The 284675-nt window shown below is 46.4% G+C and overlaps 8 protein-coding genes across 21 annotated transcripts; 4 read left to right on the top strand and 4 right to left on the bottom strand.

The window, feature by feature from the left end:
• Window positions 1-538: 538 nt before the first annotated feature.
• Window positions 539-7639, bottom strand: DRG2 (developmentally regulated GTP binding protein 2). Of its 2 annotated transcripts, none has more exons than XM_089540416.1 (13): window positions 7532-7639; window positions 6655-6815; window positions 5712-5801; window positions 5125-5185; window positions 4392-4482; window positions 3870-3942; window positions 3125-3215; window positions 2682-2779; window positions 2337-2413; window positions 2130-2218; window positions 1897-1955; window positions 1272-1325; window positions 539-1114 (listed from the first exon to the last, which is right to left on the bottom strand). In XM_089540416.1, exons 1-13 carry the CDS (start codon window positions 7593-7595, stop codon window positions 1028-1030), a joined length of 1095 nt encoding a protein of 364 aa, XP_089396542.1. In that variant the 5' UTR covers window positions 7596-7639; the 3' UTR covers window positions 539-1027. The 2 variants fall into 2 exon arrangements, with proteins under 2 accessions (XP_089396542.1, XP_089396543.1); XM_089540417.1 differs by lacking the exon at window positions 7532-7639 and adding an exon at window positions 7428-7496.
• Window positions 7640-9316: 1677 nt separating this feature from the next.
• Window positions 9317-17512, bottom strand: LOC149306513 (glucose-induced degradation protein 4 homolog). The gene is made up of 6 exons (XM_089540394.1): window positions 17180-17512; window positions 14185-14244; window positions 13946-14053; window positions 13242-13343; window positions 12928-13058; window positions 9317-12715 (listed from the first exon to the last, which is right to left on the bottom strand). Exons 1-6 carry the CDS (start codon window positions 17399-17401, stop codon window positions 12652-12654), a joined length of 687 nt encoding a protein of 228 aa, XP_089396520.1. The 5' UTR covers window positions 17402-17512; the 3' UTR covers window positions 9317-12651.
• A 439-nt stretch (window positions 17513-17951) lies between these two features.
• LOC149306512 (ATP synthase mitochondrial F1 complex assembly factor 2-like) lies at window positions 17952-22042 on the top strand. Its single transcript, XM_089540145.1, has 8 exons — window positions 17952-18596; window positions 19550-19594; window positions 19755-19900; window positions 20238-20335; window positions 20931-21011; window positions 21220-21332; window positions 21646-21761; window positions 21905-22042. The coding sequence occupies exons 1-8, from the start codon at window positions 18464-18466 to the stop codon at window positions 22040-22042; spliced, it is 870 nt and encodes a 289-aa protein (XP_089396271.1). The 5' UTR covers window positions 17952-18463.
• A 1057-nt stretch (window positions 22043-23099) lies between these two features.
• DRC3 (dynein regulatory complex subunit 3) lies at window positions 23100-29111 on the bottom strand. 4 transcript variants are annotated; one of them, XM_089540142.1, is made up of 13 exons: window positions 29027-29111; window positions 27768-27966; window positions 27124-27240; window positions 26854-27020; window positions 26618-26764; window positions 26160-26279; window positions 25717-25829; window positions 25221-25395; window positions 24394-24525; window positions 24193-24263; window positions 23562-23685; window positions 23354-23485; window positions 23100-23226 (listed from the first exon to the last, which is right to left on the bottom strand). In XM_089540142.1, the coding sequence occupies exons 2-13, from the start codon at window positions 27928-27930 to the stop codon at window positions 23119-23121; spliced, it is 1569 nt and encodes a 522-aa protein (XP_089396268.1). In that variant the 5' UTR covers window positions 27931-27966; window positions 29027-29111; the 3' UTR covers window positions 23100-23118. The 4 variants fall into 4 exon arrangements, with proteins under 4 accessions (XP_089396268.1, XP_089396267.1, XP_089396269.1 ...); XM_089540141.1 differs by having other exon boundaries at window positions 28955-29101; XM_089540143.1 differs by lacking the exon at window positions 29027-29111 and adding an exon at window positions 28391-28935.
• A 387-nt stretch (window positions 29112-29498) lies between these two features.
• Window positions 29499-55796, top strand: TOM1L2 (target of myb1 like 2 membrane trafficking protein). Of its 5 annotated transcripts, none has more exons than XM_089477124.1 (16): window positions 29499-29595; window positions 34716-34800; window positions 35670-35748; window positions 36090-36239; window positions 37095-37229; window positions 37447-37605; window positions 37745-37861; window positions 38613-38746; window positions 39465-39513; window positions 40620-40743; window positions 40987-41104; window positions 42775-42850; window positions 46016-46081; window positions 49788-49847; window positions 50775-50811; window positions 51435-55796. In XM_089477124.1, exons 1-16 carry the CDS (start codon window positions 29544-29546, stop codon window positions 51584-51586), a joined length of 1593 nt encoding a protein of 530 aa, XP_089333250.1. In that variant the 5' UTR covers window positions 29499-29543; the 3' UTR covers window positions 51587-55796. The 5 variants fall into 5 exon arrangements, with proteins under 5 accessions (XP_089333250.1, XP_089333253.1, XP_089333251.1 ...); XM_089477127.1 differs by having other exon boundaries at window positions 50775-50883; window positions 51435-51523; XM_089477125.1 differs by lacking the exon at window positions 46016-46081.
• A 3777-nt stretch (window positions 55797-59573) lies between these two features.
• Window positions 59574-79802, top strand: LOC149306509 (sterol regulatory element-binding protein 1-like). The gene is made up of 19 exons (XM_089477144.1): window positions 59574-60012; window positions 65716-66102; window positions 66426-66592; window positions 66697-66828; window positions 66990-67205; window positions 67705-67819; window positions 68058-68242; window positions 68956-69160; window positions 69969-70153; window positions 70716-70977; window positions 71283-71449; window positions 71825-71993; window positions 72615-72723; window positions 73613-73716; window positions 74712-74844; window positions 75292-75442; window positions 76210-76395; window positions 76974-77088; window positions 77200-79802. Exons 1-19 carry the CDS (start codon window positions 59904-59906, stop codon window positions 77421-77423), a joined length of 3321 nt encoding a protein of 1106 aa, XP_089333270.1. The 5' UTR covers window positions 59574-59903; the 3' UTR covers window positions 77424-79802.
• A 1844-nt stretch (window positions 79803-81646) lies between these two features.
• RAI1 (retinoic acid induced 1) lies at window positions 81647-202151 on the bottom strand. Of its 4 annotated transcripts, XR_016282448.1 has the most exons (7): window positions 201793-202151; window positions 163728-163870; window positions 97224-103056; window positions 91219-91312; window positions 90191-90240; window positions 86961-87447; window positions 81647-86786 (listed from the first exon to the last, which is right to left on the bottom strand). XR_016282448.1 is itself a non-coding variant. In XM_089539633.1 (6 exons), exons 3-6 carry the CDS (start codon window positions 103038-103040, stop codon window positions 87433-87435), a joined length of 5976 nt encoding a protein of 1991 aa, XP_089395759.1. In that variant the 5' UTR covers window positions 103041-103056; window positions 163728-163870; window positions 201793-202151; the 3' UTR covers window positions 81647-87432. The 4 variants fall into 4 exon arrangements, 3 of the variants coding, with proteins under 3 accessions (XP_089395759.1, XP_089395760.1, XP_089395761.1); XM_089539633.1 differs by having other exon boundaries at window positions 81647-87447; XM_089539634.1 differs by lacking the exon at window positions 163728-163870 and having other exon boundaries at window positions 81647-87447.
• Window positions 202152-223109: 20958 nt separating this feature from the next.
• Window positions 223110-271545, top strand: PEMT (phosphatidylethanolamine N-methyltransferase). 3 transcript variants are annotated; one of them, XM_089540281.1, is made up of 7 exons: window positions 223110-223265; window positions 227432-227539; window positions 245254-245369; window positions 251943-252088; window positions 258192-258303; window positions 269423-269497; window positions 271289-271545. In XM_089540281.1, exons 1-7 carry the CDS (start codon window positions 223203-223205, stop codon window positions 271335-271337), a joined length of 669 nt encoding a protein of 222 aa, XP_089396407.1. In that variant the 5' UTR covers window positions 223110-223202; the 3' UTR covers window positions 271338-271545. The 3 variants fall into 3 exon arrangements, with proteins under 3 accessions (XP_089396407.1, XP_089396408.1, XP_089396409.1); XM_089540282.1 differs by lacking the exon at window positions 223110-223265 and adding an exon at window positions 224362-224458; XM_089540283.1 differs by lacking the exon at window positions 223110-223265 and adding an exon at window positions 224523-224597.
• Window positions 271546-284675: the final 13130 nt, after the last annotated feature.

The raw sequence follows: 284675 nt of genomic DNA, 5'->3' as shown, positions 1-284675 counted from the left end.
GTCCGAACCTGTCCTGAGAGCCATCTTGGGTCCCAGGCTGTGAAAAAAGCAGCATAAACTGAATGATAATAAACTAGAATGCATCGTTTTGAAGACACTGGAAACACATTGCAATAAGGCCTGCAACCTTCCTTATCCAACCTCCCCCATCTGAATATTCATTTTATCCGCTCCTGTTTTGCCAAGAAGATGTATAGAACCTATTCTATTATATGCTCCAAGTTTTCAACCAGCCATGAGAACTGAGAGATATAGTCTGGGAACATTTTGGATCACAGCAATCGTCCTTCGAAATCATCCTTTATTTGGGTTCAAGAAGATGGGCGTTTTTTGACAGGTCTGGAAAGAGTGAAACTTTCAGAGACAGCACTATGAAGATTTATTCAAAGACAGCGCTATGAGGATTTATGCCTTGCAAAATGGGAAACGTGGGAGAAGGAGAAACTGCCTGGCTTCCCAAAATGGATGACTCCCTCCATCCCCCCAACAAAAGGCCTAAGCAGAAAGCAAATGGAAGCAGACATGGCACAGACAAACCTTGCTTTCCAAAGGATCACTTTTAATGGCATCCTGTCCAGCACGCATGTGCTGATTTTGCAAAACGCTTTGGGAAGGGAGGATCGTAACCCAAGATATGTTTTCAGCCACAGACTGACACTCATATGGACGAAAAGAACCATTCTGTGTTCATTGGCTCAGGAATCCAAAACAATTTTTTAAGGAGGGGGGGAGTTAAGACCTGGTTGCCAAGAAGCGCCGGTGGGTTCCCCCCAACCGCAGCCAAAAATCCTAAAAGGCAGAAATGGTGCATGCTCTAGAAACCAGTCTCCTTTCCTTCATCCGTTGAGTGCATCCGCCACATTTCCTCGTACTCTTCTACGCCGGTTTTGTGGAAACTTAGGAAGGAGGGAGAGGGGTAAGACAGACCCTCCTCATTTTGTTTTTTCATGTTTTGCTTTTCCGCAGTGTCCTGTTAAAGTCACGCTAAGGGCCTGGCCACCAGTCACTGTTCGGAAGCATGATGGAGTTACTTCTTGACCACTTGGATGACGTCTTCGTGTTCCATCATGTGGTTGAGTCCCACTCGCTGGGGGCTGTATTTGGTGCTTGTGCCCTTGAAAGACCAAGAGACAAGTTTTAAAAGGGTTTAGAAGCTCCATCCAGGACTCTCAAACCTTCCTCCAAAGTCAGGAAAGTTTCAGAGTTCTGACCGGTGAAAAACATAACAGTTGGTAACCTTCACCACCTGAGTTTTGCCAAGGCATACTCACCCATACTAGAGCATACTTGAACTGGCTGGCGAGGGTCCGATGAATGCGATGGCACTGGAAAACAAAACAGAGGTTCAAAGGTAAGTAGGGGTCTTCATATCTTTCTGTTCCAAGTTTGTTTACTGTATTCACTGCTGGGAAGAACGTCTCCGAATGTTGACAGGGAGGGCTGTGATGTTGGGGCTTTGGAGTTGTTGCATTTCATAGATAAGTTAAGATAAGGATGGTGATGGATGTTATGTATAGTACATGGATTGTTATTTGATGTTTATTTTAATCTGTTGTTTGTATATTTTTGATTAATATTGCGTATTAATTTTGTATTATATTCCATTTTCTAGAATGTACGCCACTGGAAGGTTATTTCTCCAGTGCAGATACAGCCTTAGCCAGAAAAGAAGAGATAGGAGTCTGTCATTCCTATCATTGCTAACAATGACATTTCTTAAGTGCTTCCCTATATCAAGCCATATCTAGCTCAGAACCAGTTCCTTTGATTTGATTTCTTTTTAAAGGAGAAACTTTTCTGCTATCAATCCTTCAGGTAAGGGAAGAACTGACAGAGCCGAGTCTGGATGAGATGACCTTTGGCATGGCCTCTGTGGCCCCAGAGTCCGACACTCACCACATGTTCCACAGAGGCCCCTTTTCGTAGGATGATGGCATCTGAGAAATCTGGTCTCTCTGTAAGAATTGAGGAGAGGGAAAGAAGAAAGAATAATAGAATCATAGAATTCAGCCTTATTACCAGGACACTAGAAATTTCAGGGGCGCAGGCATTCCCACTACACCTTTATCCCTACAAATATTTGCACATCTTGGTTTCATCAGATGCTATGCACCCAGTGTGCTACTTACGTCCCCTTTTCTTTGTGTAGATACAGGTAAGGGCCAGGTACTCCCACAGTGTCTCCAGCAGGTAATCCAAGTTCAATTTCATACCGCAGCTAAAGAGACAAGAGACAAAAGGCATCCGACTGACTCACATCATACATATCACATGCTATAAAGGATAGCCCAACCCCACAAAAACAACAAGATGCAAGGTTTGGGGGTTCTCCTTACCTGATAACAACACTGTGGGGTTTCCGAGCGAGGCGGTCAACCTCCTCCATGGAGATCTGATCTATTTTGTTGTAAACCTAAAGCAGGAGGAACAAAAAGGGAATATCATCACAGTAAAAAAGGAGTTCATTCTTATCTTTCTCCTTCCACAAAATGATAAACAGAGGTTGCGAATGCCTTGGGGCAGGGCTCTCTCTGATCAGATCCTGCTACTTTTTAAAACCCTGTACACTCTGATGCAAAAACTAACACCGCAGGGCAAAGGATCACTGTTTCTGGTGTTCAGAACGGAAAAGGTCACACTTGAAAAGTTGCATACAATAGCGCTGCTCATAAAGTACTTACATAAAGGCAAGGCATGTAGACGCGGTTGCCTACGATCACATCTATAAACTCATCAGGTGTGCAGTCCTCTCGGAAGAGCACCTCCGCATTGAAGATTTCTCAGGTGAACAGAGTTAAGTATTGCTTTGAACTGAACTGAATCTTGACTTGGGGGAGAAAGTAGGTTATAAATGACATTTGATGATGATAATTTGATATTCATGTTGATCTTCTGTATGTTTCAACTGTATTGTATTTCAATTTGTAAGCTGTTAGGAGTCCTGGTTTTGCAGAAAAGGTGAGGCATAAATAAATATATGAGGAATTAACTGTTTGGAGGAATGAACTGTCCCTGCTTACTCAGGTCAGTACCAACAACTCCGCACAGAGCCGATGCCAATTTCTGCCCCAGACAGCAACCCCCAAATTGCTGTCCTAAGAAGGTAGTGTTATGAAAAGGATACTGTATTCATGAAGGATGAGCTGCACCAATTTCTCTGAACACTGGGTCAGTGTCACTGTGGAATTGAAGGAGATGCCCCCTCCCTTCTTTGGCTGGAAGGAGGGAAAGAGAAAAAGAGAGAGACAGAGAGACTTGGTTAAGACAATTGTTCTGCATCCCCACAAAGTGCTCAGAAACTACAAAGATCTTAGAAGTATTGCTTTGGACTACATTTCCCAGAATCCCCCAGCAAGCATGGCCAGCCTAGGAGAGGATACAGCAGTTTGCTTTTGCCTGAACCTCCTGGGAAGGGCAATACTCTGCACCCACTTCTGTTTTACCTGCTGACTTCATGAACTGCAAAGTACTTTTGCATTTTGAACTCAGCAGCAATAGAAGTAAGCTAAAGAGGAAAAGGGGGAAAGTGCACGGAGGAGAGCAAAACTGGGACATTTTAAGCACAACTGAAAAAGTGGATTAATTGGGATGGTCCGTGCCAATTCAGGTCAACTGGAGCATATGGGATTGTAGTTCAGAAAGGAACCTTTCCAGTCCTGTCCCTTGGGATCCTTTTAGAACATGGAGTATGTAAACTGTGGCTATCCAAATCATATTGGACATCAACTTGCATCAATTGACCACCACTTGATGGGAATCAAGAGTCTATCGACATCCAAAGGCCCCAAGTTTCCCATCACTGTTTTAACAGACAAGGTCAGGACTTGAATTTAGCATTTTCTGCCTGCAAAGGAATTCCCAGAACTCACCTTGAAATAGATGTTGGGTTTGTATTTGTTTAGCCGGATGCCGACCGATTCCAGTTCCTTTTCCAAGAGAGCTCTGCAAGACGCAAGAGGGATGGAGGGTATAAAACAAAGAACCAAGGGAACTTAAACCCATGCATCCAAACTGCAGGAAAGAAAAGTCTAACTGAAGCTTAGAAAGAATTCCTGATGGTAAGAGCAGTTTGACAGTGGAATAAACTTCTGTAGAGAGTGGAGGACTTTCCTTAAAAAGAGTTTGGATGTTCATCTCTCACAACGGTTTTAGCAATGGATTCCAACACTGGCAGGGAACTGGGCTACAAAGCCCTTAAGAGTCCCACCAAATGCTATGAGTCTATGAATAACGCCCCACCTGTGTTGCTCAACACCCTAAAATGGCCTTCCCAAACCCATCACCCTCCATGCCCAACATCCCCAAGCCCAAGCAAAGCCCCAAATTCTCAGGTAAACCACTCTGTTACTCAGCCCACATGGTCAGCCTCCTCTCCCCAACGCAACACTGACCTCTGCACTTCTCCCTTGGTGGCATCCAGCATCATGATGACAACGTCCGACGTCCGGGCCACAGCGATCACCTGGCGACCTCGGCCTTTTCCTGAGGAACAAAGGAGAACGTCTTGCTGGATACACCTACAAAGAACCCCTTGGACACACACAGCGCATGTCTGCACATGGGCCTTCAAGTTGCCTGTGGAGTTACGGAGACCCCATGAATTTCACAGGGTTCTCTTAGGCAAAGAACCCTCAAAGGTGGCTTCGCCAGTTCCTTGCTCTGAAATGTAGCCTACAGAACCTGGTATCCCTTGGCAGTCTCCTGTGTAAGTACTAACCAGTGTTGACCCTGCTTAGCTTCCAAGATCAGATGGGATCTGCCGCCTTTACAGTTTTTACGTCGCTTACATTCACATACACCCAAAATACAGAAAGATAATTCTATATAGAAGTCCCATTCCATGGTGTAACTGCAGCCAAGCTGACTTGCAATGATGCACATATATACACATCTTTCTGGAGGACAAGTCATCTAGATATGGGAAGTGTGCAAAATACAAGAGGATGATTTTAACAACCAAAGGGTTGAACACATCTGTAGAAGCAAAAGAAGATCTAGGCTAGCCAGGTCTACCCCAAGGACACATCTACTGAACTTGGAATCTCACCAGGGATTTTTTGGTTAAGGAATATCAAAAGAACACTAGGAATTCAAAGCCTGGAGAGAGAGAAAAAGGACCCCAACCTTGAGCTGCTCCTTCAATGATCCCAGGAAGATCTAGAAGCTGGATGTTGGCTCCTTTGTACTGTAAAAGCAAACAGAGAAGCAAAGCAAATGGAGGAGGCAAGCTTGTCGTTATTATTTAGGCTTCTAAGATGGTTCTTAAAAGTATTCTGGACATGTTTCAAATAAAGGTGAGAACACATAAAGGGGGGCCCTTCCTGGTGGCTGCTTCCAGGCTTTGGAACTCATTTCCAGCTGAAGGCTAGTCTGTTTGCATTGTACTTTTATCATCACTGCTGTGGTTTTAAATGCTTTTACAGTGCTGGAAATTAACAGGTTTAGTAACAGGATAGGTGATGTTAGTATTTTAACCTGAAAAACAAAAAGGCAACCTTACAGGCATTCCAGCTGCTGCCACACTGCAGAATTAATATGGCTTGACACTGCTTTAACTGCCACTGGCTCCATACCATGGAATCCTGGGAATGTCTAGCCTTCCCTTTCAGTGAGCTGTTATGCCTCACAAAACTACAAACCCCAGGAGTCCATAGCATGGAGCCATGTCCCTGCTCCATAAACAAAGGACAACCCAAAGAAGCTGTACTTACCTCTATGACTCCAGGAATACATGTCAATGTGGTGAATTCATAAGAAGCCGCCTCACTGGCAGTGGAAGTCATGAGACTCAAAAAGGTGGACTGAAAGGAGGCAAAACACGCAAGTATGTTAACAGCAGCAGGTTCCAAAGGAGAAAAACAGCAAATGCCTCTAGCTAGTGATCAAATTACATGATATGAACTTCATTCACCCTAGAAAGCAATTGTTCTAGGCTGCATTGCCAAATGCCACTATATTCTTGGGCCACTGAAAAAAGGATTGTGAGAAAATGTCTGCAAGGCTATAAGCATCAGCTTCCTCTTTAGACCCAAAAAGAGAGGCTGAGGTCCAAAGCACATTGCGGAAATAATCCAGTTTGAGACCCCTTTAACTGCCCTGACTCAATGGTAGGGAGTTATGGGAAGTGTAGTTTTGTGTGACATTTAACCGCCTTTGGCAGAGAACTCTGGTGCCACCATAAACTACAACTCCCTGGATATAACATAACATTTGTTAATTAAGGAGGGAATTATCTTAAGTAAGGATTAGCATTCTCTTCCCGCTCAGAAATACATCTTTCTAGACCAGTGTTCCCAAAACTTTGGACATCAACTCCCAGAATTCCTGACTGCTGGCCAAGCTGGCTAAGGCTTCTGGGATTTGAAGTCCAAAAAACCTGGAGAACCAAAGTTGGGGAATTGTGGTTCTAGACCCTGATAGGGCTCCAGAGCTGTTCCCTAACCTTAAAATGCCACACCTCCTGGTCTTCGAAGGGATCTTCCTGCTGTGTTTTAAATGCCACTTCAAATCCCATTTCTTCTCCTTGATGCTCCCATTGATCTTACCTGTCTACCATTGTCTTCCACTGTGTCTATAATCTGATTTATTTGAAAGGTAGGGGTGCGAAAGAGCGACGGACGTTGCAGGAGCAACGCTTCCCCAGTAGTCACTGACCTTACCCACAGAAGGGAACCCAATAAGCGCCACCCGGGCGTCTCCCGATTTCATCACATCGAAGCCTTCGCCTTTGGCCGCCGCCGATTTGGAAGGTTCCAGAAGCTGGGCTCGGTACTTGGCAAGCTTTGCCTTCAGCAAGCCAAGGTGGTACTCGGTAGCTAGAAAGGAAACATAATACAACCAAAGATAGACCAATGAGATAAGTCCAAAACGTACTGCAGAAATGATCCAGTTTAAGAGCGCTTCAACTGCCCTGGTTCAGTGCTAGGGAATCCTGGGAATTGTAGTTTTGTGAGAAGACATTTAGCCTTCTCTGCCAGAGGGCTCTGCTGCCACACCGAACTACAATGATATTCATGGTATTCTCTTGGGATACTTCTGTTGAAATCCGCATTGAGGGAAAAGGCGGAATATAAATACATTATATTATTATTCTTATAGGGATCATGTTTGCAGATGCTATGCAGATTTACATGTTTTATTATGTAATTTTACTATGTGTGTTATTGGATTAATTATGTTTTGTAAATATTTATAATTTAATTTATTAATTTATAACAAATAAATAATATTAATAATACTTTAATAATTATTAATAATATTTAATTTATTTAATGAACTATTATTAATATTAATTTTTAATTATAAATTAATAAATTAAATTATAAATATTTACAAAACATATAATAATAATAATAATCAATCCTCTTCCATGGCTCCATCCCACGGAATCATGGGATTTGTAGTTTTGGTGAGAAAAGGCTAAAGACCTTGGGAAACTTATGGAAGAGCCTTGCCAGCTGGACTTCAGCCTGGAAGCCGGAAGTGGCCCCAGGCTCCACTTCCGGTCCCTCTCCTTTGGGGCCCCACCAACCTTTGTTCTTCTGGGTCCTGGCGATCTCCTTCTCGATCTCCGCGATCTTCTCCAAGATCCCCATCGTGGCCTTCCAGGCAGCTGGACCAAGATAGAACGACCCGGAAGTAATAGGAGACGGACCGGAAGTGGTTCTTCCCATAGGTACTTCGCCTTAATATGTCCCCTCGGAAACCAGAGTCGGTGATTTTGGTTCCGCTTACATTTTTATGGGCGGGGATTTCACAAGCCCCGCCCTGTACTTCCTCTTCCGGTGCGGCTTCCTAGTATTTGTTTCTCAGTGATCCCCAAACTTTGGTCCTCCAGGTGTTTTTTTTTTTACTCCAACTCCCAGAAGCCTCAGCCAGCTTGGCCAACAGTCAGGAATTCTGGGAAATGGAGTCTAAAAAATCTAGAGCAGTGGTTCTCAAACTTTGGTCCTCCAGATGTTTTGTACTTCATCTCCCAGAATTCCTGATTGTTAACTGGGGCTTCTGGAAGTTGGAGTCCAAAAAACATTTGTAAGACCAAAGTTTGGGAACCACTGCTTTTTAGATGGAAGGAGGAACCATTTTGAGATGTTGGGAAGCTTTGGAAGAGGGACTGACATACACTGGAGGGTTGTTGTAAATATCCTCAAGGTGCCGAAACACACTGCAGAAATAATCCACTTTGAGACTGCTTTAACTGCCCTGGCTCAATGCTAGGGGATCCTGGGAACTGTACTGTTGTGAGAAGACATTTAGCCTGAGCTCTAGGGCCAAAATAAACTACAGTTCCCAGGATCCCCTAGCACTGAGCCAGGGCAGTTAAAGTGTTCTCAAACTGGGTTATTTCTGCAGTGTGTTTTAGACCCTTCTCCCCAGTTGTAAGGCAAAAGCAAACAGGGTTTGGGAGGAGAAGGCAAAAGGTTGCCTAAGGCTTTCATGGCCGGCAGCCATCATTTTGATGGGTTTTTTGGGCTCTGTGTCCATGTTCTAGAAGAGTTTATTCCTGACGTTTCGCCAGCTTCTGTGGCTGGGAGGATGCTGGCATAGAAGAGAGCCGGGTCTATATACTGTTGGTTGAGAGGAGTGATTTGCATGTCAATCTGTGTGTTGTTCTGTTGTTGGATGGCAAAGCCTCAGGGTGTCTATTCTCTGAAGATGCCAGCGAAATGTCAGGCAAAACCTCTTCTGGAACGCAGTCTCATAGCCTGAAAAACCCACAAAATACTATGGATGCTGGCCGTCTTATAATTAAAATTCAGCTAGTAATTGTTGCTTTGAAACACATACTAGCCAGATAATCCTTTGAGAGGTAAAGAGAGGGATGGGGATAAACATGGGCAACAATCCTAGGTAACGTTGATGGGAAAGAATTGGTGATGAGAAATTAGGGGCATCGCATTGAGTCGGGCTTCAGAGTCGCACATACTCTGTTACACACGTTGACTAACAGAAGCAGAATTACAAGATACAAGCCCAAATCCAATAATGTAGCTTGGTAGCCAAACTTAGTGGAAATTTGGACTTTCTTCCTCTCTCTCTATCACAGTCCTCTGTGATGCCATAAAACCTGCTCCGGAGCATTTCCTAGACCTCCAAAGGAGGACTGTGCAGGAAAAGGGAACATCTGATTCTAGAGAAAGCAATAGGATCCAGAAGAAGTATACAATCTGGATCCTTGCCATAACTCCTAGACTTACTTGTAAGATTTGCCTCCCACCCCTAAGAAAAACCTTCCCAAGTTGTATAGCAAAATCCATTCCGATGACTCACTGCAAAAAGAAAGAAAACCAGTAAAAAGAGAACACACGCAGCCTCATTAAATACATGTTCTTTTAATCTGGACACTGATAACTCTGGAAAACCCACAGCCCCCTTTTTCTGCAATTCATCTATAAATACTCTTTTATATTCTGATTTACAAGTTAGCTTTATAAAACCTTTTAAATAGGATTCGGAAGATCCCACCGCAGAAGCCGCTCCGCCTGTGACAAGCCCCACCTTGTGAAGCCCAGTGTAGCCGGGTCCCTTTGAGCTTTATTTGCAATGTCTGATCATTTATTGAAGCGTGGAGAAGACTGGAGTTCAAGACTTGAAGGTAAAAGAGATCTGACTTAAAAAGTAATGTTTAAAAAAACCTCACAAAACCAACACCCCCTCTTTGCTCCTCTTTGTCTTTTATGCACAAGCCCCAAAGGAGGTCTAGTACAAAACCATTTCTCAGTTGAGAATAAGCACCACTCTCCAAAGATCGTATCTTTGGTGCCACCTCCTGGATTACTGGTTTTGCAATCTCCTCTCCTCTACACAGCAATGCCAAACTCCCTTTGGGCTTCCCTTCAGCCTTAAGCATCCTTTGACCTGCATCACAAGAAAAGACCAAGCCTGAAGACCACCTGAAAAATGGAAATCTCACTGGTTGAATCCAAGCCTGTCCTGGCGGATGTGTCACCACAGTGACTGCGGCTGGCCTTGTATATTCCAGTAACGTTGGCAGAACTTACCACTGAACTTTAAGCAAAAAGTATTTAGAGAGGGGTTCAAACCACTAAGGTGCTTGGCTCCCTACTCCACAGTTCCTTGAATTTGCTATATGAGAAAACTCAACTTATGTTGGCTTTCTCTGCTCTTACTGCTTAAGAAGCAGGGCTAGTTTAGATGGACCTGCTTCCTCCTGGGATGAGCAGCCTTTTTAAACTCAGGCTGAGAAAAGGGCCGCTTTTGCTAACAAGTCATGTCCCTTTAAGCTAAAGCAAGTAAAGGCACAGTTTGTTCTGTCTCTCAGCATAGGGCCTACCTGCTCACAAGTAGCATGAGAGAGCCATCAGCAGCAAGAAAGGTTCAGTGTGGGGAAATAATAAGGGATGAGAACCCCCAGTATTGTGCGTGAGCAGTCATTTTAGGGATCAACACCTAAAAGCAGCAAAAAGGAACACAAATCCAGCCATACAGTCCTCATTTCCATGCCTGAACTGAAGCATCAACTCCTCTTCCACGCCATGCTACTGAACCCATCTGAACAGGAGGAGGACCAAGCCAGTCTGCCACAGCGTTTGTATCAAAAAAGCAAACCTAAGGCCATTTTGTCAATTGGTCTCTGGATTTTTCTAAGGGGAAAACCACCCACTCGTTTAACCTCAATGTAACAACCAGGACTGAGCAAAATGTTGCAGGTCCTGTCTCTTTTGCACCTTGGAATGCTTCCTTCTGGAATTCGTTTCCAAACCTCTGTTCACACAGCCACCTCTCCCTCCAGCTCTTTGCCTCCTGCCAAGCCCCTGCACCGGCAGCCCACATTTTGCAGCAACAAGGATGACAGAATTCGGCTGTCTCAACAAGGAATGCCAGCTGAGCCATTGGGGGACCCAGCTTATCTTGTTTTGCAAAATGTATCCCAGCTTTACTGGCCAAAGGGAAGAGCAAGGAGGTAAGTGGGGGGTGATGGAGTCCTATCCCCCTCCCTCCTCCAGAACCACTGAAGCCCTATTCAGCCACCTCTCTATGTGCATACTTTCAAGCTTATCTTGAGGACTAGAAACACATACTCCAACCAGCAGGAGCTGAATTCCACACCGAACACCGCAGTCTGAACATAACTTCTGTGTTCCCATAATACCACAGCGCACATATGGCCCTAGGATGTAGAGTGGCAAGAAACTTTTTGGCAGTCCAGTTTACTGCACCACAAGGCCACTGTGAAGGCGGGTACAATGCCAATAGGGTAGCTGTAATACAACCTCACCTTTGGCCACTCACCTGGAAGAATACCAGTCCCAATCTAGCCAACAGCCCTTGCCATAGCTGTTTTAAGCTACCCTATACATCCCAAGTACTTCCAGGGCTAAAGAGCAAAATTTGCAAAGGGCCAGTCATGTTTCTGCAGGGACATCTCATTCTCATCATGCAAAATCTAACAGCAGGACAGTTACTGCCATCCCTTGCACTTAGCAAAGATACACCTCATCATGTTCCTAAAAAACAGCCCATCCCTCTGTGGATAGTGGCATCTAGGAAGAAAACAGCAACGTTTAGACTGTCATGCATACACACGCACTACACAAAATTTGGCACACTAGCCTTATGTTATTGAACATTTGAAAGTCCTAAGAAAGCAGTTTTATTATTATTTAACGGAAAGTATATTTCTCCGATAAAATAATAGCGAACGCCAAATGTTTTCCACAGCATGAGTTGGTATGTGTTGTGTCAGCTCAGTTCTCACACCACCAGTAAGCGCTTAGGTCTGGGATGAGCGGGTGACAACACTGCTAGACTGTTACACAGGGAGATCACCACCATCAACCAACACTGACTTTCATGGTAAAACGTAATGAAAAATAATTTGTGCATATGCCATGTAGTCTTTAGGGTACTGACAGGAAAATGCAGGCTATAAAATAGCTTGCATTCTTTTCAAATGCAGTCCCGAATAGGTTTTCTTTCTTCCTTCAAGATCAAACTCTGCCACTACAGACTGTCCTATGTGAGTTCCCCTTCGGTGCAATCAAAATGAGGGCTCACACTTCTGGGATTGGCTAACATTCCTGAGAGATGCAGCCTCGCTAGCCAACAGAAACAGGCGGGTTGGAAGGCCCTCCCCCTCCTTGGGCCCAATGCTTCCTTAAGAGGATGCCACAGATGTGCACAGGGCACCCAAAAGCCTCAAGAGAGGAAAGACACCCCTGGATGGCCGTTAAACACAAACCCATAGCTAGAGCAAAGCTTGAATGGACATAAGCAGGCGACAACTTTTGCTTCCTTCTACTCAAAGGAAATCCAGCTGGGCACAGCCATTTCCTCCCCCAAAGGGAACAGGAGGAGAGGACTGTAGGTGAAGGGGGAAAAGAGATTAGCTGTGCAATACCAAGAAAAGAAAAGTGCATCAACATGGTAGCTTTAAAACCAGATCAGAGTATCCAATTTGCCACACAGCTGGAGGGAGGGTCAGGCTGCGGCAGCTCCACAAGTTCACATTCATGGCTCTGACGCCAGTCCAGTTGCCTGGCAGTAGGAGAGCCTGGAGTCTCCTGTCCTGACAGGGACATCACAGTTGTCTTATCAGAGCATGCTCTCTTTCTCTCTCTCTCGCTCTCTCTCTCTCGCTCTCTCCCTGGCCTCATGGGCCATCTCCTGGTGCCACTCTTGGTACTGCTGTCACCGGAATTCGTAAATGGGAGCACTGTACTCTGGGACGTGAGTCAAATTCAGGGACTGATACCTGAGGGAAGGAAAGGGAAAAAGAGTTTCAATGGAACAAGCTGGGCTACTTCTTTTCCCTGTTCATTAGAACCTATTTTATTGCTCATGCCAAAGTGAGAGGAGCAAATCTTATTAAATCCACCATCAGACAAAGGTGGACAGAGTGTATCCTAACAGCCCCGGTCAGGTGCCCAAGCAACAAAGCTCTTCTGAATGGAGATGACCTCTTACCATTCTGAACTCCTGTGATAGTAATAGCCCTCTATAGATGCTGCAGATTTCTGGAAGCATATGTAATAAAACCCGGCAAAGGAAGCACCGCTGATGTCTTTGATGGTGTGGTCAGGGACCAGAAACTGTTCCTGCAAAGAGTTAAGAAGAAAATGGGAAGCTAGCAGGGATGTTGGAGTGGATAGTCTTCTTTCATACCTCATTGAAGGGACTGTCAGGAAAGTTTTCTGTATTTACACTTCTTAGTTCTAAAAAATGGCTCACAGGTAAGATCTGAATCCAAAACATCTGCCCCACAAACACAAAGAACCCACCTTCCACCTCATGAAGACGAAGTCATCGTTCTTCAGATCCTCATAATCAAAGTCATCAGAGTTAAATATTTTTGCGTATTGGTAAAAGGCTGGGAATTTCCCCTGTAAATAAAAGGCACACAGCATTTGCTTTCCAGAAAACTTAATTGTAAACCTGCTTCTCTTTTTATCACAAGGGTTGCTTCCTTATATGTTTCACACTATGATTTAACGACAGCACACAGTTATTCAGTCTGAGACTTTCAATTCCCCCCAGTCAAGAAGTCAAGAAATGGAGTCAGCTAGCCTGTCCCAAGCCCCCAAAATGTTGGCTTTTCATTGAGCCCCGAAGGGTAATTCTGTCCAGGATGGCTGCAGTTCTCTGTGGACTAATAAAACTATGCCTAAAAACTATACAACTTCAGTCTGCTATAGAACATTACACTACGCTGCATGGGATCTTTCAAGAAGGCAGCTGTGGGAGTTTGTGACAACTCAACAACCAAGAGTCATGTGGCACCTTTAAAAGCAATAACAGGTCTGTTTGTCTTAAAATTGCTACCTGGCTCCTTACTTTTGACACAATACTAGTAAATTGGGGAAAGACTGTAGAAAAGAGGCGATTCTCCTACATCAAGGAGCATTCATTCCATCATGAGAATTAACAGCTATACTCAGCAGGGCTGCAGCCCCAAGGTTGGCGAAAGCTTGGCCAAGGTACTCACCCAATGCTTACGATCTACATCTTCATCCGCATCCCACTTCCGTGTTAAAAATGGGTGCTTTTTACTGATTATTTCCCCTTCAAAGAAAGTTGTAAGGGTTGGATATTCCTGCAAAAGAGTAAAGCAGGAACACAGTGACCACAATGAGCTTCCTTCGCAAAACCCTTACAAGTGATTCTTTAAAAAAGAAGAACAGAGTTAACGGACTGGGACTAATCATCTTTGCATCAGGTACGTACCTCCGTAAGGCCTTTAATCTTCAAGTATCCGCAGAGATAGGAGTTCTCCATGTCCACATGCTGAAAGATACAACAAAAAAAGCCTTCAGTGACTGTATCTAATGCAAGAACCCCACCAGACACAGGAAACTACAGTCTCGCTGGGATATTTAGAAAGAGGAAGCAGTTTAATGGAAGCAGTGACTGGAAATGAGAGATGATAAGAGTCTGGCAGGAAAAAAGCAGAGATCCTGAGAGTCCCATATTGGGATCCCCAGTGCCTTGCCAGATGTCTCTAAAAAGCCTTGGGCAGGATGTAAAGGGAGCAGCCTGGCTGCACTGATGTCCCTGAGGTCACTATATCCAAAATACATCAAGATCCCATTCAGCTCCCATGGCTAACTTTGTTCGCTGCATTTACTGCTAGCTGTTCATCCAGAGTCACAGAGTGCTGTGACTTAATTACAGACTGCTGTTGCGACTTCATACATCAAGAAAACCAAAGCAGAACACACACACACACACACACACATATATAAAATGAAGCCAGGCATGCCAGGCACCAGCAGCATCACCTTTCTAGGCACCCAGGCATTCTGGAAGGTCCCAGCCCTGTTCCCAAATGCCCCGGCACTGTCATCCTTTCTTTCCTTAAAGAAATTCTATTTGCTATCACCTTGCAAGGGAATTCATCCCTTTCTTTCTCCTGAGAGTGGGACGCTGTATATACTCAAGTCTAGAAATCTTGGTCAAGAAATTGACCCCAAAAATGTGGGTCGACTTACCCATGGGTCAATGTAAGTCCTGTACTTTAACTCAGAGTCACCTCCTTTTTGTAAGTTCTTTGGCCTGATTTTCCTTTGCTTCATCCTTTACATCCTTTGTTACATGTTCCTAAGTTTTACCCTCGACTTATCCAAGGTTCATATCACAATCCATAACTCTGGCCCCAAAACCTGCCCTTGACTTATACATGAGGTTGACTTGCAGACCACAAACCTAACCACACAACCCTAGTCATCAAAATGGCCCAAGAAGAAGGGGGAAAGAAGTGTGGCAACCCTCTGCCACACATTGTACCTACATCACCCAGAGATCTCCTTGCTCCTCTCAAGAGCCAATTCCTTTGTCTCCTCTTTCCACTCAGTTTCCTGGTCCTTGCATTCAAGGCTGTCTGCCTCTTAACTGCATCCTCTTACATTTCCCTTTATGACTCTCCCAATTCCCTATAAAGCATAGCTGCTTCCTGAGTTGCTATGCTGCCCTACCAGGAATAGCTTCTCCATGCCCTGCCTGGCACCGTCCTCTTGCAAATAAGTCCACAAGGCTTCCTAGCGCATAAAAAACCATTAGTAGCTCATTCCACCAAGCATGTGATTTATGACACACACAGGCAGGCCTCAGTTAACAACACATCTGACAAAGACATTTCTTTTTATCAAGTCTCGTTCTGCCCTCATTCCCCCCTTTTCCTTCTCATCCGCTGTCTAGCTGGAAGTTTCCTTAGCGACATTGGCATGGAGAGGGTGGCGAAGGAGAGCTGGAGAAACACAGTTTATCACTATGGGCTTGCAGCAGTATGTCTGCAGTATACTCTGATTCCTCTTCAGATCGTATACATCTTTCGCAGTGAACAAACAGCACTTTATGCCCATTTTATACCCCTGAGTTCTTCCAAGGAGCAGTGAGACTGGACCGTGCCAACAACTATCGGTTCAGAATACACAGGGAAGCCATTGAAAGGCATGGACAATTTCAAGGAAAGAAACCCCAAAAGTCAACAGAGTTTGGCTCCCAGTCCCGAAACACACCAAAAGCAAGACCCAGCAAATGCAAAGGAGAGCCAGCCAGGGTCAAGGGGAGGGGGGCTTCCCAGCAGACGGAGGAGGCCTTGCCATTCGACAACACAACAATACACAGATCAACATGGAAATCGCTTCCTCTCAACCAACAGTATGTGTATATATATATATATACCCCACTCTCTTCCATGCCAGCATCCTCTGAAGATGCCAATGAAACGTCAGGAATAAGCTCTTCTAGATCAGGGCCCCGCAGCCCAAAAAGCCCACACACAAACCTATGGAGGCCAGCCATGAAAGCCTCCGACTTCCCCTTGTAAAGGAGTTATCCAAGGTTCTGGATCTATTGGGAGGAGAGGGTTCAGAGCCATGGAGCGATCCTTTGCTGTCTCACTGCCCCACTGACATGAACACCAAGAGAGGTTAGTCTTGAGAGGGCTCTTGTAGCCCCTTTGAGACTCAATGGAAGAGGAGCTTCCCTAGACTTCAGTCTAAAGCACCTGAGGAAGGAGACTGAAGTCGAGGGAAGCCCCTGCTGCCAAGGTCTTCCTTTCCGTTCGCCTCAGAGGTGCCTATTTTGCCGCTTTGATTAGTATTCATGGATTTCATTAATATGTTCTCTCTAGGGATATCTAGGGCCCTCCAGAGCAACTCTATGGTCAACTTGAACCAAAAGGTGCCCTGGAGGACCATGGGATTCCTAGAGATGACCCTCTGCTAGGGACTTATAGCTCCTCCAGCTCAATGTCTGGCAGATGTTGGCCACAGAACTGCCCTGGAGGACCTAGGGATTCTTAGAGGACACTGCTCTAGGCCTTTGTAGCTCCTCCAGTGCAACTCTATGGTCAATGTCTGTCGGACGTTGGCCACAGAGCTGCCCTGGAGGACCTAGGGATTCCTAGAGCACTCAGCATCTGTTGTTCCTCCAGCGCAACTCTATGGCCTCTTTTAAGCGAAGGACCTAGAGATTCCAAGAGAGGACACTCTAGGAGCTCGTAGCTCCTCCAGTGGAACTCTATGGTCGATGTTTCGCAGATGTTGGCCACAGAGTAGCCCTGGAGGACCCTGAGATTCCTAGGGCGGCCTCCTCTCAGGCAGAGCCACGGTGCTCTTGTCCTTTGCGGTTCCTTCCTCATTCCCGGGGGCCTTGTGCCCCGAACCCCAGCGACTGCGGAGGGCCTCCCTGGAGCCCAGCGGCCGGAGGGCCCTCTGACCTGGACGACGACCTCCACCTCGTAGGCGTTGCCCTTGGAGCGCTGCTGCCCTCGGAACTTGGCTCCGCTGTAGAGGCGGCTGGTGCTGACGCCGGGCTGCGCCGTGTTGATGGGCGGAGGGGGCTCCAGGCGCGACCAGGAGCCGGAGCCGGAGCTGGAAGAGGAAGACGAGGCGCCCGGCGCCGCCGGCGGGGGGCAGCGGCAGGCGCTCCGCACCGGCATCTCCGCGGGGTCCCCCGGCGCCAGCGCGCCCCGGAGGCGATGGAAGCGGCCTCTGCCTGGCTCCCTCAGCGGCAGCGGCCTCGCCAACCTCTCGCGCAACGCGATTGGCCCGCCGCCGAGGGGCGCGCGCGCTCTTATTGGACGGCGCCGGCGTCACGTGACGGGACACTGACTGTTTCCCTTTTGACGCTCCTCAGCGCGGCTCGCGATTGGTTCGCAGCGAAGAGGTGCGCGCCTTCCTATTGGCTGGCGTCAGGGTGACGTGCCCTGCCTCTTCTTGCTCCCCTCAAGAGCCCCTTTGGCATCGCCGCCTCTCACTGGCTAGCGATTGGTCCGGCGCGAAGGGAGGCGCGCCTTCTTATTGGCTGGCTTTACGGTCACGTGCCCCGCCTCTTTCTGTTTCCCACCCTCAGCCGGGGCTCCGCCTCCCGCGGCTCGCGATTGGTCCGCCGCGAAGGGAGTGCGCGCCTTCCTATTGGCTGGCTTTGATATCACATGAAATAAGGGGCGGGGATGCCAACGTCACTCCTCCCTATCTTGAAAAGGTTCACTGCTGGGCCGCGTCAAGAGGGTACGGAGCGCCGGAAGGGCCAAAACGCGTTTGTGGCGCTGATTGGCTGGAGGTGCCTTAAACAAGATGGCGGCGCCCATGAAAATGGGTTAATAGTGAGAGGAAGAGGGAAACTAGAAAGAAGAGTGTGTGTGTATGTATGTATATATATGTATATGTATATGTATATGTATATGGAGAGAGAGAGAGAGAGAGAGAGTTTAACATCCCTTGGATGGAGCTGAAGGCAGAGACAGGACTTGACTGCTGTTTTGTATGCATTCCTTCCACAAGGTTCCTCTAATTAAAGTGCCATAGCATTTCCCTCACTGGTTTAAAGCCATTGCTGCAGTTTGTCTCTGCTTTCATTAACCAAAAGTACAGGCTGCTCTTCAGTTGATGCCATAGAAGCCTGTTGAGAAGTCAAATACAGCTGCCATTCTGAAGAGAGGAGAGGTTTCTAGTGGCCTTTTCCTTCCTTCTGTTGTGCTGCCCTTGCCTTCGGCCCCAAAATGTGGGGCGGACGACTGTGGTGCCGTTTGGCCCAGCAGCCCTCTGTCGTTGGGTGGCTTTGCGTGCCCTTCTTCGCTCGCTTTCCTGTGTTCTCCTCAGCGGCTTCCAAGCGGTGCTACACGCCTCAACCAGGTAAGAAAGAGGCTTCCAAGTAGAAACTAGCTTTACTCTTTTCAGTTGATGAAGTCTGGAATTTGAGGGACTGACGCAACTCACACCTCCCACAGAAATCCTTCTCTTCCACACTTGGAACACATTTAACTCACATCTCTGGTAGAAATCCTTCTCCTCCAGACGTAGAAATATTGGGGGATGAAACCCAAACTGTCTGTGTGCAAAACATGTTCATCCGTCCCTCCTCCACATTTGCGCCTTTGACTTTTGCAGAGTTGATTATTCACCGATGTTATTAGTAATGTTCTCTCCAGGAATATCTGGTCCTCCAGAGCAACTCTATGGTCAGCTTTTAACCAAAAGTTATGCTGAAGGACCTAGGGATTCCTAGAGAGAACATTGCACTAGGCCTTTGTAGCTCCTCAGTGCAATTCAATGGTCAGTGCCTAGCAGATGTTGACCACAGAGTTGCACTGGAGGACCTAGGCATTCCTAGAGAGGACACTCCACTCGACCTTTGTAGCTCCTCCAGCGCTACTGTATGGCAGATGTTGACCATAGAGTTGCACTGGAGAACCTAGGGATTCCTAGAGAGAGCATCCCACTAGGCATTTGTAGCTCCTCCAGCGCAACTCTATGAACAATGTCTGGCAGATACTGACCATAGAGTTGCACTGGAGGACCTAGGGATTCCTAGAGAGAAGACTCCACTAGGCCTTTGTAGCTCCTCCGGCACAATTCTGTGGTCAATGTCTGGCAGATGTTGACCACAGAGTTGCCACAGGCTTTTCTTATTCAGCATAACCATTGTTCAGCCTTTTCTTTTTAACTCTGAATTTTTATTTAGCCATTATAAACAAGGATAGGCCTGTTCTCCATAAATCTAATCTAAATATGGCTTGGGCTGGTTTGTATTTGATACCTGTCTATTTCATTTGTTCTTTGAGTTGATACACATTTCTGTGTTGCAGAAAGGAAGCGGTTTTACCAGAATGTTACCATCAGCCAAGGTGAAGGTCAGTGAGTATTTGTGGGCTGCATTTCATATCTGACATTAAAATGCCTGGAAGTGGTTTACCTGGACCCTTCTTTCATCCTGGTGAAAAACAGGGTGAACGGTGATGAGTTCTCCAACATGAACTTTGTGGCAGAGCAGCTTTTTAACCTTTTCTCCAGGTGGCTTTGAAATCAGTTTGGATCACCGGAAGCTGAAAACCCCTCAGGCCAAGGTCTTCACGGTGCCCAGCGAGACCCTGGCTCTGGCAGTGGCAAATGAATGGGATGCTCAGCAGGAAACCATCAAGCCCTACACCATGCACCTGGTAAGCAGCAGCCCCCTTGAAGAAGAGAAGGATGGCAGTTGTGGCCAATACAGGCTCCTTGCATTAGGCAGAGCAGGACATGCTAGTAGGTTAATGTTCGCTGGATTGTTGCAGGCTGTAGAAGGAGGTGATAAAGTTCTCAGCTGATAACTTGGACTGATCTGCTGAAGGTTGCAGATGGGAAATGCTAGTCTTAGGTGGTTGTACCTTTTCTGCCACCAAGACCATCTTGCAGAAGGGGAGGTTTGAATTTGGTATTTGCTGGTTTGCATCTTTGTTACATGGTCACTCTGCTAGACTCTTTGCGAATTGCTCTGACTGCTTCCCTGTCTTTCAGACCACCTTGTGCAACACGGCTTTGGACAACCCATCACAGCGAACCAAAGATCAAATTATCCGGGCGGCTGTGAAGTTCTTGGAGACAGATACTATCTGGTAGGACTATATTTTGGGTTCTGGAGTTTATTGGCAAGTGACCATTGTGGCTGGAAAATTCTGGGAGCTTTGGTGTACTAAAAGCAATGTTTTGTATCTCTGGTTTATTCTGGTTAACGGTAGTGAGCCAGCATGGTATGGTGGTTTGAGTGTTGGACTAATAGACTGTGAGACCAGGATTCAATTTCCCACTCAGCCGTGAAAACTTTGGTGACTTTGGGCAAGTCCCACTTAGTCCTCAGAGGAACGCAAAGACAAACTCCCTCTAAACAAATCTTGCCAAGAAAACCTCATGATAGATTTGCCTTAGGGTGGCCGTAAGTCAGAAACAGAGGTATACAGCAACAAGAGAATCTACAGGCCTGATCCTAAACTTTCTTGGATGAGAAGATGAGCAAACCAGTGTTTCCACTGTTGACAGCACATAAATTAGACCAACATTAGTTTTTTTTGTCCAAAATTAGATTTACTGGGGATTGTGAAAAGGAGGTGTGAAGGACTTGTAGAAGTTTCAGTTGTGCAGATGAGAATTTAACTCTTGACTAATGACAGTTGCTCTTTTGTTTTGCTCTGCTCTGGTCATGGGGAATCCTAGCTACCGAGTGGAAGAGCCCCCTGCCTTGGTGGAACTGCAGAAGAATGAGTGGGACCCTGTAATCGAGTGGGCTGAGAAGAGGTAAGCGCAAAGAATGAGTTACTTCCAGGGAGGTTCTGCTGATGAAATGGGCACAAAGTGAGTTGTAGTCCAAGAAGTTGCCAAGCTATCAGGGGGCAGTTGGGAAGATATAGTCTAAAAATACTTCCAGGTTCTTCAGTATATGAGAAGTCAAGGTCCTCTGTCTTTGTTCAGACTGTGCCATAGCTAAGCTCTGTTTTGCATTCAGGTACAATGTTGTGATTGGCTCATCGACCAGCATTATGGGTCCCAGCATCCCACAGAGCACGAGGGATGTCTTTGTTAGCCACTTGGCATCATATAACTTCTGGGCTCTTCAAGGTAAAAAGAAGACTCTTCTGATATTGAAAGTTTTTCATATTCTATCCCTGTGTATTAAGGGCAGGCATGTGCAGAGCATCGAGGCCAGTTTCTGGTCTTGCGCAGCCCCATGCAAGGCACAAGCCACCATTTTCCTGGACCTGAAGTGACCTTCCAGTTACTAACATGCCTCACTGTCACTATTTTGGAGTGAGTCTGAAACAGAAGAGCACATCTCAGAAAGCCTAATTGTAGGAGTGAATGGCCTTGCATTTGTAGTTTTCTTCTTTTCCTTCTTTCTGTCTTGGTTGAAATGTTTCCCTCTTTCTGCCAGGCATAGAGTACATGATAACTCAACTGAAGTCTCTGATTCTCTCGATGGGTCTACTGGACAAACACTTAATGGTGGAGCAAGCAGTCCTGCTGTCTCGCCTGGAAGAAGAATACCAGGTAAGCCTCACATGCAGCAGAGAGCTAAGCCTTTAGACCAGGTGACTATAGGAACCTCCCTGCTAGTTAAGATTATTTTTCAGAGGCTCCACTTGAGCCTGATTGGTTCGCAGTCTGGATTGATCCTCACTCTGTTTTTCTAGATCCAGCGCTGGGGGAATGTGGAATGGGCCCATGACTATGACCTGTATGAGATGCGTGCTCGCACTGCCGCCGCCACCCTCTTTGTTCATCTTTGCACAGAGAGTGCCACCATCAAGCACAAGCTGCTCCAGGACTAAGGTTCTTGGGGTTGGGACAGGTGCAGGAGGTGACTGGACTGAAGAAGATCCAGAGCCAAATGGCTGTTGGTGAGGGAGACCTCTAATGCGGAAGGACAGTTCTGTACTCTGCTGAGAAGAAATTAAGAATGGGTAGGGGTTGAGAGGAACCTCTTCCTGTACACCTCTTCCAGTTGGTTTTGGTTTCATGCCCTGGATGACTACATTTCAGGCCGCAAAAGTCATGTTTCCAAGCTCACGTCAGTCCCTAGCAACTGAAATAATCTTTGCTAATAGATGAGGGACAGATCTCTGCCTGGAGCCTTCACACCTCACTGCCAGCCAGAGAACAGTAGGTGATACCAGGCTAGATGGGCCAATGTGTGACAAGACCATCAGAACTGTATTCGCACCTCAAAGTCAGTTGGTCATGTCATAGGATTTTTCATATTAATTTCCCCATCTTCCCCTGTAATGGTGGAGGGCTGTGTTGATCAGACTACAGCGGGTGAGTGCAAAGGGATGCTTTGGCTTGAGAGTCCTGACCCATGAGACCCCAGGAACCCTTGGAGAAGAAGAGGCAAAAGTTTCAAGATTTAGAACATGGATTTTATTTGCAGAGAATGACTAATAGGACATCTGCGAATGTAAGTGTCCCTTCAGAAAGGAGTATTCAAATGCTAGAGAACCTGTCTCTCCCAGCCCGAGTTTAGTTTCTCTTGAGACTCAGCCTGAACAAACAGCTTTCTTTCTTCAAAAATGCTTATTGGTGTTGTCACTGTACAGGATAAAACTTGGAGCAAGAGAGGACCAGAATCCTGAAAGTCCACTGGTTAATAACCACACAGCATTCATTTAAACTTAGATAAATCTCCTTTTTACAAAAAGTGTCTGTACTGCCAATTTGTTCTACTCATCTGGAACACTGACATTTTCAGGGCTGGAGGATCCTTGCCAGGTAGGGAATATTCTCCTTCTAGGAGTTATTTACAAGGGTGGGTTTCCATGGGAAGGAGACATCCAAGCAGATTCACTTTCCAGGTAGTGAGGTCAGGATCTGGATGTTGAGATGTTGTGGTTCTGTATTGAAAAGCCAACTACTGTTCCATTATGTCCCAGCTTTCCAGCTCGCTACGAAGATGGTCGACGTATTGGTTGATTTCCAGCACACGGCTTCGGTTCCTGTTGAGTTCATCATTATGAACCTGCAGGGATTGAAACTGAGTGTGGAGGGCCCCATGGCTGGCCATCTTGAAGACTGTTGTGCAGGATAATGGTGAGAAGACCTCTGGTGAGGTTCCTCTGCCATCGGCCAAAGGGTTCTCCACTTACCTTTTCGATTATCACAGATGCCCAGCCGTTGGCTTTGGTGATGATATCGTCTTCCCGGTTGTCAATCTTAAGGAGGTGGATGTCGTGGGAGGCGTTGACAGCGTTAACAATGGTGTCTTTGTCCACAAACAGCTAAGGGAAAGAAAAGAGACCGATTTCAAGTTGAGGCCAAAAACAAAGTTTTGAGATGCCACAGGCAAGACCTTACCATCCGAACATCATCAGGCAACTCCTCATCGAACTCGCTCTTCACTACTTTCTCCAGCGTGTTGATGGCTATTTCCAGAAGCTTCTCGTGGTGGTGATTCTCCAGATCTCGGCACTGAGCCATCGTAGAGGAGAGGGTTAAGAAACAAAGAACAGCCTGCCCCAGTCAAGGGACCTATCCTTGAACGCCTCCTCGGCACCCTTAATTTTAAGGTGAGGCTTAGATTTGAGGAATCCAGCCAATGGCAGCAGAATTAAAAAGTTTTTCTGTCCGCTGACTTGCCTTAGCACCAACCAAGACTCAAGCAAAAGGCTCCTCCCCATGACCAGCCCTTGCTTCTCAAACTGGGGCTTCAGGAAAATGTAATGGCTGCTCCCAGGTTATACACAGAAACATAATCCTTTTATTTTGTCTTGTACTCTTTGAGCAAAGGTTCGCAGAAAGACAAGAGGGGAAAATCTATATTTTATGGACCCTGGAAATGCTTCCCAAAATGAAATCGATCCAGGCTAACCTCATATTATCAAGAAGCAATGCCCTGCAGCATGTGTGAACCAACCACAGTGACCCAAAGCGCAGCACCCACCAGAGTTTACAGCCCCATGCCTGAAGCAGCCAATCAAAAGGATATAGCCCTTGTTCGTTTTCGATAAAGATTGCCACCAGGTCCAAGATGCTTCTTTCAAAATCTTTTATGACTTCCTGAGGGAGAAAGGGAAGGACGTTGGGGTGTGGGAGCAAACTGGCTTTGACTGAAAACAACTGCAAAATTTGTACAAATCTGGCTTAAAAACATGCAGGAGGTTCTAGTCTCTAAGGGGCCACCCCTTACCTCTAACTGGTCAACCAGCTGCATCTCCAGGTTCATCAATGTCTCTGAGAGCTTGGAAAGGTCATCACGGTACTCTGCGAGTTTAGACTCTGTAATCTGGGAGTCGCTGAGGTTTTGAATTACATCTAGTGCCTGGATCCACAGTGCGAGAGAGAAAGTTAATGGCTGATGCCCCACACAAGGCATTTCTTCCATTTGTTACAGAAAACAAAACACTGGGCTCTAACTGCCCCTTGCATAGATACTGTGCTCCACAGCTGACAGGCAACACACTTGACTGCAAGTCTGAGAATCTCCTGGTCAGCATGGCTACTGGCTGGAAGATTTTTGGGAACTAGGTCCTCAAAAGTAACGTTCCCAAATTCGACTCTGGTCTTATCCAGTGGACAGAAGAGGAAGGACTGCTAGGCTGTGTCCAGTGTTTCTGTTTGCTTGTTTCACTTCACAGAGATGTATAGGGCTTTATAGATCATAATGCTTCTACATAATGCTTGGGAACCTATCTTCCACTGGCCCCGAGTTCCCCATATGTTCAACAACAAAGAGATGAATTGGATCACCGGTCTGGAATAGTTAATTTGGGGGCCCAGTTTTACCACTGGATGTGAGAGGATGCTGGACTCCATAAGTGACAGGGCTCAGATGCATCTTTGTTCCATCATCTGCATCATCTTTTTGTTATAGTAGTAACCAGTGTCAGGGTTTGGAACCAAAAGAACCCTTGGAGAAGCCTGGAACTATACATAGCTCTGGAAGGAGACACCTTGGGCCCCATACCAGGAGAAAGGCAGGACATAAATAAAATGAATAATTGGATCTCCACGTACCCGATGATTCCTCGTTTCAAAGTCCTGAATGATTTTGGTTCCCTGCGCCTCATTGTCTGCCAGGGCTTCGTTGAGGCACTCATAGAAGAGAGTGACTTCGGCCTCTCGCCTCTCATGCTCCCTCAGACCGTACTCAAAGAGAGCCTCGCAGATGGCCACAAACTTAGTCTTGTAGGTGAAGCTGGGGTCAAGGAGATAACTCAGCATGGTTTGGCAAGAAAAAGAGCAAGAGAGAGATCGTGCACAACAGCTGCTGATTCAGCAATTTTAATTTTGCTAGTTGCTTTATGTCACAACTATTACCATTACATTCGGTGATATATGGGAATTATGATTTATGAGTAACGTTAGTACAAAAAGCATGACCAAGGATTTTGTATGGTGTGGTATGAGAGGAGGAGATCTATGAGAAGGCGGCATATCATGAGCTACCGCTATGGGTGACGCCAACCCTGCCCTCCTTCTTACTAGTTCTGTCCCAAACTGGGAAGGATATATCTCCAAGAGGTCTGCCACTCCAGGGAGGTATATCAACTTGTCTGCTTCAGGATCGTCCGCATACATGCTGTCAAACAGGAAAGGTCCGTTCAGATACTCCACGTAAGCCGACTTGGGAGAGAAGCCAGGCGGGAGAAAAAGAGCAGGAGGACAAAGCTATTAAAAGAGGTGCTGAGGAATGTTATGCTTCGTTGTGGTTGGCATCTTCAGAGAAATGCTTGCCTGCTGTTTGCAAAACACTAAGAATCCAAAGATATCCAGAACCAAGAGGTCTCCTTCAACAATCTGGTAAGCCTCAAATTCTTCACCCCAAGGGACCATATGGAAGGTGCACAAGCCCATGGCTGTCTGGTTGGGGGATTCTGGGAGTTCTAGTCCAAAAAGGTAACTTTTTCCACACTTCACATCGCTATAACAGAGAGCAATCCCAAGAAGACCTACCTTGTGGTACGCCACCTCTTTCTCGGCAGCCTCTTGTACCTGCTGCTTGGCAAAGGCCACATACTCCCCCGCCTTCATCTCCTCAATGGCATACTGGTATTTAATCAGGGCCATCTCACGCTGGAGAAAGGCAACACACAAAACACCATTTAGAGGCAGGAGATTGGGACTTTAAAATATGGGGCTTAATCTGGGCTCCTCACAGTTCTGTTCAAATGTTCTGAGGTTCTCCAAATGGCCATACTGTTATTTTAACCACAGTACCTCCACTGCATTCAAGGTCTACAGGACTATCCAAACCTAGCCCCAAAATAGTATTGGGGCCATGGACTTAAAATTCAAGCAAAAATAAACCGAAGACAAGACGTTTTATCATCCGTGCAAAAGGTTTGTAGCCCTCATGGATACCGAGGGAAGTTAAATAATAGTAGTCAGGGTCGCATCCTGAATGACCTTACCATGTTGTCATCCACCAGCCTAAAATCCAGGTAGACAAGATCTGGGAGGTATGCAGCGATAAACGTGGCATACAGTTCATTGTCACATACTGGATTCCCAGAGAGGTTCAGTGTGCGCAGGTTTTTGAACTTGCGGAGATAAATCATCTGCAGCAGTGGGACAGAGAGACCCAGATCACTATTGCGACCGACGGCCGTCACAGACTCTTAGCATTCTTTATCAATCAAATCCTTACATTTTCCAACGTGTTTATATTATTGTTTCCTATGGAGAAGACCTGAAGTTCTTGGAGCGTGTCCAGGTTCTCGATCTTAGAAATCCTGTTGTTGTACAAACTAAGGTCCTGCAGTTTAACCAGAGCGTTTAAGCCTTCGATGACTTCAATGTTGTTAAAGGACAGATCTGTGGGGACAGACGAGGAATGAAAAAGGTCTCAGGATGGCCAGAAGCATTCCCAGAGCAGCTTATAAATCAACCAAACCAAGAATTAAAAAGAACAGCTTACCTAGCCAGACCAGATGAACCAGGCTATCCAATGCCTCTATCTTCTCAATGATATTGTTGTCCAGCTGCAGTTTTGTCAGGTTTGCGAACTGAGAGAGGTTGTCGATTTTCAAGATATCTGAAACCACAGGAGAAACCTGAGTGGAACTATCCACAGGTCAATATAAGTACCGTATCTTAACTCTTATTTAAAAGAAGCAACCATCTCCTGATGAAAAGCAGGAGTATAATATGTGAAGCACCGACCCCCTCTTCTCTCTCATCCCTCCAGACTTAAGAGTAAGCGCAAAGAGTTATGTCTGCTGGAATTGTGTAAGTTCTTTGACACTGCATTGCTTCTCTTCATCTCAGTGCTTCTCAGCCTCTGGTCCTCCAGATGTTTTGGACTTCATCTCCCAGATTCCCTCATCATTGGCCAAGCTGGCAAAGGCTTCTGGGTGCTGGAGTCCAAAACAGCTGGAGGATCAAAGGTTGAGATCCTCTGCGAGATCCTTTGCTATACGCCCCTAAATTTTACCCTAGACTTATCCACGGGTCAGATGAAAATCCATAGTTTTGTCCCCAAAACGTGCCCTCGATTTAGACATGACCTTATAGTCAAGTATGTATGGTATGTATAGGGTTATTTCCGACTTTGACCCTTACTTCTAAAATCAAGCTGCAGCTCTTTGACCTCTTTGAAATTGATCCCTTCCCTTTTGGCCAGCTGACCAGCTTCCTCCTGAGGCCCTTGCTCCTCCACCGCTTTCTGCAGCATCTCTTCGTCGATGACATTGGGTTCGATGCTGTCGTACAACCGACTCGTCATCTTGAAAAGGAAATGTGTTCCCCAAAGTCCCTTGGCCTGCGGGGCGAAACATTGAAATGTTAGCGACATGCAAGCGTTAATGGTGTTTGTTCATTCATACGCAGAAAGAGTCTAGGTCAGTGGTTCCCAACCTGTGGGTCGGGACCCCTTTGGGGGTCAAATGACCCTTTCATGGGGGTCACCTAAGATGATTGGAAAACACCTATTTAATTACAGTTATGAAGTAGTAATGAAAATAATTTCATGGGTTTGGGTCTCCACAACATGAGGAACTGTATTAAAGGGTCACGGCATTAGGAAGGCTGGGAACCACTGGTCTAGGTCCTGCCTGCAAAGCCAGTCTGGGACACAGGACTAGTTACCTACCAACCTTTCTAGGTATGTCTGCACTGTTTGGTTATACACCTTTAATACTATAACAACTGCCACGATCCCACTCTTATGGCCTATCATAGCTTACCTTATGGACAGTCCTGGCTGCTGAACACACTGCAGAAATAATCCCGTTTCAAACCACTTTAACTGGCCCTGGCTCAGTGCTAGGGAATCCTGGGAACTGTAGTTTATGGTGCCCCTCCCAAGAGCTCTCTGAATGTCTCCCAGAACTACAATTCCCAGGATTCCCTAGCTTTGAGTGAAGGCAATTAAAGCAGCTTCTAACTGGATTCAAACTACATTCAGGCAGTACAGTTAATGCTACTGGTAAGAGAAGTGGGATGAAGGTTTCAAACTGGATTCTTTTTCCTGCAGGGCGTTTTGGACCCATGTCTCCCATGCTAGGGAATTCTGGGATTTGTAGTTCGGGGAGACATGGGTCTAAAACACACTGCAGGAATAATCCCAGTTTGAGACCACTTTAACTGCCCCAAGAATCCTGGGGATTGTAGTTGATTGTGGCACCAGAGCTCTCTCTGACACAGAGGAGGCTAAATGTCTCTGAAAACTACAGTTCCCAGGATTCCCTAGCATTGAGCCAGGGCAGTTAAAGCAGCCTCAGAGTGGATTATTTCTGCAGTGATAATACCTGTCCCACTTCCTTCGCTGCTGCTTTTATGCTGTTCCTAAGCAGCCAAAGGGCTTCCCAGCCTTTCCTCACCGCCTCTCGGGCTTTAAAAACCTCGACTAGGCCCCGTTGCTAGACAAACCAAGGCCGTTGCTAAGGGCGGTGCAGCATTTCCCATACGCCCTCGCGCTCCCCATGTCACGTGACCCGGGGGCGGCCTTGGCGAGCGCTCCCGTTTTTTTGCGAAGAGGCGGCGTCGAGACCAATGAGAAGCCGCATAAACAATCAGCCCCGGTTCTGATTGGCTGGTCCGAACGTGAGCCACCCAATAGGCGGCGGAGCTTTGAGCCCGCCTTGCCCAATCGGGATAAGCCTTTGGGCCAAAAGACCCGCCTTCCTTCCTCCTCCGTCAACTTTCAGCTCAAGGCAGTGCTGGCCTGACAGTGATTGGCGTCGGCAGCGACCAATCGAACGTGCCGTCTTGCCTCGGAGGCGGGCTTACGTGTCAAAGCGGCGCCTCCGATTGGCTAACGTTGCTGCCAGTTAGGAAATAGAGGCGGGGTGAGGGAGGTGGAGGAGAAGGGCCGGTGGGGTTTGTTGTCATCCCAAGATGGAGTTTCTGCTGGGGAACCCGTTCAGCACCCCGGTCGGGCAGAGCCTCGGTAAGCGGGGAAGGGGAGGCCTCCAGCCGCGTCCGCAATGCAGAAATAACCGGCTTTGGCACTGCTTTAGCTGCCCTGGCTCCTTGCTATGGAATCATGGGACTTGTAGTCTTTGGTGGCCCCAGGGCTCTATGACAGGGGAGGTCTAAATGCCTCTCAAGGCTACACTTTGCCCAGAATGCCAGTTAAAGCGGTATGAAACTGGATTAATTCTGCAATGAGGATGGATGCCGTGACAGGGGAGGAAAAGCGTGTCTTGGGAGGGATTTAAACTGGTTCAGCTTTTCCCCAAAGAGCCCTGTTCAAAGCCATGGAAAACCATTCGGGTCCAAGGCGCACTGGGGAAATAATCCGGTTTCATACTGCTTTAACTGCCCTGGGAATCCTGGGAATGGTAGTTTATGGTGGCCTCAGAGCTCTCTCTGGCGGAGAACTACATTTCCCAGAGTTCCCTAGCATTGAGCCAAAGCAGTTACAGAGGTCTCAGACTGGGATGATTTCTGCAGCTGCGTTTGGGACCTCAATCTACTTCCTCAGATGCATTGACTACAAAGGAATAGGGAAAGAAGTCTTTTCTCTAGGGACTCTGAGGCCCTCCAGAGCAACTCTATGGCCAGCATCTGCCAGAATTGACCATAGACTCATGCTGGGAGACCTACAAAGGCCTAGAGAGCGTCTAGGTTCTCCAGCACAGCTCTGTAGTCTATAGAGTCTGAATGGAGGACCTACAGATTCCTAAGGAGAACGTATTAACCAAACCGCAAAAGCCAATGCCGCAAACGTGGAAACCCAACTTGGACAGCAGTGAGTAGGAAGCCTTTGGAAGGCGACCTTTGCTGTAAGAAAGCCACCAGCCTTGGAGGGGAGATCTATGGAAGGATATGCCAAAGACTGGGGAAGCGGAGAGAGAGGCCCTTCTTACTTCCAGGGAGACGCAGGATGTCGGGTTTTGTGGGTCTTTAGGGCGAAGTGGCCCTGTTCTAGAAGAGTTCATTCCTGACATTTCGCCAGCATCTGTGGCAGTGGCATCTTCAGACAATGATGGCATGGAAGAGAGTGGGGTGTGTGTATGTATGTATGTATGTATGTATGTATGTGTAATGCACTATGTGACCCTGGGTCAGGAGGAGGGATTTCCATGTTAATCTGCGTATTGTTCTGTCCATGGAAATACACAAAACACAACAGAACAACATGCAGATTAACATTTAAATCACTACTCCCATCCTAGAGTCACAGTGTGTGTGTGTGTGTGTATACTGTACATATACATGCGCACACGCGCACACACACATATATATATATATACACACCCAACTCCTTTCTAGGCAAGCATGCTCTGAAGATGCCACTGCCACAGATGCTGGCGAAATGTCAGGAATAAGCTCTTCTAGAACATGGCCACAGAGCCCGAAAAACCCACAAAAAACCATGGATGCCACCCATGAAAACCTTTGACTTCAGATGTCAGGAAACTCTGGATGACAAGAAGTGCCAGGTATGTCAGCATGGAATAAAAGCGTTGGGTGAGGAGGTGGGAAAGAGATGATGGTCCCTGATTCGACGCAACTCTTGTCGTCCTACAATAAAAGGTATCTAAAAGAATCTGGAAGGTTTGGGGCGACTTCAAAGGGTCCAGAGGCTGTGGCTTTCCTTGGTTTTGAAAGACAATGACTAAGGAGGAATGTAAAGCCCTCGGCGCTCTCCGAAGACGTGTGTCAAAATGCAAGGGCTGGGTGGCATTTATTTTTACGATCCAGAGGGGTGCGTTGCATAATTTAGGCTATGAAACCCGTAGCGCTGGGGACGGGCGCATGGTGAAGGCCACTAAAATGACTTGAAAGAGACAATTTGGTACATTGGTGGCAGTGGCTCATATTGCTTGCCGTTGGTCCTCAGTGATAGTGGCACCCTCGTCTTTCAGAGGCAGCACTAACCAGATTTTCAGGACAAACAAGGTCAGGGAAAAGGGAAGGGAGGTCCATCCTGCTTGCAAATTTCCTGGAAGAATCCATTTGGATGGCTTTGCAAATTCAATGCTAGGCCAGAACCTTTGCCATCTGGACTCCACTTCTCAAAAACCCCAGAACCACACCAGAAGGTATAGTCTAAAAAGAAGCCCCCCCCCCCTAATCTGAAATACACCAAAATCCAGAATTGTTCCCATAGATGGCTGAAATAGTGACCCTTTTGCTTTCTGATGGCTTGTATAGACAAGCTTTCTTTCATGTCCCAAATTATTAAGCATGTTATGTATAAAATTATCTTTGGGCTATGTGTAAAAGGTGTATACACAACACAAATGCTTTTTTGTTTAGACTTGGGGCCCGTGTCTAAGATAATCCCATTATGTTATATGCAAACGTTCCAAACTCCAAAACGCTTCTGGTTCCAGGCATGTCAGAGAAGGGAGACGCAACCTATAATCATCATTTTCACTGTTTAAATGGATGCTTTGAATGTAGTAGTTTGTGTAACTGCTTTTTAACTTCTGTGTGATTTATGGTCATAAGGCTGTAGTTGGTCTTATTGAGAGCCACCTAGGATTCCATCCTGGGAGGAAGTTTGGGTATATGAAACAAACCAAGAAACATCTGGAAGGCCACACATTTCCCACTCAGATACAGATGTTTAGAGGAGGGAGACTCAGCCCAGGACTAGCAGGAGCATTTGGAGAAGGAGAAGTGAAAGGTATGAGGTCTTTGCATCCTCTCTGACCCACCTGGAAAAGACTTTTCCTCTAGTTTAGAAAGAGGACAAAATGGCTGTAAGTTCCTCTTCCTTGGAGATTTTTTGCTAGCATCTGCGTCTCCTTTTTTTGGCTTCAGCTTTCTTGCACCTGCTCCCCTCAGCACCCTGAGAACCTGTGATGTTTGTGGGTCTTTCCACAGGTTGTGATGCTGACAACATGCTTTGCAAACGGAGGCAAGGTCTGACTATTGGCGCTCTCCGTTTCTAAGCGGTCCCCTTCCCTGTGCTTGCAGGGTGCGAACAAAGATTGCCATTCAGGCATTGCACCCCCTCTCCTCTTTGGGAAACAAAGAAGAGACCAAAGAAGAGACCTAATAAAGGGTCTGCCACTTTTCCCTCAGGGTCACCATAGGCTTTGGCCTGTTTTGAATAAAGCAGGATGCTGACTCCGGACTCAGAGGGGAATGGATGTCCCCCGGAGGCATTGCACAGCAGGCAGGGCAGTGGGGTTTACATCTGGGTTTGACTGCTGACCTTCCCCGCAACCTTGAACAAGGGACCTTGAGCATCTCTCTGCTCCAGCGCAGACGTTTCCTACGGGTTGGAGGGTTTTCCTCAACAGCGTGAGCACTGTTGCAAGTTGTAGGGTGCCTCAGTCTGTGCTCAAAGCGAACATCCCAAGGCCTTTTGAGTCATAAGCAGGAAAAGTGGGGGTGGCAAAGGGAGAAGAGAGTGCCAGGTTTAGATAAAAGGAGAGCATCAGCTATTTCTGTTCTGAATCCACCTTCGGAAAACCCTTTCCGCGTGGGCCTGTCTTCTGAGGAAGCCCCACATCTTTCCTAAGTGAGCTCCATACGTTTGCTGGTCAAGCTCAATGGTCCCCGATATAAATCTGTGTGAAGCAAACTGCATGTCTTAACATGTCCCCTTTGCAGATGCATGTTACGCTTGATATCATTCAGTAACAGTTTCACAATATACACTTGTCAGAGCCTGGAAAAATGTATTTGCTTTGGACTACGGTTTCCAGAATATCAAAATTTCAATCCAAGAGGGACATGCTCTAGGACGAGGTGGATTACTTTAAGTGGATATGTCCAAAAGTTAATATGAGATGACAGGTATGCCCAGTGGTGTGTAAGAAGATCTGGAAAGCCAAGCCCTCCCTCTTGGACTGAAATTTACATCCTTTCCATTGAGATTCTAGGCAATCATGAGCGCACTCCAGTCTCCTGAAGAGTGCATTTATAGTTTGAAAATACTTGCAAGTTAAAAGTATGGGAATTCCTTGAATGACATAAAACAATTCTAGGTGTAACTTAGTAATATGCTAGCTGGGGGATTCTGGGAGTTGTAATCCAAGTAGTGATCCCCCAAGCTCTGGAAGAATGGAGCTGTGGAAACAGCTTGAGAAAGATAGTCCTTCCACAGCTTGGCGGCTGTACCTGAAGCTGCAAACATCTCTGGACAAGGGCAGCTGAAAGGAAAGCTGCCCTAAAAATGTTATTGCATGTTTACTGGGATCCACCCATATTTGTCACAGTCATTATATTTTTGTCAAACGCCATAGCTAAACCCATTGGCATTTGACACATTTTCCTCACTTGGATGTGGCTGACTCATTGTTGTCAAGCTCTCCTCTTTACGACCGGTGCTTCCAGTTCATTTAATACTGGTAAATGTGAAGACAAGCTAACACAGGAGTGGATTAGGGAGAAAAGGATGCGGTTGGGTTTTTGGAGGGTTTACCTACCCTAGATGTCGCTTGAGAGCCAGTGTGTCGTAGTCCAGTTGTTTTGGACTACAGCTCCCATGATCCTGGAAACCAGGGTTCAATTCTGTGCTCAGCTATGAAACCCACAGAGTAACCTTGAGCAAGTCACTTGCTCTCAGCCTCAGGGGAAGGCAATGGCAAACCCCTCTCTGAACAAGAAAGCCCTATGATAGGGTTGCCTTAGGGTTGCCGTAAGTCGGAAATGACTTGCAGGTACACAGCAACAACAATTGTGCACCTTCAGTTTGAATTTGACTTACGGAAGCCGTAATACAAACCCAAGATAAGGTTTTCTTGGCAAGATTTGTTCAGAGGAAGTTTGCCATGGCCTTCCTCTGAGGCTGAGAGTGGGGCTTTCCCAAGGTGCCCCAGTGGGTTTCCATGATGGCTCTGTGGGGATTCAAGCCCTGTTCTCCCAGAGTCCTAGTCCAGCACACTACACTATTGTTTAAATATGAATAAGAAACCTTTGTGGCGCATGTGGAGTGTCATTTCCAGTTCATACCCTTTCCCTTCCTAGCTTGCTTGGGAGGCAGCTCCCATCCTCTTTGGACGACTGACCTTTTTCCCAGTCTGGGTTACGCCTTTGTCTCTGAATTGGCCTTTGAATGAAGTGTCTTAGTTGCTTTTCCTTTTTCTTTCTCTGCTCTATTAGAAAAAGCCACAGATGGCTCCCTGCAGAGTGAAGACTGGACGCTTAACATGGAAATATGTGACATCATCAATGAGACAGAAGAAGGGTAAGTGTCTGTCTGCATGGTTGCGCATAGGCAATGCTGGCAACAAACAGAATGGCTTGATGTGGCCTCCTGAGGGCATTTTGTCACCTGGGCATTGCTGTTTGTCAGGGGATGATAGCAAAAAGGGTTGTGGCTATGCAGCTAGTCAGCTTCCTGAAGGTGGCCACAGCCTAGGAGCCACCTTTGCAGAGCTGGCACATTTAAAGGCAATTGCAAACTGTCATCAATGAAGCGCTCCTCCACTGATGTTACACATCCCAGAGGGTTCTGCGCCTCCCTTTTTTGTGCCTGCTTGATAGTGCCAAGGCTAGAAGAACAATCCCTTTCTTCTTGCGGCATGGCTGGCTACTTTTCAATGCTAGCACGGCTGCATCCACTTGGCCCATGGTCCAGCATGAACTGGCACTTTCTTCCTTGTTTCTGTCATTTTGGGTGAAGCTCAAGATACTTGTGCCTGAACACAAAGGAATGCACTGTCCCTGTTCTTCGAAACCCTGGGCTATCAGTGAGCAATGTCTCTGGACACCAAGGCTTAAAAGAGTTGCGCTTCAAGAGGTCTCAAGTAATATTCCCTATACAGGGATACCTCAGCCAATGCAACTGATGTGTTCCTAGGCCTTTCTTTAAACAAAAATGTGGTACAGAGGCAGAGATAGCAAGGAAAGAGGCAAGAGAGGTTCCTATACCACACACAAACAAGAAGAGGAATCCATTGTTTTAGCAAACTGTTAATCCAAAACTAAAATATACATATGTGAAATGAAGCAACCAGGTCAAGTAAGCCTTGAAGAAATAAATGGCAGAACTGTGAGAAATGCTTCTACTTTCTCTCTTAACCTTGATTCTCTGTTCCTACCACTTTCTATCAGCCCAAAGGATGCCATCCGAGCGCTTAAGAAGAGGTTGAATGGAAACAAAAACTACAGAGAAGTGATGCTGGCTTTAACGGTAAGAAGAGTGGAAAAAAGGAGTGCAATTCAGGGGTCACTGGTTGGAAACTCCTGGTCTTTTTCTCAGGGACTTGGTATTTGTTGATTTCATCCAATTCTGCATGAGTCTGACAGTTAAAAAAAGGCATGAAAATGTGTGTATATTTTTGTATGCTACTATCACTACAAAAATGTTTCTTTTTCTATGCAGCAGTTCCTAGCGCAAACACTTTGGTGTGCCAAAATGGACCTCCTTTACTACGTAGCTAATACAGAATACTGCCCAACAAGCTTTGCGTTTGCGTGGGTGCTTGCCATCTTTGCCTGCCCCAGCTGTAATGTGGCTCTTTCCGTGCCTAGGTACTAGAAACCTGTGTGAAGAACTGCGGCCATCGCTTCCACGTCCTTGTTGCCAGCCGGGACTTTATTGACGGCGTCCTTGTGAAAATCATCTCTCCCAAGAACAACCCTCCTACCATTGTCCAGGACAAAGTACTTGCACTCATTCAGGTCTGTGGAAAGGTTTTTGTAAGCGATTCCTTTCTAAAAGAATGATGTTTGTGGGGTTTCTTACACACACACACACACACACACACTGAGCATCCACTATAATTAATACATTATAGTTTGTTGTTGCCACGGCTCCATGCTATGGAATTCTGGGAATTGTAGTTTTGGGAGACATTTAGCCGTCCTTGTCAGAGAACTCTGGTGCCACAACAAACTACAAATGCCAGAATTCCATAGCACTGAGCCATTGCAGTTAGAATGGTGTCAACCTGGATTATTTCTGCAGTGTGGATGCAGCATAGGACTCCGGGAGATTAAGGTTCAAATTCTCACTCAGCCCTGGAAACCCAGTGGGTTGGTCTTGAGCAAGTGGCACTCTCTCGGCCTCAGAGGAAGGCCATGGCAAACCTTCTCTGAATAACTCTTGCCAAAAAAACCCTAGGATAGGGTCACCATCAGTCAGATTCCCCTTGGAGGCACAGAGCAACAGTGAAAAACACTTGCTGATGACCTAGATTCTGTAATTCAATATTTGCAGGTGTTTTTTTTAATGAAATTTGCACCAGTAGCTGAATTCTTTCAAAGCATGCCTTGGAATGAGGAAAGCTCTGCTCAGGGACTCATTAGGAGATACCTACTTCAAGACTAGTGCCTCCCAGTTCAGATGCTCTCTGCTTTCCCCGCTCAGTCTGGTTCTCAGTGTGTGGCTGTACCTAAACCTCAGTTCTGCCGTTTTGATCAAGATGTGCCAAACAGAACCTCTTGGGGATTACCGTTATGCACAATTCCCATAATGTGGGAGGTAAACTTAGTTGATTGTGACAATCATGTGACAGTGCTGTTTGTTTGTTGCAGGCTTGGGCCGATGCTTTCAGAAGCAGCCCGGACTTGACTGGGGTGGTGCACATCTATGAAGAGCTCAAAAGGAAAGGAGTGGAGTTCCCCATGGCGGATCTTGACGCTTTGTCTCCAATCCACACACCACAGAGAGTAAGCGATCCAGGTGGTCTTGTTACAGGAGGCACAGAAATAATAGCTGATGCTAAGAGGGAGCACAAGTTGGGAACATTAGGGGGTGCTTTTGCCCTACAGCTCACACCAGGTAGCGAACAGAAGTGACTTTGTCTAGAAGCCATGGGGTTCATAAGAGTTTGACTTCCAAAGTGTCTCAAAATGTTGATTGTTCTGGGATTGTATTCTCTTTTAGAGCGTCCCTGAGGTCGACCCAGCTGCCAACATGAACAGGTCCCAATCCCATCAGAGGATGAGCTCTGGTTCCTACTCGTCTCCCTCTCCGACCGCTTACTCAGCTCCTCAGGCACCGGCTTTGAACGTGACTGGCCCCATCACCGCAAACACAGAGCAGGTATTTTGCAAGTGGGGTGGGACCAGGCTCTTGCACCTGTAAAGGGGGGGGGCACATATTTTAAACTGGAGTGTATGCTAAATTTCAAAATGAACATGAAACTTTTCTCTCCTTCCCTTTCTCCCCTTTCCCCCTGGAGATTGCACGGCTGCGCAGTGAACTAGATGTGGTTCGTGGAAACACCAAAGTGATGTCAGAGATGCTGACAGAAATGGTCCCGGGGCAGGAGGATTCATCAGACCTTGAACTTCTGCAGGTAAGTCTGTCAGAAATGAATTGGATCTTGACTCAAGGCCCTTCTCTTCTTCCCTTCTTTCCTTACGGCCTTGAAAACTCTTAGTTCATTTGCATCTTTGTCATTTCACAACCAGAGGTCTTTTTGCTGCAGCTGACAGACCAGGGATGGGCAAAGTGTGGCTCATGGGCTGCATGGATTACTCAGACTCCGTTAGTTAGGATTAGGAGAGTTGGGGAGTTAGGAAAATGAGTGAAAGATGGGTGTTACAGTTAATGTTAGTCAGGTTTTAGATGTGTTAACTGTGTGGTGAACTTCTATGAAGTACATTATTTTTATATTATGGACTTGTACCCTGGGCAACACTACATAAGGGCCACCAGGTTGCTTGAATTAAACATAGGGCATCTGTGATGGCAGCTGTTATCCAAGGGTGGTGGTGTTCAGTGGTAGGATCAGGTGGATAAAATCTCACACAGGACCATGAATGCATCTAGGAGGTCCCCACATTTAATGTCTTAGCAGTGGCACAGGAGAAGGTCCCCCTTATTGGGTGCCAGCAGTGGCATAAGTAGAAGCCCTCACAGGCATCACCACTCAGCCTTGGCCAAGAAAACCGCCTCCATTTCCTGCAACAGGGGAGAACATTTTTTCCAGTGGCGGGATGATGCAAGTTTCAGTGTGGCGACATCTTGAGCACCCACATCTTGTCCACCTTTTGGGGACTTGCTTTGCACTGACAGAGTGTTGTTGTTGTTTCTCTTCTCCCCAGGAGCTGAACCGCACTTGCCGAGCCATGCAGCAAAGGATTGTGGAACTCATCTCCCGGGTGTCCAATGAGGAAGTAACAGAAGAGCTGCTCCATGTGAACGATGACTTGAATAACGTCTTCCTCAGATACGAGAGGTGCACCACTCTTCACTACGAGCGCTTGTCTCCTGGGCCTCAGATAATTTCTGCCTGACATGTTTGTACAGTGTAGTGCTGCCTTTAGTTCCCTACCAAATCTAGCCATTTAGACACCAATATATTCTCCAAAACTGAACAGGAAGAATTCTAAGAGACCAGGCTTCGAATCCATGACTCAGTCATGGAAACCCACTGGGTGACCGTGGGCAACTCACAGTCTCTCAGCCTCAAGAGGAAGGCCATGTGGTCAACTCAGCTGGAAGAAGAAAGAATTCTCTCTGTTATCTCTAATTACTTATCAGCAGAGCAGAGACCTGTCTTTGTACACTCAGCCAGTCCCTCTTTCACACAGCCCCGTTACAGAGCTATGATTCCACTTTAGCTGCCATGCTTCTACTCTGTTGAATCCTGGCCATTATAAAAGTGCCAATATTCTAGAGTTGTGCATTGTGGCAGGGGTGCTAGTGAGTGAGCTTCTTTCTTCTTCTGCACATATGCATGACGAGAACTTGGAGGTTTTGGGATAGGATAGGGAACAATGCTTCCAGCTATGCCAAAAGGCATGTCTTCTTTGTGCTTTAGAATCACCTTCTTTCCTTCACCCTCCATCCCCACCTGGAAAAGGCAAATTACTCTTCCTCCTCTGTTTGTGAGAAACCATAGTCCTTTATAGAATTGCACCATCTCATCTGTTGTGTTCCTTGTTTCCTTGTAGGTTTGAACGCTATAGGTTGGGACGGTCCGCGCAAAACGCAAGCAATGGGGTAAGTACTTAACCAGTGCATAGTAAAACTGTGGAACTCACTGCCACAGGATACAGTGGTACCCACCTCATATCTGATCTCATCTCATTTTGGGTGCTGTGCAGGGTCAGGCTTAGTTAGTACTTGGATGGGGACCACTAGAATGAAATAGGAGGGATCTCCAAGTAGATAGAGGAAAGAATGGCACATGAAACTCTGGAAAGTTGTGGCTGCCAGTCAGAGTTGACAGTGCTAGGCCAGTTGAGCCAAAGAGCTGATTCAGTGTAATGTAATTCCCTATACACAGAGTGCAGCTTTCCCCTACTTCTTGTGCCTTAGTTGCTTTTCAGAGGTCTGGAAACCAAACCTTATGAGGAATTACTTGGGGAGTTGGGTGTATTTAGCTTGGAGAAGAGAAGACTGGGAGGTGATATGACACAGGCATACACTGGTGCCTCGGGTTACGAAATTAATTCGTTCCGCCATTCCTTTCGTAACCCGAAAAATTCGTAACCCGAAAAATAATCCGTTAGCACTGGAAAGCCTATAGCTGCACTTTGCAGCATTTGAATTTCGCGCCGAAATGAATTTCGTAACCCGAAAAATATTTCGTAACCCGAAACAGTTTTTGCCAATCCAACTTTTTCGTATCCCGGAAATTTCGTAACCCGATCATTTCGTATCCCGAGGCACCAGTGTATTGAAATGCATCAAGGGATGTCATGCAGAAGTGGGAGCCAGCTTGTTTTCTGCTGCTACAGAAGCTAGAACACAAACCAGTGGGCTCAAACTACAAGAAAAGTGATTCCACCTCAACATTAGGAAGAATTTCTTTTTTCTTATTTATTTATTTACTGCAAAAACTGTCCCAGAGTAAAACAGACTGCCTCAGAGGTTGATGGATCTTTGGAGACCTTTAAACAGAGGTTAGATGGACATCTTTCAGGAGCACTGCAATTGCATATTCCTACATAACAGAAGGTTGGATAAGATAGTCACCTTTCTAAGCAGTTGCTCATGGAAGGACAACAAGAAAAGAACCTGTCTAGCTCCCTTTGAAAGAGAGTTTTACAGTACTTGTGACTGCTTGCGTGTGACCATTTCTGTTGTCATGAATGGCCCAACAGGTTCTCAGTGAGGTGACTGAAGACAACTTAATAGATCTGGGGCCCGGCTCTCCGGCGGTGGTCAGCCCCATGGTTGGAAACACGGCTCCAGCAGCAACGCTTTCTTCCCAGCTTGCTGGACTTGGTGAGTGCTGCTTTGTCTTCCATTTTGTTTGGAGAGGTAAGCGTTTTGTGAACAGGAATGGCATGAGGCTTGTCCACAGTCTGGTTTGTTGGAGCTTATTTTTAAAAATCCATCAAAAAAGTAACAAAGGCAAAACAAGGAAAGTCAACTTAAAATTCAGAGGTCAACATGGGAGAGGACCCCAAAAGGGTTAAGAACCATTGCCCTTTAACACTTTTATTACCTCTTACCATATCTTTGTAGATCTCGGCACCAACAGCGTAAGCGGGACGCTCAGTTCCCTCCAGCAGCCCAATCCTCGTGACGACTTCGACATGTTTGCGCAAACGAGAGGCGGTTCGGTGGCCGATCAGCGTAAGACGTACGTCTTGATGGGGGGGGCAGGTGTCTTGGCTTATGCTCTGAACTTCAGGGGAACCGTCACAGAAAAGCCCAATGTTTCCTAGAAACCCTGGACTGACCTCAGGTTCTTTTGGTATGTGGACAACTGTATCATGTCCAAATTGGACTGATTGGTTGTCCACATGTCAAGGGTCACTCCCTAAGTTTTGTGCACAGTGACTGGCAGTATAGTTGCTGTCCAGGGTCTCAGGCAGGATTCTACCTAGAGATGAGCCTAGGACTTTCTGCCTACAAAGCATGGGGTCTATCATGCTCTTATCCCCCAGGCACTCTCATACTACCCATGTCTTTCAGTCTTAACCCAGTCTGGTGAACATTGGCCATAACTCTCCTTGGTTTGGCATTGGCCTTTTCCCCAAGGGTTCCCTGGGTGCATTGGCTGAAAGATTCTGGGAGCTGTATTCCCTCAAATCATCATTTCAAAGCTGTGAATTTATTCATTGCTAAGGCAGGGGAAACACAAATTTTATGGCAGAACAGCCACCTTCCAATCCAGCATTCAATCTCTTAGTCACAATGCTGTAACATATGCATTCATGAGGTTCTGTTGTTGTTTTTAAACACACACACACACACACACCATTTAGAGCCCTCCTCCTCCTGCTCCTTGTCTCAGAGAGAGCAAGAGAACATTAATGGCCACATTCTGCATTATATTGATTTGGTGGACTCTTGTCTTTGACATCTTGGGCAGGCTGCCTGAAGCCCATTTGAAGAAGAGGTCTGTGCCCTTTTATCCTACTGTAATCTCAGCTTACCAGCGACTCGGCTTGAAAACAGGCTGCTTCCTATTTTGCAAGCTTCAGCTTTTCTACCCTGAAAGCCTAATGGAGCGTCTCGCCTTCGCCAATCCATTATTCTGGGAAGTGCAGTTATTGCGCTGTCACCACCTCTTAAGCTGCTTGAAGGAGAGTAATGCAGGCTCCCTGGAGACCCGCATTGCTGGAGATCATGAATTATGGCCCCAAAGGTCTCCCAGAGGCTCCCTGACATTCGTGGCATTAACACAGAGCGGCACACACAGAGGCTGTGGTTTTCAAAGAAGTAGCTATGTTAATCTCTTGCTACATAAAAAGGAGGAGAGGGGAAAAGGGAGAATGTGGCAGCCTCTTTAAGACTAACTGGTTTTTAGCTTCGCATGAGCTTTCAGCGATATAAATGCACTTTGAATGCAGTACGGAGTGATATTAAAGCCTCAAATATGAAGCATATTTATACGTTTGTAAGACTGGGGCAGAATGTAATAGGATCCAGAAAGATGTATAGATCATGTCCTTTGCCCTAAATTTTCAGAGGAAGTGGGTTCTCGTCTTCTTCCATTTTGTAGCTCCGCCAAGTGGCTGATTTATGGGTCGATCTTCATACAGTGACCTCCCTCCATCTTCATTGTTTTGGGATTCCAGGCTCTTGCATCTTTGTATTTAGCTGTTCCATGATGGTATATGGCAAGCTCTTGGCAGTTTCAGCACTTTTGATATATAACCACCTCAGGGCCCTCATGGCTTCAAAGGTAATAGACAAATAAATAGAAATGCACAACACTGAAGGACTCCATGCTTCTCCCAGTGCGTTTGCTCTTGCATTTGTGACTCCCTGAATCTTTACCATATTCTTCTTCCCTTTTTTCAGGGTGACCCATGAAGACCCCAAGGCTGTTAGAGGACTGGCATCTGCCCTGGATGTTCGGAAACAGAATACAGGAGGGGTAGGTCATTTCTCCGCTCTCTTGCATTATGATGATCCAGTCTTGGCCTTTGCTGGTGGTACTGGACCCAAGCGCATATGCCCTTTTCCATGGAGTTTTGTGACTTCAGGTAGCCAGCTTTACATTCTAGGAAATGGCCTTGCCTTGCAAATGGTGGCATTGAATAATGTTTTTGCAGATGCTGATTTTGGGGTTCAGTCCTTTATGTTGATTTCTGGAAGGAGCTGAAAGACATTTAATGTGTAGTTTCTGTAAAGTTCTCACAAATGCCTGGATTTCTTCAAATTAGTCTTAGCAGCGCAGTAGCTGGCTTTTGCTGAAGAGCAAATATGTTTCCTAGCATCTATTTTAACAAGCAGATAAATTACAACCCACTTATTTCCAGAGGTCTGGGCTGGATTTGGGGCCCAGAAATCTCTCTTAGCTGTCTTCCTTGAATGCATATATAGAGGGGTCTTCCTTTCCCTTTTCAGATAAAAAATATGTTCCTCTTTTGGAATTCTAGCTCTGTTTGCTTCCATATATATGTATATATATTTAATGACAGCGGTAGCTTGCATTTATGGATTCCTTCCTTCAGCTTTGCATTGCATCCTCTTGAGGGAGCAAGAGAGCCATCTCTACCCCACTTTCTGCAGAATGGGATAATCTTTATGGACTTTCTAGGCAAGTCATTAATGTGAAAGTGTGTGGCAAGCGAGAGAAGAGACGGTGGGAGTGGGGTTGTGATAAAAGAGAACGGAGAAGAAGGCTAGAGTTTCAAAAATGTCCTTTTTTGGTACTACACTTCCCAGAATCCCCCAGACTAGCATGGCTACCATTGGGCTGGCAGGACTGCTGTCCCTTGGGGGCCTCTTGCTGCCACTTTCCCAGTCCCCTGGGAGACAAAATGGTGGCAGTGACACTTTGGTGGCCCAGTTCTTGCCTCTTAAGCCTGCTGGGGATAAGCTGTGTCCTTATAGGAAGTAATGGGTCTTGGCCATGGGGGCTGGCAGGTGTGAGCAGACCCTGGTGTAGCCTCCTAATATGGCAAGTACTGTATATACTTGACTGTAAGTCGACCTCATGTATAAGTCGGAGATGGTTCCTTCTTTTAAATCAGAGTTAAGATACAGTACTTACATTGACCCATGGATAAGTTGACTCAGGTCTTTTTAGTCAATTCTTTGACCTAAATTTCTAGGCTTATACATGAGTATATACAGTAGGTTGTTTTTTCTGTATTACTGGAAGAGGTTAAAAGGAGAGGAGCTGGAGGCTCTCCTTTGTTCCGGATTGCTTCGAAGCCCTTGGTCCAGATTCTCCCTCACGGTGGTGGAAGGCAGCAAGAAATAGACCATGTGAGTGTCAAGCTAGTTAACAGTGAGGAAACCTTCTTGGTGTGGAGGCGGACGCCAACCTCCTGTTTGCACGACTTAGCAATTTACCCTCTCCTTTCTTGGCCAGTGAGTCCATGGAGGGCTCAAGGGCCGCAAGCGAGCCTTTGAAGGGCCACGCACAGCCTGAGGGCACTCTTTGCCCGCTCCTGATCTAAGCCTTGCTTCAGGTCTCAGAACTGCTCTCCCGCTTCTTTGTCAGCAAAGTTCTTATCAGCTGAAAGTGTTGTCAGTTCAAAGGGCCCCCATCTGAGTCAACGCAACTGGGTCAAAGTGTTTGAAGGCCTCCTCCTTCCTTCTCAGGCTTTGCCTGCCTGCTGAGATGCCCCTGGGAATGTTTTGCTGCTCAGCAGAATGCAAAGGTGTTACTGCGATCCGTGACACACTGGTGGAGTACTCCATTTCCCCCCTAACCGTCTGTGGCTGTAGCGCAGTTAATGGTATACATTCAGGGTTTATAGGCAGAAAAAGGAAATGCGTTTCCCAAGAAGAGTAGATGCCGGTGGCTTTTGTTGGAATGGCAAGTGGAAAGGCACAGCAAGCTTCCCTTGCAACTGGGTTTGGGTGACAGGGATGTAAGGTGAAGCTGTTTCTTGGCTTTGCCAGAAATTGGCACACAGAGGAAATTTAAACCAGACTTGGGAATGCTTTTAAATGCAGATTAGTCCCAGATGGAGCAGGGAACACTGAAGGAACCTAAAACAACTTTCTTCTCTTGCATTTCATAGTATGCTATGTTTTAAAACAGGAAAGTAAAACCTGGGGCCCTCCAGATGTTGTTAGACTGCAGCTCCTATCAACCCCAGCCAACAAAGCCTTTGCGAAGGATGATGAGACTTGTAGTCCAACAGCCTTTGATGGACCACATGTTTAATCAACCAAAGAGGAGATGGGGCTACTTTGAGACCATTAAATCCAGAGTCTTAAATTGAGGCTGCACTTTTCCATGTACTTTCCTGGGAGTGAGCCTCATTGAACTCAGTAGATTTTCTTCTGAACAGTTCACTTCAAAAGTCCCTAAAGTGCCTTGAATCAGAATAATTTAGGATATACCCACACTGCAGAATTAAAACAGTTTGAGACCACTTTAACTGCTATGTTTCTATCCTACAGAGTCCTGGGATTTGTTGTTTGGTGAGATACTAGAGCTCTCTGACAAACCAGACTGCATGCCTCGCCAAACTACAAATCCCAGGATTCTGTAGGATAGAATCATGATAGTTAAAATGGTCTCCGACTCCTTTTATTTGCAGTGTGGATACATCCTTAAAGCAGGAATAGGAGAGATGATGTCTTGCATATATTTTTATCTCATACCTCCCATCTTAGGTCTACTCTGACAGGCCTTTTTCTCAGGGAGATAATCCCAAGTAGACTTTCAAAATCTAAAACTAAATGAAAAAGGTGGGTTTGGGGAATAACCCGCTCCTTTGTGGCTTCTGTGACTCTCACATGTAAGCGCCAATCCCATTCCTTTGTGTGAGTTCACACAGGGCCACTCAAAGAACCACAGTCCCAGGTAAGCAACCAGTTCTTTCTCTACTGATTTACAAGACGATCTTTGCATGGTCACCTGCAGGCAGTTCTTAACTCTCCATAGGCAAAGGCTAGTTGCAAGCAAAAAACAGAACAGAAGACACTTTTGCAGGATGTGTACAGCCTGAGCACATGCGTGTGCACCCTCCATCAAATGTGGTATTGTCTCCATCTCATTGTTGGCGGTTGCCGCTTGCTTTGCGTTTGTTCCTTGTGATCTTTTTTAATGGGACTTTCTGTTCTCAACACACAGAGGAGAGGTAAAGGTGGGAGCTCAGACATGGAGCCTATAGACAAGTGGCTAATGACCCAAGGAATGGTGAGGAGGATACCACCAACGGAGTGACCCCCCTGATCCCCTGTCGTCCTCACCTTCCGTCTCCTTTAAATAGCATAACCGCCCTCTGTCCACCCGTCACTCAACCAGTCAAGCAACCACGCAATGAACAGTACGAGGAGATGGATCCCCATCTGGGAAGGCAGAGTAAGGAGGGCTGGTTAAAGCTGGAAGAGCTGGAAAAACATTTCCCCCAATAGGGCTGGACCTGGGGAAAGAGGTGCACCAGAAGCTTACCTTGTTTGTTTTCAAAACCAAGATGGATCTCCCCAGCTCCTTTTACTGTCTCATTGTCTTTAATATGTGCAGTATCTACTCTTTTTCCCCTTCAGGGTAAACACAAGTTCTGCTGGTTTAATAAAAACGGATCAGAAAGTTGGGTCCCCTGTTAGTGCAACACCGAGCTGATCCAGACTCGGGTACCAAAAGCTTGGATGGTCAGGAGTTTGCAGGAGGGAATGGCAATCCTTTTTTGGACTACAGCTTCCAGAATGCACTGGAGATGCTGGCTTTGGGGATTCAGGGGAGTTGCAGTCCAAAAAGGGGGGAAATTTCCCAACTCTAATGCTTCCCTGAATGTTACTTGCAAGTGCTGGTGGGGGATGTAGAACCATTGAAGTAGGACCTCAGGGCAGCCAATGAGGGCCCCACTACAGGGGAATGAGGAGGGCCCCCAAATGTGGCAAGACTGGCTTGCCACCTTTTGAAGCAATTGGGGTGAGGAAATGGGCTTCATTGCAAAACCATCAAGTCCAGAGTCTAAAATTACCCTTCTCTTGCCTCTAAAGTGGAGTAGATCTTACAAAATGGGGGAAAGAATTCAGCACTAACTATGGCTGACCATAAAGGCCTGCAGCGCTATCTCTGCTATGCCATGGATGTCAACGGGTTGAACAATCCTTGCATCTTCCCAAGGAATCTTAGGAGCTGTAGTTCTCTGAGGGGGGCTAAGATCATTAAACCATTGCACCCTAACCCATACCACAGTTCTTAAGATTCTTGCACGACCTTTAAGCTGTCATAAAAGAAATCTAGGGCTCTACATTTCTACAGATCCCAAACTCTCTCCCGTTGCCCTGGCCATCTTCATTGCTCTTGGCTTGTGTTTGTTCAGCTTGGAAAAAGGATACTGCCGCTGCCTTCGTGGGGGCTGTAACAACGTCCGTAGGAGACTGGCGAGGTCAACGTCATACCCCCCCCCCCATGCCAGTTTCTTCCCCCCATTGTAGGTCACTCACTCTTGTTTGTTGCATTAATACAGACATATTTGACAACCCCCCCAAAACCCGACTAATCCTTAACCCGATTTCTGTCTGAACTAGCGGTAGTTCTTAACCATGTCCATTAATAGAAGTGATGCACCAAAGGTGTCGCACCCTACCTTTGGCCCTAGAAATTTCACCGCAGCATGTATATAAAATTAATGGTATTGTCATAAGTCAATAGGTGACTTGGAAGGCACACATACATGTTTACTGCAGGCCTAAATATCCTGAAGGCGCCAGATCCCGTCCGATCTCGGAAGCCAACTAGGATTAGGACTGGTTAATACTTGGACACAGGAGGCTGCCAAAGAATACCAGGTGTTATTGGCTAAATTTCAGAGTAAGGAACTGGAAAAACCACCTCTGAGTATGTCTTGCCTAAGAAAACCCTCTAAAATTCATTGGGTCATCATAAGTCAACAGGTGGCTTGAAGGTGTGGACATACAACCTGCTATGTCTTCTTCTCAACCTGAAAGGCCAAAACATTTTATGCTTTGCTTTTAAATGAAAGCCAAGTGTAGTTTTGGAATACTGTTCGAACGGTTCTTTAAAAAGAAGCAACAATAGTTTAAACTGTAAAAGAGGAAGATGAGAGTATTGTAAAACAGGAAGGTGGAAGGAAGTACAACCAGGGATAAAAATCAAGTAGAGAATAACTTCTCAAAGGTCCTAATTTTGTACTATCTAATCCCTCAGATAATTTCTTCTCTCTAGATTTTGGGAAAGGTTGTAAAGCATCACTTGCGAGCTCTTTTGGAGGAGGTTTATTTATCTCAACTTGAGGCATTTTTTTAAAAGCAAATGAGGAACTTCAAATCCTGCGGAGAAAGGATTTGCAGCAGAAATGCAGTAGAAATGCAGAAATCCCCCTCCTCTTCTTGCTTTTTTCTTCAATAGCAAAGTGGCCCTTAGGTGTTGGAGGTTAGGTGTAGGATATGCTAGGCTTAAGTCTCCCAGATGTTTGAACCTTGCTTCCCAGCATCCTTGACCATTGGTTAAGTTGATGGAGACTTCTGAGAGCTGAAATGCAAAGCATCTGGATGACCCAAGGTGGTGGGCCACTGTGGTAGATTTGCACCATCAGCCAACCCAGTTCTTTGGGAGGCACTAGGTGGCAGGAGCTTGGTTTAGAAACTTCCAGCGTTGCTTCCATGGCTAGGAAAAGGGGCTGCCATGAGCCGACATGCTCCTGCTCAGATGTGCATCCATTATGTGCAGTGTTGTTTACTCTCAGGTAAGTGGGTATAGGATTGCAGGCTTTGACATTTGCCTTCCTGTGTGAAATTTGCCAACACAGTAGTAGTGGGCACCCTTGTGTCTGCGGTGGTGTTGCAAGCAGCTTTTCCCTTCTCCTTCTGCCTGCCTTTTTATTTTTAGAAGGGAAGGGAAATGACAACATCGTCTATTTGAATGCACAGAAACCACTTTGAACTGTGATGGAGGTCAGTAGCATTCGAAAACAACAACTGCAAACGAATGGCCAGCGTTTAGTAAAGCCAGGGACCTGTTGACTCCACTAAAGACACCTTGGTGGACCTCACCCATCCATTCATTTTTAATTTGTCATTTCAAACTTCTGCTCCTTTCCCCCCCACTGGGATTGTGACCCTAAAACTCCTAGATTCTTTTAGCCTTAATTATTGGATTTAGGACTTAAAAGAGAAGAGGGGACATCCTTTGCAGTACTCATTCCTCCTCTGCCCCCATATCCTTTCTTGTTGATGATCCATTTTGCTCCCAAAGCTGTAGGCATCAGCTTCTAAAAAGATTTAGCCAAGAGGAGCCCTCCCAAAATGTAAAATTCCCAACGGCTAGTAAAGAGGTATTTCCATAATGTCAAACCGTGGGTAGTGCTGTATTCAGGCCAGACCCAAGACTTGAAACGTCTTTTAAAAAACCGGTACAGTTATAAAGCCTGGACCGTAGTTCTGGCAACGATTGTTCAAACATTTGCTCTCTTATACTATGCGCTCTTAAAAGGGCATAGAGTAAGTTGTTTGCAGCAAACTATCTCCTATATACCCAATATTCCTGCCTAAAGAGAACAGGGGTCCTTCACACATACTTTCCCCCTGCCTTTTGGGGTCCTTGCCCTCCGGGGCACAGTCAGACACCTTTTGGCATGTGCATCCAGCCATTTTGCTCGCAACACCTTTCTGTTTTCTTCAGCCATGTTGGGTTCCCCACCTTGCTTTGCGTCGCTTTACTTGTGTGCTGTTTGTGTTTTTGTATTTTTGTTGCAGTTTTTTTTCCTATGATGAAAACAACGCATCTTACACAGCATATATGTTCTCCCCCCTCTTCTCTCTCTCCCTTCCTCCTTTTATTTTTCTTCACTTTCCCCTCTCATTTCTGTGGCCATGGTTGTGGATGTGTGTTGGTTTTTTGCCTGCCTTGCTGTATCTCTTGCTGCGCTTCCTAGATTCCAGTCACGCAGTCCTCTGTCATGGATGACATTGAGGAATGGCTCAGTACTGATGTGGTAAGACTCTCTCGGTTTGTTTCTTTTCTGTATGTATATATAGTTTACATTTCAGCGTTGAAAGGGGGAAACCAAGTGGAAATCTGCAAGCTTCCATGTATACACAGAACTCTTCAGGCAGAATGGAAAAACTAGGGTTTCCATTATGGATTTCAGTTTGAACAGGTGGTTAAGGTGGCATTGTGGGGACTGCTATATCAGGTTACGGGAAAGGGATTCCACTTTTGAATGCTCCTGTTGAATTATACGGACGGACACACACACACACACACAAAAGAGGAAATATCGAAAAGAATTATTTCTTTCCTAAAGAAAGGAAGAGATTTCCTGCAGTCACTCCACCGAAAGATATGAATGTGTTTTGCCGCTATGGAATGGCAAGTTCAGGGTGGAAACCTAGTGAGGAACGGAGCATGCTTGAAAATGGCATGGAAGTCCGGCTTGAATCCTGAATATGGTGACTCCTCATTCTGCTGCTCCACAGTGTGTGTAAAATGAATTTGTTGCCCAAATAAGAATTCTATCTCCCAGCGAAATACTCCTTCCGTCCCCAAATTTCTAGCATTGCTGTAACACGGAAATATGTTGTACACTGTTGGGTGATCGTACCACCTTACAGCTGTCTTTCTTGAACCGTACAGAGCCTTCCCCAAAACCTGCTGCCCTCTGGTTGTGTTGGATTTGTGTCCTTCCCACAACCATCCCCAGTGAGCATGACCATGCAAGCCATGCTAGAGATGGTATGAGCTGAAGTCCAAGATATCCAGAGGACACCAGATTGGGAAGGAGCGGGCTTCAAAAGTGCACCATGCTGTTGTGATTCGGTTGTTGGGTGCAGCCCTGTGCTGTGATCTACATGGAGGCCCTCTGACCATGGTCTGATATTTTCTCCTTTTTTTCCTCCCCGACCCTCTCACCCAATTGCAGAAAGGAGATGAACTGGAAGAAGGAGTGACCAGCGAAGGTAATCAAGCAGACGCTGGGACAGACGCACCAGCTAATGGTCTGGCCAGGGACAAAGCACCAGCAGGGCTCTGTGTGTATGAGTTCATTCTTCAAGAGCATGTTGGGGGGAGCAGTAGGTCTCTCTTTGGGTAGGGAACGCCGTTCCTCAAGAAGATCAGCTGTCCTATTAAAAAGAAATGCAACGTCTTAGTCTTGCTGGCAGCAAAGGGGGCTCCATACCTTCTATGACAGATGTGGAGCCGAAGGACCACAGGCCCAATGGAGGTCACAAGCTGGCTCTCTGGAGTTCCTCAGACAGTCATGCCCATTTGACACCCTTGTTTTGGTGGCTTGGTAAGAGTAGTCACTTTCCCCAAGCTCTGCTAGACACAGTAAGAGAAGACTCTTGTCTTCATTGTTTGAGCGCTTTCTGCGGGCGTCTCATTTGGCCACAGTGGAGGAACTGGAAGCTGTGCAACAGGAGTGTAGGTGCCATCCCAGACATCTGGATGGCACAGAGTTGGAGGATGACGCAGTAAGGTATCTGCTTTAGGAGGCAGGCAGGGTGGCATCTAATGACAGGTCACACATTGAATCACCACACTAACCTTTTCTTTCATGTCTCACATTAAAACCTTGCAGAGTTTGACAAATTTTTAGAAGAGCGCGCCAAGGCTGCCGAAAGGATCCCCAACCTGCCCTCGCCTCCCCGGGAGGAGCCCGCGCCCCCCGCGACGAACTCCGCCAGCAAAAAGAAGCCAGAGCGCTCAGAAGATGCCCTCTTTGCCCTGTGAGGATCCTCCCTGCGTGCGTGGAAGGACCCAGCCCTGCGGTCAAGCTGCCCTCGTCCTGCCCGGCTTCACAGCGAGCTCCCTGGCCCTTCCTGGGTGTCCTAGACGGCCTCTTTTCTCTCTTGGATCCAGCCCAAATAAGCTAACTTTTTAAGAAACATATTTACGTCCGGCCTTGTCACTCCCGTGGCTGTTTCCTCCCCACTCGCTTAACTCTCCCTTCCTCCCCTCCAGGTCAAGAAATGTGTGGGTTTTCCTTCTCTTTTCTCTCTTTCTTTTTAAAAATGCATGAGTGCAATCTCTCTCACGCACACCTCTGATTCAGAGTGGAGCTGTGTGGCAATTGGCCCCAGCTTTGGTTTAGCTTTTGGCAACGTTTCTTGGGAGCCAATCCAAAGCACACCGTTTGTGGTGCCTCCGACAGTTGTGTAGCGGGTCCCCCCCGAAGTCCTATGAAGAAAAAGTCCCTCACTGTACTGTCTCCCCCAAACTGCATGGTGCATTTCTTCTGCGTCCCTCATATCCCATTTGGTGTTCTCTCTAGTTGGTCCCAGCTTAAGGTGACCTGTTGTCGCGAGCATCCTGGGCCACCTTTTGCCTCCCTCTCCCCCCACTAAAAGGTTTTGCTTGGACATGTCTGCTTGGAGGGCAGCCAGCCTTCTAATATTAGGACCTACGTCTGTTAGGTTGGCCAACTGGCATCTCAGAGTGATGCACACATGGTCATCCCTGTGGCACACAGTAGCAAAAGCCTGACCCCAGACTCTCAAAACTAGACAGATTGTCAACACAGATTGTGTGGAGACCTCTTCCAGCAGTGAGTGTGGCTGGGACCATGCCTGTATGGCAGCTTTGGTAAAGCTTTTATTTCGTTTCCGGGAAGTCTGCATGAAGCTTGGTTTTCTTTGGAAGTGACGGTGGTGGGAACGCTTGCTTTGAAATGTCAGAATGCCTGTTGGTTGCTGTCTTCGCAGCTGTGTGAAGTTCTGGACAGGGTTGGAGTGCTGTTTCTGTTCTGGTTGCACGCAGCCATTTTGCCCTTTCCTACAATACCTTACAAGACGCTCAGTCAGAAAAGGAGGGCATTGGACCCATGGAAGTTGGAATGATCTATCTGGCGGGTGAGTAAGGGCTGTAGATGAGGATCTGTCTATATCCGGATACAGATGTGGTTTGGACCCCATTTGTTGCTTCCAGTGCCATGTGCCTGTTGCATCTTTGTGCTGGATGAATGGTGCTTGTCATTTGGGGGTGATGAAATGGCATAGGTGCTTTGCATGGCTGAGAGAGAGGTGTTTTGAGCTAGGAGCATCCCTGCTGATCTGCCCATCTTGCAGCTTGGGCTCCCTTTGTCCAGCGTGGGATCTGCCATTCCAGAAGAAGTTGCCATGTTTCCCTTGTCGGGGTGGCACCTTTGTTTGGAAAACCCAGTAGGACCTTGGAGGCCACGTCCTGTTTTGTGACGAAATGGACCGGTTTTGCAGGTAGCTTGAGGTACTTTTCATTCCTCAGAGGCATTTCACACACAACACAGTTGTAGCACTGCAATAACACTTTCTCAGGCATGGGCTGCATCCTGTTAAACCTTGTGGTTTGTGGGAACACTAGCGCTCTCTGGCAGAGAAAGCCCAATGCTGCTCCTTAAACTGCAAATCCCAGGTTTCCATGGGATGCAGCCATGGCAGTTAAAGTGGAACCATAGTGCAATAATTGTGTGGTGTGAATGAGGCCCTGATGAGGAGTGTGCCAGTTGGATCCATGTGGTCTCACCATGATGGACAAGTAGTGCAATGAAGGCAAGAGAGTCCTATGCGCAGGTTTGGGAAGAATATCCAAACAGATCAGAAGCTAAAATAGTGGAGGTGGCTCTTTCTGCCTTTTGGTTATTCCAAACTGTCTCTATGTTGTTTATACAAATGTGGCGCAGAGATCACACTATGAGATTACGTGGGTGAAGACGTTGTGCGTTGTGTCGGAAACACTTGCGTTAAAAAAAGGAATCTCCTCAAAGCTTTGGGTTTTATTCCTGGTAATACAATTCTGGAGAGCATGGTGATCTTTGTAAAAAAAACATATATGTAGGGTTTTGTGTGTGTGTGATAATGACACTAAATTGTTAATTTTAACAACACTAAATGGCCGGGACCTTTACTTAAAACACTAACAAGACCTTGGTTTATGATGTTTGCTTGTGTCCTGATCCAGTGGAAATGTTTTCCTTGCAGGAGCGCAATTGAGACAAACGCAGGCTGCCATTTTTTCGTGAAATACCAGAGAAATTTCCTGATGGATCAGGCCCTTTACCTCCATGTCCCATGTTCCTTTTTTCTTTCCCCAACTTTTGCTAATGCCTCCATATACCGAACGGTCAAAATGGGACGAGGGGGGAATTGAATTGTTTCTGTTCTTAAATGTATTCCGCGTGGGGTGTGCAACATTTCCATCGCCCTTCCTTTTTCTTACCTTTAAGCTGTTACATGTAGAAGATTTATCTAGGACAGGTGCAATAGCAAACTCTGTTACGAATCGTGACCACGTGCAAAACGTAAATAGTCCGAGCGGGAGGAGGAAAAAGAGCTTGTTAAATTCGCCCAACGTAATGAACCCCAAAGCAAAGAAAGCCTGGTGCGCCCTCCCCTTCGACGCGCTGGACTACAACTCCCATCATGTGCTTTTAGTCCAACATGATATTAAAAAGAGGGTGCCTTTGTCCTTGGGTTGACTCTTCTAGTTTTTGTGCATTGGGGAGACTCCTTCTGGGAGCTGGAGTACCCAAAAGGGATTATTTTCTTCTCCTCCAAGCTCTTGCTGTCTCTCAATTTCTCCATCCAGGACAAGAAACCAAACTCCAGAGGAGTTAAAAGGAACACAACTGGCCTCTTTAAATGGCTCTTTCTCTGATGCAGCGATTTCCCAAACTTTGGTCCGCCAGATGTTTTGGACATCAGCTCCCAGAATTCCTGACAGTCAGATAAGTTGGCTGGGGCTTCTGGGAGTTGATGTCCAAAACATCTGGAGAACTGTGTGTTCCTCCAAATGTCGAACCTCACCTTCCAGTGCTGGGAGTTGCAGTCCAACCACATCCAAAGGAAAATCCACCTTCACCCGAACAAACCAGCGCACAACAGTGGCTTTAAAGTAGGTTGAGACAGGCAGGTTTTGGGCAGCATTTGCAAAACAGCAGTCAAGACTTCTCTGTCTACCTCTTTGGTGTCGAGTACGAATTCTTTGCCTCTTGAACTAAAAACCACCCGCCTCCCAAATGGGTCGCTGGTTTGGTACTTCCAAACGTATGGAGCAGCATCCTTTTGCAGTTGCAGGGCCTTTCATTGGCTTCTCCAGATGTTGATGCCAATGCATCTCCAGATGCTCCAAAATGGCTGCCTTGGCGAGGGCTTGTGGGACTTAGAGTCCGAAAAGGGCTGTGCAGTTCCCATTCCATATTCTCCTGGGAAGCAGCTTGCTTAGATATCCCCGCGTCTTCTTTACGGTACTTAAAACCTCTGGCAGCGGTCGAACTGGTATCCGTCCGGATTTCTAACTGGGAAAAAGAAAGCCACTTGTGGCCCGGATGCCACCTATAACCATGCCTTGCATTTGTCCCTCCGTTGAGAGCAAACGCTTCCGTAGGCTATCCTATTCAATTCACTTTCAATGAGAATAGCGTACGCTCTTTTTTCGCCCTCCGCGTCCTCCGTTATGCCCCTTAACCTTCCCTCCGTAACCTGCGTCATAAATAATCCATCCGTGTATTTAAAAGGATAAAAAGCCTAGCTGTGTCCAGATGAGAAGTGGATAATACTGTATTTATTTACTGAAAACATGCAGGTTTTGCGTCTTTGTGTTTTTATTCCTGTTTTTGGCAGTGAGAAGTTTTGGGCCGGGAAAGGGAAGTAACTTTTGTGTTTCGTTTTTAAAGATAAAATATGTAAAGACAGCTCTGTATAAATAATAATAATAACAATAACGATAATAATAATAACTGTTCAATGCCTTGGTTCTCTTTCCTTTTAGCAGCGATGTCTCCATGTCTGGGAGTGCTGTCGCTTAACTCTCCTTCCTTCCGGAAGTCGCCTGTGTGTCATGTCTGCGTGCGTCTTTCTCTCCTATCTCTCTCTGTACGTTTTCGGTTCTTGCATGTGGAAAGTATTCCAATAAAATGACCATTAGCGCAAACTGGACATCGGCTGAAACAACGTCTCTTGATTTTCGGAACGGTTTGGCAAGGCTTCTTAGGATCTCTTGCGGACTTTTGCGAAACCCGGAGCCGCAAAGTCCCTCGCTCCAACCTGCTTTGGATGGAAACCTGGAAGAAAAGGTAGAGGGGAGTGAATGTGGCAGTCTTTTCAAGTTCGTGTTTTCCTTCCTTGGAGACCTTTTTTTTTTAAATGGGGGGATCACGGTTCCCAGAATCCCCTCAACATTTCATCTTTCCCAGAATCCCCCCAACTCCTACTCTACAATTAATAATAATAATAATAATAATAATAATAATCTGTTTATTTATAGCCCGCTTTTCCTTGGCAGATCAAAGCGGGTTACACAGAAGTATTGACTTCTCCCAGAATCCCCATATTTTGCTTTGCAATTGACCTCTCCCAGAATCCCCCACAACCCTTCGCCCTGCAATGGGCCTCTCCCAGAGGAATGCTTGCACTAAATGGCTTTTTCATTGTGGGTCCCTTTGGCCGATCTGGCCTGGGCCTTCTCTACTGCCATCCCTTCCAGCACATCATGCGCAGCATCATGCGCCTTTTGTCTGCCACACTATTCTAGTAAAAGACAGTGCCAGCTTCTGTTTTGGGGCAGAATGAAAGCTTGGCTGCGGCGCAGAGGGAGCGAAACGCAACAGAAAGCCTTTGGAAAAGGACAGTTTCTGAATGCACTGCTGCCATTGTGCGCCAGAGTCAGAGAGAAAGGCCTGGAGTGGTTTAAATCTCTATTCATTTCATTAACAAGAAGGAAAGGTTGCGTCTGCTTTTCCCCCTTGATGCAAACAAGTCCTTGGTCTCCAAAACGCACCGCAGAAATAATCCGGTTTGAGACCACTTTAGCTGCCCTGGCTCGGTGCTAGGGAATCCTGGGAATTGTAGTCTATTGTGGCACTAGGCAGAGAAGGCTAAATGTCTCACGAAACTACAGTTCCCAGGATTCCATAGCATTGATCTAGGGAAGATAAAGTGGTCTCAAACTGGATTATTTCTACAGTGTGTCTTGGACCGAAACCACTCAAAAGACCCATCCTTCCTTCTGCTCTAGAGGGCAATCAAAAGCCCTCTGCACAGGCTCAGGGGCATTATTATTATTATTATTATTATTGCACTTAAAATAAGAGCAAACACTTTTTAAAAGTTACTTTTTGGGACTATAACTTCCAGGAATTACTTTTCAGGACTAGGAATCCCAGAATCCCCCCAACAAGGAGAGGAGGGTTCTGGAACTTGCATTCCCCCCCCCAAAAAAAAATAAGTCACTTTAAGGGTAGGAAGGAAGAGGAAAGTTCCCAAAGTTATTAATTATTAAATTTATTATTATTATTATATTAAATTTTATTATTAAATTATTATATCATTATATCATTATTAAATTATATTATTATTAAATTATTATAATATTATTAAATTAAATTATTTTATTATATTATTTTATTATTGTTATAATATTATATAATAATAATAATAATAATAATAATATCATTATTAAATTATTGCTGTTGAAACACCAAGGCTGCATCTGCACTGCAGAATTAATGCTTTAACTGCCATGTTTAAATGCCATGGAATGATGGGATTTGTAGTCTATTATTATTATTATAGCTGTTCAGTGCCAGATTAACTCAAAAAGGCTTGTTTTGCAAGCAGCCTACATTTATTCCTGCGCGGCCCCTTTAAACCTTAGCCCCACCCCCAAAGAAGGCGTGTCTCTTTGGCAAGCCCTGCCTCTCACCTTCCTCTCCACGTGGAGGCGGGAGATCCCCGCCCTCTATGACGTAATCCCAGGCCTGGGGGCCGGTGACGCAAAATCACTCCACTGCGGAGCCGCGCTCTCATTGGCTGCGTCGGCTGGTACTACAGGCGGTGTTTCCCCGCTGCTCCCCGCGGGGGCTTCCCTCCTTGCGCCGCCGCTGATTGGCTGGCGGGCTTCGAGGCCACGCCCACCCAGGGCTGGGCAGAGATTAACCCTTTCCTCTCCTCTTCCTATTAGGCTGGATGCATTTGCAGTGACTATTTGCACAAAACAACCCTGCAAGGTAGTGCACTTAGTCCAGAGGTTAATTAATTTAATTAATTTTTTAAAATCCAAAAATTAATTTATACAGGAGAATAGACTGGGCTCCTCAGAACTATTGCTACTGATAGTGAAACACCAAGGCTGCATCTGCACTGAAGGATTAATGCTTTCGCTGCCATGGTTAAAGTCCTATTTCATTATTTATTATTTATATAATGATAATAATATATTATTGTTTAGTTATTATCTATTACATAATATTTATTATTATTTATTATATCATAATATATTATTATCATCATTATTTTAGTTATTATTTATTATATAATATTTGCATTAAAAATAATTTATTAATGACTTTTGGATCTGGTTTTCTTCCTCCAGATTTAATTAGGAATAAAAGAAGCAATTCAAAAGATCCTATATTTTCCCCTTTTTCTTTTTCCCTCTTTTTAATTGCAATCCCATAGATTTCCATGTTTCATTAAGGACTGCGCAAAATGACAATAATCCAGATTATTAAACATTAAATATAACCTGCAATAATTTATATATTTTTACTTTTCTGGGTTTCTTTTTGAAAGGAAGGCCTTTGTTGTACAAGTGCAATTTTTGTGGTTGTTGTTGCTACAAAACCTTCTTGGGTTTGTTCTCATTGTGACTCTTGTTTCTAAAAGTCACAGGAGCAAGATTTTCCTTTTATGACAATGCATTTGACTATATACAAAGTATATACTTCCATTGCAAAAGAAACTATATATATATATATATATATATATATATATATGTGGTCCTAAAAAGAGGAAAAGCTTTTGAGCTGCTGCCCTTTCCACCTTTTTGTAGCAGGAAAACCTTTCTGCCTTAAACAAAATCTCAGTTATGCTGCAAGTAATCCATTAAGGCTAATAGCCTTTGCAAAAGGAAAAGGGATTAAACAGCAAAATGCCAATCCTCAAGTTTTTTCCTGTGGATTATTATATTTCCACTTTATTCCTTTCCCAGTTGCATGAGAGACAGAAATCCAACTTTGTTCCCTAAATACTTTAAAGGAACCAGATCATGTTTGATCTTGGAAGCTAAGCAGGGCCAGTCCTGGTCAGTCCTTGGATGGGAGACCACCAACACAGGCCACTTGCTGCAGAGTATATTTCTGAGGAAGGCACCATTAAAGTCATCTCTGAGGGATTCCTGGCCTAAGAAAACCCTATGAAATTGATGGGGTCACCACAAGACACACACCACTTTCCCATCTTATACTGTATTGGAAGCTAAGGAGGGTCATCCCTGGTTATTCCTTGGATGGGAGACCACCAACACAAACCACTTGCTGCAGAGTATATTCCAGGGGAAGAAACCCTCAAAGCCACCTCTGAGGGATTCCTGGCCTAAGAAGACCCTCGAAGAAACTTCAAACAGGAGAGCTGGCTTTTGCAAAAGGTGCAAATGCCAAAAACTGGGGAAGCCTTTTCCAGGTGGCACCAGTCTTGGCAGATTTTTCCTAGAAGCGGGCAGTTGTTGCCCTGGGCACCACTCCTAACCATTGCAAAGGGGCAGCTGTCCCAGGGACTCCCAGGGCCTTCCTTGAACCCTCCTCCTTTCCCTCCCAAATAATATCTGCAGGCAACACAGAAACCCAGCAGCACTGAATCCAATGAGAAAGCTGCTTCCTTTTGGAGAGGTGGGGGGGACCCAATTGCAGGAGCTGGGGGCGGGCCTTGAGGGTTGTGGCTCCGCCCCCAGCCTGCCCAGTAGCAGCTTTGGACTGGGGCTCCAGTCTAGAACTGGGCAAGGCTTCCTCCTTGCCATCAGCACCACTTTGGAGGGCTCCAAACCATGGATGATGCCAAGCTTGGTGCGCCATGACGCACAGCTAGGAACCCAGCTGCTTTGGGCATTTTGGGGGCTGGATTGGTTTCCTTGGGACTTTTGTTGTGTCTCAGCTGCATCCACCAACAAGAGCCTCCTTCTCTTCTGGCTTCGGTTGCCAAGGAGGTGAAAGCATCAGCTTTCCATATCTATATCTACATATATAGATATATTGCAGCCTGGGTAAGGGTTTTTCCTCCTGGATGCAAGATTTGCCACCATCATGATGAACAACCTTCCTTTCGAGGAGGCTCCCTTGGAGGGCCTGGATCCTTCCCTGACTCTCCACGAATCCAATGAAATTGACACTGCGCTTCTGAGTGACATCGATGGTGAGTTTGGGGTGGGTTTGGTGTTTTATGTATATATGTATAGATAGGAGAGAGGCAAATGGAGAGCATTGCAGCCCCAAAGAACTCTGCCTTTCCATAATGATTCTTCTCCCTCCCTTCTGTCTCCAAATTCCTGGCAGGGCAGGGACTTAAAACGACAGCTGAGCATAATAATAATAACAATATCATCATCATCCAAGGCACCCAAATGGCTTCATTTTGAGGCACCCCTGGGAGAAGGGGAGATGTGGGTATAGAGGAAAAGGGGACACCCCCCTTTCCCTTTAGGACTTGCACTTGGAAAGAAAACCTTTTGCATTGTGATGGTGGTTATGGAGGGGATCTTTAGTCCTCCTCCTTCCCTGCTTTGTTTTGGGGTTCAGGGCCTGGGGTGGGTTGAGTGAAGCCCCCCAAATCTCTGTGGAAAGCAGATGTGTGGCCATATGTCTTTCCCTTTCCCTTTTAGTCTTCCTCTTTCTTTCTCAGGGGTGCCTTATTTATTCCCTCCCTGACCTATCAAGATCTTCAGGGATGTGGGGGGCAGAACCCATCACCTCCCTTGGCAAATGTATAGTTTGTGTGTTTGTGTGACTTTCCAGATGAAATTGTACATGAGAGGATTGTATAGCCTTCGTAAGAGAGAAGGAGGCAATGTGTGGGAAGGGAACCAAAGGGCTGGATACCCAATTTGGGAGCAAAAGTGGGATATGATTCAAGTCAGTGTGTGCCAGAAAAACATATGCATGTATGTAATGAAATGCATGCAAGTAATGAAATGCATGCATGGATGAATGTAATTAAATGTTCAGTACAATTATGATTTCAGAAAAGTTGTGGATGAGAGGGCAATAAAAAAGATGTTGGAAACAACAACAACAACAACAACTAATAAGGGTGCATATGTGTGGTTTTGGAAAGCACCAACAATTTCAAAAGTAAAGGCTTGGGAGAGAAAGAGCTGAGTTGGGGCAATCTTTGTGTCTCTCTCTTTGTGTGTTTGTGTGTTTTGCTCTTGCTAAAGAACCTGTTTTCTTCTTGCATGGGAATCTGGTTCCCATTCCTGGAACAGGAATCCTCCTCCCCATTCCATGCTTTCCTTTGTTGTTGTAGTGCGTCTTCATGTTGTTTTTGACTTATGCTATCCTAAGGTGCATTTATCACGGGGCTTTCTTGGCACGTTTCTTCAGACTGGGGGTCTGCCGTTGCCATCCTCTTACGCCAAGAGAGCTTGACTTGCCCAAGGCCTTTCCATCCTTACCCATGTGCTTTTTCTTTTCTTCTACACAACACCCTCACATGAGAAATATAACCGAGCAGCAGCATTGGGAGCATTGCAACATCTCTCTGCCTGGAAGAAGGCTGTTGTGGGCAGCAGGTTTTTCTGGAGAGATGGCTTCCAACCTGGAAGAGAAGAGTGTGAGATCCACTGCCACCATCAGCACCAGCGCCAGCTCTCTGTGTTTGCCACCCTCTTATTGCCGCCATCGTCCCTGGATGGCTGCCAGCTGCTTGGCTTCTCAACACTTCGCATGTGTGTGTTGGTGTGTGGAGGGACTGACGTCACAGGCTGGGTTACTGTCGGTCATATTCTCTGGCGGAAGAGAGTTCGGTCTCTTGTGCAAAGACTGAAGGCGGCCTGCTGCAGGGCACTGCTCCTGCCCTCTGTTCCCAAACCCAGATTTGTCAGCATGAGAGTCATCAAATGCTCTGGAATGGGACTCTTGGCAAAATGTACCTTGTCAAGTCAAAGGTTTTCACGGCCAGCATCCGTAGTTTATTTGTGGGTTTTTGGGGCGATGTGGCCATGTTCTAGAAGAGTTTATTCCTGACATATTCATTCTCTGAAGATGCCAGCCACAATGTCAGGAATAAACTCTTCTAGAACGTGGCCACATCGCCCGAAAAACCCACACAAAACGATAAAAGCATACCTTCTCTGGGATGGTGATGGTGGTGGTCCTCATGAGAAGAAACAAGAGTGCCCTATCAGGAGTGACTTAGGGAGCTGGGTCTGTTTAGCCTGGAGAAGAGAAGGTTAAGGGGTAATATGATAGACCCTTGTTTAAATATTTGAAGGGGTGCCATATTGAGGAGGGAGCAAGCTTGTTTTCTGCTGCTCCAGAGAACAGGACCCAAGGGAGCAATGGATGCAAACTACAGGAAAAGAGATTCCACCCCAACATTAGGATCTCATAAAGAGATGAACATTATTTAAGATAACATATGATATAGTTGACGATGAGGGATGCTGGGTGTTGTAGTCCAATAATATCTGGAGGATGGCACGGTTTCCTTCCATGGTTTTGGAAAAAAGAAGGAGCAAAAGGCTATAGAGCAGGCTGTGGTTGAACTATAAACCACATTATCCACAACCAGCCTTGTCCCAGTGGCTGATGGGGGTTGTAGTCTAACACATCTTGAGGGTGTTAGGACTGGGGATAGGCAGCTCAAAGAAGCAGCTGAACCTTAAACCCCTTTATGATGACTCTGAACCAGTGCAGAATTGACTGCCGTTATGTAAGGCGTCTCTTATATAAATCCTGCTGGTTTATTTGTGGTTTGTAAATGAGGGGGAATTCGTGGGATCTTCTTCTGGAGGTTGTAAGGCTGCAACTAGGAGTGGTAGCTATGCAAAAATATGGCATTGTCTCCCTCCCCAAATAAAAATACCCCTTCCCACCATTAATTTTTAATTCAGTCCTCAAATTTCTAACATGGCAGAGAGTGATAAACTGTTCCTGTCGGAGGATGTATGTGTGTGAAAGGCAGTGTGACATGGTGTTCCCGAGTGCCAACTTGAGGTGCTTGAGGACCTTGGGCATGATGCCCACTTTGGGCCACCTCCAGCTCTTGCCACCATTGGCGTCATTAGGTGAGTGTGGATTGCACCCGGTGACACCTCGAAAGAGAGGGGAACACCCAATGGGGTGGTCACTCTTGTCCATCCCAAGAACCCCTTAGTGGACTGCACCAGGTGACACCTTAGAGAGGGGAAACACCCTGCGGAGTGGTCACTGCCATCTGCCCCAAGGCCTTCCTGGTAGACCACACCAGATGACACCTCAGAGAGGGATGAACATCTAGAGGGGTGGTCACTCCCATCTATCCCAGGACCCTCCTGGTAGACTGCACCAGGAGACACATTGGAGAGGGATGGACACCTAGAGGGGTGGTCACTTCTGTCCATCCGAAGATGGACCACAGCAGGTGACACCTTAGTGAGGGATGAACATCCTTCGGGGTGGTCACTGCCATCTCTCCCAAGACCCTCCTGGTAGACCACCTTAGAGAGGAGTGAACACTTAGAGGGGTGGTCCATCCAAAGACTGACCACACCAGGTGACACATCAGAGAGGGATGGACACCTAGAGGGGTGGTCACTCTTGTCCATCCCAAGAACCCCCTGGCTGGGGGAATTCTGGGAGTTGGAGTCTAAAGGTGTCACTCCCCCTATGTTTAGTCCTGCAGTCTGAAGAGGCCCATTCCATCCTACTAAAGCCAGGACTCTAGCATCTTCTTCTGCTGCATGTGTAGTTTGGATCCTTTGGCGGTTCGCATGGCTCCATGTTTGTCAAGAGAATGCTGTCAAAAGCTTTTGTGTGCAAGACAAACACAACTTTGGAGATATTTTTTCTCCCGCAGCAGGGGTAACTCGGAGTCAGCATCAGGAGGAGACTTTGACACGGGGCAAAGGGCACATCCCGATTGGGAAAACAGGGCAGAGGAGACCCGGGCATCGCTTGCGTGGCTGTGTTTGGGTGCCTTTGCTTGTCTCTGTGTCTGAGTTTGTCTGGGTTTGCAATTTCCCTTCCTCTTTGGTTTGGCTGGCTTCTTTGGGTCATTCCTTTCATGCCTTTCCAAACAGCCCATTTCTTTATGCATCTGCACTGCAGAGTTAATGCAGTTTGACACTGCTTTATCTGCCATGGCTCAGTGCTATGGAATCCTGGGATTTGTAGGAATAAAACCAAGTGTGAACCAGTGGGTTTGGGTTTCTTAGTCATGCGCAGAATGGAGGACATTTTGCAATTCCTCCTGGAACCCAAACCCACAGTTCACACTGTATTAAAAGCCTGCTTGCAAAGAAAGTAAAGCAATGGCCACAACAGTCACAAGGATGCATGCTGTACATTGCCAAGGAATAAAACCAAGTGTGAACCCGTGGGTTTGGGTGTGCAGTGTGCATGCTTGCTTCCTAAAGCTCTCCGGCCCTGAAAAAGTGAACTGGGACAGCTGACCTAGAGTAACCCTTGCTGCCCCCAAAGGTGGGGAAGGGGTTAACCCGGCATGCCCGGCAGTAACCCTGGCGCCATTCACCTTGGAGGCTGCGGCGGCGGCTTTGGGGGCCAGCCCTGATTGGCCAAAGCGGATCACCTCATGCTAAATCCGTGATTCACAATTCCACCCTCATTCCAGCAAAGCGGGAGGCGGAGGCAAGGAAGGAGGAGGAGGAGGCTGTCTGCTGGAGGAGGGCCTTTAACGTATATAAAATAAATGAGCATGCATGCCTGTTGCACAGTCCATCCCAACTTGCTCTTGTCCCAAAAGCTCGACTCAAGTTTGCACGCTCTTGGACCTTTCCAGAGTTTGTCTAGTCTGAGTTTGTCCACTCCTGGACAGGTCCAGAGTTTGTCCGATCTGTGTTTGTACACTGCTGGACAGGTACAGAGTTTGATCTGAGTTTGCAAGTGCTTGGATCGGTCCAGAGTTTGTCCAGTCTGAGTCTGCAAGCTCTTGGACCAGTCCACAGTTTGTCCAGTCTGACTTTATCCACTCCTGGACAGTCCAAAGTTTGTCAAGTCTGAGTGTGCACGCTCCTGGACAGGTTCAGAGGACACTGGCATCTTCTACCCAATTGTGCATGCCACTTTGGACCTCCTGGGATGGATTGCACTTTTGAAGGTGCTGTTCCCATCTGATATGGGGTCTTACCCCTTTGCTTTGCAGAGAAGCAACTTCCAGGTGTTTGTCTTCCCCACCTTAAATGTGGGTCTTGGTCCCTAGCGAGTGGAGAGGGCACGGTGGGAAGGTGAAATGATTGTGGTTTTGGGAAAGCTGGGTGGCAGAGAAGGGGAGGTTTCAAGCTGTAAAAGTGGCATTTGGAGCTGTGGGAGGATGGAGACTTGGAGGCAAGGAGAGGGGCAGAACCAAAGCATTGCTTCCATTAATATGAATTCTGCACTCCCTCTTGTTTTCTAAATATTTGGGGACTGATTAAAAAATGTCATGCAGAATGCTTTCTTGGGGAGCGACACTCTCGTTTGGTCCTCCTCCCCACAGTTGTAGTCCCAGGGAAAATGTTGTTTTCGGTGCAAACGAATTTTCAGTTTCCATCTGCATTTGAAACTGCAATTGTTGAAATTTGAAGGCAACGTTTTTCTTCTTCATTTTCTGTGGAAGAAAAGCAAACAACATTTACATTTCCTTTTCTTTTCTGTGCCTTTATTGCTGTTGTTGTTGTGCTCCTCCAAGTTGTTTCTGACTTACAGCAATCCTAAAATGAACCAATCATGGGGTTTTCTTGGCAAGATTTGCTCAGAGGGAGCTTGCCTTTGCCTTCCTCTGTGGCTGAGAGAGTATAACCTGCCCAAGGTAACCTAGTAGGTTTCCGCGGTCGAGCGGAGATTTGAACTGTGGTCTCCAAACCACTACTTTAAGCAATCTATTTTAAGCAACAACCACCACCTTTTTGCCTTTTTCCAGACATGCTGCAACTGATCACGACAGACGACGGTGATTTCCCCGGTCTCTTCGATGGTCCGTTTGGCACAAATGCCCCACCAGAACCCAACCCACATGGGCCCAGCTTGTTCAGCAGCTACTTGGGGATGGGCAACCCACCTTCCTCCAGTTTGTTTCAGCTTCCATCACCGACCCAAACAAGCTTCCCGTCCCCACCAACGGTTGGGCTGAACCCAAACCCAAACCCAACTCTGATGGATGTCAAGGAGGAAGAACCGGTCACTGTGACAGCCAGCTCTCCACCACAAGCCCAGCTCTCCTCACCCAGAAGGACACCTCCAGGTTTTGCTCCGGTCACCCAGGCCCAATTCTCAGGGCAACCTTTGGCGGGCTTCCCAAATCAGAAAGGTATTTCTGAGTTTTATCAAAGTAGTGTGAGCTAGTGGGGAAAACCAAATCTAAAGCAAACAAACCCAAGAGGGGAAAATCTGGCCTAAATGAAACCATTACTCCCAATTAGAGGAGACCTCTGGAGTCCATTGAGTTTACACATGTGTTGACATGACCGAATCCCATTGATTTACTCTGCTTGGGATTAGCTGAGAATCCCAAGTCTTTCCTCAGGATTCTTCTATGATGGAACAACGACAGTTAACGTGGCACCAGACTGGTTTAACTCTGTGGTGTAGATACACCATAGGATTCATCTTATGCTCCTCTCTCTTTCTCAGCTCCCCAGCCAGGAGGACATCCTCAGCCTCCTCCAACCACTGTCCCAGTGACGTCCCAGCAGCCCCACTCTGTGGCTGTGCAAACCCCACTCCAAAACATTGCCCCACAGCAGATCCTGGCCCCCAACGGATCCCAGGTCATCCAGCCTCAGATCCAGCAAGTCCCGGTGAGTGACAGTGGTGTGGACCAAAGGCAACCTGGTTTGCTAGTCCACATGGCTGGAAGGTTGGTGAGGCCTTCTTTGTGTTGACCTCCCTGCTCTTCTCGCAGGTCTTTCTGCAGCCCCATTTCATCAAGGCTGACTCTCTGCTCCTGACCACCGTCTCTGGGGCCAAGGCCACCACCGGGATCACCTCCCTGGCTACTACCACCTCCGTCCAGTCAGCACCTCTGCAGATGTCAGTAAGTGCCCACATCTTGCCATCGTGTCTTCTATACCCTTCATGCAATGATGGGTGGAACCGAACCCCCGCTCATGGGAAGGATCCGCTTTGCAAAACTGGATGCTGTCCAGAAGGAGGAAGGAGGGAAACCAACTCTTCTTCTTTGCTCTTCTCTTTCAGACCCTGATGAGTGGAGGTACCATTTTGGCCACTGTGCCACTGGTAGTGGATACGGACAAACTGCCCATCAACCGCCTGACCACTGGTAAGCCACTGGCGAGCCAGAACAAAGGCGAGAAGCGCACTGCGCACAACGCCATAGAGAAGAGGTACCGCTGCTCCATTAATGACAGGATTGCTGAGCTCAAGGACTTGGTGGTGGGAACAGATGCCAAGGTATGTATTCCTGCGTTTCTCTCTGGGGCAGTGGGGCAGCGTCTGGCTTATACCATATATATAACTATGTACAAGTCAAGGGCCAAATTTATGGATTTCAATATAACCTGTGAATAAGTCAAGGGTCAAACTTAGGGACATGTAACAAAGGATCTAAAGCATGAAGCAAAGGAAAACAATGCCAAAGAACATATGAAATTCCAGCAAGCATAACTAGTTTTGCTCATCCTAAAGGATGGATGAACGAATAGAGAAGGGTCAGTGCTTCCAGGACAGATGACACATTTGCCCTTCGCCAGGAGATGGTTCCTTTTTTAAATTAAGAGTGAAGTTAAAATAAGTTAAGTTAAAATAAGTTAAATAAGAGTTAAGTTAAAATAAGAGTATTTGAGCATATACAGTATTTGTGACCTCTCTGCTACCCCAATGGTCCTATTTCTGGAGTCTGTCCCTCTTATTAATTGATCTCCCTGTTTGTTTGTTTTTGTCCATTGGTCAGCTGAACAAATCGGCCATTTTGCGGAAGGCGATAGACCACATCCGGTTCCTGAAGCAGGCGAACCAGAAGTTGAAGGCTGAGAACGTGGCCCTCAAAATGGCTTCCCAGAAGAACAGTAAGCTTCCCAACCCCTTGGCACCTTCCAAACACACCCGGCCTGATTCAGATTCAAAAGTAGTTTTCTGATTCAAAAGTAGATTTAAAATTTAAAAGTTAATAATGGTTGCGCCTTGTTGCAAACCAATTGCAAAAGTGTTGCAGGATGAATGTCCCACGGCTGGAGAATAGATTGATTTTGAGTGCAAGTTGCTAGGAATTCATGCTTTTTGGCCCCATCTCTCCTGCCTCTGCAGAATCCCTGAAAGACCTGGTGGCCACAGGGAAGATGGAGGACTCGGCGGAAGGGATTAAGCTGATGGACGCCCTGACGCCACCTCCGTCCGATGTGGGATCTCCCTTGCAAAGCAGCCCGCTCTCACTCAGCGGCACCAGCGGAAGCGATTCCGAGTCGGAAAGCCCCTTCTGCATGGAGGCCAAGGTTGGAGCAGAGTCCGGAACGGAGGGCAGTGCGGAAAGGGCTGGGAAGAAGCTGTTGAGAATCAGGGTTGTCGTTGTGTGCCTTCAAGTCACTTCTGACTTATGGTGACCCTAAGGTGAACCTGCCACTGGGATTTTGGAGGGCCGAGAGTGTGTTACTTGCCAACGGTCACCCAGTGGGTTTCCATGTGAGAATTCGAACCTTGGTCATAGTCCAGTGCTCAAACCACTATGCCACACTGGCTTTTGGGTAATGGTTTACTTTGACAGCACAGGAATCCACCTCAAACAAACCTTCAGCACTTTATAAATACAGTTTAATAATAATAATACCCTTGTTTCACTTCCCCCTGAGCAAAGACCAGCTCCTCTCCCCAACACCACCATTAAGCAGCAACAATACCAGTAACTCCTGGCACTGGGATGAGGAGAGGACATGGAACTGCCTGCATCCTATTTGGCCACAGTTCTCCCCTTATCTTTAAAACAACCCTTTAAGGGTTGCCATCAGTCTCCAAGCCCTCCTTAAACAATGGTTAGTGATGATGGAAGATGCTCTTCAATGGCACTGGCGTTGCTTTTACCACAGTGAAGGGGACAACCAGTGAGCCTTTGTGGCTGAGCTGGGATCTGGACCTGGCGACACCAAATCCCTCCTTCTCTATCTCTGTCTTTGTTCTTCCCTGAAATTTACTTGTGATTGGTTGTTTGCAGGTGAAACAAGAACGGCAAGCGCTCTCCCCGGGCAGCATGGGCATGCTCGATCGGTCGCGGATGGCGCTGTGTGCTTTCGTCTTCCTCTGCCTCTCTTTCAACCCCTTGTCTGCACTGCTGGGAGGGTCCAGGTCCACGGAGCCCACCGACATGGCAGGCGCCAGCGGTCTTGGGCGCACCATTAAGGCGGAGAACGGGGCAAGAGGTGAGTGTGCACAGCTTAGGACCAGGAAATCTGAAAGACCTCCTCCTCGACTATGCGCATGACCCTAATCTGAGCTCCTCAAGAGAGGCCCTTTTACATGCTCCACCACCCCATGAGAGCAGCTTTGGAGTTAAATGTACCAGGACCTGCTCTGTAGTGGCCAAAGGAATATAATTTAAATAAGCCAGAAGCCTATTAAACCAATATAATGAGTTACAGATTTTAAAAACATAAAAGTTGATATCTGCTGGGGTTTGGTTCTAGGACTCCCCCAAGGAATAGAATCCGTGGATGGTCAAGTCACATTGAATATAGTGGTCTAATGATGTTTTTTCTATAAAATTGAAAAATCAAGGTTTGCTTTTTTAGAGAATATATATATATATATATATATATATATATATATATATTCAAGCCATGGATACTCAAATCCATGCATAAAAGGTCTGTTGATATGGAGGGCTGACAGTAACAGTCTTTGGGCTGAATTCATGAGTCTCAAATGTTTTTGTGGATACCCAAGTTTTAGCTAAAGTCTTGGTGTTGGTGCCAGTTGGGTCTCAAGGGGGGAAATAGTCCAAAATTGAGGTGCCACAACTGAGAAGGCCCTGCTTCCATTATTCAACACAATGTATTGACCTCACTGGTGGGACATGGAAGAAGACCTCCACCAGCAGACCTCAGTCCTTGGACAGGAACATAAGGATAGAGGCACTCCTCCAAGTAGTGGGGTCAATTTCCTTTCAGATTTCATGGTCCTTTTATCCATGGTAGCCTCCTCTCTAACTGGTTTTGTCTTTGTCCCCAGATGTTCCCATCACCTGGTTGCAATGGCTTCTCCCCACCATGTGCTTCTGGCTGGTCAACATAGTGGTCATTTTTGGTGCCTTCATCCGGCTCTTCATTTATGGCGAACCCGTGACACGGCTCCACTCAGAGTCTTCTGTCCTATTCTGGAGACACCGCAAGCAAGCTGACCTGGACTTGGCACGAGTAAGCGACTGTGTGTATTTGCCCATTTTTGTGATTACAACTCCAGAATGGCCCACGCAGCAGGGCAGTGCCCAGGATGGCTAGGGAATCCTGGGAATTGCAGTTGACGCCTCACAAAACATTTCCCCCCCGAGTGGTAGTTTCTGGAGGAAGCTCAGGATGTAAGGTCATTCTGTCCAATTTGAAACAGTGTGAAAATTTCAATTCATTTTTATATGCAGCTTTCCCAGTAGATACAATTTTATTTACATCTTCCTTTATTAGTGCCCATTTTTGTATGCCTTCCTTTACTGCTGCGCACACATTTTTGTGTTTGACGTTCCCTAAAAAGATACCTATTTTTGTCTGCAATTTTTGACTCAAGAAAAAGTGCATTAAAACGAAGAAGCCAGTGGAGCTTCAAGAGCTTGCATGATGTATTTTGGGCATGTTAGGTTGGTCCAAAAAAAGGTATCGTTGTGTTGTGGTTTTTGGGTGTTCTTGTATTTTGCTAACATGGATATGTTTCCCTTCTGTTGTCCTTTTGTCTTTATGAGTGATTTTTTTGCATCCGCACCTTCAGGGAGATTTTGCGCAGGCTTCCCAGAACTTATGGACGGCGCTCAAAGCCCTCGGACGTCCACTGCCCACCTCCAACCTGGACCTGACCTGCAGCCTCTTGTGGAACCTGATCAGGCATGTGCTTCAGCGTCTTTGGGTCGGGCGATGGCTGGCCGGCCGGGCCGGGGGCTTCTTCCGTGACCAAGAGCTCAAGGCCGATGTGTGCAAGAGTGCCTGTGATGCGGCACTGGTGTACCACAAGCTGCATCAACTGCACATGACAGGTAATTAAGTGGAGTGGCAGCCCTTGCAAGAGGAAGCATCCCTGAGCATGTACAGAGTGCCTTTTCCTTAATGCTGGGGTAATCGCCTTCTGGTCTGCATAAGTCTTCCATGCCTTCCATGTTGGGTATGTAGTCCAAGACATCATAAAGTCTGAAAGGCACACAACACACATAGACTAGATTTGGGTGATTTGTGTCTGCTAGGACCCCTCTACCAGCCCCGGAAGGAAATTTTCCCAAAGATATGCAACTGCTGTTTTTCGTAACCTCTCTCAGACTAACTGCTGGTCCTCCTTGTCCTCCAGGGAAGCATGTGGCAGGTCATCTGTCGGCTATCAACATGGCGCTGAGTGCTGTCAACTTGGCTGAGTGTGCAGGCAACACCATCTCAGTGGCCACCCTTGCAGAGGTCTATGTGGCGGCAGCATTGCGGGTCAAGACCAGCCTCCATCGCTGCTGCCATTTCCTGGCGGTGAGTTTGGGTGGTGTATGCGCGGGGTAGGGAGGGCAAGGCCTTCTCTGCCCTTCCCTTTGGGGCTGACCCAGAGCTTGGGAAAGGGAGCATGCCCTCATTTTCCTTGCCCCTTGGAGCTGAGACCAGATGCATCTTCCTCTTCTGAGAAGAGAGCTGCATGCAGAGATTTACGTTACAGTAAAGGGATGTTGGACTGAGACCTTTCTGTGTGCAATCAAACACTTTTCTTCAGCATGGCTACTTCACTGAGCCCTTAAGGCCACACTCTGACTTTTCTTCTGGGACACTGTATGACAAGAAGAACAAGAGCGAGGTTTCTAGGGACCTTCCGGTGCATTACTGACAGCCTCTTCCTTTTCCTTCCATGCTCAGCGATTCTTCCTCAGCAGCGCCCGGCAAGTGTTGCTCTCCCACAGCGGGACTGTCCCGCCGGCTCTCCAGTGGTTGTGCCATCCGGTCGGGCACCGTTTCTTCGTGGACGGCGATTGGGCTGTGAAGAGCTGTCCTCGGGAGAGCATCTACAGCTCCATTGGCAACCCAGGTACTGAAACATGCAGGGACTGGTGAAATGCAACAGTGGACCTGGGAGACATGGGTTCAAATCCTGCCTGACTGTGAAGCTAATAGGCTTCTCAGTCTAACTCACTATGTAGGGTTGTGGTAGGGAGAGAATAGACAGCCCAGATATCTCAGGTGCAAAGCTAGATAAGAATGGGATAGATGAAGAGCAGGAGTGGGCAACTGTGGGAGGCTGGGGGGCTGCATTAGCCCCCAAGGAGATTTTGGAGGGCCACACATCCCACCATACCTCCGACACTTACAAAAAATACAATTTCTTTGTCCCGAAAAAGCCCCTTATTTATATCCTGCTCTCCAAAAATGAGACTCAAGCTGGCTAAAAGGTTAAAACCATGTACATCAACTCTCAATATCCCCCAGCCAACAAGATCTCTAGAGGATTTGGGGAGCTGTACTCCAAGAAAGCAACTTTCCCAGGATTTGGATGTATAATAAATACATTGCTTTTAATGGCTGGCATTCGTATGACTGAATAGGTGGAGGATTCTTTGAATTAAATGGGTTTCCATCTCTGGTCAAGGGTGTCTTTGTGCCACCTGGGCAATGATGACCCCCTAAGATGACTCTTCCGTTCTTTTCCCAGCGGATCCCTTGGCGCAAGTGACTCAACTTTTCCGGGAACATCTGTTGGAGAAGGCGCTTTCTTGCGTGTCCAGGCTGGAGAGTCAGACGCCTGCCAGCCTCGGCGAGGGGTAAGGGATAATGGGATACGTTCTCCATACCCAACAAACACGGGGAACTTCTTTGCTTCTCGAGGGCCATGCTCCATCTTGGGGTCCATTTTCCAGTGTTGGGCCAGAGCAAAAGAGTGGGGCCAAAAACACTAGGATACTTTTGCTTGAAGACTTTTTGTGGCCATGATTAGATCTTGGGAAAGGCATGCCATCATTTCAAGATGAGGAACCCAAGCAAAAGCTGGGGATAATAGAATCTGGACCAGCAAGATTGGAACCATATTTTGGCCTGTCATACAAAGAGGTCCTGAATTCAAATAGTTCAGTGTGTTCCCAAACACACTCTCACAACTGAGGCTGAAATATGGATGGAGACAACCTCTAAAATGTTGTGTGCCCAAGTGCTTGGCTTTGACCTTGCCTAGAGTTTGGACAAAATACTTTTTTTAACTCCCCAAATCCAGACAGCCTCCTTTTCCAAGACATGTCCTACATTTTCAGCAATCTGTCCAGGAGGAATTCCATTTTGAGCATCACCAAGAAGCACAAATTTATGTTTATATGAGCGCTTTGAGCTTTTGTTTTGTAATGTTCTCCAAAGACTTTCTGTACAAGAAAAACCATTGCCTTTTGCTCAAGGTCCTCCTTTTTTTGTGCAAACCCATTTTCCTTTTATATAACAAAAAGACCCACAAGGGTTTAAAATTGTCACAAAATGCACGAAAGCTGTTGCAATTTCACCCAACAGGAAAATAAAAACATGCTGTTTCCTGCAATAAATTGAAATAAGGGAAGGTTTGCATCCTCAGTCTCAGGTTCTGCCCCAGTTAGAAGCTTGCAGCCGGATTCCAGTTGTTGGAAGGTGGATCTCAAAGTCATCCGGGTTCCTTCTCCTATCTCTCTACAGGGAATTTTCGGATGCTCTGGAGTACCTGCATTTCCTCAACAGCTGTGCAGATGTTGTCCCCAGTCCAAGTCCTTCCATTGGTACCAACATGGATGCCGCTACAGGTGATGCTTGCCAAACCAAGAAAGGACTGGAAGGACCTGAATGGAGACAAATAGGGAGAGGAAAGGGAGGAAAGAGAGGAGACTTTGGAGGAGTGAAAGCAGAGATATAAAAATGGTACTCCGTCTGTAAAGAATAGCTGGTGAAGATCCGTCTTTGCTTCTCATGTAACATTTAGGAATCATTGAAATTGGGAGGAGGCAGTTCCACAGAATACAATATTAACTCAAGAGGTTTTTTAAATTAACTAATTTGTTAACTAATATTAATATCCCAACTTTAGCCCTTCTTTCTCCTGGAATGGGAATCTGGGTAGCTTACAGCAAGGCTGACGCAAGATGAAGCCAGAAAGCTGACAGTCAAAAAAGTGAAAGGATGATTAATAATAATAATAATAATAATAATAATAATAATAATACAATACTTTTAATAATTATAATTTGACTAAGATTCATATCCCAGCTCAGCCTTGGAAACAAGAGTCCTATGCCATGCTTGGTCTCTCTGAATGGCACTAACTTGTAGGATTTATCCAGTAATATTGGAGGACTTGGGGTAATTTCCTTTAAAAAGTAATGGTTTTGGATGTTGGCAATTCTGGGAAGCGTTGTCCAAAAAAAGAGGAAGCTTTCCTGATCTCTGCAGGTGGAAAGAAAGGATTGATATGGCCAGATCTGTCCATTTCTTCCACCTGCAGAGTTCAGGCTGCTTTTGCATTCTGATTTTGGAGGCATGTGTGTTAGTGGGGAAGCCATGATGGACGGTGGATGGCTGGGGACAAAAGGCCACCAGACAGAGCAGAGGGTTGGAAGACTGTGAGCCGAGGCTGATGGACAGGACCCCAGTGGAGAGCAGATGGACCGAGGGCAGATGGACGGAGATGACAGAGCCAGCCAGGCGTGCAAAGTGGCCGTCTCCCTGCCCACCGAGTTTGTGCATCTTGACAGGTTCTGCTGGAGGTCTTGACTTGCCCTTTTCTCCTCCTTCTTGCCCCTAGGCACTGACCCCATCGCTCACTGGTGGGCCTCCGTGGTCGCAATGGCAATCCATGGGTTGCAAGGGGACGACGAGGCGGTGGAGCACCTGTACCCTTTGGTGGAGTCCATGCCGAAAGCTCTCCAGGCGTCTGAGTAAGCAACAGAGCGAAAAGGGAGTATTGCATCCTGTGGGGTGCAAGTTGGACAAAGTATTTAAGGATTGAAGGGGAGTGGTGGGAGGTCAATGCAAAAATAGCACCAGAAGAATCCTGGTTTTGTTCTGAGCAGGTTCGATTTTCCATACCTTGGCTCAGTCGTTGATTAGAATAGAGATTGCAGTCAAGACATAAGAAAATGAGGACTTGGAAGGATAGCAGGCACATGGCTATGCTGGCTTTCTTGCTCCCCTAGCTTTCTTTGCTGAGGTTGCCAAGGCAGTGGGGAAATTAGCAAAGGTGGTGGACACATGCCCCTCTGGCCTTCTCACTGCCCCAAGGGTGACACCAATGCTAGTGGTACCACTGGTGAGTGGGACCATCATCCTCCAAATGATGGCGTGTATATGTGTACAGCTTACCCATCCTTTTCTCCCCATTGAAGGAACCCTCTTCCCCGGGCGGCGCTGCATACTTTCAAGGCGACTCGCATGCTGCTGGGCAAACTGGATTGCAGTCTGGGCCAGTGCGACGTTGCGGGCGACTACTTGCGCGAGAGCTTGGGAGGCAACGCACCCGCCAGCACCATCGACAGAGTGAGTCACAAACTGTGGGAACGGAGGTGGTGGCAAAATGAGGGTGCTGCTCTCCGGCATAAGAAACCTGGGTTATCTGGGCGGCAGATAAAGTCATTCTTGTGCTGGCAGGCCTTTGCAAATGGATAAGTGCTGGGGATTTTGTGCTATTTAAATTTAAGGTTTGAGTTTTTAACATATTCAATTTTAATTCATAACTGTTTTAGCTTTTGAAATGGTTTAATTGTTTTTTTTAATTTTATATTTATAAATTTTAACGTTATACTGTTTTTAAATTGTATTGCTTTAAATCTGCTGTTCGCCGCCTTGAACCTTATATTTGGAGAAAGGCAGGATATAAGAAAATAATAATGATGATGATGATGATGATGATGATGATGTATGCCACTTGGCAGGTTTTTATCCCCCCCCCCCCGGTATTTTATTTGACTGCGTAAAGCGCTGTGCAAATTTTACAGCGCTCTATAAGCATCAGAGGTTGTGTGGCTGCCTCGGGGGTGCATTGTAGTTGCATTGCATGTGCGGCCAGAGATGTGCAATGCCCCTCCAGTGCAGCCCTGAGGCCGTTCTCTAACAGCGGACGATTACTGCAGCAGTTTTAAGGTGGAAGAGAGCATGGGCTTTGCAGTAGAGAGGGTGGTTGGGAGGCCTTCTTTTCCTTCTCTGCTCCTCCAAGACGTTTGCCATCCTCCTCTTCTTTGCATCTCTGCCTCTGGATTGCTGCCCATCCTTCTTTCTATTTACTTCTCTCTCTTCTGCTCCATCAGGCAGTCCAGTTTCTCCTGTGTGACCTTCTCCTCATCACCCGCACCCGGCTCTGGCAACAGCAGATGCAAGCTGCACAGCCCCACGGCGGGCCCTATCAAGCCTCTGCCCATGAGCTGCGTGGCTTTCAGCAGGAACTCAGCAGCCTCCGGCGCCTGGCGCAAGCGGACAGACCGGCTATGCACAGGGTAAGCGTGGATTCATCTGCCCAGTTTGGCTCCTAGAAGAGTCTGAGATATCATGTCCTTCCCCAAATCAAGAGATACTTGTCATTCCTTTGGAGTACAGTCACATTTATGGATTATTTTAATCCACAGATTCAAGCATCCATGGCTTGAAAATATTTATAAAATATATACATTCCAAAAAGCAAACCTCAATTTTGCTATTTGATATAAAGGACACCATTTCCCTATGCCACTGTATTTAGTAGGTCTCGAGCATCCATAGATTTTGATATCCACAGGAGGTCTTGGAACTGAACCCCAGTGAATACCAAGGGCCCACTATCTATGGGGCTCTCAAAAAGTTCCTTTTTCTGAGTGGTGATTCCCAGAATCCTGCAGTTGACATGGCCACCCAGACTGTTCAGGTTGGCAGGGGGATTCTGGGGGATGTCAGCCAAAGAAAGAAGCTTTCCAAGCCCTGGTGACACAACAGCTGAAGTTCCTCTGGAGTTGCAGGAGAAGGAATTGTCACTGCAAACTTGGGAGTGTGTGAAGGGGATGGCTTCTAGTTAGTGAACCTTGTTGGGATTCCTCCTCAGGTTTTCCTCCACGAGGCAACGGCCCGACTGATGGCCCGGGCCAGCCCCACACGGACCCATCAGCTGCTGGACCGGAGTCTGCGCCGGAGAGGGCCCTCAAACCCCACAAAAGGAGGTGAGCGAGCATGGAGAGGGATATTTGGGTTGTGCAGATGTTTTCGTGCAGCTGTTCAGGCTGGTCTTTGCTGTGATGTATGTGTGTTCATTGACACCGCTTTCCTTCCAGCCAGCGAACAAGGCAGCCACCCGACCGCCCGGGAACAAGCTGAAGCCCTCCTGCTCGCCTGCTCCTACTTGCCGCCGGCCTTCCTCTTGGGGCCGGGTCAGCGGGTGGGCATGTTGGCCGAAGCCGCCCGCTCCTTGGAGAAACTGGGCGACAAGTGGACTCTCCACGAATGCCAACAGATGATCATCCGTCTCAGCAGCGGCTCCACCGTCACCTCCAGCTAGAGTTTCTGGGATCAAGGACTTGGAAAGAGTGGGTAGCGAATGTGGGGCGGTCCCTCCAAGCACACCTTGGGATGTGTTTTTGTGGACGAAGCAGAGAAGGAGGGTTTGCTGATCACTGGCTCCCCCCTTCTCTCTAGGTAACTGTTACTCTGCAGGGTTGCCCTCTTACCTCCTCTAACGTCCCTCTTCCAGGTTGTTGTGTGTGCTGAGCAGACCTAGGTGACTTAGACGGGGAGGACATGAAGAAGACGTGGTGGTGGCCGATTTCTTTATGAGGCTGGGGGAGCCGATGGGTCTTGCTTGCTCTTGCTCTAAATAGTTATTCTACCTATTGTGGGCAGGGTACATTGGAAAATGGGCAGTGCTCAGATTTTAGACTCCTGTAAGGTCAGCTGCAACTAGCTGCGAGGGTCGTTTTGTTTCCTCCCCACTCCATGTTTTGACGCTCCTAGGTGAGAACGTCCCACCCAGTCTCCATGCACGCGCATGGTTTGTGGAAGCTCGGACCATGGCTTGGGGTACCTCTGGATCTGTTGATGATTTTGCAATAGTGCCGCATCCCATCAGCCTTCCTTTTCTCATCCTCCTCCTCCCTCCAGGGAGCCTCCTTGCTTCTCCCGGATGCTGGCAATCCATAAGACAAGGGGGACCCCTGGTGGCAGCTCCCACCATTGCAGGAGGTCCATCCATCTCTTATTCAGGTCTGAATAAGAGTTAACGCTTTGTACTGTGAACTCCTTTTCTAGAGTGGCTGGCTATTGGTCACCTTCCCCTTGGCTTCTCCATCCCGAGTGAGCCTCCAGGCCTCCACCTTGCAGCGTGATGTTAAGGATCTTTTTTGGGAGGTTATGGGGCAACATTTTCCCCGATGTGTAGCTTTGGGAACAACGCAGGATGCAGTTTTGAGAAGACCATATTGAGAAACTGCTGGTTTCTCCATTGTTTGCAAAGGGATTTGGCTAAACTGGGGTGGAAAGTGGCGACTGGTGAATTTCCAGAAGTTTTTAATCTTCTAAACGTTTGATCACTGGAGAAAGCACTAAACCGCCCCCACATTACACAATTGGAGTACCTTGGATACTACTTTAACTTCCACGACTGCCTTCTGTGCAATCCTGAGATTTGCCATTTAGGAAGAGGTACTCCGAAATCTCAGCAAGAGACTTTTAGCACGAAAACAACAACCAAGGATTCTGTAGGAAGCAGCCCTGGCAGTTAAAGTGGATTTGTAGCGTTGTAACTGTGTGGTCTACTAGGCTGTGTTATTCCAGGATGAAGTTAGTGGCTATTTTACTGCATTGAAGGGGCCATTTCCAAAGGCTGTTTGGAGGTGCATACTTATTTGTTACCCTAGTTCGCCATCTTCTTTTCTAAATATGCCACTCACTTGCAGAAACACACCCACCTGCTTTTACTACAACTTCATTCTGGTAGTTGTAGTAAAAGGGGGGAATGGGCTTTCCTTAGCTCTGTTTGGTTGCAAATCCTACATTGGAGCACAGTTCTGCTTTCTCTCCCCCGAGAATCTGTTAAATCCTAGGAGGGGCTGGTGCTAACCAGTGGAAGGAAAACAATTCAGACCCCAATGTAGTAGCTGGTCTCGACTTGCAGGGTAGGAGAAATGTGAGTATGTTCATGGATGGAATACAGTATATCTTCCTTTTCCTTCCCCTGAACCACCTCCTCCTTTCCCAGTAAGAAACAGCAACAGCTGCCCAGAGGTGAGATTTTGGGACAAGGCACAAGGGCGAAAAAATAGTCCCTTGCACCGCATCCAAAAAGTGACACATGTAAAGCATACTTATTCAGGAGCATGTCATTAACAGGACTCTGGCTTTTGTTAGGGTGATCTATGACTCCCTCTTTACCCTTGCATTGAGATGTCTTGATGGGATAATCTTTCTCCTGTTGAAATCTTGCTCCATAAAGATGCAGGGACCCAGCCCCAAAAGAAATGTAAGGCACCCAGCCCAGCTACTGATGGAAAAGCACACCATCCGGGGAACTGTTTTCATGATATGCATGTACTGAAAGGGGAGAAAGAAGAGTCAGACTGGGTGAACATGAGAAACTTGTGTTAGAGGGGGAGACCTTGATGGCCTCACCTTGCCTTTGTTTTCTCCTCCACCCCATAAGGCGGATTTTGTGACTTTGCCGTGTCTCCCATTGCTGTCAAGGCTGCTGTTTCGTAGGGGAGAAAAACCGCAGCGGGACAGGAGCGCAACCAGAATTGCCCCCACTTGCAGGGTTTTCTCTGGTAAGGGGCCTCTGTGTGTGTGTGTATCTATGTGCATTATATATACACATGCATACATAGATACAGATATACATACATGCATATATATATATATATATATATATATATATGCATGTATGTATATCTGTATCTATGTATGCATGTGTATATATATATACACATCCCACTTTGCTCCTGTCTGAACCACTCTTCTTCTCTTAAAAGTTATTTTCATAGCGTGAGGGTTTTTTTTTTTGTACAGATGATTAAAAAAAACTCTACTTATTTATAAACTCTGTCTGCAATGCTTTATTGAAGGGAAGGAGAAGAGGTCTGGATTACTTTGGAAATGGGCTCAGCTCACCCTAAATTGTGGTGTAAAAACACACTTTCTATTATAATATAGATGGTGTTGCCCCCCCCCCCCCCCAAAGTTGAAGACCATACGTTTCTTCCAGAACTTGTTAGGGCTGGTGGGCAGAATTCTGGGAGATGCAGTCGAAAAGAGGAACCGACTTCAGCTCTGTCTCTCCTTGCACCAAAAGTTACTTTTCCAAGCTCCGCTTCCATCATGAGTATCGCTAGGTAAGCAACCATTGGTGGCTATAGCGTATCTCATAAGGTTAGAGTGGGCAAAATGGAGCAACCGCAGGACTTCTTGGGTGGTTCCGAAACTCGCCCCCAAACTCCAAACCACAATTTTTCTGACTCTCCCACCCCAAAAGTGGGTGCATTAATAGCCTCTCCTTCCAGGAATAAGTGGTTCGCCCATTCAACCAGTTGCTGGACTTCCTTGCACCCAAACCAGAAGATGACCTCTGCCTGCTTCCAGTTTTGTGTGCCTTTTTTAAAGGGGAAGAATATATATATATGCCCCCTTGAAGGTTTCCAGAAACAATAATGTCCCCCTCCCAGATCTGCCCACCTCATGATTTAGACATGATTTCACTGTGTTCCACCCTCCCTAAGTATGAAATTGGTGTTTTTATGGCCACCTCTTCCTCTGTGATCTCTTCCATCGCTATGGTTTTATTTGGTTCATTCCTGCATGGCAGGAGTTTGGACTGGATGGCCCTTGTGGTCACTTCCAATTCTAGTCTTCTAAGCTTTCCCTGAAGCATCCAGATGATCCCTATGGGAAACAGGATCTTTGGACAAAACAAGCATTTTGCTGTCTTCCAGGAGCACTCTTACGTGTTCCTAAACTCACACATTTAGCAGTGTGAAAGGTCCATATTGCTAGGGCTCCCTTGTTGCCAGCTCCAAGGCTCACTGTTGCAGCGACAGCCCTCACCCCAGTGGCCACAGCATGGTTGATGAATAGGAAGGAATAGGAAAAGCTTCTGGCCACATTGCCACAAGCAAACTGAGGACATCAGCTGGCAAAATGCACCAGAGCCCTATGGACATCTCGGCACACGATGGCATCAGTACACATGGCTGCAAGGACATAGCCAGACACCTCTCCAATCCTTTCCAGCAATGGAATGATGTTTGAGACCAGCTATTGCAGAGATGTGGCAAGTCCAGGTGGGTTGGGTGAGTTTGGATTGCTGCAGAGGGAAGAACAATCTCTGTAATGACCAAAAAACATGCATCCACAAGTATAAGGTGGAGTTATGGTCCAATGAGCACGAGAATGCCAAGTGCACATCAGAAGTTTCCAGTGCACATCACAAGGGCCCAATGCACATCGTATGGGCCCAATGAGCATGAGAAGTGCTCAGTGCCCATCAGGAATCTCTGACGTTCATCAGATGTGCCCAACGTGCGCCAGAAACATCCAATGCACATCAGGACATTCTTGTCGGTGCCTGGATGTGCATCTTTGCAGTCTACTATCAGGGTTTTTGTTGCATTTCGGCAACATAGTCAACCTCTCCATCTACCCTATTCTTCCCACTGGAAGGGATGGCAAAGAATAAATAGTTTACTAGGGGACTCTACAAACATCCAAAACAATTGTTGAATCTTTATTGGTGTTTTTTGAATCCAAGGTCCTCATTTTTTTTCTTTCTTTCTTTTTTTTTTAACTCTTAAGGAAAATAAATTTCTTTTAAGAAAGCTTGTTACACACAGTCTTCTTCAGTGTGAAGCAATATACTAAATAAGAACACTAGTTTTAACATTTACATCTTTCATATATATTATATATATGTATATGTATACATATATATACACTATAGAATGAGGCAATATATAATACACACGGATTTCGCCATTTTACAGTCATTATGTACAAGATGCCATTCAAAAGACAGCCGGGGGGTTCGGGTGGAGGTTCGAGTTCACGATGATGTTGGAGGTGAAGGAGGTCTCAACCAGCCACCTTGAAGGCGTGCGCCTCGAAGTGGACATTTTCCTGGCCAGCAAACCTCGAGGGGCAAGCTGCGGACACAGTGATGGATACGGCGATGGAGGGGTGGAGCGCATGGATGCAGGTACCATGAACAGATGGGTTACAAACGGACGATGGTTGCTTTTGAACCAGGGCAATGGAAACCAACCAAATGGGAAACTGCGCTCGCTAACCATGGATCAGGAGAGCAACGCAAGAGCAGAGAGGACTAAAGATGTATACAGTGGCTCTCCACATTCGCTGGGGTTAGGGGCACAGGACCCCCATGAAAGTGGGAAATGCACAAATAACACTTTTTATTTTCACTTGCGAGAGCACCTTTCTAGGAATTTGTATGTCCTCCAGCACAACTCTATGGTCAACATTAGCCAGAGGTTGACCATAGAATCAAGCTGGAGAACCTAGAAATACCTATATCACTCTATATATGGTCAGCTTCCAGCAGAGTCATGCTGGAGGATATAGATTCCTAGAGAGAACGTTACCAATGAAATGCACAAATAATGAAATCCACAAAAGTCAAAGCCGCAAATGCGGAAGCTGACTGCGCTTCAACCAAAACGAAGCGTTGAAGCACATACAACATAAGGGCCTCATGCCTATGGCAGGCCTGGCAATTTCCATGTCCTAACGGTGACAGTGTGGTTGTCAAGTTGTTACTCCGTTTTAAACTTTCTGCAGCACTTTCTGTTCTGTAGGACATTGCAAACAAGAGTATGGAACCGATTACAACCCAACTCAGCTTTCATCCTGGTCATACAGGCAGTTTCTCGAAACGGTTACATTTTCAGTGTTGCGATAGCAAGAACCTATCTTCCATTCCCTTCCATTTAGGGGAATTTTTAACATTCTTAAGAGCTTTAAGTGCATGGAAGAGTTTTGTTTTTCCCCTCCCTGGTTTCTGATGCATTGCAAATACATTTGGGCACAATGAATGCTTCCCCATTCCCTATGGAGTTTGCTTTCCAAGAGACGGAGGGAATTGCTGGACTGGTACAATGGTACAATCCTTTGGGAGAGAAAGACGCACATGACTCTATGCTACAGTGTTAGCTCTCTGCTCTCCCTGGTTTCTACTTTTCCACCAAACGGCACCAACAAAGGGCCCTTTCATGAAAAGCGCACAAAGGGAGGACTCCCAAGGTGATGTGTCGCAAGAGCCGCACAGGTCAGGGGACAATTTGTTTGGCTTTGGCGCACAAAAGGAGTGTAGGGGTGTGTGCTTTTCCGTAGGTAACTTGAGAGTGGTTTGGGATCGGTCTGGCCATTAAGGAGGCCTGCGGGGATTGGTAGTCAAGGGAAGGAAAGGAACTTCTCTGACATCCAGGTTTTCTTTCCAACACGGTACAACCTCAGCTACTCAGTTCTGTGGGTCATTTGCTGCTGGAGATTTCCTGCATCTATATACGGTCTCTAAAATGTCTCCTTCTCTGCACCATTTTGCTCTTTGTCCTTGCTGGGAGTGGGAGTTACTCACCGCCCTTCAAAAAGCAGCTTGGTGAATGGCCCAAAAAGAATGGGATGGAAGAAAGGGGACCCTCCTGGGAACACATTGTGTGCATATCTGTTTCTGTGTATGTGTGTCCCACCGACACAATTCATGCATGCAACGCAAGCAGGGAAGAGAAAGACAGAGCTGATCCCTAATGGCCTCAGGCATGGCGGGTTTGCTTTTTGGGTAGAGGAGAACTTGGATGGTATCAAAGTTAATTCGCTAAGGTTAACGTGTTGGTGTTAAGAATTAATTTGCTGACGCTAAAAATACTAAAGAAAATGTTGCATAAGAATAATTGGCTCCTCATCACAGCTAAACATTCATTTCAAAGTCCTGAACATGAAATAAAGTTATGGTTGGGCAACACCAGCAGTTCTGAGGGTCATTTTTCAGGCCTTGGAGACTTTCTTGGAGCTACGCAAGATGCCAAAAAGAGGGACATATGTCTTCACTTGTTTGGTTCTCCAAGGAAGCAACAAGTAATTTTAGCAATTTTCTTCCTGTAACAAGAAAGGCTTTAAGAACGGCACGATTTTCAAAGAGGAGTCAATCTTGTTTGGGCCAAAAAATGGTTGGATTGGGGAGAACAACCTTCGGTGGCGGCATGTAACCTCACTTTGTTTGGCCATGAATTAAAGCAATAGAAATTTGTAAACTATCATTGTTAATGATTAACTATTACAATAATTCTTTTAATAGTTGGGGAGAGGAAATAGCAAATTAGGTGTTACAAATTAATAGTTAATTATTGGAAAGGAATCATTGCCATGTTCTGTACAAAAACTGGAGGGCATGGCAGTGGGGATGGTTGAAATGCCCATTCCCAGTGCTGAAAACGATAGCAAGACTGGTCCAGGAGGGGCGGGATTGGGATCCATCTCAACTTCTGGCCAAGGGGTAAGTCTTGTTGTGCTACCACTGCAGATGTGGCATTGCTTATGTGGATCCCCATACTTGCTGGGCCAGACTTAAGCACCTGAAACCCAATGCTGAGTGTAGCCCTGGGTCACCTGTCCCCATTTACGGTGGCTTGTGGTGGCATGCTGGAACTGTCATGTGGCAGACATTGCTCCGACAAGTAGAAATCAATACGAGTGAGTTTCTTCCTGGAAGCCACAGGTTAACAAAGCGGATGCGAGGAAGTGTCTCTGAATCAAACAGCCTGCACCACGATCTGTCAAACCCAGCCACACATGCTTTGAGAGGTTGGCACAAATGAGCTGGGAGACCACAGGCAATATCCTAGATTGTGTTGGCAGAGCATAAAATGCCAATCCTTACTACACTACTTCCTTCCCCTTGTGCTTCTCACTGTTCTTCAGGTGGGGTACCCACCTCAGCAGCCATTTAATGGCCAAGGGAGCTAGATGATTCTACAGCCAGACTGCGGTGGCAATTGTGTGGGCACCAGGGGTCCATTTCCAAGCAGACACTTTCTGTGGACTGCAGCCTTCCTGCAAAGCAAGCCCAAATACCCGTTTCCCCCGCAGCCTTGCTCAAAATGGCAACAGGAAGAGAAGTCTCATTACCTGCTGTCGCCATTTTGAGAGGGACTGTGGAGGAAAGCAGAAGATCTAGGAGGGCAGTATGAGATTCTAGGGTATTTCTAGGGGTATTTTCAGGTGTTTTCATATGTTTTGGGGGGCTTTCTGCACAATGTTGCTTTAAAAAAAAATTGGAGTTGGATTGGGAAATAGCTTTGGTTGACCGCTGGGGAGAAGTGGTCACAAAAGTGAAAGGGATCACACACCAGAGATATAAAGATGATGTTCTCCTCTTGGGCCAAACATGAGTTTTCCAAGGAACCTTGGAAGGTCCAGCAGAATACGTCCAGCTGCAAGAACAGCTGGATGTTACCTCTAAATGGCCACTGATGGGGAGAACAGCTGCAGAACGGTAAGTAAAGCACTTGCAAATCAATGGCAGGTGTGTGTGTGTGTGTGCGCATTATAGTGAAGTGCCAAATCTGCTAAACCCCCAAAAGAACAGATCCGGGATAATTTGAAATTGTGTATGTGCCTTCAAGTCGCCTGTCGACTTATGGCCATTCCGTGGGTTTATTGGGGTTTTCGTAGGCAAGGGCTACTCAGAGGCAGTTTTGCCACTTTCTTCCTCTGAAATATAGCACCTGGAATTCGCTGGTGAGAAATATAGCACTTGGGATTCTCCTGTCCAAGTACTATCCAGGGCTGATGATACTTAACTTTCTGGGTCAGACAGAATCTGGTGCCTATAGGGTATTTAGATCCTAATTTGTCACTGCGCCCCACGTATGTTGCCAAATGGATTCCACCCCACTTCTGTGTTGGCTACGGCATTGCCCTGAGTGTGAACAGAACTACTCAATACTTTTAGCTACTCTCAGCCAGACCAATTCCTTTTCCCTCCTTCTTTGCAATTTTGGAAAGAGTTTGTCCAGGCTTTCACCTCTCCATGAAGTTTTGCTGCAGGTGAAGTGTGTGCGACAAATCAAAGTAGACTCACGAAACAACGGCTCTCCACGATGTTGAAAGGCCCTTCTGCTCTCTGCCTCGGTCTCAACAGCTTCTGGGTTTTCCTTTTGTTCCTCTTGTGAAGCAAGAGGTGTAGGTGGGAATCGAACCCGGAGGAGGAAAATGGTAAATGATGCAGTGGAAAAGGAGGCAAGGAGAGGTGGAGGCGGCGGGGGAAAAGTCGGGCGGACAAGGGACGGGAAGCAAAACAAACGAGCGAACGAACCAAAGCGACGCGGCATTGTTTTCCAAAAAACGTCAGGGTGCTTTTTTGTTTTTTTCTCTTTTGTTTTTTACACGCTGATCACATATATATACAGAAACACACATACACGCACACGCACCGTGAGGTCTGCTGAAGGCAAAAATAGATCAGATCGGCAATAAAGACGACGGAGGGGCTTGGAGAGCTCCCGGGAGCCCCGAGAGAAAAAGACGACGTGAGCGGAAAACTATTGCTCACAGCGGCGTTTCTAGCCGGCTTCAGCCCGCTGCCCTTAGCCTCTCTGGCGTACAGAAAGAGAGTTTGGTACTGGGGTACTGTGTTTGGTACTGGTACGGATTGGGCCTGGGCTCGAGAAAGGTATCATCCACCGTGTGCCTTCCAATAAAATCTGGCCAAAGGACGCAAGTTCCAAAACAAAGGCAAGGAGTCGCATATCCTCGGGAATTCTCCGTTGGGAGAGTCGTCGGAGAAAAACAACAAGCTCTGGGCCAGGTTTTGTCAGCAGCCATGTCCCAGGTAGAGAAGATCTTAGCTTCTTAGTATTGGTTACAGCTCCTAAGTGAAGGAAGGAAGAAGGGAGGAATAAAAACCCGGAACGACGTTTCCTCTTCTCTCCTCAACCGGACCTGGGTAGCATTTGGAGAATGGATGGAGGAAGGATCGAAAACCCAGAACTGGGTGGGTTTTGGGGTTGTTGGTTTTTTTTGGCGTGGATGTGTTTGCACCAACCTGGAAGGGCTTTTGGAAGAATTCCAGAGGTGGGGGATTGGAACCCGGAGCCAAAGTCCTGCGCCAGACAGCCAGCCTGTCGTGAGATTGAGTAGGGTTGCCGGGATTGGAAGCGGGGCTGGCATCCAGGATCCGATCAAACTGCAGAGAGGCCTGAGCAAAGACAGGCGCTGGAGACCGGGGCAAGGGCCTTCTGCACGCAGCCAGGTCTGTTCACAGTAGAAGTACTATTGCAAAAATAAAAAAGAGAGGATGGTGGAGGTTGTGGGGGGAAGGCAGGGAGAGGAACGCGGCTGGATTACATTCTCTTTGCCACTCCCGTAAGGAGTTCGGTTGGGTCACAGAGGCTGCCCGCGGCGAGGTGGTGAGGGTGCCCACAAGCAAAGTCCCGCCGCCGCCGCCATCTCCCCTCTCCCCAGGGCTGTGTGACTTTGGTGGAGACGACAATGACTTCCCCTTCTCGACCGGTGCATTATAAGGGCTGTTTCTGAAAAAATAGAAAATGAATAAAGAAAAATGAATAAAGAAAACCAAATCAAAACGACAATACTGGAATTCAAGGCATTTAAAAATAATTGTCTACTCGGTGCCCATTCAGCCATTTGAAAGGTTTGTGAGTGAAAATTTCACCCATATTCTGCTAAAAGTGCGGTAAAAGTGATTTCTTTTTAATTTTTTAAAAAGGGAGGACGCCAACGCAGAGCAGCAGATACAAGGTGGTTCAAGAAGAATGGTGCAAAACCGAAAAAGAACAGCTTTACTTTTGCACCATTCTTTATGAATCGCCTGGTATAGTCGGCCATCCATATCCATGGATTTTTCATCCACACATCCAACTATCCACACATTGAAATTATTCCAAAGATATACACATTCCTAAAAGCAAATCTTGATTTTGCCATATATTTTTTTTTAAAAAATGGATAGCATTATACTATGCCATTGTATGTAATGTGACTTGAGCATCCATGGATTTGGGTATCCATGGAGGGTCCTGGAACCAAACCTCTGCAGATACCAAGGGCCCACTGTACACTTAAGTATAATTTGTATTATTTGGCCTGCTAGCAATGAAAAAGAAGAAACATCCTTAGAAATCTTATCAAAGATTTTTTTTATGAGGGGAGATGGTTAAAAGACACACTTCATTCGAGATTGCAAAACATGCAAATTTGGAATTTTGTTTGGTTTGCACAAGCTTGCAGAAAGCATTGAAACCCAGGCGGGGATTATTTTGCATGGGTCCCTTTGTTTCCACTCGGTGCCCAAAAGCCAGGACTGAGCATCTGCTTGGGCACTTTAGGAAAATGCCTTGATAAATGGTTCGTTTTGGGGGAGGGAGGTGTGGAGGAAAGCATGCAAACATTTCGGCTACATCCATCCAAAGTATTCCAGTCCTGGATTTGGCGGCGGCTGACCAACCGCAGAGAGAGGGCTGTGGCTGACAGCTAGAGGACTCCCTAGGTTCATTCATTGGGTATTAATTCATGTTGCTAACGCCTGCTGTGTGCCTACCCCAGTCCCAGATAAAAAATAAAAAATACGGCTCTTGACAGGCTGCAGAGATGCGTTTATGGCCCCTGCCTTTTCTTTCCTCCTTTTCCCCATTCCTTTCAAAGGGATCCAGGCATTATGCATCGCGAGGGGGCAGCAAAAATCCCATTTATGGCTCCTGCAAGCTGGCTCCTGGCTGAACCAAGTTCACAATAGCAAATGGGGCTTCCAGCCTCCCAGTGTCTTCTTGCCCTCTCCTTCTTCCGTTTCGGCCTCCATTAATTGGTACCGGGAGGCCTCTCGGATCCAGCAAACGCCGACCCATTTTCACCCCGTGACCCCGCAATCCCTTCCTTCCTAGCCTTATCTTGTGCTATTCTGTGTGCAGGCATAAATGTTGCTAATGCGCAAGGCAGGAATAGCAAATCAATAGGAAGCATGCAAGAAAGAGTGCTTCTGCTCTGTGTGCATGGATGGATGATATGACATACGTAGCCACAAAAAACCAATATTGTTCCCCCTTTTGTTCTCAGCCTACAATTTTCGAGCCGAAATGCAAAATGGATTGGAGAGAATTTGTTTGACTGGCTGGGGTTTTGCAACAAAACATGGAGAGAGGAGAGAAAAGGAAGAGAGAAGGCTTTATACCCTCAGCACACATAAATAAATACATATTTGAAGGTGTTTATAATGTTTCAAAGGCTATATGTTTGTGGCCGTCCAAAGAATACCAAGCGGACTGTAGGTCTGTCAGGGAAACACGCAATCCAGGACCATTTTGGCTTCATCTGCACTGCACAATAAATGCAGTTTGGCATTGCTTTCACTGTCGTGATTCTATCAATCCTGTATTTCTATATACAGAAATATTATATGTATGTACATATGTATGTACATATATATATATATGGATTTGTAGTTTGGAGCTCTCCAACAGAGCAGGATGAATCCCTCACCAAACTCCAAATCCCAGGATCCTACAGGATGGAGCCATGGCAATTAAAGTAGTGTCAAACTGCATTATTTTTGCAGTGCAGATGCAACCCTAAGAGGCAGGTTCAGGCTACTAGTTGCCTATTGAAGGGGCTTCCTCTTTGGCTGACCGAAGGATACTCTTCTCGGTTTTGTTCACGAATGCCCATCCGTCTTCTCCCAGGTCTCCATCTGGATATCCCTTCCTCCCCCTTTCCATCTCCCTCCACATACTTTAAATTGCCTATAACCAGGTGCAACCCTTGGAGTGGGGAAGGCAGGCAGGAAGCGAGCGCCATGGTGATTAAATTATACGATTAAATTATACGGGAGGCCTGGTCAACGCCAGCGACGCCAACAACGGAGGCAAGAGAAAGGCCTTTGCTCCGGGGACTGTCTCCTATTTCTTTGAGAAGGAGGAGGGAGTGTGGAAAAAGGAGGACACGGCAGGAGCAGAAGTCATCCTGGAGAAATGGCCTCTTCTTCCTCTAAGTGGGTTTTATATCTGCCATCCATCGTATTGAGAATGGCCATATTGCAATTTATATGGCTGCCAGAGTGAAAACTGGGATGGGATCCTCTTTCCCAGCAAAACTGTTAAGGAAGGCGAAGGCCCCTTGGAGGACTGCAAGCCTTGATGAACCTCCAAGATTTTATTTTGGGTGGCTGCTTATGTTGGGACTCTCTCAATAGGTATTATATACAATGGAAAGCGCTTCCAAGCCAGACGTTTCCCCTTGTTCCTATAGGTTTCTTCTCCTTACCTTATGTCTGGGGCAGTTGAGCGAGAAGGTCTCTTCGGTTAACCAACAACCTGCAGATGGAGAAGAGGAACAACACTGAATGGGGTGCATATCTGTGTCCATTCGTTCCGTTTATGACACCATCCGCATGCAATCTCTGATTTTTGGAAAGACGTTTCCCCCCATCTCTCTCTCTCTCAAACTTTGGTCCTCCAGGTGTTTTGGACTTCATCTCCCAGAAGCCCCAGCCAGCTTGGCCAAGAGTCAGGAATTCTGGGAGCTGAATTTGGGAAGCACTGCTCTAAAATGTCCTCTTTTGCACAATTCTTAGAAAAAGCAAAAACTCTGCTGTTCTCCAATTCTCTCTAGGCAGATCTCAGACCTTGCCCCTTTGAGCAGAAAAGGGGTGGAACTGGGATGCAGAATCCCCTTCCACCCCAAAGTTTAGCAACCGTCACCCAACAGGTATTTTTGCTCCTTAAAACTAACTACATCAATGTGACGACAATGCACAGACCTTGTGACAACGCATGGGCTCCAAAGAGGATGCACCGTACCCAAGGCAAACTTCAAAAGACATTCATTCTTACAAACAAAGCATGAAATACAGCAAAGATACACATCCCTAATAAAGTGGGTGCAATTTGACAGATTGTTTTCTGATTGAAATTCCACTCCCTGCTTGTCCTCCGAGGATGCATCTCCACTGCAGAATTAATGCAGTTTGACACCGCTCTAACAGCCATGGCGCCATCATATAAGACTCCTGGGATTTGTTAGGTTTTTTGAGATACTAAGCCTCCTCTCAGAGCTCTGGTGCTGTGACAAACTACAGATCCCAGGATCCCATAGCATTGAGCCATGGCATTATAAAGCCATGTCAAACCGCATTATTTCTGCAGCGCAGATGCAGCCCAGAAGGAAATCTATGAGCACCCTTCTCCCTCCTAGACATTTATTCCTAAATGAAGAAGTTTTCTAAACACACAGCGTATTTTATGGGAGACACAATGCCCTTCAGCCTCCCCGTCCCAACATGAAGATCTTACCTGTATCAATGGCACATGTGTAGTGAAAGGTTTGGGTGCACCCTTTGTGACAACAGCCGATGGTGGCTCCTATTTGCTGACAACTGGAGCATCTCTGCGGTCAGTGGGGCAGAAAGGAAAGAAAAAGAAGAGGTTCCCCGTGAGATTTAGAGGCATCGCAGTTTTGTTTTTGCAAAGGTAGCTTTGGTTAGTAACAGGTACTTGGCAAGAAGGTTATAATTGGGACTCAGCTTTGTGGAAGCTGGATAAGGACCATCCAATCCAACCCCATTCTGCCATGCAAGAACTCATGACCAAAGCACCCCTGAAGGATGCCCATCCAGCCCCTGTTTAAAGACCTGCAAAGACGCTGAGTCCTCCACCTTCCAAGGCCATCCCTTTCAATATTGAACAGACCTTACATTAAAGAAGTTCTTCCTAATGCTTAGATGGAATCTCTCTTTTTTGCAATTGGAATCCACAGATTTATATTCTGGTTTCCAGTGCAGCAGAAAACAAGCCAGCTCCATCTTCTACATGACCTTCCTCCAGATATTTAAAGATGGCTATCATGTCCCTCCTCCAACTTCTCTTCTCCAAGGTAAACATACTTAGCTCCCTCAACACAACACAACCTTCACAGGTGGTTGGTTAGATCCTATTCGCATATCACAAGCCATGATTTGTGTTAACCATAGTTTGTTGCTTAAGCTACAAACCGGACAAAGAATGAAATGACAAACCATGGTGTCCCCCTCATTTCTAGGTAGTTTCTTTCACATACCTTTTGCCATTTCCCCCCATGCTAAGCAGCTGAGAAAACAAGCCATGATTGCAAATTCACTCACCACAACAAGCCATAGTTTAACCAAGCCAGAGTTCATAAGTCAGCAACAAAGCTTGGGCCTTTAAACTGTACTTTTGGCTGGTTAAGAAAACATATCTTGTTGGAGGAAGCAGGTTGGTACATTGCAATGACCACTTTTCCATTGCCATTGCTTTCCTCTGAGGCTGAGAGAGTATGTCTTGCTGAAGGTTACCCAGTGAGTTTCCATGGCTCAAATATAAATAAAAAATTATTATTATTATTATTATTATTATTATTATTATTATTATTAATTCCCAGAGTGCCCCTCACCTAGGGACCAATTCATGCATGCCCTGAAAATTCAAGTGAAACCCCAGCATAGATTTCCAGCTCCCATTGACATATTAGACACCAGTTGCACATCAATACTGGCCCTCCCAATTCTGGAAATGAATGAATATTCAGGCGATTGCATGAAGGTGGCTAGGAATAAGAGACAATATTGGCAGCCTCCCCCTTTGCTGCAAATACAGGGAAAGCAGCAACTCAACATCCGTCGCCGGCCTCTCTGCAGGGTTTTTGCTAAAGGTCCATCAATACCTGCTGCAGCGGCAATGATTCATCAAGCCTTGGGAGTCTCCATTTTGGAAGCGAGCTTTAATTCATTCCATCTGAGCTGCCTAGATCCCCCATAGGTCAGCATCCTCTTTGATACTTGAGACGCCTAAAGCTCCGCTAGCTTATTTATACAGGAGGTTCACCTGGAACAAGAGAGATCCAGGAGGGCGATAAGGAGCAAAGGAGCTTTCCTGGGGCCTCCTGCAGACTCTTCAGTGTTTGCTTTGGACACAGTCATCCCTCCATATCCATGGTTTTTGTTTAATCCACGGATTCAACCGCCATTTATTTATTTCGTTTGTGTGCTGTCTTTCTCCTCGTAGGGACCCAAGGCGGCTCACAGACAAAAAAGCGTTTAAAGTCTCAGTAAGATTCAATAGCAATAGTAATACACTTGTCCCTCCATATTTACTAGGCTTAGGGGCACAAGATCCCTGTGAAAAACCGCAAACAACAAAAACACCGTGTTTTTACCTAGGAGGACACCTCTCTAGGAATAGTTAGGTCCTCCAGCGCAACTCTGTGGTCAAAGTCCGACAGACACTGTCCATAGAACTGCGCTGGAAGAGCTACAAATGCCTAGTAGAGTCTTCTCTCTAGGAATCTCTAGGTCTTTCAGTGCAACGTTTAGTTAAAAGTTGACCACAGAGTTGCACTGGAGGACCTAGATATTCCTAGAGAGAACATATTAATCAAATCTGTGAATAGTCAAAGCTGCAAATATGGGGGGAATGAGTGTATATGGTGCACTAAGCAGCCTCTAAGCCAGAGGTTCTCAACCCTCGATCCTCCAGCTCCAACACCCAGAAGCCTTTGCCAGCATGGCCAATGATGACAGAATCTGGCAGCTGAAGTCCAAAACGTCTGGAGGACCAGAGGTTGAGAACCAGTGCCCTAAGCAGTTTACAATTGCCCCCAACAAGACAGGTACTCATTTTTGCAACCATGGAAGGATGCAAGTCTGAGTCGACCCTGAGCCCCTGGCTGGGATCGAACTCACAACCTTGTGGCTTGTGAGTGAGTGGCTGCACTACTGACATTTAACAACTCTGCCATCAGGGCTATTGCTATTACTATTGCAATCTGTGGATAAGGCGGGCCAACTGTACTAGGTATGCTACCGCTTTGACTCCCTGCATAGCCATTCAGTGGCTGGCAGAGAGTCAAGGGGGTCAGAGAGATTTCTGGACATGTCCCCTGCAGACAGATTGGATATGCCCTTTATCACATGCTACCTCTGATCCTTAAGGGGACATTGAACAACCAAAGCTAGCCACAATCCGACAACCTTACTGAAGAGTTGCAAAGTGACCCAAGGCAGAGAAGAGTCTGCCCACGTCTGAATACAACTGCAGCGTTGGGTCACCGGTGAAATACGGCCCACGTCACAAAGACCTGCTTCCTTCCCTCGCCGCCGTCGGCTTCCCATTCCTACCCATTGCAAAGATTATTATTTTTTAATTGCTTGACCTCCCTTGTCCAAATGAGATGCAGATTTTGCAGACCCACCACATGGTGAGCAAACATCACCGAACCGTCAGCGCCTCATTCTTAATTTCCTGAGGGCAGCGCTGGGCAGCGCACCTGGTATTTCCGAATCTTTCTCATCAGCTTCTTTGCTATTTGTAAAGTCGTGCACTCTCTTCCCTCTCTCTCTCTGTCTCTCTCTTACTCGTTCTTCAGCTGCAATGTTCAGCAAATCAGGGGAAGAGTCCTCAACGTTGTGGGAACGGGGTTTGGTTGGCAGAATGGAGGGCGAGGATCGTGCCCTTGGCATTTGGAGGCTGGCGGCAGATTAAGTGTTGACTGCTAATGCTGCGAGGAATGTGGTTTTCAGACAATGTTGGGCATGGAATGGGATGGCACAAATGGCCACAAACCAAACAGGGAAAATAATGGGGGAAGGAGATGCCCATCATCCACGGCCAGTCATTAAAAGAGACAAGAAGGCCCAAATAAGGGTGCAACTTGAACCACCAAAGGCCACACACAAATGACTGTTTTTTGGATGTTGCTTTGTATTCCTTAAAAATAAATCTCAAGGCTGAGAAGCGGAAGGCATCAAACCTGAAAAATCCCACTCAAAACATTTCTGAAAAATGCCCGTTTTATGTGTTTTAATTTACAGAGTTTATCACACGAAGGAAGTCGGGATTTTATCGCGTCAATATCCCAGAAAAATTGCGTAATTACGCAAAACCGTTTCACATGACATCGCACAAAACCCTCCATTAAAGTGTTCACAAAGAAGCATCGGCATGCATCTTTTTATTTTCGGGATGTCAGCGACAATGCGTTTCCAATATGACTTTATGTGTGCAATTTCATGTGATAATCATTCACGCAATTACTTGCCATTTTCGCTTTATTTGCAGGGTGCTTTGAACGTGCCTTAATCTCTCTTTAATACCAAAATTAGCCCCAGTGTGATAAACTCTTATGTTGTACCCCACTTTTAGCTTTGGGGAGAAGTGGGCACGAAATAAACTGAGGGTAGTAGTTTTGGATGGGGAATGAGAGGATAAAGAATAACCCCTTGCACCTGATTCCAAGCAAGACATACATTAACAGTTCATACTGTCATTCTCAGCATAGAGCCGACATGATGTAGTGGTCTGAGTGTTGGACTACGGCTTTGGAGACCAGGGTTTGATTCCATGCGCGGGCATAAAACCCACTCAGCCTCAGAGGACGGCAATGGCAAACCCCCTCCAAAGACACTTGCCAAGAAAACTCTATGACAGGTTTGCCTTAGGGTGGCAATGGAGGCACACGATGACAACGTGCCATTCCTACTTATTTCATTGCTTTGGGGATATAAGTCTGTTACACCCATGTTGCCTCCCTCGAATAACTCATTAAAGTTCATGACATCAGTTTGATGGGTTACTCCCAAGCCCTGGGTAATCCGTAGCAGAAGGTGCACCATAGGGAGTCATCATGCTCAAAGCTCCCTTGTCTCCTTCCACTTCCACAATCTGCTCTATCCCCAACCATCAGTAAAGCACTACAGATCTCCACACTCCTATGAATGGCTGGTGAAGAGTTGGGAAAGGGATTGGAGAAGTGACTGGCATCATCACTGTAGTCAGATACATCATCATCATCATCATCATCGTCATCGTCATCATCATCATCATTTTTAGCTTGCCTCTCCCTATGGATCGAATGAATGCATCATCCACAGAAACTTCTGGAGGACCCCCGCAGGTGTCAGAAGACGAGGCAATCATGTAATGCCTCTGGCTACAGGGACATAACCAGATGCTTCTCCAGTATAAGGTATGCCACGTTGCATCCGATGCTGGGGGAAAAGTGGGTTATAAATAAAATAATAAAAATAAAATACCCCCCCTTGCTCTTCACCAATCATTGGATGGCCATGGAAGGCCACAGTTGCAGTAGTACTATGGTAAGTCAAGGGGGTGGTCTTTTGTTGTTGCAGACGGACGAGTACCAACCTTTGCAATAATAATAATAATAAAAGGCATATCAAGGGATAAGATGGGCATACACATGTGTATGTCACTAACAAGAAGCTGGCTCATCTGTGTCAACAGCAGAAGGAAATGGGATGCTACAAAGACGGATACGCGCTGTGCCCGATGCTCCCCTAGTACCCCACTCTCACCAAGCAACTGCTTTAATTGAGACAAGCAAACTCTGCAGCAAGGGAGAAAGGCCAGCTCTCACTGTCTGCGAGAAAACATGTCAGATTATCAAGCACTGCAAAAACACGTAGACCCCTGATCTCTGTTCTGCTGCAGCCGAGCTCCCTTCATGTACTTGTCAGATGCTCCTAAACAAGGATATACAGTGGTCCCTCCACATTCACTGGGGTTAGGGGCACAGGGTTCCCGTGAAAGTGAAACATCTACAAATAAAAACTTCCCCTTTTTTAACCTGGGAGAACACCTCTCTAGGAATTTCTATGTCCTCCATTGCAACACCACGACCAACATCTGGTAGACGTTGACCAAAGGATTCCACTGGAGGACCCACACATGCCTGTTCTCTCTAGGAATCTCTAGGTCCTCCAGTGTGACTCTATGGTCAACCTCTGGCAGAGTCATGCTGGAGGAGCTAGAGATTCCTCGAGAGAACATATCAATCAAATCCATGAATAATCGAATTTGCAAAAATCAAAGCCACAAATGTGGAGTGATGGCTGTGTGTGCGTGTGTGTGTATGTATGTGTGTGTGTGTGTGTGTGTGTGTGTGTGTATATATATATATATATTAATGTGTGAAGGTGGAGTTAAAAAACAAAACTGAAACCACAACTCCTCTGTAGCTAATCTATAACTAGCCAGGTGGCAGTAGTAAGATCACTTGGACTGGATCAGAGTCTTTGGCCGCCCCACCATGTGCAAACAGACAATAAAATACCTCTCCACGAAGCCAAACAACACAACTTTGGTGTCCCCACTGTTACTCCTTATTTCATTCCCCCTTTCATCTCTCTCTGCATTCCCAAATGTGGGCTGAGACTCTCATTCTTGCTTTGTGTAGCCATGGTGGGCGCATTGACTGAGCACTAGGTGGTTCTGTGGGGTTTTTGTGCATGTGGTTTGCTCCAAAGCAAGGGAGCGACTCTTACCAAATCAGCGGCCATCTTTATTGCCTCCTGCAGTCCATAGAGCTTCCCTGCCACCAGGTAAACCCCAGCTGTCCATATTGCGCAGGCCTCGTGAACCCAGTGCTCCTGCGTATCTCCAGCAGGATCCAGCGGCGACAACTCAGCTTTGCCGCATTCGTGCCTCTTGGGTTTTTCGGCGGCGGCTGTGGCTGCTGCTGTTGCGGCTGCTGCTTCCTCTCCCTCTGTCCTCTCATCGCAGCAGTAACAGCTTTGTAGTTTCCTAAACATCCCCCTCGAACTGGAGCGCAGCGTGCTCTGTTTCGCTGAGTCAGCCCCACTGTCCAACCTTGGCGGCTTTCCACCCAACGTACTGGTTGCGCAATTATTATCTGTCCCTTTGAGGAGGGGAGGGGAGGGAGGCTCTTCGCTCAGCCCCTCCACTTTGATCTTGTCTTTCAGCCGCGACTTCTTTTTCGGCAGGCAGTCCTCCGGGTAATATGGCCCGCAGAGGTCCCCCTGGTCTTTGTAGTTGGCTGGGTTCCGGCACAGGCAGCAGACCAAGCAGGTGGCGTTGAGGGTCTTGGAGACCACCGGGCCGAGGTGCATTGTGGACGACAGAGGAAGGATGGCTCGGGCTTGCAGGGAGGCAGCGCCCAGAAACCCAGCCTGGGCCGACAAAGAAGAAGAAGAAGACACCGCATGCTGGTCGTTGTGGAGTCTGGCCTCATCGGCGGGGCAGTTGACCACGGTGCAAGTGGTGACGAAATCGCCCTGCTTCTCCACCCGGACGTACGGGGAGAAGGGTGGCGCCCGGCTGTCCGTCCGCAGCCGCTTGCAGGACACGTACTTGAGCCGAATTTCGGGCTCGGCGGGGCTCAGCAGAGGGGCCTGCTGCCGGTGCCTCCTTTTGGCCCGGTTCTTACACCTTGAGGGCACGTTTTGGGCCTTCCGGCGGTTGAGGTGCTTCCTTTGCCTCTTGGTGTAGCCGTTGTAGTTGGAATGGTTGGCTCGCTGCTTCTGGCCCCTGGTTTGGGCCTGCGAGGGTCTTCCATCAGAGGCCTCGCTGTTGCCAAAGGCTTTGTCTTCAGCCTTTGGCTTCTTCCCCTCCCTTTGTCCCTCTTCCACTTTCCCTCCTCCTCCTCCTCCTCCTGCCGCAGCCGCTGCCACCCCTGACTTCTCCCTGGATGGGAGAAGCAAAGCCGGGCTCAGGTGAGGGCATTTCTCCAAGCTACTATTTTTAGCAACTCGGAAGACGGCCACTTTCCCTTTTCGGTTCCTTTTCTTGGGCAGCAGGCCGACGCCGCTTGCAGCCATGCTGCCGCCGCCGTGCTGCAGCGTCTCGGGAGATGAATAGGCCTCACCCTTGAAACAGTTGGAGGACAGTTTCTTACTGTTCATTAGTTTTCCTCTGAAGGATCTGTTGTTCGGGTTTCTGCATAATTGCTCGGCGGCTGGAGCAGCGGGAGCCTTTTGTGACACGGCCTGGTTTAATGGCCTGGCTTCCCCCGCCGCTGGGGTTATGGTTGCATTCTTTGAGGCCGGCTCCCTCTCCGGTAGGGAAGGGCTGAGAGGATTACTGTGGGAGCTGCTGCTGCTGCTGCTGCTGCTACTGCTGCTGCTGCTGTTGGTGGGGACAGGAGAAGAGATGGCGGTGGCGGCAGTGGCAGCCACAGCCGTTTTGCAAGCAAACTTCTTCAGATTAGGGGAGGTGATCTTCTGGACGATGGCTTCCAGCTTCAAGCCTCGGCCTTTCCTTGGAGGAAGCACTTTTGTCTTCATGGCTCCCTGGAAGGCAGCCCGAGAGCTGATCTTGAGGCAAACTCCGGGGTTCTCCTTGGCCTGAGGAGACCTGAGGATGGCTTCACAGAGGTTCTTGGGAGAGGGCTTCGTTTTGGCCTTTTTGGCCGACGGCATCCTTTTGAACAGGACAGGCATGACTTCTGGCTTCTCCTCCTTCACGGTGCTGCTGCCATTGCTGTTGCTCCTCAAAACCAGGTTCCTTTTTTTAGCAGGAACCGGAGGGATGAAGGCAGACTTCCTCTTCAGGGCATGGAGTGGTCTCTCGGAAACCTTGTCCACCATTTCAGGTCTGGCTTTAGGAAGCTTTGCCTTTTTGCCCAGCTTGCTCTCCCTTTCAGACCTTCTTTGGGGACTCATCTTGAAGGAACCGAGCAGGTGGTGGTTTGGAAAAACTTTCTTGGGTGGTTTGAGCTGGGTATCCATAGTACCCTTCTCTCTCTTCCGCTTTGCATTAAAGACCTCCTGAGTCCGAGTTCTGGACCGAAGGATCATGGACTGTTGATCCTTCACTTCTGTTTCTGAAGGGTTGGCTTCTTTGATTTTAGGTCCAGCAGGGTCTTCGTTCGGCATAAGATTTGGGACCAGCATGGGAGATGGGATGCTGGGCTTACCATTCGGCTTCCTAGCTTTGAACGTGGCTCTCTGTTTCAGGACACAAGCTGACTTCTTGCCCAGTTTCTCTGGAGGAGCCGAGGTCTTTGCACCTTCTAGAGGATCCGGCACCCTGGGTTCAGTCAGTGCAGTAAAGGAGCGGGTACACATCCTAGCCGGTAAGCCTTCCGCTGGAAACCGGGGAGTTTGGCCATGAGGATTCTTACTTGGCATTTCGATCAGATTGTTTGGGCCAGGGCACATGTTGGCCACCATGTCAGCTGCCTGGATGCCTGTACAAGGGCTGGACATGGGTTGGATGGGTTCTTCTCCTCCCGACAGCCTGCAGGAGACCTTCTTACTGCGAAGGCTCTTACCCCTGGATGTCGGTTCAGATATTATTGGGTTTTTTTCCAGCGAGATCGGTTTCTTCCCCACCAAGGTCACTGATGCTTCTGCCTTATCAGAGAGGGCATTTTCAACCCCCAAGGTCTCCTCCTCGGGCTTCAAGTGATGGAGAGAAGATTCAAACCAACTTTTCACTTTCGTCTCTGTGCCCACTGTTGGGCCTAAGAGGATAACGGATTGGTCGGAGAGATGCGAAGAAGGAGCGGTACTCTCTTTTACAACAGCATTGGTTGTCTCCTCTGCTGAGCCTGGTGTGTCTTGGAGGGAAAGGGCAGGGACATTCTCTGCTGGCTTAGGTGTGAAAGCATCATAGGTCACAGACTTTTGCTCGGAACCGGCAAGTTCACACAAAGAGGAGTATTCTTCTGGTTCCAAATCAGATTCTTTAAGGTCTGGAGAGGACATCATTGGGAGTTCGCTGAAGTCTCCTCCAGAACAAGACTGCCTAGTGGTGTCTTCTAGCCATCGCTCACTGTCTGCTCTGGTGGCCTCATCGTATGCTAAGTTTTCGCCCTTGTTCTCCTGTTGCTGTTGTTGCTGCTGCTGCTGCTGCTGAGTGAAACCTTCCATTTGCTCAGATCCAGCCGGTTCCTCTGTATCACAAAGACTTAAGCAGCAGGCATTTTTTTTCTCCTCGGAAGTCTCACTCAGTTTGCTAGAGAACAGAGTTTTGGAAAGATCCGACGCTTGGAGACTCGACCCAAGTTCTTTCCACGTGTCGCTGAGGTTTTCATCTGGCCAGTCGAAGTTCTCCATGGCACTTTCAGATCCTACCGAATTGGCTGTGGCGTTCGAATAGCAGCTGAAACTTGTGGCCTCTGAGCTGGAGGTGGCCACTGAGATGTTGGGTTTGGAGTTGTAGCCTACTGAGCTGGTGGTTTTTAGGGAGTTCTTTGTCTCCGCTGTTGTAAATGCCACCTGGGGGTTATCATATACCTCTTCAGTAAAATTCTTCCCATTGTTCCCTCCCAAGGCTTTGTCTAACTTCAAGGGTTCGGCAAGGGTATTGGAGTCCCCCGGATTGGACCACGGGCTTTTGACCACAGAATCCAGGCAGGTTCTGTGATTCTCCAAGTGGAAGGGGGATTTGTCAGGGTCTTTGTTTGGAGCTGGAGAACTGGCCCAGCCTTTGTCTGCTTTCTCATTGATGGCGTCTTGCAAGCCAATAATTTCAGAGGCAAGCTCCTCTTGAGAAAGGGCACTGAGGAGCAATCTGGGGCAATCCCTTTCGTTGGCCACAAATTTGGTGAAAGTCTCCAGCGGGAGGCTGGTGTGGATGCTCTGGAAGGAATCGTCGGACTTCGTTGACGCATTGTCTGGCGAAGTCACGGAACAAGTAGAGACGGACTCGGGCTTTGCCTTGGAGTTGCTGTTGACACGGGCCGGGCTGCGGCTCTGATTGCAGTAGAGGAACCCTCTTTCGAGTTGCTCCTCAGATCCACTCATATAATCAGCATCCTGGGTTTCAGCATGGACTGACTGTGGCGTGCTAAGAGGGTCTGAGTGCGGAGTCCCTGCTTGCTCAGTGGAATAATTATTACTTTCGGGGCTGCAATGCTGACCCTTGAGCTGTTCGGGTGTCCTGGGTGAATTTTTGATCCCTTTCTTCTGGGGCATCCCTGTGGATTTGGAAAGAAGCAGCTGCTGGACGGTGTTGGAAATGTTTTCGACTTGCGAGGTGAGCGCTGTCAAGCTCTGAAGACTCAGGTCTGACAAGAGGTTCTCAGCCATCTTTTCCTTCGGCAAGTTCTTGCAGTTCCCGGGGGGCTGAGTGTCTGGACTTGCCCCGTCGGTTGGCGAAGGGTTCAACAAAGGCATGAAAGGGCTGTGATCGGCGAGGCTGGCTGGGAACGCTCCTGTACTCAAAGACTGCTGGCTGTATTGAAAGTTCTCCAAGTTAGGCATCAAAGGGGAAGGAGTCGAACTGTAGGATGGGGATCTACCAACGGAACGGGCCGGAGAATGACTGGAACCGGGGCTAAAAGTTTGGTAATACTGGTCTGGTGTCCTCACAGGTGCGTCCGCTTGGCAGTAGCTCTGTCCTGGCTGATTATAATGTTGGTATTTTGCAAGGTTTTGATAATGAAGGGCCTCCTGAGCATGGTGTCTGCCTTGCATGGATTGCTGCTGTTGTTGTTGTTGCTGCTGCTGCTGCTGTTGCTGTTGCTGCTGTTGTTGTTGGTCATAACTGATTCGGTTAGGCTGGTAGCCATGTAAGCTCTGGACCCGTTGCCCAGAGGACAGATTAGCGGCGTTCCCGAGACTCCGTTCATGAGGCGGCGGTGGTGGCGGCGGCGGCGGCGGGGCTGAGGGAGCATTGCAACTTTTGTAGGAATGAGCCGCTTGGCTCCCGCTTTGGACAGAGGTGTATGTAGAGGAGGCCGGGAAGGACTGCGAATGTTGGGTAAAGTGAGCCCCTTGTGGAAACGGCATCGGGGAAGATACCTCATTCTGGATTTTCTGCCTCGGGAGCTTAGGATAGCTCAAAGTCGACGGTGGCGGCGGAGGCGGCTGCTGGAGGTGCAAGGAGTGAGTCCGGAAGGGGAGCTGAGGGCCCGGCTCGTGGTATTGCCTGCTACCTGAAGGAGCGGCCGTCTTTTTCATTAAGTTTTCCTCGTATTTGGCCACTCCTCCGGGCAAAGGTTGCGGAGGTTGCTGTGGCTGAGGCGAACCCCAGCCTTGCAAGCTCTCCTCGCCGGAATAGCGGGCTGGGTAGGGGCTGTTCTCCTGGATGGCGTAGCTTGGGAAGGATGGAGGCCGACTAGGGATCGCCTGGCCCCGCAAGGGCTTACTCCCACGGTGGTATTTGTCCACGGCGCTGTTTTCCCCGTAGCCTGGGTACGGCAACGGTGGTGGCGGTGGCTGCGGCGGCTGGGGCTGACTGTAGTACTCCTTGGCTACCAGCCTCTGGCGTTCGCAGTGCGGCCCAGCCTGGCTTTGATGCCTGTAATTCTCCAGGCGTGATGAATCTTGCGCCGAAGTCGGCTGGTAGTTCGGCTGGTTGCCATGGAAACCACACCTTTCGCGGAAGGACTGCATGGCTGGGCCTGGATATCTGCGGAGAGAGAGAAGAGAGAAGAAGATTCAAATGAATGGATACATACATACATACATATATTTCCCTCATCCCTTCTTCCCTCCTTCCACCTTTTCACCTTGCTTTTTTTTTTTAATCAGTACAGTCTGGATCCACAGATTTTTTATCCACTGATTCCATGGCTTGAAAATATTGCAAAAATAATATAAATTCCCAAAAGCAAACCTTGTTTTTGCCATTGTGTCGTGTGTAGAGACCAGCACTACCATTGTGTAGTGTGCCCTGATTGGTAATATCATTACGTAGTGTGTTGAGATTGGCACTATCGCTGTGTAGAGACTGGCACTATCATTGGGTAGTGTGTAGAGATTGGCACTATCATTGTGTAGTGTGCCCAGACTGTCACTACCACTGTATAGTATATTGTGATTGGCACTATCGTTGTGTAGTGTGAATGGTGCTGGAATATAGTATGAGCCCTCGCACGCTATTTATGCACTTATTTAGTAATGTAGTGCTTTGCACATTGGGCTACAACTCTGGAAACCAGGCTTTGAATCTCCACTCAGCCATTGAACTCCATTTGGTCAAGTCACACTTTCTCAGCCTCAGAGAAAGGCAACAGCAAATCCCCTCTGAACAAATCTTGCCAAGAAAACCCCATGATAGGTTCAATTTGGGGTCGCCATAAGTCGGAAAGGACTTGAAGGCGCACAACAGACAAACCTTTGCTTTACATAGCCACTTGGAGAGATTATCATCTCTTTGGGGATTTCAGGATCCTATAATCTGGTTACAATGGAGAAGATCTGTCCTTTGTGTCCCCACCATCCTGTCTTTATGGCTTTGTAAGCCTTTGGCTTGCATGCTCTTCAAACCTGTGTTCCTTTTCTCTCTTTCTCCCTCCCGACTCCCACTTCAGCATCTCCCAACCGCCACACTTCACAATTGGTGCATCAACCATCTGGAATCTGTCTGCTCTTTACAACAGACGCCTATTAGGAAAACAGCACCAATAAAACTGTCCCGGGTTTTGCTGCTCTCCATTGCACTGGGGAACAGGGAGCACACCTGCTTTTGCGTTTCCAACTGGGGTTGTGTTGACAGTGTGCAGGTTTCATATCAAGGCATGTTGTGTGTATGTTGCAGGGGGGAGGACATGTAACTTCACATGCATTCCTTGTTTTGCTGGGAAGTCTTAAATCGCCCTTCTTTACAAGCAAAACCAACAGTACAAAGAGAGCGCAAAGAACCAGTTTAGGGTAGCGGTTTGGGTCTTGGGCTGCATCTGCATTGCAGAATTAATGCAGTTCGACCCATATCACATTTGTATAAGAAATTAAAAATATAAAATAACAAAACTATATAGAATAATAAAGTCGTTAAAATGTACATTTGTGCAATTTGAGAGATTATTTTCTGGTTGGAATTCCTGTCCACATCATTGTTGGCCTTTGGGGTCTCTTCCAATTCCAGGATTGTATGATTCTGCAGGACAGAAAGTGGGACTGGATGACCCCTTGGGATCTCTTCCAACTCTATGGACTTTTTCACATGGAAGAATGCATCACTATCCCGAAAGAAGAAGAAAGGGGAGGGGGCAATCCAAAAATGCAAGAAATTACATTATAGCTTATCACGCGCACAGACAAACACAGTGTCCATCCGAAAGAGGAAGAAATGCGAATGCGAATGAACTCATGTGATGAGTACATACCCGTTGGCTTCTTCATTTCGAATTAGTGTGTTTGCGCATGCGCAGGGAGGACAGGATCCCATGGCTGACAGCAATCCCATGGCCGAACTGGAGATGTGTTTCATACTAACGCAAATGTGAATTGACTGCAAATTCGCAGTGGAAAAGGATTTATAAATTCGATATTTTTCCGAATTCAGCTATTCCTGGGATGTCTCACGATTGCATTTGGATTACCTTCCGTTTGGGGGCGACGTCGTTTGAAAATCTTTCGCAAAATTACGTGAAACACCTTAGATGACCCCTTTGGTTAACCTTCCAATTTCCCTCGTGTGATAAAGTCCTATGATTCTATAAGCAGCTTTTATTTCAGCACGAACTTTGCTGGAGTGCAAACCCCTCCTTTGGGCGCATAGGGCTCCATTGTGGAAACTCCATTGTCCATTGCTTCTCAATACTTTCCCTCTCTCCCTGTTGGACAGAGCTGCTAATGCATCTTTCTCCTGGGTTTCCCCAAAGTGCACCAGCCCCAGGAATGCGACGAAGGCATAGATCTCCCTGAAAAGACAGTTCAATTAAAAGACAGCCAAAGCCTGCTTTCCTCTCCAGCCAAGGAATCTCAGCAAACCTGCTTCCCCCTCTTCTGGGCCCATTCCCCCCCCCCCCAAGTTCTCCCTATGGGGCTGTGTATATGCAATGCTTTTGTCCCAGCCTAGAAAGAGACAAGGATTCCTGTCTGCAAAAGAGAAGGACCAAAGGAACAAAGAAATCAAAGACAGGAGCTCAGAAAGAAGGGCTATCCATGCAGACACAGGACGGCTGGTTGGAGCAGCCATGACAGCTTGAGTAAAGGATGGAGGATGTTGGCTTGGAAGGGTGTCACTTTAGACTAGAATACAAACCCATGGATTCAAATCACTAGAAAAGAGATCATCCCATCACAAACATTAACATTCCTAATTGTAAAGATTAGGAAGACAAACCATTAAGAGCCATTGTACCAAAGACTGTTTCCTGCACAACACCATTCTTTCGATGCCCAAGTATTGGTTTTTGCACTAAAAGGGATTAAATTACCCATTTTTGGTGCATAAAACAAGAGGGTCTTGTGCAAATGAATTTTTCACGCACAAAAAAATAACGAAATTGAGAAAAAAAAGGATTGCTTCTTTTTTAAACGGCACACAAACCCTTGCAATCTTATCCAGAGCAGGGAGGAAACTTTGGAAATGATTCATTCCTGCATGCCAGAATGAAATAAGCCAAGATTCACCTCCCTAGCTAGCATGCATTCATCTTTGGAAAATTGCATACCATTTTCTTCTGGATTTTCACTCATCTGTTTACCAAATGAGAACAAGCTGTCAGAGGGATTGCTCTGAACCCATGTTGCAAACAGAAATTGCGACAGAGAAGTCGGGGTGGGGGTCCCTAAAAGAAATGCAGAACATTCTCCATCATCACCCCAGGAGTCATCTGTGAGAATATCGAGGCTAAGACTGGCCTGGGATGTGTAGTTTGAAGCCCTTAAAGCCTGAATCTTATCGATAGCTTGCTGTATTTGTACCTAGTAGGGTTGACAGACTGAAAACTGGAGAGGGCTCCTGTGTCTTCCACAGTTCTGTAGAAGAGGGAATTTTAGCAGAGGTTAACTGTTATCTGGTTGTGTGACACACAATATCTGCTGAAGAGTCCCACTTCTACCCAACCGTTAAAACTACAGGCACCCCATCTGGTAGCCCCCAAGTAGAGTAGACCCATTGAATTATTGGGACTTGCCCCTGTGTCACCTTTGGCTCAATATGGGGCTCAAGATAGGATTCAGAAAGAGGACCCCTCCAACCTCTTGAAAAAGGTACACATTCAAACTCGGATCTACTGTGGTTGGAACCTGATCGATGCACTAGCCTGCCTTTCTGCGCAGGATGCCCCCCCACCCCACCTTTTAATGTCACCACGATTTTTGCACCACAGTTCAAAAAGGATGTTCGAGGGTGACTAAAAATGGTGAAGGACCTGCCTGGAAACCATGAAGCTCTATGAAGAACGGCTTAGGGAGCTGGGGATGTTTAGCCTAGAGAAGAGAAGGTTAAGGGACGATATGATAGCCCTGAAGGGATGTCATATTGAGGAGGGAGCAAGCTTGTTTTCTGCTGCTCCTGAGAACAAGACCCAGAACAATGGATGCAAGCTGCAGGAAAAGAGATTCCAGCTCCACATTTGAAAGAACTTCCTGACAGTAAGAGCTGTTTGACAGTGGAACATGTTCCCTTGGAGAGTGAGGGAGTCTCCTTCTTTGGAGGTCTTTAAACAGAGGTTGGATGGCCATCTGTCACAGGGACGGCTTGGACTGAGAGTTCCTGCATGGCAGAATGCAGTTGGACTGGATGGCCCTTGGGGTCTCTCCCAACTCTATGATTTTATGGCAGAAAGCCAATGGTCAAGTCAAGCTTCAAATATTATCTCCGGAGAAAGGGAACCTACCCACCGGTTCCTATGGCTGACCCTGATATCCTCAAATCCTCCAAGGCTGCCCACCCAACCTTTTTTATGCCCATCTTTGCAGGCGCCAATCCACTGCAAGGTTCCCATCTCCAGATTGCATGCACAACGCAAATCGATATTTTTGCTTCCTTATGGAGTCTGGCAAGAGAAGGAGAGAGAGATGGACAGAAACAACAGCAAGGAGGAGGAGGAGGAAAGGCTGAGAGAAGGGAAAAAGGAGAGGAAAAAGGGACAAAGAGGGGGGTGAGCGACTGCAGTGAGTCAGCTGAACCCCCCCCCCCCCCAATGAATGTCTTTCCTGAGCAACATTCCTCTTCTCAGCTGGAGAACGCATTCGTCGGCAGTACATTTGGGGCCGAGTGAAACATTGCTCCAGATTTTCGCTCTTAAACGTGTTTTCCAAGGCCTGCCATTGGCCTTGAAGCTGGTTATTTTTATTTCCATTTTATTTTTTGATGCCTGTGGAGCAAGATGGAATAGGAAGGAAGGATTGTGAGCTCCGGCGTTGTTTGAAGGCCTGGCAGCGAGAGACGAAACTTTGCTCCAAGCCAACCTCTCTCCTTTGCTGGCTTGGGCACCAAGGTTTCAAGGGAGAAGAGAGCAGCTCACGAATAAAACCCAACCCAAAATGTTCGCAGGGATCCCGCTTCGAAAGAAAGGCAGAAAATGTGGTTTTTAAAAGGAAGCGCACAACGTATTCTGGGCCGAGACATACTACGTGTCTCTCGGCTTTTGGCTACAAGGGCTGTTGTCGAAGGCGGAAAAAGTGAGATGGTCTCCTGGTAATGTTTCAAAGAAGCTTATCTCCTTTTAAAGGGCAATGGCAGAAATCCCGTTGGCTAGTCCAAATGGAAGAAGACCCGTTGAATCAATTGCAGAAGGAGGAGCCCACGGATCGGTCGATGGCACTGATCCAGTAGGGCTGCTGTAGAGTAATAATAATAGGATCCAGGCCAATGTTGTTTGGCATCTTTCCTTCCTGGACCAGGAAGGGTGCGGGCGGCGGAAATGGAGCCCAGGACAGAATTTGGAAAGAGAGGTTCTGCCACAAATACATAGACCAAGCCCACATTGTGAAAGCTGGGTGTTCCTCTTCCTCTCCATCTTCCTCCTCCTTTTCCTCCTCTTCATCTTTCTCTTCATTTCCCCCTCATCTTCCTTTTTCTCATCATCTACTCCTTTTCCTCTTCCCCATCTTCCTTCTTCTCCTCATCTTCTCCTCTTCCTCCTCCTCCCCATAATCTCCTTTCTCTTTCTCCTCTTCCTCCCCATCTTCCTCCTCCTCCTCTTTCCCCACCTTTTCCTCTTCCTCTTCCTCCTCCTCTTCCTTCTTCTTCCCAACTTCTCCTCTTCCTCCTCCTTCTCTTCCTCTTCTTCTTCTCATTATACGAAGGAGTTTGTGGCGCAGCAATCCACCAGGGAGTCTTTCTTTCAACTCTGCCAGCTTGCAAAATTAAGCCGCACCAAACCTGACACGTTGACAGGGCTCCCTTTCTTGGCTGTGAGGTGGGCATGGTGGGCATGGAATGGATGGAGGGATGCCAACTGGAGCTGGGGAAGAGGGGGAGGCAGCAGGGAGGATATCAGCCTCCCTTTCAAGTCTCTCTACAAAGTATCATTTGGAATTTAATTTAGGAATTAGTGCAAAATCTGGGCACCATGTTTAGCGATGGATGGGGTCTCCTGCCACTTGCTCCCCCTCCCTCTGGTCACACCTGGCATGCCTCATCTTCAGTGTTAGCATACATCTGCCAGCATCCTGCTGCTGATATACAGTAAACATGCCGAAATTGCACTATGCATTTGGGGCAAGCTATCCGCCACAATGCAACAGACGCAGGCCTCCATTCGATAAGTCCATAGAGTAGCATAAAGAATTGCATGTAGTCATGTGCCATTGCAGGGCTATGTAACCCCCATGCAGAAGAGCAACATAAAGTGACGCTCACAGGCATATTCTACAGTTGCACAAGAGCCAAATCAGAATGCTCAATGGCCACAGAGGCATAGTGGGCAGGGGAACAAACCGCAAGACACACTCGGCAAATCGGACAAAGGGAAACATTCACTAGGGCACAGGCAAAAGTGAAAAAGCCGGGCAGGCAGAAACATCCAAGTACCACACTTGAACCCACAACGCCGCTGGTTGTGATGCTGCTTCTTCAGGTAGCCCTGGTGGTACAATGGTTAAATGCCAGTACTGCAGCCACTCACTCACAGTCACAAGGTTGTGCGTTCAATACTAGCCAGGGGCTCCAGGGTCGACTCAACATGACATCCTTCCATAGGTCGCTAAAATAAGTAACCAAGCTTGTTGCGGGCAATTAGCTTACACTTTGTAAACTGCTTAGGGAGTGCTTCAGTGAACTGATAAGTGGTATTGAAAGGTATTTGCTATTGCTACTGCTTTTCAATGTGCCAGTTGTGCAACAGTGTGCTCTGCAGTCCTTTGCGTATGCAATGGCTTGCTGAATTTCTTTGTTGCACAATGGCGAATTCTTCGCACCATTTACACAGCGCCTACTCCACGTGCGTGTGTCGCTTTCTGAATCCGCGCCATTTTCTGCTGCCAGACATAAAACAGCACGCTTCCTTTGCAAAGGTCCCACTCCCAACATCCCAACCATCCCACCAGTTTGCGCTTTGGTTTGCAAGCCCCTTGCAGAAAGGGAGTTCTCCTCTTTTTCACCAACTAGCTCAGGCTAAAGGCAGACCTGAACCAAACTCCTACATGTCTGGATGTGCCGCAGTCAAGATCAGCCAGGATTTCTGACTCCCAATGGCTTAATAAGAGCAGCAGCAATTGCAACAGCAGCAGCGAAATGATGTGTTTCCCCCGCTCTGCCGTTCCACCCAAACGTCTGCTGCCAAAATGACGAAAGCAAGGAGGGGACTAGAAGGGGATTTTCGGGGTGAAACAAGAGTGAACTATGTTCAATTCTGGAATTTCTTAACAAATTCACTGTTCACTGGGTAGAATCCTGTTGGCGACTTAACTGTTGTAAGGGTCACTTTGTTGTTATGCGCCTCCAAGTCACCTCTGACTCCTGGCAGCCTTTCCTGGGGTTTTCTTGGCAAGCTTTATTCAGAAGAGGGCTGTCACTGCCTTCCTCTGAAGCTAAGAGATTGTAGGTTTTTCCTTGGTCATCTAATGGGTTTCTCTAGTGGTGCAGGGATTTGAACCTGTGTCTCCCAAGGCTGTGGAATGACCAGCCGGAAGAGATCCGACAGCAATATAAAACACATATGAAGACCTATCTCTTCTGGCAAGCCTATCCAGGCAGTTTTTAATCATGGATTTTAAACATGGATTTTATATTTAATTATTGTCCTATGTATTGTTATATAAATATTGCATCGAGATGTAGTTTAATATTTTATGTAATGGTTGTGTTTAAACTATGTTGTAACCCGTCTTGAGCCATCAGGAGAGATGGGTAAGAAACAAAATAATAATAATAATAATAATAATAAATCAAACGCTCAGGCTGCTGCCACACCGCAGAATTAATGCAGTTTGACACAACTTTAACAGCCATGGTTTGGAATCCTGGGATTTGCACTTTGTTGTGGCCTCAGACTGAGAAGGCTAAGCTATGCGTTTGCATCTAAGTCAGCAAAGTAGGCCATCATTTTCCTGGCTCAGAATTCTTTAATTTCAAGTTGAAAAGGTTAAGAAAAACTGAAGCCCTTGCCCCCATCTCTGACCTCTGCCCAGCCCTGCTGGACCGAACAAAACAACAGCAACAACGGTGATGGGAGATCAGATGGACACGTCACTTGCGAACGCAGCCAATGGTGGCAGGAATTGACTGGCACCCAGGTGGTCAGAGATCAGGATCTTGGCACAGAGCAGAGGGTATGTCGCTGCCTTTGCAGCTGGCATGTCTCAGCATCCTGTGGTTCGCAAGAGTGCCGCATTCAGGAACCAAGTCTTTGGCATTCCCAGAGTGGCAGAGAGAGGGAGGGTGGAAGGGAGGAAGGAAGGAGGAGAGATTGCACGAGAGAGATTAGAGAGAGAGAGAGAAGGAAAGACACAGAGAGGGAGGAGGCTGGCTCATCCTGGAACCGCATCCAATACTATAGTAACAGTGTGATCTTCAGGCAGATCATTGGCAGGCAATGGCATAGATTATTTTTAGTTTACAAGACCCTGTTGAAATCCCACTCGAAAGAGCAGAAAGCAGCTGGAGAAAAGACAGAGAGATTGCCAATTTGCAGGATGGTTTATACAGAGAGAGAGAGAGAGGGAGAGACTGGGAAGCTTTCTTCTTCAAAGCCCAGCTGCTGAAGCTGGAACATGCAGAGCTGTCTGCAATGTCAGCTTGTTGGCCACTGCGCCCTGCGTCTCCCAAAAGGCGGGTCGGGTTCTTTCAAAGGGAAGGACTGCAGTATGAGGAGGTGGCAGGTGCCTCTGAACATCCTGCCCACCTAGATCTCTTCTCTTTGTTGTGTTGGCCTTCCTTTGGTCCCTTTGCAGCTTAGTGGCGTCACTGGGTTTGGTGTCACCCAGTGCGGCAACTCATGGTATCAACCCCGTGGGAAAGAAATCTACCTCCAGACTGTGGATCTGCAATATATTTCATCTTCTTTCCCATGCACCCTTCCCCAACCTTTGCATGCCTAAGGCATCTCCAATGTCTCCCCAATTGCAACTGACTACCTCTGTCCTTTTGCTAATTCTGCATGCCACTCAGTGGGTCTACACTTGCCAGAATGCTCCAGGGTGCCCCTTGGGTATTTGGGCACTGAATTCGCCCCTTACCTGCTCTCTTTTGTTGCAGATTTTCAGTTGGGAATGGTGGGCGTCTGCCTTCTCATGTGGTCCTTGTTCGTTGCCGGTGCCAATGCTGAAGTCAGAACAAGATGCCCAGCCGTGGTATCAATTCTTGGTGCCTCGTTCTGACCTCAGAGCAATACATGCCCATAGCATGCCTATATGTATCCTACTCTCTTCCGAAGATGCCAGCCAGCCACAGATGCTGGCGAAACATCAGGAACAAACTCTTCTAGAACATGGCCACATAGTCTGTAAAACCCACCAAAAATCTTCCCTTTCTTTCTCTATATGTTACTGGCTCCGTCTATGTGTGCTGTGATCCAAGAGAGGTATGTTCCTCCTCCCCTTCCAGATCTTCCTTCCATAAAAATAAATCAGTGTTAGAGAAAGGAAGAGAGGAAGGAAAGAAGGAGAGAGAACATTCTGGGAATGAAGCTGGGGGGGAAAGAAGAAGAAGAGATTCCAGAGTTGTAATGCTCCAGTTTCAGCAGTGGTTCTTGGTATGCACCAGGACTCAAGGGGACGAAAATGTATGTGTGTTTGTGACAGTGGGGAAGAGAGTCTGCATCAGTGGCATTTGAATCATGTCTCCTTCTCTTCGCCACCTCTTGGAGGGGATAAAAAAAGAGTTGGCAACGTCACCCAGGCCCTCCTCATTCATCTTCCCCATCCGCTGTGCGCTCCCTCCGAAATCAGCCGAGTGGAGCAGCTGCTCCTTCCACACTTCACTTGACCACAGATGATGATAAATGGAACTGGGGTGGTGCCAAAATGGGACACATGAAGTGCGGGTGTGGGAAGCCAGAGAGAAGGGAGATGCGGTAGAGAAGAGAAGAGATGAGATGAGGGATCCTTGTTGAGTTTGACCAAAGGCCTGCCATGCTCCCGGGATGCAGAGTTGGAGCTTAGCACCACAATTCAAAAAGGAGATTGAGAAGCTGGAGCGTGTCCAGAGGAGCATGACCAAAATAGTGAAGGGACTGGAAACCATGCCTCATGAGGTGAGACTTAGGGAGTTGGGTATGTTTAGCCTGGAGAAGAGAAGGTTAAGAGGGGACATGATAGCCCTTGTTTAAATATTTGAAGGGATGTCATATTGAGGAGGGAGCAAGCTTGTTTTCTGATGCTCCAGCGAATAGGACATGGAACAATGGATGCAAGCAACAGGAAAAGAGATTCCACCTGAACATTAGGAGGAACATCCTGATGGTAAGAGCTGTTCAAGAGTGGAAGAGGCTGCCTCAGAGAGTCTCCTTCTTTGGAGGTCTTTAAACAGAGGCTGGATGGCCATCTGTCAGGGGTTGCTTTGATTTGTGTATTCCTGCATGGCAGAATGGGGTTGGACTGCATGGCCCTAGAGGTCTCTCCCAACTGTATGATTCTAGGTGAACACCGAGGTACCCAAAAATTTACCGGATGGAGCCTGAATAGTGTTACTGAATACGGCACGGTTATGGATATGTAACTTTAGGGGTGCACCTACACTGTAGAAATAATGCAGTTTTACCCCACTTTAACCGCCAGGGCTCCATCCTACAGAATCCTGGGGATTTGTAGTTTGGTGAGGCACCAGCCCTCTTGGGCAGAGAAGGCTAAAGACTTTGTAAAACTAAAAATTCCAGGATTCCATACGATGGAGCAACCTCTTAAAGTGGTGTCAAACTGCATTATTTCGGCAGTGCAGATGCACCCTAATTTCTGAAACTGCGACTGCAATACCAGCCTGGGTTTTATTTGGGGTTTTTTTGCATTGACAATAATCACACATTCTTCTGTGCGGAATAATTACCCGGGGACATTTAGTAAAGAGCGAATACGGCTCAAAAACTATTCAGACATCTTGATTTTCTCCTACGGTGGGGAGAGAGCTTAGTGAGAGACCATTTGTCCTTGCAAGGCAGGTCGAAGACTGCAAAGATTTACATCCCTAGTCCAATAAAGCTAATTACCTGACTCTGATTTTTCATATTTCAAGCCAACACTCGATTGTCTTGGCAAGATTTGTTCAGAGACTTTGCCTTTGCCTTTCCTGGAGGCCAAGAGCATGTGGTCACCCAGTGAGTTTCATGGCCGACCTGGGAATTGAACCCTGGTCTCCAGAGTCATAGTCCAACACTCACACCACTACGCCACGCTGGCTATCTTTTGCACTACAACTCCTCAAATAGCTCTCCCAGACAACTGACATGCTGCCCGGGGGATTGTGGGGAATGTAGTCTGAGATTGCCAGGTCCCTGAGTCCTAACCTCATCGACCCCCAATCTGAGCAACCAGTCCAGTGTGAACAAAACTCTATTTGGTGTCTCTGGGGCCGCATTCCCATTTACAAATAAATCGCTTTGCAATGCGAGTCGATGGATCGGTTCGGCAGTGGAGTGTGGTTCACACTTTCCAATCCACATTGGGTTCACACTTGCGTGGGATCGATTTATCCCAAAAGACATGGGGGGAATCAGCATCAAAAAGACGCTGATTAAATAGGTTTAGCGCATGGCACCCATCTCCGAATCGCAATGCGGTTCAAGTGCAAACCAGGGTCATTTAAACCAGTTCTGCAGTTTAAAAGGTAGTGGGAATGAGGCCTCTGTGTATCACCTCTGTACTAAGGCCCTTGCATCTCCTCCAACTCCTGTTTGCAAAACTACATCCCTTACTCCTATTCCCACTTCACTCAAACTGTCCCTTTAGTAAAAAATGAAAGCGGTCTCAGAGCTCTCTCTCTTCCATGTCCTCTGAGTGCAGAGCCAGCTCTCAGCTGGGTAGTTCGACGCATCTCAGTATGGATTCTCTATCCCCCTCCTTCCCCAAACCTATCATGCTCCTTTCCAAAGTGTGTGTGTGTGTGTGTGTGTGTGTGTGTGTGTGTGTGTATATATATATATATATATATTGTTCGGGAGGGGGGAAATTGCTTTGCTTTCTGAAGAATGAAGCAAAGGATTCTTTTAGCATCCGGGAGGTCTGAAAGCGGAGTGTTTGGATTCCCAACATCTCTTTCTCGCAATAAACAACTGTTGCAAAACCCCGGGGAGGAGAAAGCGAGGTCCATGGGGCTTATGAAGGCCCTGGGACCCTGTTCTGTGGCCACCAAAGGACCTCCAAAGCTCCTGGTCCCCCCCATTTTGGAACGTCCTCCATTTTTACCTTCTCCTCCTTTGCATTTAGGACACCTGGACACTTTGCTGGAGAAGGACATCTCTTCAAAATCTCTGGGTCCAAGCAAGATGAAGCTTAGGACCAATGGGGCAGCCTCAATTCTTTCACGGTTCCATATCACGTTTTTAACCCACTTCCCAGTCTTCCCCAGTTGTGATGAGGCAGAGACCTCAGACCTTTGTGTCTATGCCTTGTTCCTTTCCAGTGCTTTCCTTCCTTCCTTTTTTATCACCAGCATTTGATGAATCCTCGTCCCTTATGCACATTAACCCACTATCATTAGCCACCCCCCAACCATGTTGCATTGCTCACAAACCGCACCAATGTGTGGGTCTCCCACCCTCCTTTCTGTGCCCCATGATTTATGCCCGTAATTCCCAACGGTGTTATTAAATATTATCCGAATAACCTTCGCCACCTTTCGACCCCCTCACCCCTCCTTCATGGGCGCGCATGTCAGTGGGGTGAGGAGACCACCCCGGCACGCATTTATAACTCAGCGCTCAGACCATAACCCCTCTGGGCATAAATGGATTTACCTCTGAACGCTCTCCTGTTCCTCCCCCCTCCATGTCTTTCCCTCTTTTTCCTTTATTTCAATCAATTTCACCCAACGCCTCTGGACGCACTTTCAAAATGGGCCCCTGCTGGAATTCAAAAGAGGATTGATGTCGCCGTCGATCACATGAGGGGTATCATTACCCTCGCTTTTTCTCTCCCTCTCCGAACAGAGAGGCTGGGTTCCGGATTTTTACATCAGTGGGGCTCAGGCCATTATCCACCAGTTTCTTTCTTTCCTTCCTTCCATCCATTCTCTTCCGCTCCTTTTTTCCACCTCTCCTTCGTTCTTTTGCTCCCACATCCGGCTAATTAACTTTCACAGTGATCTCCTCCTTGCTGCATCAAATGATCCTCCAAAAACCACTTAAGACGGAACAAGGACTGGGGGAGGAAGGGGAAAAGCCAAACAAAACACAAGATGCTGTCTGCACTGAATGATTATAGTAGTCTGATACCAAGATGTCCATAATTCCCAATGGAATTAACTGTCATGGTCCAATCCTATGGAGTCCTGGGGTGTATAGTCTGGGGAAGGACATTTTGTATCCTAAGTGCCTCACCAAACTACAATCCTCAAGATGTAGTTTGTAGGATGGAGCAACTGTGCTTAAAGTGGTATCAAGCTGCTATAATTACGCAGTGTGAACATGACATATGTCAAGAGTGGCGCTCCTTTTTCTTCAAGTCGCCCGCCAATTTATGGTGACCCCATGAATTTTGCAGGGTTTTCCTAGACAAGGAATACTCAAGAGGTGGTTTTGCCAGTTCTTCCCTATGAATTAAACCCTAGAGCACCTGGCATTTGCTGGTGGTCTCTCATCCACATACTCACCAGGGCTGACCCTGTTTAGCTTCCAAGTTCAGAAGGGATCTGGTGCCAAATTCAAAGCATTTGGACGTTGTGATGTCTATGGTGCAAGCTTGAGACATGGCCATCTAACCTCTGTTTACAAATCTCCCACGGAGGAGAGTCCACCCCAAGGATGAACCTATGGAGAGAGCAACAAAGCGGCATTATTGCTCTACAAATCCTGCCCCAAATGAAATTTTCCTCCAGCTCACAAATTTCTAGCATTGCAGTAACTTATCACAACAGTTGTGCATGGAGAAACAAGCTTTTATGCACCCCAAGAATAGGGGTAGGCAAAGTAATACTACTAAGGGAATGCACGCACAGCAAACTGAATTATTTTCGATGTCGGGTCCACTGCAATTCTCGAAATTTGGAAACTGAAAGAAAAAATCCATTTGAGGTAGAATTCATATGTTGGGTGGAGAATGCCCTTGTTCTGAGGCTTCCTCCATAACTACAGCTCTCCATTCAGCCATGTTTCCTCTTCTTCCTCCAACAAATCCCCCCCAAAATTGACTTCCTCGACTCTTCTGTGAATGGGAAAATAAATGCCAGAAACAGACCGGTGGCTCAGACAAATGGAGAAACACAGCCAAGTTGCCTTGCCAAAGCGGCAGCCTCTAAATCTTGTCCCAAAGACGCAAGGATCTGGGTGTACTCTGTGCTTTTTTAAAAATATTGCAATAAAATACAGATTCTGCACTGCGCAAAGCTGGATGCCGCACGTTATGGAGATTTGTACGACTTTTTTGTTTACTTTGCATGATTTATTTTGCTTGGGCTGGTCTCAAAGTGGAGCGAGGCATGGAAAAAATGGCTCCCCGGAGCAATGGGGGGAAGCTTACTGAGTCGCCGGCTTGCAAGATTGTAGGAGATGTTTCATGCTAAACCCGGCAGCCATGAGAGCTAGGAACTTGAGTCTGGTTATGAAGGCAGACGACAGGGAAGCGTTTTCCAAGCAATTAAAAATCTTGCCAAGAAAACCGCATGATGGTTTAGCCTTAGGGTTGCAATAAGTTTGGGGGGGGGAAACCATGAAAGCACACAAGACCCCTTTCCAAGGATAGTCATGGCCAAAGCAAAGGAGACAGAAGGAAGAATCCTGATGTAAAGCTTTCCATGCCAAGGAGCTAAAGTTTAGGGAAGCCTCTTCAACCTTTCAGAATGAAGGGAAAACATAGGAAAACTGCGAAAGCTCCAAACAATGGTCTCTGTGAGGAAGGGATTGCGATGATCTGGGGAGATCCAATGGAACAGATTGGCTACAGAGCCTGAGGTTCTCCATCCTTTATCTAAGGAAAGGGATGAACCACCTGGGTTAGCAGCGATTTGTCACAAACATCATTTTAAGAAGTCGTTCCCAACAGGCCACAGCATCTGAGAGCTGGAAGGGACCCCAAGGACAACCTGGTCCAAACCCTTGCCATGCAGGAATGCACAAAGAAAGCACTTCTGAAATATGCCCACCCAACTTCTGCTCCAAAGATTGAGAATCTGACACAGTCCATCCCACCATTGAACAACTCTTACAGTCCTTCCTAATGTTTAGACGGCGGCCCCATCCCCACTTACAGATAAATCGGTGTGCAATTCAAATTGATGGATCGATTCAACAGCGGAGCATGGTTCCCGCTACATTTGCCCCAGTCGCATTCCCACTCCCCCCAAAAATAACCCACTTGTGGTTCACAATCACGAATGAATCGATTCAAAATGATTCGGTTCCAGCCGGCCGAAAGGGAAATTTGAATCGATTCCGATCCACTTGTGGTTCACATTTGCGCAGAATCGATTTATTGGAAAAGAAGTGGGGGGAAAACCTGCGTCGAAAAGACGCGGGTTAAATGGGTCTGGAGCATGGCCCCGCTCTTGGAATCACTTCAGCGATTTGGATAAAGCGGGAACCAGGGTTGTTTGAAGCGGTTCAAACCAATTCACAATCTGGTTTAAAAGGTTGTGGGAATGAGGCCGGAATCTCTTTTCTTGTGCAATAATCTGATAATCCATGATTTCGCATTCTGGAAGCAAGCTCCTTCCCTCTTCTGCATGGCATCCCTTCAGATATTTAAAAACCATGATCGTATCACCTCTCCATCTTCTCCAAGCTAATGATACCGGGAAGAATTAAAGAAAGAAAACGGGAAAGGGGAGGTAAATGAGAAAACAGAGGACTGATGGAAGACAAGCAGCAAGAAAGAGGGGCAGTCCCTGCAAAAGGGAACAGCTGGCACAGATGAGCTGCGGCAGCACTGACTCACTCCCTGGCATCTTTGGCTCTCCGCTCCAGAGGTTCCCCCGCCTTCATAATCTGCTAAAGAAATCCTCTGCCTGGCTTTGCAAGCTCGCCTCCACCTCCCTCTTCCCCTCTTCCACCCCAAGCATTGCTTCTCCTTGCATGTTTAGAGGTTGAGTCCTGGCGACGGACGGCCTAGAGACAGGTTTGCATGCCAGTGATGTATCCAGCTGTACTGCTGCCAGGAGAGCCCTCGTCTTCCTGAGAGGAGCAGACAGCCCAGTAATGAAGCGTAATGCTCTGGCGCTCCCTTGAACGATGCTTGCCCAGCACCAGCTGAGCCTCCGCAGCTTTGCAAAGCCTCGTTTTTCCTCTCGCGGAGGAAGCGGGGAGGAATTAATACCGAAAAATAAAAATAAATCAAAAACCCTCTTCCTTCGTTTGAGAAGCAATTTTATCCCCGTGCAACAAAAGGCCTTAAAGCAGTCCCTTCCACACACAGACATGTTTGCCCACTAAAAGAAAAGGCTAAATCCATCTCGCCGGAGGGACGTAGATTTCGCATGCTCCGACCACCATGGATGGCCCTCCGTCAACAATACAGATGACTTAGAAAATGCTGCATGGAGAAAGAAGTATTAGGAAGAAGGGGGCGTCAGAAGGCGTCAAAGAGAGTGGAACGCAGGAGGATGAAACAAGGCCTAGCTAAAAGGACCACGCCAGTGTCGTGGTGAGGATTCCTGCGGGAGCGCTTGGCGTGAAGGAAGGGCGGCCATGCGCTCTCCAAATCGATGCGTCTTCCTCAGAGGGGGAAAGGAGGGGTAGGATGGGACGTCTCAGGAGCTGCGAGGGAATGCTTGTTGGGGCTCCATGGGGAGCCCTACTCACACCTCTCACGCTAACAGGCCCAGTGGGGGAGCCATTTATTCCACAGCGTTCCAGTTCCAGCCTCTGCGCACAAAAGCAGACAGATTAATTCAGAGAGGAACGTACGGTCTATGGCGGTGCTGTGATTATACAGTGGGCCTTTGGTATCAAAGACCTCCAAAGATGAAGAGCCCATAATCCTCCAAGGCAGTCCATTCCACTGGGGTTTGGTTCCAGGACCCTCCATGGATACCAAAATCCATGGATGCTCAAGTCCCACTAAATAAAATGTCATAATAATAGAATAGAATCTTTATTACGGTCACAGACCAGCACGTAATAAAACAGTGTCCCTTATACAGAAATGGCAAAATCAAGTTTTGCTTTTTGGAATTGATCTATCTGTTGAATATTTTCAAAATGTGGATGCTTCAATCCATGGAAAAAGAATCCATGGATACAGAGGCTCAACTGTAGTTGCTGCTAGCTGTGTGTCTCTCTTTCCTCAGCTTTCCCCATCCCCATCAACTATGTCTCCCCTCAGAAGACTAAAACAATTGGAAATAGGGATAGGAAGGGAAAGGAAATCTTTCATTGAAGGAACAGCAGAGCAGAGGGTGAGCCCTGCCACTGCAATGACTGCAATGAAAGGAAGAAGCCGAGTGAGTAAATATATGGACCTCATCATGGAGAGTCTTTGCAAATTGCAGCAACCAGTGAATGAATCCTTGCAGACTGTAGTGAGCAGCTCCTCTACTAGCTTAGATGGAGATTTGCACATAGCCTTTTCTCTTGCCTGGTGCTGAGATCCCCAAAAACTGGAGAATTTGCATCCTGCTTGGAGATGACTCACAAAAACAAGAGATAGGTCCAGGCCCTGAAATCAGGCAACTCTATCTGGAGTAGATGATGCTTGGGGGTCCCTTCGCTGGAGGTCTTTAAAGAGATGCTAAGTTGCCACCTGCGGGGCTGTGTTAGTTGTGGATTCCTCTATTGGAAGGGGTCTGGATTAGCATCCCCTCGGGGATCCCTTCCAACTCTGCCCTTTTACGATTTGATTCAGTTATCTTCTACCTGGGCTGACCGTTAGTCCATCCAACTCAGTTGTATTGTCTCCGCTGACTGTTCAAAATCATTCCCAGCCCTGGCAGATCTTTAGAACTGGAGCTGCAAGGACTGAACCCAAAATCTTTTGCCTGCTAACCTAGATTTTGAAAAAAGCATTACCATTTCTTCTGTTATGTCTTACAGCTTCACTCCTCCTTTCCCCCTCTTTTCCTCCCAGTTTAGTTCTAGATGTAAGGAAGGAGGAGGGGGACGAACATGAGACAAGGCAAGGGGGATAATTTTGGAGCAAAGGAACTTCCAAAAGGGACGATTAAGGAGTTAATCTGCCAGTAATAGATAAGGAGCTTAGAGGCGCTGGCATTTTTGTATTTTTTTCTTTTTCGCCGGCCAAGTCTGAGATCCAGTTGTGCCTTTAAACACCGGCTGGAGTGTACTTAGATATGACCAAAGTACACATCTCCCCCGGGGTATTCCTTGGTTGCCAATTAGATTGGCTTCCCAGACTCACTCATCCCTTTTGCAAGCTTCTTCAGAGCAAGGAGAAATTGCGGCTGCTCCCTGGAGAGGGGAAAGGAAGAAAGGAGGGGGAAGAGGGGAGATAAAAGCCAGCCTCTCCAACGCACACAATAAGCCGCCGCCACGCTGTTTCCTTCCCCCCTTTTAGCAACGCACAAATCAAGGCGGCTCCGGAGGTGTGAGAAGAGAGGAGGCCGCAAGGGTTGCGAGCATGGAGCGGAGAGCAGGATGGAGATGGATGGAAAGCCAACCCTTTCCCACTCCCTCTCTCTTCTGCAAGGGCTTTTTTTCCATCCTAGTTTTGGCCATGAAAGCCACTGCGTTGATCTTGGGAAAGTCACACGCTCTCAGCCTCAGGGGAACACCATAGCAAACCTCCTCTGGACAAATCGTGCCAAGACATATAGCCCACAGCGCCTGGTAATCCTTAGTAATCTCCCATCAAATCCTAAGCAGGTTGTCCCACCTTAGGAGTTTATCACACGAAGGAGAATGGCAGTCTATCCTGCATAATTATGCAAAACGATTTCACAAACAAACAATCAAGCTTCATTTGTATACTGCTTCATACCACCTAAGCGGTTTACAACTGTAAGCTAATTTGCCCCCAACGATCTGGGTACTCATTTTAGCGACCTCTAGGGAAGGATGCAAGCCTGAGTCAAGCTTGAGCCCTTTTGCTGGTCTTGAATTCGCAACCTTGTGGTTTTGAGTGAGTGGCTGCAGTACAGGCATTTAACCACTGCGCCACCAGGGCTCCTCGACATCACACAAAACCCACCATTAAAGTGGTCACAAAGAAGCATTAATGCACATCTTTTTACTTTCTGGATTTCAGTTGTGATGCATTTCTGATATCACTTTATTTGTGCAATTGCATGTGATAATCATTTGTGCAATTACAGTGGGAGCTTTCCTTACGTGGGGGATCTGTTCCAGACCCCCTGTGTAAGGGAAATCCTATGCATGGTGGAGTTCCACTAAAAATAATGGGGCTTGTGCCCACAGTGTGATGTGGTGCATGTGCCACTGGCGCATGAGCCATTACTCCTTCCAGGGTGCACCATGGCTTCTTCCAGCATGGCTTTCAGCATATTCTGAAAGATGTGTATATCATGCCCGCGTATGATGCAGGCGCACTGTACTTGCCATTTTCACTTCATTTGGGGGGGTGCTTTAAATGTGCTTTAATCTCTATTTCCGAAATTAGCCCCTGTGTGATAAACTCCTTAGCTTCCAGGATCAGACAAGATCTGGTGCCTTCAGGATACAAACGTGGTGCATTTTTTATGGCCAGGAGGTTCCCAGTTCAGGCTTTGGAGCCCTGGACTCCATGGAGGAAAACTATCCCCACTACCTTGGCAAACTCTCGGACGTGTTTTTCCATGACTCGCTTGCCAGTCAGACAAACTGGCAACCGGATCCTGCTGCGGCTTGCCTCTCGGTGGGCCTGTCGAAGCCGCGCTCACTCATTGCCGGAATATGCGCAGGGCATGCTTTCCAGCCACCGGGAATGTCGGCTGCACAGATGCAGGGCTGTCTTGGAAACCGTTGCTACGCAAAACATTCCAAGCTACGTGTTTCTTTTTCTTTTTTACCGTCACGCTTAATAATAGATGAAGGTTTTAGGACTTCCAACGCTTTACCATTTTAAGCGGTTTGGGATTTGTAATGCTTCCGGAAAAAAGGGGAGAATTTTAAAGGGGGGGATGGGGTAGAGTAGTGAAAACGTGCAAACCTGGAATGGGCCAAGTGCACTCCTGGGGCTGCATTTGCCTCCTTTCCAAAAAATGGTTTCGTGCCCCTTGATACCTCCAGAATCCACAAACCAATTTTTGTCTGCCCCCAAAGAGAGGGCAAATGGCTATTTCTGGAAGCTGCAAGTGAAACAATTTACTTTGTAAATAGATTGCAAGGCTTCTTTATCCTGCAGCTGGGGCTGGGGTTGCATCCAGGTATCCGGAGCTACGCAGGGGCCACACCTTTTATTTTATATATCAAAAACTATGTGTATAGCCAGTCTAACCCCATTCTGCCATGCAGGAATACATAGAATCCTAGAGTTGGAAGCGACCCAGGGTCATCCAGACCAACCTCATTCTGCCATGCAGGAATACATAGGTGCGTTACAGACTGCCCAAAACGGGCGGTCTCACACCACTGCCGGTTGCTGCGTCCGGGAACCAAAATGGCACTTCTTTCTGCGCCCTGGAAGTGGTGCCGCAAGGCGCAAGGCGTGCACTCGCGGCGTCTGGACACTATGCATCCACAGCATCAAAATGGCGGCACCCATCTGTATAGGGCACCGCCATTTTGACGCATTTGTTACACGTGAGAGGCAAGGCGCGTCAGGAAGCGCTGCCCCTCGCATGTAACGATGGCGCCTCATGGGCCCATCTGTAACGCACCAAAGAATCCTAGAGTTGGAAGAGACCTTAAGGTCCATCCAGTCCAACCCTCTGCAATGCAGGAAGATGCCATCAAATCACCCCTGAGAGATGGCCATCCACCTTGTTTGAAAACCTCCAAAGGATACTCCTCCACTCTCCAAAGGAGTGTGTTCCACTGTCAAACAGCTCTCACCACAAGGAAGGTCTTCCAAAAGTTGAGGCGCATTTTGTGTGTGAACAAACATAGTACAGGGGACCCTTGTTATACGCTGGGGTTTGGTTCCAAGATCCACCGTGTATAAGAAAATCCGTGTATGCTCAAGTCCCATTAAACATAATGACATAGCAAAATGGTGTCCCTTATAAAAAGTGGAAAATCAAGGTTTGATATATGAAATTTATACTTTTTTGGAACATTTTCAAACCGTGTATGCTTGAATCCGTGTATAATAGATCCGTGTATAAGGAGGGCTGACTGTACAGGGGACCCTCCGCATTCGCTGGGGTCAGGGGCACAGGACCCCCGTGAAAGTGGGAAAACCACAAATAAAAAAAAACAACTATTTTTTTAACCTGATAAAATACTTCTCTAGGAATCTCTAGGTCTTCCAGTGCAACTCTGTGCTCCAGATCTGCCAGACGTTGACCATGAAATCGCACTGGAGGACCTACTAATACCTAGAGAAGCCTTCTGTTTAGGAATCTCTAGGTCCTCTAGTGTGACCTTTGGCAAAAGTTGACCATAGAGTCATGCTCCTCCTAGTGGCTTGGTGGACGGATAGACTGTCACCATAGAGTCAAGGACCTCAAGATGTGCCTAAAGTGCTCAGCTAGTGTGCTATTCAAAAACAGCTGTCTTACTCTGGAGCACAGAGCCTTAGAATCATAGAGTTGGAAGGGGCCTCATGGGCCACTGATTCCCTGCCCAGTTCCCGATTTCCAGCTAAAGCACCCCCAGCAGACAGTTGTCCTCTTTTGCAAGATGCCCAGAGAAGACCACGCTATCTCTCTAGGCCAGTGGTGCTTTGGACTTTGTCTTCCAGAATCCCTACCCATTAGCTGTGTTGTTTTGGGCTTCTGGGAGTTGACGCCCAAAAAACATCTGGAGGAATAAAGGCTGAGAAATGCTGCTCTAGGCAATCGGTTCCATTGCTGAGCCACTCTTACTAACCATGCAAAGGGATCCTGGAGCACTTTTGTGACCGACTGGGAGAAAGACGTTTGTAGCATCACCTGACATAGACAGAGCCTGCCTCATCATATCCACAAGTTTTGCATTTCTACGGCTAGTCATACCATCCTTCCTTATAATGCAAGAATGTATTTGGCGACGCCATGAATTTTCATAGGGTTTTCTTAGGCAAGGAAGACTCTGAGGTGGTTTTGCTAGTTCCTGCCTGTGAAATATAGCCTACAGCACCAGGGATTTGCTGGCCGTCTCCCATCCATCAGCTGACCCTGCTTCGTTCCCAAGATCAGATGGGATCTGGTGTCTTCAAGGTATCAGTAGACCTACTGAATACAGACCAGTTCTGGATCCGTAAGTCCAGTCATGAATCCGTAACTGATACTTAATTCCAGTCATGGACAACTACAATGACAAGGGAAATTCTGAGTAACTCGTTCAAGGAAAGAGAAGATCATTGAAAGAGGATGATGCCTCCCCCAACAGCATCGCCGTCCTTTCATTTCCCAAATTTGAAATCCCTTGGATTGGCTGGGCCTGAAAAACGGGACTCTGTGAGATGCCTCTGTGAAGAGAGATGTATTTCTCTGTGCCTGATCTGCTTGCAGATGGGCTGTACCTCACGCTGCATGGGTTTTTTCTATGGGAAGCGCTGCCAAGAGCAGACAAATATGCATTAATGAGGAGGATATTCTACAAAGATCTGTTACTAATGGCCTTCGGTGCAGCTGGGGATGGGATGCAGACGCCTCCCGCCAATGGCCAGCTTGATTATTTCGCTGGTCCCCGCCATTATCTCCAATTCCGCCTCAGTCTCTCACACACCTCCCTCTGCTTTCTCATTTTCATTTGTCATCTCTCTCTCTCTCTCTCTCTGTGTTAGGATTCCTGGATGCTCAGCATTTTCCTCTTGCCCTGTCCTCCCCATTGGCTTCAAAAGCATGCTAATAGTATATGTGTATATGTGTGTATCGTCTTCAAGTTACCTGTCAACTTATGGCGACCCCATTAATTTCAGAGGGTCTTCTTAGGCAAGGGATCCTTGGAAGTGGCTTTGCAGTTCCTTCTCTCGAAATAAAGCACTCCTGGTATTCCCTGGAGGTCTCCCCAAATACTAACCAGGCCTGACCCTACTAAGCTTCCATGATCAGACTCTGATATTGGCTCTGATATCACCTACAATCCTAAAATCACATAACAGGGAAGGAACACAAGGGCCACGTAGTCCAACCCTGCTGCCATGCAGGAATGCCCAACCCAAAGCGCTCCCGAAAGATGACCAACCAACTTCTGTTTGAAGACCTTCCAAGACGGAGAGCCCACCATCCTCCGAGGCGGTCCATTCCACCTTCAAACAGCTCTTAACAACACATAACAACACTAACAAAATGCTGGTTGGGGCTGCTCAGACTTTTAGCCCAACATCTGCAGCCCAACCTATGTTATGCCTCCCTTCTCCTTCTCCTCATTAAATCCATTGGGTTCAGTGGCATCACAACGGAGATGCTGGGGGTGTGGACCACATTGGGTGACACATGGGGTGACACCAGGCAGCAATGAGGCATCCCAAGGATCCTTTCCCAGAAAGGAAAGGGGGACTCTCCTTGGCATGCCGCTCCACTTTGGGGTGTGTGTGAAGATGGGGCTGAATCCATAGACCTTCCTCTCTGTTCCCCATCATGCAGCCTTACTCTCCTTTCTGCCATTGACCTCTGGGATTGGGTACACTGTTTGCTGTGATTCCCTCTTTCCTTGAGAATGGAGATATCTTATAATTTAAAAAATTGCTCTTGCTCAGAGGGCATCCCATCTTTGCCATCTTAGCTGGATGCCAGGCGGTAGGATGCTGGGTTCCCTGGGGTGAGACCCTCCTCTCCATCTTCTCTCCCGTCTCAGGAGGTCCATGGGGCTGACACCATGGGTTACCACACTGGATGACACCAAACCTAGTGACACCACCAAATTAGTTTAACCCAGTGACTCTGGCCTTCCAAACTTCTAACCTTCCAGGACTTTCGGACTTTGGTTCCCAGAATCCCAGACCATTGACCAAGAAAGCTGAGGTTTCTGGGCGGCTGAAGTCCAAAACACCTGGCAGACCAGAATTTGAGAATCACTGGTTTAAAGCATTCCCTTGTCCTCCAGCTCACTCCTTTGCTCCTCATGCGTCTTGACACACGCGCACCATGCTTTCTAGCGGAGTTCCACCTCCCCTTGCTCTCTCTTCTCTCCAGATTTCTCTTTGAAAGCAGATGTTATTCCCAGAGGGTGACATTCAAAAGCGGTCGCCTCTTAGCAGGATCACAGCAGCATCAGCTGAAGTGTCAGTGGCAGCTGTCACTCACAGAGTTGGATTACTCCCGGGGCTAGTGATCTTGCGCCAATCTCCACTCGGAAAGAAGTCAATGAAGGGTTCCTAAGAAAAGAAGGACTGGGAAGTAGACTTGTGGGCAAAGGCCAACCCAAGCAAAGGAATTGATGCACCTCAATTCAGGAGCTCAGGGCTTGGGCTCCTTCTTTGGTCTATGGGGCGAAGGAGGGTCCCAATCAATTCTCTGCCATCCCACTATTTCAGGTGCTTTTTAAAATGTCCCAGTTTCTCCCTCCTCCTCCAACTTTCCCCTGTCGTCCTCAGCTTACTTTCGATGCTGCAAACAGAGTTCAAAGTGCCAAAGTAGCCTGCATCCATAGGTTTTTATGGGCTATGTGGCCATGTCCTAGAAGAGTTTATTCCTGATGTTTTGCCAGCATCTGTGACTGGCATCTTCAGAGAATGTTGGCACAGAAGAGAGTGGGATACACACACACACACACACCACAGAGAGACACCCTATCGGGTAGGGAAGAGTGATTTCCATGTTAATCTGTGTATTGTTCTGTTGTGTTTTGCATATTTCCATGGACAGAACAATACACAGATTAACATGGAAATCACTCACACAGTATACTGTGTATATATATATATGTGTGTATATATATATATATATACACACACACACACACACACACACACACACACACACAGTATATACACCCCACTCTCTTCCATGCCAGCATCCTCTGAAGATGCCAGCCACAGATGCTGGTGAAACATCAGGAATAAACTCTTCCAGAACATGGACACAGAGCCCACAAAAAACTATGGATGCTGGCCATTAAAACCTTTGACTTCACATTGGACTGCATCCAATTAATTCATCAAGAGGAAGAAGAAAAGAGAGGGAAAACGATCTTGCCCTTCCCTGTAGACTTAGGCAAAAGCAAAGAGCCGCAACCTTCCTTGTGTTCTTCCTCATTAATACCTTTTGCCATCTTGACCACACTGGCGCTGCTTGGTCACACATCTCCCAGCTTTCATCTGTGAACTGTTGGAGGGCATGCAATTAATATTTCAGTGGGGCTCCCCCCCTTCTAACTGTGGGACTAATTTTCAATGAAAAGGGTTGGCTTTCGTCTGCAGGAAAAAATTTCCCCATCCTCCTTTGTTTCTCCTGATGGCTCACAGGCAAGACTTTATTTGGAGCCAAGCTCTCCTCGCCAGCCCATTAATCAGAGGATGGTGTGCAGTGTGTGTAGTGTGTGTGTTAATGGCACACCAGATGCCGCTGGCTTGGGGAGCTGGATGGGCACAGCGTCAACGTCAATGGCGGCCATTGCGAAAGCCAATCTCTCAGCTTTTCCTTTTGGAAATGGTCTTGTGACCAGCATAAACCTTGAGCTGTAACCAAAAATATCTGCCTCTCTCCACTGGTTCTGCCTCTGCCATCTCTTAAGCAACCTTGATGCAACGGTAGATAAAATACCAACCCTGTGTGAAGGTCTCATACGCAGGCAAAACAGCAAGAAACCAGGCATTGATTTGTGCTGTTTGATCAGGCTGCAAAATCCTTGTATGTGTGTGTGTGTGTGTGTCTATTGGAGGAGGGTCAACTCATGTGCAACTATGTATGTATGTATGTATATTACCCTGCCTTTGCATTTTATCCTCACAACAACCTTGTCTGGTAGCTTTCACTATGAGAAAGTGATTGCATTTGTTGTGTGCATTTGTTGTGTGTGTTTGGAGTCAAGTCATTATTATATTTATACCTCTCCCTTTCTCTGAAGAATTCAAGACGCACATTTTAAAATTACAATGGACCCTCCGCATTCGCTGGGGTTAGGAGTGCGGGACCCCCCTGAAAGTGAAAAATGCAAATTAAAAATACCCACAACTTTATTTTACATGAGAGAACACCTCTCTAGGAATCTCTCGGTCCTCCAGTACAACTCTGTTGTCAACATCAGCCAGACATTGACCATAGAATTGCACTGGAGGATATACAAATACCTAGAGAAGTGTTCTCTCTAGGAATCTCTGGGTCCTCCAGCGCAACTTTTGGCAGATGTTGACTGCAGAGTTGTGCTGGAAGACCTAGAAATCCCTAGAGAGAATATATAAATCAAATCTGTGAATAATCAAATCCGCAAAAGTCAAATCTGCAAATGTGGAAGACCGACTATATTAACTCAGCAAGGGAAGAGGAAAGGAGGGGATGGAGTCCCCCCTTCCTAGCTGTTGTTGTTGTGTGCCTTCAAGTCATTTTTGACATATGGCAACTAGGGTTTTCTTGTCAAGACTTGTTCAGAGGAGGTTTGCCCTTGCCGTCCCCTGAGGCTGAGAGAGTGTGACTTGCCTAAGATCATCCAGTGGGTTTTATGGCTGAGCTGGGAATCAAACCCTGGTCTCCAAAGTCATAGTCCAACACCCAAAAACACTACGCTGGCTCTTGCTCAGGCAAAAGCAAACCGATGCACACTCTCCAAGCCAGTCTGCTCTTCTTCATTCATAACTTTCCCCCATCTTGATCACGCTCTGATGTTTTTGCTTGGCCGCATGTGTCCCGCTTTTCATCTGCGAAATATCCGGAGGGTAAATCCCAAGCGGTCAAGGTCTGGGATCTCTGGATTCCATCTCTTGTCGCACCAGTTCTCCCAGTCCTTCAGCCACGGCGGCTACCATGACCTTTGCCTCTGTCTGGGAGGGAGCCCAATCCCGACAGCGTCTTCTGGCCTCCCTTCTGCAGCTTAGCAAATGGGATTCTCGGGGGCCTCCGGTTTCGGGCTCTGTATACACGCAAACACCCGTCTATTCATCCACAAACCCTTGGGGCCTCTCCCGTGGTTGGGTTTCTCCAAACACCGAAAGCTGCTCAACCAGACTGGCCAGTTGGGGACCATGTCAACACAATAAACGGTTCTTTAAAAAACCAAAAACCCACAGCAGACGTTCAGGAATGTGTAACGTTGCTAAAGAAAGCTCTTTGGTGGCTAGGCAGCCGCAATATTTTGGGTTGGGGGAACCGGTTGGTTTGCTTTGTTTGCATTCCATTTTGTCCCCCAATATGGGAACTGATCCAGCTAAGTGAGAAATAACTAGTAGCGGTTTGAGCATCAGACTAGGACTCTGGAGACCTGGGTTTGATTCATGGAAACCCAGCGGGTGACCTTGGGTGAGTGACATACTCTCAGCCCCAGAAAAACCCATGATAGGTCCGCCTTAGGGTTACCATACATCAGAGATAACTTGAATGCACACAACAACAACCAATTCCTACTTGTGCCTCCCAGTCTTTTGGGGATTGTCACAACAACACTGCAACATAGGTTTCACACTGGCTGACCTTTCACTGATGAAAACCAGGGCAACACACGTCCAAGCGAGAAAGGAAATACAAGCTAAGCGAACATGTAGCAGTTTGCTTTTGCCCAAACCTCCTGGCAAGGGTTCCTTTCCTCCTCTCTCCCTCTTGCTGAGTTAAGTGAATGCAAACTACTTTGGAGTGCCCCTGGTCAAGTCACACTCTCTTAGCCTCAGAGGGAAGCAAAAGCAAACCTGATAAATCTTGCCAAGAAAGACCTATTTTTCCAACCTAGGTGTTGGTTGTTGACCTATAAAGCCCTAAATGGCTTGGGCCCAGGGTACTTGGAGGACCGCCTCTCCCCATATAGTCCGCCCCGCACTCTTTGAACATCCGGGACTAACTTGTTAGAGGTTCCTAGATCACACCTTGTGAGGACCTCTCAGAAGGCTTTTGCCATCGCTGCCCCATTTTCTTGGAATAAGCTCCCTGTAGAGCTCCGCTCCGCCGCCTCATTAGATTCTTTTAAAAAGAATTTAAAAACATACCTATTTCGGCTGGCCTTCCCACTTTAGTTAACTGTTTTTCCTCTGCCCCTTGCTTTTCTTTTTCTGACCCCGGACTATTGTGATTTGATTGTTTTTGCCCTTGACATGTGTATTTTCTCCTGATTCCTGTTCCCATTTTATGCAGTAATGTTTTAACTTTTATATTGTAATTGTTTTACTTTGTATTGTAATTGCTTTTAACTTTTGTAAGCCGCCTTGATCATTTTTTGGAAAGGCGGGGTAGAAATAAAATTTATTATTATTATTATTATTATTATTATTATTATTATTATTATTACTATTATCATAGATATAGTGCTTTGGGTGTTGGACTTGGGACTCCAGAAGACTAGGATTCAGATCTCCATTCAGCCATGGAAACCCAGTGGGCGAACTTGAGCAAGTTACAATCTCTCAACCCCAGGGGAAAGCAATGACAAACCTCCTCTGGAGAAATCTTGCCACCATCATCCCCTACCTCCGCTAGTGACCAGAGATCTCCATCTGATTTTGAAATCAAACCATTTTAAAAATGCGAAATGGAGCAACGGAGGCATGCAATCTGTTGAAAAGATGAAGTCCCATCAGTGGAAGGTTCTAGGCGTGGCAATTCACTCCTTTTTGGACCGGGAGCCAGAGGGCTAAAAACACACAGCCTTGTGAGGACACCCTATAGGATAACTTATAGGTTCCTCTTGTCTGTGGAGCATCTCTCCATCTTGGCTTATTTGTGATGGGGTTGTCAAACTCAGAAGACTAGCTGTCTCCTGACATCAGCAGCCCTCTTCCTTTGCAGTATCTCAGAAAGCTGGAGGCTGCACAAGAGCCTCCTCTCTCGGCATGCTCCATTGCTTCATGCTGGCATTCAGAGCAAGCAGCAGATGCTGTCTATCAAGTCAAACTGCTGGACCACCAAGCTCACCCCTGGCAACAATGACCAGCAAGAGCTCCCCAGAGCTTCGGACCACTGACCATGCCTACCTGCAAAGATGCAAAGCAATCTGGAGATGCAAAGAGTCTGCAAGCCTCTATGAACAACTCAAAGGCTTAGCCCCCGGAGCTATACAATAAGGGAAGATTTTGGTCCTTGTGGAATAAAGAACTGATTGGAAGAAGAAGGTAGGGAGCTGCTTTGCTCAGGGTTGTCCCTTCTGAATAGAAGCAGTGGCCCTTTGGAGTTTCAGGATACCTTCTGTCCCAGCCTTGCCTTGAAACTGTGACTTTCTGCATACAAAACCACTTTCCCCTTCCTCATTGGAAAAAGTTAAAGAACCCATCGATCAATCCATCAGTCAATATATCTTTTAGTTCCTTGGGATAAACACAGAGCACAAATTAAATAGTGGGAGGGTTAGATAGACAGGTAGATAGATGGATGGACAGTTAGAGATTTCCTTTAGTTCCTCGGAAGCAACTTATGGTACCAATCAGACAGATGGAGGAAAATAGTTTTAAAGCATCCTCACTACATTCTGGAAGACCAGGGTTCAAATCCCCGGTCGGCTATAGAAAGCCGCTGGATGACCTTGAGCAAGTCATACTCTCTCAGCCTCAGAGGAAGGCAATGGCACACTTTTTCGGAAGAAACCTGGCCAAAAAGATCCCACAACAAGTTTGCCTTAGGGTCTCCATAATGACTTGAAGGCATACAACAACACCGTCAACACAACATTCAGTGCTCATGTGCCTTTTCATAACTCACAGAGAATTAGTTTTGCAAAAGTGATCCTGCAAAAGGGTGGGATCGCATTTCTTAAGTTGGTTACGGCTACTGTGAGCCGCAGTACAACAACATCTGGGGGACCCACATTACAGACAAAGGAGTTTATCATACTAAGGGGATGGGGAGTTTATCCCACTAATACCCCAGAAAAATCATGTAACTACACGAAACGATTTCACACAACGTCGCACAAAACCCGCCTTTAAAGTGGTCACAGAGAAGCATGAACGCATATCTTTTTACTTTCGGGATTTCAGTGACAATGCTTTTCCGATACTGCTTTATTTGCCCAATTGCATGTGATAATCATGCACACAATTCCTCACCATTTTTGCTTTATTTGCAGGATACTTTGAATGCGCTTTAATCTCTCTTTAATGTCGAAATTAGCCCCAGTGTTCCTATTCCCTGGCTCTCTTTGCCTGCCTCCTTCTCTTTGCATTTCTAAACTGCATTTCTACATGTTTAGCTGCAATGTTAAGTCACTGTAATGCTAGAAACTGGAGGGCCGAAGGAACACGGTATGGATGGGGGTGGTCTGCAAGGCCATATCATTTCCTCCTTCGCTTCCCTTTGCATGTTCACCAGCTTCCGAGACTTCGGACAGACCCTGAAACCTGGCAGCCCTAATGCCCAGGGCAAGAGAGACAAAGACACCCCCCCCCCAACCGGTCAAGGAATGAGTGGGTGCAAGAGAGGTTGACAATGAACCCAAACAACCTCCAACCCAATGAACCCAAAAAAGAAAAGGAGGGAGGAAACAGGACCCCAATGCATCCCTGCCTCTTGCATTTTGCAGCATGAATTGCAGGCACATACCTCTCTCGCGGCTCAGTCTGCCTGTTTGCTCTTCTATTCCTGGGCTGCGATTGATTAAAGGATCAGGGACTTCTGAGAAGGGAGGCAGAGGCGGAACGGTCTCCCTTTAGACTTGAGGCTGCCGTTGCCTGTCAGTCCGCTTTTAATCAAGGGCTGGCTTCTCTTGGCAAAGGCCTTTCCCAGAGGGATGAAGGGGGAAAGAAACGGTGGGGTGGGGTGGGGTGCAAGGGTGGCGGCGCAATGTGAAGAAGTGCATTAACACGCCAGCCACCCTTCAGCCCGCCTTTGTTTATCAAAAGGACTGGGGCTTGTTTGGAAAGGGGGGCCCTCTGAGGAATGATGGGGGAGTGAGCAAGAGGTGCCATGTGCAGAAGAGGAAGGCTCTTTTCCTGAAGGATCCAGAGAATTACCCATTTCCCAGGCAGTGTTGCCAGATATCTGAGTCTGGCCCAGAGTCTCCAGCTTACATGGGTCATCTCTAGGTGGGAATTTATTGTTGTATGCCTTCAAGTTGTTTCTGATTTATGGCGAACCCTAAGGAGACACTATCCTGGGTTTTTCCTGGCAAGATGTGTCCAGAGGAGGTGTGCCATTGCCTTCCCCTGAGGCTGAGAGCGTGCAACTTGCCCAAGGTCAAGTGGGTTTCATGGCTGAGCTGGAATTCGAACCCTGGCCTCCAGAGTCATAGTCCAATACTAAAGATAAGGGTTGGGGACCTTGACTGCAGTCCCCAGTCCCACTTTTGGGTGTTATTGGTTCGAGTCACGGAGGAGAAAAGTCCTGCTGACTCTTACTAAGTAAATTGTCATTTTTGTGTACCTTCAAGTCATTTCCAACTTATGCTGACTCTAAGGTGAACCTATCATGGGGTTTTCTTGGCAGGATTTTTGCATTCCTGAGGTTGAGAGGGTATGATGTGCCCAAAGCCACCCAATGGGCTTCCATGGCTGAACAGGGATTTGAAGCCTGGCCTCCAGAGTCATAGTCCGGGACTACACTCGATGGCTCTCTTACTAAATAAATACATACATTAATAAATGGAAGAACGACCCACCCTCTTGCCCCAACTTGACAATAGGTTCCATTTTTTGCTCCCCCCAAATCACTTGAGAGCACCCCCCAGTGCTGCCTTGCCAAGTGCAGTTGTAAATCGGTGTGTTTGGAGTGTGATCTTCCCTTGTCTCTGGTGGCCCCTTGAGCTCCAAACGGCAAACAGTAAGAAAAACAGACACGCCGCAAAGGTAGCACTCCAGGGCATCCGTGAATTTCAAGCTGTACAGTCTTGTCGAGACCTTTCCGCACAACCTGAGCAGGCACCTTGGGACACCTTCTCCTGGAGAGGGACTGCTAATAAGCTTCCTCCGAAACACCAGTGGGGGAAACACACCGGAGATCTAGGGCACAAAACGCAAGGAGGAATACCTGCTCAGCTGCACAGGACAACACAATGCTATTTTTTCCCTCCCCACGCCTCTAAGGCCCTGACTGCATGGCCAGAATACTCCAGGATCAGCCTAGGGTTTTCTAGCCCCGGAGATGCCCAAATCACCTGCTATTATGAGGTGCCCACCACTGCGATGTCAACCAGCTGTTTGCACGCATGTCCCACTGTGCTGCCCAACACTACTGCAGCAACCTAAATTCAGATTTTTGTTGTCGTGTGCCTTCAAATCATTGCCAGCTGATGGCGACCCTATCACAGAGTTTTCTTGGGAAGGTTGGTTCAGCATGGGTTTGCCATTGCCTTAACTTGAGTCTCAGAAAGTGTGACTTGCCCAAGGTCAGCCAGTGGGCTTCATGGCTGGAGTGAGAATCGAACCCTGGTCTCCAGTCTCCAGAGACACGGTCCAGCACTCAAACCACTCAAATTTTGAGGATTTTGATCATATTTTTGCCATGTGATATGGACGCCTTATCCTGGATTCTGTGTACAGAGCAGCCACACAGACTGTTCTCTGCCCTCCAACTGCATCTCCCCCATCTCTGGTGCACCTTTTATAGCAATAGCAAGTATATTTCTATACCGCTTATTAGCAAATTAGCACTCCCTAAGCGGTTTACATTGTGCAAACCAATTGCCCCCAACAAGCTGGATACTGACCTATGAAAGGATGGAAGGCTGAGTGGACCTCGGAGCCCTCCTCTAGGATCAGACTTACAAGGTTGTGGCTGCAGGACCGGCATTTAATCACTCCAGGGCACCCCATCCCTTCGCCCCATATCTCCTCCTGCCCCCTATCTCCCCTGCCAGTCCCTTCCTATCCGCTTCCCCCTCTTCTGCTCCATCTTTCCCCTAGGGTCAGCCGCAAGGGCCAGCGCATCCATCATGACCGCTTAGGGCTGCTCATCCGACAGCCAGCCTCCTCTGCCAGCTGCCTTCTGCCACGGCGTCTTCTCTGCCCGCCTGCCTTGCCCACCCTTCCCTTGTCAGCTGCTGTAACCGCGCAGCCGGCTGACACCCTGGGGAGACATCAGGAAGGCCAGGTAAAGCGGATGCATGAAACCCAGGAGGGGAGCTTGTTGCCGGCTTCTGCCTCGGTGGGGCGGAAGGTGTCAGGAAGCCTGATGCTCTCACCGAGGGGCCACAGGAGTTGACATCCCCTTCCCTCCCTCTTGCACGCACACCGAAACACACACATACACATGCACACATGCAGAGAGAGGCTGGTTGTCTCTGTTGTTGTTTCCACTCATGCGCTGCTTCTCACTGCTGCCATTACTAACTCCCTTTATGGGCTCTGCATACAGAAGGAATCCCAAACTATGACTTCTCCCCTCTCTTGAAAAGCAACTTTGGTTTGCATGCAGTGTGACCAGATGTCCTAACTGCAGCGGAGGCCATGGCGATGTAAAAACATACGACATTCAAGAAACATACAACATTCAAGAATAAAAGCATGACACACTTTGTATAAACGTAAATCCATGCTTCTCGGTCATGCTCAAAATGGACAATATTTTTGGATGTCTCCTGGACAGAGGGTTGAAATGTAGGACACGGCCTGGAAAAGAAGGATGTCGGGTCACCTGTTTGCACACAGCTTCAACAGAATAAAATACAATAAAAGCTTGCTCTGCTCTCAGTTTAGGGAACAGGTCTCTTCCTCTCCTTGCAGCAGGGATCGGAGGCTACAAGCCCCAGGGCCAAATCTGCCTCTCTGTTTCGTCGTCTGCCCTCTTCATGGAGGAGATTCCTCCCTTTTATTGCCTGCTTTATCCCATGGGAGTCAAAAAGCACAAAGGCCCCTTTGAGCAGCTTCTTCCCTTTGCTCTGACCCAAGCAAAGGCCTCTCTGTAAGCCACTGTCAATTTCTCCTAGGAACGCTGAACCAGAAGGAAAGGGCTTTTTGCAAGCCCCTGCTGCCATTATTCCCATAAAGTCTGCCACATAAATAAAGCCTCTGTGTGCCGCCCTTCCATTTCTCCTGAAGCAGCTGAAACACTAGAAAAGGGCTCTGCAAGCCATACTCTCCTTGCAAGCAGAGGCATGACCAAAGGGCTCTTTGAACCATGCTCTTCTGCAAGAAAAGGGCACTGTAGGCCATGTTTTTTCTATGAAAGCCAAGGCACAGGCAAAGGGCTCAATAAGACATTGTGTCCATTTCTCCAATGCAAACCTGAATCCTTGCTCAAGGAGATTGCTCCCCAGCGCACTACCAAGCCCTGGCTAAAAATGTAAACAGATAAAGGGGGGGAAATCCAGGTGCGGCTCATCCGATCACCTGGGCTGGGCAGCTCCTGGGAAAGGTAACCCAGGAGGAGCCCTGGCAGCTGAAAGCCCAGCCTTGCACAGCAGAGGAGAGGCCGCCTCTTCGCCAGTCACCCGCTTAATTTTGCAAATGACTTTGTGCTGGCGAAGAAAAGCTAATGCCGTCTGGTGTAGAAGGAAAGAAGGGTTGGGGAGCTGCTGCTAAGCCTATGGAGGAAAGAGAGATGGCTCACAGGCAACGGCACTGGGGTGGACTGCAAGGCAGGGTTTGTGTGTGAGAGGTATTATTGTTATTGCTGTTGTTATTGTTATTATTGGAACCAGAGCCATATGCAGGAGGGGTGTATCTCTCTCTTTCTCTCTTCTTCTATCATTTCTACTATCTCTCTATCTCTCTCGCTCTCTCTATTGCTATCATCTATCCATCCTATCATCTCTCTCTATATACAACCCATCTATTCTATAATCTCTCTTTTCCATCTATCTATCTATTGATATCATCTATCCATCCTATCATTTCTTTCTCTTTCTGCTATCATCTCTCTCTCTATAACCCATCTATTCTATAATCTCTCTCTCTCTCTCTCTCTCTCTATCTATCTATACATCACGCATCTTCTATAATATTTCTCTCATCTATCTATCTATCTATCTATCTATCTATCTATCTATCTATCTATCCTATCATCTCTCTTTCTCTTCCTGCTATCATCTCTCTCTCTCTCTCTCTCTCACCCATCTATTCTATCGTATCTCTCTCTTTCTTCTATCATCTATCTATCTATCATCGATCTATTCCCCCCCCCCCTTTTGAAGAGGAGGACAACATTTGCCCTCCTCCAGTCATCTAGTACTTCTCCTGTTCTTCATTTCCTCTTCTTCTTCTTTCTGCCCTTTTCCTCTCTCGTTTTCCTATGGAACCACTTCAAAAACCCGATAAAAATTACTTTCCAAAAGATAAATTGATAAGGCGATATTCCACAAATGGTAGAAACAGATGGAACCACACCCAGCTCCTTGCATTGTAGCAGCAGACTGTAGGGTTTTCAGAGGCAAATAGATGGGAGTCATTTTTTATGCTGTCGCACAAAGGAGCCGCTTGATATCAAGCATAAGATTCAGCCACTAAAGACCAAAGTCGGGAGCATCTGTGCCATCATTGTATTTCCAATTTCAGTGAAAAGTTGTGAAAGCTGGACAGTGAAGAAAACTGACAGGAAGAAGGTCAAGTCATATGAAATATTAAAGCCCAAGGCTTTAATATCACTCCGCGCTGCGTCTGAAGAAGAAGGTTTATCTCCACGGAAGCTCACACTAAAATAAAAACCAGTTAGTCTTAAAGGTGATGCCACATTCTTTCCTCCTTTTTATGCTGCAAGAAACCAACACAGCTTAATCTGAAATCATCTGAAATGTGGCACTGGAGGAGAGTCATAGAATCATAGAATCATAGCACTGGAAGAGAACACAAGGTCCATCCAGTCCACCCTCCTGCCATGCAGAAACTCACAATCAAAGCATTCCCGACAGATGGCCATCCAGCCTCTGTTTAAAAGCCTCCAAAGAAGGAGACTCCACCACTTTCCAAAGCAGAGTCTCACTGTTGAACAGCTCTTACTATCACAAAGTTCCTCCTAATGTTGAGGTGGAATCTCTTTTCCTGTAGCTTGCATCCATTGTTCCGGGTCCTGTTCTCTGGAGCAGCAGAAAACAAGCTTGCTCCCTCCTCAATATGGCACCCCTTCAAATACTTAAATAGGGCTATCATATCACCTCTTAACCATCTCTTCTCCAGGCTAAACATCCCCAACTCCCTGAGTCGTTCCTCAAAGGGCTTCATGGTTTCCAGACCCTACACCATTTTAGTCACCCTCCTTTGGACATGCTCCAGTTCCTCAAAATCCATTTTAAATTGTGGTGCCCAGAACTGGACACAATATTCCAGGTGAGGCCTGACCAAAGCGGAATAGAGTGGCAGTATTACTTCCCTTGATCTAGACACTATACTTCTAGTCATGCAGCCCAGAATCACATTTACCTTTATAGCTGCTGCATCACACTGTTGACTCATGTACATTTACAACTTCTGCCATTTTGACTATCCTCTTGTGTTGCTTGGCCACACGCCTCCCGGTTTTCACTTGCGAAATGTTGGAGGGTATGATCCGGTTGCGTGTCCAGTGCCAGAAACACAACATTGGTTTAGCGAGGCCACGCAGCCTGATTTGGCACAGGTCATTTTCACAGGGTCCTCGCTGATCTTCGCAAAGAGCACCGTGTCTGTTGCTCTCTAGGTTATGAAAAATGTTTGAAAGGAAGCAGCCTCCCTACTCTGGCCCCCAAGTTTCCTACGCAGAAGGTTCTCTGTGCAAAGGCAAAGAAGACCCCTTGCACATAACGGGTGGGGGGTTTCGACTGCTTCCAGGAAAAGGCATTGTAGGTGAGGTGAGAGGAGAAAGAGAGAGAGAACAAGGAAGAGGGAGAGACACAGAGAGCATGTCACTCTTCCTTCCCTCCCACGTCTGCGCATTCTCCAAGCCGTGATCCTGGAGGAATGGGGCTTTGATCTTTCATCAATCACAGCCGAAGTGCGCAGGCATGCAAGCCCACCACAAGACCTTGTAGTGCCTCTCTCTCCCCCTTTTCCCTCTCTCTCCAAGAGGCTTAAAGCCACCTGGTGTAACTTCTCTGGGTTTTTTGGAAGGAAAAGGGGGAAAAGAAAACCAACCATCTTTTTTATAGCTCCATGGAGAACCCCTCCAGAACTCCTCGGAGCTGAAGGAGGCACACTGCAATGCCTGCCATTTTACCCAGGCTGCTTATGCTCTGAGCCGATGCCCTTCAACTCTCCTGATTTGGCACAAAGAATCCCAGTTAACCCTCCGCCGTCCCACTGTTTCAGCTCTTTATAAAGCATCCTGGTTTCCTCCTCTTCCGCCTTTGTCCTCAGCTTAGTTCAACTGCGGCAAAACGGGTTCAGTTTGCAAAAGCTGTCTGCACTCAGTTTGCAGCATGGCACAGCGATTTGAATGTTGTTACCCGCCTCGATCCGCAAGGAGAGGCGGGATAAAAATATTTATCATTTTATTATTGAGTGTTGGAATACAACTCTGGAGACCAGGGTTTGATTCCCGGATCAGCCATGAAACCCATTGGGTGACCCTGGGCAAGTCACACTTTCTCAGCTTTAGGGGAAGGCAATGGCAAAAGCTCCTCTGAACAAATCTGGCAAAGAAAACCCCATGATAGGGTTGCCTTAGGGTCACCATAAGTCGGGAATGACTTGAAGGCACACAACAACAACAACAACAACAACAACAACAGCAACAACACTAAGCAGGAGGGGCAGACTCTTGCCCATCCCAAGAGGTTCAGGCAAAAGCAAGGTTCAACCACTGAAGCATTTGCTGTAGAATGAATGGAGTTTGACGCCACTTTAACGGCCATGGCTCAGTGCTATGGAATCCTGGGATTTGTAGTTTGTGGGGGGCATTGGAGCTCTCTGACAGAGGAGACTGAATAGCTCACAAAATGAAAAATCCCGCAACTCCACAGCACAGAGCCACGGCAGCTAAAGTGGTGTCAAACTCCATTCATTCTGCAATGTTGATGCAGACCCCAAAAAGTAAGTCTTTAAGAGCAACCGGTCTCCATCTTATTGGCAGTCCCAGCTAAAGGAGACCCACTGGATCCACTGCTGAATGGCGAGTCAACAGGTAAGTAAACCTCGTCGATTCAATAGATCTACTTTGGTCAGGACTAACAACGTGATTTTAGTGTTATTTTGAAGGCGTTAAGCCCTAGAGGGGGGATTAGTTTGGACGAATCGGACCGCCATCGCTAATCCCGCCACCCCATTGGGCTTCCTTCTCTTGGCTCCAGCTCAACCCACACGACGATCGTAAACAAGCGGATCCTGGGGAATAAAAAGACACGGCAAAGCTTTCCAGCCGGTCTCGCATTCAGAAGTTGGGCTAACCTTCAGGATGGAGGGGCGTGAAAGAAGATTAAGCATAGAATTTAGGCCTGAGTTGGATTTAATCTCGGCAAAGGTAGAATAAAAGTCTCTAAGTAGGGATAATCTAATGGAGGGCTTTCCAAAGAAGGGAAATGAGAAAGAAGGTGGGGAAAAGCAAGGAGAAAGAGAAAGAGATGAAGGCCAAAGAAACAGTCCCTGATCCAGGTTCAGTCTTTCATCCAACTTTTGTTTCTGGTAACCACAAAGACTAAGTGCATTGGTTCAAGACATAACACTTATCTACCATCCCTTCTTCAACCCATCATACCACTATTTACCATCTTGTCACCCTGAACAAGGCTAATCTTGCCCAGTTCGGAAGTGAAGCAAGAAGGATTTAGGCTAGTCCTTGGATGAGAGACCCAACAGTGATGTATTCAAGTCTTTTACTACAAGTCTCAAGGCTTTGTAAGACTCTTTCAAATCAAGTCTCAAGGTGAGTCTCCAGTCCGTGAGCCAACTTTAACAGAAGAAAAAAAGGAGGTGGCGGTGGCATATTGGCAGATGGATTTCAATAACTAGAAAATCAAGAAGCACAAAGCTAAGTAATAAAAAATATTGGAGAAGAACAGCAAATGCTTTAGGCAACAGGCTTGAGTAAGATGGATCCTTCTGAAGCTTTTGAATGTTTTAAAAGTCTTCTCTAATGTGCATTGGGGACAGGCTCTTTGATGGCAACCCTAAGGCAACCTCAACTCGACTCATGGCTTGTATATCTTTTACCGACCGACTCGCTGGCCTGATTTCATCCAGAAACAGCAAATGCATTAGGCAATGGGCCTGAAGAAGAAGTTGAGGTCTACTCAGATTGCCCATTGCCTAAAGCATTTGCTGTTTCTGGATGAAGTTAAGCCAGCGAGTCGGTGGCTAAAAGATATACAAGTCACAAGTCGAGTTGGATCATTTATTGCCGAGTTGAGTCCTAGTCGATTCATTGAGTCCAAAGTCAATCCACCCACGACTACATCACTGGAAACCAATGGGAGGAAATACCACGGATCTCCAGGCAAAAGGAGGAGAAAGAGACTTCAAAGTTGGCAAATTTGGGGCAGTTCAAAGGTGGGCAACTGTGGGATCCAAAAGAAGCAAGGCAAAAGTTAAGCAAACAAATGGTATGTCTTCACATCCATAGGAAGAGTCTCACTTCTATTTCTCAAAGTTACCATTGTCTCTCTCCAGTTGTTGTTGTTGTTGTTGTTATTATTATTATTAATTATTAATTATTATTATTTCTAGACCCAGGTGCCGTCTTCATGGACCAGGATATTCTGGGGGCAGCCTCAGAGGAAGGCAAAGACAAACCCCCTCTGAACAAATCTTGCCAAGAAAACCCCATGATAGGTTGACCTTAGGGTCGACGTAAATTGGAAATGACTTCAAGGCACACAAAAGCAACAACAAATCCCCTGGTTCTGGTGCTGAACAGTCTGAACGTTTTGCACCAAAACCGGACCATGCATCATCTGGTCAAGAGGACAGAGGGCAGGCCATTTTATCTGCCCAATGCAAAGAGGGGCCCAGACCTTCCTTGACCCTCAGTTGCCTCTGAAGGATCATCCGGACACTCGCCTCCGCCGGTTCCCTTGTTTGCGTTTCCCCACCCTTCCCGCAATTGTCATTTCCAGTAGCGGAGAACCTTTCGATCTGAAAAAATGCACAAACATGGAAAAGAAAAAGATTTTAAAAAAAGGCAATGCACAAGCAAAGCATCTCCTCCTAAAGAGGAAAGGTAACCATGGCTACCTGGGACCTCATTTTAAAACCTTGCCAGCCGCGGGCAAAAAGGCCGCCCTTCCCTGTTGTCATACGCCATATTTTCCTCTTTCCGCCCCCCGATTTCTTTAACCCAGCACTTTGAGAACGCCAGGACCTCTGGGGAGCATCTGGGGAGCAGGAGTGAAAGATGAGGATGGGGAAGAGCGGGGAGGAGAAATAAAAACCAGAGAAGGAATTCATGTTGTTTGCAAGCTCTCTTCTCCTTCTTCTGGCCCAAAAAGGGGAGGTATTAAGCTTGAAGTTCAATTGCACATTATTTTTTGTGTTTCTGAGAACGCACAACACAGCGACGACTAAGCATCACCGCCTCCCAGATGCAGGAATAGCTTCTGGCTACAATTGCTTTCCTCGCTCCTTATGGAGGAAAAGGTGAGTGGGAAGGGAGGAGAAGATACAGGGTTTGGAAAAGAGCCTTCCACACTCATATATATATATATATATATATATATATATATATATATATTCCAATGGCCAGAAGGTTTTCAAGGGAACCAGGGCCAAATTATTCACAGGGGGATAAATTACCGTGCCATTTAGCCAGCGCACCTTCCCAGGGATTCTAATTTCCACCAACCGACTGGTTGGCAAAGGCTTGTTTGCTAATTAGTTTGGAGAGACAGGTTTCGTAACCCGGAGGGAGCTGTTCGCCAACCGATTACCAATCCTTATTAAATGCGATGCCATAGGTCATTGCGGATCAGGGGCCGGGCTGGGACAGACAAAGGCCGCCATTGCCAAGGAAGCACACATGCAGACCCACAGACCCAGAGACATGCACAAAGAGAACCCTTTCCCCTCTGACCCCCCCCCAAGGTGTAAACATGGCAGAGGGTCGGAGCAGGTGGGAGCAAGTCATCTCTGATTGTGCATCTGCACTGCAGAAATAACACAGTTCGACGCCGCTTGCACGGCCATGGCTCCATCCTATAGCAACAGCAATAGCGTTTACATTTCTATACCGCTTCATAGTGAACTCAGTACTCAGTTTACAATCTGTAAGCCAATTGCCCACAACAAGCTGAGGATTCATTTTACCGACCTACAGAAGGATGGAAGGCTAAGTCGACCTTGCAGCCCTCTAGGATCGAACTCACAACCTTGTGGCTGCAGTGCTGGCATTTTAACCGCTGCGCCATCAAGCCTCCCTGCTATGGAATCCTGGGATTTGTAGTTTGGCAAGATGTTTGGCAGAGAAGGCTAAAAACCTTGCAAAATGACAGGATTTCATCGGACCGAGTAACGTGATGCGTAACTGCATTATTTCTACCGTGTGGATGCATCCCTAGTCTCTGGAACAGCAGAAAACAAGGTGGCTCCATCTTCTACTGTTTGCAGAAAGAAGAAAGGTAGGAGAGGTCAGGAAGGGAAAACAAGACGATGATCTGGCCTCTCCATAAAATCCCGCAAGCGAGATTTGACAACCATGTGATCCTTATTAAAGCCTTCAGGGTCTAATTGATTGATCCCATCCAATTTGCACATGTCTTACGGTCAGCGTTCTTTTAAATTGTTTTAACTAGTTGCAAATCGTCCGGTGTAAAGTGATAAATTATTTAATACATTTTTCGTCTTTTCAAAATTATTGCTGCTGTTATTGATTATTTGAAACTGATTGTATCCTACGCCTCCTTGAGATCCTCAAACAGAGAGTGGGATAGAAATTTTAGCAGCTAAAATAAATACTAGACGGAGCCAGGATGGTGTAGTGGTTTGAGTTCCAGATTAGGATTCTCGGTGGCTTGGGTTCGAATCCCGGTTTGGCCATGAGAAACCCACTGTGGGTGATGTTGGGCAAGTCACACTCTGGCTCAGAAGAAGGCAATGACAAACATCCTATGAAGAAATCTTGCCACAAAAACCCTATTTTTTCACAAAGTATCATGGTGCAGTTTGGGAATCACTGATGTAGACCCTCTTAACTGCAGCAACAACTCAGCTAGCCTTGCAAATTGTACCAAGTTGCTGTTTACAAGAAGTTGTTGTACTAGCTGAGCTGGAGATTATCACACATAGACCTTTCTCATCCCTCCTAAAACTGAAAAACTTGCACCATTTACTGTATATACTCATGTATAAGTCTAGAAATTTTAGTCTAAAAATCAACCCCAAAAAACCTTGGTCAAGTTATCCACACGGGTCAATGTAGGTACAATACTTTAACTCTGATTTTAAAAAAGGAACCATCCCGTGTTGAAAGACAAGAGCATAAACTGTCATGGAAGCGATGACCCCCATCTATTCTCTCATCAATCCAGACTTTAATATGAACACAAACAGTTACACCTGCTGGGATTTTGCAAGTTCTTTGGCATTGTTTTCCTTTGCTTCATCCTTTAGATCCTTTGTTACATTCCCCTAAGTTTTAACCACGACTTATCCTCGCGTCGTATCAAAATCCATAATTTTGGCCCCCAAACCAGCCCTCGACTTATACATGAAGTCGACTTATAGTAACTCCTGTTTGGAGATGACCCCCAAAGATGGAGACTTGGGTCCAGGCCAGGCCTGGAGATGTGGCAACCATTTCCACGTGTGAAAGAAGTCTAGGAGTCCTAGTAGACCACAAGTTGAGCATGAGTCAACAGTGTGATGCGGCAACTAAAAAGGCCAGAGATCTGCTTTCTCACTTTACCGGCATTGGATTCCCGTCTGCCGCAACTCAGAAACATCCCCCCTCCTTTTCTCGCTCACCCTCCCCAAATCGTATTTGGCTTCCCAACCCTGAAGGACAGCTCCTTCTTCCTTGTCCTCGATCATCGACGGCGTTCGGGTAAACGCTGACAGCGGCGTCTCCGAAATATCACCCCGAAACCTTCGCGGGAGCTGCGCAGGCAATTACAGGAAGAAAGACAGGTAGGAGAAGAGGCAATTACCGACTGAGAGATATAGATTACCCCCCCAACTCCTATAGTCATTGTGGACCAAAAAGGGGGGTTATTTTATAAAAACAACCTCCTGGGGCGATCTTTCCCCACTCACCCACCTGAGAAAGCCTCCATCCCTTCCCTCTCTTTGGCAGAAAAATCACGAACAAGGGGACTTTCTCTTATTAGCGGGGCAAATCTCTGGAGTATCTTTACCCAGGCAAGGTGATGGGCCCGAGAAGCCGGAGTCATTAGAAACTGCGTAACTAAGGTAACCCAAGGAATCTAATTTTCTTTCTTTCTCGTTCTCTCCATCCCTCGCCTTTTCTCTCCCTTCCCTCCCGCTTTAATGTCTGTCTCTTTTCTTGGCAACCATCAGCCTCTCAGGTTTGGGAGACACGTCTAAAAGCTTGTTCTTTTCCCTGCCTCGGTTTCTTTTTCTCCTTTGCACGGCTCACAGTAATAACAATGCCACTCTCTCTGATCTACCCAGGGAGCTTAATGGGACTGATGTGCAATCCTTGCACCGAGGAGGGTGGCGGGAGGCTTTCGAGGCACGTCGCACTGTCTGCCGCAGGTTAGCTGGGACACCTTTGTCTCCTTCGTTGCAAGGCTGGAGATGCATCGATAGGAGAGACCCAAGTGTAGAGGTTCCCTTTGGAAAGTGGGAAGCCAAGCTGGGAAGTTGGAAGTGGGCGCTCCTTACCCGTTCCTCAGAAAAACTCTTCCTCACTTCGTCTTTGTTCATGGCACAGGTGGGTAAAGTGTCACCTCTGGGTAGGATTAACCTCCAGGGTTGACCATGAGCCTCTAGTTTTCATAGGCCATCCCCAGGAATGAGACGAAGGGGAAAATCCCCACTTTTGGTGAGTTCCTCTCCAGGCAAGTGGGAAGTCCTGCCCCGCTCATAAGAGAAAGGGCCTGAACAGACAGGCCAAAATAAAGCTGTTTCAGATCACTTTGAAGGCATGCTGTTTAAATGACACACACATCTTAAGAGGCCAGAGGTTGCACAAAAGCAGCGCTCTGGTCCTTAGGAATCATAGGCCTGTTACAGACTGCCAAAATAAAGCTGCTTCGGATCTCTTTGGAGGTATGCTAAGTATCCGGAAGCTGCACCAAAGCTGTACTCCAGTGCTTAGGAATGGAGTGTGGCTTTGGTACGACCTCTGGACTCTTAGGACCCATGCATCATTTAAATAGCATACCTCCAAAGAGATCCGAAGCAGCTTTATTTTGGCAGTCTGTAACAGGCCATAGAATCATAGAGTTGGAAGAGACTACAAGGGCCCTCCAGTCCAACCCCATTCTGCCATGCAGGAACTCTCAATAAAAGCATCCCCGGCAGATGGCCATCCAGCCTCTGTTTAAAGACCTCTAAGGAAGGAGACTCCACTACACTCCGAGGAAGGAGTGTGTTCCACTGTCGACAGCCCTTACTGTCAGGAAGTGCCTCCTAATGTCGAGGTGGAATCTCTTTTCCTGCAGCTTGCATCCATTGCTCCGGGTCCTAGTCTCTGGAGCAGCAGAAAACAAGCTTGCTCCCTCCTCAATATGACATCCCTTCAAGTATTTAAACAGGGCTATCATATCACCCCTTAACCTTGTCTTCTCCAGGCTAAACATCCGCAGATCCCTAAGTTGTTCCTCATAGGACATGGTTTCCAGACCCTTCACCATTTTGGTCGCCCTCCTCTGGACACGCTCCAGTTTCTCAATGTCCTTTTTGAATTGTGGTTCCCAGAACTGGACACAGTATTCCAGGTGGGGCCTGACCAGAGTAGAATAGAGTGGCACTATTATTTCCCTTGATCTAAACGCTATACTTTGGCACGGCTTCCAGCATCTTAGGATGCATGCACCATTTAAACACATGAAGCTCGCTTTTCATGCAGCTCACAGCATAGCTGGGCTCTGGGGAAGTCAGGGCCCAAACAGACAAGCCAAAATAAAGCTGCTTTGGGTCACTTTGGAGGTATGCTGTTTAAATGCTGCATGTGTCTAAGAGGCCGGAAGCTGCACCAAAGCCATGCTCTAGTCCTAAGGAACCTGAATGGCAGAATCTGGCCTTTTATTGCAGAATAGTCAGTATAAGTAAGAAGAAGAATAAGTGTAAGTGTGAAAAATATATTAAGAATATTCTGTAATATTAACAGTTGCAGAACAACACTGGAGACCTTCTAAGGGAGTTGTGAAGCTCAAATAGGAATGAGAATGACAAAAAAGAGATCCTTTTTTCAATATAAGGATTGTAATGAGAAATGCAGAATAAGAATCGGTCCTGAAATCCTGCAAAGTATGGATTTCTAAGAATGCTCTGGCTTTTTTTTATAATAAAAGATTTTGGATGGGAGAATTCAATAGAATGTATTGGATGTTGGGGACGTTACCTGATTAATCCAGCCTTAGTTGATTGATTCTGCCGGGTTTTTTAAACTCATTGATTTTGCACTGAGGCACTACTTCTAAAGAAGAAGAAAAGTGCGCTTGAGACCATTGCTTTCTCTTGCTAGAGGCACTAGCGCCAAACAGAGCTTGGAAAAGTTACTTTTAGGAAGACACCAGCGCCCAGAATCCCAAAGCCAAGAGAAGTTCTTCATCACAAATGAAGCGGCAATGGCGGGTAATTGCATGAATGATCATCACACGCCATTGCGCAAATAAAGTGATATCGGAAATGCATTGTCGCCGAAATCCCAAAAGTAAAAAAATTCGCCTTAATGTTTCTTTGTGACCATCTTAATGGCATGTTTTGTGCGACGCCGTGTGAAATCACTACGCGTTATTATGCAATTTTCCAGGATATTCATGGGATAAACTCCCGCTCTCCTTCGTGTGATAAACTCATATGTAGCATGAAGCTAAAAGGGATGCATAGGATTCTCCTTTTCTCTCCCTCACCTCCAATGTCACACAACACATGCACGAACACGCACACAAACACAGAGAGAAGCACCTCCTCTTGGTTTGCTTGGACAACTTCCCAAGCATTCCCTTCCAGCATCCTTCACAGTATTCTTCTCCTTGCTTCCCTGCCAAGGCAAGACCAGACCATCGCAGCCCCGCTAAGCAAATGGAGGGCAAATGAGATATTGGATTTTCATTTGCACCCAATCTTGCTTCCGCACCTTGCTCCTCGCTTCCCTGGCGCTGACCTGTTTGGTCCTGCCTCCTTCCCATCCTCCCCGTGCGTGGCCTCTGCTTTCTCACCCAATGGTGCCGTCCTCCACATTGCGGTTGCCCTATCGACATGTGGCTCCTTCCCTCTCCCCATGACTACAGGAAGGAGGCTGTAATATCAGGGCAACCTTCACCATTCAGCCCCACGACAAATCAGGCCCTGCTCACCGCGCTGTAAGACAGAGTCTCGCTGTACGTGCTTCTGATCTCAATTCACCTTCCTGAGGAGCCCACGCTTAATGGGGGATGAAGAAGGGAGGGAGGGAGGGAGGGAGGAAGGGAGGGAGGGAGGAATGAAGCAGCCAGAGAAAGAGAGAAAGATTAAAAGAGAGAGGAGGAGAGACAGAGTCATCTTCTAGATGCCACTCCAGAAAGCAGTTACCACCCAGATCCCTCCAGATCCCCCAACACCACAATTAGGAGTATACAATCAGCCCTTCATATCCACAGATCCTTGATGCACAGATTCCAGCATCCACGGCTTGGAAATGCAGCTGGTCCTCCATATTTGTGGCTTTGACTTTTGCAGACTATTTGCGGTTTTGATTCATATGATCTCTCTAGGAATCTAAGTCCTCCTAAGCAGGCCATGATAAATAAGGGCCATCACTTTAAAATTCAAAATACGACAGTGTTCCCCCTCCTCCAGAGAACTTACACAAAGTATAACATCTCCTGTACCAAAATACGGTTGTTATTGCATGCCTCCAAGTCATTTACGACTTATGGTGACCCTAAGGCAGACCTATTATGGGCTTTCCTTGGCCAGAGTTGTTCAGAGGGGGTTTGCCATTGCCTTCCTCTGAGGTCTTCCCCTAAGTCTGAGATTTAGGTTTGGAAACCTCAAGGACCGTAACCATGCAGATCTGGCAACCATACCCCTGATATTGGTGGTGACATAGAACTATCCTGACTACTAGCTATCCTTAGGACTGGAGCATGGCTTTGGTGCGGCTTCCGGCCTCTTAGGACGCATGCAGCATTTAAACACCATACCTCCAAAGTGATCCAAAGCAGCTTTATTTTGGCTTGTCTGTTTGGGCCCTTACTTCCCCAGAGCACTGGCTATGCTGTGAGCTGTATGAGAAGCAAGCTTTATGTATCGCTTCAGGTAAGGTGGGCACCCATTGAACCAGGCCACTGTTGCCTAGGCTTACCTGTACAGTTCAGGGCCAGACCAAGAGCCCTAGCTTTCTTGCACAGTGTTCAAACAAACAACATCAGCATAGGAGAGGAAAAGCTTGTAAAATGAAATGAAGTCCCCCACTGCCGCTACCGTCAAATGTCCTATTGGGTTGTGCTGACTTCACCTCTGCTGCTGCCAACATGGTTACGAGTTTGCCGAGCCTATTTTTAGCGCACTGTTTTTTGCCACAAGAAGCTCCTCCGTCGTGAGGCAGGAAACGCAAAGGAGGTTGAAGGCTTTCATGGACGGCGTTCATAGTTTTTTGTGGGTTTTGGGGGCTATGTGGCCATGTTCTAGAAGAGTTTATTCCTGGTGTTTTGCCAGCATCTGTGGCTGGCATCTTCAGAGAAAGATGCCACGGAAAGATGCTTTCACTGAAGATGCCAGCCACAGATGCAGGCGAAACGTCAGGAATAAACTCTTCTAGAACACGCCCACATTGCCCCCAAAACACACAAAAAACTATAGCAAAGGAGGTTAAAACAGAGTTTGTTTGGCTCCTCTACCCAAACCCAAAACCAGATCTTTCCCCCATCATTACCAGGTTCTGACAGTCCCTGATACATCTCCTGCTGCTTGTGTTTTGGTCAACCTCAAAGCATATTTGCATGGAAGCATCTTATACTCCTCATTCAATGGCACCCATGTTCATGGCTCAAGGAGACATTTATCCCACGACTGCACCGGGATGGGGCTGGAAAGATCCAGGTTCCAGCTCCCACTGAGCCATGAAACTCACTGAGAGACCTTTCAGCCTGACCTACCTTACTGGGCTGTTGTGATGTTAAAAGAAAAAGTGGGAGCAAGACACTCATGCGTCATGCCTTCACTGGAGGAAAGATGGGCTGCGAATATAACGCAGCCCATCCTACATATTTGTGCATATACAGTCGCCCCTCCAAACCCGCGGATCTAAGATCCGCAACCTCAAATATCCGCAGAGAGGCGACCTGCAATATTAGCAATGGCACATGCGCCCAGGCTGTGCCCCATTCAAGCCTATTCAAACCCATTTCAGACCCCTCACAAAAACAGAGGCTCGCAGTTATTCAAGCCCCATAGGCTTCAATGGGGCACACTCCCGTGCACACGGCCTAGGCGCGTACACCATTGTAAATAGCAGAGGTTGCCCCTCCGCACATAGTCAAGGATGTGGATCCCAGATTCACGAGTTAGGAAGGGAGACAGCATTTACATATCCTTCGTTTCATGAGGTTAAAGTTTAAAATTTTATCCTGGGGGGGCTCTCCTTTCTCCTCCCACTGAGTCTTACCCCACTCACACCACCCACAAGCGACGCAGGCGAACGCCACATCCCATTTTTGCCAAAAGCAATGGCGTCACCCCCCTTTAGATGGTCACCTGGTGTGGCCCACACCCCCTTAGTGACACCCCAAAGTCCTGGCAGGGAAGGGGAGAGTTAAATCCTGCCTCTCAGCTCCACCCCACAAAGGTCCAAGAGTGCTCCGATTTCCCCATGGCTGCTATTTACATAACAAAGCCCTGGCATGTTAATTGCATTTGCACAATTAACATCATGTCAGATTTGGCCTCCAGACTTAACATCTGCACAGCTCCTGTCGCCCTTTCTCAGAAAGGCGATGCTGCAGAGCTCAACAAACATGCTTAGATCCCTAGAGGGGCTATAGCCCCTTCCCTGTCCAAAAATCCTAACCCATGCCGGGGCTTGTTTTGTCCAGGAAAAGAATAATAATAATGATGATGATGATGATGATGATGATGATTTTTAAAAAAGGACAAATAACTTAGTGGGAGATATGATAAGCAGTCTTCGCGATGATGAATGCCACCACCCTCTTCACCGAAAGCAACGGGCATTTTATTTGATTAAGGGTGGGCACTAATCCAGCATGATTGCAGTTATTAATAACAATCCGTTTTGCCCAGCAGGATCCAGACTCATGGTTCGTCCCCCACTTCTTCCTTGCACTAAAATGGACGCCTCCCCCTCCCCGAATCTGCATCACCCAATTTCATCTTGGGAATCCACATGCTAGAAAACAAAGCGGATGATGTATGACCAGTCGGTGCGAGCATAATTGATATATCTGGATTGCACCTTATCAGTCCTTTGCGACTCACCTTGACTAAGAGATGCCTTGAAGGTGGCATCGCCAGTCCGACATCCGTCCCCCCCTCCGTCATGCAATTTTGTTTAATTGGCGCTCATCTCCAAATAGAGACGCCAACACAGATCTATAGATTCCATCCAGGAACGTCCAAAGAGGGTGTGTCCGTAATAACAGTCATAATTCTAATAAAAGGATGGAACGTCAAAAAGCCATCAGCGCCGGTGGGTGAGGAAATCCGTTTTCTGTCATCTCGTAGGGCGGTTTTGCTCGCTGGGGGTGATGGGGGGAAGGAGCGGGGGGAGCGAACGACTGCTGAGCGATCCCCGCTGTGGCTGTGCCCTCGCTTGAGTTATGAGATCATTTGCCAACCTGTAGAATCCATAAATCCACTCTCCCGCTTGGCCCATTACAGCGGTGCTCCGATTGTGTCACGTTCGCTCTCGGGCGTCCATCCCTCGCACGTTCCGGGCAAATCGCTGAGGCCGAAATTTTCAATTAAGGAAGAGAAATAATTGACGGCGAGGCTCTGGGTTTTCAGGACTGGGGAAGCGGGGTAACAGAGTCCTTCCAGATGAGCTCCCAAAGAAGTGGCAGAAATGTCCCCGGTGTTGGAGTCAAAGCTGCCTTGATCTGCCATTGATAAGGAGGCATCCCAAGAAACATTCAGAATGAGTCCCCATGTCATTTTTTCCCAGAAAGGCTTTCAACACACTGGATGCATTATGTTATCCAAGAGATACCCACACGAGGATATCTGGCAATGTTGTAGGTGCTGAAACACAACATTTTTCTTGCACACTCACTGACACAAAGAGAAATATATTGTATTACATGGATGGGACAAACTGTGGCCCATGGCTACTTCGGTGGCCCTCTAAAGCATCCTGATAGTTCCTTAACCCACCAATTTTTAAAAATAAAACCAGTTTGAGTTCCAGAACTCTGTAGTACCCCACAAATACCTCTCTTTTCCTCTGCAGACACTCTCAAAATGGCAGCAGGACATGTGTAGAAGCTCATTTCCAATTGCCATTTTGTGAGGGACTGCAGAGAGAAACTGAGATATTTGGACTTGCCATATATATGTGTATGGGTGCAATCCATGGGGGAAAGGGGATGGAAAAATTGGCCGCTAGCCCTACAGAGTTGCCCATCTCTGATTTGCCAGGTCAGACTCTTGCCATTAACATTCACTAGACAACTGTTTCCCTCCTTAATGCAGTTTTTCTTTCTGGTAAGGTGGGAAAAAACAACATGGACCAAGCGGTGAGAAAACATAGGAGGGTTATCAATGGGAGGCAAGCGTGGATCTCCATTTCATTCTGCATTTGAGGAAGCGAGGCAGGAGAACAAAAGCTTGGCTATTACTTGGAAATATGGCTGCTCGAAGCTGGCCCTAAACAAGGGAGCGATTCCAAGGTTCATTCAGCTCTGTGAAAAAAGCAAGGAGGGTTTCTTTGGGGGAAGCGGTGCCTGGCTGGTTCTTCAACTGGACGCCCCATCGCCATCCAGGTGGGACTCAAACTGGACAAGCGTCACCGGAGGCCCCCCAATTGCTCCAGGCAGACCCTCCTCTTCTCCCTTGCAGCACCTCTTCCCTCTAGCCGCCTCCCCTGCCTCCAAATGATAATTTATGACCCGCTGACCCACTCCTCCTTCTAAATCAAACCAATCAATAGAGGAACCAGACAATCCTTTTAAGAGCGCAGGCTCATCTGTTCCGTTTTCCAGCTAATGATCCCCTGGTCCTCTGAGCAGCCACTGCCAAGGCTCAGATTGCTGGGGGGGAAGGAGGGAGAAAGATGGAGATGGGGAAAGAAGGACGGGAGCCTCAAGGCTGCAGAGGAACATATGCATCACCAATTTCTCCTTTCCTATGCTGCAAAGCATCACCAATCATCACCTCCACTAGCTTTGCAATGCTCTGAATGGGCCCCACCAATGTTATCTCTGATGCCAACTGGCAAGTCTCCTTTTCCAGGAGGACACTTGCTCTTTGCCTCCTATTCAGTCTCACAGTCCTGTCTAAATACCTAATGCATGCCTGCCTTACACCTCTCTCTCTTCCCCTGTTTCCTTTCCTCATTCTCCTGCGTCACCCTTTCTAGGATTTCTGCAAAGAGCAAGTTTCTGCACGATCCTTTTCCTGAAAACACAGAAGAATGTCTGTCTCTGTATCTGTCTGTATGTCCATCTGTCTATCCACCTACCCACCCATCTGCCTATCTAGCTGTCTGTTGGTTGGTCTGTCCATCCATCCATCCATCCATCCATCCATCCATCCATCCATCCATCCATCCATCTTCTGTCTATCAATATCCATCTATCAATATCCATCTATCCATCTAGGAGTACAATGGATCCAGCAGACCCTTCAACCCAGATCCTGTTGGTTCCTTGAGCTTATAAAAGAAATCCATCAGCAAATTTCAGAGGCGATGGATCTTACCTCTCTTTATAAACTCCCTGTGTGCCTGTAGTATCTGCTCTGGGAACTGGAAAGCCCCACAGAGCAGAGTTTTGACGGGTCCAGATGGATGGGATGAGATGGAGTGAAGGACAGAGTCCCGCTGTAGGGCATGAAGAGATGCAAAGGCTGGAAAGTATCTCTTCCTCCAAGATCCACTGACGGCTTTTTTTTTCTATCAGCAGAAGGATCCTGTTGGATTGTTTCTTCAGTCTCACCACACACTTCATTTTTTATTAAAACAATGCATCTTCACAGTTTGAGCAACTGCAAACCCTAAAGTGAGCCTCCAAAAGGAAAAAAAGATGCAGAGGTAGCAATCTATAATGGGAAACCTTCATTTTTTAGAGCCAAGAGCATTGACATTCCACATTCGCACAAGCCAATATAAGGTGATTGAAAACAGGGTTTCCTCCTGGGAACTCTTTTTATGCTTGTTTGTCACTTTCTTGAAAGGTTATGGGAGTATCTCCATTCCTCCCATATGCCAGCTAAAAGAGCTTGCTAAATGCAAAGGAAGACGGACGTGGATCTGGAGGTAGAGTAAGTAAACTTTATTGGAGGAAGGGAGGAAAATATATATCTCTGAGTATATTTAGCACATCTGGGCTCCCATCTGCTTTTCTTGCATCAGGCCTACCGAATGAGCAATGCGATCCACGAACCTTTCATGGTCCTATGATTCTCAAAAGCACTTGTATCCACCTTGAATGTGGAGCCATAGATCCAAATTCATATGAAAAGATGAAATTATATTACAGCTTCTTGTTTATAATCCATTGGTTTAGCTATGGACAAATAGTGTCCAACAGTGGCAGCAAAAATGGATGAATGCTGCCAACACTCGTATCTCTCTGTTTCTCATGTTATTCCATTTTGAACTGAGAATCATTCCTCCCCATATATAAAAAAACTTCTCAAGAACATTTATTTGGACCATCATCTGCATTTGGACCATAATCCAAATTACAAACTTTGCATTAAACTGGAGACCAAACCAATGGATATCCCATCATCCTTGAATGGCAGAGACTGCATTACATATGGGCTACGTGTTCCATGAACTTTATTCATTCATCCAGAACCATGGGATTGACCCTGGGCATCTTGTTTTCTGCCTCGTACAAAACCTCTTAACCTTCTCTCCTCCAAACTAAACATACTCAGCTCCTTTAGTTGCTCCTCATAGGGCTCTATGGTTTCCAGACTCTTCACCATTTTGGTCGCTCTCCTCTGGATGCGCTCCAGCGTTTGAACCCTGGACTCGAGTCATAATCCAGTGCTCAAACCACTATATCATGTTGGCTCTCGGCTGCTGGATTCCCACCCCGGTATGAGCCAGCTCCATATTCCCCTACATCATTTTCTCTGCAGAAAGCTCTCCCCGCACCATCTGTACGCCGGCTCCATTTACACAGTAATTGCATGTCTCCTTGTGATTTAAAAGCCAGGCGGCGGATTGCTCCTTTACTTAAGTCTAGAATTGTCCTACAACAGGTTAAAAAACAAAAGCAAGCCCTCTGCAGCTGCAGCACGCATGAAATTGCAGGTTGCACACTGCACGCTCCGCCAGTACTCATGCGCCGGCACAGATGCCGAAAAGGACACATTTGCTCTCTAGTCTCAGATTTAGTCTTTCAGCAAGGCTAGGCAGAAGGTGATCCAGGGGCCACATGTGGCCCCAAGAAGGCCTTGGCATAGCTCTTGACTCCTCCAGACTATCTGAATTGCTCTTCTGCCTCCTTCCCTCCAAGGCATGAATTTCCTACCCCAGAAACCTATCAGGGAGGCAATTCCCCCTTGAAATAAGTCGCAGGATTCAAAGGTATGTGGATAGAGTGGTTAAAGTGGAGTGATAGTGCTAGAATTCTACTTAGTGCAAATGGGCCCTGGTTCTGCTGAAACACCAAAATATACCCGTTTTTGCACAACCAAGCACAGATTTTTGCCCACATGTTTTAGATTCTTGTGTTTTTCAGTACTTCCCTGAAAACCAGGGTTTTGTGGTGTGCAAACATCTGAATTGGGACTGGGCACCATGCCATCCCCCTTCCTCACACTGAACAGCATGGAAAAGGGGATAGCTGCCAGCGCCACATCCCTTACCAACAGAAACTCCGTGGGCAAACCTTCTGGCATGCATTCACTTCTCCAGAGGGTGGGCTTGCCCATGCGACCAATGAAAGGAGATGGTAGAGGGACCCCTGATCACAGGCTTGAGGTTCTTCAGAGGCCATCACCATGAGATTGACATGTCCCTGCACCCATTGTTTGCACAGGTGAGCACCAGAAGTAGTGCCACACTAAGAAGCCTGACCACAGAATTCCTGCAGGAAAGGGAGTTCACGTTGCCAGCTCTGGGAGCAGAGCATCCCCTTTCCCCATGCCACTCGGTATGGGAAAGGGGTATGGTGCAGTGCCTGGTGTGCAGACAGCCGCTCACCGCAAATTGGGACCTCTCCAGATGTTTACATGTCACAAAACCCTACACTAACCTTGGGTTTCAGGAAAACATGGGGGTTTCCTGGAACTTTGCTAACTCCAGGGCAGAATCAAGAGTTGGAAGAGATCCCAAGGGCCATCCAGTCCAACCCCTTCTGCCATGCAGGAAATCTCAATCAAAGCATCCCCAACAAATGGCCATCCAGTCTCTGTTTAAAGACCTCCAAAGAAGGAGACTCCACTACACTCCAAAGGCATTAACCAATGATTATTTCACCCAAGTTGCCATGCATTGTGGAAACAGAAAGCATCCGCATTGAGGTTTTTCACCCATGCGGACAAGGCTGGAGTCTCGCCCTTCCAAGTCGGTGCAGGTAAAAGCAAATTGCTGCAGCCTTTCTTAGCTGGTCTGTTCTTCCTCATGCATAATATGCCATCTTAGACAACCTCTGACATCACTTGGCTGCATACATTTCTGTTTTTATCTGTGAAACGCTGGAGGGTATGTAATTCTCCAGGGATGCTGGCCTGTCCACATAAAAACCAAGGAAGCCTTGCAAAGGGTGGCTGGCTGGAAGTCCAAAGCCACCAAAGGCGCAGGCAGGCTCCATCACTCTCCCCAGCTGCCTGTTGTCCTTTGACGTCTCTCCAGCCTCATCTCCAAAAAGCTCCAGTAAGGATTCCTTCTGGAAAGGAGAGACGGCTGAGAGCGCTCTGAAGGCCAGGGCTGACACTGTGGATTGATGAATGGCCTACCGCAAATGCTCCCTCGTCCTCTCCATTCCCTGGGCTCATTTCCCTTCAGTGTGCAGCAGAGTGTCTCCCTCCCTCCTTCCTTCCCTCCCTCCTTTTCCCTTCAAACGCTCCCGTCTGCCAGTGGCTGAGCCAGACAGAAAGCAAAATAAATTGGCAAGCCTGGGGATTTTAATGATGATCATTTAAAGAGAGCAGAGGACTGGAGTGGGAGAGTTTGAAACTCCCTTCTGGAGGACAGCTGGAGGCAGGTTGTCCCTTGTGTCGGCATAAGAGGGTTGCCAGGTCTCAGAGCCTGGGCACTTGGCTCTTTAGGGTGAATGTATCACCTTGAAAATGATCCATCCATCCATGCAATAGGATGGCATGGATGCATGCTGCTTTGGGGCCACTATTGCGGACTACAGTTGTGGGGTCTCAGGCTTGACCAACTCTGTCGAGTCCTCAGGGCAAAGGGGAAGAATCTCAGGGTGAGTGCATCACCTTGAAAATGATCCATCTTTCCTTCCTTCCTTCCATTCATAGATACAATAGGCTGCCCCCCTCTGAACAAATCTTGTCAAGATGCGGTTGCCATAAGTCAGAAAAGACTTGAAGGCGCCACCTCCACCACCATGTATTTATTTAATTTATATGCCACCTTTCGTCTACCATGTGCATAGGTGGAATCTCATAATTTGAATCCATTTTTGGTTCATGTTTTAGTCTCTGCAACAGCAGCAAACGAACTGGTTCCATCTTCAACAGGGCATCCCTTCAGAGAATTAAAAACAGCTATCACATCACCTCTCAGTCTTCTCCTCTCCAAGCTGAACATCTCCAGCTAACTCAGACAATCCTCATAGGTCTTGGTGGCTTCTAGACCATTGACCATCTTGGTCGTTCTTCTCTGGACATGTTCCAGCTTGTCAGCAACCGTCTTGAACTGTGGCACCCAGAACTGGTCACGGGATTCCAGTTGACGAATACTGTGTTGGGAATCTCCCATCTCTCCCTCCACAAAAAGCCAGAGACCCCAAATATGACCCACCAAAGTTGCCATTGGTTGACAGGAGATCCCAAGAGGCTTTAAGTTCTTCAATTAGGATCCTCATTAGAAGACTCGGAAACACCATTCTGTCGTCTCGGCACACAACACACAATTTTCCCCCTCCCTCTCTTACTGTCCTTGAAGAAGAAGAAGAAAAGGAAGACAAGAAGGGAGGAAGGTTTGAACGAGGAAAGCCTGCATCTTTAATGCGAGAGTCAGGTCTGCTGAGATTCGGTCTTATTTTGACTTTCATCTCAAAGAGTCCTCTCGGGAATCCATTAAGGCCAATTTAAATCGTCTCTCCGCCTCCGCAGCCTCCCTTCCGAAGTCTCCCTGTCCGTCTTGTACGCTGCTTCACTGGAGAACAACAGCAAACAATGTCATTAAAGGAAGCAACCTCTGCTACTCCCAGGAACAAGGATTTACTTCTCAGATAGCAAAGACTCTGATTTTAATCAGACTCCATATTTTGGAGTCAGGGGGGGATGACTGCCACATTTGACAACTCAGGGTTGGTGCAAAGAAAGAAAGAAAGGTGTATATTTATGGCACAAAAACGAATGTTTGTAATGGCCCCAGTCTTATAAAATGATAACATTTTAGAGTTGGAAGGGGGCACAAGGGTCATGTAGTCCCTTTGCTGCCATGCAAAAATCCACAACTAAAGCATCTCTTATCTGAGAAGTAAATCCTTGTTCCTGAGAGTAGAAGAGGTTGCTTCCTTTAATGACATTGTTTGCTGTTGTTCTCATGGGAAAAGGGATACCCATAGAGCCTTTGCTTAAAGACCTCCAAAGAAAGTCCATCATCCCCCACAAGTCAATCTATTCCACTATCAAATAGCTCTGTAAAAACTTCTTCCTAATGTTTAGTGGAATCATCTTTTGTGTAATTTGAATCCTTTGGTCTGTGTCTCTGGAGTAGGAGAAAGCACACTTGCACTATCTTCTCCAGGGCATCCCTTAGATGTATAAAAATGGCTCTCAGGTCACTTCTCAGTCTCTTCCAAGCTAAATATACCCAGCTCCCTCAGTCGCTCCTCATAAGGCTTGGTTTCCAGACCTTCAATCATCTTGGTCACCCTTCTCTGGACACATTTCTTTCCCATGCGCACCTTTCTGACCCCCAAACATTATTCTTCTGTACCTGCTCCACCCAAATGGAGACAGAAAAGACTGCAGCAACTATAGGCCATAGCATTAATGTCCCATGCATGCAAAATAATACTCACAATACTGCAATCATATATGGAGAGAGAAATCCCAGAGGTGTAAGCAGGGGCCAGGTAAGGAAGAGGCATTAGGGATCACATTGCAAACATATGACGACTAATGGAGCACACCAAGGAATTCCAGAAGAAAATCAGCATTTGTTTGATGGATTATAGCAAAGCCTTTGACTGCATAGATCATGAAAAGCTATGGATTGCTCGCAAATACGTGGAGTGCCATTACGTTTTATAGTCCTGATGTGAAATCTGTACTTAGGACAAGAGGCGATTGTCAGAACAGAATATGGGGAAGCAAAATGGTCTCCAATTGGCAAAGGGGTCAGGCGAGGCACCATCCTATCATCCTATCTGTTCAACTTGAATGCAGAAAATATCATAGGAGTAAGGAACATCAGCAATATAAGATATGCAGACGACACTATACTATTAGCAGAAAAACATCATGGACTTGGAAAAAACTACTATGGAAGGTCAAGGAAGAAAGTGCAAAGGAAGGCTTAACGGTGAACATAAAGGAAACAAAAATAATGACCATGGGGGATATACACAAAAATTCAACCACCGCCTTGAGTCTCTATATTGGGAAAAAGGTGGGATAAAACAAAATAATAATAATAATAATAATAATAATAATAATAATAATAGTGAAAAATTGCTCATACACAGCTAAATAAAATGTATTATGAATCAGGGCTTAGACAAGTTCCTTTGTTGGACTAAAAGCTTCGGAAGGCCCCCAATCACCCATATAATACAATGCAACACAATGAGCATGGTTTTCCCTCATTCATTTTACCAGGGAGTAAGATTCTTAAACATTTTACAGGTGGATAAATGTATAATTGTAGTAGAAGTTGTCAGTTATATGCAGCTGGAATAAAAATACTCTCTGTAGGCATTTCTCCAGCGCAATTCGATGGTATGCTTCCGGCGGAAGTTGACCATAGAGTTGTGCTGGAGGACCTAGAGATTCCTAGAGAGAGTACTTCTCTAGGCATTTGTAGGTCCCCCAGCACAACTCTATGGTCAACATCTGGCAGACGCATACAAGAGAATCATGCTAAAGGGCTTGGAAAATACCTAGAGAGAACACTTTGTCATTAAAGAAATAACATTTCAGATGATATGAAAATTTCGTATTACATGAACGGTCCAAGAACAGACGGAAGGGCAGAAGGATAAGTACCCAACTAAATAATACCACAACCAGGGTCTAGAAAAAATGACCTCTTTTGGACTGCAATGGCCAGAATCTCCCAGTGGCCATGCTGGTTTGGGGATGCTGGGAACTGTAGTCCAAAAGGTTAGCATTTCCCAGTTCTGGGCATAACTATGACTATTCCCCATCTCTGCGTTTTCAGAGTTCGTAGGATAGTGCTCCCCACAGAAACACACACATAGGCACACTCATTCATTCTGGTCCTATTCATCCCCCAAAGAGATCACATGGGCTGGTATTGTCATAAAACCAATTTCCTGCTCACAACAACCTTTTGATGTAAGAAAAGTTGAATTAATTGTATCTGCACTATACACTTTTTAGCAGTTTGATCCTGCTTTAACTGCAATGGCACCTTTCTATGGAAGCCTGGGATCTGTAGTTTGGGGAGGGACTTTGAATATTGTGCCAGACAACTCTAAGGCTGCAATTTAGGGAAGTGCACTACAGAATTCTCTGCCTTGCCACCAAACTACAAATCCCAGGATGTCATGGCAATTAAAGCAGGATCAGACTGGTACTACTGTGCCCTGCAGAAACACACACCTTGGGATCATAAGCAACAGTTTGAACTCAGGTCTGTCACTCCAACTCAGAGGCCTCCATTTCAAGTTTTAAGTGTCTGGAAAGGGATAAATTCAGTGCAAGGGGTAACACAAAGGTACGTTTGGGGTACAGCCATGCTTCTGTTGCAAGAAGATGGAGAACAACAACAGCAACAACTAAGGCATGGTTTGTAGGAGTAATGGAGGAGTTTGCTCCTTTTTTTCAAATGCTTTGTCATTCTTGGGAGTCATCAAATCCATGTGAATGGAAACAATGCATCGGAGGAAGGGAGTCCATGGACCCCTCTTTGCAAAAAACCCCAACAGCACACCTAATCCAAAGTCCGTCCATAACATCACACTGAATCTTTTCTCTTGAAATGGCCTGACCTCCTTGTCGGAAGCCGTTTCTACGCCTATCCTCACGTGCCCCCATGGCTCATTCACCCAGCAACATCTGAGAGGCGCTTCCTTCTGAACGACGCTTGGCTAGCCATAAGATGGCAACATTGGGTTTGTTTGTTTTAATGATCCATGACGCACATTATGCATTCAAGGGGCGTCCGAGGAGCCCACCGGTGCATTTGTGCTGCAACCCACAACCCGTTGCGCTCAGGCGATTCCAACAGAATTGCTCAGGAGTCCAACGCTTTCCCCGGTGGATCCGTGCCACCACACCTGAGCCACACTCCAGACTCACACTCAGCTCACCTACTTGTGAGATGCTGCGTCTCTGGGTAGCAACCCACAAGGGTCTCTCCGAGACCCCTAGAAATCTCCTCCTCCTTTTGCAACAACACTTCAGTGGAGGAGGCAGAGATTTTTCTATCCTTTCCTCAGGGTCACATCTGACAACAGTGTCTCGTTCCCCAAGGTTGGTTTTGTTTCCATGGGAAGGTCTGAAGGGGCGGTTTATTTCTTGGTGGGTTGCCAATTGAGGGGTGGGAGGAGATCACATTGGTCATGGGAAAAAAAGAGAGCAGCAAAGAGACCGTGGAAAGACGGTGGAGCAATGGTGTTTGCTCCAGGGTCTTCCCAAACCCACCATCACCAGAATAAATGCTATCAAAGCAGAAGGATCAGACCCATCCTCTTTGCCTCGAAGAACCCAATGAGGAAAGACGCATCAGTCCCCGGTTCGCATCCAAGCTCCGTCAGGAGGATCAGGATGGAGGCATCGCATCTCTAACTTTGTTACAGGTCTCCTTCCACCATCAAAATAACCATTGCTTTCTCGCTTGCCACCACAGCTTGAGCTGTGCCATGGTTTTTAAGACACAAAGCACCCCCCTCTCTGCCTCCAATAGGAAGAAACAAACTTTGAGGGCATGCACCCAGGGGAGGTGCATGCAACCAGATCTAGGATGCATGCAACTTGTTCAAAGCTTCCCATGAAATCCAGAAACCTTTCCCACACACAAAACCACTCCAAAATGGGAAATTTGGTGCTAGCGAAGGCTAAAGGCAACGGACCTGAGCCTTTCCAGCTCTTTTCTGCCTCCTGTTACAAGCAGAGTGACATGTAGGACTGAAGCAGAAATAGAAAACTACAAGAAAGGAAGGGGGGAAGAGGCAAAGGATGAACGAACGGCTAGAGATCTTCCTGCTGAGGAGACTATCCAAGCATCCAAAAGAGAAAACGGTTCCACCATACCTGCACGCTTGTCTCCGTCCTTTTCCTTCTCCCTCGCGAGTGTTTTCCTTTCTTTCTCTCCTCTGTTCAGCTGGTGCTTTCCCTTCTTCCTTGGGCTTCTTCCTTCGTGTCCTTCCAAGGCAGATGGGTCACCGGTTTAGATCCTTCGGAAGAGGGGTGGGTTGGAAATGTGGAGAGAGGAGGGGTGTTAAAAATAAAACGAAATAGATAGGCGTACAGCACAGTCCTTCCTTCCTTCCCCTTCTGCGCTTGCTTTCTACCTCTCCGCCTGTCTCAGAAAGCCTTTGGAGCTCCTTCAGTAGCCATTATTCATGTGCCACTAGGGGATAGAAGGTAATTAGGAAGAGTCCTCCCCGCAGCATCCAGTCTGAAAATTTAATGCTAGCGGTAAGAGGGGTGGATGTGGTGTGTGCATTGTGTGTGTGTGTGTGTGTGTGTGTGTAGTGGGGGCTGTTTGGTTGGCTGCAGGCTTCTCAAAGCCCCCCAAAGGGGAGGGCAAGACTATAGAGATGGGAATGGTGAGAGAGGGGAAGGATGCAGAGGAGGCAGTGGCTTTTGGATTTGTCTCTCTGGCTGTATGAAGACATCAGGATGTCCAAGGAGACAGAAGAGAGACCGGTGGCAGCAAATGCACTGCCACCAGCATCCTCTCTCTGGTACACACAATCTTGCTCTCGCTCTTCCTCGCTCTTTTCTGTGTTGTTGAGTGGGTGGCAGCCCTGTGCCGGTGTGCGCACGATGGGCGAGCGCCTGTGTTTGTGCCAGGAATAGCAATCAGAAACAAGAGGCGGCAGCCCACGGAGCCGGAAAAAACGCCATTGTGCCAGGGGGAGTTGAGAAAAGCTGCAGACTTCAATAAATAATGGTGTTTTATATATATATATATATATATGGAAGGGGGGGAACAAAGGAAGGAAGGGAAGGAGGGGGAGCAGAATAGATATAAATCCCACCTAAATAATTTTTTATAAAGGGGAGTGGTATAATAATAAGATGAGGGAGAAGTTACTACATAATAATAATAATAATAATAATAATAATAATAGTACAAATCGGAAGAATGAAAAGCGCAGAAGAAGAGAGAGCAGTCAGGTTTCTCTCGCTTTGATTGGTCTGTTTCACCACTAGCATTCTCCTCCCAAAATACAATTGCAGGGGAAATACACACACACACCACACACACAAATCCACACACATCTGCAACACGCACATGCATACAAAGCCGAGGGTCTGGGGCGGATTGGGTGGGCAAGGGGAGGCAACCGTGGGAACTGGAGGGGGCCAGGAGAAGGTTGGATGGGAGGAAGGAGGCATCTCTCGCACCTGGAGCCCTGCTGGCTGCAAGGCAGGTGCAAAGACTGGCCCAGCAGGAAGAGAGCAAGGCGGGGGCGTGCTCAGGCGCCCAGGGCATGGCTGCAAAGGGGAGGCAATGGCTTTCTGGTTCCTCTTTGCACCATGGATGTGTTTGTGGGGAGGGGGAGGAGGGCTGGGAGGAGGGGATGCTAACAAAGAAGGCTGCCTTCTCTCTCCCCCCCCCCCCCCCTTCCATCCCAATATCCAGTCGCCCTTCTCCCGTTGTCATTCTTGTTTGGCTTTGGGTGGTTTTTAGACTAAGGAAAAGGTGCGGGAAAGGTGAGGCCCAGGGACTGGGATTCTCTGGTGCCCAAAGAATTGAGGGTGGAGGGGCACTGGGGGGAGGGATGGGGGGGCTAAAAATGATGGAATGTAATAAGCACCAAAGGATCAATCACTCCATCACCTCAATCAATCCATCAGTTAATTTCCCCTTACTCCCTCCCTCCCTCCCTCCCTTCCATCCTTATTTCCTTTCCCTTCCTTCCTTCCTTCCCTTCCTCTGTTCCTTTCCCTTCCTATCTTCCTTTTCCTCCCTCCCTCCCTCTTCCTCCCTCCCTTCCTTCCTTCTTTCCCCTCTCCTCTTCCTCTTCCTCCTGTCCTTTTTCATTCCTTTCTTTCATCCTTCCTCCCTCCCTCCCTCCCTCCCTCCCTCCCTTCCTTTCCTTCCTCTCCCTCCCTCCCTCCCTCCCTCCCTCTCCTCCACCTTTCCTTCTTTGCAAACCATCTGAGGCTCCCATCCAAGGGCCATCAGCCTGCTCACAGAGGATGATGGGAGTTGTACGCACAAGAATCAGACTGGAGCGGAACCCTGATTTCCTTTATCCACTCCCTTTCCACCACATCTGTTTCGCATCTACAAAACAGCAATCCCCAAAGGAGCAGGTAAATGTAAGCAGGAACACATACCTGCTTACATTTAAAAACCAACCTTGATTTACTTTTAAAATTGCACTTTGGTTTTGCTCAGGACATGCCATTCCTCTGCTGCCTAAAACCATCTGTTTTGCTCTATGTCTGCCTTCTTTCAGTCTCACGTTACCAGGGCCTGCGACCTATTAAAATACAACCCCATGGCAGGGACTTCCACCTCTCTTTGGAGGGTTGGGGCACATTAGAAAGACAAAGGATGTCCACAGATCTATAGAAAGCCTTCTCCCTATTGTGGCTTGTGACCACCGTCCACTAAAAAACAAAGAAGTAGAAGGCAGCCTTCAACTGGAGGGTCTTTCAGTTTTTGAGGCTGCAATTCCCATTATCCCTGGCCACACTGGTATCCACACAAATTGAGGTTGATGGAAACTGGAGCCTGACAACATCTGGAGTGTACCAGGTTTCAAAAGGCTGGGAAAAGGTGTGAGCCAGTGGCCAAGAATGATCCATCAGGCCGAGACAAGTCCAGGTTTGAATTTTCGCTTGGCCACGACAGCTCATGCTGGTGAGATGTGAAAATACTACGTCAATGGTTAACTCCAACCTATTTCTTCCCAGGATGGACATTGTGTAGGTTTCCAGATGTTTGTCATTCTTGTTAGCTGCTCTTGAGTCGACCTCGACTCATGGTGACCCTGTGGATGAGCCTTCTCGGGACTGCAACTCATAAAATTGTAGGATCTTAAGAGTTGGAGGGGAGCACAAGAACCATCTACTAGTCCAACCCTCTTCCATGTTGGAAAACACAACTACCTTACTCCTGAAAGTTGCCCACCCAGAGAATTCATCAGCTCTGGAGACCAGGGTTTGGTTACCTATTCAGCCATGAAACCCACTGGGTGACCATTGGCAAGTCACACACTCTCAGCCTCAAGGGAGAGCAAAGGCATACTTCCCTTGACCATATCTTGTCAAGAAAACCCCATGATAAGGTCCCCTTATGGTCACCATACGTTGGATGCAACTTGAAGGCGCATGACAACAAGAAGTTTGCTTGCAGTCCAATGACATCTGGAGGGTTTCATTTTTCTCATTGCTGGCCCCATGTTTGACAGACAACTTGAAGACACAGACAAAGGCACAACACTTCCAGACCTTTGGTTGAGTCCGCTACCACTCTCCTCTTTAGACCCCTCAGTTTTGCAGGGACAGTCCCCATTAATCCTCTACAGCCCCACTTTTCCAGCTGCTTTCCTTTTCTCTCTTCTCATCCTCAGCTTACTTCCCTTATTGCAAACAGAGTTAAAAAAGTGGACTCAGCTCAGTGGAGGGCAGTGAGGAGATGAGAAGGGGCAAAATCTTGCCCTTCCCAGTTGGCTTGGGCAAAAGCAAACTGCTGCGCAACCTCGCCTAAACTGTATGTCCTTTCTCATAGAATCATAGCGTTGGAAGAGACCACATCCAGCCCAACCCCCTGCCATGCATGTCACCTTTTGACACCTTGGCCAACTTTGATGTTGCTTGGCCACATGAGTTTTCCTATGGGAAATGTTGGTGCTTTTCGTGTCCTTTCCACCCAGGCTGTTGCCCATGAAGGAAAGGAAAGAGGAAGCATTAAACCTCCCATTCACTTTCCAACGCTTTCTCTCTTTGCCCCTTGATGGAAACCGCTTCCTCCGTCTTCCTTCAGCCCCTCCTGGGGTGACCTAGGATGCATTGAGTGGAGCTGCACCTCAATACCGGCCTCTCTCTGTTTCCATGGAAAGAATGAATGGTGACTCCTTCCCGGCGGTTGATTAGAATTCCTTTTATTCAGACAGAGGGCGGTCGAGTGGAGGAGGGGGGAAAGCTTTAATACAGTCCTAATGGAACCCATGGGAAGATTAGGAAGGAAACCTCGAGGCACAGCTGGGGGAAGGCGATGTGGAGGTGGAGGGGTATTTCAAGATGTGTTTCCAGACAGGTTGCTGCTCCCTTCCCTTCCACTGACGCCTACCCCATTTCTTTCCAAAGGATAAAGCCTAAGGCAAGAACCACACAAGAGGGGACAAAAAAATTCGTATTTGGAGGTGCATTGCAAATTCTGTGCGCGCGCGCACACACACACACACACATACACACATGCGCACAGACTTGGTGAAATTTTCACAAATCTCTAGCAATAACTGAAAACTTCATTTGAGGCTTTTGTTGTTGTGTGCCTTCCAGTTGTTTCCGACTTACAGTGACCCCAAGGCGAAACTGTCAGGGGTTTTCTTGGCAAGGTTTTTTTCCTGGGAAGGGCATCCATGGCCATGCTCTGAGGCTGAGAGAGTGTGACTTGGCAAAGGTTACCAGTAGAGACATCCAAAAGGGCAAACCAAGTGACCCAGGGAAGAGCTGTAGGGATGAACGATTTTTAACGTCTCCCTCTCTGCAATGCCTTGCAGCTAAACTCCTGCCTAATAATTCATTCTTGAAGTCCAGTCCCTGGCACAATTCACTTGCCTTCTCTTTCCTTCTGCCCTTTTCCCCTTGCCAAGAAACATATTTCTTTCACAAACTGCAGAAACTTACTCAGGGGCTGAACCATTAAGGATGATGGGTGACGCAATGGAGATGTCACCAAATGGGGCAACCAGATCTCAAGAGGGACAGCTCCCCATTCTTGGGGAGCATACAGTCTGCCTTTCCTGGCAAAGGTGGTGATGGTGGTGTTTAGACAAAGAATCAAAGGGAAAAGGAGAGGCAGGAGTAACAAGGGGAATAGGTGAAGAAGGCGGTCGATAAGGCGTTAAACTTGATTTCCACTGGGGACTCTTAAGGCATCGGTCCAAAGGGCTGAGTGGAAGAGGCGGAGATGGAGAAGGGATTCGGAAGAAGGAGGAGAGCAAATGAACGAGAGAAAGAGAGAGAGATGCAGATGGAAGGATGGATTCATTTAAAGCAGTCCTACTCTAAGTGGTGATCCAGGGACTGGTGCCAGTCCATGTGCCATCGTTGGCTTGTCCCTGGAGCATTTCTGGGGGGGGGGGGGGGATAAATCACTTTAGCCAACAGGAACCAGTGTGAGAAAGCCAACTGGTGTACTGGTTGGCACGTCAGACCACGGCTACATCCGCACTGCAGAAATAATCCAGTTTGACGCCTCTTAAACTGCCATGGTTCAATGCTATGGAATTCTTGGAGACTCTGGTGCCACCACAAACTATAAACCTCAGGGATTCCACAGCACTGAGCCATGGCAGTTAAAGTGGTGTCAGACTGGGTTTTTTCTGCAGTGTGGTTGCAGCCCACAATTCTGGAGACCAGGGTTCACTTCCCTGCTCAGCCATAACTTTGGGTGCATCACACACTTTCAGCCCCAGAAAACCCTGGCATAGGTTCACCTTAGGGTCACCATGCAAAAGTTAAAAGGCAGTTAAACCACCTTAGAATTAAAACTAGTAAAAAACATAAACCATGAAACAAAACCAGCCACAAATAAAAATCCAGCCCCATTATACAAGGGCCTGATACAGACAGCCAAAATAAAGCTGCTTCGAGTCACTTTGGAGGTATGGTGTTTCAATATTACATGCGTCCTAAGAGTCCAGAAGCTGCACCAAAACCACGATCCAGTCCTAAGGACTGGAGTGCAGCTTTGGTGCAACTTCCAGACTCTTAGGACGCATGCATCATTGAAACACCATACCTCCAAAGTGACCCGAAGCAGCTTTATTTTGGCCTGTCTGTATAGGGCCAAGGTCTGTTTCTCTAATAAAGCAATTCTCAAAGGCCTGCTGGAGCAAAAAGATTTTCATTTGCCTATGGAAAGATAGCAAAGGGGGCGCTGGTCTAGCCTCTCTGGGAAAGGAGTTGCAGATCCTGGGAGCAGCCACCAAAAAGGTCCCCATCCCCTGCCTTCCCACCAGATGTGGGACATAAAGAATTGCCTTTCCAAAAGATCTCCAAACGCCTTCCCTTGCCACTGCCATGCAACCCTGGAAAAAGTGCAATTGATGATGTCTGCAATGCATCGCCTGTTGGATGCCCACCTCTCAGGGATGCTTTAGCAGTGGATTCCTGCCACGGATTAGTTGACCTTTGCAGTCCCTTCCAACCCTACGGTTCTATGATTACGGCCTCAGTTGGGATTCTAAGATGGCACATCAATTCTGCAGGATTTGCTCTGCAAAATAAAAGGCACAGCTTCTTTCTTTTCTCCCCCAAAGTCTCTGTTGCGCTTGTCAGTTCTCCTGGCGATTTTTCATGTGTGGCTAAGCAACATCAGAGTGTGGTCAAGACAGCAACATTTATTAATGAGCAAGAGCTCTCTGTGACAGCCCTTCAGCTTTTTAAAGAGTGCAAACATGTCACCCTTGTCATCCCTTCACCAGGCTGAACATGCCCACCTCCCACAACCATCAGAGTGTTGTGACCACGATGGCAAAAGTTATTAATGATGAAGACATATACAAACTAGGAGAGGAGGCTGTGGCAGCTTGCTTTTGCCTGAGCCCATTGGGAAGGGAAAGATTCTGCTTCCTCCTCTCCTCTTTCCACTGCTTAACTAATTGACCCTCTGTATCCATGGATTATTTATCCATGGATTCAACCATTCGTGGCTTGAAAATGTTCAAAAATATACAGTGACCCCTTCATTTGCGCGGCCTTGGAATTTGCTCCCTCGCTTCTGTGTGAGCGGCAAATGGAGGGGGAACATAATGGGGCATGTGTCTGTGGCACACACCTGTGCGCACCCTCGAGCACATGGCTATGGCCTATGGGGCTTGAATATCAGCAAGTTTCTGGTTTCATGGAGAGGTCTAGAATGGATCCCCCACAAAAACGGAGGGTCTGACTCTGTGTGTGTGTGTGTGTGTGTGTGTGTGTGTGTGTGTGTGTTCCAAAAAGCAAACCTTGATCTTGCCATTTTATATAAGCGACCCCAGTTGACTATGCCATTGTGTTTAATTGGGCTTGAGCATCCATGGATTTTGGTATTTTGGATTTTGACACTGGAGCCAAATCCCAACAGATACCAAGGGCTCACTGCACAAACTACTTTCCCACATTGGACTGAGTTTGTAGCAACTAAAATAAACTGAGGACAAAAGGGGAAGAGGGGACAAGGAGAGAGCAACCAGGACATCTGGAAAAGTGGGAAGACAGAGGATTAACTGGGATTATGAAATGTTGGCAGGTGTGTGATGGAAGCGGCTGCCACTCTGGCCCAGGTGTGCCCAAGATGGTGCCCTCTTCTGCCCTCTTCCTCCTGCTCTCCCCTCCACCATCCTCTCTTACGCAGGGACCATTTGCCATGACAACAAGGTCCTTTTTGCTCTTCTCGCCATCTGTTCCATCTTGGGCACAGGGAACGCAGATGATGACGGCGCTTTCGCTTTGGCCTGGCATGGACTTTTCTGGCCCCACGCCAATGACAGCGCACTGGAACATCAGCGACAGAAGCAGCTTTAGATTTCTGACAGGCTTTGAAGACCTTGGCCTCCAACTTGCTACTTAATGGTCCTTGTTTTTTCACTTTCCTCTTCCTCTTCTCAGTTTCCTCCTTGTTTAATTTCCGCAACAGATGCAACCATGTCCAGCGTACATGCCGCCATTTTAGATTTACCCCTCTCAAGGCATTTCCTTGCCCAAAGTGACCCTGTTTTACTTTATGTATTAAGGTATTGCTATCCCATATGCTCAGGTCAGTATACGGCTAAAACAGTACCATAGGTATCTGCTGAGGTTTCGTTCCAGGACTCTCAGTGAATACCAAAATCCATGGATGCTCAAGTCCCATTAAATACAATGGCATAATAAATGGTATCCTTTATATAAAACAGAAACATCAAGGTTTGCTTTTTGGAATGTACATACATACATACATATATCCATGGATAAAGAATCTGTAGATATATATATAATATCCATGGATAAAGAATCTGTAGATACAGAACGCCGACTGTACATAAACAGTTAAAACAGTTTCTGGACCACAAATAAAAGAATTTAAACAGGATAAAAACACATTTAATACATCTCCTGGTGAATAGGGCTGAGACACGTGAAACCATGTACATGTATGCTGAAAAAGGAATAAGAATAAGCCAGCGTGAAGGCTGGCGAAGATGACTGTACCTTCAATGGTTGTGTAGAAGAAGGAATTTCAGCAAGGGTTGCTTGTTGCCTAGTTGAATAGCCAGCAGCCCCTGCTGAAATCCTCTCTTCTGTTGTTGTTGAGTGCTTTCAAATCATTTCTGACTTGTGGTGACCCTATCGTGGGGTTTCCTTGGCAAGATTTATTCAGAGGAGGTTTGCCTTTGCCTTCCTCTGAGGATGAAAGAGTGTGACTTGGCCAAGGGCACCCAGTGGGTTTCCATGGCCAAGCTGGGATTCAAACCCTGGTCTCTATTGTGTCTGAAAAACTGACCATGGAAACGCGAGAGGAAAGGGAAGAAATGGTAAAAAAAAAAACTCCGCAGAAATATGGAATCCATTTATAATCCAAGTTTTGGATTTAACAACCGTTCGAGGTCCACCATGAACATACAGGACTTCTTGGCACAATTGCTGTTGTGTGCCTTCAATGCATTACCAACTTATGGCGACCTTAAGGCGAACCTATCACAGGGTTTTCTTGGCATGATTCTTGACACTTTTTGTTAAAAAATACCATATTTCATAGAGTCATAGAAGGGGCATCAAAGGGCATCAAGGGGTTTAGTAACAGAACAAAATCCATGGATGATGCTCAAATCCCATTAAATACAATGGCATAGCACAATGGTGTCCCTTATATAAAATGGCAAAATCAAGGTTTGCTATTTGGAATGTATACTTTAAAATCAGTGAATAAGGAGGGCTGACTGTAGTAGCTTGTTCTTTCTTCCCATCCTTGCTTTGGCCTTAAGAGAGAAGGAAGCAGGATGCCAAATTGAGCATCAACCGTGTCTCCAAAAGCGTGCCTTCCTTATTTTTAATCCGCTCTTCTCTCTACCCCTACGACCGACTGGAGAGTCTGCTTTTCCCCTTCCAATGGGAGAGGCGCAAAAGGGTTTTGCCTCTTTTATTCTGTGCACGGCGCATGGAGCAATTAGTAAGGACCTGCAAAGCAGAGCACGCAGCAGAAGAGAGGATGGGATCCATCAAAGGGAAGAAGGAAGGCCCATTGGGGAGCCTGGAGTGGGGGATGAGTGGGAAGGAGGAGACCGCCAGAAAGAGATGCGATTGGAGAGGGAAAACGGAGAAAGAGGGGTTGGTAAACACACATATACACAACACACACACACACACACACACCAGCCATGATGGCCATAAAGCTCTTGAAACAGCAGCCAGAGCACCTTCTGCGATGCACAGAATGAAAAAGGGCCCTCGGCATCTCCCTCCTTGTTTCCATTCTCATCAAGGAACCCGCCATTAATAGCAATAGCAATATAGCAAGTACACTTGTCCCTCCATATTCACTAGGCTTAGGGGCCCAAGACCCCCGTGAATATGGAAAAGCCACAAATAACAAAATTGCCATGTTTTTTACCTGAAAGGACACCTGTCTAAGAATCTCTAGGTCCTCCAGTGCAACTCTGTGGACAACACTGGCCATAGAACTGCGCTGGAGGAGCTCCAAAGGCCTAGTAGAGCATCCTCTCTAGGAATCTCTAGGTCTTTCAGTGCAACTTTTAGTTTGACCATAGAGTTGCACTAGAGGACCTAGATATTCCTAGAGAGAACATATTAATCAAACCTGTGAACAATCAAATCTGCAAATATGGAGGAATGAGTGTACATTTCTATACCACTTAATAGTGAACTCAGTTCTCCTTAAGCAGTTTACAATGTGTAAGCCACTTGCCCCCAACTCTGAACTCCTTCAATGTTCTTCTGCCCCAAATTGCAATTTTTGCCTCCAAATTAGGCACAAACTTGTGAAAACACAGAAAATGCCTTTAGCCCACCCCCACAAGCATCCCAGAGCCCTCTAGGACCCCCAAATGAATGTGTTTCCTTCCTCAGGCCCTCTCAAAATGGCCACAGGAAGAGGCGTGCTGAAGTCCTGCGGCCATTTTGAGAAGAAGTGCAAAGGAAAACAGATGTATCGCTGTCTATGGGAGTATGTGGCTTGCAGAGATGGTCTGACGGTCAGCCACCCCTGTCATAAACGGAAATTACAAGGGAAGAATACAGCAGCCATTTTGGTACAGTCCCCACATCTGCAAGCGCTGACCCCAATGTACAGACCAAGCTTCTCCCCAAAACCCTGTGTTGCTTGGCAACAAGCGATAAAAAAGATGGAAAGCAGGCCTTCTTCGCTCTGTGTGTATGCCTTTCCCTTTTCAGAAGTGCCTTTGATGCGCAACCGCCGCCTTTGAGGCAGCTTGAACATCATACGGAAGCGTCAGCATGCGCATGTGCTCGCTTTAACATTTCCAGAAGCTTATTAGTACTTTTCAGCCAACTCCGTCAGACTCCACCCCACTCCAAATGAAGACAAATGGACTCGAATCCGAAGCTCGGTGATTCAGGGGAGCATAGAAGACCCCCAAAAGTCCTCACTGTACCCCCTCCTTGACTGGATCCAACCTGTCCAAACTTCTGGCTGCTACATTCATGGCGTGAAGCGCCTAAAACATGCCTTCCTCCCAAATTTCTGGAATTATCCATCTGCTTCTAGAAGCCCATATATCAATGCGTAGCCTCCCATTCTACATCTAATTCTTTTGGCCAACGAAAGTGACGTCCGTGACAGGCTAAATGAAGCCAGCGGGGAAAGGAGCTGCCATGGCGTGTCTTGAGCGTCTAGCGGTTGGGTTGAATCTCCATATGCTGCTTTCTACGGCATCTGTATAGAATTGCACATGGAAAAGCCATATGGCCTTTATTTTCGGGGAAGGGTCTCTCTTTCAACCCCCTCACCCAATCTTGCATTCCAATTCTGCACCATGGAAAGAGAAGACCCAAAAGTGTGCTGCCTTTGAATACGAGGCGTGATTATAGATTTGGATTTGCAATTGCTAGGTCCCTGCCCAAACATAGGTGAGCATCGGAGTGAAAGCAACACTGGTGTGTTAATAAATGCAAACAATAAAATGGGGGAGGGAGGGTTGAAAGGAAAGAAGGCTGGCGAATAATCTCCCAAATGATTATATTATCATTATTTATTTGCTACATTTTCATCGCATCTATCTTTCTCGGATGCCTCCTATGTGGAGTGAATACTGCTATGCTCACTCCAGCGCCGCTATGCGAGGAGCTTTACGGATGAGCAGAGATTCAAGCCCAGATTACAGGAGCAGAATAAGAGCCTTGCCGGATCGGATCAAGGAGCTCATCTCTGGCGCAGTATCCTGGTTTCATATAGCCAGATGCCCACAGAAACCCACATCATGTGCCCGAAAGGTATCCAGAATGATACCAAGGCCAGGAACAAGAGATAAAAATGGATAAAACATGCTTTGGAAACAAGATTTATTTTAAAAACACATGCATACACGAACAAAAGTATCCAAGGATGCATCTACACTGTGGAAATAAAGCAGTTTGGCACCACTCTAATGGCCATGGCTCCATCCCACACAATCCTGAGATCTGTAGTTTGTGGAGGCATCAGCTCTCTTCGGCAGAGAAGGCAAAAGATGGTGCAATACTGCAAATCCCAGGCTTCTATAGGATGGAGCCATGGTGGATAAAGTGGTGTCAAACTGCATTATTTCTACGGTGTAGATGCACTCCTGATTTTAAGGACCAAAGGACATAGGAACAGTGTCTGTTTACTCGCCTACATTGAAGATCAAAAGAAAAATGGAGTCAACCTGACTTTTTAAAAGAAGGGATTTGACTTCCAAAGGGCTACTTCTACAGAGAAAGGTCTGTCATGTCTGCTCAGGAACCTGGCCTTTCAGCATGGGGTCATGCAACAGGGCTACGGTCGAAGATCTCAGGTTCAATACATTTACAGTTGACCCTCCACATTTGCGGCTTTGCCTTTTGCGGCTTTGATTCATATGTTCTCTCTTGGAACTCCAGAGAAATTTTGCTGGAAGTTGACCCTAGAGTTGCGATGAAGGAGCTAGAAATAAATAAGATGATTAATATGGCACAGCGAGTGTTACTGTTTGTGGCATCTTGTTCAGAAGCTGATTCTGAGATTAGATTGCAGGTTCCATGTTGAGTGTGCATGGATAGGCATGAGATATCTAGGAATAGATATGAATTGCATTCTGTTTGCATTTTGACTTCCCGAATTTGCACTTTCTGTATCAATATGCAAACTGGAACGAAGTTATCCTTCAAGATTCACACTTCATACAATCTGTTGTTGCTGCGTGTGCACCTTCAAGTCGTCCCCCATTTATGGCGACCCAAAGGCAACCTTAACACAGGGTTTTCTGGGGCTGAGAATGTGTGACTCACCCAAGTGAGTTTCCTTAACCAAGCAAGATACTGAACCTTGATCTCCAGTTGTAGTCCAACGCTCAAACCACTGTGTCATGCTGGCTCAGTTTAGCTGGCACAACTTAGGAGTCTGATTTTTCCAACTTCCCACATATAAAAAGCACTGAAAAATGCTATTTGGGAGAGCTGCACATAAATATATGCCTATATGTATGTGTGATACATACACGCATATATGGTATAAGCATACAAAAAAGCAGGCCAGGAAAGAAATGGAAGTGTGAAAATCTGAAGTTCACGGATTGATTTGAAGAAATTTTTGGCTGCGTGCCTTTGGACTAAGGAAATGCACTTTCCCATTCCTAGCAAATCGGGGAAGCTGAGCTTTCATTCGTGTCCTCCACGCTGCCAGTCCCTAGAAGGAAGCATGATGTCAGTTGTTCCGCTGCAGTATTCAGGGCCAGATTTATGCACAAGCCCCTCGGCATCCCATACCTTCCAACATTTCGCAGAGGAACATGGAGATGCATGTGGCCAAGCGCCATTAGAATGAGGTCAAGATGGCCAAAGTTGTGAATGAGGAGGAACACACAAGTTAGGAGAGGTTGCAACAGTTTGCTTTTGCCTGAGCCTCCTGGGAATGGTGAGATCCATGTGATTGACACTGGGTGCCTTTTTGTGCCCCTGCATCGCAACGGAGGGCTCCCAGGAACAATGGGACACCGGAGCTTCCCCAATGTCCCATTGTTACTGGGAGCCCTCCATTGCGATGCAGGGATGGCTGTTCCCCCATGTATCCCGGTGGTGTGTCACTTAGTTAAAAGACACAAAAAGACACCCAGTGTCAATCACATGGATGGTTGTCTAGTTCTGACCTCAGAATAAGCAACTCACCGCAGTGGCAGTAGGTAGCACAGAGGGACATGTTGTAAACAGCCACTTAGCATCATAACGGAGGGCTCCGGATCTTCCGGGAAGATCCAAAGCAAAAGGTGAGGGTCTTTTGAAACATTTTAAGGGGGGGTGGATATATGGTAGGTTCAGTGCTGAACTGGCCACATGTTATCCAGACAATGTGAAGTTGGAGTTTGCACCAGAACCGGGATTTGGGTGCTGCGGTGTTGGGATTCATTGCAGCGGGAATGGCAGAGATGCAGACAGGACCACAGTTTGTAGCACATGAGGACAAAGAGGAGGCAGGAGGAGAGAGAAACTGGGACATTTGGAAAGCTGGGGAGAAAGTGGGATGGCAGAGCATTAATTGGGACTATCCCCGCCAAATCGGGACAGTTGGAGAACATGGCATCCATGCAGTGCCATCTCCCCGCGAACAGCTGTGGGCTGGGGCTGGAAATGAGCAAGTAGCACCATCTCTCCGCAGCGCTGCAAGAAGAAAAGACAAGCACCTCCGGAGCGCCTTAATGAATCCGGGCCCATTAGCATGCCAGCGATTCACCTGGGAGAGTAATCTCCGGTGGGGGAACCTTCGACGGGGACCCGTGAGCTTTCATGGCCAATTTATGTACTGGCATGTAATGCGCTCTGTTAGAGGCAGTCCGTGTGGAAATGTCATTGTACTTAGAAGTCATTAGCTTGGGGATGGAGGAGAAAGAGACAAGAGGATGGGGGGAGAGGGAAAGGCGGATGGAGGGATGAGGGAGAGATAGGGAAGGCAAAGGGAAAAAATTAATTTAATTAAAAAGAATCTTTTGAGCCTGGCTCTCGGTTCGTGTGGTTTGGGAGACTTGGCAGAGATCTGGAGAACAGCAGGCAAGGAAAATGAAGGTTATTGGAGCTCCTGATTTCGAAAAGAAAACTGATGCTAATAATAAAAATATAGGAACAGAAGACTTTTCATAGATGAGGAAATAGCCTCCCCCCGTCCACCTTTTCTCCGTCTCAAGACAATCCACTTATTTACTGCCGGTTTTCCTGCAATTTTCCTTTTAAAAAAGAAAGCCTCTAAGCTTCTTTCAACTTGATGACTCCATATCCTGAACAGTATTAACACCCATCATTCGTAGCCGGGGTCTTGGCTAATAAATCTCCCACCATTCGATGGGAAAAGGCTTCAGATTGATGGCAGCGCATACAAAAGAAACGCTTGCGCATGGTGAAAACTGAAGGTCTAGCCTAGAGAGGTGGGAAAGCATTCTCTGGGCATGCACAGATGTCTTCTATTTATATAGCGCTGTAGATTTGCACAGATTTTTCTATCTTGTCTGGCGTGTCGTAGTGGTTTGAATGTTGGACTCTGACTCTGGAGACTAGAGTTCAATTCATTGCTTGGTCATGAAACCCATTGGGTCACACACTCTCAGCCTCTGGGGAAAGCCATGGCAAACCTCCTCTGAACAATCTTGCCAAGAAAATCCCATGCTAGGTTTCACCTGAGGGTCGCCGTAAGTCGGAAATGACTTGGAGGCACACCGCAACAACTCATATCCAAAGCTCTCAGGGCGGTACACAATGAAATCAATTTAAAACAATAAATAACAACCATAGTCTTAAAAAACAATATTAAATCCTTTTATCATCAGTTAAAAACCAGACAGTTATAAACCCAATTGTACCATTATTAGACATGCACAGCCTGGATAAAACCAGCGAGGCCCAAAGGCTTTAATGGAAAGCCGTGTTTTGACTCGGTGCCAAAATGATCCCAATGTTGAGTCCAATGGAGACTCCAGAGGGAGGTCATCTCAAAACTGGGGTGCCCCCACTGAGAAGACCCTCTCCCATGTCCTACCACAATATACTTCCTCTACTGGTAAAACACAGAGGAGGGCCCCTCTAGTAAATCTCAACTTTCAGACAGGCATGTATCTGAAAACAAACTTTCAAATGCGTTACCCAACAGTTTCTACTTGCAGTGTGAAAAACGGCAAACGTCTAGGCCATGTTCTGTTATATATATATATATGTTCCTGCACCTAGAATGACCCCAGGGAGTGCAAACAGGGGAAATTGTCTTTTGTGGGCATGCGGGAGGGAAGTTTTTGGAGGAAGGTTTTGTAGTAACACTTGGGACATAGATCGAACTTTCCTTATTGCTTGCACTAGGCTGTGGCACAATACAGTTGGCCCTCCACACCTGCGGCTTTGACTTTTGCAGATTTGATTATTCATGGATTTGATTAATATGTCTTCTCTAGGAATACAGGATATTTACGCAACCCCCTCCCCCCCTTTGTGTTTTCTGGGGTTTTCATATGGAAAAAACATGCATTTCTCCCTGCAACATTTCAGGATGTTGAACACAGGGAAAAGTCTTTGGAGGAATATTCATCTTCTCTTTTAGCCGGGCGAAAACTGCCGTAATTTATTTCTGCACATGTGCAAAGGTGAAATAGTTAAGGACTGACATGCATAGTAGGAATTGTCCAACAGTCCAGATGTTGTTGGACTGCAACTCCCAGCATGCTGCAACCACACCAGGGCCACATACATGGCTAAGAGAGAAAAGGAACGAGAGGAGAGAGGGTTGACAACGATGATCAGAGACTAGCTTAACACCGGCGATTCAGAGTCGCTCCCGGAGGGATTTTCCTCCCTTTACTTTTAAAGCAAAGTCAAACCTCCTGCCGTCGCAATGGCAATACGTGTTTATTCCTTCGATGTGTGTGGCCCACATAGGATCCAAGAGTAACAAACAGCAGCCTCTCTGACTTCCCTTGAAATGCGCTTGGCAGCCCCAGCGGTTAGAAGAAGAAGATCTTTTTTCTTAACAAGGCACAGAGATTTTGCACAGACGGAGAAAGAACCATCTTTATCGCCACCATGTTACAAGACGATATCCTGCTTCCTGTTCTTGTGTACAAAAGAGAGGCCCCATATTTCTATTAACTCTTCAATGGTTGCCACCACCATTCCCAGGGATCCCCCAAATTCAGCATCCTGGGCTGCGTCTACACTGCGGAATTAGTGCAGTTTGGTACCGCTTTAACTGCCCTGGCTCAATGCTATGGAATCCTGAGATTTGTAGTTTTGTGAGATATTCATCTTTCTCCGGTGCCACAACAAACTACAAATCCAAGGATGCCATAGGATAGTGTGCCATGGCAGTTAGAGCAGTGTCAAAGTGCATTAATTCTGCAATGTGGCAGCAGCCCAGGTTGGAGGCCATGAAAAGGTTTCATTTGCCCGCCTTATTTATCGACTTCCAGCTTTCCAGAGGCCTTTCGCACCCTGTGAGGCATGGGGGCTCACATCTACGCATGCATCAAACCCAAGCCCTGGGGAGGGTGACGGCACAGAGGTCTTGTCTGAAAATTTTCTTCGAAGCAAGCAAGCCTCATATCAACAAAAAAGATGCCTCCCGGCCCATCGCGCAAAAAGAAAGTGCTGAAGAGGTCATACTGTGGGGTCACATTGCTACCAAAAAAGGACAAAAACAGATTCCTAGAGGCATCCCAGCAGATTCTCAGCCTGGGTTTCTGTTAACCTTGATAGCAGATCGATACATCTGTAATTGATTGGTTATCGGCCGTCTCTCAATTGCTTGGACAATCTGATGGACGGACCAGGGCTTACGTTTGGAGATGACCTATGTCCGCTGGTCAAATCCACCTGGGATTTTAACGCTTGAGACCAAGGGCGGGGAAACTGTAGCTTTCCACCAAACTTGACATCCCCCAAAAAATTTGGGGGAAGGGCAAAAATCACCCCCTAAGAATCAAATCACTATTCCTAGAAGCTTCCGGGAGCGTTGCAGGACCTGAAACCATCAACTAAACCAGGGGTAGGCAATCTTTTTGAGCTGGGGGTCGGGTTGCTGTCCCTCAGACAACTGGGGGGCTGAAGCAAAAAAATAAATAATTAAATAATTTTTTTTAAAAATTAAATATATAAATAAACCAGGACAAATGTAGGACAAAATTTTCAAATGGAAGACACTTTTTTTAAAAAAAATGGAGGACACGTGAAAAAAATTGCTGATTTTTTAAAAAATGTTAATATAAATGCATGTTTCTGAGGCTTCTATAGACAATTGCCCCCCAAAGGCCCCGGCGGCAATCGGCGGCAGGACCGGGCTGGGGCTGGTCCCAAGGCCTTGCCGGGCTGTATCCGGCTCACGGGCCGCAGGTTGCCTACCCCTGAACTAAACTATACAAAATCAGCTGCATATGACCAGGAACAAAACCCAGGCCCAATTTGGGGGCAAGGGAGACTCAATGGAACATATGCATGGGGGTCGCCAGATATTTTGCATAGGGATGGAAGGAGAAGACAAACGAAATTGCAGCGGTGGAGGTCTCCACCACCACCACTGAACAGAAACCCTGGCCAAAATGTTCCCCTTCTGGGGAATGCCTGAGTTCCCTTAATTCATGCATGCATGCATCCATCTCTTTATTTATATTCAGTCCTTCTGGGGCCCTGTCTGCACAGGCAAAACAAAATATCCTTCCTCTGTCCTCTCAGCAGGAAGTTCGGCCAATGCACAGCCCAAATGCCAGCTCTGGTACCAACAGTCCAGATGATATCCAGCCCATTCAGCCTCAAACCTGGGTTATAGCCCCCTTAATCCTCTTACACAAACTCACTATTTGCTCCCAATCTTCCCGGAAGATCCAAAGCCCTTCATTGCATCTCCATTGCAAAAAAGGAGCCATCCTAACTTCCCTCGGGTGGGAGTTCAAAACTGTCGGAGCCGCTTCCAAGAAGGTCTTCTCCTGTGTTCCCACCATCCATGCCTCTGACGGTGCTGGGATACAGGGAAGAGCCTCCACTGAAGATCTTATTGCTTCGATAGGTTCATATGGGAAGATAACAGTTTGTCAAACAGCCTAGGCCTGAGCTGCATCAGGCTTTGAATTGTGTCCAGATACAGACCAGAAGCCAGTGACTGTTGTGCCAATCTTTTCTCTCTATCACTACCATCCATGGACCAACGTAATGTTGAAGTCTGAGCATTGGACTAGGACTTTGGGGGACCAGACTCCAAATCCCCTCTCAGCCAAGGAAACCCATTGGGGTGACTATGGATAAGTCATACTCTTCTCTCAGCCTCAGAGGACAACCATCACAAACCTCTTCTCAACAGATCCTGCCAAGTCATGCCCGTGATACATTTGCCTTAGACTACCATAAATTAGAAATGGCTTGAAGGCCAAAACAAGAACAAGTACAATCAGTCCTCCACATTTGCAGCTTTGACTTTTGTGGGTGTGATTATTCCCTGATTTGATTAATATGTTCTCTCTAGGTGCTCCAATGTGATTCTGCTTGAGGTTCACCATACAGTCATGCTGGAGGACCTAGAGACTTCTAGAGAAAACACTTCTCTAGGCATGTGTAGGTCCTCCAGCATGTTTCTATGGTCAGTCTCTGGCAGATATTGACCACAAAGTTGCGCTGGAGGACCTAGGGATTCCTAGAGAGGTGTTAAGTCAGGTTAAAATAATAATGGTCTTTTATTTGTGGGTTTGCAACCCATAACTTCAGTGCATGTAGACGATTAGCACTGTGCTACTGCACTAGCATCATTAGATCCATTTCATGTACCCACCGGATTCTAGTCATGTTCTCTTCTTCCTTGCATATCCTTCACCTTCTTCTCAACACTGCCACTGCCATTGTTCACAACTGCCTGGGCACAGGTACTTCTTCATTAAAATAGTCTCTCTCTCAGTCTCTTTCACACTCTTTCTCTCTGTTGGATGAAGGAGCCAGATTCCCTTCCCGGTGCATCAAAGCCAAACAACTGCAGGCAAGCAAGCGTCATTAATTAGCAGCAGATGGCGATGCGTGACAGGTAGCTGTGTACCTGCAGTTGCATCCCCTTCCTACCAAAAAGGGCTTTGGGCTTCAAGGCTTTTCCAGTTCCCAAGCCTGCTGAACAGGGAGAGGGTCAGTCATACATTCCAGTGGCAGCTGGGGACGGCCTATGCAGAGATATTAAAGGAGGAACGGGTGCCAAATTGGGATGGTGGCGCATTTGCAAAAAAAAGAAAGAAAGAAAGCCTGGGGATTGCGGAAGAAGGGAAGGAAAAGAGAGGGGGGGAAGAAAGAACGAGTGAGAAAGAGCCCTTTGGAGCTGAGACAATCAGCCATGTTCAAACGGCATGGGAGAGATAACACAGCAGAAAGCAGAGGAGCCTTGCGCCTCCCGTCTTCCCGCAAAGGATTTACTGGAGGCGCATTAATGGGCCTGCTCAGTATTCCACTCCAGACGGCGGATAATGCCTTTGCCAAACTAACTGCAATAAATTAATTAAATTAATCGGCTGTGCTGCGCCCGTCCCCACCCGACCACGCTATGAAAAGCTGTGGCTGAGCCGGGAGGGCCACTTTCTCTCCTGAAGAGCTTGGGACCTGGTCCCCCCATGCTCTCCCACCTCCTCCGATGCCGTCAAACCAACCCCATCCCCAGTGGTGCCCTCTTCAGATCCCAGGTTTTCGGCGGCACGGTATGCCACCTGCCTCATTCCGCTAATCGCCGTCCTGGCGCTTTAGATCACATTAGTTTTCCGTGTAATTAAGACTGTCCAGGAGGGCACGCAGCTGCTTTGCGCGGTCGTTCCCTCTTACCCGTCAACGTGCCTCCTGCACAGATAGGTGCAATTAACCAACCCTGTTCACAGTCATTAAGCATTAATGCACCTCATTAGCATAAGAACGGGAAGGAGACTTTGATGAGGGGAGGGAAACCCTGTTGGAGAAAGAGAGAGATGGACATGTGAGATGGGAAGAGAAGGAGGCTACTGGTGGGGCCCAATCAACCAACCGGGAACCTCTCCGGAGCAACGACCACCACCTTTGCCCCCTCCTAGCCATAAAGGAGGGTTGGGCATCTTAGATTATTCTGCTTTTAAGGCAATTAGGAGAACTATTAAAATACTGAACCCATGGAATATGCCGAACCCCTGCGTCTCTTTTGACACAGGGCCTTCAAGAAAGGAGAGACAATGGCTAACTGTTCCAAGTCGAGGCTCACGGCACCTCCAACAAAGGACTCCTGTCTTGTCGGATTCGGCCATATTGGGATGTGTTATGTGAGACTCTCCACACACACACACACCCTGGTGCAAACAAAGAAGCACTTTCCATTAAGAGATGCCATTAAGCCCATTATGCAATGTATAAGAAAAAGAGAGAAGGTGATGAACGAGGGAAAGCGAGCCATGGAAAGAAAGGGAGTGGGTTGGAGGAGGAAGCAATGGTGTCCTTGAAGAACAGAAATCAAAATGGCCCCCGTTTTGCCGGTCAGAATGGGTACAATCCAGGATGACAACCCTAGCTTGTGCAGTTCCTCCATGCACACTGTATTTTAAGGGAGCCAGGTGAGGATGGGACAGAGGAGAGTGCAAACAGTGCTGCCAGTATCAGCCCATTCTGGGTGCCAGTTGTGAAGTCAACTCGTCTCTCTACGGATCCGGAAGCCCTGACCGTAAGCCAAGTTTTGACATCAGTGAAGATATGGCTTTATTTGCCATCACAGGAAGGAGTGAATCTGGAGAGATCAGGTTCATCACCAGGAAGATCTGGAGAGGGTCCCCTGATCCCTTAGGAGGCACTTTATTACAACCTTATTACAGATGGCCTTCCATATCTATGGATCCTTTATCCACAGATCCAACCATCCGTGAGTTTAAAAATATGCCAAAATGATATAAATATTCCAATAAATAAATATTCCAAAAAGATGTAAATATAAAAAGCAAAGCTTGGTTTTGCCATTTTATATAAGGGACATAGGTTTACTATGCCACTGTTGCGAACGGGATTTGAGCATCCACGGATTTTGGTATCCATGGGGAGTAGAGGTTCTGGAACCAAACCCCAGCAGATGTGAATCATCCACTGTATTACAATCTTATCATCACTGAACCTTACAGTTGGAAGAGGCCACAAGGGCCACCTAGTCCAACCCTCTGCCACGGAGGAATAGACAGATAGTAAAATTCCCGAAAGATGGCCAACCAACCTCTGTTTAAAGACCTCAAAAAATGCAGAGTCCCTCGCACTCTGCGGCAGTCTATTCCACCTCCCTATCTTCTGTCCTCATCAAATGTCCCTGTAATGATAAAGGGATGGAGAGAAAACCTTTGTAAGAACTGGGCAGGATCGTGGAGACTGTTTTTAAGTACAGTCAGCCCTCCACATTCACATTCATTGGGGTTAAGAGCAGAGGACCCCCATAAAAAGTGGAAAAAACACAAATTTAAAAAATACTATTTTCTTAACCCAAGATAACACTTCTCTAGGAATCTCTTAAGTCCTCCAGCACAACTCTATGGCCAATCTCAGACACTGACCATAGAATTGTGCTAGAGGACCTTTACGAATCTCTAGGTCCTCCAATGTGACTTTTGGTGGAGGTTGACCACAAGGTTGTGCTGGAGGACCTAGATTCCTTGAGAGAACAGATTAATCAAATCTGTGAATAATCAAATCCGCCAAAGTCAAATCCGTATACACATTTTAAATAACACCCTGTCAACACCTGGATTCTACTCCGACCCACCCACCCCTAGTAACATAGCAGCTGCCAGATCTGGCTGAAAATGGACCCTTTTTCCATCCCCGTAGGAGAACAGCGGATGCTGGCAAGGACCCTCAATGAACTGGCGTGCAGAGCCTAGCCCTCTTGCCATCGGCTTTTTGTTTTTCTGCAATTGCAATTAGCCAGGATAGCAGCCGCAGGGCTGGAGGAGAAGGAAGGCCAGGCAGGCAAACTGGGAAGGCGGCACACTTTTTTCTCCCCTCGTCCTAAAAGGCCAAGCCAGCTGCCTGTAGCGTTTGCAGGTCTCTGCCTATTGTAGCGTCGGGAACATCTGAGCAGCCACGTTTTAGGTTTTGTTGTAAGCCCTTTCAATGGCAAAGGAAAGAGGGAAGGACAGAGGAGGAGGCTGGCTGGGAGTATGTGTGTGCAGAAAGAGGAGAGATGAGATACAGGCTTGGGAATGGAAAAACTCTCCTGCCAGAGAGGTGGAGAAGAGGCTGGGAGGCAATCAATGGCTCTTGGATGCTATTGCTCGGCTTCTTGGAAGCCAGCCTCCCTCCCGCAGCCATGCTACCCCCGTAGCTGTGACTTTGCCGTAGTGCTCAGGGGCTCGGTTCTGGCTCTATCTCTGGCACCAGCCGGCCTCCTTTGTCATTATTGGCGGAGAGCGCAGAGGTAGCAGCCAGCTCGCCCGGTGCAGAGAGATTACTCCTTGCTGCTTCGGCTGATCCTCGTCTTCCTCTCCAGTCCTCCCCCTCCTGCCCTTTTTTGGCTGACTCTCCTTGCTGAAAGGAGATCACGAGGAAGGGGAAATTGTTCTGCCTTCTCTTGCAAAGGGGAAGGCAGGCACCGCACTTGCAGGGCCAGGGCTAAACCCTGGCACGGTTCAAGTCAAAGCATCCTGACTTCCTTTGAAAGGGTAAGGTAGGCACCACGCTTGCAGGGCCAGGGCTAAAAACCTTGACACGGTTGAAGTCAAAGTGTTCTGCCTTCTCTTGCAAAGGGTAAAGTGGGTACCATACACTTGCAGAATCAGGGCTAAACCTTGACATGGTTTAAGTTAAGGCTAGAGAAGAAGAAAGGCAAAGGGAGGTGACTGCAGGAGGCAAGACCAGCAACCAGTTGTTGTTGTCATTATGTGCCTGACCTATGGTGTTCTTTGTGACCTATGGTGACCTAAACACCAGTGGCGGATTAGGACATCAGGAGCCCAGGGTTCAAATCCCAGTTTAAGCCATAAAGATCCACTGGGTGACCTTGGGCAAATCACACTCTCTCAGCCTCAAAAGAAGGCCATGTCAAATCTCCTCTGAACAATTCTTGCCAAGAAAACCCCACAATAGGTTCACCTTAGGGTTGCTGTGAATTGGAAACAAAGTGAAGGCATGCAACAAACAACAACAAACAAAAACAAATTCAAGGTCAGGGAAAGGAGGCATCATCTGAGTCTGGGGAGCTTTTCATGAAGCACTGGAGCTGCTCTTCTTGGCAAGGAGAACTGGACGGCTTGTTAGCAGCTGCTGCTCCTGCTACCTCTGGGCCTGGCCACGATAAGGGATGAGCAGAACCGCTTGGTCCAGATCCAGAAATAAAGAATTTTGGAGCAGAACAGAGGACAGATCTGTTTTGTGGTGCAAAAGCGTCCCTAGAGCGGATTACAAACTCTGGAGCCAATTTGTCAGCATGCCCTCCAAGTGTCCAAGTTTGGGACTTTCCCAATCAATTCCCTGCCATCCCACTTTCTCAGCTGCCTTTTTAAAATGTCCTGGTTTCTCTCTCCTCCTCCCACTTTGGCCATTACTTCAATTGTCAAAAATCAAGTTCAAAGTGCAAAAGTAGTTCACCCTTAACTCAGCAGAGAAGTAAGAGGACAAAAGAGGGCAGAATCTTGTGTTTTCCTGGAGGCTTTGTGCGTTTTCCCTCATTTGTACCTTTTGCAATCTTGACCACACTCTGATGTTGCTACGGCACATGTGCCCCAGTTTCCCTGTGTGAAATGTAGGAGGATATGGCTCCAGGTCTCTTTGAAGAAGCCTAGCTTGGCTAGGCATGTCCCTAGGACAAAGAAGCCTCACCCTGCAAACCCAGAAGCCTCCAGCATTAACACAAAACCCTCAGCCGCCACCCTTGGCCTGCCAAAGCCTTTGAAGGTACAAGCCAGCCCAGATGAAGACATGCTAAGCTATGCCAGGTTTTAAGAAACCAGAGCAGCAGTGCCAAATCGAGAAGTTTGGCAAACTGGCTGTGTTTTTCTCAATTTAGCAATCCCTCGGAACCAGAGGCCTTACAATATGTGGCCCTTCGGCACAGTTCTGGCTCCACTAGACTTCCCTTTAGACCGCAAAAAACAATGCTGCACAAAAACAAACATCCACATTTTTCCAGAAAACAAAGTTACTGTGCAGAAAATTCATTTTTCTTTTTGCATAGAAAAGATGTTTCCTGCATAAAAAGCAGCTTTTCCTGCGGAGAAGGTGCTGTTTTTCTAGGCAGGATACATGTCCCCACGAAATGTTGCCTTTGGTGTAGAAAATGCTAGTTTTCTATGCCAAAAGTGCTGTTTTCTCTGCAGAAAATGGTGTTTTCTGCACAAAAAGACAACATGCACTGTGTTGCACTGAATAAGTCCCAGATTATGTATAGTTTCCAAAAACTGGACAGTTTTCAATGCCTTTCTGAGAGGGAGGAGAAAAATGGTATTTGGATTTACGGACGCAGTGTGGTGTACTGGTTTGACCATTGGACTATGAATCTGCGGACCAGGGTTCGGATCCCAGCTTGGCCATGTAAACCCACTGGGTGACCAAGCCCACTCTCTCAGTCTCAGAGGATCGCAATGGCAAAACTCCTCTTAAAAACTCTTGCCAAGAAGGCCATTATAAGTCGGAAACAACTTGAAAGCACAAGTCGGTAAATTTGCCAAGGTTTTGCCTGCAAGAACAAAGTTTGCATAGATTTGCATCCCTATTTTCTGCTTTGAACATATCTTCGGCCCCAAATTTTGATGCGCTTATCATTTATCTAGGGAACCTCCTCCAGCCTGAGGGCTGCATTCAATTCCAGAGAAGTATTTCATGGGCCAAATTCAGTGGGTGGGACCAAAGCAAAAGGGCTGGGGTCAAATATATTGACTTATTTTTTCTTACATCCAAGAATGAAGCCTTCAGAGTTCATCTTTTCAGATTTGCAGGAGGATCCCGTTGGGAAGTTGGGAAGCAACCAGGTATTTGTGCCCTTCGGATGGCTGTGCCGTTTGAATGCCTATAGGGCCCCCCAGATGGGCACGTGAGGACACCAGGAGTCCCAGATTTGGCCCCAAATTCCCCACCCTTGGCCTAGATCTTGCCCCAACGAGACCCAGCTTGGCAGCCTGGGTGGTGAAACACTGCGAGAGTCACCTATCAACAAGATGAAGCCAGCTGCCACCGCCAAGTCGGGGCTCGGTTTGACGGCAGGTCCCAACACGAGAGGCTTCAAGAAGGGATCCCAGAAAAGCATCACAGGCCAGGGCTTGTCATCGCCACAGGCTTTGGCATCCCGTGAAAGGAGAAGCCAGGGAAAAGCAGGGTGTTTGCTATACAGAAATCTCATTTGCTCTGAACACCCTTTGGAGACAAGCGCTTCCTTTGCTCTTGACTTCTGCAGGAAGGGAAGAGGTTGGGTGGAAATGGGGTGGATGGCGCATACATTGGCCAAAAAGGGGGGCTTTCAACCCTCAGCTTCAGCTTAGGGCAGTGGTTCCCAACCTTTGGGGGTCGAACAGCCCTTTCACAGGGGTCACCTAAGACCCAGGGTTGTCGCCATAATCTATAATACTCTAGTGCACTGGTTCTCAACCTGTGGGTCATGGCATTAGGAAAGTTGAGAACCACTGGCTTAGGGGAAGACCATGTCCATGAATAGATGGGAAAAGGAACTCAGGTGTCATGTTGTGATGAGCTTTTGGAAACTCTGCAGGCTCAAGACAGCTAGAGACTCATTCCATGCAAAAAAAAACCACCACATTTTTAAAATCCAGAAAACTGGAGCTGAGACTCTACATCACAGTCTATATCTTGCGGCCTTACGAATCTGCAGCTATGTTGCAGAAACACAATAAAATCCTGCTAGGGAATTGCAAAGATGGACATCCAGGCACTGGCAAGAGTGCTCCAATGCACATCAGGCACTTCCAATGTACACTGCATACTTCTGTGGTGCTCCAGCACTTCCTAGCTGGTGTCTGGATGCACCTCAGAAGGGCCTGATGCGCACTGGAGTACCATGGCTCATCAGGTCATTGTGCATTAATCACTCCACCGTTGTGAAACGGACACCTGTATGTTGTAACATCACAGCAGCCCCTAAGCGAATATAGATATTGCACAACTACTCCCTATCCTCTTATATATAAGGAGAAGCAGCAATGAAGAGGTGATGTCTGTGGACATTTGGGCAAGAGGAATGAAACCCCCTTTCCATTGCTGTTGGGCGAAAAGCTGAATTCGACAACCATCTGAGAAGGGAAATAGTGTTTCATGGGGGGGAAAGGAAACACCCAACCAATCCTATTGTGCGTGGCATAAATCTTGGCACTGGGGGCCTTCACGCCTCCACACTATTGATAAAGCGAAACAAGTCTTAAATGTTTAATGAGCAAATAAACCTGTTAAGGGGATATGATTAACGGCCTGCCTCGGCGCTCTCTTTCTCTCTGGCAACGTTTAAAGCTTCTTTCCCTGCACCTTGGGGGGGTAGGGGGGTGGGTGGGAGGTGGAAATGGGTTGGCTGATTCCCTTTATTTTATTTTATTTTGTGCTGGGGGAAAGACGCATTCGGTGCGCAGGCGCATACGATGTGGAAACAGAATACTAAACCACATCCTTTGGCTCCAGAGCTGGAAACATGCCCACACGAGCCAATCGTACAGGTATGCCTTAGTGGATGGACAGATGCATTCCTGGGCATTGCTTCCTGAACAGAAAACTGGGCAGATTCAAATATATAGCCATGTTAGTCTGTAGAATCAGTACGTAGAGAGATCTTGTGGCACCTTTGAGACTAACTGAAAGAAAGAAATTGGCAGCAGGAGCTTTCGACGAAAGCTCCTGCTGCCAATTTCTTTCTTTCAGTTAGTCTCAAAGGTGCCGCAAGACCTCTATGTACAGAAAACTGGGCACTATGACAGGAATACTATGGAAAGAATAGGATGCAAAGGGATGTTCTCGCACCTTTGAGACTATCTGTGCAAAATAAGTTGTAGCAGACACCGACTGTGAATGGATCTATAGAGGAGAAGAAGGAACTGGGATGTAATTCCTTACTAATGTTAGCATGTTGGGGATGGCTGGTGAGGCTGGCTTATCTGCTCTCCCCTTTCCACCTTGTTTTGGTGTTCATGCATGCTCAGTAAGGCTTGCTCCATCTTCAATGTGGCATCCCTTCAAATACTTAAACAGGGCTCTCATATCACCTCCTAACTTTCTCTTTTCCAGGCTAAACATACCCAGGTCTCTAAGTCTTTCCACATAGGTCTTGGTGGTTTCCAGACCTTTCACCATTCTGGTCACTCTCCTTTGGACAGGTTCCATCTTTCCACATCCCTCTTGAATTGTGGTGCCCAGAACTGAACACAGTATCCCAGATGAGGCCTGACCAAAGCAGAACAGAGTGGGGCTATGACTTCCCTTGATCTAAGGACCAGTATGATGTTGTTGTTGTTGTTGTTGTTGTGCGCCTGCAAGCCATTTCCGACTTATGATGACCCTAAGGAGACCTTATCATGGGGTTTTCTTGCCAAGATTTGTTCAGAGGAGGTTTGGCAGTGCCTTCCCTTGAGGCTGGGAGTATGTGACTAGCCCAAAGACACCCAATGGGTGTCATGGCCAAGCTGGGATTCGAACCCTGGTCTCCAGAGCCATAGTCTGTCACTCAAAACACTATGCCATACTATGTTCCCTTGATTCGAGGGTTCTCACTCCAGAAGGAACTACAGAAATAAATAAATGAGAGATTTTCATTTCCCTCCAGGCTTCTGCCTGCCCAGAGCGCCTGGCATGGACCAGACTCTCTGCCACCCTCCCCTCCTTTCCCAGCTGAGATTAAGCTTCCAGCGATGCATGCCAGCGCCCGCAGCAGCAGCAACAGCGCGGATAGCAGCCCACATGAGAGTTAGCTGGAGGCACTCGGACAGCCGCCAAGGAAGCTGGCAGCCAAAGGAGAGCTGCGTGAAGGAGAGAAGACTATCGGGCATCAGCGGGAGGCTGTGTAAAGGACCGTCCATCAATCTGCAGCAGAGGGGGGAAGATATCCCATTTGGTTGGCACAAGGCTGCTGCTAGGGATTCGGTGGCATTTTTTGAGTCTCTGGGAAATGGCAAAGCAAAACTGAGGTTTTTTAAACAAGGGGGCTGGGATGTCTACTCCAGGTGCGGGCCCATACGCAAAATTATTTTGCTCCAAAACGCTAGATTGCAAGGACTGTCCGTTCTGGGGACGGCTGCCATTGCAAACTGCCTCATTATTTTCTTCCTCGCAAGCCTCCCTACTGCCAGCAGAGAGGAAGAGGCCACCATCACCGTTCAGCCACAAAAGATGAAAAGGCCCAGCAGTGGCCTCTTTGGATTGTCTCAGCTGTGCAACATGGCACTGCCGGCCCCACGGTTTCCTTGCAGGGAAGGGCAAGGGGGCAAGAGGTCACTCCAAAGGGCAACCAAGGGGAAACTCTGGCCAGCCTTCCTTCTCTCTGGACAACAGGAAGCTCACTTGGAAAATTCCACTGGATCCAAGCATCCCATGCTTATAAGATGACGTGCATTCTGGGCAATGTAGTTTATGCAGGTTTTGCATCCTGCACCGTTACCATTCTGAGGATGAGGTTAACGGTTTTGGTTTTTTACATCTTTGCCAAAGAGACAGTTCCGTGGCCTACATACCATATATACTCGACTATAAGTCAACCTCATTGATAAATCGAGGGCAGGTTTGGAGGCCAAAATTATGATTTTGCTATGACCTGTGGATAAGCCAAGGGTAAAACTTAGGGGGTTGTAACAAAGGATCTAAAGAATGAAGCAGAGGAAAGTAATGCCAAAGAATTTACAAAATTCCAGCAGCGTAATTGTTTGCCACGCTAAAGGCTGGATGGACGAGAGAACAGAGAAGGATCAGTGTTTCCAGATGACACTCTTGCCTTTCACCAAGGGATCGTTCCTTATTTTATCAGAGTTAAAGTACAATACTTACATTGACACATGGATAAGTCTAAGCAGGGTTTCTGGGGTCCATTTTTTGACTAAAATGTCTAGACTTATACATGAGTATATAAAATATTCAATAGACAGCTTCCTTATATTTTCATTGTTGCGCCTTTGTTGTTTCAAGAGTCAGCACAGTGCAGTGGGTTGAGTGCTGGACCAGGACTCCGGGAGACTCGGGTTCGAGTCATTGCACTGCAATCTGGAATTCCATCCTTACCACTGTTTGAGAGATTTGGGGAGCTACAGTCCAAAAGAAAGTATTTTCCCTCTTAGCTCTGACAAAGACACACACACAGAGGCTAAATTGGACTATGTTTTGCATGAATAAGCAGTATATCTTTAGAGCTGGAGAACATGTGGTCCTCTACATATTTTTTTACTCCCAGCATCCCTCCCAACTGTGGCTATACTGACAAAGGCTGATGGGCATTGCAGTCCAACAATATCTAGAGGGCTATAGGTTCCCACACCTGCCTCACTGTGTTGCATGACTTCAGAACATTGTAAAACAGCCATTCAGAACAACAACAACACAGCTTTATGTGGAGTCAGTGTAGAGCAAGGCCAAAATCACAATCATATCCCCTACAAGAGGGTCTCATTTGGCTGCTGACAAGCTGAATCATGTTCAAAGGAGGGAGACCAAAATGGCGTAAGGCTTGGAAACCTCAGTACATGAGAAGATGCCAAACTGGCAATCCACTATGGTAGCCACCATCTTTGCCTTGCGGTCCTTCACACTCTAAGATCCTATGAATCTAGGGAACAGTGGGAAGAGGAAACCAACGTTGCCCTTTCCAAACCCTATGATTTCATGATCTTAGCTGATGTGGTGCCCAAAATACGCAAGAACAGCTGGGGCCCCACTTGGGTCAGGGATGGTGAGGTTGGTGGCACGTCTGGACAAAGAGGACCGTAGCCAGCTGGGGAGGAACCATGCCGGAGATAAAGCCTATTTCCAGGCATTTCATCCCTATCCAGCTGCCGGCAGATGGAAGATGCATCCAGGTCACGAGGTGATGAGCAGCTTTTCCCAGTTGCCCTGTCTTTCTTGTACCTAAAGCTTGGCACCTGGGTATTGGAAAAGGTAGACCCAATGCAAAATGAACCCTCCTTTGGTGACAGCCCAGGGAATGTTTTTAAATATTAGGGGGAGCTCTATCCCCATTTCCACCGCCCCCGCTTTTCTCTTTCTCTGAGATGCTGCATTTGCCGCCCCGATGTGTTGCGGTAGAAAAATCTGGGGCTGGTTCCAGCTCCGCCGCAGCTGGAGACAGCAGGTTTTGTCGATGGCATTTGCTGCCGCGCGCGTCTGACATTGAACTCAGCCAGTCAGAACATCTCGCTGGCAGCAGGAGCCATGGGGAGGCAAGGGGGGCAAGGAGGTGTCAACGCCAAAGTGCCAGCCAGCCAGCGAGGCAGCTGCTCCTGCCTCCTTGCCTTTCCCCCTGTGCACAGAGAAAATAAAAAATTACAGGGTGGAGTGTTTTCTGGTTCCCCCCCACACTCTTTCATTCTCTCGTTCTTTTTTCCCCCTACGTTTTGTTTGTCAATCAAACAGATTGCTGCTCCCTCTCTCCTCTCCCTCTTTCTTACTGCAGGCCAATTGTTTCTGCTCCTGGAAGATAAGGGATTGAAGCTGGCTAGATTTAGAGGGCTTAGAAATCTTGGACCAGGGAATAGGGGCGATGCAGAAGGCAAGAAACGCACGTTCGGTGGCTGCCTCCATTCCTCTCTTTCATCCCCTGCTCTTTCTGTCCCCCCCCCCCTTTCTCTCCCTCCTCCATCTCTCCTCGTTCTCTCTGTCCTGATCTTTGCCTGGAGCAACCTCAGCCTCACAGCTCTCTTGCCATTTAATCTCCATCTCTCCCCCGGAGCCCAGGAGGGTTCAGTCTCTCTCTTCACACCAGATTGCCTCGGAGAAAGAAGTCCTCCTGACGCCTCCTGGGGCTCAGGGTAGCTCCTGCCCGCCTCCTCGCTGCTCTCCTTGAAGCTCGACTTTGAGGCAGGGATAAAGAATAAAAATACGCCGAATTGAGAAGCATCCAACTGAAGCGTCCAGTTTAAGGGAAGTCATAGTCCCATTGTGTTCTGCTTTGCAAAGAATTCACCTGGAGGGATCCCGCATCCAGTTCTGGGCACCAGCATTCAAGAAGGATATCGATAAGGTGGAACATGTCCAGAGAAGGGCAACTAAGATGGTCAACAGCCTGGAAACTAAGCCCAATGAGAAATCACTGAGAGACAGATATATTTAACTTGGGGAAGAGAAGACTGGGAGGTGACATGACTCAACAAAGTACAAAACCCACAAAGGAATGATACCTTTATTGGACAACCAAAATGCACACAATTGAAAAGCATGCAACTGAAGCGTCCAGATCAAGGGAAGTTATAGCCCCATTGGGTTCTTCATTGCTCAGAATTCACCTGGAGGAATCTCATGTCCAGTTCTGGGCACCACAATTCAATGCAAGAAGGATATAAATAAGGTAGGACATGTCCAGAGATGGGCAGCTAAGATGGTCAAAGGTCTGGAAACTAAGCCCAATGAGAAAGGACTAAGAAAGATGGAGAAAAGAAGCCTGAGAGGTGACGACAAAATCCAAAATTCACAAGAGAACAATACCTTTATTGGCCAGCCATTTAAATGCATGACTACTAAAAACAACAGAGCCAGACAATACCCTTTCCCCACAAGCAGTAATAATAGTAAGTTCCCAAAGGCCTCTTAGAACAAAAATCTTTTGCCTGCAGTAGACGACACCATTGTCACCTCTCCTGGGAGCGAGTTCGAAAGTTGAGGAGCAGCCACCAAGAAGGCCCTGTCTCCCATATTTCCACCAGATGAGCCTATAAGGGTAATGGGACAGACAGAAGGACCAAAGTGAAGATCTCCAAACAGGGGCAGTCTCATAGAGAGGAATACAGTCATTCACATAAGCTGGACCAGAGCCATACGGAGCCTTTATTGGTCACAATCAGCACTTTGGACTGTGTCCAAAACCAGACTGATATTTAATATTCAAATCACCTATAATGCACAAACCCTTCATAGGAGACCTCTAGACCTCTGCATTTCATCAGAGATGGTGATGCAGATGCTATTTCTCAGAGATATAAGGTATGAAAAGAACTGCAGCAAGTGGACAAGCGATCCTTCAAATTAGTAAAATACTGAGTTTAGGTCGAATGCTGTGGTTCCTGCCATGTTGGATCTGACTTTGAAAATCCCACAACAAAAGCTGCTTTGAACCAATCTGTTTAAAACAAACACACCAAACCAGTAAATGTGCATCACTGATGTTTGTACGTTGACAAGTGCTGGGTATTGTTTGTGAAATCTATGTGTCTATATATGCAGAAAGAGAAAGTATTTTTAACATTTTCCTGCAAAACCATTTGCGTCTTCATGCCGTCTTGAGCTTCTCCTGCTGAACCAGCTACCAGGATGTCCCAAAATTTGGATGTATTAGCAATAGCCAAAAGCAAACACACAGCTAATGAATGCACAGGTGTAACACCACAAAACCCATCATATAGTGTGAGAACTGTTGGAAACGCACGACAGGAATGCTCAGGCCGGAGAAGGTTGCACATCCCATGAGGTGCGCGCGTTTCATAAAAATCCGAGGCCCTGATATGGAGTAAACACATGCAAAGCAAGAACCAGCTGGATTTCAAAAATGGCCTTAGGAGAAAGAAACCTGTACAGTGAAAGCCAACAACTGAGAAAATGTGCAAAGAACCAACCTGCAGCTAGAAGCAGCAGAACTCAAACGCGACTCAGAGATCTGTGTTCAATCCTGGAGTGTTTCTCTGGCACCTCTGCCAGCCTTCAATATTCAGGGACCGTCCTCTTCTCGTTCTGTTTCAAACGCCCACTGAACCAGGTAAGCTCCAGCAGCAAGCAAATCCAGGCAGAAATTGCCGCCTTGCTGCAGCTGTTCCCGCTGTAGACAAGCTGCCTTCCGAATAGAAAACTACAGCTGAAGGTATGAGATGGATGCTAATGGCCTTTCTCCCGGGGGAAAGGATGGAAGGAGACAAACGTAAGAAGCAAATGCTTGGAACGCTCCAATGGCAAAACTACAAGGAGAATTTTCAAGGCCATCCTGTTCTTGCAAGGCAGGACGCAAGACAGAGACGGCAATAGCGGCAAGCGTGGGAGCGGATTTTACGCTCCTGAGATTCCCCAGGAACTGTTGGGAATATCCCCAAAATGGTGACGATGGCAGGTCTAGGGTCAAATTTTATGCTCCTGTGATACCCCAGGAACTGTAGGGGATGTCCCAAATATAAAGAATGCCCCAAATCTGATGATGACAAGTCTGGGGTCTAATTTTACACTCCTGAGATTCCCCAAAAGCTGTAGCGAATGTCCCCAAAATGAGGTGGGTCAGGAAGTGACGTGGCCAGAAATCCATAGAAAAGTATAAAAATCCCTTGTTTTGTCTTTAAGAACACTTCTCTAGGAAGCTCTAGGTCCTCCAGTGCAACTCTATGGCAGAGGTATGCACAGAATTGCACTGGAGGACCTACAAACATCTGACAGAGGTATGCACACAATTGCACTGGAGGACCTACAAAGGCCTAGAGAAGTGTTTCTCTAGGAATCTCTAGGTCCTCCAGTGTGTGACTCTATGGCCAACCTCTGGCAGAGTTGCATCAGAGGACCTAGAGATTCCTAGAGAGAACACATTAATCAAATCTGGGAATAATCAAATCCGCAAAAAGCCAAAGCTGAAAGTGAGGAGGGCCAACTGTAGTTTGTGGTGGCACCAGAGCTCCCTAACAGAGAAGACTAAGTATCTCACAAAACTACAAATCCCATTGCTTTGAGCCAGGGCAGTTAAAGCGATGCCTTCTGGGTGGAAAAGTATGTTGTCTCCCGCCATCAGACCCAGAAAAGGCTCCTGAAAAGGGAGGAGGTGTATTAAAAAATAATTTGCACCGGGTCTCAAATATACTAGGTGTGCCACTAGGATATATGCACATCAAAACCCACACACAAACAGCTGTCACATGTGTGATGTCTCATGCCGTTTCAATACAGGGCACCCACCATTAGCAAACTGACCCATAGGAGCAAAGGACATACACTCTGCTCCTGCCCCAAAGGCACCGGCCACGTTACTAATCATAGTAATTACAAAGAGGCAAAGTTTAGCTGCACAGGCTGGCAATTTCCAAGCTCAAAGATCTTGATTTATCCCCGAACTCACTTGACAGCCTCTGTTTCCAGCCTCACTCCCTTTCTCTCCTGGGTGTGAATCCTTACTCTGGCCTTCCTTACAGGACTGTTGTGACAGCTTACAGAGGTAACGTGGTTAGGCAAGGTGGTATATGCAAGCTAGTCATCGCCACCATTATTTATTTACCATCACCTGGCAGTTAATTCTTTTTACAGCTTCCAAAATCCCATCCCCATTAGCAAAGGGTATAAGAGTTCCCTCCCATTTTGGGGACTTTTTGGGGCGAATGAATGATTCACCTGAAAATTTTACAAAGTCCCCAAATATGAAAAGTTTCATGGCAGCTAACTATTTTGTTTTAAATGGTATATTTCAATATTTATTGGGGATCATTTCAATTCAAGAAAAATGTATGTGTGTTCTTTACATCCCTACTTGAAAATAGCTTCCAAGGCTTAGCCTAGCCCCAAATGTAATTTTGCAAGGAATTTTTGCTATTACTTATTTCGGGGGGGATCTACTCCACTCTGGAAACTCCACAGAGAGCCTTGGATCAAATCCCTACTATTCACGGAAACCCATTGGGTGACCTTAGACAAATCGCATACTCTCAGCCTCAGAGGAAGACCATAGCAAGGCAGGTTAACAATGGCAAAAAGGGTTACCATAAATGAGAGTCAATTTGAAGACAAGTGACAACAACAACAACTAGATGTTGTTGTACTGGAACTCCCAGCACCAGGGTGAGGAACGCTGGGAGATGCAGTCCAACGACATCTGGAGGCCTGCATGATTTTCACTCCAGGTTTACCTTTAAAAACATACCCATAGTCAAGCCGGGAATCGAATCTTACAGTAGTGGTTGGATGTTTGGAATGCAACTCTGGGGATAAGAGTTCGATTCCCAGCTTGACTATGAACCCCACTGGGTGACCTTGGGCAAGTCACACACTCTCAGCCTCAAGGGAAGGCCATGGCACGTTTCCTCTGAACACATCTGGCTGAGAAAACCTCATGATACCACCTTTAGGGTTGCCATAAATTGGAACCAACTTGAAGGCACAAGAAAACAACGAAGTGGTTCCTCCCTGCCCCACAGTCCTACACATTGCTGCCTGGTGCTAGTGACCCTGGTTAGCCAAGGGCAAGAGGGGTTCATGCCACCCCTTCCATGCCCATCGTCCACCTCGGAGGGGGTTCATTTGTTGTTTGTGCGTTCTTGTTTGGGCTATGATGTCAGCCGGCGCAAAGGGGTGGGTGGCGGGGAAGGGAACCACAACTCCCAGCTTCCTGGCTGCTGTGGGGTCCTTGGGTTCGTCTGGAGGCGAGGCGGAAGAGGCGAGAGGCCGGCCGAGAGGAGAGGAGGAGAGGCCTCCAATCCCACACACAAATATTCCTCTCCCCCTCCATCGCCACAGGAAATGGAGAGCAAGGAACCAAGGCTGGCTTCCTCTGCTGAGGAGAGAGGAAGTGCACCGTTGGGGCTCAGCTTTGTTTGCCCTCCGCCCCTTCCATTTCTCAAATCTGCTCTGAATCCCATCATCAGGTACAAATCCTTGGAATACATAAAACATTTCTCACCCCACAGAGACCCCTCTGAACATGGCACCCCCCATGCACCCCCTTCTTTCTCACACAAACCCAGAATCCCACTCAATAGGATACCTTCTTGTGGACCAACTTTCACTTCTCACTCTACAATAAGCCCTTCAAACATGGTACCCCCCTGTGTAATCCTTCCTCACCCTCAAACCCCACTAAGCATGGTACCCCTCTTGTGTACGACTTCCATGTCAAACATGGTTCCCCCCACGTGCCCCCTTCTCTTCCTGCCCCTCAAATATGGCACCCCTTTCTCTCCCCAACCCCAGAGACCCTCTCTGCGCATAGTGCCCCATGTGAAACCCCTTCTTTGCACCCCCCACATGTCCCCTGAACATGGTACCCCTTCATGTACCCCTTTTCTTTCTACAACCCCCACATGTCCCTCAAGTATGGTACCCCTCATGTACCCCCTTTCCTTTTGCACCCCACATGTCCCCTGAGTACGGTACCCCCCTAATAACCCTCTTCCTTTCTACAACCCCCACATGTCCTCTGAGTATGGTATCCCCTCATGTGCCCCCTTTCCTTTTGCATGTCCCCTGAGAACGGTACCCCCTCCTGTACCCCCTTTCTCTTTCCCCACAAGAAAGAGCATGATGCCCCTTCATGTACCCTCAGAGCAAACAGGAAAAAGAGGAGAAATCTCAGTTCTTTCTTTTCATTCTCTCCTTCCTTCCTTCCTTCCTTCCTTCCTTGTTTCTTTCTCCTGTGCGTGTGCAAAGTGCTGTTCTAGCAAACAGTTTTCCTGGGCAGCAGCCACCTCTGAAGGACTGCCAGGCCCAACCTGACCTCCAGCCAGTACCCTTTCTGACCCCTTCCTTCTCCCCAGTTACGGAGAAGGAGACAGCCATAGCTCAGGGGCAAAGCCCCTTTCTCCTGTGTCAAAGGTCCCTGGTTCAATTCCCACCAGAGCTGGGAGATAAGGAGCAGAGCTTCTTGTTGTTGTCGTGCTGGTTGTTGTGAGCCAACGTGGCACAGTGGTCTGAGTGAAGGACCACGACTCTGGAGGCCAGGGTTCGATTCGTAGCTTGGCCACACAAGGCAAACCTGCAAGTCACACTCTCTCAGCCTCAGGGGAAGGTAAGGGCAAGCCTCCTCTGAACAAATCTGGCCAAGAAAACCCAACAGTAGGCTTTAGGGTTACTATAAGTTGGAAAGACCCACAACAACAACCAGACAGCTCTCCCAACTATTAGGCAGGATAGACAATGCTGGCTTGGCGAGGAACCATCAATATTTGACTGTCCACAAGAGCAAAGAACTGCACCCCCAAATCCACTTTTTATGAAGTCACACACTAACACACACACACACACCCCAAACCTTGTTGCCACAAAATTTGGATGCGTTTGTCCTGTTTTTCGCCTTGTCTGTGAAAAATTCACATAAAACCCCAAAGCAGCTGAATGTGTTTGGGGCAGTCCAGAAGGGGAGGCAGGGATGTGGAGGTGTGGAATAAGGCAGGGGACCATTCACAAACACACACAACACAACCCACAAACACACCAAACCCACATCCTCTACAGTGGCCTCCCTTAGAAAACCCAGTGTCACCAGATCTTCTCCCTTGAGGCTCCTACATTTACATTCCTGGTTTCCAACAGATCCCCATTTACAGTCCTGGACTTTAGGGTTAGGAAAGAACGTGTGAAGGGGCCTGACACGCGTCAAGAAAGAACAGAAGGGAGAGAAAGCAAGGCAATGGAGCACCTCCAATTTCTGGATCAGACCCAACACTCTCTGGGACCCCCCCCCAGATCCTGGCTTTTCCTTGACACGCATTCCTAGACACGAGATGCATTCAGACGTGCAAGGAGGTCCTGATCTTGCACGCAAAGGAGTTGAAAGAAGACATCAGTCCAAGTTCCTCCTCTTTTCTGAAGCCAATGTTCAACCCGACACGGAGGTAAATCCTATGCACCCTATGGGTCTACTCTAAAGGGAAACGTCCAAGCCAAGGAAAGCAGAGAGAAAGACAAAGAAAGGGCTCCTTACCTTGCTCCCCTGCTCCTCCTCAACGAGTGAAGGAATCCCAGCTCGGATCTGGACCCCCAATTCCCTCCTGGGCTTCTTTCGCCTCCCAGCCATCAGATGCGCATCTATCCCGCAAGATCTGCCCGTGCAGACGCTCAACCAGAGGTTTGGAAGCCTTCCGGACCGGGGATGGAGAGAAGGAGGGAAAGGAGGGATGGAAAAAGAATTGTGGAGCTTGCAAGGGAAGGGGGGAATAAAGGAAAGGCGTTGGCTTAACAGATCTGAGGATCGCAGGGGTTGGTGAAAGGACCCCTAGCAAGGAGCTTTGCCTGCCATCTCTCATGGAAATGCAGAGAGGAAAAGAAAAGAAGGAGGGAATGAGAGAGAGAGAGAGAGAGAAAAGAGGGATGGAAGGAAGGAGGGAGGGAGGGAGGGAAGGAAAGGAAAGGAAGGAGGGGGGAATCCAGAGGCTGAACTGGAAGCCGTCGGAAGCGAGGGCTCCAATTTCCACACTCCCCTTTTTGCAGACACACAAACACACACTTCACACACACACAGCAAGCCACAAACCTGGATGGAGAGAGAAGAGAGAGAATGAGATCCAGTTGTGTTTGCAAGGAGCAACAGCGACCCCTGCTGCTCCTCGGTGGCACTGCGGCCGAAGAAGGCAAGCATTGGCTGGGAAACAGCTGGCTGCAGAGTTGGGCTCTTCTGGGGCCCTGCTCCAGAAGAGCTTCTTCCTGAGGTTTCACCACGTTAAAATAATCTAAACCATCTCAAAGTACCTCCTAAAATCGCAAAACATGACACTTTAAAAACAAACACTTAAGCAAGTTAGCATGAAGTAGCTCTGAAATTTACAAACAGCAGAGTGGCAATATACTCTTAGGGTTTTGGTGGGTCTTTTGGGCTATGAGGCCGTGTTCGAGAAGAGTTTTGCCAGCATCTGTGGCTGGCATCTTCGGAGAACACTGGCATGGAAGGGAGTGGGGTCAACCATAGATACTCAACCTCATGTATAAGCCAAGGGCACGTTTTGGGGCTGAAATTATGGCTATATATATACTGTGTGACCCTGGGTTGGGAAGAGTGGTTTCCATGTTAATCTGTGTATTGCTCTGTCCATGGAAATACACAAAACACAACAGAACAGAGCAGAATTACCTTGAGGCTCTGTGTATAAGAGGTATACAAGACATAAATGGATTTTGTGTTTCGATTTGGGTCCTCTCTCCAAGAAATCTCATTCAATAGATGCAACTGTTCCAAAATCCAAAGTCCCTCTGGTCTCCAGCGTTTCGGATAAGGGAGACACATGCTATAAATTGGATTTTGACCAGGATGGAAGTCCTGGCACCCCTACCCCACCGCAGACGTTTCTGGACACTAGCTCCCATTGTCCCCTAGTGTTGTTGGTTAAGGGGCTGCTGGGAGTTGTAGTCCAACAGCATCTGGACGGTTGCACCCCAACCTTTACTTTGTGGCTGCTAACCGGTTTTCGTTCTGCAAACAGATTCTCCCCGGATGCTGCGAATGTTTTGCTGTGTCTTCCGTTTCTGGCAAAGAGAGATCAGCAGGTAGTTCTTTCTGCCAGCCGCCATCTGTTCATTTGCCGTTTTATTTGTGTTTCTTATTTTATTCCTCTGACTGCAGAAAACAGGGCACAGCTGTTCAGGCCTCGCAAAGGAAGGCAGGCACTAAACCTCTCCTGTTGAAACGTAAAGGGTATATATCTGCCAGATTGCTGTTGCAATCATTGGAAACCGCTTTTAACTGCCTTTGCTCCATCCGTTTGGCATCCTGGCATTTGCAGCTTGGTGAGACTATTCTAAATTGCAGTCTATGGTTGCATCTGCATTGCAGAAATAATCCAGTTTGGCACCACTTTAACCGCCATGGCTGCATCCTACAAAATGGCTGTTTTCCGTGCAAAACCACCACATACGAATTTTGCGGAGGAGAAGCCCCAAATTGCGAACAGGCTTTGCAGATGCATTTCTTGCAAAGAGAAGAAAACGGCTCAAACGACTCTGAGAAGAAAATGAAGGAAGAGTTAGATCCCTACAAACATCTTTTGGTTTCCTTTGCTCTTGCCATTTTTCCTTCTTCTTTCCTTCCTTTCTTTAATGCAGTTAATGTTGTAATTCAGGTCACAGGCTCAATTGTGGATCGGAAAGCTTAAAACTGCTTCCTCTTGGCATTTTTTAAAGGTCAAGCAGTATATTTAGTGGCTGAAACGGAGAGGTCCCTGATTCACGGAGCCCAAGGTCCCAGGGATCACGAGTGATTTACAGTTCTCCTTCCTGACCTCGATTTTGGCAACTTTGGCCACTTCTGTGGGAATCTGACAAAGAGCCAAATTCCATGGAAGTTGCAAAGTCTACTAGTATAAAGAGATCAGGAGGGGAGGCTTGATAGAGGTCCAATCCACACTGCAGCAATAATCCACTTTGACACCTGTTTCTTTTGTTTTTAGGGCCAGGAACATGCCAAGGAGCTTTGGAAACAACCTTGCGGGGCCAAACCTTGCTTCTCCTGCCGTCTGTAACCAAACCAGGTGAGAATTTTCTTCCATTGGTTTGCAGTCAGGGTTTACCAACCTTTATAACTATCTTTGCTGCAAGCGAGGAGATGCTGCAGGAGTTTGCTTTTGCCTGAGCCTTCTGGGCAGGGCAAGATCTCACCCTTCTGCTTTCCGATCCACTTGCTGAGTTAATTTGAGAGCAAGCTACCTTTGCATTTGCAGCGATGGAAGTAAGCTGAGGACAAACAAGGAAAGGGGGAGGAGGAGAGAGAAACCGGGATGTTTTAAAAGCAGCTGGAAAAGTGGGGTTGCAGAGGGTTATTTAGGACTCCCCTTGCAAAGTGGGACAGTTGACGGGTTTGCAAACACCCATGAAATTGCATGGGTCCTTGCAGGAAAAGCGGATGACACTTGTGAATGCCGCCTTTTCTCATCCCTGAGCCTAATATTTGCATTTGTGATGCTCATGCGCTCGTTTTATCCGGCAGGCAAACAGCTGCAGCCGCAACAACAACAACCATCCACTGAGTCGGGCTGCAATAAGCCCCAGCCGTGTCACCATAGTAACCGAAAATCGGAAGCATTTCAAGGATACGGCGGGCGGCGCGGGGAAGGAGATAAAATGTTTTCCATCCATCGCTGTCGGGAAAGTCACGGCCGATAAGCCAGGCGAGGCACCGCAGGGGCAGCTGGCGTTGTTCTGTGGCAATGGGCATCAAGGCAGCTCACATTGGTCTCTTTCTTTTCCTAGCCCTGCATCTTGGCAAAGGTTTGCAAAACCGGAGGTGGATGCAACCAGCAGCGCCAAAAAGCACAGTCGCCTCCCATGTACCTGGTGCCCAGAATCTCATATTCACAACTGTGCAGATCATGGCGATGTTGGTGTGTGCCATTTGCCTTATGGAGACCCTAAGGCGACCCTGTGATGGGGTTTTCTTGGCAAGCTTCTTCAGAGGAGGCTTGCCATTGCCATCCTTGCCCAATTTTAAATCGAGGCCCAAGGCCTCTCAGTAGGTTTCCATGGCCGAACTGGGAATTGAAAGGGTAGAGAAATGCAAACAATGACCGGATTCCCACTAGCTTTTAAACCGGATCACAAATCGGTTTGAACCGTTTCAAATGACCTTGGTTCCCACTTGAACTGAATCCCCGAAGTGATTCAGAGATGGGGGCCATGCACTAGACCCATTTAACTCATGTCTTTTTTAACAAATCGGTTTCGCACAAGTGCAAACCAGACACGGATTGGAATCGATTTAAATTTGCCCTTTGAATTTGCAGGCTTTGCCACCGAAACACTAGTATGGGGTCCTAACCGATAAAGGGATCGCTCTTTTATATATGACAACGGCAGCATGAATGGGATTTTTATCCAAATGTTGGAAATCGAATGTAATCCCTTCTACAGAAGATTGGAAACTTAAGAGTATATGGTTTTTTGATTATGGATAGACTGAGAATAAGGGAGAACAACTTAAGAGTTTGAGAACAAATGGGAGAAGGTTGAGAAACTGTGGTATTAAGATAGGATACAGATATAAGTAGAATTATATAAAGAGACGGAATAGTTAAGGATGTAATGTGGAAAGGAAAGTTGTTATTAGACGCATATACTGACGATGCTGAAAAGGAAACATGATGCGGTTAGGTTTGTAATCCATATATCATTATAAATATATAGGCTCACTTTGTTTGTTTGTTTGTTTGTTTCTCCTATTGTTTCCTTTGTTCTCCTCCTTCGTCTGCTTTTTCATTCTTTTTTCCCCCTTCTTTTATTTTGTACTTTTGAATGTATGAAAATTCAATAAAAATTAAAAGAAAGAAAGAAAGAAAGAAAGAAAGAAATCACAGGGTACAGTATCATGGAGCCTTAGCAGCAGCAGGTGGCAGTGTAGGCAAGGGTTTGGAGAGGCGCAAAAGGGATCAATACTATTGATTGATCTTCAAGGCACTTTGCGGAGTTGGGGGGCTTTGATAGGAAAGAAAGGCTCTCAGGTGGATAAGGCAGGCAATGTTTCAACTGGAGCAAACCGTCCCATAAAACTACAGTTCCCAGGATTCCATAGCATTGAGCCATTCCAACGCCATGATTCTGTGAGTTAAAACAGTGCCAAACTGGATTATTTCTGCAAGGCAAAGGTAGCCCAAATGAAGGATATGAACAGAATGACCATATGGGCAAAAGTCTTGCACTCCTTTCCCAACTCTTCTTTCCAAATATGACCCAAAGTCCTCAAATGCAGATACGGTGGAAGACCTACAAACGCCTAGAGAAGTGTTGCCTCTAGTAATCTCTAGGTCTTTCGGCACAACTCTATAGACAACTTCTGGCAGAGTTGCGCTGGAGGACCCAGAAATGGCTAGAAAGAACATATTAATCAAATCTGAAAAAGTCAAAGCTGCAAATGCACTTTATATCTGTCCGAAATAATGTCAGCCAATGTTCTCATCCTTTTGAAGCCAGTGTGCCTTGATGGCAGATGGTTGCGTGGAAGAGGGAGGTCAAGATGCCCGTGTCAGACGCTCTGCCTTTTCGCAGAAACTAGCGAAGGATTCCATAGAAGAGGGAAGCAGGAATGCAATGAAAAGGAAGCCCTCTCTCATCTCATTTGCAGTATATCCCCTCTTCGTGGACATCTTGACCTGTTTGGGCCTGTTGTGCGCTCACGGCCAGCTGTACTGCTGCGCTCACAGGAATGTGCGCTGGCCTTGTGGAAGGAAGGAGGCAAAGGAGCCAAAGCGCACCACGCTTTGAGTGGGCCCAGGCACACAGCTGGCTCCATCCCTTCCAAACAAAGCCTTGGAACAAGGAGTGCAATGCAACTCTGGAAATGTCATCCAGTCCTCCTTTGGCTGCCAGAACAGCCTGGTCATTACTTCTATTAGGTTGGAGGACTGCGGCGCTGCTGCTTCGACCTCTCCAAATAGCTCCAACCTCGAGAGAGGAGGGAGAAGGAGGAAGGAGAAGCAGAAAGAGGTCATTAGAAATGTTCCCAAGGAGGAGGTTAGATGCTTTGCTCCAAGACAAAATGGATCCCCTGGATGCCATTTTGTCAAGCTTCATCCCGAGGACTTTTGGAGACAAGCCATTTCAGTGCATTTGGGGGGGCTGAAAAGGGAGAAGAGCACATTACGGGCGATGCATAGGATGCACCCGCCACATTTCAGAGTTAGGAAATCTGTAGTGTTTGTGCAAAACCGACAGTTGTACATGCCCAACCGCACTCACGTGTTGCCATTTCTTGCACATCAAAGCACATGGCGGCATTGTTTGTTAAGAGCTGCATTCCCACTTACAAATCCCTTTATGGGGAGGAAAGGTCCCCGTTGTTGATGTTTCCTTTGGGTTCTCCGAAATGTTCCTTCTGAGAAGGAAGTCCATGTGGTGCCAGCTCCCTCCGCTTTCAATAGCTCACCTTGTTAGTGTTTCTCTCCAAATCGTCCCTCCATCACGAGACAGATTACTATCTGTGGCTGGTGACTGGCATCACCCAGTTTCTGAGTGTCTGCAATGTGCCCTCAGGCGCTGTGGGGACAAAGGACATCTCTAAACAGGGTGCTATTTAGGGTTGTCACATCTCACAGCTTTGTGTTTAATATCAGGCCCAGGTCTCTTTTCTCCAGACCTCACAATACAAGGGAGGAATCTCAAGGTGAGAGCACTGCTTGGAAGGGTATACATGGTTGGAATCGTCTATCATCATCTATGTTACATAAATTGACATATATTTAGCTGTGCTGAGCCAATATGTTTAGTGGTTTGAGTGTTGGACAACAACTCTGGAGGCCAGGGTTCGATTCACGGCTCGGCTATGAAACTTGCAAAGAAAACCCCATGATGGGGGCTGCCACCCTTTTATTCTGACATTCCATTGAATGGGACTTGAGCCTCCATGGATTTTGGGGCCCATGGAGGGAGAGTCCTGGAACCAAAGGCCAGCAGACACCAAGGACTTCTTCGAAATGGTTGGACTGCAACTCCCAGCAGTCTGGGAAGGGATGATGGGGACTGCAGTCTCATAGGGCCAGAGGGCCCCCTTGGACTCCTCCATTGCACTTAATATGATTAGAGCATCCATAGGTTTTGGGATCCATGAAGGGCCTGTTCTAATTGCTTGGACTGCAACGCCCAGCAGCCTGAGCCAGCAATAGCTAGCCAGGGATGCTGGGGACTACAGTCTTATCAACCCTTTGACTCCTCCCATGCATTGAATGGGACTTGAGCATCGTGGGTTTACCCTTGAATGTCTTCTGAGTAATAATAATAATAATAATAATAATAATAATAATAATAATAATAATAATAATAATAAATGATACATTTTTAAATGATAACAAAAGGGAGGGGGGTCTGAACCATTGGAAATGCCAAACATTGCTGGGCTGAAGAGTTTTGTTTAGAGAAGGGAGGCTCAGGTACCTTTTACCTGGGAAAAGAAGAGAGGAAGAAGGCATCCAGGTGCATTAGATGCAATCATCATCATCATCACCAACACATGAGTCTCCATAGACTTTGGTTTGATCAAGTTCTGGCTCACAAAGAACATTCCTAATACAAGGCCGCCATCTGCTGGCGACTCTAGAGCACTGCAGCCTCTGGAGATCGACCTAAGGAGAGAGAGAGAGGCTCAGAGGTCGAGCAAGAGATCGACCCAGAGAGAGAGCCCTAGAGAGCCCTGGAGAGGGATCGACCCAGAGACCGCCCCCTCCCCTTCGAGGGCTCCCCCGAAAGGCCCATTCTGCAGTAAAACCTATTAACATTGCAATTAAAATTAATAATATATATTAATTAAAGGCGCCCTCCTCCCAAAGTTACAATGAAGAATTAAGCATCGGTGCCAATGCTGCTGGACAGCCTTACAGCTGGACAGAGGAGGAGGAGGAAGGGAAGGGGCCTTGGAGCTTCTCAGCTCCCTCCATTTGCAAAGCTGCCATTCAGAAGCACCGCCATGAAAAGCCAGAGGGAAGGAACTTGGGGAGGGGGCGCCTTTAATTAATATATATCTATTAATTTTAATTGCAATGTTAATAGAGTTTGCTGCAGAATGGGCCTTTCAGGGGAGCCCTCGAAGGGGAGGGGGCGGTCTCTGGGTCTCTCCCTCTCTAGGGCTCTCTCTCTCTGGGTCGATCTCTTGCTCGACCTCTGAGCCTCTCTCTCTCCTTAGGTCGATCTCTAGAGGCTGCAGTACTCTAGAGTCGCCACCAGATGGCGACCTTGTATTAGGAATGTTCTTTGTGAGCCAGAACTTGATCAAACCAAAGTCTATGGAGACTCATGTGTTGGTGATGATGATGATGATTGCATCTAATGCACCTGGATGCCTTCTTCCTCTCTTCTTTTCCCAGGTAAAAGGTACCTGAGCCTCCCTTCTCTAAACAAAACTCTTCAGCCCAGCAATGTTTGGCATTTCCAATGGTTCAGACCCCCCTCCCTTTTGTTATCATTTAAAAATGTATCATTTATTATTATTATTCAGAAAACATTCAAGGGTAGCTGTGGATCCCAAAACCCACGATGCTCAAGTCCCATTCAATGCATGGGAGGAGTCAAAGGGTTGATAAGACTGTAGTCCCCAGCATCCCTGGCTAGCTATTGCTGGTTCAGGCTGCTGGGCGTTGCAGTCCAACCAATTAGAACAGGCCCTTCATGTATCCCAAAACCTAAGTGCAATGGAGGAGTCAAAGGGAACCCTCTGGCCCTCTAAGACTGCAGTCCCCATCATCCCTTCCCAGGCTGCTGGGAGTTGAAGTCCAACCCATTAGAACAGGCCCTTCATGGATCCCAAAACCTATGGATGCTCTAGTCTCATTAAGTGCAATGGAGGAGTCCAAGGGAACCCTCTGTCCCTCTGAGACTGCAGTCCCCATCATCCTTTCACAGGCTGCTGGGAGTTGCAGTCCAACCAATTAGAACAGGCCCTTCATAGATCCCCTCTTCGTGGACATCTTGACCTGTTTGGGCCTGTTGTGCGCTCACGGCCAGCTGTACTGCTGCGCTCACAGGAATGTGCGCTGACCTTGTGGAAGGAAGGAGGCAAAGGAGCCAAAGCGCACCACGCTTTGAGTGGGCCCAGGCACACAGCTGGCTCCATCCCTTCCAAACAAAGCCTTGGAACAAGGAGTGCAATGCAACTCTGGAAATGTCATCCAGTCCTCCTTTGGCTGCCAGAACAGCCTGGTCATTACTTCTATTAGGTTGGAGGACTGCGGCGCTGCTGCTTCGACCTCTCCAAATAGCTCCAACCTCGAGAGAGGAGGGAGAAGGAGGAAGGAGAAGCAGAGAGAGGTCATTAGAAATGTTCCCAAGGAGGAGGTTAGATGCTTTGCTCCAAGACAAAATGGATCCCCTGGATGCCATTTTGTCAAGCTTCATCCCAAGGACTTTTGGAGACAAGCCATTTCAGTGCATTTGGGGGGGCTGAAAAGGGAGAAGAGCACATTACGGGCGATGCATAGGATGCGCCCGCCGCATTTCAGGGTTAGGAAATCTGTAGTGTTTGTGCAAAACCGACAGTTGTACATGCCCAACCGCACTCACGTGTTGCCATTTCTTGCACATCAAAGCACATGGCGGCATTGTTTGTTAAGAGCTGCATTCCCACTTACAAATTCCTTTATGGGGAGGAAAGGTCTCCGTTGTTGATGTTTCCTTTGGGTTCTCCGAAATGTTCCTTCCGAGAAGGAAGTCCATGTGGTGCCAGCTCCCTCAGCTTTCAATAGCTCACCTTGTTAGTGTTTCTCTCCAAATCGTCCCTCCAGTGTGAGACAGATTAATATCTATGGCTGGTGACTGGCATCACCCAGATGCCTTCACAGAACTGGGTTTCTGAGTGTCTGCAATGTGCCCTCCGGCGCTGCTGGAGACGATCGACTAGTGCTCTCCTTCCTATCCCTTTATATGTAGATGCAGTTTGACACCACTTTAACTGCCATGGCACAGTGTTAAGGAATTTAGGGATTTGGAGTTTTGTGAGATGCTTATCCTTCACTGTCAGAGAGCAACAAAAAATCCCAGGATCCCTTGACAAGTCTGTTCCCCGTTCCTTGACTTTCCCCAGCATGGTCATTGTTGCACTTAGAATTTGCTTCAGTGCCAAACGCAGAGGAGGGTTTTTGGCCAGATGTCCTTTTTAAATCAAATAAACAGCCAGTGAAGCGACCGCTGTTCTCTGCTCATGGATCCCCTCATTCTTCTTGCCCCGAAGCCATGGCTCTCTGTGAAGTTGCCTGCTGACTCTCTTTCCGTTTTGTCTTTTGCGAAGGCCTTCTGGAGAAGGTTATTGGGGGAAGAAAAACACCTTCTCATGTTTCAGCCTAGGAATGCTCTTCCCATGTGTTCCTATTTCACCCTGGCATGAACTGATCAATATCATCCTCAAAGGAAATAATAAACACCCCGGGTTCTTCTTTTCTCACGCACCTGAGCCATGTGTCCTGCGAGGGATGCTTCTCCACATGACCAAACACTTGGGACGCAACAGCAGTCACATTCCCTCTTTCTCAACACAACCCGATTTACTGAACCGTCACCAAAAAAAGCCAATGCAGTTTGCTTGTTTACTTATTTATTGCAGTGGCTGAAAAATAACAACAACCTCAGTGCAATTCTGGACCACATCAACATGTGCGTTGTGTCCCGACTGAGGGATGTATTAGTGCCTCTCACTTTGGTCAGACCTCGCCTGGGATCCAGTGTCCAGTTCTGGGCACCACAATTCAAGAGGGGTGTTGACAAGCTGGACACTTGTCCAGAGAAGGGTGACCAAGATGGTCAAAGGTCTGGAAACCAAGCCTTCGGAGGAACAACTGGAGAGCTGGGGTTGTTCAGCTTGGAGAGGAGAAGACTCTTGGAGAGGAAAGGTGAAGTGATAGCTGCCTTGAGATATCTGAAGGGAAGGCTTGTACAAGATGGAGCGAGCTTGTTTTCTGCTGCTCCAGAGACTAAAACACAAGGCAGTGGACTCAAATGACAAAAAAGAGGTCAATCTAATAGATTCAATGGTTTTAAGTCTGGATTAGCAATAGGATGCTCATGTGCAATGGTGATGCTTATGGAGCTTGCGCTTCCGCAAGCATGAAGCCGGGGTGCACAATGGCCAAAGATATGTCAGGGAACTCTCATATGTCTTTGTCACCGACAGGCTTCCACCTCCCACACCGAGTCCCTGCCAACATGGCAGAGCTGGATGTTCATAACTTGTGTGTCAGCATGACCCACAAGTCCATTGCCATTTGTCAGTGAGAAGGAGAGGCTGAGAGGGATGATGTGTGCAGTAGGAAGTTATGAGCTGGAGCATCATGCCACCTCCTTCTCCTTCATCATCATCTTCCATCATGCTTTAATGTAGAATATTCTTCAGTCGAACGGGGGTTGCCAATATAATGTTAGCAAGGGACTGGAGCACTGAAACTGTTTGCAGGACGATGGCTGATGAAGCTCTGAGGCATCATGGAGATGACTAAACCGGCACAATGCATTCCTATTTGCCAAGAGAACATCCTGATCCAATTGTTACAAGAGTTTGGCGACCTATCTGCCCTTTTATATTTTTGGTTCTCAGTTGGTTGGCTTTTTGGTGGAACAACACAGGGCCAGATTTGTTTTTGAAAACACCCACATGGTTGTTTTTGACAACCATAGAATCATAGAATCATGATTAAACCGTATTAAAGATGTCTATCATTTCTGTTTCTTTCTGAATATTGAAATAATAACAATCATAATCCCTGGGATTATAGATTGTACAGTTTTCCTGCCAGCTAGCTAGCTTCCTTCCTATTCCAAATGTAGATTTCCATGCTTGTGTGTGTGTCTTGTGTGCCTTCAAGTTGTTTCCAACTTATGGCAACCCTCAGGCCAACGTATCACAGGGTTTTCTTGGCAAGCTTCTTCAGAGGGGGTTGCCATTGCCATCACTCTGAGGCTGAGAGTGTGTGCTTGCTAGCGAGATTTTCCTCTTCAAAATACACATTCCCCTGCTATTTGGCTACCTATATGCTCCAACTGTTCCAAACTGGCATGGTCAAACCCAATCAATCCTCTGCCATCCCACTTTTTTTGGTTGCTATTAAAATGCCCTGGCTTCTCTCTCTTCCTCCCACTTTCCCTCTTTTGCCCCCAGCTTATTTCAGTTGCTGCAAAGCAGTTTTCACTCAATTGACCAAGAGGAGCAGAATCATGCCCTTCTTTATAGACACAGGAAAACAAACTCTCCTAACTTGTGTGCTCTTCCTCATTCATTCCTCATTTTTTGCCCTCTTGACTACATTCTGATGTTGCCATCTTTGGTCTCCTCTGTGAGATGTCAAAGGTGGGCATAGCTATCTTTCGTCTTTCGAATGCACATTTCTCTAGCTAGCTTTCTCTTCAAAAATGTCCATTTCCCTGTTGGCTAGCTGGCTTCCTTTCTTTTCAAAACATACCTTCCCATTCTGCAGCAAACATATAGCAAACCCCTATATATCTTCCCACAGCCTGACTGTCGAGGAAAGAGATAGATGCCACGATTTTTAAACTCTGGAGTCATTTATCCTGTTTGCTTTTGCAGATTGCTCCTCTGGCCTTGTCTTCCCAAAGACATTCCTTCATTGCTTCGGTCTGTTGGAAGCTGGAACAGCCTGTCCCTGGGCTTCATCAAGGCTAGAGCATCTTGGCAAGTTATCCTCCTTTCTGCCAATATCACTGGGCCTGGAATAACTGAAGGGTTTATTATAATTATTATGATGTTTTTTTAAGTACGGGGTCTTCTTTTCAGGCTTTGAAAAGTTACTTTGCCAGCAGCAATGCTGGCTGGTGGAAATTCAGGAAACTAATCCTCCAGAGGATCTCTGCTTGTTGGGTCTCACTGATGGATTTCCAAATGGGACAGTCCTGTTTCATGTCCGGTTGTCCCCCGTTTGCTGCTGTTTTTAAAAATGTCCCAAGAGTGCAGTCAAGATGGCAAAAGTTATTAATGAGGAAGAACAGAGAAACTAGGGACTTTATCACATGGGGACAATTGGAAGTATTAATGTGGATTATCCCGTGAAAACTGCACATTCGCAATTATGATTTTTCACATGACATTTTACTGGCGGGCAAAATCCTTGTCTGAAGGGAGGCAATTTTGCTCCCCCTCCATAACTATGGCCTGTTACAGACAGCCAAAATAAAGCTGCTTCGAGTCACAGTGGAGGTATGGTGTTTCAATGATGCATGCGTCTTAAGAGTCCAGAAGTCGCACCAAAGCCATGCTCCACTGGAGCGTAGCTTTGGTGCGACTTCTGAACTCTTAGGACGCATGCATCATTGAAATACCATTACCTCCACTGTGCCTCGAAGCAGCTTTATTTTGGCTGTCTGTAGCACGCCAATATATCTAGGATTTCTAGGAACGCATAGAAATGTTCCTTGCCCTGACTCACTTGCCTAGAATGGAGAAGAACATCCTTTGGATGTCAAAACGGACAAGGACCGAAGGAGAAGCCGCCTCCGCAGATGGAGTACTCTGGGCCAAGAGTAATGACTCTGCTCCTTTTCGAGGGGAGGAGAGAGCCGCCAGGGACGCATTTGCCAAAGCAATCTCCCTCTGCACACAAGTTGAATGAGCGGAGGTCAGCCTGACAGAATAAAAATGCTCCAGCTTGCCATATCTGTGCATTTGTCAAGAGCTCTCCAGCAACCCTGCCTTAAGAGCGGAAGAGACGGGGGTTGTAGTGGAAATCAGGGATGTAGGTACAACGCGGTGTAGTGGTTGGAGTGTTGGACTATAAAATAAACACTATTCTTTTTACATGAGTGACAACCTCTCTACGCATCTCCAGGTCTTCCAAAGCAACTTTATGGTCAGCATTTGCCAGATTCATGCTGGAGGACCTACAGATGCCTAGAGAAGTGGTTTCCCTAGGAACGTCTACGTTCTCCAGCATAACTCTATGGTCAACTTCTGGCAGAGTTGTGCAGGAGGACCTAGAGATTCCTAGAGAGGACATATGCATCCAAAACGCAAATAATCAAACCTGTAAAAGTCAAAGCTGCAAAGGTGGAGGGCCAAGTGTAATTCAAATAACCCCAGAGACCTCTCCTTTTTCCTCCCATGGAGCGTCGCCCCATTCATGCTTTCTTTTCTGCTGATCTCCAGGATTTTAAAGGGTTGAGGTTGAATGCCACTGACCATTTCTGCCCCCCAAAAGCATACATTTGGGGAGCAATAGTGTCACCCCACCATAGGGCATCGCCTGGCGCAGCTTTGACTTTTACAGGTTTGATTATTTGTGGTTTGGATTCATATGTCCTCTCTAGGTATCTCTAGGTCCTCCTGCGCAACTATGCCAGAAGTTGACCATAGAGTTATGCTGGAGAATGTAGATGCCTCTATACCAATGGCATCACTCTGATGCCCACTTTCCTATCTTCATCCTGGCATGGCCACCTGCCCAGAAACCCTGCGCAGTGCCAGACAAGGGAAAAGGTATGTAACAACCGACATTGTAACAACCTTTGTGAGACTGACTCACATTATCCCCAAATCTCACCATGAATAGAAAAAGTCATAATCCATCAATTCTTCCTCCTCTTTGTGGATCATTCTTGCATGCCGGATCCTCGGGTCTATTAATACTTTCTCTTTGCGAACGGAAAGGTGACCTTAATCAAGATGGCTGTTATTTCTGACTGTCAGGTGTGTCTCACCAGTTACCTGTCGAGATGAAAGTAAGTGTTGGCTCAAATCAGGTGGGGATGACTTTCTCCTCTTGCTACCTGAGGTGCGAAAGCAACTTCCTTTTGAATATGAGGATATGGCGTTATTCACCCTCGCCGAAAGCCAATTTTTGCAAACACAGCGTGTTGTAGCACAGAGAAACCTCACAACCCAGCATGCGCCATTAAATGCCACTAACCAGGTGTTATGGGGGAAACGTTGCAACAACTCCACTGGCTGCCAGTTTGGAGCCAGTCTGGTGTAATGGTTTGAGCATTGGACTCTGGAGACCAGGGTTCAAGTCTCGATTTGTTCCGAGGACATTTGCCATTGAGGCTGAGAGAGTGTGACTGCACATAACCGTACATAACTCCATGGGCACACGTCTTCAAGATATGGCAGGATTCTGTAGTGTGACCGCAACATGACAACCCAGACGCACACTTGGAAAGTGGGCTCTACATTGTTTTATATTGGGAAGAATAGAAGTAAGATTTGTATCAAATAATAACTGCATATATTAACAGTCTGACTTGATATCTAGATGTTTGGATGATTGACAAAGTTTTTTTCAGTGGATGATGTTACTACTACTACTAATAATAATAATAATTTGGCATGGGGCAGGTGGCAGATCTTTACAAGTTTGTTACAAGCAAGATGTGTGAACTATCTGTGTATTATCTTCTGCGCATACTCTGGTTATTGTGCAAAGAAGCCCAGCGGCTGGCCTTCCTGCTTTGTGGGAAATGAGTTATTTTTCTCCGAAGGTTTATTTTGGAAGCCATAGTTCACCGTCTTAATGTTTCTTCTGCTTTTACAAGCTTTCAATCAACAACTGTACAAATGCAAGAAGAAATCCAGAGCAAACAAATAGGGGAACATGACAGCAAAGGCTCCGCAGTCCAAATATTTATGGGGGAAGGATGAGGTGACGGCCTTGGCATACCTTGGCTCTTCTATAACAAACAATGATTTTGTCTTTTCTTTTCTTCTCTTTTTTGTTTTGTCGGAGGGGATTACTTTTCCAAGTTTATTTTACCCACTTTCTTTGGAAAGGAGAGTTCTGACATGAACAATTTTTTGAACATGTAGCTTTATTAGCATTCTCTTCTCCAGTACAAACCAGTGGCTTCCACTTTAGAGAAATAGTAGATCCACTTTTGGATTTTCATCTGAGTTTTAAGAGGTTTTAATCACTTTAATGCTGAAGTTATTTAATACTGAATCGTGAAGTTATGTGGTATCCAATGATAACTCTTTGCACAAATTTGGAATCATCCATGCCATGGTTTTTCCCATTAAGAATGATGGTTAACCCACGTTAACCCACGTTGCGGATCGGAATCGATTTAAATTTGCCAGAGTCTCGTTCCCTTGCACATCTGTGTACCCTTGCCATGGATGATCTCTCCATTTTAGCTTTCTCCTGCTAAAGAAATAAAACAAAGAGAGGGGAAAGAAAATAAACATTCCTCTCCAGTGTGCAGTTCCTTCCAGCCCAATTTTCATGGTCCATGGAGAGCGCATCCATGTGCCTTTTCCTCCCAGCCCCTCTGAGCCCTCAAAGCATTCCTCTGCCCTGATGGAAAACAAAAAAGTGATGGTGAGCTCGAGAAATCCATCACAGTCACAGCAATCCAGCACAAAAGCTGGCTGTGTTTCGAATCCAAAGCTGAAAAGTCAGCCGCCGCAGCCACACATGACTTTCTGGGTTTCCAGTGGATGGATGCTAGCGACTACAATGGTCCGAGTGTGCGCATGAAAGAGGTGTGAGATGCCATAGAGGGTGTCCTCTGTAAGGCGAACTCATGGACTGTGTCAGCTGACACTCTGGAACAGCAAAGTGTGTAGTAAACAAAACATGGGGCAGATTGCTATGGAGATGGAGATCTTGCTTTCCTCCTTCTCTGCTATGCCATCGGATTCAATGGGACTTGAGTATCCACAAGGGATCCTGGAAGCAAACCTCAGCGAATAACAAGGACCCGCTGTAATCCGGTTTGACACCACTTTAACTGCCATGGCTCAGTGCTAGGAAATGGTAGTTTGTTGTTGCTCCAGAGCAGAGCACAACAACAAATCCAGAGCAATGCGACAACAACAAAGCATGAGCAATGGGGTTTCTGAGCATGCATAGAGAAATTTTTGTTCCCAGCTGGTCTCTGGTTGTTGTCATGTGCCTTCTAGTCGTTTCCGGCTTATGGCAACCCTAAGGTCAACCTATCATGAAGTTTTCTTGGCCAGATTTGTTCAGAGGAGGCTTGCCTTTACCTTCCTCTGAAGCTGAAAGAGTGACTTGTCCAAGGTGACCCAGTGGGTTTACGTGGCCAAGCTGGGATTTGAACCCTGGTCTCCAGAGTCATAGTCCAACGTTCAAACCACTATACCACACTGGGTGTGGTGAGTTAGTGTGGCTTTGCAGTTGTGGCTTGCCTTGTATCCTACAAGGCCTTCTGCATCCAGCTTCATGAGAGTTGCAAGTTCTGGTTTATTCTGACAAAAACAGCAAAAGTCGGCAAAAGCGGAGATGGGAGGAAGCATGAAACACTACTTTTTTGGGCAGGAATTTGCTCTTCTGATGCTTTCAGGAAGCCACTTCTCAGTATGCATTAGCCCAGTTTCAGCCCATTAGTTATGCTATTTTCACTTAGTTTTTAAACCTTTTAAATGAAATGGACTCCAATTGCCCTAGAATCTAGAACAGATGTGAATAAGTGCAGAAAAGCGAAGGCAATTAGTTGTAGATGCGAACTCGCGGAAATCTGCAGCAATTTGCACAATACGCTTACATGCAGAGTAGCCCTTAGTTTGCAGCAATGGAAATAAGCTGAGGATGAAGGAGGGAAAAGAAGTGGGAGAGAAACCGGGACATTTTGGAAGCGGTTGAAAAAGTGGAATGGCAGAGGATTAATCAGGGCTTTGCCTATAAATCAGGACACTTGGTATGAAATTGTTGGAAATGAAAAGTATTCAAGGTCCCCCGTTGTCTGTATGGATAAAAGCTGTTTTTAAAGCTTCAAAATATACTGATGAGGTCAGTTTTGGGGACAAAGCAAGGACTTTTGAAGTCGAATGCTCTTCAATCACAGCTCTCCATCCCTTTGGAATTGGTTTTGGCCTCAAAAAACCCCAGTGAAGCTGTTGGTCCTATTCAGAAAGGCTCTCCAGTCAAGAGTGGGCTTTTTCTACTCGCCAGGCAAATTAAGGACACCTTATGACAAAACGCAAGCAAGCAAGACAAAATAATAGCTCCATCCTTATATAAGGTGACATTTCCCTTTTCAACATGCAGATGCATTGAGTGGATTTAATGGAGAGCTTTTCAAGGATCACCTTGGGTGGAGGAGAGACCTCAGCAGATTTTATTTTGCTCTGCTTTTGAATAGGGTTGTCCTCACTTGCCTGTACTCCATCCTTTTGCATCTCCGGCGGATGTATCCTCATCGAATGTCGACCTAGACCTCCCTTGAAACAAGTGGCACAGATGGTCAAAGCTGGTCAAGAGACCTCAACAGGCAAGGTTTCCAGGTGTCCTAGGCGCAAAGGAGGACAAAGCCGCAAAATGTAAGACCATTGAGGATGATGTGGGACATGGCCAAATAAAAGCTTGAAATGCTCTGATAAATGGAAACCTGTGCTTCTCAGTCATGCTCAGAATGGAGGACGTTTTGGAATTCTTCCTAAAAGATGGAAGGTTGAAAGACAGAAGGTTGAAATGGATTGGAAAAGGAGAACGTCTGGTCACTCTGGTCAAGGGGACCTTAGGAGACACTTGGGGAAAGGGGAGCGGGTCCCAAACAGTGGCATCATTAATAATAATAATAATAATAATAATAATAATAATAATAATAATAATAATATCGTACCCACTTCTCCCCATGGATCAAGGTAGCGAAGGACAACAATGAACAGACAAACCACATCAGTTAAAACAGCTCTCTTGGCCAAAGGAACTGAGGCAGATGTTGACCGTAAGATTGTGCTTGAGGAGCTACAAATGCCTGGAGAACTGCTCTGTCTAGGAATCTCAAGTCCTCCAGTGAGATGTTTGGCTTAGGTTGACCATAGAGGAGACGGAGGACCTACTAGAGATTCCTAGAGAGAGCATATTGATCAAACTTGCGAATAATCAAAGCCGCAAATGTATATTCAGCTCAGGAGGAGGAAGAGGAGAGGAAGAGAGCAGAATCCTACCCTTCCCAGAAGGCTCAGGCAAAAGCAAACCGCTGCACTTTCTCCTATCTTGTCTGTTCTTTTGCCACCTTGACCACACTGTAAGGTTGCTTGGCCACACATGTTTCCAGTTTTCCATCTGCGAAATGTCGGAGGGTATGAAATAAATGAAGTTTCCCATTAAGCAAACGAGTTCTCGTTCACCTCTACTGTCACTTTGGATCACGGAAACGAAACCCGCTCATTTTGTTAACATCATGGAAAAGGAAAGCCACCACATGCTGGAAAGTGGTTGCCAAGAAGGGTTCACAAATGGCTCACAAGACATTCCTTAATATTCTGTTTGGAAATTTTATTTTATTTTATTTTATTTTGCTGATGCCCACAAGAAGCGCATGATCGGAGGGGCAGGCGGCGACCCAGAAAATAAAACCCCAGCGGTGCAAAATGTGGAAAAGCCCAATTGTTTAAAGCTTTTTTAAAAATAATAATTAATTCCAAGAGGGGAAAATAAGGATAATTAAATGGACTCGTGACGGAGGGTTATAAGACGACGCCTGGGGAGCGGAGGGACCCAAGAGCGATTTCTCTCATTACACAAAAATGTAGTCGCCTGGTGAAACTCTTTGGCCAGAGGTTCAAAGCCGAGATCCAAGGCAAGTCAAAGAATTACTCTGGGGAGGAAATAATCTATACTTTTCTAACCCTGCTAGGAGGTTCCTACTTTCACCCTCCCTATCTTCTCTTCATTACAATACTTCAAGGTAGCTAATGCTGGAAAAATATGACAGGGCGATAAGGATATAAATCCTTACCTAATTCATCCTCGCAAACAATTTTTGCAGCAAGGACCAAACGGATATTCCGCCTCTGTCTTTTACTTGTATTGAAACATCCCCAAGTGTTGCAGAAAAATTATTCTGCGTCAAAAAACACAGACTTTCCGTGTAAAAAACAAACCAGTTTCTTTTATACAGGGTTTTTCTTTCTGTAGAGAAATAATTTCTGTGTGTGTGCAAAGCCCGCCATCGGCCTCAGTTCAAGAAGCAACCGTGGATATTGGTCTTGGAATTAAAACCCAATGGATACCAAGGGCCCACTGTGTTCTTTCCATTCTTGCGCTGTTGTTGTGTGCCTTTGAAGGCATTTCCGACTTATGGCAACCCTATCATGGGCTTTTCTTGGCAAGATTTGTTCAGCGTTTGCCATTGCCTTCCCCTGAGGCTGAGATCCTGTGACTTGCCCAAAGTCACCCAGTAGGTTTACATGGCCAAGCCGGAGTCCATCCTTATAGGGCCAGGTTTTCTCAGCATATGAGGTCGAAGGCTTTCATGGCCGGCATCAATTGTTTTTTGTGGGTTTTTCGGGCTCTGTGGCCATGCTGTAGAAGAGTTTATTCCTAACGTTTCACCAGCATCTGTGGCTGGCATCTTCAGAGAATCATAGATGCTGGTGAAACATCAGGGATAAGCTCTTCTAGAAAATGGCCACAGAGCCTGAAAAACCCACAAAAAGCTATTTCTTGCAGTGCTTTATGGTTGAGCGTCGGTTGGTCTCAGCTCAGGCCATATCAGACTCTCCATCCATCACGCTGCGCCAGCTCTTGCACTCTCGATCCTAACAGCAAATAAATCAGAACAAATCCACGTCATACATTTCCTCGGTCACACCTTGACCACAGACGGCCGCATTTTGTCACTTCACCTGGGTCAACCTCTGAGGTCTATATTTCTTTCAGCTTTTTAGTTGAGTCAAGAACGGCCGGCTCCATCTGTGTGCCAGTCACCAATGTCCTCCCTCTCTCCGCATGTGTACAGTGCAAAGTCCAGGCTTTCTAGAAACCTATTGGAGTCGGTCCCTTAATCCCTTTACCGCCCAGAAGTTCCACATCCCAAGACCGAAGAACCCAGAAAGGTTAGTGGCGTCTCCGAAATCTGAATCCCTCTCACTCTTCTTCCATAGTTTCGCCATTTGACTCTATATGCTGTTTGTTAGAAAGAAAGAAAGGAAGGAAGGAAGGAAGGAAGGAAGGAAGGAAGGAGAGAGGGAGAAAATAGAAAGGACAGAGCTTAGAAGGGTTATTTTTGGTGGGAACTACAAGGTCTTTAGGATTCTGAAGGATGGAGCCGTGGCAGGTAAAATGGTATCAGACTGCATTATTTCTACACTGTAGATGCACCCAGCCTAGCATAGCGGTTTGAGTGTTGGGCTACGACTCGAGAGCAGGGTCCGATTCCCAGCTCAGCCATGGAAACCCATTGGGTGATTTTGGGCAAGTCACATTCTCTCAGCCTCAGCAAACCTCCTCTGAACAATCCTTGCCAAGAAAAGCTCACGATAGATCAGAAATGACTCGAAGGCACGCAACAGCAACAAGATGCACCCCAAGTCTTTTTTATGCCCACTCACTCCTCTTCTTCTGTTTAGGTAGGTTTTATTTTCAGCAGCTTCATTGACTGCGACCTGAAGGGACTAAAATTTGGCAATAATTCATGCACTGAATTTTATGATCAGAATGCAAATTAATATTATGCTTAGTTATACTAATTTGCATTATATACAAATTATGTGCCCAGGAATATGGCAACCCTATCCTCACCAAAAACTATAAACCCCAGCATTGTGTAGAATGGAGCCAATGCAGTTAAAATGGGGCTGAAACTGCGTTTATTTCTATAGTGTAGATACACCCTGGGGATCCCTTGCCTAAGAAAACCCTCCCAAAAATCATGGGGTTGCCTTAAACCCACGAGATTTATATTCTTATTTTTTAAAAAAGAAGAAGCTTGCTGTCTTTCTGGGAAGAGCAGCAGCCAGCCAAGCCTCTCTAAGGCTCAAAGGAAGACAACTACATCTCCCAGCATGCTTTGCAAGAGATTTTTAAGTGATGACTCACCAGGAAGCTGGAGTGAGTCTCTAGTCTCTTTGCAAATTTGCATTGCATCAGTTTAGCAAAAGGGAAAGGGGGGATATTTAAAACCCTCCCTCGCAATACATTGAAAACAAAGAGAATAAGATGCTCAGATGTGCATTTAAGGTGCATTTTGTGCATGCATCCCCGGCTGCCTCCTTTGGATTGCTGTGGAGGGCTGAATAATGTGGATTATAGCAAGGTATATATATACATACCTATATATATCTATATATCTCTGTGTGTATGTGTCAGTGTTTATTTGTAAATAACTGGTTTTGCAAGAAATGGAGGAGATTTTTTGGAAGAGAGTTGCAACTCTATAGCTTAGCAACAGAGCCTTCAAATGATTCTGGTCCTTTGTTTTGCTTTGCTAAAGATTGAAGCAAAGACATCAAAACAGAAATAATAATAATAATAATAATAATAATAATAAAAACTAGACCTCGGTGGACATTTTGTATAAATCAAGGAATACTTTCCCCAACTGACCTAAAAAGCTGAGATGTCATACTTTGCAACTGTTTCCTTTTTGACAGTTCCCCATTAATCCTTTGCCATCCCACTTTCTCCGCTGTTTTTTAAAATGGCCTGGTTTCTCTCTTCTCCTTCTACTTTCCCCCTTTTTATTTCCTCACCTTACTTCTATTGCTGCAAACTGAGTTCAAAATGCAAAATGTAGTTTGCATGGGATTAACTCAGGTCAAAAACACACCGCAGAAATAATCCGGTTTGGGACCGCTTTAACTGCCCTGGGCTCAATGCTAGGGAAACCCGGGAACTGTAGTTTTGTGGGACATTTAGCCTTCTCTGGTGCCACAGTGAACTACAATTCCCAGGATTCTCTAGCACTGAGCCAAGGCAGTTAAAGCGGTCTCAAACTGGATTATTTCTGCACTGTGTTTAGGACCTGAGCAGAGGAGAGAGATGGGACAAAGTGTTGATCTTTCCTGTAGTCTCAGGCAAAAGCAAACTGCTGCAGCATCTCCTACATTGGCTTATTGAATACATTTTTCCTTATTAATAACTTTTGCTATCTTGACCACACTCTGATGTTGCTTGGCCACATGTATTTGGGTTTTCTTCTGCGAAATATGAGAGGGCAGGAGATGCCAACAATGAGGATTTTAACTTTCTTATCACATTTTGTGGGCTCTTGCAACACTCTGTAACTTTCCTTCGCTCATCGTTTCCCTCTCTGTTCCGTCCAGTCAGCATATATCTCCGCAGGGAAATGCTACTTTCCTTAGAGTTTCTTTCTAATCCGGAAGAGAAATGCGTGTGTTTTCTTCAATGGTTTTCGTCCTGAGATATCACTGGGGCAGAGATTGGGATTTGCTGAGTTAAGTTTGTAAAACCAGTTCCGACACAAGCAGATTTTTTAACCGGAAAGAGGTGGGTTGATTTCTTTCGCTTTCGTTCTTGACAACTTCTTTTGCAGATGGTGCTTTTTATGGCATCAAAACTGGAGCGGATTTTCTCTTGATTTCTGTGGGTTTCAGGCAAAAGTTATTGATAAGGAAGAAGAGACAAGGTAGGAGATGCTGCAGGAGTTTGCTTTTGCCTGAGCCAACTGGGAAGGGTATGAGGCTGCCCTTCTTTTCTCTTCTACTGCATTTCATTTTAGTGTGTGTTTTTGCCCCAGTTTATAGCAATTGAAGTAAGTGGAGGAAGTAAGTAAGTAAGTAAGTAAGCTGACTGGGAAGGGTATGATTCTGCCTTTCCTCTCCATCTTGAGCGTCCGATATCTTTTCTATGGGTCCCTTTGTGGGAACAAAGGCCTTGTGGAAGCATCGCAAACTTTGTTGCAAACCAGTGGGATCAATGGGTCTCGTGGTGCCCAGAGATCACGCTGCTCCCTCGGCCATGCTAAGGCCAAACAACTCATGAAAGATGAAAAGGGCGAAGCCCTGTGATTGATTTCCCTTAAGTGAATGTTTGGGTAGAAACTCTTGGATCCTGGAACCGCTGCAAGAGAGTAGCCAGATTGTGTGTGGCATTTGCAATCTGCTTGACACTTTTATGAAGACCAAACTTCAAAAGAGGAAAACAAAGAGATTCCTCCTTGCTTTTCTGTAGAGCCGTTGATTCTCCCTGCTTCTTTGCAATGTTATGTTTAGACACAAAGAGAAGATGAATGTTCAATGCCTGGGGTGTCCAGATTTGTATTACAAACATATACATCTGGGAAGATATAAATAGGCATTTGGGGAAGGGGGGAAATGGAGAAGAGAAGAAAACAAGGAGCGTTAGAAAGAGAGCAAATATCCCGTGACATTATAGAAGCTTGGCCAATGATGATGCCATGTGCCAATGGGTGCCATCTTTGCAACGAAGCCAACCACTCATGGAGACGTTGCTTGTCTTTCCAAGGAGAGCTTTTGGTCTTCATAAAAGTTTATTTGTGATTTCAAATGAGGGTGCCAAGAAAGGGGACAGACGGAGGTTTATTCAAGGAGGAGGAAGAGAGGAGAGGTAAGCCAGATCCTCTGTTTAGTTTAAAATGGTCTCCTCCTATCTATCATGTTCCAGATATTTTGGCCTACAACTCTCATTCCGACTGGCTGGGACCAAAACAGCTGGCGACAGGTCTACATTTGAGAAGGAAAATGCAAAAGAAGGAGAGGAGAGCAATGAAATTGCTGTTTTCACTACTCTTAATATGAGCCGTAATGGTGCAGTGGTTGAGTATTGGACTAGGACTCCAAGAAGCCAGGGATTGAATCCTTGCTTTGCCACACATGTCCCAGGTTGTATCTGAGATACATTGGATATGTTCATCTGATATACATCTGGGCAGCATTCATGCTTGGCTGGGAGATTTTAGGAGTTGTAACCCCCCAAAAGAAACTTTTCTATGATCTTAACATATGAGGCATAAGCATGAATTAAGGAGGGAATTGGTTGAGGTTTTCGTGGCAGAGGAAGCAGAAGGTTAGAAAGATTTTCTGTCACTTGGCAAGTTTAGTAAACCTTTGGTGGAATGTTTGCGCCATACATACAATTGGTTGTTAATTCCATCACCCAGTCCTCTGAAAATGCTGATAACCTGTCATTTTAATAGCGACAAAAAGGTACTTTGGAACGCCAGCCACTCTCTCCATTGTGCGGCAAAAAGACTTATGCTACACCACTGAGTTAAGTGATGAAAGGGAAATGTACCCTTTCTACTACAAATATCCTAATTATATAAACTGAAGTTGTTTCAAACAACGAAATGTTCCACTCAACTGCAGTTCTGACTTCATGCTCCTTCCCAACTCCTACGCCGCTGTAGGGAGCTAAAGCTCTTACAAACCTGAAAAAATTAGTGGACAAAAAAAGTTATTGCTGTACTTTAATGCTTTGGAAACACTTTTAAAAATCTCTTGATACAGATCTCCTTGGTTGTCATATTGGGGGAGGTCAAGTACACAGGTAGTCGGTCTCCACGCAAGGAGCATGAAGCATAGGTGAGTTTTCCAAATTTCTCCAGTGTGAGAACAAAGCAAGTGTTTCTTGGCTTGCGCTGGGGTTTCTGTCTTCATGCAAAACCTGGGTCTTTCTCCCTTGTGAATCAGTGTGTCTGCACCCATGCAGACACATGAGAAGGATAGAAGAAATTGCTCACTGATCAGAAACACTCTCAGAAATCCAATGCTACCACTTTTCAAAATGCAATGAGCAAAGCAGGGATAGTTTTAATCTCGCGATGCAATTGGCTCTGTTCGCTCCGTTGATGCATTTTGCAGGGAAATCATTCATGCAAATGTGAAAACCCGAGAGGCCAACAGAGCAGTCTTGCCATATAACCAGAAAGGAGGCTGGAAATGCCATTTCTCATTCATACGCATGAGAATGAAATATGTAAGGATTTATACAGCAGGCCCTTAGTATTTGCTGGGGTTTATTTGTAGGACCCTGTGTGGATACCAAAATCCATGGATGCTGAAGTCCCGTTAATGTAAGATATACTCACAAACATCTGCATTCACAACAAGAAAGGGTGTCTGACACACTGAGACAGCTTGTTGAGAACATGGTCAATTGCAGCAAGTTTGGGGACACTTCTGTTAAAAACAAAAATGGTACAAAAATGTTTTATGAAGCGTTTTGCTCAAATGAAAATTTTCACAAAGAAGTCCCAGAGTGCAAAAATCACAGGAAAAATACAAGGACTGTCTCATAATCTTATCCAACAGGGAGAAAGCTTTCAAATTCTTGCATGTGAGAATGAAATCAGTGACGGTTGACTTCCAAGTTTGGAGTTTGAAGTACAGTTAGGGTAAACCATGGTTTGGAGTTGAATCTGAAACACTCTTGGGTGGAAGCTTTTGCTGCGTTAGATGAGATGCATGGGGCTATGCTAACATCTGACGTCTTTTGCAGGTTGACCTCTCCGTCATGACCCTCTTCTTCGATTATGTGGATCTGACCGACTCCAACTTTGTGACAGCTGTCCTTTGCATTGCCTTCAACCCACTTTTCTGGAATCTGGTATGTACTGTCTTCACTTGCTTTCTATTTTTTGGCCAACTCATCAACTGCTGTTTTATTTTTCGGCTTTAAATTGGTCACTGTGGGGTGGATACCCCAGTGTTCCCTAGTTCCAAGTGAGTGATTCATTTCTTAAGAATTTCATTCAGTGGGAGATGGCTCTGCTTTCTTTCTTTTGGGCTCATATCACTGGAGGTGAGGTGGGGAGTGTAGCCATAGGTAATTAAAATTAAAATGATGCCCTGATAGAGTCATACAGTGGGGACCTTGGTTTGGTTCCAGGACCCCCCATGGACACCAAAACCCGTGGATACTCAAGTCCCATTTAATGTAATAGTATATAGTATCGAAATGGGATCCCTTATATAAAATGGCTGAATCAAGGTTCAGTTTTTCAAGTTTATATCTTTCTGGGATATTTTCAAGCCATGGATGATTGAATCTGGGGTTTCAGAATCCATGGATATGGACGGCCGACTGTATTCCCCAATCTGGAATGAGATGTTTGCCATCAAAGTTTTAAGGTCCCTTGAGCAGATAGTCCACCTTCTGAAAAGCTGCAACCGGGTGCTTGATGGCTTTGAGTTTGAGTTTTTGGGCAGAAGCATTCTGTTTCTCCTCTTCTTCCTCCTCCTTGCTCTATCCATTCCTGCTCAGCATGTACTGTATATCGATTTCTTTCCCATCCCTTTGTGCGCAGAAGAAAATTGGAGGTTGCCGGTGACCGACTACCCTACTCTTTGGCAACAATGGCTGCCTTTGTCTCTTGTACAATTCCATCCAATAAATTGAGATGTTGGAAGTGGCATTGACCGAGTATTGAAGCCAGAAGGGAAGGTTGATGGCCACTGGCGTATTCTTTCCAAGCAAGCGGGCATCAATCGCTGCTCTTGACTGTCTCATCTGTCTGGTACGGAAGTGACAAAGGTTTCAGTAGGCTAACATATAACTCCCAACGCCTGGTGAGTTTGATGACAGATGGGAACAGTGCGGGCAGCTAAATTTAGCTCACCAGGGACAAAAGGCGCTCAAAAAACTGGGTCAGGAGAGGTATGATGTCTCTGCAAAGTGTGGGGTGCGTCTTGCATCATTTGGAGCCAAGCTGCGTGCATACTTTCTGTCCCGGGTTTCTTGCCCTCTGCAAGGTCTATGAATCCCAAGTGTGAATTTGGTCTTGTTATCATAGATGGGGAGAATGGGAAATCTTTGGAAAAATGAGCTTTTTGTGGATTGGGATGATGGAATGGGATGATGGACCTTTGGTCTCTTCTAGCTCTCCTTATGGGCTGCATCCACACCACAGAAATGACCCACTTTGACACCTCTTTAACTACCTTGACTCCATGCTATGGAATTCTGGGGACTGTAGTTTTGTGAGACATTTAGCCTTCTCTGTCGGAGAGCTCTGGTTCCACAACAAACTACAATCCCCAGGTTTCCGTGACATGGAGCCATGGCAGTTATAGCGGTGTCAAGATGGATTATTTCTACAGTGCGGATGCAACCATGGACACGGTTCCTTTCTGCTTGTTAGGATTGATCTTGGTGTCATTCTTTAAAAAACAGACGGTAGGGGGCACTGGAGGAGCAACAGATATCTCCTTCCTGGTTTCCTTCTACTGTGTGATGGATGTTGCTGTGAGAGTATAGAGGTCTCTCTCTATTTGTGTATCTTATCTATCCATCTCCCTTGGATGCCCACACTTTCCTACCCAGTATTTGTGGTTTTCAGGAACAACAGATCTACACTTCATTTCCACATTGCTCTGCTTCCTCCTCTTATAAAACTGCAGAATATGGCACTATATCTGTTGGGACCTTATTCTTGGAATCTATTAGACACTTGGCACTTGTTGAATGTTTGAAAATGGCTTGGGGTGGGGATGGGGCAAAGCTCCACGTTTTTGCAAAAGCACAAAGAGTGGAGCAACTGGAGGAGGTGGGTGCTTAGGAAGAGATCAGGTGGGAGGAGAAGAGACTTATTTTGACACCTCAACTTTGGCAGTTTTCAGGTTATTTGGTCAATGGAAGCTTCTGGCACATGGGGGGGAACTTCATTCAGCCTGAGGACCAAATTCCCTAATGGTTTCCATCTGCTTGTGACTTACAGCTTTGCAAATGGCCTTTTACACGTGCACAAAATTGTACTGAGTAGTTTCACAACATCCATAGTCACGTAAGGGCTGCCGTTACAACATATGGGCATCCGTTGCACAATGGTGGAGCAACTGATGCACCATGGACCAATGTGCAATGGGTACCGATTCACAGTGGAGTGCCTTTGGGTACAAAAGGAATGCCTAGTGCACATTGGAAGTGGCTGGTGCACATTTGAGTACTCTTGCCAGAACCTGAATGTGTATCTTTGCAATTCATTAACAAGAGTTTCGTTGCATTTCTGAAATATATGGAGTGCAAATATATGGATGTATAAGGTTACCAAATTTGGGCTGCTTCCACACTACTGAATTAATGCAGTTTGTTACCGCTTTAACTCAGAGAGAGGCAATGGCAAACTTCCTCTGAACAAATCTTGCCGAGAAAACCCTGTGATAGGGTTGCTTTAACGTTGCCCTATGTCACTTGAAGGCACAGAATAATGATCATTGTTGGATAACCATTAATACTAATAGTAATAATATTGAATATCCAAGAATGGTATAATATTCAAATAATTGTAATAATAACTGCTACTCCAATAAAAAATGAGTTTGGGCAAGGGACAACCTACAGTGGATTCCTGGCCCTGGCATCTTTGGCAGGTGTCTGCAGATTTAGATTTATAAGATTTGTGAGCTTGTGTAGATTTTGTTCATGTCCCTCTTCAATGCCCCATGTACAATTAATTATTTGTATTAAAGCTGCTGGTGTTCCATTTTCTTCCTTTCATTTAAATCACAGTCTTTAATAGCTTTTAATACCTTTCCCTTTTGGTCCGCCTGCTCTTCCACTGCATCACCTGTCCTCCTCTGTCCTCAACTCAGGAGAAGCCATGGGGTATTGTCTTTGTTGTACCAGAGGAGAACATTAATGGGGAACATTGGGTGCCTCGGTAAAATGCCATGTTTGTTTAATGGTGCACATGGCTCTCTCAACCACTGGCACTGGACTGGCGCATGGAGGCGGATGCTGTGTTGCCACTTCTCCTTGGTCCTTTTCGGTGTCTGTCATGTTGTGTGGACTGATTTCGTCCAGGATGTGGCTGGATTATTTTTCATTAAGATCCCATTAATCAGTGCCTGGTATCAAGACGGGCGAGGAAGGAAAACAATTGCAACGTGGGATTGATTTGTATTTATCAGGGCCGTGAACAGCGGGGACGATCTTCATTTAGTATCTGGTCTGGCTGGGAAGTTAATGAGAAGGGCAGCGCTAGAATCTAAGCTGCCCAATTAAGCAGAACAATAACGGGAGATGTGTTTGGTTGGAGGTACGGGGATGCATGAAATACATGAAGTTGTGTTGTTGTTGTTGTGTGCCTGCGAGTAGTTTCTGACATATGGTGACCCTAAGGCGAACCTGTCACAGGGTTTTCTTGGCAAGATTGTTTCATATAGGGTTTGCCTTTGCCTTCCTATGAGGCTGAGAAAGTGTGACTTGGTAAAAGGCCACCCAATGGGTTTCCGTGTCCAAACAGGAATTCAAAACCTAGTCTCCAGAGTTATAGATCAAAGTTCAAACCACTAGACTACATTGCCTCCAGTGTTGTTACTTGCCATTAAGTCAACCTTGACTTATGGCAACTCTGTGAAGGAGAGGTCTCCAAGAGACCGCAGCCATCCAGTGCCTTAGGGTCACTATAAGTTGGAAAGAACTTGAAGGCACACAACAACAACAACAACAACAACGAGGCTAGTCCTGAGTTTCAGAATCTGGGAGCTACAACAGAGACAGATGCACACTCATCCTTTTATCATTATAGATTTCTGGCCCAATGTTTAATATTTTTCCAAAGACTTTCCGATCAATGTGGCCCCTTTGCATTCCACTTCTTGCTGAAACTAGGAAGCTGTTTTGTGCAAATCTCGCTGATGGACTGTGTTCTCTATTGAACATTATTTAACGACTTCCTTTGTGGTGTGTGTATGTATATGTGAAGGCACAGCAGAGTACTGAAACAGTATGCAGTGGATGGCAGTGTCCAACTACCGCGTTGCCCTATGGCACATGGCAGGGGGTTATTTTGATGGTGAACGAAAATAGAACCGTGGGGGGAAAATAACACTCATGAATTAATTGCGAGGATGGCAATCTGCTGCTGCTAGATGAAACCCACTGGGCCCCTGTTACATATAATTACCCACACTTAGTTCAACCGAGGAGGTGTGAGCATGAATTGGCCGCATTAAAAGGTCCCCCTCCGAAGATCAGGAAAGAGGAGTGTTTGGTTGAAAAAGACTTTAGCAACTAGTGGCCGCCAGCCGCCATTGGCCACTCGCCATTGCAGCTATCTATCTGGTATATTTAGAACGCTTCCTGAGAGCCAATTAAGCATAAATGAGCAACTGACATGATGTTCCAAGTGTTATGCTTTGTACAATGGTGGGTGAGAGTCAGGGCTGGTGGCTGTACTGAGATTTCATGCCAGGAGAAGCCAGGGAATGTGCTATTGGGTGCAGCATTAGATTCCTGAGATTTTAACACCTTTTCCAGCATTATTGTCTTTTCCAATGAGTTCTTCCTTCTCATGATGTGTCCGAGGTACGATAACCTCACTCTGGTCATTTTAATTGGGATCAGAAATGGCATCAACCAGAACAACGGAGCAGCCTGGTTGCTTTCTGCATCGGAGATAGTTAAAACATCTGGGCTTGGTTTCATCTAGAAAGAAAATAAGGCAGTTAGGTGGGGAATGTGAGATTATCCTAAGATTACCAGGCATAAAGAAGAAGTCAAGAGGTCTCTCAGAGCTTGGAAGCATTCCTGGTTTGCAATGCCCGGTATCCCCCAACAGTGCGGTGAGTGGATTCTGGGAGAGGTAGTCCAGAGGCGGCCTCATTTCTGAGCTCTTCCAGAAGCTGCCTCCCAAACTTCAACTGGAAAATGGAGTCCCAAAGCCCATCCCTAATGGAGCATCCCACTTTGTCAAATTGACCGGCAGTTCATCCATGGAGAGAAGGGTCACCCCAAATAATGTATTTGCTTTTGCCAGCTGAAGTCAAGGCTGCCAACGGCTTAGGGTAGCTTTCAAAGCGGGATTAGACAGATCTAACGGAGTTAGGGCCACAAGCTGCCATTGGCTACTAGCCATGGTGACTAAATGAATACAAGATGAAGACTGGGGTGACCCAGGAAAGCTTAGGAGGTCATTTTGGGTTGCTTCACTCCCTATGTTGCAAGTCAGCCGCATGGCTGTTTGTTTGCTTTAGACAGTGCTTCATTTCTGAGTTTCTTTGGATTTGGGGGAAATTAATACTCAAAGGCTTTGGTTGATCCATCCACGAGTCAGGATGTCCTGGAAAGATACGCCGGAGAAGATCAATTAAACTCAATTGACTTTCTTATCCTCAGCTTTGGTGGCACATGGATCAAGGAAGACGGGCGGAAAAACAGTCTGTCGAAAGTAAACAGATGCAGGTTTCATGAGGTCTAGGAAGTTGTTTTGCCTTTGCACCTGCCTCTGGAGATTATTTCTTCATCAGCCCTCTCTTTCGATCCATGCATGATATAACACCTTGATAAGGATTTCATTTCTCTAATAGTGTTTACGGGAATTGGCTGAAAGCGTTGTTTCCTCTCTCAAGTTTGATTTCTTTATGAAATGTCGCTTGCTCCCACTTCTCTATCCAGTGTTCCTAAGGAACAGAAAATGATTGATGTTCAAGGGACGCAGATCGAACCAAGGATGTAGACCAAACTTTCATCTCCTTGGGCCATATTTCACTATATTTTACTGTGGCCCATCAAGCGATGATTCCCAAACTTGGATCTACAGCACTTTGTAGGCTTCAATTCCCAGAAGCCCTAGTCATCATCACCGGTGTGTGTGTGTGTGTGTGTGTGTGTGTCAAGGATTCTGGGAGTTGTAGTCCAACAACATCTGAGAACCCAGTTTAGGAACTGAAAGATGCATTCTGTTCCCCATTGTTTTGTGCCCAAAAATTGGGATATGGAGGTTGTATGCAACTTAGAAGCCACACTATTGCCTTGTCTTTGGACTATATGAACCAGGTTGCTTGATTCCTAGGGCTTCTGAGATTTTCTTGAACTCATGGGACTTGAGCATCCATGAATTTTGGTATCCACAGGGGAGCCTGGAACCAAATCCCAGCAGATACCAAGGGCCCACAGTATTAAAAACTCTATACAAACCTTGACATCTGAATTGCATGGCATTTAAAAGCCCAACACTTGTTGGTTTAAACATGCGTGAAAAAATTCCCTTTATGTATGTATTTATTATTAGTTTTCACCCCAGGCCTTCTTCACGCCTTGAACCCATAGCTCTGGTTGCCACTCCCTGGCTCTGTTTTGCCTTCTCACTCATTTCTTCCTGCCAGAAAAGAGACGTTTTGACGTTTCACTCAAAACTCCCAAAGCCAGGCTCCCTTTCCGCGCGTTCTTTCGATGCGCAGGGAATAGGATGGCGCTCGATTGTCGATAATTGTTACCCGCGCGTTGAGGACTTGTTTAAGCAGCTTCATTAGCGTTGCCTAATTGGCTCTTGGTTTGTGGAAGATTGCTTGGCGTTCCCTCCTCGGGAGAGACACCTTGAACGTTCCTATATGATCCAGCCACACGTAGGACATCGTTTAAAGGCACTCATTAGCGGCTTCATGCAAATATCGTCTCTTCTTAATTACCAGCTTGTACAAATTAATTAGTATGGCAAGGGGGAAGGGTTGTTCTGTTCTCCTGCATTCCTCCTCCTGGAATTTTTCACTAGCGGTTAAGACAGCGTTCGTCGTCTCTCTGTTCCTTACTTAAGATGGAACAGGGATCCATTTGGTGGTACAGTGAAACCAGTTGTAACCCACAAAGAAAGGGTCTGTTTAGCTTGGCCTTGATAGGATTTGCAGCCAGCTCTTTGTGGATTTATCCATAACGCAAGTGATTATGGCAGCCCTAGGTGTTTGAATCGTAAAATCACAGATTTAGAAGGGTCTGCAAAGGTCATCTGTTCCAACCTCCTACCATGCAGGAATACACAGCTAAAAGCACTCCCGAGAAATGGCCATCCAACCTCAGTTTGAAGACTTTTAAAGAAGGAGAGTCCATCACCCTCCAAGGTGCTCCATCCCACTCTCAAAAAACTTTTACAATCAAGATGTTCTTCCAAATCTTTAGGTAGAATCTCTTTTCTCCTCATCTGAATCCATCGGTTCATGTTCTAGTCTCTAACGCAGCAGAAATCAAGCTCACTTCATCTTCTACATGGCATCCCATCAAATATGTAAAGATGGTGATTGTGCCACCTCTCCGTCTTGTCCTCTCCAAGGTAAACATCCTCAGCTTCCTCAGTCATTCCTCATAAGGCTTGCCTTCCAGACCTTTAATCATCTTGGTAGCATCTGAAGTATCAGTATGCAAAGGGATCTTGTAGCGCCTTTAAGACTAACTGTGCAAAGAAATTGTAGCATAAGCTTTTGTAGACTTGGTCTGCTTCCTCAAATGCATGGAGCGAACTGAAGTAGACCAAGTCTAGGAAAGCTTATGCTACTTTTGCATGCTTAGTGTCAAAGGTGCTACAAGTCCCCTTTGCATGCTTCAGTCATCTTGGTGGGCCTTCTCTGTACATGTTCCAGAAGCAGACCAAGCCTACAAAAGCTTATGCTACAACTCCTTTCGCACATTGTGGCGGGTTATAGACCACCGCTTTGAGGCGGTCTGCCGCCATCGCCGTTTGCTCCGTAAGGGAGCCGTCGCAGCCACACCGCGCGGCTCCCTTGCGGAGCAAAAAAGAAGCTCCAAAATGGAGCTTCTTTCTGCGGCGCCCTAATGACGTCGCGAAGCGCCGCTGGCGCACTCGCGACATCATTAGCGCCGCGACACGTCTGGACGCTATGCGTCCGATACGTAAACATGGCAACCCCCATGTGGAAGGGGCGCCGCCATGTTGTACGTATGGAATACGTACTAGGGTTAGGGGGGTGCGGAAGCACTGCCCCTTCCTAACCCTAATACGTATTCCATATGTATTTTTTGGCGGTTTGTAACCTGCCTGTGTCTCAAAGGTGCTACAAGTTCCCTTGGCATACTTAAATCATCTTGGTCACCTCTGGATACGTTCCAGCTTGAAAATATCCTCCTTGAACTGTGGTGCCCAGAACTGGACACAGTCTTCCAGATGAGGCTTGACCAAAGCAGAACAGAGGGCACTACTATTTCCCTTTATCTGGATGTTGTATTCCTGTTGATGCAGCCCAGAATTGCATTGGCTTTTTTTGGCTGCTGCATCACACCGTTGGCTCATGGTTAGTTTGTGGTCTGCTAAGAACCTTTCCATACGCATTGCTTCCAAGCCAAGGGTCACCCATCCTATATTTGTGCAGTTCGTATTTTTTCCCTTGCAGAGATATTACATTTATCCTAGTCAAAAATGATTTTTGGTAGCTTTGGCCAGCCATGGACTCCTCCTTTCTTCCTCCAAATGGCTCTCTGCATCCTCTCCATCATCTTTCCCTATGCCTCTCTTTTTTCTCCATTGCCAACTTAGCCAAAACCATCACACGGCATCTGCAAAGGAAGGCGGGTGCCGTTCCTCCGCATGCATCTCTAAACTATTCTGTGGTCACGGCTGCATCTGAAGGAGTTGGCGCATGTGCATCAAAGATACAAATTAGCACATTTTTTACAAAAAGGAAAACGTGGAAGAAATTCACCCATGTAAAGTTTGCAAGCGTGGAGCTAAGCCCGAATGTAAATGCTGGATCACACAAGCCACGTTTGCACCCTGCGGGGGAAGGATAAACTTAGTCTACCGATGCCTGAGCAGCAGCAACGCAAATTAACCTTTTTAGAGTCTCCCCCCCCCCCCTTTATATTTCTTGTAATGCAGAAGATAGGACTTGCTGGAACATTCTGTATCTTTGTCACGCAGCTGTTGGAAAATAGCCAAAGCCGGTCCTGATTTTGAGATTTGTGGATGATATTGGTATCTACCGTAAATAGATTAAAAGCTCATTCCATCATGTGTTGTTATCGTACGTTCTTCAGTGCCCTCAAGTTGACTCTGACTTTTATTATAACTGTATCAGAAAGGTTTTTCTTGGCAAGATTTCTTTGGAAGTGGTTTGCCATTGCCTTCCTCTTGGGCTGGGAGAATGTGACTTGCCCAATGTCTCCCAATGGGTTCCCATAGGAGAGCAGGGATTCGAACCCAGATCTCCTGCAGTCCCAGTCTAACACCCAAACCATGCAGGCTCTAAAGATCTCTGCAGAGAAACTTTGGCATTGCTTTCCTCTGAGACTGAGATACTGGGGTTCAGTGGCTGAGTCAGGATTTGAACTCAGGTCTCCAGTGTCACTAATCCAATGCCAAACCAATACACTGCCTGCTCTCCAATGTGCAACCTGCAGGCCATATCAAACCCTTGGAAACCCTAAGTGTGGTCCTTAAGCCTTTATAGCTTTCAGCCCCACCAAATATATATATATATATATATATATATATATATATATATATATATATTAAAAATTGGGAGGGGGGATGATTTTTGTCAACTTTTGTCCCCAAATGAACCAAAACAGCCTATAAAAAATAGTCATATTTTATCTTCCTTTAACTCTTCGTCTGTAAACCTTTCACTTCTGATTGTGGCTGTGAATCACAAGGGACGCGACAACCTTATTACTGAACTGGAATCCATCATGCCCTCCAGCTTTGGAGATGAGCGTCTTTCTAGGAATTCTTGGGCCAAGGCACTGTGTGTTCATGTTCCTTTTCCTCGCAAGCGTCTGACTATATTTAATTTGGTTCTGCAGATATAACGCCAAGACTTTGCACCTTTATCCTCACCATTTCAAACCCTTGGGAGGCAAAAACCCAACAAACCTGCCTTTCCATAGGCTTGAAATGCAAGCAGAAATGCAAGAAATAAACCCAGTTAGGCTGCATTCCCTTATAAATAAGTCGCTCTGCGATCCGAATCGATGGATCGGTTCGGCAGCGGAGTGTGGTTCGCACCACATTTGCCCCAATCACGTTTTCTTGCTGCAAAATAAACATGAAACAACCCACTTGTGGTTCACATTGACAAACAAATCGATTCAAAAACGGACCCGCTCCAGCTGGCCGAACGGCAAATTTAAATTGATTCCGATCTGCGTCAGGCTCACACTTGCGCAGAATCGGTTTATCCAAAAAGACGTGAAAAAAAACCAGCATCAAAAAGATGCTGGTTAAACGGCTGTAGCACATGGCGCACACCCCTCTCCGAAGTGCGAATCGTGGTCATTTTTAAACCAGTTAAAATTGATTTGCGATTCGGTTTAAAAGGTAGTGGGAATGAGGCCTTTCTGACACATTGACACATGGAGAATTGTGATCCTAAACTGGGAAGAGGGGACAGGAGGGTTGGTGAGCCTAAGGGTCATTTTTGACTCTGAGCCATCCAGAGGCCACACTGGTTGGCAAATTAGGCCATACACACACACACACACACACACACACACACACACACACTCTTGGAAAGATATGTTCAGAGGGGGTTTGCCATGGTCATCCTCTGAGGCTGAGAGAGTGTGATTTGTCCAAGGTCCAGATTGGTTAATGGCTTGAGTGAAGGAGAGAAACCAAGAAAATAACAAACACATGTACCATCTCAATAAGCAAAATACTGTTTTTAAAAAACCATTCTTTCAAATAAAGTTTTATTGTTATTAAACTACCAGTTTGTCTGTGCCTGAAATACTGTAAGTAACCACGCTATTAGGTATTAATAGGAAAGTAAATTCTAATTTTCAGATTTGGTGGTACAGGGTTCTGAGTTCGAGTTTCCAGAAACACTAATATTTAATTTGAACTTCAAAAATAAAAAAAGTTCAGTAGTTTAAAGCATAGGCGTCAATGTCAGGGGAGTAATCTCTGAGGTAATTGTGAAAGGTAATTTGTAGGAAATTACTTGAGAACTGAGAGTGATATTAAGACTAGTCCCTGAGGTAAATTGCTGAGGTAGAGAAAGAAAGTGATAAAATAACAGAGTGAGAGTAGAGAAAGCCATTCCATTTGTAAAATATTAAAGCCAAGAGCACACTTAAGAAAACATCTTGGTAAAGTGATTCCTGAGGTAAAAAAATTTGGTGTGAAGTAAGAAATCACTAATTTGCCATTAAGAACCAACTGTCACCTTAATACACAGTTGAGGGACAAACAGTTAAGAGTATTTCCTGAGGTAAAAAAATTGGGTAATTGTAGGGAAATACTGCATGACATGAAAATGAAGACAGTTTGGACTCTAGAGTTACTCATATTGTAAAAAAAATAAATAACATTAATGATTTCCCCCTATAAAAAGATTTCCTAGGTGTGGCATAGGAGTTAGCCATGAATTATATATAGCCAGTTTTGAGCAAGCTTGTGATGATGATATGGAAGTTAAAAGACCAAGGCACTTGGCTTGATTAGGCTTCAATTAAAAGAGCCTAAACAAAGAAAAGAATGAAAAGGAAATATTTGAGAGAAATAAATGAAACAGATGAGGCAAACAGTCATATTTGCAGCCAAGTGTTCAGGAAGGAGCAATTAAAATTATGGGTTGTGTACATGGATTTGTGTAATCAGTAAACCCAAGCATAAGAAATAATAGAGATAAGGAATTGATAGAGATGAGGAATTGAGATTAAAATGATGGTAATAGAAAATCAATCTCATGTGGAGTGATGAAGCGCATGGAAGTTTCTGTGGTGAGAAGAGTTGTTTGTTATGATTTCAGTATGCGTGATTGACTATACAGTGTAATTGTTAAATTTATGACATAAACAAAATTATATATATATATATATATATATATATATATTATTTCTGGAATCTGGAGACTTTGTAGGGTTTCAGGGACTGTCTATGGCCACGAGCCCCATTTTGACCATCCCTGCAAAAATGGATTGCATCCCAGAAGAGTGAATGACGCACTTCATGATTTTTGAACCATTTTTGTCACATTTCATCTCTCGATTAATCATGGCTGTCCTTATTATCTCCTTGAAGCCAGGGGCAGGCACTTCAGGCGACATTGCAATCTATTTTTTTGCTGCGTTCTGTATCCTCTCCTTTCTCATCTCCGCAATGCACCTGGTTCGTGCGAGAATCCATCCATATCCCAGGAGCCAGTGACGTCCACAGCCGTTCTCGCCCTTCATTCCTCCTTGGCAGAGAGCTGGAAGTGATGTTGTGGTGATAGCACAACAAAACAATAACAACCAAACAGGCCATTATGGCTTTATGACAGTTTCTGGATAATATCAGCATCTCCCTTCAACTGAGTTACTCTTTGGCAGCCAGGCCTTATGATGACAAGAGCTGCAAAACTAGTGCATTTTGACACCACTTTAACTGCCATGGCTCAGTGCAATGGGATCTGTAGTTTCTTGCAGCACCAGACAGGGAAGGCTCAGTATCTCACAAAATCTGAAGAAACAGCAACTGCAAGTCCTCCAACTTTCCCAATTGGGCACATTAATTCATCCTCTGCCATCCCACTTCTCCATCTGCTTTTTGAAATGTCCCTGTTTCTCTCTCTCCTTCCCACTTTCCCCTTTTGTCCTCAGCTTAGTCCTCTTGCTGCAAACTTTGTTCAAAGTGCAAATGGGTTTTTGCACTCAATTAATTGAACAGTGAAGAGAGGAGAGGAGCTTCAGGCAAAAGCAAACTGCTGTAACCTCTGCTCTTCCTTATTGATGCCATTTTGACCGCATACTCTGACATTGCTCAGCCACACATGTCCCGGTTTTCATCTATGAAATATGGGAGGATATATGACCGCCGTCCCCTTGAGTTTCCTTAGCCGCAGCAGTATTGTTGGGGAATGTTTTGTAAGCCAAGAACACGTGGGCTGTTTTGCAATGGGTTCCTTTTTCTCTTTTGCTACAGAAGCCATATGAGAAAGCCACATGTCAGATCGGTGAATCCCTTGGACCTGAGGGGGGAAAGGAATCAATTCCCTTCAAGGTAGTCTCTGTGCAAAAATCAATGCTTGTGAATCTGGTCGCGTGGGCTGGGAATGTGTTCTTGAGCTCTGGGTCGCCTGATGTTGTGATGAATAATGAACACCAAACCAGATGTACAGATGTCTCTAGGAGAACACCTGCAACAGGTCCTTTACACCTGAGAATCCAGATGTTGTTGAGTTCTATCTCAGTCATCCAAGTTGATGTCTTCCTGGGCATTGCTTTTTTAACAAGACAATTTGGTATTAGAGGCAGATTAGGTCTAGATTCCTGCACCACAAAACAGAAGAGGAATTCAACATCTTTCAGCCAACGTTTTGTTCAGAACTCACAATATGCACATGCAAAATGAAATAACCAAGTCAGGGAAGCCTTGCATAAATAAAACATTTGGACCCATCTGAGACAAGGTGGAACATGTCCATAGACAGGTAGCCAAGATGGTCAAGTATTTGAAAACCAAGCCTTAGGAGGAACAGCTGGGTGAGTCGGGTATATTTAGCTTGGAGAAGACGGAGAGGTGACATGACAACCATCTTTAAATATCTGAACGGACTTCATGTAGAGGTTGAAGCAAGCTTTTTTCTGCTGCTCCAGAAACTAGAATATGAACCCATGGGCTCAAATTACAAGAGATTCCACCTAAATGTTAAGAAGAACAAGCAATGGACCATCTTTCTCAATGAGGATGAGAAACTTGGAGAATCCCTTTGGCACCCTTGTTACCCTTCTCTGTGCCTTGCTTTTGTACAGCCCAGAAAGAATATAGCTGTTAAGGACAGGGTTTTGTCTGCCTTGCAAAGGGTCCCAGATTCTGGTGGCATGGGGCCATGTAAGGACCTAGACGATGAGATTAGCGCAGCCCAAAAGTAATGCTTTTCCTGAGCTTGGTGGATCTGCGTTTGGCACTGCACCTTCTGTTTGCGGTAAGCCGGAGATAAAAATGGAATGGCATAAAATAGAACCAGGTGCCAGGTTTCAGAGCCACCGTTGCATAAATTAAAATGCAACACATTGAAAAAGTCTGGCCTGCTGGGAGGAGAGAGAAACCGTATACCTATCTCCCTGGAACAAGCACTTAATATGAATGGGATGGCAAGGATCTGCAGTCTGCGGCGCATGCATAAAACACACCTGGTGGCATTTGCAACTGATTAAATGGAAAAGGTCGTGTGGATTTCAAAAAAAGGAAGGGAGGCAATGGTCAAGCGCCTTGTAAAGTCTTAACAGGTAAGGTTGCACATTTTCAAGGGGAGTTTTTGCGGAAAGCAAAGCACGCACATGCACACTGTTCAAAGTCACCTTCCCTTTTCAGATTTCAGTGGTGACCATTATGAACAGCAGGTGACCTCTGCCTTTCACCTTGCAGAAAGCTTGTAGTAATGCAGGCATATTGCAGTTAGAAAACCAGTGGAATTTGAAAAGAAAGCATGCTCTGTGTGTGTGTTTTGCTTTCCACAAAAACTTCACTTGAAAAAGTGCAACCAGAAACCTGCTTCTGGACTCAGGGTTTTCAGCATCTGTTGACCTAAATTCAGTAGATTAGCTCCATTGAATCAAAAGGGGATTTAGCTGCATTTTAATTCTCCATCCCACAGATCATTCAAGGAGTCTGCTTTGGTTTGGACTAACCAATAACATTCATGCCCGCAAAACTGCCCTGGATCTTGGACTTTTGAATGACCTCCTTTCTGACATACTGACACACTGACACACTTCGAATCCTTTGTCGTTGCCTTCGCCAGTTTGAGATTTCGCCCTGCACTTTGCAATTTACTATTGTTCTTTTCTCTTTCAGCAGCCATCCATGAGGGCTGGAGACTTGGTTTGAAAAGAAATGCAACAAAGAAAAGACAACAGGCTGCGGAGAGGCTTGAATACAGGACTTGATGGCGCTTAGAGGTCCAAAACACACTGCAGAAGTAATCCACTTTGAGACTGCTTTAACTGCCCTGGCTCAGTGCTAGGACATTTTGGAAACTAGTTTTGTGGGCTTTTGAGTCCTCTCTGTCAGAGAGCTCTGATGCCACAATAAATTCCCAGGATTCCCTAGCATTGAGCCAGGGCAGTTAAAGCAGTCTCAAAGTGGATTATTTCTGCAGTGCGTTTTGGACCAGATACAGTCAAGTTTTCACTTGGATCCTATAATAATAGTTGTTATTGTTATGCGTCTTCAGGTTGGCTCCTATTCGCCTAGCATGAACTGGACAAGGTTTGCTCAGAGAAGGTTTGCCAATGGTCTCCCTCTTTGGCTGAGACAGTGCGACTTGCCCAAGGTCACCCATTGGGTTTCCGTGGCTGAGTAGGAATTCGAACCTTGGTCTCCCAGAGTCTTAGCCCAGCATTTAAACCAACGCCCAAACCTTGCCTCACAGTTACTCAGTTCTTTTGGACAATATTTATTCAGAAAAAGTTTGCCCTTACTTTCATCTTAGTCTGAGAGAGTATGACTTGTCCAAGTGACCCTATGGTTTTCCATGGCTGAGCTGGGATTCGAACCCTTGTCTCCCAGAGCCCTAGCCCATTGCAATATTCTGGCTCAGTTTTCTAGGCAAGATTTATTTTGAGGAGGAGTCCTCTGTCTTCCTTTAAGACTGAGAGAGTGTGCCTTATCCAAAGACACCCACTGGGTTTCTGCGGCTGTGTCAGGATTTGAACTCTGGTCTCCCGGTGTCCTAGTCTAACACACAAAGCCACTATACCATACTTGCTCTCCTTGCAACCCTCTCCCCCTTTCAAGCTTCATCCAGCATCCATTCTGCCCAAAGGTGCATCTTATTATCGTTCTAAATCGTACTCTGTTTTAATACAAACGATCCGTCTTAATATCGCCAAATTCCATTTTAATTGTCACTTTTGTACGTTTTCAATTGTACGTTGTTTTTAGACCAGTTAAACCACTTTGGGCCCCAATTGGGGGGAAAAAGTGGGATACAAATAAATATAATCAATAATAATAATAACTCTAGTCTCCTTCACGTAATTTGGGGGAAAATGTATTTATCTGGAATAGCTGTCTAACTTGGCACAAACAAGTTGCATTTTGTTAGCATGCAAACGGCATCCGTCTTTCCACGCAACTGCAAAAAAGGCATCAATCGCAGGCTGTTTACTGCCTTGCCTCTCCGATATGCAGCTCCATGACTCAACAGACGGGCACGGATTCGGATCCTGGCGTCACTGTGCAAAGTGGCAGCGACTCAGCCCGCCCTCGTCCCTTCACCCCCAACCCTTGCCCGCAGCTCCAATTATAGCAGGCCGCTGACGCACGCCTGCTGCTTGTTGTTTTTAGCGTTTCTTTTCTTCCTAAATTCAATTTACTATTGCAAGCTATTTATACCAGGGAAGAAGCAGGTTTTCGGCACCAATACTGCTGTGGTTTGGAGGCCGTGCACAAGCAACTTGCGGATTCACTAGTCTTGTGAACCTGAGTGTGTGTGTGCATGGATATTTAACCCAAGGCAGCCATTTGTTGTTGTGTGCTGTATTTCCAACTTACCTGTCCTGGGGTTTTCTTGGCAAATTTCTTCAGAAGGGGTTTGCCATTGCCATCCTCTGAGGCTGAGAGAGCGTGACTTGCCCAAAGTGGGCTTCCCTGGCTGAGTTGAGATTTGAACCCTGGTCTCCAGAGTTGCAGTCCAACACTCAAGCCACTAAAGGGACCCATATTTGACCTAAAGGGAAACTAAAGAAACCAAATATGGAGCCCATATACATGTCTTTATCTGTGCCTCTCCTTGGAGTGTGATAAATTGTGGGTCATTGCCATCATATTGGCTATGAAATATGGTGAAATGTCTCGAAGTGGATACAGGGTGTTTGAAAATTATCTTTACAGTTTCAATTCTATATAGGAATGGTCTCTTACCATTTCGATTCTGTATAGAATTGAGGTTGTGAAGATCATTTTCGGTCACCCTGTGTAAAAATCCTGGCCATGTGCTAATGCACAAATGATTGCACACGCTGCAAAATGATGCATTGTTTTATTATGTATTTACGGATTGTCCCTTTTTATCATTTTACATAGTCTTGGGGAATGTATACATATTGTTGAATATAAAACATATTGGGCATTTTATTAATAAACCGTTCCTCCATCCTCAAATTAGGCTGGCATAAAGCTTTTTTAAAAATTACATTCTCCCTTTTACTTCTGATAGAGTAGAGACCCATCTTCCAGCTCAATTCTGGTGATGCCTGGTGCGTATATGTGATGCTCATGGCTGAGAAAAAGTTTCTTTTTTGGACTACAACTCCCACAATCCTCCAGCCAACCTAGCCAGGAACCATAATGGTTGTCAATGGGATCACAAAAGTAACTTTGCCCAGGTCTAATTGATATGAACTTTTAGGTCTGGAAGGGGGGAAACCCAGCCTCTCAACATGACTGGGGAATTCTGGGAAATGGTGTTAGAAAAAAGTAGCTTAACCAAGACCTGAAGAAGCTCAGCTAGTGGTAGGGCTGCCTTGACCTAGCGGAGAAAATTCTCCGTTCTTAAAGAGGAACCCAGGTTCGAAATGTGACAACCCGGTTGGGCTTTTGTGATTGGACTTGCTTTGTCTCTAGCCTTGCCTCCTTTTGATTGCATTTTCATTTGTTCAATCAGGTGGGGAGATGGGAGCACAAGACTCAGTCACTCACGCGCATTTTCCGTTCTCCGTACGTGGCTTGCTACTGCCTGGGCGCCACCATCTTGTTCCTTAATTTCCTACGGAGCCATTGGTAAGTGATCTATGGTCTTTGGTGATGTCACTGGTGGCCTCCAGTGATGTTGCTGGTGGTCTCCAGTGATATTGCTAGTGGTCTCCGAAGATGATTCCGGTGGTCTCCAGTGATGTTGCTGGTGGTCTCCAGTGATATTGCTAGTGGTCTCCAAAGATGATTCCGGTGGTCTCCAGTGATGTTGCTGGTGGTCTCCAGTGATATTGCTAGTAGTCTCCAATGATGATTCTGGTGGTCTCTAGTGATGATGCTGGTGGTCTCCAGTGATGATGCTGGCAGTCTCCAGTGATATTGTTTGTGGCCTCAAGTGATGATGCTGGTGGTCTCCAGTGATGATGATGATGATGATGATGATTATTATCATCATTATTATTTCTTACCCACTTCTCCCCATGGATATTGAGGTGGGGAACAACATACCAACAAACATGTCAGTAAAACACAACTTCAGTTAAAGCATACTAATGATGATTAAATTTAATGATGATGATTTTAATGCACTGAGTTCTGTTGTTTTCATTGTTTCACAAAAGCATTCCTGCAAGGAGACAAAAGTAATAATAACCTGCTTGCTAATATTGAGTCTTCTGCCCAAAAAAGCTCTAAAAAAAAGAACAGTTTGGGGGGCCCTGGTATGGAGTGAAACCAATTCACAATTCTCCTGGTGAACAACACAGTTGCAAAGTAGTCTTGGAGGGATAACTGGAGCCTAGGCATTCTGTTGTTGTGAGTTTCAAGATCCTCTGTTTTTTCCAAAGCCGCCCAGGATTACCTGTGCAAATTTGCTAGCAGGTTGCTTTGACTCTCTTATCTCTGGTTGTGACAAGATGTCGCTCCCCTCGCGCCGCCCCTCATCTACTCGCTAGTAATCCTGTGCAAATGATGTACTGTACATTATGGTAATGTGTCCTTAGATGTTCCCAGTGCAACAAAGGTAATCCAAGCCAGGGAAGGTTAGCTTTCAGGTGGCTTCCTCAGCCTCCGCAAGGACTTTGGGGCTCCGTTGGGGCTCTGCTGGGTGCACTTTTCGCAGGTGGGCTCCCGAGTTGAGATGGGGTCAGTGCTTGGTCTAAAATACTCCAAATTTCAGTGGGAAAATGTTTAGTTCTGCAGAGCTGCAAGAAAACTGGGGCAGATAATTTAGCTTCCAGGGCTCTAGTGGTGGCAAAAAGGAGCTTGAATTAAAAGAGACCAACAATTGCTGAAATTTCAGCAAGATAGGGGCATAGATGAGTATTTCCCCCCTACATCCCTCCTTGTTGCTCATTAATTTGGGGTGAAATGAGAATACATAGAGCAGAATAAGATGCACTGAGAGCCAGTGGGATGTAGTGGTTTGAGTGTTGGGCTATGACTCTAGAGAGCAGTGTTCAAATCCTGGCTCGGCCATATAAACTCACTGGGTGACCTTGTCTGCTCAGGGCTGCAGACATGCTACTGCACCCCAAAGGTCTGTGCTTTTCCAGTCCTTCTTCACCATCGTCCCAATGTTGATGCTGCTAAGTAAAGTCAGCTAGGCGGAGAAGAAGAAGGAAAGAGAGGTCTGGGTTGATGTTAAAAAACTGTGTTAAATGGAGCTTCCTAAGAAGAGCTTTCCAAATCTTGGGACTCAAAGTCAGGCCTGGAGATCTGTGAACACTAGTGATTTCCTTCCAATCTACAGCTGATGCTGCTAGTGCTGATGTTGCTAAAAAGAAACTCAGCTAGGCAGAGAACAAGAAGGAAAGAGAAGGCTGGATTGACATAAAAAGACTGCGTTAAAGGAGCTTCCTAAGAAGTGCTTTCTAAACATTGAGACTCAAAGCCAAACCTGGGGATCTGGGAACACTAATGATTTCCTACCAAACTACAGCCTCCTTCCTCAAGGCAGTCTCTCAGATGAACTTACCAGTCACAATAATGTTGATGGGAAAGCAGGAGGACAGCAAAGATTTGCCCATTTCTGGGAGGATTACCAAATAAGAGTGCCCACCACCAGAGTCGGTTTCCTTTGAGTCCGAAAGCCACAGCAGGAGCAGCTGTTGTTGTGGTTGCTCTATTAAAAAAATATTCAAAATGGTTGCTGTGTTTTTCCTGGAACCCCTCGAGTAAAAGGTTGCAAATGGTTCGGAATTGATTTCTAAAGTAATTTCCAGCTCCAGCCCTTGCTTGGCTTATGTAAGAGGGAGATAAGTAAGGTTGAGTTTTATCCTCTCTTGGCAAGCGGTTTGGCACGGCGAGATCCGGCTCCTGTTACTCCACCTCTTACTCCATCCATATCTGTATATCCGGTATCGGTTTCTGGGCAAAAACAGAAAAAAAGAGGGCTGCTCTGTGTTTATGAAGTCCTCTCCTGACTCTGCTAATGAGCGCATGAGGTTTTTATGAAGCTGCAGCCAGCTATGTCCAGAAAGAGATGCAGATGAACTGCAGAAGGGACCAATTTGTGTGCATTTCCCCTCCTTGTGTTAGACTTGCTGTCTGAAAAGTGATATTCTCAACATAGCCAATCTCTTAATTTGAACTATGCATCATAGGAAAATCCAGCGTGGTGTAATGGTTTGACTGTTGGATTATGGAGACCTGGTTTCAAATCCTTGCTCAGGCGTGGAAACCTGCTGGGTCACCTTGGGCAAGTCATACTCTCTCTGCTTCAGAGGAAGGCAAAGGCCCTGAAGAAGCCTTATAGATTCTTATTATTAATTTCTGACGTATGGCGACCCTAAGGCAAACCTATCATGGGGTTTTCTTAGCAAGATTTCTTTGGAGGAGATTTGCCATTTCCTTCCCCTGAGGCTGAGAGAGTGTGACTTGCCAAAGGTCACCCAGCAGGATTGATGGCCGAGCTGAGAACTGAACCCTGGTCTCCAATGTCTTAGTCCAACCCTCAAACCATTACGCCATGCTAAAATATTTTAGCAAACCAATGAAAAACACATATACTCATGGTTAAACACAAGGCTATAAAACCACTAAAATACACTCATAGGAGAACATATACAAGTTAAGAAGTGGGGGCCAGTGTGGTGCAGTGGTTTGAGCATTGGACTATGACTCTGGAAACCAGGATTCACATCCCGACTTGACCACTGGGGTGATCTTGGCCAGGTCACACTGTCTCAGCCTCAGAGGATATCAACGGCAACCTCCTTCTGAAGAAATTTGCCAAGAAACCTCAAGATAGGTAAGCTGGAAATGACTCGAAGGCACACAACAACAAATGGCCATAAGTCGGAAAAAACTCAGAGGCACCCAGCAACAACAGAAGAAACATGTCTTTATGCCAGGAGATATATGTCTTTAGTTCTGTTCGGCTTAAGGTTGGCCTAAGTCCAAAACAACTTGAAGGCACACAACAACAAGCCTTGCATTTGAGTTTCCCAGAAGCAAGATCCTGGATTTGATGGACTTCGGGTCCCATCCGGCACTAACCCATCATCGCCTTAAAAGCTAAAAATGTATATCTGCAGCAACAGTGAATTCTGTGAGCAAACTTTCTGTCATCCTATTGAGCCATCTCTTTGTGTGCTTCATCGATGGGCAATGACACATATTTCGGCCCCTTTTGAGTCCGAGCGGAGTGTACGCAAACCAGTCAAAGAAAAGAGCAGCCCAAATGGAAGGCTAGGAGTCCTAAGTGGCTAATGGAGACTCGGCCATTGGCGTCAGAGCAGCTCAGCCTGGCTTGTTCTCTGCCATCCTTCTGCCTTTTAGTCGTTCCCTTTTTATTTTCTGACTCACCAGACGCTTTTCCCAACTGAAATGCAGCTGCTCTTCCTCCTCCTCTTCATCTCCTCCAGCCAAATAAAAAGCAGTCTGTGCGTGCATTAAGTTATATGGGTAATTTACGTCGTCTGCTGCTCTTTCCAAAATCAGACCTGAGCGATGGGGGAAAGACAAACTTGTCTTTCTTTTTATGTTTATGTTTTCTGCCTCTTTTAGTAAGGATCTCTTGGGTAATTTTCTACCCAAATGCAATGGACATAAGCCTCTTCCATTAACTTGAAGGAGAATCAGGCTGTGATTGAATAGAAGGGTTACAAGGTTGGAGATGTTGCATAACATGAAGTGATGCCTTATGCCAAAGGTGCATAGATAGCATGATTGTATGATCAACTCCTGGCAGATATTGACTGTAGAGTTGGACTGGAGGACCTGGAAATACCTGCTGTTTGGTAGAGAAGGCTAAAGACTGTAAAACTACATATCCCAGGAGTCCATAGGCTGGAACTGCATCACTTACAGTGATGTCAAAGCAATGCACAAGTGATGCATCCTTAGTCCCCAAGACCCTACGATAAGTTTTGAGAATTTTATAACTGAGCTGGGAGGCAAAGAGGGAAGACGATGAGGCTAACAAAGAGAGATTGATAGAGAAAGATAATTTTAGCCAAGGCAAATAAGGTCAAAAGGCAGATTCGGAGCTAAGGAAAGGGGGCTGGTTGAGATAACGGTTACATACTGACCCAAATAACACATAACACACCAACACGGCTTGGTAGACAAATCGGGTTATTATCAGTCAGAAGACCTTGCGAAGGAGAAAATAGCAGCTTGTCAAGGAGGCCTGGCAGGAGAGCGACTGATTTTGCTAAATGTAACACCTCATCTTGGGCTTATGAAATGGTTGGCACTGAGGCCTCCCAGGGGCATAGAGCTGTTGGAGAATGGTCAAGGCACAATCACCATCATCCCACCCTAGACCCCCTGCTGGGTCATTGCATTCAATAGGAATCCCCCCTCTTCATCCAATTTGCACCAATTTGGAGACCAGGCTGCCCTGCCGATCCTCTTTGGTTTCCAGTGAATGTTGTAATCAGCAGTTCCAGCTCCCTTGGCCATTAAAAGCACCAACTGGAGAAGAAGAAGTGGTTGTGATTATGGGCTTTTTGGATCAGAAGCCATGGGGTTTGCAGATGGGCTCATGCCGTTTCCAGAAATGAGGGCACTGGACCAGCTCTCAGAATGGTAGAATCTTAGCATTAGAAGGTCCATCTTCTTGTTGTCGTCGTTGGGTGCTTTCAAGTCACTAAGAGGAAGGAACTGGCAAAACCACCTCTGAGTGTGTTCCTTGCCTAAGAAAACCCCAGTGAAATTCATGGGATCGCACAAGTCAACAATAGGTGACGTGAAGGCAACTACACACACACTGCGTCCCCTCGATGTGGACACTATACTCCTATTAATGCAGCCCAGCTTTGGCTTTGGAGGCAGAAAATTCTGTTTGTTGCGCAAAACAACTGTATGCAAAATTTGTACAGAATAACCTCTAAACTGTGAAGATTCGTGTTAGTCCGGGATCTTCACATCAGGTTTCCTCAGCGCTTGAAAAACATGTTTTTCCACCATTGCCGTTGTTTCAAATATACTTTTCATCCCTACTTTCATGTCAGAGTTTTCATTGATACATCAAGGTCCTGGATCCTATCCCTGAAATATGTCTCAGTTAATAACTTAGCTGCTTGTATTCTGATCTAGTTATTGGTCTCTGAACAGTTTTCAAGGGTTGCCCTATGTAAGCAACTTATTGTATTATATCCCAAATGTTGTCAGGATGTAGATAAGGAGAAAAGGTACTCTGTGCCACAAATGTAACTTGTGCATTAGAATGAGGTGCAACACATTCACTGACCTACTTAGTTGAGAGTATTCTTTGCTGTTTGCAAAGTCTTTTGCTTCTAAGCAATAGTCCACCCCCCCCCCCGCAAGAAAAAAAAACCCACCAAGTTCCTGAAAACTGAAAGTACTGATAGTGAGTTTTTATATTGACAAGGTTTGTATCGACAGTGGTAAACTCTGGGTGACTGTTAAAAGGAAAAAAATATATTGGAAGCCGGATCGACTTTGGATGCTGAAGAGGTTATATCATCTGGGAAAAAGAAAATCAATACTTCTTGTTACGGCACAGCACTGTAAATGCTTGAAAAGTTCATTTCCCAGTTCGTTTCTGGAGGGAGGATGGGTAAAGGAGGCCTGAGTTCATGTGTTATACAAATAAAGATTCTGTTTCGGAAACCATAAATCTTTGCCGCCGCCACCCAGGAGAAGGTGGCCCATTACCATCTGCAAACAGTTTTCTTTTCCTCAGTAGCTAAAATACCGGGTGGCTTGGATGCAAAATGCAGATGGGAGTGAATTCCTTATTTGCACAAGAATTGAGGCATGAAGGGAAGGGAGGCGAGCGATGGTTTGAGAAAGGGACATGCTTCGGGACCTTGCAATTCTACTGCAAAGCCTTCTATTGGTTTTAGCAGAGCTGCAAGCTATAATGTGGTCATTCAGTCAACGATGCTTTAGTTGATTCACCAAGTGAAGAGTCTGTTTTGATACATTTTCAAGCTATTTCACTTGCAGGGTGTTTTATGAATTGGAAAACTGTATATATGGAGAGAGAGAGAAAAATCAGAGAATTATGGAAACTTAGAGGTGGAAGGGACCACAAGGGCCATATAGCAGAGGGAAGATTCAAATGGGGAATTTCTTGCAAGGTAGATTTTGAACTCACTTAAGCTTGTTTAATGTCTCCTGTAAAGACCTCTCACCAAAGCAGACGGTGCAACCAAATCAATGTCCCTTCTTCTCTTTCCCCTCCAGTTTCACAGAAGCGATGAAGAGTCAGACTAAATTAAAGCTTCTGGATTGTCTCCTTGGATACTATATTGGCATGGCCCTCATAGCAGTTGGCTCCATCTTCGTCATCTCCAGCTTCCTTGCCCTCGGTTTCTTCGGCACATTCTTGGGTAAGCCTAAAAGTAATATGTGGCACAATATGGAGGCTCATAGTAATCCAGGGAGTCATGCTTCCTCAGCTTCCTCTATAGCAGTGTCTCCCTGAAAACAGATTTTTTTTTCTATGCAGGGAAAAGCTTTTTTGGGCAGGAAATAATATCCCTGTGTAGAAATGTTTTCTGTGCAAAAAAGGTCTTTTTGGTGCAAAGCAACTATGTGCAAATTTTGCACAGAACCAGTCCAGAATTCCAAATAGGTTTCAAAAACCGCATGCTTTTCAAAGTTTTTCTCACAACAGGAAGAAAATGGGTAAAATTATTTGTTGCTTGCACTGAGGAGAAAATTATTGAGGGATTGCATCCCTACAGAGCAGACCCAGCCCCACGGCCCACTACCATGGAACGTACTACCCTCCATAGGCTCCCTTGTTGCTTCGTATTTGGGGTTTCCCATTGAATGTTTCTTTTCACACTAAAGTGTGCTTTAAGATTTGAAAAATCGTGCTTTATGAGTTGTGCTTTACAATGGTCTCTGAAGGGAGACCATCAGAATACTAATCAACAACAATAATTAAGTCTTTGGGGGGGACCTTTTCTCCTTTCTTCCAGACATATAGATTCATGTAAGCAAAGTTGCACAAGTCCTCCACCTCTTCCATTAAATCTTTGTCACTGAATCCAACCGAAACAAACCCTTGTGAAACTGTGTCCGATTCTCTTCATCCTTCCCTTTCCCCCTCTTAACCAGTTTCAAAATTCAGATTTTGGCAAGCAGAAACCTATCTTTTCAAGAGGAGGTTGAAGGGTTTCCTTATATTATTCGACAAGGCAGTACATATGGAGTGATGAGGGGACTTCATAAAACAGAACAAGTACCGGTAGTAACCAAAATGGAGATTGGATCACCATTTCATCCCTCAGCAGGCAAATGATTGGTGTGACAATAAAAGGGGATCTTCTGGGGAGAAGAGGGATGAAGAGCGGAGAGAAGCCACCACTTTGCCCCCCTTCTCTGTCTTGAATGTTGTTTTTCTGGGTGAGAACGGGGGTCTCTGATGATGCTCTCTTGACAAGCCTAGCGGGATCTTCGCATTGTTTGCGGAAGGGAAGGCTGATTCATTCCTCACAGCTGGTGTGACTTAACCTGGTTGTCATTTCCGCTGACACACAAAACAGGTGAGTCAGGAAGCATAGAAGGGGCGGCCCACTCCAAAGTGGAGTCACTTCTCTTCGGTGTTTCCTTGGCATGGAACATGTTTTTAAGATATTTGTGAGCACGGGCGTTGTGGGAGGTAGAGAGTTACATCTGCCACCACCCCAAACCCACAAAAAGCACACATATGTCCAGCAAGAAAGTAAAAAAATGGACCCATTTTAGGAGAGGACCAGAATAAGCCATCTGACCCAGGAGAGACCATAGTACAACAAGAAGTCAACCAGACACTCCTTCTGGTTGCCTCCTGTTGTGAAAAAAAGCCTTTCCTGGGCCTAAAATGACCCAACAGAGGATTTAAAAAATGGGGTGTAACTGAAAAAATTGGGGAAAGTTGGGGTCCACAGGCCACACTCTTTCCATCTTTGTAGCATCCAACCCAATCTATTGGCTACATCTGATGCAAAGGTCTACAGTCCACTCAAAATAATGCCAAATAGAAGTTGCTAGTCTTTAAGCCACATAACTTGGTATTCTTTCAACTATAGAGCGAAATGCAGAAATACATCTTGATATTATACATCCGATGGGCACATCGGATAGAACCTAGATGGAGGTCAGTTTCTCCTTTCACCTTAAGGCTTCTCCATTTAATACAATTAAATGGTCCTGGTGCAACACTTGGGTATTTTGGGGTTATCGTGGCTGGTTTTTTGAGATCTATAAAGGTAGGCTTAAGGGGCTGGAGTGGCACAGAGTGAATCACTCGAACCAAACTGTTTCCTCCATGGCTTCCCAATTTCCTTCACAGTAGGGGCAGCCCCAGTTGCTACTTTTCCATGGTTGGGTCTCTTCATTCTGAGCTCATGCAGATCTTTTCTTTTTCTCCTTAAGTGCTAACTAATTTTTGAGCTGGCAAGAGAGAAGTCAGTAGGGCAGCGCACCTGCGCCTACCTTCCCCATTGTTCTTCCACAATTGGGCTCTGGCACTCCCCAGATTCCTAGTATTTAATGCCTAGCTCTCTATTTTTTCTTCTTCTTCTATCTCCCTGAGAAGTTTTGCCCTATTTTCTACCATGCCTCGCGGTTAATGCATGCCTTGAAGGAGGTAATGAGGTTTTCATTGAAAGAAGGCCAGAAGGAGGAGGGCGAGTCCATCCCTCTCGGGCCCGTTTTATTATCACTATTAGAATTATTACCCTTCAGCAGAAGGCGAAGGGGGGGGGGAACACATACACAACAGAAACAAGATTTTGTGTCACTGTGACTTGAGCAAATTCTCTCTTGCCGTGAACTTATTACAGGGATGAGAAAAGAAGAGATAAAAAGAAAACAAGTCCACAGGCAGCTTAATGGAAAGGTTGGAAAGATCTGGAAAGATCTGCAGCAAGAGTGGGCAACTGCGGCAGGTCTGGGCACCATTTTTTAATGCACTTGGGACCTTCTCTAGTTTGCATGGATGACCAAAGAATAAAAAGAAACCCCAACATAGCTGGAAGTCCACTTCTGGCTCTCAAAAAATAGGTATTTTTTGATGGGAGGCCTTGCAGTCTATGGATACCCATGATGAGTCCCATGGGTTGCATTCAGCCCATGGGCCACACTTAGGCCATGCAACTTTATGCACATGGTTGGGTTTTTTTCTCCTTCTTATAGACAAATTGTAGCTGGAGAAAAAATTATTTCATTGAGAGAAAGAACTCCTTCTTCAGCTGCTATTTGCCACAATTTATAAAGCAAAGAATCTCATTCACAGATACACACACACACACACACACACACGTTTCTTAAGAAGATCAGTACAAACACGAGGCTTGTGTTTTTTTCTCTCTGCACTGAAGAACATCTTGTTTCTTTCTTTCACCCTCACCTGTTCATTTGTTTGCTGGCTTAATTTTCAGACTGACAGTTTGCGCAGACTCAAAAGCTCGCTCATATCTTTGTGCTCCTCCTCTGTGGCCAAAATGCAAGCTGTTTTGGCTCCCGATGCTTTGGACATTGCTCCTGATCACCACTATTTCTAATGCAGCTGCCTGCAGTTTTTGGAAAGAACAGAGCTATCCAGACTGCATTCACTTATCCTTTTCTCTCCCCATCCTCCCATCTGACATCCAAAGAACCACATATATTTAGCAGCTTTAAGTCCAGGAATTCATCAGAGCATGTTAGATATACATTTCTCAGAAAAGAGGGGAGGCATACCTCTGTGAAACACGGCATGCACACAGAGAGTGTGGAGGAAGATAATGTTTCAGAAAGGAGACAGGCAATTTTATTGCCGCTCAATTGAATAATGATACCTCCTCTGCTGAGAACGAAAGGTCTCTAGTTATAGCGGTTGCATGTTGCGCAGCCTCTAGCAATGGCAGGTTTGGCGTCAGTGGGTTTCAAAGAAAGAGGGTGTTGTGTTTCCATAGAGAGAATGGAGCAGACTGTGTCTTCTCCCAGTCCCAACAACCATCACCATCTTGGTCCCAACCAGCCCATTTCGATGTTCAGGATTAACAAGGGGATGAACGTTGGGGGCTACAGCCGCATGGCAGAAATAATCCAGTTTGACACCACTTTAACTCTCATGGTTCAATGCTATGAAATTCTGGGAGTTGTGTTTTTGTCAAGCCTTTAGCCTTCTCCATCAGCCAGAATTCCATAGCATTGAGCCATGACAGTTAGACATTGTTGTTGTGTGCCTTCAAGTCATTTCCGATTTACGGTGACCCTAATGCAGACCTATGACAGGGGTTTCTTGGCAAGTTTCTTCAGAGAGGGTTTGCCATTTCCTTCCTCAGAGGCTGAGAGAGTGTGACTTGCCCAAGGACACCCAGTAGGTTTTTATGGCTGAGTTGAGATTCGAACCCTATTCTCCAGAGTCATAATGGGATACAGCAGCAAAGCATCCTAGGCATTTTCCTGATGGAGTCCAGCATCCCCTTACAGCTAATGATAGATTTGGGGCCCTGGAACAAATTCTACCCAGATGTATCTCTTACCTGGGGATCAAATCCAAATCCCTATCTCTGGACATATGGGGACGCTATAGGTTGGGGTACACTCTTCCTCCCCAGATGATGCCAATGGAAGATGGATACCCAAGTGTTATATAGTTGCTGAGGCAAACAAAGAAAACCAAAGTGCACAAGCGTGACTCATCCCCTCCCATAGCTATGATAACTATATACGTGGGTTAGCAACAGAGGAAAATTCACTCCCATTCTCAGCCGTCATATCTTTTTCCAGCCTCAAACCACAAGGCGAATGCAAAAAAATATCCAACATGGTCACTATTATTGTGGGCTCTTAGTATCCACTGGGGTTCCCTGGGTACCAAAATCTGTGCATGCTCAAGTCCTATTATATACAATGGCATAGTAAAAAGATGTCCCTTACATAAGATGGCAAAATCAAAGTTATGTAAAATAGCAAAATCAACAGTGACAGAGTACAACTGGCCCTCCATATCCATGGATTCTTTATCCACGGATTCAAGCATCCATAGCATGAAAATATCCCAAATATATATGTAAATTCCCAAAAAAGCAAACCTTGATGTTGTCAAGGTATATAAGGGGTGCCATTTTACTATGCTATTGTATTTAATGGGACTTGAGCATCCACAGATTTTTGTATCCACAGGGGGTCCTGGAACAGGGCCCATTGTACAGACATACTTGGATAGAGGCAAAGCTTGTAAATGTTCCCTTTTGGGAGACTACAAGCCCCAGAATCCCCTAACCAAAGGCCATGCAACCAAGCTACTAATCTCTCTGATCTTCCTAAATTCCAGCACATAGCATCAAAGTATCATTTTCCACCTTTTGTTTTTTCCACTCCTCACTTTGAGCCTTTTACTGAGGGGAAAATGGTGGGTCTTAAAAAATCCACAGCCATAACCTTTTAAGTAATGTTAGTGGGATGTTAATGGGTGACCTCCGGGAGGTTTGAAGAACAGGGAAAAAAATAAACTAACAATTCCAGAGTGTCATTGGGCCTGGAAAGTGCTTATTGAAATAATAGTGGTCACGGGGGTGAGTCACATATAACACGACCCCAATTGGGATTTTTGTCCCTGCCTTCCTCCCACCTCCACACCTTCGGCCATGAAGCTGACACTTCTCAACAAAGATGTAAATGAGTCTGGATTGACATTCGCACAAAGCGCAGGGCGAACAGAGACAGCCGAGAGAACCGAAATGCTATAATTTACAAGCATTACTACCTGGGCCAGATCTGCAATTTCCTCAGACCCACGCTGTGCCAAAAAAAGCCACCCGGCTTGAACTTCGAAGAATGAATGGCCCTTGTCAGATTGTTTTTTCTCTCCAACTGACTAAGTGGGATAATGACAAAGCAGAAAAGTTTTGCCCGGTGGAATGGTTTTCGCTTTCGTCGCTCAGCAACGGCGCAGGCATCCTGCTGATTCACCCTTACAAGTGCTGGATTTTGCATTGGGCATACGTTCTGCTTTTAGATTGCCGCACACAACAGTCACAGTACTACCTTTCACAAGCTATTCTGTGCAGAAACATATGGGTGGGGGTTTTATGCATGAGAATTTCTGGGTTCAATTGCATGGTGCCAAATTGTGGGGTTCATTTCAGTTGTGGGGTTCAATTCAAGTGAGGGAGAAAGCACACCATTGTTTCCAGACAGCTTTGTGTGTAGTTTTTTGTGGGTTTTTCAGGCTATGTGGCCATGTTCTAGGAGAATTTATTCCTGACGTTTCTCCAGCATCTATGGCTGGCATCTTCAGAGAATGCATTCTACTGTTCAACAGTAGAATACACTGCCTCAGAAGGTGATGGAGTTTTCTTCTTTGGAGGTTTTTAAGCAAAGGCTGGATGGCCATCTGTCAAGAGTGTTTTGGTTGTGTCTTTCTGAGTAGCAGAAGAGAGTTGGATTGGATGGTCCTTTGGGTCTCTTCCAACTCTATGATTCACCCTTGTCTGTCTGTTTTGCTTCTAGGTGACTACTTTGGCATCCTCATGGAAGCAAAGGTGACCTGCTTTCCCTTCAGCATCTTGGACAATCCCATGTATTGGGGCAGCACAACTGTCTACCTTGGTTGGTCTCTCATGTGAGTCCTGAGATTTTTGCCTATCCTTGGTCATTGTCTAGTTCTCCAGGAGGTCCTTACAAGGAGCTTCCTAGGCTTATCCAAAGTGGTAAGATGGAACTGCAATGCAAGGGAGAGTGAGGCTGCCGCCTCAGGCTAGAGTTAGCAAAAGTCAGGTCCTGAGATTTCAAGGCCAAAACCTAAGACCTCAGGGGTCATCCTGTGATGATGCCACAAAGAACAGGCCCTAGAGATGTCACAAAGTGCTATACATGATGCATCTATCACAGTAACTCAAAGCACATCTAACACAAAATGAAACTATAGGTCTCTGGTTGGAAATTTCATTTTTCAAAGCTCTGCACTGAACAAATAACACAGAGAGACAAGCTTGTGAATGCTACTTCTAACATTGGAACTGTAGTCCAACCAAAGAACATTTTCCCAAGTTCTGCTTGAAACAGAATGACATCTATAGTAGCAAATATAGTCGGCCCTCCAGATTTATGGCTTTGACTTTTGAGGATTTGGTTATTTGTGGCTTTGATTAATATGATATCTCTAGGAATCTCTGGGTCCTCCAGCGCAGTTCAGCCAGACATTGACTATGGAGTTGTTCTGGAAAACCTAGAAGTTCCTAGAGAAAACACTTCTCTAGTTATTTGTAGGTCCAACTTCTGGCAGATGTTAGCCATAGAGTTACACTGGAGGACATGGAAATTCCTGGAGAGGTGTTCCCTTAGGTAAAAAGAACAGTGGTTTTTCTACATTCATAGGTGTCCTTTACTAGCAAATGTGGAGGGACCACTGTATATATGATAGTCAAATTCATGCTTTGAACAGAAAAGTCTATAGTAGCTAATACACATAGAATAGTCAAACTCTACCTTGAACAAAACAGTCAAGCTTTGCTTTAAACAGAAAATCTCTCTGGGATGTTGCGCTTGATGAGCTATTTCCTTAAAATTAAAATAAAAATCAGTTACTCAGTTCCAAAAAGCTACCACTTTCGGACAATGAAGCCATATGAGATCTATTGTCCCAACGGAGGCGTTGAGAGTCACTAAAATATCCTTGGCAGGCTGCCTAAAACCAAGCTTTGACCACTTATGATGCAGAAAGCTATAGAAGTCAAGCCATGGGATTTAGAACAATGATATACATGTATTAGAGTAGTCATATTTGGAAAAGGACGCCTGGGGGAGAGATTTTCTCCGGATTTTAAGTGAGAAAATTTTCCTCATTTGTCAATGAATTCATTTTCAAAGACCAAGTCCTCCTTCAGTTTTACGTAATAGCTCCATTTCATCATGATCAAAACACCCCATATCCTGGTAGAACAGTCACACGCTTATTTCCAAGATGACGCGGTTGAAATGTTAGCTGCTGTCAATACATTAACTATCGGCTCCAACGCTTCACCATTAACAAGATCATTTGAATAATGCAGGAGAATTCCAGATGGTGCCATCGGTGGTTTATATCCATTGATTTGTCCTGTACAATATGGAACCAGCTTGCTGATGTTTAGACCAGTACTGGTAGGAAAGGGTTTGGATGACATCTTAACCTTTTACCCCAAGAAACAAAATAAGCTTGCGTTGATCCAGGTGATAGGCAGTTTCTGATATGGGTGCTTGTTGATTCCTGACAACAGGCCCAAAATCTGGGATTATAATCATGAGATGTTCCAGATGTATTCCTCACCACTTGCTTTACTGTCTAGAGCTTCTGCTGGGAGTTATCATGCAACAACGTCTGAAGAACCAGGTTTCCATCCCTGGATCTGCTGGATAATTTATGTATGCACCACCACCCCTACCAAAGTGCACAAATTCTGGCTGCAATGTTATCAAACGCACCATAGCCTAGTGCAGTATGACCCCCGTATCCACAAGCGTTGCGTTCCAAGACCCCCATGTAGATACCAGAAAATGTGGATAATAGAGCACCCTAATATTTTCCATTAGACAAACCACTTCCAGCCCAAGCATACCATAGAGTCACACTGGAGGACCTAGGAATGATTAGAGAGAACATTTCTCTGGGCATTTCTAAGTCCTCCAGCATGATTCTCAATCTATGGTATCCTTAGGCTGTATGTTGATGACAAAATTGCACTGGAGGACCTAGAAACAACTTGAAGGCACTTGACCAAACCTAAACCTATTTTGTGCATTGGCTTTGTTTCCCTGAGAATGCTTCTAACAAGAGGAATATAAATCATGAAAGTCCCACAGATGAGGTTGGACTGCAACATCCAGCATCCATCAACATTGGCTATGTTGGCTAGGTGTGCTGGGAGTGGCAGTCCAGCCCAGTCTGTAGAGCTGCCTGATTTCTTAGAGATGTTCTAGAACGACATGTTCATGGGACAGAAGATCCCCGGTCTCTGGAAAGGTGGCACCTCCATTTCCTGATCTCCTCTAGGGCTGCATCCTTGGCAGGATGACACAACGGGAAGGTCAACAGCCAAGGACTGGCTTAGCCTTTGAGTCCCTCTGATGACGCCAGAGGAGATTGTCGACAAATAGACAAGCCAGTGCCTGAACAAAAAGGCCAGATGAAGAGGGTCAGGGAACTGTAGGAACCAACTGTGTGGAATAACAAATGTTTGAGCCTGGCAGCTGATGAGAGACATGCATTGCACATTCCTTCGCAGTGCATTGCTGACCCCTGCATTCTTCTTAATGGTTGGAAAAGTGACTTTTGGGGTTCCCCGCTGGCTGGGGATTGAGGGGACTGTAGTCTTAAAAGGTCACTTTTCCAAACTCTGGGGTTGTTTTCTTACTGTGGATACAAAAGGGCTGTTTCCTAATGCAATATCCCATTGGCTCTCTTCCAGCACCATAAATTTAGACAAGTCTCTTTCTATCTGCTTTCTTCACTGTCCAGCTTTCACACTCATACATATAAATCGAAAATATGATGATTTTTTTTATTCTTATTTATTTCAAAGACTTATATGCTGCCTTTCTCCTACAATGGGATGATGGCTTGGATGAATCCAACTTCAGTATCCGCTGATATATTTTTACACTTTAAAATGGCTATATTACTTGCAGAGAGCCAGAGAGCTAAGGTTCGAATCCTTGCTCAGCCATGAGCTATAAGTTGGAAACAACCTGAAGATATACTCCAACCATTATTATTTGTAACTCATTCCTTTTGAGCTCTGTTTCTGAGAGTTTATGGTTGAACACCCCCCCCCAACCAAGATTTTGAAAATGGGATGAAATACGAATATATACATCTTGTTCTTCTTTTCCGGCTCTCTTTGTAGCATTACAGGCCGTCTCTCCCGCTCTGTCTGTACACATATCTTCCTCTTACTGTAGCAATGAGTATTTCCCGGGTGATTTTATTTATTGGCTTCTTAAAATTGAATTGCATTTGACCTTTAAAGGTTTGGAGGGGGGAACCTTACGTAATAATTGCTCCAAGTCAGCACAAAAGGAAGGGTGTTTAAGCCTCTTGGACTTGAAATGAGTTTAGAACTGTCCTTTCCATTGTAATCTCTGTGTTTCCTAGCAGGTACTAAGGATTTGCTTTTCTGCATACGCAGGTCTGGAACGAGGGATTTTTAACAGCAGGAGCTCTATTCTAGTCTGTATGACAAGTGTTTGTTCTGGTGCTCCTGTTTATATATATATATATATATATATATATATATATAGAGAGAGAGAGAGAGAGAGAGAGATGTAGTGGTTTGAGCGCTGGACTATAATTCTGGGGACCAGGATTTGATCCCCTGCTTGGCCATGGAAACCCATTGGGTGACCTTGGGTGAGTCACACACTCTCAGCCCCCCAAAAAACCATGATAGGGTTTCATTAGTGTTGCTGTATGTCAGAACTTGAAGGCACGCAACAACAACAACAACAACAACAACAACACAAATAACAACTGTTGGGGGAACCACATTTATAGTAATGAAATATAGAATGTGCCAAAGATCTGATTCTGTGTTGACAGAAACATCCTTCATCTCTCTCTTCACCCTTGCCAATTTTTTCACGGATTGTGCTTTTCTCCTCCTCTCTCTTTAAGTGGCCTCTTGATCTGGTTTTGAAGTTTCCATTTAGGACGCTCTGAGTTACGAAGCATGCATCTCTTCCGCTGGTGCTGGGGCCGTAAGTCAGTGTGTTGGTGGTGATCTGGCTGAGATGACGCACTGGCGCACTCTCACGCCACATCTCCCCGGTTTTAATTGGCTGCTAAATGAGCTCTGGGAGCTGGTGAAGCTAATAAATGTCTCTTCATAAAAATGGAAGTGGAACCATTTGTCATCGAGGAGGACAAAGTGGGCCTGAGGCTGAGAGGAACAAAAAGAGGGACTTGTAGGGCCCACGTCTTAAAAGGGTCTCAAAAGCTGATCAAAAACCCCAAATCCTGTTGCAAGAAACCAAAAGGAAAAAGGAATGGTCAAGTTATGATAAATTTCTGGATATTCTTTCCATCCCTAACCATCCCCTTTGCGATTCCATCCCTTGATGAAACAGGCCAAGCAAGCATCCTATGTCTTTCTTGGTAGCAGCTCATCTCCATCACTGTCTCCATGACATCCAAAGACCAAGGCTGTTTCCTTCCACTCCGTGAGAACATGTTCTGGATGACCTCACGAAAGGGACTCGGAGAACAGATCTGATTTCTTAGCCTTAAGCTCAGCATACTCTGATTTTTAAAAAGTGCAAGAGAGTTGGAGTGGGGGAAGCAAGCAAGGGAAGGAAGGAAGGAAGGAAGGAAGGAAGGAAGGAAGGAAGGAAGAGCAACAGAATTAAATACCATATATACTTGACTATAAGTCGACCTCATGTATCAGTCGAGGGCAGCTTTTGAGAGCTATAATTATGAATTTTGATATGACCCATCTATAAGTCGAAGGTAAAATTTAGGCGCATGTGACAAAGGATCTATAGGATGAAGCAAAGGAAAATTTCAGCAGCAACTGATAATGTCATTTTTGGGGAGCACTGGGGGATGCAAAAACAGGGACCTGTTGGTTCACACACAACCTCCGCATTTTAGGCTGAGGACCTTCTTTTATTTACAACAAGAGTGACATGGAAGGAACTCCCTCCTCATCTCCTTTTTTAAAAAAGGCCTCCCCTGGGACTAAAATGGCCCGGGAGGGGACTTTGCTCCAAATGCTTGGATATTTGTAGGGGAAAAATTGAAGTAAGGGATCCAAGGGCCACAAAAATGCAGCCGAGGGCCACATTTGGCCCATGGGCTGCACTTTGCCCACCGTCACTGGGCAAACATGGATCCCATATTAAGCACCTGAATATCCTGCTTTCTCCCCCAAACTGAAGATGCAACGCTTCTACATTTTGTTCTGCCTCTTGCACCAGACCAACGTAGGACTGTGAAGCAGCAAACAGGCACCTGATGAAGTAATTCCTGTTTCCTATTTTCTCAGCCCCTGGAGGGGAAATAGATTGGAGCCTGCTTTTCTGTATCCCCTCCTCTTCCCTCCATACAGCTCATCATTTCCTCTGAGAAAGAGGCATCCGGCATTTACTGAAGCTATCTGAAATGGAGATTGCACCCGGGAAGAGCCGTGGTCAAGGGCTAATTGCTCGAATCTCTGACAGAACCATCTGAGAATAGATTGCTTCCAGAACGGCAGCCAAAGTAGTGCGCTTCCCTCCATTTGCATCCCCTCACTGTCATGGATCGATGGTTGTCTTCTCCCGCAACAGCTCCCACCAAGGTCAAGTGCCACTTTTGCCTCCAGAGCAAATAAAATGTTTCAAAAAGCAGGATTTAAGTGCTCTTCTGGAGCTACCAGCCTGCATCAGGGCTCATTGACTTGGGGAAGAGATGTCATATTTGCCAGCATTCAGCGCAGAGGTGAGGTCTGACTGCAGCCGTAGGCCAACCAGATAATTCATGTTTTCTCTGTGTTAGCGATAGACTTCTTTGCACTTTGCAAATTCACTTACCAAGTCTTGATCTGCTCGATATGGAGGCGTACCTCACTTTGTGAAATCCATGTGTTCCTGGGCACGACTTCTTTAACAGAAATTTTGCTCCTGGGGTAGGAGTAACTTGGAAAGAAGAAGGATTGGTTCCTGCACTACATGTTTCAGCAAAACTGTTGACAACCAGGGCTCTTAGGGGTCTTGTTCATAGGGTCATCCTATGTTGAAGTTGATTTGGGAACAAAGTCCCAAGAATACATTGTCCCCAGATCTACCAATATATACACCTCTCCAAAAGTGGAAGCTAAGGTCTAAGTCTGGAACAGTTATCTCATCTCTCTCTCTTCCCTTTTTCCTGGTGAACCAGCAGCTTCTCTGAAGAAGCAAAAATGCTGGTGTCCATCTCTGTTAAAATCTCCATCCAACTCAAGGTGGAATTTTTTAAAAGGCCAAATATGTGCGCGCAGTCACTTACACCAAACCCACATTAAAATGAATCACATCACAAGTTCACCTATAACTCCATATTTTTGCCATTGACCCAGTTTTCCTGCTGGACACATCTTCCTGGAAGGAGGCTTTTTATTAGCAGTTGACATGCTTGCTTCTGACAGGGCAAGGAATGCCATTGTGCTGGATTGCATGCCTTGGCTTGGGGTTAGTCTAAATGACCCTCTTAGTACCCTTCCTACTCCTGCAGTGCTGAAAAATCTCAATAGTCCTCAGTTTAGCCTACTTTTGGGATGTGTTTGTTTGCCATTATGGTTTGGTACAACCAGCAGTAGGGCAGTTGCCTTTCAGCTTCAGGGGGTCTTGGATGAGACGGATTATCTGGACCCATTTCAAACCAGCTTCCGGGCGGGCTATGGAGTTGAGACTGCCATGGTCGCCTTAATTGATGATTTCCGTCTGAGCATCGACGGGGGGAGCATGTCCCTGTTGGTGCTCTTGGACATCTCAGTGGCCTTCGATACCATCGACCATGATATCCTTCTGGGACGCCTGAGGGAGTTAGGGATCGGGGGCTCTGCTCTGCAGTGGTTCTGTTCCTACCTCTTGGGCAAATTCCAGATGGTGGAGCTAGGGGACTGTTGCTCCGATAGGAGGGCCCTTACATCTGGGGTCCCTCAGGGAGCGATTCTGTCCCCTATGCTATTTAACATTTACATGAAGCTCCTGGGAGAGATCATCCGGAGACACGGAGCGCGATGTTATCAGTACGCTGATGACACCCAAATATGTTTCTCTGTGTCTCCGACTGTTGCAGTAACTAAGGATGGCATCTCTCCTCTTAATGCCTGCTTGGAGTCGGTAATGGGCTGGATGAGGGAAAACAGACTCAGCCTGAATCCAGAGAAAACAGAAGTACTGGTGATTGGCTCTCCTGGCCCGGGTAAGGAAATTGTTCCACCTGTCCTAAATGGGGTCACGCTCCCTGTGAAGGACTCTGTTCGCAGTTTGGGAGTGCTTCTGGACTCGTCGCTTCACCTTACTGCTCAGGTGGATGCGACGGTCAGGGGCACCTGTTATCAGCTTTGGCTGATTCGCCAACTGTGACCTTTCCTTGGCTGGGGGGACCTTGAAACCGTTGTACATGCCCTGGTAACCTCTCGATTAGATTTCTGTAATGCGCTCTACGTGGGGCAACCCTTGTACCAAACCCGGAAGCTTCAATTAGTGCAGAATATGGCTGCTAGGTTGGTTACTGGATCTCCCAGAGCCACCCATATAACACCTGTTTTAAAAGATCTCCATTGGCTGCCTATTCGCTTCCGGGCTGAATACAAGGTGTTGGTTATTACCTATAAAGCCCTAAATGGCTTGGGCCCAGGGTACTTGGAGGACCGCCTCTCCCCATATAATCCGCCCTGCACACTCAGATCGGGAGAGAGACATCTTCTGAGAGTTCCAGATGCTCGATATGCTTCATCTCAGAGGGCCTTTTCTGTTGCTGCCCCACGGCTCTGGAACTCCCTCCCCAACGAGCTCCGTACTTCCACCTCCCTTGATGTCTTCAAGAAAAGCCTGAAGACGCATTTGTTCCGCCTGGCTTTCCCCCCGTGAGCCTTGTTGTCATGCTTTTCCCCTTTTCAATGTTGTTGTATTTCCATTCTACACAGCCACTTGTACGGGATGTTGTTGTTAGTTTTTGTATTAGACTGGTTTTATTGTATATTTTTTGTAATACCGCTGGGGGTGTGGGGTTGCGATGCTTTTATTGTTCTTGCTATTGCTGTGAACCACTGTGATCTTTGGAATAGTGGTATATAAATAAAATGTTATTATTATTATTATTATTATTATTATTATTATTATGTGTCTCCTCTTTGTAACGCCATGGTCTCAAAACTCTTTTAAACCCGCTGTTTGCCTGGCTGTGTTTGTTTCTGTGCCTTGGCCTTATTATCTGTTCCTGATGTTTATATGTTTGGCAGTCATCTTCTGCAGCATCCGGTGGCACCCCAGTGTCATGCTAGTGTGTGTTGTCTTTCTCTTTGCATCAGCATCCTTGCCAGTCACCAAGGGCTACCTGGCTTCTTCTAGGTCACCATCATTTCATTTCTGACCTATTTCTGAAGTGGCAAAGTCAAAGGGGAGGAGGGATGGGATTGATTTCATCCCATTAAAACAGTACTCAAAGTGGCTTCAGATGCAAGCGTTCTCATAAATTGGCCTTTGATCAAAGCAAGATGAAACGTCACATCGAAACAAAAGTTTAAAATGTCAGACTGTGAGAATAACTTGTTCCATATCTGTGACTCCCATCCAGCTTTCTTGGGAAGATTATTTATATGGGGCAGGGGTTGATGTCTCCATATCAGTTTGGCAGTGAATCCTGGGTTAGAACCTGGACTATGAAGGAACTATCCAAGGAACTACCCTAATTTGGAAATAAGGCTGCTGGACCTACAGTGGGCCCTTGATATCCACTGGAACTTGCTTCCAGGACCCCCCTATGGTTAGCAAAATCCGTGGATGCCCAAGTCCCATTAAATACCATGGCATAGTCAAATGGTGTCCCGTATATAAAATGCAAAATATCAACATTTGCTATTTGGAATTCATATATTTTAAAAATATTTTCAAAATGCTTGAATCCATGGAGAAAAAAAATCTGTGGCTATAGAGGGCCGGCTGTATTTTTGGAGCTATCCAGAGACTGAGCTCAGCACCATGAACTCAACTTTCCTTCAAAAATCAAGTTGAAGCCTGGAGCAGGTGGAGGCCTGGCCATTGTGGGTGTTGTGTGCCTTCAAGTCATTTCCGACTTATCGTGGGGTTTTCTTGGCAAGATTTGTTTGAAGGAGGTTTGTCTTTCCTTTCATCTGAGGCAGAGAGAGTGGGACTTGCACAAGGATCAACTGTTGGGTTTCTGTGTCCGAACGAGGTTGCAGACCCTGGTCCCCTGGAGTCCTAGTCCAACACACATAACGTTGAAATACTGAGCATATTTCAGTTGCTGCAAATGGAGTTCAAGATGCAAAAGTTGTTGGCACTCAGTTAACTCAGCAAAGGGGAAAGTCGGATCAGGCAAAAGCAAAGAGCTGCAGCCTCTCTTAGCGAATGGGTGCTTCCTCGTTAATAACTTTTACCATCTTGACAACTCTTTAATGTTTTGGTTTTTATCTCTGAATGTTCGGGGGGTATTTCGCTGAGCAGTAGAAGGCTTTTGTTTTCTGCTCATCCATTGCCTGCCAACAGGAAAATCCAGCATTTCCAACAAGAAAATCCATTAAAACTTCCCGTTTCAGCTGGGACTTTGCCTAGAAATATTCTTGTCTCCAATGTGGTTTGCTTTGATACTTGGCATCATCATCATCATCATCATCATCATCATCATCATCATCATCATCATCTAATGCTATTGTTCCCCAGATAATTGTTTCCAAGCCAAGTTCAGACAAACCTCACTAGCATCCTTAATTATTAGAAACCAGTTGGTAATAATTTCCCCGCAAGGGGTTCATAGCAAGATACTGGGGTGGAATATCGTGAGAGATGTCAGTTCAAGCCTAGCCTTCCTTTCGGATCCACATAACCAGAGCAGCAAGGTGACGCTGTAAATCTTCTTTCCCCCTTTCAGTTTGGCCTACATTTCTGCCCCGGGTGGTGGCAGTTTTCTCATCACTTCTGCCAACGCTCTGTCTTGGTCTTATATAACCGTCTTTTCAGCTCCTAAGTAGGCTATATAATCTCCTGGCTAAGCCTCATCAGTCCATCTTCGGCAAGTGAAATCTTATTGTTTAACTTAGCACAAAAAAGGAGAAAGAAGATGACCCAATTAGAGTGCAGAGGCTGATGGAAATCATCATCATATACAGCTTGGATCCAGGTTATCTGAAAAACCATCTCTCTTTGTATGGACCTGACCAGATCCTGAGGTCCTCATGAGAGACCTTTCTCTTGGTCCCACCACCATGAATGGTGGAGATGCAAGAGAGGACCTTCTTGGTGGCCACTCCTGTTCTCTGTAATTCCCTTCCTGGGAAGCCAAACTGGCTTCACTCCCTATTTTCCTTCTGTCATCAGGCAAAGACTTTTAAAAAATTATTCCATCATGCTTTTATAACTAGGGCTTTATTATGAAAGGACTTAAGAGGATGATGTATTGTTTTAAACTGTACTGGTTTTCACCATTTTAACTACAGTCAGTCCTCCACACCCACAGATTCTTTATCCATGGATCCAACTCTCCATGGCTTGAAAATATTCCAAACATATATGAAATCCAAAAATCAAACGGTGATTTTGCTATTTTATATAAGGGACACCATTTTTCTGTGCCTTTATATTTATTGGGGCTTGAACATCCATGGATTTCGGTATCCACGGGAAGTCCTGGAACCAAACCTCAGCAGTTACCAAGGGCGCCACTGTATATTTATTTATTACTTACCTATTTTGTGAATCCAGATGATTCGGACTTCAGCTCTCACGATTCTTGACTGTTGGGCCAAGTTGGCTGGGGCTTCTGAGAGCTGAAGCCCAAAACAAATGGAGGAATAAAGGTTCCCAGTTGGGGGTTTATATGCTTTCTAGAAGAAGCCTTCTAGCCACATCTAGAAGCAGGGTAAGCCTTGTAGAAACTATGGGTTGATACCCACAAGTTGGGTTGGTGTTTAATCCTCTCTCTAAAACCATTCCAGACTATGGCAGTAAGACAACACTTATCTCTTTCCTTTCCTCTGTTGTCTTCTCTCTTTTCCAACCAGGCATGCAAGTCCTACTGGTCTGGTCCTGACGGCAGTTGTGGCGCTGTGCTACAGAATTGCATTGCTCTATGAAGGGTGAGTGGTTTTAGTGCTGGGCCAACAAAATAATAGCAACAATAATAATAATAAGAAATGCTTTCTTATCATCAGAGAATTAGGCCAAAGAAAGTGAGTCATCCCCCCCCCCCCCCGCCTCCCTGATCTATTCTGTGTTTATGTTTTCCTAGTGACTTAATACGATGCCTACTTGATTCACACTAATGGTTTGTCTAGTCCAGTGTTTCCCAAACTTTGGTCCTCCAGATGTTTTGCACTTCAGTTTTGGACTTCCTACCTGTTTGCTAGGCTGGCTGGGACCTCTGGGAGTTGAAGTCTCAGACATCTGGAGAACCAAAGATGGGAAACTGCTGTTCTAGTCAGTCTTGTCTGCTGCAAAGATAGGTAACTTCGGGCCTTAGAGCTGAATTGGCCCTTACCGGAATCCAAGGAGGTTACTGCATGCCATTTCTGTGCCCAGAGCAACGCGGGATCTAAAACTCGAAAATGGATTCTATCGCATTGCTTCATTGCTGGACAATAGGTAACTTGTATGCAACTCGGGCTTCTCACACAGCTTTTTATAGTTGAAAAACTCACACATATGAAAAGCTGTGGGAGAAGCCCAAGTTGCATACAGTTTGCATACAGGCTGCCTAGTGCCCAGCGATGGAGCAATGCAATAAGATGCGTTTTCGGGTTTTAGATCCTGTGTCTCTCCTGGTGCAGAAATGACATATGGTAATCTCCGATATCTTTTCCTCTGGGGTTTCAAAGTGGGTCTGTATTGGAAGAACAGCTGTATTGGAAGAACAGCAGGGAAAGACGATCTCGATCTGAATTTGGGGAGGGGGAGGTTGTCCAGAAGCGACCCGCCTGATTCCTAATGCGGCAGGCAGCATAGGGAAAGAAACATTTTGTACTCTGCTCCGTTCCACGTACATGTTTCTCTCTGGTACCCACACATCCGCTCTGAACAGGCTCCCCCACCTGCATTAATTACATGTTGCCAACTTGAAATATTTCCAGTTCATTCAGTCCGGCAAGATATGCAACAGAAAAGGGGAGCCTTTAATGTCTTGCTTCTCCTTTGACACAAGGAAGAGGCCCTGAGGTGGTGCGGGTTTGTGGGTTTAATTATGTGCTGACATAAAAAGGCCTGTCATTTTGACAAGTGGGAACTGAGGGGAGACCTGGAGTTCGGACAGAGACCCCGCTGGGCTGTGGGTGAGAGAGAAGTTCGTGCCGTGAGGTTTGTGCCCATTCTTCCATCTTGTCCGATCCATTTGCATCTGGTTTATATTGCAGCACATACAGGTTTGTATGGTTTGGGCACAAAGGCCCAATTTAGTTTTAAGGAAGGTCTTGGGGCCCACCTTCTAGTAGTGGTCAGGGCCATGGGGCAATGGCAAAATACCAGCATATTTAACCTTAGCAAAGGCTTCTCCAGGATTGTGCCTTCCTTCATCCCTCCCTCTTCCTTTTCTCTATCCTTCTGCTTTTCCATCCTTCTATCCATCTGTTCTTCTTTCCTTCTATCTATATGTCCCTTCCTTCCTTTCTTAGTTCTATTCTTCCATTTGTCCTTCCATGTTTCCATCTTTCTATCCATCTGTTCTTCTTTCCTTCTATCTATATGTCTCTTCCTTCCTTCCTTCCTTCCTTCCTTCCTTCCTTCCTTCCTTCCCCCCCCTCTCCATTCCTTCATTTTTTCTGTCCATCTATTCTGCCTTCCTCCCTACCTCCCTTCATATTTTCTGTCCATTCATTCTGCCTTCCTTCTGTCCTTCCTTCCTTCCATCCTTTCACTCCTTGTCTTCCTTCTCCCAGGCCTTTCACGGAAGAAATTTATCGCCAGAAGCCAACGAAGAGCAAATAGTGCCAACCTTAGCTGGGGAAGAGAATCCGAGAAGAACCGGTGTCATTTGGAAGCAAGGGGCCTGTCTGCCTTCACAGCCAGAACACCGATGCAGAGTAACTGGGGATGGGCAAGACACACTATTCAGCCTGGCTTTTAAATTATGCTTGTCTCAAGACTCTTCAAAAATACTGTTTTTTTCAGCCTGGACAAGGCTGGGGGCGGGGGGGGGGGGGGTTTATGGGAAAAGAACTTTTGACTTTCACAAAGACTTGTGCCAACCTCGGGCATAAGGCATGGCAGTGTTGTTGGTGGCAATCATTGCTCCACCCTTGGCTTTCAGCAGCTTCCATTAACCACAAGAGCCTGGATGGGTTGATTATATATGTGAGAGTCTCAGGACAGGCAGGAGGGCCAGGACATTTTATGCAACTGTTTTCACATGCACCAAAATAGTAACAATTTTTTGGACAAATAATGTGTATTCATTTATGGGAGAAAAGAAGAAAGCCATAAGAGTATATGCACACCAAACATGTGCTAGGGCTTAGCCAATGCTGGCACATGGGAGATGGCATTAATCCTCTGGGGAGAAGAGGGGTCAGGAATGCAGAGTTTGGAGGCATAGACTGTACACACCTCATTTCTTGCGCATTTTTCCCCTTTGACACAAGTGGTTGGAGGGGAATGTTGAGTCATTTCCTCCTCCAAAATGATTCCCTTGCAGGACTCCCCATGGATTCCTGAATCCATGGATTCTCAAGTCCCATTATATACAATGGTGCCCCTTTTATAAAATGGCTAAATCAAGCTTGGCATTTTAGAATTATTATTTTTTTTAATATTTTCAAGTCATGGATGGTTGAATCCTTAGACACAAAATAAACCCAGTTAGTGAATTCTGAGCTTGCATGAGAGGACACTTGCAAGGTTGTCTGGATGCACACCAGTAAACTCTAGTCAGTGTCCCGTGGCACAATGGTTCTGATGTCCTGATGCCAGGGATGTTTTGTGGGGGTTATGGACGGCACCAGGTGATACCCCAGAGTTTGTGTGTCTACCTTCTAGTGTGGTGTGTATTGCTGTGCCCCTCCACAAGTAGACTGGGATTTATGAAGGTCCTGGGAAGGACTCTGTCCACCCACCCAAAAGTGACAAGGAAGCCAGCTGAAACGCTGTTGGCATGCCACAGTAAATTCCTGGTGACCTTGCACATCACCGAATGACTTGCAAACAAGGCGGGAAGACCGAATCCTTTGGGTGCCCAGTCCACCAGCTTTCGGCAGCAAGTAGAAGAAAGCCTTTCTTTTCCATAGTGAACCTCTACTCCTGACAAGACTGGCGATGATAGCATGAGTTATCACACTGGGTGACACCAACTCTTGTGATGCCATTGCCTAATGCACATCGGTATCATTGTGCATCTTTTCCAAGGCACGCTAGTCACTTTGCCAGCTTACCTACATAGTAAAGTAACCGCAGCCCTTTACTGAAAAATGGATTTTATGAAACTGCCTAATTCCAGTTCCTGCAGACAGGAGTCCATTTACGAAGACGTAAGTCTCCAACAGGATTCCACCCCTTGTGTACAACAACACATTTTAAGTGGCTGTCCTGGTGTAGCTTTCCTCAAGAGAGGTGTGTTTCCATTCCTCACAAAGCACTAAACTTGTTTTTCAGACCAAGCGGTTTAGAGGACATCCTTTGAAGGTCCTTTGAAGATGGAGGAATGGAAAACCCCTCAGAGGTACTGAACTTTATCAGAAAGCTGAGACCTGTTTGTTTCTCTGCGTAGCAGTAGTATAAATTCTTTCCCCCTATTTTCTCTCACACTCCATAATTCCATCACACCCCGTTGTGAAAATATCTTAAATTCCTCTCCTATTGTTTCTAAACGTGTCCAGTCTCCCATACCAGCTTCTGGAAATCAACCAAAATTCTTTCCACTGCTCAGTCACCCTCTGCCCTTTATTAGTTTTAGCTTTCCAAATGAGCTCTTGTGTTTCTAGGATTTACTCAATGTAGATCTAAAAGAGCCAGATTAATCATTAGGTGAAGCATGCTAGAGGAAAAAGTCCAAGTCGGCTTTGTCTGAGAGGGCCTAAATAGCCTAAAGGCACCGGTTCTAGATACCTCAATTCAAGAAAGATGTTGACAATCTAGAACGTGTCCCTTGGAGGGCGACCAAAATGGTGGAAGGTCTGGAAGCTATGCCCTATGAGGAGCTAGGGCTCAAGGAACTGGGAATATTTAGTCTGATGAAAAGGAGGTTATGAGGAGACATGATAGTCGTGTTTCAATATTTGAAGGGATGTTGTATCAAAGAGGGAATAGGCTAGTTTTCCATGACTCTAGAGACTACTAGGACTAGGAGCATTGGATTCAAACTACGGGGAAAATATCTCAGGAGGAACTTCCTGATGGTCAAAGCTCTTTAATAATGGAAGATGCTGCCTTGGAGTGTGGTTTTTCAACAGAGGCTGGCTGACCATCAGTTGGGAGTGCTTTGATTTATGAGGTCCTGCATGGGGTTAGACTGGCCTTTTGGGGTCTCTTGCAGTTCTATGATTCTACAATTCTACCCTGGCTGGCATAGGGAGTGCCCATGGGAGTCTTGGGATGGACAGGAATGACCACCCCAATGGACGGACAGGAGTGACCACCCCTTGAGGTGTCACCTGGTGTGGTCCATACCTCCGCATCCCCCTAATGATGCCACTGTGGGTCACCAAGATAAGATCTGCCAGTCTCTGACACCACAGCTTTGCATGGTACTTAAAAATAAAAAATACGCCAGTCTCTCTTGCATTACCTCATGTAAGTTCTGCTTGGAGCTCAGGTTGACTTGACAACTCCTACTGTTTTGCACCCTTTGCATAATCCACCAATCTGCTAAACTGTGTAAGGAGATGAAAGATGGTTGTGTTTGTTAACAAGAGATTTCAGGCGAGATCCAGGTCCGTCTTGTTCTGGGCAGAAGGCAGCGGCTCAAGCCTTGCAGGGAATCTTTCCTTACAAATGACAACTTGGGAGTCTTGTTTCCATCAAAAGTGGGTGGTGTTGCATCTCTCCCCAGACCTTGTTCCTACATAGCATTTGCTACGGAAGATTAAATAGCTATTGACACCCCCCCTCCCTAATTCTAAGGAAACATTTTAAGTTGTCGGTAATTGCTTGGCAAATTTCTAAGAACCTGAAGAGACTTGCTTGGCCGTGTTTCTTCTTCTGGCACAACCACTGGAACCTGGCTGGAACCAGTGAGAGGCAGCTCTGCCCTTGGTTTGCCTTCATGAATAGACAGATTTAACAAAATAAGACCAGATGATCGATCCAGACCTAGGATGGTGTTGTATACAATGATGTTCTATCAGTCTTTCCAACAGTTTGGACCCAAGTCATTTCAAGCATCTGACATCTATGGGGCCTGACGGGTTTCTTCCAAAATGTACAGGTGCATGCTTTAAACTTTCAAAACCTGCTTGCAACCTGTTAAAATGATTTTATACACTCCACTTTAAATTGTCCATATGGGCCGTTGGTTAACTGCTGGGATTTGGTTCCAGGACATCCCACCCCCATGGATACCAAAATCTATGGATGCTCAAGCCCCATTAAATATAATGGCATAGTGAAATGGTGCCCCTTATATAAAATGGCAAAATCAAGGCTTGCATTTTGGAATGTATTTCTTAACATATTTTCAAGCCATGCATGCTTGAATCCATGGATAAAGCATCCATGGATGTAGAAGGCTGTATTAATAATAAACTAATAAAGAGAAGGGACCCCCTCTCTCTTTGTTCCTTCCCTCTCTCACACATACAAATTTCGCTTTACAAACCAAATAAACAGGAGCACCAACAAACCCTTTGGGGACTTAACTATGCGTCACGGTGACATTTGTGAATGGTGTGTGGGTCCAAACCTGCAGGCTCACGCTGCAGGCTAAGCCTACCATTTCTGCTCTGTTGCTATTTATTCAAGTGGTAATTATTTTGAACCGCTGCCTCCTGGGATTGAGATTAATTGGGTCCCAGGTAGCTGGAGTCGGTTCATACCTGCCTTGGTTAATAATCAGATGACAGGGCTGCCATTCAGTCGCAGAAGGGAGACGCCTCTCCAGCTTCATGCGCTGATGCAGAGAGAATAAGAGCAAACACAGATGCCTTCATGGCTTGGAAATTGGGAGGCAATTAATCCAGTTGCTTGGAAATATGCTCTAAAAGACAATACTCATTCCCTCTACCTTGCAGAGTAGGCCAGAAAATACAGCTTTTGGAAATGAGTGAATTCTGCAGTGTGGCAAACACAGTGCATTCTTTGTTATATGTGGCAAAGGAAACCATCTTGGGCTGCACTGCAGAAATAACCCACTTATTGTATGCATGAGGAAGGACACACAAACCTAGAAAGGCCACTGCAGTTTCCTTTTGCCTGACCCTACAGGGAAAGGCAAGACTCCATTCACTGTTCTTCTCTTGTCCCTGCTGAGTTGGTTGAGTGCAAACCACTTTTGCATTTTGAACTCAAGTTGGCAGCAGTTGAATAAAGATGAGGAAAAAGGGGGAAAGTGGGAGGAGGAGAGAGAAACTAGGACAATGTAAAAGCAGCTGGAAAAGTGGGATGAGAGGGTTAAGTGCGAATGCGCCTGCCAAACTGGGTCAGTGGGAGGATATAACACTGGCACTGTTCAGAAATGGGGTGATATTTCTCTTCCTCCATCTGTTTTAAAATACACAGATTCTTGGGAGAGAGATGTGGCCAAAAGACTGTCCCTCTCCTTAAACCATAGGCAGATGCTGAGGAAGATATATGACTTCTCCTCTGTGTCTCATTCCCCAGCAGAAGGGAAAATGGGTATGCTGTGCCTTCTGTTGGATGTAACAATGCCCAGGTTTTATGGGAACAGCTCAGTGCTTTGTGCCAACATCTCTTTTGTTTTTTGAAAAGCTGCTGCCAGGCACTGAAATGCATATTTCCTTCTTTTTGCATCTTTTGTTACTTTCCTTAGAAAGGTGAAGGAGTGAAGAGAGAGACGAGCTTTCACTCATGGTTTTGGAAAATTTCAGGGGGTATAGTTTTTTGTCGGTTTTTGGGGCTATGTGGCCATGCTCTAGAAGAGCTTATTCCTGATGTTTTGCCAGCATCTGTGGCTTGAATCTTCATAGATTCTCCAAAGATGCCAGCCCCAGATGCTGGTGAAATGTCAGGAATAAACTCTTCTAGAACATGGCCACATAGCCCCCCAAACCCACAAAAAAACTATGGATGCCGGCCATGAAAGCCTTCGACTTCACTTCAGGGAGTATGTTTTTAGGTACTATCCCACCCTTGAAGGTCTCCCAGCAAAAAACTGGGCCTTGGACCCATTTACTTGCACAAAGTGAGCCAGCGGTTCTGATCTGGCCCAGGCTGGTCATGCATTCTCAGGCATGTCATCAAAACAAGCATTTGATGGAACCGCAGCATCCAGTAATCCAAGATGGTTCTGCCTCGTGCATTTGTTTACTCGCTGCTGTATTTATTGCTGCTGTGATATCACTCTTGTTTCCTGGCGTCCTTTTCCTGGAAATTTATTGGAACCTTTTGGGGGGAAATGCCATTTTATTTTCTTGTCATGTTTAAAAGAAAGGTTACGAGCCACCTGGAGATTTCCCCTTGGGGAAATGGGATATAAATATTGCTTCCATCAGTCCGCTCCCATAGGAGAAAGTAAAGTCCTGCTTTGTGTGGTCAACGCACACTAAGGAGTTTATTACATGAAGGAGATCGGGAGTTTATCCCGTGAATATCCCGGTAAAATCACGGCATTACGCGAAACGATTTCACACGACGTTGCACAAAACCCACCATTAAAGTGGTCACAAAGAAGCATTAACGTGCATCTTTTTACTTTCAGGATTTCAGTGACAACACACTTCTGATATCACTTTATTTGTGCAATTGCATGTGATAATCATTTGTGCAACTACTCGCCATTTTTGCTTTATTTGTGGGATGCTTTAAATGCACTTTAATCTCTCTTTAATGCCAAAATTAGCCCCAATGTGATAAACTCCTTAGATAGACTGCACTGATTCCATAGGTCTACTCTAGTCTAGACTAACCGCAGGATTTTAGGGCTTTTTTTCAAGTTCTGGATAGTGGCAAGAGTTTTGCTAGGAAATAATAACACGCGATAAAGGTATTTTTCTTTTGTAATTAATCTGGGAAGGTATTCCTCTTTTCTATAGCCCGCTGTTGCAGATGGTTTCTGTTTACCTGCTCCCAGCATATTTCTGTCTTTTCCAATCAACGTAGTATTTAGCTGGCCCTCCCTGGACCTCGAATGTGTTTGCTTTTCCATCTGAACCAAGAGCTATCTGGAAATGCCCACCCCTGGCTGGCATGGCCATGCCAAAACAAAGCCCATCTCCCTCCAGCACAGCAAACAGACCGGACCACGTGGGAAAACAAAGCTCAATGGACATAGAAGAGAAGAGAAGAAAGGGGGGAAATGGACACAACTGGATGGAAAGATTGCTGAGCTGGAGCACCAGGGGGGGGACCTGGGTTCAGATTCTCCTCTGCTGCATACCATGATAGTGTGGCACAGCCATGGTGCTAAGGAGGTGGTAGTAATATTAGGATTTGCCTTGGAAACCTGTATGCATTCATCAAGAGGGTTGCATCCTCTCCAGCTTTTCACAGAATACTGGGGCTGAATCTCCACTGCAGAAGTAATGCAGTTTGACACCATAGGAGGAAGAAGAAGAAGAAGACTGGGAGAAAGAGAAGAAAGAAGAGGAGAGGAAAGGAGAACAAGAAGAGAACAAGAAGAGAACAAGAGGATGTTGAGAAGGAGGAGAGGAGGAGTAAAATGACTTGTAAGAGGAGAAAGAAGATCAGGAGGAGGAGAGGACCAGGAGCAAGAAGAAACGATTGTATCATGAACTTCTTGGTGGTGGCCTCTTATACTTTGACAAGAACGCCCGTTGTGAAGGACGATCCAACCGTCCTTGGGACTGAGGCCTGTAGAGAAATCCCAAATGGGTCAAAAGCAAGAAGGTTGGCAGGTGGACAACCTGGATTGGAGCTAAGTAGTCCAAAGACCTTTCCAGCAGGGAGCAGAAGAAGAGCTGCTCCCTTGCAGGCTTGGGCCTTAACAGCTGGGCTGCCCATGGCCTATATTTCACAGTAATGTGTGCAGCGGTTCATATTGTCTCTGGTTACCATTGACATTTTCTATCTAATCCCAGCTTCTTTTAAAGTCAGCCAAAGGTGTTAGAACGGTGCTGTCTCTCTGGGTACAGCTCCAGGACATGTTAAGCTTTCCTCCCCGTCGTCAGACAAACACCAGGCCTTCCTTTCTCTCTGTGTCTTTCTTTCCCTCATTCTCCCCCGCCCCAGCCCCATCTTGAAACACATCGGGGTCCTGTTTCTAAACACGATGTTCTGAGCGAACAGGCGTCCCAGCCGGCTAACTAGGTGGTGAGAATTTGAACCGATAATGGGCTCAGAACATTCAGTGCATCTCTTCGGTAACTGGGGGAAGAAAGCGGCTGAGGCGCCGTGGACGACCCTGGAGTTAGAAAACAAAGCCAGAAGGTTGTCATAAATGCCCACAAGCCCCCCAAGCTGGGTCCATGTGCCGTAGGAACCACAGGGCCAACACCTCTTTGGGGATTTGATACCGGCTCATGCCTCCACGTGCCAGGAGCTTTTGTGTTACTAAAACATCGTCAAGGCTGAACCTCTATTTAGCCTGTTTCCTGCCTGCCTTTGCCACTTGGAAATAGGTGAAGACCTTTGGAGTGGGTTTAAACCTGCATGGGCAGCTGTGCCAATTTTTGCCCTGCTGACAGGCCACAAGAATGGTGTAGTTGATCTAGCTTCATTTTAGAAACATCTACAGTTGGCCCTCCACATTTGAGGCTTTGTCTTTTGCAGATTTGATTATTTGCGGTTTTGGTTCATGTGTTCTCTCTAGGAATTTCTGGGTCTTGCAGCGTAACTCTGCCAGACGTTTATAGAGTTGTGCTGGAAAACCTAGAGGTTCCTAGGCAAAACACTTCTCTAGGGATTTGTAGATCCTCCACTATGATTCCAGATATTGACCGCAGAGTTGCACTGGAGGACCGGAGATTCTTCTAGTATTTTTATTTGCAGTCTTTCCACATTCACGGGGGTCCTTCACCCCTTCATCCCAATGAACCTGGAGTGGCCGCTGCAGTTTTGATTTGAACCAGCATGGTGTGAGTGCTGGAGACCAGGGTTCAAGTCCTTGTTCGGACATGGAAATCCATTGGGGTGACCTTGGGGAAGTCATATTCTCTCAGCCCCAGAGGAAGACAATGGCAAATTTCCTCTGAACAAATCTTGCCAAGAAAACCCCATGATAGGTTTGCCTTAAGGTTGCCATGAGTCGGAAGCGACTTGAGGGCACACAACAGCAACAACCAGGTGTTACCAATTGGACTTTTAGTCTCTGATTGTACCAGGAGCTGACAGAAAATATTCTGAGCTAAAAAAAATGTGTATGGCTCCCCAAAATAAAATTGGAAAGAACAGTAGCAAAATCTGGGACTTTCTGATCTTTTTAATGGGTCTGGATGTGCTGACAGTCATTTTGCCCCAGTTTCTGGGCCACCATCTGCACCATTGCTGATGCCAGCGTAGTTATGCCAGCTGCCAAGATCACAACCTACCAGTTTGTATCTCTGCACCTTTTGGCACAAGGGATGGTTGTAGAAGTAAAAGGGTTGGAGTACCCATAAAGGAGTGTCTTCCCTTCCCTTCCCTTCCTTCTTTCCTACCCCCATGACTTCAACTAACTTTCTTTCTTTCTTTCTTTCTTTCTTTCTTTCTTTCTTTCTTTCTTTCTTTCTCTTTCCTTCCTCCCTTCCCTTCCCTTCCCCCATGCTCTCAACTGGCAATTGTTGTCAGATGTGCAGCCCTGATATTTTACCATGTGCCAATGTACTGAAGCCTAGTAGTGAAAATAGACTCTGCTACTAAAGCCTCAGTGACCTCAACCGTAAACACCGAGTACTTTTCTCAAGGCCGGAGTTGCAATGAAGAACCTCTCCCACTCAGAAGAAGAGGAGCCAGCGGTATTTCAAATGTCACACTCTCTCCCTTTTCCGAGTGCCATCTCTTGTGAAGTCCAGCAAGGGAGCCGAAGAGACAAGCAAGGGTGCGTCCCTGTCCTTTTCGGTCGTGGGGTGACGGATGACGCCATCAGGGCATGCTACTCTAAGTATAGGGAGAGGATTACTTGTGCTGCTGAACTGAACCGAACATTAAAGCCTTTTGACATGGCTCTGTTCCCAGGAGTTGCCCCGACCACGGAGTTCTCCCTGGTTTTCCCTCAAGGCCTTTCCTTTGGCTTCCTCTGACAGGTCAAAAACAATGAATCACTCCCCAGATAACACTCGCACAGAGACACACAGACACACCTGGGTTGTCAATGGATGTTTGACACCATTAGGACTAAGACAAATCATCAGAATGATATTGCCATCGATGGGACTGCAAGAGCAAAACTGCAGAATGCTTGGAATATGTGCCACATTATCCAACAAGATCTCCCTGATTCCTAGATTCTTGGAAAGGATCTGCATCACTTATGCTCTAAATTCATTTTGTATGGTTTATGGATCAGACATTGATTGGAAAGCGCAGTCAAAAAATAATAATAAGATACAAAATGGGAAGCGTAGCTATGAAAGCACTGGACAAGATCATCAAGCGCAAAGATATAGCTCTGAACACTAAAGTGAGGATCGTCCAAACCATTGCATTCCCCCATCAACATGTACAAACGTGAAAGCTGGACAGTGAAGGAAGTAGATAGGAAGAAAATCTACTCATCTGAGATGCGGTGCTTGAGAAGAGAGTTGAGGATACCATGGACGGCCAAAAAGACAAACAAATGAGTGCTAGAACAGAAATCTCTCTGGAAGCCAAGATGCATACCTTGGCCACATCATGAGAAGGCATAACTCATTGGAAAAAACACTGATGCTAGGAAAAGTGGAGGGAAACAGAAAGAGAAGAAGGCCTCAGGCCAGATGAATAGCCTCAATCAAGGAGGTCACAGGAATGAATTTGCAGGACCTGAACAGTGCAATGAAGGACAGGAGGTCTTGGAGATATCTCATCCACAGGGTCACTGTGAATGAATGAATGAATGAATGAATGAATGAATGAATGAATGAATGAGACTTTATTTATATACCGCCGTTCCTTCGATCACGGTGGTTTACAACATAGTAAAACACAAATTGTAACAGCACTATGTGTCTAGATCAGCAGTTCTCAACCTGTGGGCTGTGACCCCTTTGGGGATTGAATGACCCTTTCACAGGGGTCGCCTAAGACCATTGGAAAACACATATTTCCAATGGTCTTAGGAACCGAGACGAAAATATTTTTATGGTTGGGGTCACCACAACATGGGGACCTGTAATAAAGGGTTGCGGCATTAGGAAGGTTGAGAACCACAGGTCTAGATTGACTTGAGGTCAGTTAGCAACAACAGCTCCAGATTATGCATTCATAACAACGATAAAGGATTTGGGCCAAGAACAACAACAATTATTTAAAGCGTCGTTGTCGTTATCTTCGTCACCATCGTCGTCATCAAAGTCCTGCAAAACCTATTACCTGTAAATGAGCAACGGTAAGACAAAACCATAGGAGGCAACTTCCCACTACGGCCTCAACCATGCAGTTAGTCCTCACCAGAGTAGACCCACTGAATCATCAGGAATTTACCTACCTGATTTTATGGGTCTGTGGTAGTCAGGACTAAGGGCATGGTTGAGGCCATCGTGTGATGCCACCTTTTGTAGGACACGCTAACCAACACAATGTCAGCCTGATCGATCGGTAGTGAATTAAGATCTCGTTTTGGACAGGAGACAGAGGGAGGCATCCCAGAGCAGCTGAATCAATGGATATCTTTTTGTTCCAAATGGAAACGGTAATAAAATGAAGCAGGAACACTCCGTCTCTTTAATTTGTGGCCTTGGGCTCTCGCTAAAAACCGTTTGGAGGGGAGAAAGGAGGCCACAAATACATTTCAGCCAGACAGGGAGATTGGCTCAAGAATTTATCAAACAGCCGAAGAATTTATCGGAACGGCCTGCGACGTCTCCACAGATCATAAACCCATCGCCAAACGATTATTGCCTCGTGACTGCAAGATCTCGGAGTGTGTCAGCAGGGGAGCATGCTGCAGACAGAAGCAATAATATAATATTATGTGATGCATTATTGATCTGTACTCGAGTCGGTCCCCTACGGACAAGCTGACTGGAACTGTTTCCCTGTTCCCAATATAAACCCGAATCCTTGACCGCTTTGTGCATGATCCAGAGGAGCTGGAAATAGTTGTACATTAGATGACTCAGAGAATAAGTCTTGCTGTTGGGGGAGAAATCTCTGAGATTCCCATCAAAGCTGAGCTGTCCAGGCTCCCAAATAGAAGACAACACAACATCAGGGAACACAGATCATCGGCCAGAAAACCCATACGGATTTCTATTGGGAACAGCCACTCTCTAACTGGATGGGTGAAGTCCCACCACTTCAGAGAACTGGAAAGAATTAATAACTTCATGACTACAACTGTTGCCATTCCCAGCCAACGTGGATGGACACTGTGGCCATGTTGGCTTGGATTTCTGGGCGTTTGGTCCCCAAAAGTAACTTTTGCAAGCTCTGTTAATACATGTGAAATCGAAGGCTTTCATGGCCGGCATCCATAGTTTTTTGTGGGTTTTCGGGCTTAAGTGGCCATATTCTAGAAGAGTTTCTTCCTGACGTTTCACCAGCATCTGAGGGCTTTGGCATCTTCAGAGGATGCTGGCATGGAAGAGAGTTGGGTATATTTGTATATATGTGTGTGTGTATACATATACATACATATACACACACACAAACACACTATGTGACCCTGAGTAGGGAGGAGTGATTTCCATGTTAATCTGTGTACTGTTCTGTTGTTCCATTTCACACTGTTCCATTTTTTTACCTCCCGCTGATTAATGCTTATTTATTACCCTTGTACAGGTTAATGATGAGGATAATAATAATAATAATAATCGACTCAGCTGTCAACGGAAGGGCTTCAGCAAAGAGAGGAAATGGCCTTTCCATTCTCAGATGCTGTGGTTGAGCTTGGAGGAGCTGTCTATTTTTAACAGACACAAACACACAGATACACATATTCCAAGCTATTAATAGTCCACTCCATTAGCTGCCGGCTGCCTCCTCATCAATACCCAATTTGTCTCTCCCCAAAGGAATAGCCATTCCCTATGACTTCTGTTGCGACTTAACCACAGGAGGGATGTTTAGGGGTAGGAAAGCAAAAGCGGGGTGTTCAGGGCTTTTATAATGAGCGGATCAATCTCTTGCTGCAGGAAGAAAAAGAAAAAAGCCTCCTCATATTGGTAATTAGATTTTTCTTTCCTCGTCCGAAGGCACCGAGTCGAGAGAAAAGAGAAGGAGAGAGCATTTGACTAGGCATCCCTAACCGCAAAGGAGGACAAGCCACCACAAAATGTATGGCCTTCGAGAAAAATGGAGGACATGACCAAACAAAACACTCATATTCGCTCATCCCTCCATATTTGCGGTTTTGATATTTGAGGATTTGATAATTCGCGGATTTGATCAATATGTTCTCTCTAGGAATATCTGGGCCCTCCAGTGCAACTCTATGGTCAACTTTAACCAAAAGTCACACTGAAAGAGCTAGAGATTCCTAGAGAGAAGACTCTACTAGGCCTTTGTAGCTCCTCTGGCGCAGTTCTATGGTCAAGTGTCTGTCGGACGTTGACCATAGAGCTGCCCTGGAGGACCTAGAGATTCCTAGAGGGGACACTCTACTAGGCCTTTGTAGCTCCTCCAGCGCAGTTCTATGGCCAGTCTCTGTTGGTCGTTGACCACAGAGTTGCATTGGAGGACCTAGAGATTCCTAGAGAGGCATCCTCTCAGGGAAAAACATGGTGTTTTTGTTATTTGCAGTTTTCCCATATTCACAGGGGTCTTGTGCCTCTAACCCTAGTGAATATGGAGGGACAAGTGTGTGTGTGTGTGTGTGTGTGTGTGTGTGTGTGTGTGTATGGCATTCAGCAAGGTCTGGTGTGCTCTGTGAGTGTGTAACTACCCTCACTCTGTGTTAAAAACACTCAAGTGGAGAATGTGTTTATGGAGACTCTGTCCTGCTTTGGGAAGCCTTGCAACTAGACTTTTGTGCATTCCTCTGTCTATCCTGAAAGCCAGTGTGATGGAATGGTTTGAGTGCTGGACAAAGACTCTTGAGAGTCCTGGGTTCAAATCCCCGCTTAGCCATGGGCAAGTCCCACT

Source organism: Sceloporus occidentalis, unplaced genomic scaffold (assembly GCF_023333645.1).
Source record: "Sceloporus occidentalis isolate IW3139 unplaced genomic scaffold, rSceOcc1.0.p SCAF_10, whole genome shotgun sequence".
Lineage (NCBI taxonomy): Eukaryota > Metazoa > Chordata > Lepidosauria > Squamata > Phrynosomatidae > Sceloporus > Sceloporus occidentalis.
Note: the sequence above shows the minus strand (reverse complement) of the source record. Positions and strands in the feature narration are given on the sequence as shown.

Excerpts from the sequence above, each read along its gene's own strand:
- DRG2 (XM_089540416.1), bottom strand. The coding sequence starts at position 7,595 with ATGGGGATCTTGGAGAAGATCGCGGAGATCGAGAAGGAGATCGCCAGG. Across the intron at positions 3,943-4,391 it reads ACCAAGGGAGAAGTGCAGAG|AGCTCTCTTGGAAAAGGAAC; the intron begins GTCAGTGTTGCG and ends TGCGTCTTGCAG. Across the intron at positions 1,115-1,271 it reads TCAAGTATGCTCTAGTATGG|GGCACAAGCACCAAATACAG; the intron begins GTGAGTATGCCT and ends TGGTCTTTCAAG.
- LOC149306513 (XM_089540394.1), bottom strand. The coding sequence starts at position 17,401 with ATGCCGGTGCGGAGCGCCTGCCGCTGCCCCCCGCCGGCGGCGCCGGGC. Across the intron at positions 13,344-13,945 it reads ATGTAGATCGTAAGCATTGG|GGGAAATTCCCAGCCTTTTA; the intron begins GTGAGTACCTTG and ends TTTTATTTACAG. Across the intron at positions 13,059-13,241 it reads TCGTCTTCATGAGGTGGAAG|GAACAGTTTCTGGTCCCTGA; the intron begins GTGGGTTCTTTG and ends AACTCTTTGCAG.
- LOC149306512 (XM_089540145.1), top strand. The coding sequence starts at position 18,464 with ATGTGGGGCGGACGACTGTGGTGCCGTTTGGCCCAGCAGCCCTCTGTC. Across the intron at positions 18,597-19,549 it reads GTGCTACACGCCTCAACCAG|AAAGGAAGCGGTTTTACCAG; the intron begins GTAAGAAAGAGG and ends TCTGTGTTGCAG. Across the intron at positions 21,333-21,645 it reads TAACTTCTGGGCTCTTCAAG|GCATAGAGTACATGATAACT; the intron begins GTAAAAAGAAGA and ends TCTTTCTGCCAG.
- DRC3 (XM_089540142.1), bottom strand. The coding sequence starts at position 27,930 with ATGACGAGTCGGTTGTACGACAGCATCGAACCCAATGTCATCGACGAA. Across the intron at positions 27,241-27,767 it reads GCTGCAGCTTGATTTTAGAA|ATATCTTGAAAATCGACAAC; the intron begins GTAAGGGTCAAA and ends CTGTGGTTTCAG. Across the intron at positions 23,227-23,353 it reads CATCTGTGATAATCGAAAAG|GTTCATAATGATGAACTCAA; the intron begins GTAAGTGGAGAA and ends CAATCCCTGCAG.
- TOM1L2 (XM_089477124.1), top strand. The coding sequence starts at position 29,544 with ATGGAGTTTCTGCTGGGGAACCCGTTCAGCACCCCGGTCGGGCAGAGC. Across the intron at positions 46,082-49,787 it reads GGCTAATGACCCAAGGAATG|ATTCCAGTCACGCAGTCCTC; the intron begins GTGAGGAGGATA and ends TGCGCTTCCTAG. Across the intron at positions 50,812-51,434 it reads AGAAGGAGTGACCAGCGAAG|AGTTTGACAAATTTTTAGAA; the intron begins GTAATCAAGCAG and ends AAAACCTTGCAG.
- LOC149306509 (XM_089477144.1), top strand. The coding sequence starts at position 59,904 with ATGATGAACAACCTTCCTTTCGAGGAGGCTCCCTTGGAGGGCCTGGAT. Across the intron at positions 71,994-72,614 it reads CAGCTCCATTGGCAACCCAG|CGGATCCCTTGGCGCAAGTG; the intron begins GTACTGAAACAT and ends TTCTTTTCCCAG. Across the intron at positions 76,396-76,973 it reads ACAGACCGGCTATGCACAGG|GTTTTCCTCCACGAGGCAAC; the intron begins GTAAGCGTGGAT and ends ATTCCTCCTCAG.
- RAI1 (XM_089539633.1), bottom strand. The coding sequence starts at position 103,040 with ATGCAGTCCTTCCGCGAAAGGTGTGGTTTCCATGGCAACCAGCCGAAC. Across the intron at positions 91,313-97,223 it reads TAAAGATGGCCGCTGATTTG|AGATGCTCCAGTTGTCAGCA; the intron begins GTAAGAGTCGCT and ends CACTGACCGCAG. Across the intron at positions 90,241-91,218 it reads CACATGTGCCATTGATACAG|GTTGTTGGTTAACCGAAGAG; the intron begins GTAAGATCTTCA and ends CTCCATCTGCAG.
- PEMT (XM_089540281.1), top strand. The coding sequence starts at position 223,203 with ATGCATCCCCGGCTGCCTCCTTTGGATTGCTGTGGAGGGCTGAATAAT. Across the intron at positions 223,266-227,431 it reads ATAATGTGGATTATAGCAAG|GTTGACCTCTCCGTCATGAC; the intron begins GTATATATATAC and ends CGTCTTTTGCAG. Across the intron at positions 227,540-245,253 it reads ACCCACTTTTCTGGAATCTG|GTGGGGAGATGGGAGCACAA; the intron begins GTATGTACTGTC and ends TTGTTCAATCAG.